Source organism: Schistocerca serialis, chromosome 1, assembly GCF_023864345.2.
Source record: "Schistocerca serialis cubense isolate TAMUIC-IGC-003099 chromosome 1, iqSchSeri2.2, whole genome shotgun sequence".
In the NCBI taxonomy this organism is placed as follows: Eukaryota; Metazoa; Arthropoda; class Insecta; order Orthoptera; family Acrididae; genus Schistocerca; species Schistocerca serialis.
Genome location: NC_064638.1, coordinates 290,403,681 through 290,692,038, shown reverse-complemented (window position 1 = coordinate 290,692,038; position 288,358 = coordinate 290,403,681). Strand labels below are relative to the sequence as shown.

The following is a 288,358-nucleotide window of genomic DNA, read 5'->3' as shown; positions in this document are numbered from 1 at the left end:
TGACTATGGGTGAACCGTAAAGCACATTCTCTCATGGACTTATGTATAGAATTTTTTGAGGTCTACAATTAAGGACTTCCAATTTGATGTAGATTTTACCGCCTGCTCAATGAAGCGTAAAAGACTGCATTGCTAATAACCTTTTTGAGGCCTTGATTCACTATTGTATACTGTTTTCCCCTCTGCCCATTGATTTAATTTTTTTAAGTAGTGTGTTTTCTTCCTCAGGGTTCAAGCTATCTCCACACCAAACTTCATCAGATTCGATTCAGTGGTTTAGCCGTGAAAAGATGTCAGAGAAGCAGACACAGTTACTTTCTCATTTGTGATATTGGTACCTTATGGATTACACGCTGTCCTTTTCAACAAGAAGTGAGATGCTATGTCATGACTGAGACACGCTGGCTGCTGCTAAAGCTACAAACAGGACACAAGGCACTATTTCCTATAAAAGGACTTTGGTGATATGCCAAGGCGCCTAAACAAGAAATGTACTGACTTGAAAGAAGCCTGATGACGATGAGAAATCGTAATGTGTAGCTTCAAATAAAGCTGACTGGTGGCAGTAGTATTTCTTAGAAGGGGTGTCCAGAAAAAGAATTCAGAGAGATTAAATATGTGAATCTGTGGGCCTGAAAGCAGCCCTTTACAAAATTTTCACATATAAAAGATTTAACTTTACTCGCATAGTGAGTGAAATCTACACAATAGCCCATTTATCTGCTACACAATCACAAAATATTAAATGAAGTCATGTTATGTCGCACTTTTGTCATATATTTTGACAAAAAGGAAACAGTAAGCATTGAAATGAAGCATAATACAGCCATAGTTGATTCCATTAATTTCAGGCTGTCTGCAATTTTTACACTCAGCGTTACATGCTATCCATAAGTAAAAATTATGAATATGCCGAGATTCTCTCCTTTCCTTTTGTCTTTTCTCTCTCTCTCTCCATCTCGAACTGTCTAGAGGAGAGGCATGTGCCCCCATGATCCCCCCCCCCCCTCTGAATCAGCCGCTGCGCACACTAAGACACATATCAATGTTACATACATGAGGAGAAGATTCTTATCTTTTATCAATTTTAGCTGATGAAAGCCTACTGAAACACAGATAATTTCACGAATCTGTTACTGAATCAAGAAAGGTACACCCAGTAATTTTCGTTAGAGCACTTTGTAATGTATTACCACATAGGTGGTCTCAACAACAACGCGGTGAGATTTACTGCAGATGTAGCGGACAAATATCAAAAGTAAGACAAATTCGAGAAGGTCTTTGACGACAAATTTGGTCGAGAGATATGAAAGAATGATTACGTGATAAAATGTTTCACACACAACTGTATGATGACAAACGTGGAGGATTAAGGAAATACACTGACAGGAAAAAATCGCAAGGCAAAAAAAAAAAAAAAATATTAATGCAGAGTAATTAAATTTCGCGAATGCATCTGTCTAGGCAAAATCTACATCTACATTTACATCTATACCCCGCAAACCATGGTGAGGAGCATGGCAGAAGATATGTTTCCTAGTACCAGTTATTAGGGTTTCGTCCTGTTCCATTCACGAATGGAACGCGGGAAGAATGATTGTTTGAAAGCCTCTCTGTGTGCAGTAATTATTCTAATCTTATCTTCATTATCCCTATGCGACCGATACATAGGTGGTTGTAATGCCGGGTGTATCAAGAAGAATCATGTGATTTGGCATGGCTATATTTCTGAAACTAATAAACATATACAATGAATTTTGTTGTTTGATGAACGGGGAACTAAAAAAGTTTTATTTCATACTGTTTCATAGGTGTTCAACATGCCACCCTTGAGGTACATGACATATGTCAATTCTGTATTCAAATTGTTCCCACACTGCAGCGAGCATGTCTTGAGTTACAGCTTCCATAGCTGCTGTTAAGTGACGTCTCAGCTCATTCATTATTGTTGGTAATGGAGGCACATAAACGGAGACTTTTATAATGCCCCACAAGAAATAATCACATAGTGCTGCCAGTTCATTGTTCAGTAAACCTTTGATTTAAAAATTCCCGCACTTCCAGATGCCAGTGTGGTGATGCCCCATCTTGTTGGTAATTGCAGTCGTTTGAATGTGTCTCTAACTATGGAAAAAGAAAGTTCTCAAGGATATCGAGAAATGTCCTTCCTGTAACAGTGTTCTCGGCAAAGAAAAATGGACCCTACATCTTTTCCCATGAAACTGCCCAAAATAAATGTAATTTTGCAGAGCCGCTCTGATGTTGTACTACTTCATGTAGTTGTTCCATTCCCCATACAATCAAATTATTGTGGCCCATATTTCCATTTAAATGGAATGTTGCCTCATCACGAAACACTAAGTGTGGAAGAAAACTGTCATCCTCCATCTTGTGAAGAACGAAATTACAGGACTTCCCATGTTGTTTGCCACCTTCATGAAGAGCTTTCAGTAGCTGAGTTTTCTATGGCTTCATGTGTAACCGTCGACGCAACACACGCCACATGGAGATCAGCGGCATTTTGAGCCATCGAGCCATCGAAATGGATTTCTGCAGACTCCTTGTGAAACTATGGCGGATGCATTCGACATCTGTGTCAGGTACTCAGGGACGGCCTGGCGATTTGCTTTTACACAAACAACCAGTTTCTCAGAATTGTTCGTGCCATCGTCTAATGCTCCGTACTGTAGGAGGATAAACACCATACATAGTACGAAAGTAATACTGAACAGTAATTACTGACCCACACTGTGCAAAATGTAGGAGGCAAAACGCTTTCTGTTGTCCTGACACCATTTTTACTAGAACTGAAGTGGACACACACTGCTGCCATCTAGTGGGAACCATGTAAAACTAGAGAGTTTGCTCCTTCCAAAAGTACATTGTTCATGAACATATCTTAAATAACATAACAGTTATGATCGGGTGATTCTTTTTGATACTCCCAGTATATTCCTTGAGTCATCATTTAAAGTGGGTTCTTGAAAGTGTTGGTGTGTAAGCAATCTCTTTTGTAAAGTGACTCCACTTTCCCATTATTGTACCAACAAACGTAAGTCTACCACCTGCATTTAGCACAACTGTGCCTATGTGGTCATTCCATTTCATATCCCTAGAAAGTGTTGCACCCAGATATTTGAGCGAGTTCGCCGATTCCAGAAGTAACTCAGTGATATTACAGTCATAGGAGACTACCTATCCTCGTATTATGAAGCTCATAGTTTTACATTTCTCAGTATTTACATCAAATTGACAATCTTTGCACCACTTTGAAATCTTATCAAGATCTGACTGAATATTTATGGAGCTTCTTTCAGACTGTACTACACCATAGAGAAGGGCATCATCTGGAAGAAGTCTAAAGTCACTATTAATACTGTCTGCAAGGTCTCTGATATAACACATGAACAGAAAGGGTCCCAACGCACTTCCCTGGCGCACACCAGAAGCTACTTCTACAACTGACAATGACTCTCCTTTCAAGATAACATGCTACATTCTCTGTCAAAATGTCCTCAATCCAGTCACGAATTTCACATGACACCCCATATGCTGTACTTTTGACAATAAGACTAGATGTGGTACTGAGTCAAATGATTTCGGAAATAAAGAAATACTGCATCTATCTGATTGCCTTGATCGAAATGTTTCAGAGTGTCATGTGAGAAAGGTGCGAGTTGGGATACGCATGATGATTTCGGAATCCATGATGGTTGGCATTGAGGAAGTAATTCTGTTCAAGATACCTCATTATGTTTGAGCTCAGAATATGATCTAAGATTCTATGACAAATCGATGTGAAGGATTTGGATTATAGTTTTGTGGATCACTTCTACTACCCTTCTGGTAGACAAGTGTGACCTGTGCCTTTTTCCAAAAATTGGGCTAGGTTTTTTTTGTTTGAGGGATCTACAACTGATTATAGTGAGAAGAGTGGCTAACTCAGCCACAAATTCAGTATAGAATCTGCTAGGTATTGCATCGGTCTCTGGAGCTTTGTTCAATTTTAACGACTGTTTCTGTTTCTCAACACCACTGACATTAATACTTACTTCATTCATCTTTTCGGTGGTTTGAGGATTAAATTGGGACAGTTCTCCAGGGTTTTCTCTTGTAAATCAACGTTTCAAAACAGAGTTAAGCACTTCAGCTTTACTTTGCTACCCTCAATTTTAGTTGCTATCTCATTTGCAAGGAACTGGACACTAGCTTTGGTGCCACTAACAGCCTTTATATATGACCAGAATGTCTTTGGGTTTTATGAAATATCATTTGACAGTATTGTGTTATGCTAGTTACTGAAGGCATCACACATTGCTGCCTTGACTGCGTTTCATTCTGCATCTATCTATAGACCTACACTTTGTTTTACAGCAGTTAATATCTGTTTCCTTACAAGTTTCTTGATGATGACTGTATACCATGGAGATTCCCTCCCATTATGAACTGTTCTACCGGGAACAGATCTATCTAGTGGCTGGTCAACTGTTCTTTTAAACTTGAACCATAGTTCCTCTACATGCCCCTGCCTGTGCGGAAAGTTTCAAATTCGCCATTAAGGTATGACACTAATGATTTTTCATCTAGTTTACTGAACATATATATTTTTGTTCGTTTTAATTTTCTTTGTACTCTGGTAATCATTGTTGCCATAAAAGCATCACGGTCACTGATACCAGTTTCGAAGTGGACGTCCTCAAAGAGGTCGGCTCTGTCTGTTGCCATTAGATACAGTATACTTTCATCACGAGTGTTGTTCCTAACAATCTCCTCTAGGTTTGAGTACAAGTGATCTAAGGCTATCTCTAAAGTTTTAGGTTACATTGGAAAATGAACCTGCTGGGTGATAGAAGGCTCCAATTATCATTTTATGACAACTACTGATATTGGGGTCTTGCCAAAATAATCTCATATCCTACTTCAATTTCTATCTCAATGGATTTGAGTTCCTTGTTTACTGTAACAAATACATCATGTCCACTTTCCATGTCCTTATCTTTACGATACACACCTAAACTATCCCCAAAAATCTCAATGCTGTAAATTTTAGGTTTCATCCAGATTTCTGCACCTAGTATTAAGTGATCTTCACTGCTCTTCAAGAGCGCTTGAAACTCTGACATTTTGATGCGAGTTCATTGGAAGTTAAACATTGTGATTTTAATACTCTCACCTGTGGGAGGCATTTCTTTTGATCTTACACTGATACTTCTGTGTTTTCTATCGATATCATTATTGGGATTGGTCAGAGAGTAGCCTAATTTAAAAAGCAATTGTGTGTACCCTGCACACAGTCAGCTACCTGAGTAGCAGCATCTGATGTGTGCACGCCTGTCCCATTTGTGGGGACCCTACAGTTTTCAGCCCTATGGCGCAAGTCCATGAAGTCACAGTCTAGCTTGTCACAGAACCTTCAAAGTCTCTGGTTCAGTCCTTCCACCTGACTCAGAACCAAAGGGCCACGATTAGTCCTGGGGACAATACACAAATTTTGAGCTTTGTTGAAACACCTTGCAGAAGGCTGGTCTTCTCAACCTTCTCTGCCAGTCGTTGGAATGACCCAAATATGATCTCAGAGTCCAGATGATAGGCATCATTTTTTCCAATGTGTGCTATAATCTGCAGTTGACTGAACCCTGTTCCCTCAATGTCTTCTGGAATAGCCTCTTCGACAAGTTGAATGAGGTCCTCAGGTGTACAGGCTCAGTCCATATGATGTCTTTTCCTGTAAATTGCTGTCGTTTCCCTAAGGACATTTAAATGATTAATATTGTAAGATCACAGGGTAATGAAATGTGAGATAAACCATAGCAAATATGAAACGCTGGTACATTAATATCTGGTGTAAGGCCAGAATATTGAAAGCAAGTGTACAAATGTGCATTCATTCTGTTTTACAGGTGCCAAATGTCAGTTTGTAGGATTGAGTTCCATGCCTGTCGTATTTAGTCAGCCGATATGAGGATGGTTAATGCGGTTTGTCGATGACGCTGGTGCTGTCGTCCAATGATGTCCTATATGTGCATGGCTAGAGGCAGATCTGGTGATCAAGCAGGCTAAGACAACACGCCAACACTTTGTAGACCATATTGTGTTACAACAGTGGTATGTGTGTGAGCGTTATCCTGCTGAAAAACATCCTATGGAATGCTGTTGATGGATGGCTGCACAACAGGTCGAATCACCAGTCTAACACACAAATTTGCGGTTAGGGTTCGTGGGATAACCACGAGAGAGCGCCTGCCATCATATGAAATAGCACACCAGACCATTACTCTAGGTATACGTCCAGTGTGTCTAGTATGGAAAGGTTGGTTGCAGGCCCCTCAACCGACCCCTTTCTAACCAACACACAGCCATCACTGGGGCTGAGACGGAACTAGCTTTCATCAGAAAGCACAACGGACCTTTACCCTGCCTCCAATGAGCTCTTGCTTGACACCACTGAAATCGCAAATGGCGGTGATATTGTGTCAGTAGAATGCACGCTACAGGGCACCTAGCTGAGAGATGTCCTTAAAGGATCGATTGTTAACAGTTCGTTGTGTCATAGTGACGCCAACTGCCACTCAGACTGCTGCTGCAGATGCAGTACTACACACATCAAAAAAGGTTTTGCATCACCTTGGTTCCCAGGACTCCTGTAGATAGACGTTGGATTGTATCACAGACACAGTCCCTTTGATTGTTCAGAGATGTCACTAAAACCCGCCCAAAGATATAAACAACCATGCATGTGCAGCACCTATTACACAGAGGGTGTCGACAGCTGATCAGTTCCAGTCATTTCAACAGGAAGGAGGTACATGACTCGTGTTGTCTGTAGTTCAACCTTGCCTAGATGGTCAACACTGCGGTTCGGTCACGTCCGCGTTGTTACTTTGTGCCAGGACGGGCTCTCAAAAAGGGAAGTGTCCAGGCATCTCAGAGTGAACAAAAGTGACATGGAGGAGACACAGAGAGACAGGAACTGTCGATGACATGCCTCGCTCAGACGCCCAAGGGCTACTACTGCAGTGGATGACCGCTACCTACGGATTATGGCTCGGAGGAACCCTGACAACAACGTCACCATATTGAATAACGCTTTTTGTGCAGCCAGAGGATGTCGTGTTACGACTCAAGCAGTGCACAATAGGGTGCATGATGCGCAACTTCACTCTCGACGTCCATGGCGAGGTCCATCATGGCAACCACGACACCATGCAGCGCGGAACAGATGGGCCCAACAACATGCTGAATGGACCGCTCAGGATTGGCATCACGTTCTCTTCACAGATGAGTATCACATATGACTTCAACCAGACAATCGTTGGAGACGTGTTTGGAAGCAACCCGGTCACGCTGAATGCCTTAGACACACTGTCCAGCGAGTGCAGCAAGGTGGAGGGTTCTGCTGTTTTCGTGTGCCATTATGTGGGGCCGACATACTCCTCTAGTGGTCATGGTAGGTGCCGTAACGGCTGTATTATACATTAATGCCATCCTCTGACCGATAGAGCAGCCATATTGGCAGCATATTGCAGCATATTGGCGAGGCATTCGTCTTCATGGACGACAATTTACGCCCCCATTGTACACATCTTGTGAATGACTTCGTTCAGGATAATGACATCGCCAGACTAGAATGGCCAACATGTTCTCCAGACATGAACCCTATAGAACATGCCTGGGATAGATTGAAATGGGCTAGTTAAGGACGATGTGATCCACCAACCTCTCTGAGGGATCTACGCCGAATGCCCATTGAGGTGTGGGACAATCTGGACCAACACTGCCTTGATGAATTTGTGGATAGTATGCCACAACGAATCCAGGCATGCACGAATGCAAGAGGACGTGCTACTGGATATTAGAGGTACCGGTGTGCACAGCAATCTGTACCACCACCTCTTAAGGTCTCGATGTATGGTGGTACAACATGCAATGCGTGGTTTTCATGAGCAACAAAAGGGTGGAAATGATGTTTATGTTGATCTCTATTCCAATTTTCTGCACAGGCTCCGAAATTCTTGGAACCGAAGCGATGCAAAACTTTTTTTGATGTGTGTATATGCCAAAGTCATATGCTGAACATGATAGTCTTTCCCCTTGGCAGTGCTATGTCACCATCTGGAGCTTGGTATTCTTACGACCATGTATTGTCGTGGCCACCACTGCCATAAATCGTTTAAGCTGATTACAATACTGCCAAGTCATTCTGCAGTATCTCAGAAGGCACAAGCAGATTCTTGTAGCTCTATTATATTTCCTCTTGAAAACTCAGTGAGGCGCTGATAATGGCATCTTTGTCACCTTAAAGGCATTCTTGGCTAACATCAACTCACCACATCCAGTCTCAAAGGTAACTAACACTCACGACCATTACAGAATGATTTAAAGCAGAACTGATTTGAATCCTCCAGTTTCATGTGACTGGCGTGAAATTTGGACAGCCATCATCTTTCTAATGTAGAAATACACCTACAAACTTTCGTTTACGTTACACAACTCCTTCTTAGTGTTGAAATTTTTTTCCATCAGTATATTTTGAAAAATGCATTAACAAAACGAGATATTGGAGCAAACTTGAATGCCCTGTGGACATATTTAAAATTCTGAAAGTTCGATTCCTACCTCATATTCGACAGAAACTAGTCACTACACCGGAGCAGACCAGGAACACTTTTGTTCCATATTGAACTCCATTGTTTTGATTTACAAGGATAGTCGAAGCCAAACAAATAACTTATTGGTGCCACCAAATTTCCAGAGTAACGGAAATGCACAATACCACTGGCAATTGTGAAACTAAATGGCAATACTGCCTAGTTTTGGATGCCAGAGAATCAACAAGCTCACTTCCCAGTTAGGATAAAGCCAGAAAATTTAGGTGAGCAATTACCAAAATTTCACAGTGTAAAATACTTAACTAGCATAGGTTTGCATGCTTCATCCTGGCAGATACCACTTCAGCCTGATAGCAGCAAGTATACAGCATTCGTATGTACCGGTAGGAGTTACCAATTTTGTGTAATTCCTTTCAGATTGAATGTCAGTGTAGGGATATTCATAGCAGCCCCAGATATACTACTGGGCCCAGAGTTGCTAAGTACACTGACGGTGTATGTTGGTTGCCACCACAATGTGGAAAGAACACATGGAATTGCAGACTAAAGTATTAGAGAGATTCAGAGAGTATAATGTCACAATAAACTTACCAAAGTCGGAATTTGGACATCAGAAACAAAAAGTTTTGGGTCATGTTATTTCCTCAGATCAGATAGTACCACACAAAGGAAAGATCGATGCAACAAAAATTTTTCCAGCACTACAAAATAGAAGACAAATCAAAGCATTTGCCATTCACTTAATTGTGTCTATTTGTGACTTGGAAAGAATTAAAGCTGCATACCGTGAATATTCCCATGAAGCCAGTCACAGGCACAGAAGGGGGTCATCATAATTACGAGTAGGGTCCACCTTTGATTCTCTAACAGAAATTTATACAAACAGCTGGGGACTCACCATGCCATATAAGTATATTTTTTCAGTTTTGTGATATGCCAACAAGAACTGTCCAATTTACAAAAATAAGCAATGTATATCACAATAACGATACAAGAACAAATACAATCTTCATAATGATTTAAAATATCTCAGTATGGTACAGATAGAGCTAAGTTAGTCAAGCATAAAGGTATACAATAAATTCCCATTTCATGCCAGATAAGTCACTGGGAATCTGACAAGTAAATTAAAAAAACCTGAAACTATATATTTTTGAAAGTCCTTCTATTCTTTACAGGAATTTTTGACATTGCATTTGACTATTTTATTTTAAGCGGTTCTAGGCGAACTTACTGTGTCACACTAGCATCTCACTTTTTAAGAAAACGATTTATGCAGAAATTAGAGTGTAAGACATATAATGTGTATGTGTGATTATTATTACTGCAGTTATCTGAGTTGTTATAAGAGCAGCAGGACTTCACTTTTATTTATCTGTTTACATATGATTTAGATTTTAATCTTTAAGAGCATTGCCATATGATTATTACAGCAATAATCTGTCACATTAAAGTTCTTGCAATACACTCATCTCAAGACTCCAAGGAACTCAAAAACAATTAAAATAAATAAAATGAGATTGTCTTTAGAAAAGACCGTTCACAATTGGTTTGCACAATAACGTTACGCTCATGGTTCAGCAAGCAATGAATTTGGTTCCTCATATGTTGTTCCACAAAAATATCTGCACAGTTCAGTTACTAATTGAAGAAGATCAGCATGTGAGGCACCTTCATATACAGGCACCCTTAACTGTATCGAAAACTGCAGTATGTTTAGTTGTGATGATTTTCTGTCCTAATGGATTCGTGATAATTTGATGGAAACTAAAAAACTGAACACATTCATTAGTGTAAGGATCTCCTCAAAAATTTGACTGAGAAAATGCAAAATTGGCATAAAACTTCATAAACATGAATATTAACTGGATGCATTCATATCAACTGGAACTATAACAAAAACGGTTTGTTCATGAACTGCTTTGAAAAAACTGATTGCTTGGTTTTTTGGATACACAAGGCACGTCATGTGCATTGACTGATAAAAAATTAATGCTGAATAGTATACAACACATTTAACTGCAACATGTCATCAATGAAATCAGGGAAAAGACCGAAAATGGTGCATTATTATTCATCATGAAAATGCCTGCTGTCAAATACTGCACTTTAAATGTTCTTGGTATCACATTCAATTTGTGACTTAGATGATGTTGGTATTATCTGTTTCACTTTTACTGAAAAGGAAAAATAATATTTCTAATGCTATGTAGTGCCAAGAACCAGTAATCACTGCAAACAACATAACATAGATACTGAAAACTAGTAGAAGATATTAAACTATACTTACTACTTGATAATTAGCATATGTCAATTGCTACTACAGTGTTGCCACATTGGCTGCTGGATAATGCTTGGTTATAGGTGACACACGAACACAGAGAGTGCAGTGTTGAAAGTGGCCACTGTATGATGTGTTGGAAGTTCGAGATGCTGTGACAACAGCCGATTTTAAGTGACCAATGACTGAACTGCCGCAGACGTCGCATTCTTTAGCCCTGGCCAGCCGCGTTGGCCGAGCGGTTCAAGGCGCTACAGTCTGGAACCGCGTGACCGCTACGGTCGCAGGTTCGAATCCTGCCTCGGGCAGGGATGTGTGTGATGTCCTTAGGTTAGTTAGGTTTACGTTCTAGGCGACTGATGACCTTAGAAGTTAAGTCCCATAGTGATCAGAGCCATTTGAACCATTTTTGTTAGCCCTGAATTTAAACACATGTCCTAAGCTAACCACAGCTGTATGATATACAATGTATCTGATAAAATGACGATCAACAATCTGCAGCAAAACTAAAATAACGATGATTTTGTTCATGATAATTAAAGCTGACCTCTATGACCAAACTCAAGACAGAAAAAAATCAGTTTCACCACGAAATCAAGCTGTAATTTCTGGCTGTCATTGGTTACGTGAATCTATTCTGCTGCTGCATTACCAACTGATCAGCAGTCTTCATTGACACTTGGTTACATGTTATAGGTGACAGACTGACTGCAAACAATAAAGAATGGTAGGAAGAAAAATTAGAGCAAATAAAGAAGTCAATATAATGATGAAAATCACATGGCAAGGAATAAGAGTACTAAATTGCATTTAAGCCGATTAACTGAAAAAATAATAATCATACTCATTTGATTAGATTTAAAAGTAAAGAAATTTCGCTGCATTTGATGAGATTCAAACCTGTGATGTCCTACACATCAGGTTTATATGTTAACCACTGGACTGCGATAGAACACTGGTTTAAGAAGTTTGTTTTATTATTGTGGTGACCAAGTCATGACAATGAATTGTAGCCTTCAAAAATTCAGCTTCAGCTGAGCTTATCTAAAATAAGGTGACCTCTGTGATTATGATAACTGTGTATGTGACGCTGAATAGCGTCTTGCACAGCAATATCCAGTAGTGTTTGGTAAGTGTTGTGTTTGAAAAATGTGTATTTCATTACCATCATTGTGTGCATGTCTTGTTTTTGGTGTAGTTATCATGTGTGATGAAATATGAAGCAAAATGGTCAGATCCAAGATTTGAATCCAAACTCGGAGAAAAATGCTGGACAAAAAATTGGAAGTGAACTGACCACATGCCGTGGCAATTTGGCCATGATGAATGATTCGCATGTGATGTTAAGTGTTATGACTGAAGGAATCCAGTTGCAACACATGAATTGTCAACTCTTTATTAATTGTTAATACAATGAAAATATATGTATTAAACATAAAGATGAAACAAATTATAAAAAAATCCTAAAGTTCTTGACCAATTTAATTCAGATTTTCTCACTATACATTAGCATATGTTCACATGGACATAGGATACATATTCCTTTAATATACATAAATACATATATAGTACATAAAGGAGAAATTTTCTTAGTAAAAAGTTCTTGATCAGTCTAATTCAAATAATCTACTTATAATAAAAGTTTGGATGGACATAGGCTATATGTTTTTAAATTATATGGTAAATAAATATATATGTAATGCATAAAGGCAAAACACTGACCAAATTATTTCAAATTTTTACATGATGCTATAATAAACATTCAAACAGACAGTGACTGCATTTTGTAAGTATAGATAACATATGAAAGTATATAGGGGAAACGTTGTGTTTTAGATTTATGGTTTATTGACTTACGATTACAATACTGCTGTGCTGTTGAACATGAATCATCTAATCGTCACTAGGCTATGAAAACCTCGTAACTCCATCTGACAACGAAATCCACGTAACTCCATTACCAAATGCAGACAATTATGCCACATAGCCTGTTGAAACCTTCATTCTTCGAGTTGAACGGTGTCGCCATCTAGTGGCAATAATGAAAAACTCACATCTCCAACGATATGTAGTTTGTGCTGTAAACCTCGCATCTCCGGAAATCGCCATTGTTAGTGTACAGGGCGAACAGATGCTCCAAGAATAAAACGTTTTTTGGTGTGATAGTAACCTTTTTGACTGGCAGACCGAACACTGCTTTATTGCTACAGGTACGTGTTAGTATTTCTAGGTATTTATGTATTGTATTTTAATATACAGAATTAATAATGACCTCGCTAAATACAATGTTGACTTACAAGTTTTTCATCGTGCGTAAAGCAGACTGCACTCGGTCCATACGAGATTCTAATTTTAGAACTTAACAGATTCCTATTCATTCTACAGCAACTACTTTGTTTTCAGCTATGGGTAAAATGAGTAAATTCACTTTTCACCTTGTGAAACAAGTCGACAACGGATCATATCGTATAAAATCACCGGAAGATGATTCTAGTCAGGTTCCTCCTTGTCCTGCACCAAAAGAAAGAATAGACCTCCAAATGAAGATAAACCGTAGTTCATATTGTTGTAACTTCATGTAAGATCCTTGTTTAAAAGTTGAGGTGATTAAATTATTTAAATATTTTTGATGACATTATTGTTTACACTACAGATAATGCGGAAAAAGAAGCCAATACTGAGGCGAATTCTACTTCTGAGTTTGAAAGTCTTTTCGAATACAGCGCCGAGGATGATATCTCCAGTGGCAGTAGTGATGTGTATGATCCAGATAAAATCAATAATGACCATAGCAGTAACAACAGCAGGGAAGACGACGATGACAAAGTTGATGTGGGAGTAAAAAGTACTAAGTAGCGCTGTAAAAGGAAAAGCAATCGATCACTTCAAAGTTTGCAGAAAGAAAAACGTATGAGGGGACGGAATTATTTAGGAATGCAAAAAGATAAGTTTGGAAAAAAGAGACCAACAATGAGCAGAAGTAGGACGGAAATGAAACTACGATATAACCGTAAACAGTCTACCACGTTCCAGTTAAAAGACGCAGAAATAATTCACAAGCTAATGAATCTCACCGTTCTAACACACTATATTACAATTTTGTAATAGAAGGACAGAGAACAACTGTTTGCAAGACTATGTTTCTGAATGCTTTGTACTTAGGCGAATGGAGTATGAGAACATGGGCATCTAGTGCATCAGGAAGAACGCTTGCAGAAGGGCCTCAAATGCAGGAGAGACCAACGAAAGTTTCAGGTGGACGACAATCAGCATCAGATTTGCCGAAACTGGAGTCGCATTACTGCCGTCGTTCTTCCACGAAACTCTACTTGGAACCTACTTGGCAGAGTAAATCAGAACTACATAGGTAATATATAGAATTTTGCAGGGAAAGAGGACAAATCCCAGCTGCTTACAAACAGTTCTGCGAGGTATTCGATGAAAATAATCTTATTTTCGCCTGAAAAGGATCAGTGCGATCTTTGTTGTTCTCACCAGACATGCAATCTCTCAGACAATGAATACTCTTTGCATATGGCCCAAAAACTGAGGCAAGGGAAGCGAAAAATAGTGATAAATTAGGACCAGCTAGAGTGTTTACTATGGACTTTCAAGCATTTCTGCTTTCTCCCAGACTAAAAGCATCTGCACTGTAGTATAAAAGCAAACTGAAGGTCCACAACTTTACCATCTATGATTTAAAAAGTAACGCTGGTTATTGTTACCTTTGGCACGAGAGTGAAGGTGGACTAACATCTTCGGAATTTGCCATTATACTCGTGCATTTTATAGAAACGTATGAAACGTGCGTCCAAAATGATTCAGAAGCTATTTTCTATAGCGACCGATGCACATACCAGAATCGAAACTCAGTCATCTCGCCTATTAGAAAGGCATTACAATAGTGCAAAAGTTTCTGGAGAAAGGTCACACTCAAATGGAGTGTGATTCTATGCACTCCACCATAGAAAGGAAGTTAAAAAACAGACATATTTATACTCCTGCTGGATATGTAGAAATTTGTGCTACCGCAAGCCAAGTCCTAGACCTTACATTGTCAATTATTTGGACCACACACTTTTTAAGTCCTATGATAAACTCTCGTTGTATTCGTCTATTCGCTAAGGATCCAAAATTGGGGATCCAACAGTGACTGATATCCGGTGTCTCAAGTATGATCCCTCCGGAAAAATGGAATATAAATTGAAATTCAGCGATACATGGGAACCACTTCCAAGAAGGGTGTCAAACATGCACAGCTCATTTATAGTGCCCCCTCTCTACAGTTGACCACTAAAGATCAGTGTAGAAAAGTTTACGGATTTGCAACAACTAAAGCTGGTCCTTCCTAAGGATGTGTGTTCATTTTATGACACACTGCCTCACACTTGTAATGAGAGAACATGTCTATGCTTAAGAAAATGCAGCCGAAAATAAACTTGTTAACAGCCACCTATGAATGTGATAGTAGCAGTAATAGTAACAATAAATGTTAACGAACTGCACAAATGTTTACAGTAATAAAGGTTGAATTAAAGCTAACGACATTGCTTCTATATTTTTTAAACACTGTAATTTATTAACATCCAGATTCCAATATTTTGATCACTGTGAAATTATTCATTTCACTTTATGTCTGTAACAATGTATCCTTACAGATGTTTCATAATACACAAATAATGCAAAGTTTAAGTAAGTATTTTTTAAAAGAAATTAAACAGCCATTCATTTCAATTCTTAACCGTGTGCTCGTTACATGCCTCTTATCTCCAATACTGCCAAAAAAATAACTGTGAAAACCTCGTAACTCCAAAAACCGGCAGACAATTTGAAGCGCATAATAAAGTCTTATGTACCAATGACCGGATCCATATTGTGTAGCAGAAACCACTATATTTGACTAATCAGGTCCCCATGTGATTTCTATAATTAGTTTTTTGTTTCTCCTGTAAAATTTGACCAATTTGAGTTACGAGGTTTTCATTGCCTAGCGACGTAATGCTTTAAAATCTTACCAGTTCACATATTAAAACTATGAGAAATACTATAAATGTTGCTTCTATCTTCACAGATGCAGGAACAGGAGAGGTCCCTCCTGTACCCCTTATATTAATGATCCCACACAATTTAGCTACTCATTTTAAGTGACTTCATTTCTGAATGAAGGTTTTGCTTACATTAACAATAAACAGACCTCAAGGTAAGGTAGAGAGGAGGAGATGGACATAGAGGGAGAGGGGGAGAAAATGTACAGAGAGAGGGGATGGAGGAGATGGACAGAGAGAGGAGTGAGGAGGAGATGGAGAAATGTTGGGGAGGAGGAGATTAGAGGGAGGAGGAGGAGATGGAGAAAGAGAGGAGGAAAAGGAGAGATTGACAAGAGAGATAGAGAGGAAGAGATGGAGAGAGAGAGGGAGCAGAAGAAGAGTAGGACTTACAAACAATTCCCATACATATTTAGCAATTGTGAAGCATAGCCGGGTTCACTGGTCTAAATATAATCTGGAATATGATCAACAGCACAATATGCATGTTCTCGAAGTCAACTATGTCAATTTTCTTTATAAGACTGTTTTTGGAGCTCTGATTATGTATTTAATTTTAGAATGATCTTTAATTAATTTCCATTTTGTTAAATTTTGAACAGTTTTAACGGTCACAAGACAAATACATTTTTCATATGGACAAATATTTTTTTAAAAATACCTTACTGTCTTACATTTAACTGGAAATATTTTAAAGGACTGTACTTTCAAATAATTTTTAATCAATTGTATAATTACCTGTACATTATACATGCATCAATAATCTCTAGGATTGTTTATCATCCTATACACATGTATACATATCTGACTGATGCATGTGTGGGAGTTTTGATGCAGTTACTTTTACATTTTATGACCTGTTGCAGTGCAGCAGAATGGGAGGATCTAATGATGGCTACTACATATCAATACTATTAAAAAAACAATGCATTCAGACAATTCAATAAAAATTATCTACATCATGATTGCTCTCCAAATAGACATTTTATGGCAAATTCTGTTCACTAATTAGCATTTCATTAATATAATCATATAACAAGAGCCAATTTGGACATGAATTTACCAAGAAAAAACAAACTAAAATCTCGAAACAACATTTTAAAAAAATCTGCTTATAAAATTATGTAACAAATTCCTCAAGGAAATGAAAAGGATTACTAAAATATACCTGTTTAAGAATGTAACTACTATATTCTCATAAGGAGGCTAATGCACACTGTATTAAAGGTTTCTTAGAGGACTACAGTAGTTGTCAGTAACAACATCCTGTCACATTATACTACACAATCATGATGAAGATAACATTTTTACCAGAAAATCGACTGTCAAGGTCTAAAGTACATGACAGACATGTCAGTCTATTGATTTCAACGTCTTACTCGTCATTGAATGTGCTGACTCAGATTTTCAGTTGCACTGATGAGAGGACATGAAGACTTTCATTTAGCATTGTTGCATGTTTATGGCCATTGAGTCAGTTTTATGAACAGAATGAAATTAGTTCAAAGGACATAGTAACATGTTCATGATGTAGAAGTCACCAGTGGATATCCTCAATATGTGTAGTGATGAAGAGCAAAACTGTGTTTTATACTATTAGTAATCTGCAGCAAGATGTATGTAAATCATGGAGCACTGTACAACAGGGACCAACTGTATAAGGCAGTGTGACTATGCATTAAGACACTGATGTCATATGCAGGAGTATGGAATTTGCCATGTCTGGCCATGCTCATTTAGGTTTTCCGTTATTTTCTTAAATAATTCTAGGGAACACAATGGCTGACACCTTTCCTAGCCTCATACAGAATACTTGTATATTCTGTGTTTATGAGCTACTGATTTCTTTGCCTTGCGATAGCATGACAATTCTTATATCAGTGTGAGGTGATCTTTGAATGATTAATTAAGTAAGTAAACAAAAATGAAATAATAGTCATATTTTTAAACGAAAATGTGGTGGAAGTCTTGGAGTAATGGAAAACTTGGACATAGGATTATATAAACCAGAATTACCAAATAGTGGAAAAAAGGGGGCAAGAATCGTCCCAAACATACATCATTAATCCATAATTTTACAGTTTACCTATGATTTTGCATGCTGAGACCTGAAGCAAGCAGTACAAAAACAGCAGTATAAAACATGACGCACATTTTGCACAGAAAAAGACTGTATAGAGAAGAAAACACGGTCACTTATCTACATCCTCATCTACATCTATGCTCTGTAAACCATTGTGAAACGCATGGAAGAGGTAATCTCCCACTGTACCAGGTATTAAGGCTGTAGTCACCCATTCTACTTGTGTGAACCGGCAGAAACAGTAATGTGTAGTACATAAATGTTCTGTATGTCTACTTTTCCGTTTTTTACTCTTTGACGTTACTTTTTCTCTGATTACTCCTTGCTTCTTATTCACTTTCGTAACTAGGGTAATGCTCCTTTCACACTACTTCCTGCAAATGTGACGTCATGCGCAATATCGATCACCGAATGATCGGCTATCGACTTTGTAACAAGGAAAATATTAATTTTATTGCTGCTCCATTCACTCGCAGCAATTTAAGCTATCCTCTTGGATTCCTGCCTAACCAAACACTCGGAAATCGCTAACTATTTATTTCTTCTTTCGTTCTGAAATCAGTTGGAATGCAGGTAACAGCGAATGTTGCAGAACAAACGTGTATTACATTCATAAGAATGTCCCAGAATGTGTTAACTAGACTGATACGAAAAAAATTATATGCTCGTGGCGAGATGTAAACCACATCATTCCACTCGAGGAGGCATGATGTTGTCCATTGCGCTAGCACTTGTGATTGTTGTCTCTTGCATTGATTGTCATTTTCTCTCTTGAAGGCTTATATCATTGATACGGTATGAAGTGACATTTAATTATATTAGTGACATGCTTGTGATCAATGTTCAATCCTGCATTACCTTGAAATGCCATACTGCAAATTACAATACAAGTGTGCAAGTGTTTTTCATTTTTAATTTGTAAATTATTGACGATAACAACTCACTCCTGAGACACTACCTTTATATGATGGCATTAAACGTCAGCAAACCATTATGTGACATTTATTTATGACAATAATTGTAATAAATCATTCCAAGAATGACATGTTCATATAAATCTCTGATACAAGTGAATGAAGTCTTGTTAGGGCACGCTTTCATTTGTATATACCATGGAGGTAAAAAAAGAGGTGAGGTGGCATTACGTCACAAACTTCAAGCCGATGTCCGCACAAAATATTAGGTTCGCCGCATTCATACCCCTATAGTTCCCTTCAGTGACCCTTCTCCGTGATGTCACTCTAACTGGACAAAATATTAGGTTCACCGCATTCATACCCCTATAGTTCCCTGCAGTGACCCTTCTCCGTGTCGTCACTCTAACTGGACAAAATACGCATTCAAGAACAAAAAAAGTTCGAAATTGCCTTTCCGGCACTATGTAATTGACATCAGCTCTATAATCTTTAGTATTTAAAACAGTTATTGCGTACACAGGACAGAAACGGTATCTGCTAATGTTTGGGACGACTTAAAATGGCGCCCACTCTGGCTTCAAAACATCGTACAGCCTAAGTCTGGAGTGTTACTTCCCTTCTTTTTTTACCTCCATGATATATACCTCACGAGAGGTACTGTGGCTGCGCTCCTTTCAAAGATTTACTTCGGCTTTCTCGAAGGTGTCTATAGACGTCTCTGTTGTCAAGGTATCGTCGTGACTGCGGCAGACATTCTAGCAGACGAATTAAAGCAGAAACTTATTACTTGCTCGGCTAGTTCATTCATTGCAAGAATAACTTTCTTTTCTTTCATTTAAAGTGACAACTTGCGAACTGTATAATTGTTATCTGCATTGCAGTATACTGCAGAGTACGAAAAGTACTTAAGAAGCTCCCCTGACGCTACTAAAGTTTGCTTGTTGTGTGAAGTGTGTTTTAATTTGTGCGTGAAACTACAACTGTTGCTGTATTTTCTTTCTTTGATAGTGAGAAACTGTCAACTACATACTAGTTATTTACATGGTGGTATGCATTACAAAAAGTACTTAGGGAGAACCTCCCCCACTGCTAAGTGAATGTGTTGTTTGTGTGAATTATGTTCTAATGTGTGCAAAAAATTACAATTCACTCCCAGGAAAGTAGAACTTCTTCCTTCGCTCTTGAAAGTAACTGAAACACCAGCAGAAACATACCTGCACCAGTACCAGAATATGTTTCGTCTGCATAAGTGCTTAATTTCAAGACGTTCTTGTTTGGAAATAATTAGCATGTAAATTTTCTGTTATACTTAATAGGCATCTGACAGTGAGGCTTTTAAATTCTTTTTCACAGGTGTCAGTCTTTTTTTTTCAAATAATCAGAGTGTTTTGAATACTCACCCGTATTTCCATGTTTCAAGGTTGATTTGTAAATGATTGACAGTGACAAATCCCGGAAGCTCGCAGAACGGTGAAGGTGAATAATAAAATTTTTGGAGATGGCAGGACTCGAACCAAAACACCAAAATTTGCGAGTCGATTAGGGACCTTCAACACTATACGAGAATATTTAATTGCAATTTAACACATTGACCTCTTTCATACGTCTCCTAAAACGCCAATAACTCAATATATGACATTTAATGCCAATAAATTGGACCTTTCGAGAGATTATCAACGTACTAACGATTTGGAACAACATATATTTATAGGACTTAACGTTATAATGTGATTGTAATACAACGCACCAAATACGAGCTTCACGACAGGAAGTAGACTGAAATGAGCGTTACCCATGTAACTAGCGCTACGAATAGCTCGTACCTAGCAATTAATAAATATGCGGAATAAATCTGTATTTGAGTAGACTACCACACGAATCTTATTCATACTACTGCGCCAGCTTCGACGGTCTGAATTGCACCAGAACATACATACGTGTTACTTCCGCACCAGCCGCGTCGGGTTATTTTTGCACGCAAATGAATACTTCAACAGCTATTACCGAGCCAGACAAGAATAGCAAGATGACTGGAAGAGACAATAAAACCACCGCCATTCTGATAGCCCATTCCAGTACTATGGATTGTACAGCTAGAGAGCCAGTTGATTTTAGCGCAGATTTCGTCAGATAGAAACTGCAGGAGGGTTTATAGAAAGGTCCCAGAACTGCTCTCATTAATGAACGGTCACGATGCCCCCATAGTACTAGGGACGTAAATCTGGCTGAAACCAGATGTAAACAGTAATGAAATTCTAAATTCAGATTGGAATGTATACCGCAGAGGCAGGCTTTACAGTGAAGGGGTAGGCGTGTTTATAGCGATAAAAAGTGCAATAGTATGGAAGGAAATTGACGGAGATTCGAAATGTGAAATAATTTGGGTGAAGGTCACGGTTAAAGCAGACTCAAACATGGTAATTGGATGTCTCTATAGGCTCCTGGCTCAGCAGCTGTTGTGGCAGATCACCTGAAGGAAAATTTGGAAAATATTTCGAGTAGATTTCCCGACCATGTTATAGTTCTGGGTGGAGATTTTAATTTACCAGATATAGACTGGGAGACTCAAACGTATATAACGGGTGGCAGATACAAAGAATCCAGTGAAATTTTTCTAAGTGCATTATCTGAAAACTACCTTGAGCAGTTAAACAGAGAACCGACTCGTGGCGATAAAATATTAGACCTCCTGGTGACAAACAGACCAGAACTATTTGAAACAGTTAACGCAGAACAGGGAATCGGAGATCATAAAGCGGTTACTGCATCGATGATTTCAGCCGTAAATAGAAATATTAAAAAATGTAGGAAGATTTTTCTGTTTAGTAAAAGTGACAAAAAGCAGATTTCTGAGTACTTGATGGCTCAACAGAAAAGTTCTATCTCAAATACAGATAGTATTGAGGATCAGTGGACAAAGTTCAAAACCATCATACAATGTGCATTAGATGAGTATGTGCCAAGCAAGATCGTAAAAGATGGAAAAGAGGCACAGTGGTACAACAACCGAGATAGAAAACTGCTACGGAAGCAAAGGGAACTTCACAGCAAACATAAACATAGCCAAAGCCTTGCAGACAAACAAAAATTACACGAAGCGAAATGTAGTGTGAGGAGGGCTACGCGAGAGGCGTTCAATGAATTCGAAAGTAAAGTTCTATGTACTGACTTTGCAGAAAATCCCAAGAAATATTGGTCTTACGTCAAAGCGGTAGGTGGATCAAAACAAAATGTTCAGACACTCTGTGACCAAAATGGCACTGAAACGGAAGATGACAGACTAAAGGCCGAAATACTAAATGTCTTTTTCCAAAGCTGTTTCACAGAAGATGACTGCACTGTAGTTCCTTCTCTAGATTGTCACACAGATGACAAAATGGTAGATATCGAAATAGATGACAGAGGGACAGAAAAACAATTAAAATCGTCAAAAGAGGAAAGGCCGCTGGACCTGGTGGGATACCAGTTAGATTTTACACAGATTACGTGAAGGAACTTGCCCCCCTTCTTGTAGTGGTGTACCGTAAGTCTCTAGAAGAGCGTAGCATTCCAAAAGATTGGAAAAGGGCACAGGTCATCCCCGTTTTCAAGAAGGGACGTCGAACAGATGTGCAGAACTATAGACCTATATCTCTAACGTCGATCATTTGCAGAATTTTGGAACACGTATTATGTTCGAGTATAAAGACTTTCCTGGAGACTAGAAATCTACTCTGTAGGAATCAGCATGGGTTTCGATAAAGACGATCGTGTGAAACCCAGCTCGCGCTATTAGTCCACGAGACTCAGAGGGCCATAGACACGGGTTCCCAGATAGATGCCGTGTTTCTTGACTTCCGCAACGCGTTTGATCCAGTTCCCCACAGTCGTTTAATGAACAAAGTAAGAGCATATGGACTATCAGACCAATTGTGTGATTGGATTGAAGAGTTCCTAGATAACATAACGCAGCACGTCATTCTCAATGGAGAGGAGTCTTACATAGTAAGAGTGACTTCAGGTGTGCCGCAGGGGAGCGTCGTAGGACCGTTGCTATTGACAATATGTATAAATGACCTTGTGGATAACATCGGAAGTTCACTGAGGCTTTTTGCGGATGATGCTGTAGTATATCGATAGGTTGTAACAATGGAAAATTGTATTGAAATGCAGGAGGATCTGCAACGAATTGACGCATGGTGCAGGGAATGGCAATTGAATCTCAATGTAGACAAGTGTAATGTGCTGCGAATACATAGAAAGAAAGATCCTTTATCATTTAGCTACAATACAGCAGGTCAGCAACTGGAAGCAGTTAATTCCATAAATTATCTGGGATTAGGCATTAGGAGTGATTTAAAATGGAATGATCATATAAAATTAATCGTCGGTAAAGCAGATGCCAGACTGAGATTCATTGGAAGAAACCTAAGGAAATGCAGTCCGATAACAAAGGAAGTAGGTTACAGTACACTTATTCGCCCACTGCTTTAATACTGCTCACTGGTGTGGGATCCGAACCAGAGTTGACAGAAGAGATGGAGAAGATCCAATGGAGAGCAGCGCGCTTCGTTACGGGATCATTTAGTAATCGCGAAAGCGTTACGGAGATGATAGATAAACTCCAGTGGAAGACTCTGCAAGAGTGACATTCGGTAGCTCGGTACGGACTTTTGTTGAAGTTTCGAGGAGTCAAGCAGTATATTGCTCCCTCCTACGTACATCTCGCGAAGAGACCATGAGGATAAAATCAGAGAGATTAGAGCCCACACAGAAGCATACCGACAATGTTTCTTTCCACGAACAATAAGAGACTGGAATAGAAGGGAGAACCAATAGAGGTATTCACGGCACCCTCCGCCACACACCGTCAGGCGGCTTGCGGAGTATGGATGTAGACGTAGATTAGATGTAGATGAAAGGAAGCACAGTCACGTGGTTACAGCAGTAACGGAAACTTGGCCGCCGAGGTGGAAGATAACCTCGCGACACCACCAGAAGCGGAACGGTACGCTGCTATAAAGAATGCTCTGATTAAGCACCTGTCTTTCTTGGGCCCGCGCCCGGTTTGCTGTGCGGTCTAACGCACGGCTTTCCGGGCGGGAAGGAGCGTCGGTCCCCGGCACAAATCCTCCCGGAGGATTTTTGTCGAGGTCCGGTGAGCCGGCCAGTCTGTGGATGGGTTTTAGGCGGTTTTCCATCTGCCTCGGCAAATGCGGGCTTCTTCTCCTTATTCCGCCTCTGCCAGACTATGCCGGTGATTGCTGCGCAAACACGTTCTCCGCGTACGCGTACACCACCATTACTCTACCACGCAAACATAGGGGTTACACTCGTCTGGTGTGAAACGTTCCCTGGGGGGTCCACCGGGAACCGAACCGCACAATAACCCTGGGTTCGGTGTGGGTTGGCGGAGGGGTGAAGTGGACTGCGGTAGTCGTCGTGGCGTTGCGGACCGCTGCGGCTGCGGCGGGGACGGAGCCTCTCCGTCGTCCCCTGTTAACATAAGAGCCTGTCTCAGTCAGAAGCAAAGCGCCATGAGTAACTTGTGCGAATAGGAGAACTAGAGACCGCACTCCGTCGTAGCTCCTACGGCGCCTACGCATACTAGCCAGCAACACACTCAATGATGATGTGTTACGTAGTATCTGGTTGTCGAGGTCAACTGCCAATGCACAGAGAATTCTAACGGTATGTCCAGGAGATGTGAATGCATTAGCACAATAAGCGGATAAGGTCGCGGAGATATATCCCTCAGCGAGCATTGCAACGGAATAATACAGCTGCAGTGACTTTAACATAATTACAGTCTCAGTTAGCAGAACTAACTATACAGTTTGCCACATTGCAAATGGCACATACCAAACAACGGTAGCATCGTACGTAACAGTACGTCTGCGGCGTCACACTCGCTGTTATCATAGAACATTTGGTAAGGCCGCTATTACACTATCATATTTCTTTGACAAGGATTTGATCAAAGATATGCTCAAATATTCGTCCGATTTGTTTGGCAAAGATATCTGTCTTGAGGAGAGAGTATGCCATTTGCGTCTTCAGCGTATCTCAGGAAATGAACTTCTGAAACCCGAAAAATACTTTTTGAAGGTTTTATCTTTAGATCGTTCATGGGTAAACGGTCGAACAACGGAGTTAAATAGTGTAAACGTTCCTCCTAAGACGTCAACATTACGAGAACATCATGTATGCAGATTTAGCAGAATTCAAAGTCTCGCATGACCTCATCCATTTAACGCTGGAACGATTGCCCTGCATTACAGACACCGAACGGCATCCCCATGAATTCAAACGTGGCTACAGTTATCTGGTAATATGCACACACTGCGTCAGTCGTAGATCATATTGGTATTACCATGCACATTGGTGGAGAAGTATTCTATATGCAGCAGAGGATACCAAACTGGAATGGTCCGTGCATTTAACTGGAGGTAGTCGCCGCATGGACGCCGACAACTGCTCTTCTTTGGAACGCCGTGCGACTGTTACTTCAAATTTGACATATACCCTATGCTAACATACTGCAAAATTCCTGGGTGACAATTTTTAGCTTTTCAGGTGTCAGGCGCGTATGACGGACGTAGATAGGCAGAACCAGTGAGGCGAGACTGCAGTGAACTACCACATGCTTAACTGTCGTTAATGTAGGTGACTGCCTCACAACTTCAGGAAAATCCTGTAACAGCTGCGTATAGTGAGTATCCTCGGCGATTACACATACTGTCACTGGGACAGTGTAGTTAACCTTTCCTCTAGCACTTAGATTTGTCGTCGCGTCCTTCAAACACTGCTATCTGCAGATCAGGAACCTAATCGTAGAAAGACAGGAAATCTGTCCCCTAGATCAGCTGCGTGACATCGGTCACCGGAACTGTCATTTGGAGTGTTCAATGGAGACCAAGACTGAGTATTAATGTAACCCATCCATAGGTCTTAATCTTCGAGTCCTGGTGGCGTATAAGTACACTACTGGCCATTAAAATTGCTGCACCAAGAAGAAATGAACATGATAAACGGGTATTCATTGGACAAATATATTATACTAGAACTGACATGTGATTAAATTTTCACGCAACTTGGGTGCATAGATCCCGAACCCAGAACAACCACCTCTGGCCGTTATAATGGCCTTGATACGCCTGGACATTGAGTCAAACAGACCTTGGATGGCGTGTACAGGTACAGCTGCCCATGCAGCTTCAACACGATACCACAGTTCATCAAGAGTAGTGACTGGCGTATTGTGACGAGCCAGTTGATCGGTCACCATTGACCAGACGTTTTCAATTGGTGAGACATCTGGAGAATGTGCTGGCCAGGGCAGCAGTCGAACATTTTCTGTATCCAGAATGGCCCGTACAGGATCTGAAACATGCGGTCGTGCATTATGCTGCTGAAATGCAGGGTTTCGCAGGGATCGAGTCAAGGGTAGAGCCACGGGTCGTAACACTTCTGCAATGTAGCGTCCACTGTTCAAAGTGCCGTCAATGCGAACAAGAGGTGGCCGAGACGTGTAACCAATGGCGCCCCATACCATCATGCTTCCAATGTGGGTTCACCGCGATGTCATCAAACACGGATGCGACCATCTGTAAACAGTACCTGGATTCGTCCGAAAAAATGACGTTTTGCCATTCGTGCACCCAGGTTCATTGTTGAGTACACCATCGCAGGCGCTCCTGTATGTGATGCAGTGTCAAGGGTAACTGCAGCCATGGCCTTCGAGCTGATAGTCCATGCTGCTGCAAACGACGTCGAACAGTTCGTGCAGATGGTTGTTGTCTTGCAAGCGTCCCCATCTGTTGACACAGGGATCGAGACGTGGCTGCACGATCCATTACAGCCATGCGGATAAGATGCCTGTCATCTAGACTGCTAGTGATACGAGGCCGTTGGGGTCCAGCACGGCGTTCCGTATTACCCTCCTGAACCCACCGATTCCAGATTCTGCTAACAGTCATTGGATCTCGACCAACGCGAGCAGCAATGTAGTGATACGACAAACCGCAATCGCGATAGGCTACAATCGTACCTTTACCAAAGTTGGAATCGTGATGGTAAGCATTTCTGCTCCTTACACGAGGCATCACAACAACGTTTCACCAGGCAACGCCGGTCAAGTGCTGATTGTGTATGAGAAATGGGTTGGAAACTTTCCTCATGTCAGCACTTTGTAGGTGGCGCCAACCTTGTATGAATGCTATGAAAAGCTAATCATTTGCATATCACAGCATCTTTTTCCTGTAGGCTAAATTTCGCTTCTGTAGCACGTCATCTTCATGGTGTAGCAATTTTAATGGCCAGTAGTGTAATAATCATCACAGTTGCGATGTGGTAATTTAGTTGCTGGAAGTAGGGGGACAAAGCAGGCATCATCAGAGATTGTGGGTCGCCTGTATCAGAGGCAAGTATGCATTCAGGGTTAGACCTGTTGTTCTCTTTTGACTGACAGGTTCTTAAGCTACTGTTCTGCTAAGAGGGTTATGACTACCTGGGGATAATCCGTCCTACTGAGAAAACTCACCAGACCCCTCCTCTTCCTCCATCCCTCTCCCCCTCTTCCTTCCCCTCCCTTCTTGGAACCTACTCGCTGATAAAAGCAAACTTTTGATATAAATTTGATTGACTAATTAATTAAATCAATCAATGACACCCCTCCCCCTATTGGGAACAACCAAGTCCTCCTGCCCAACTCCTCCACCTGGAAACTAGCAGGAAAACGACTCAGTTGATTGGCCATTTGGTAGGGAATCGAATGCAGTGTATGGATATTGTGTAAACAATTTCTGGTAGACAAGGCAATGCGTTGAATATTGCTTATTTAAACAATTTATGGGGTACAAGGCAACGTTTGGAACACGATTTATTTATTTAAAGAAATTGATAGGAAATCGATTGCAGTGTATGGAATTACTGTGTATTTAAACATTTTGGGGGCGAAGGCCGTATGGAGCATTTAAACAATTCCGGCACTTTTTTATCCTGATCGCATAAGGAAACACATAATTACACTGTTCCAGGCCGTTTAAACATATCTGAAAAACTTTCCCACATCTCTACACCCATGCAGGCTGCCCATAGTTAGAGCGTGTCATAGGGATTTGGGAACGCCATCAGGTTTGCCATACCACTGTAAGCTTCCAGCGGCCCCACAGCCCCTTGAAGTATAGCGGTAATTCCCGAACAAAAGCGTAAGATGACGGCAACGCTTTGATGCTGGTACGTGAGAAATTTCTGTCGAATCACGTGCTCTCTCTCTCTCAGCCAGCCACGCCCTGTCACGTGCCACTGTCAGCCCTGCGTGCGCTATTGGTTATGCTCTAAGTGGACGGCAAACAAATCAGTGTTTACCTGGTAAACCCATAGCTGTTGATGTGTTGGAAATATTAGGCTAATTAATAATTGACTAGTTAATTAAATCGATACCTTTGTGTAGGACAGTTTCTCCTTGCTTCCTATTGGCGTGTACTAGGACCGTAATGTTTGACAGGATTTGATCCTGCAGCCACCCAGGTTCCAAAACATACCAGATTTGTTTTCCCTTGCCTCCTATCGGTGGATATTGGGACAGTTAGGTCATTTGGTAGGAAGTTGTTTACTTTGGAGGTAGCTGAAAATTTGAAATTTCAGTTGCATGCTTCTCCTTAAACAATCTGCGGAGGGGTTAGACTGGTGTGTGTGCTCGCAATACCACTATTGGAAACAATGAATTGACCAATCGAGAATCTGAAGTTGCGAACACCTAAGCTCGTTCTTTCTGCCACATTAGGAAGGAACAGGAAGGGCCTAGTATGTGATAGGATAGAGACAGCAACAAAAACAAATACCTCTGTAAGAAACATCAATACATCACAGTTCACTGTAATGTATTGAGCAACATTAAACGCGACACACTTAAACTGCGATCCAATCCATAGTAATAAATTGTCATGGCTAGATGTCAGAGGTCGCTATCAATCGGGAATCTGACATCGCGATTGGATTTTTAAAGCACTATAGGCTTCCGAAACCGGTTCTCTCTGTTACATTCGGAGGCGGAAGAGATGGAAGGATCTGTTGCGTGACAGGATACGGACAACAGCGAATACCACTGCAAGACAGAGTCCACTGCAATGTATTGAGAAGCACTAGACACTATACATTTAAACCACAATATAATCCGTAGTAGTAATAGTTGTCATGGCTAGAAGTTGGAAATGGCTATCAATCGGAAATTTAACGTCGCGGTTGGGTTTTTAAAGCACTATACAATCCCTAAGTTGATTCTCTCTGCTACATTTTGAAGGAGGAGGAAGCGCCAATTTCCTGATAGGATACAGACAACAACAACAGCACCAAATATCTCTGCAAGACAGAGTTCACTGCAATGTATTGAAAAGCACCTAACGTGACACACTTAAAACACAATCCTATCTATTGTAGTTGTCATGGCTAGATGTCAGATACCGCTGAAATACTCTCACGTCCTTTTCAAGAAGGGACGTCGAACAGATGTGCAGAACTATAGACCTATATCTCTAACGTCGATCAGTTGTAGAATTTTGGAACACGTATTATGTTCGAGTATAATGACTTTTCTGGAGACTGGAAATCTACTCTGTAGGAATCAGCATGGGTTTCGAAAAAGACGATCGTGTGAATCCCAGCTTGCGCTATTCGTCCACAAGACTCAGAGGGCCATAAACAAGGGTTCCCAGGTAGATGCCGTGTTTCTTGACTTCCGCAAAGCGTTCGATACAGTTCCCCACAGTCGTTTAAAGAACAAAGTAAGAGCATATGGACTATCAGACCAATTGTGTGATTGGATTGAAGAGTTCCTGGATAACACAACGCAGCATGTCATTCTCAATGGAGAGAAGTCTTCCGAAGTAAGAGTGATTTCAGGTGTGCCACAGGGGAGTGTCGTAGGACCCTTGCTATTCACAATATACATAAATGACCTTGTGGATAACATCGGAAGTTCACTGAGGCTTTTTGCGGATGATGCTGTGGTATATCCAGAGGTTGTAACAATGGAAAATTGTACTGAACTGCAGGAGGATCTGCAGTAAATTGATGCATTGTGCAGGGAACGGCAATTGAATCTCAATGTAGTCAAGTGTAATGTGCTGCGAATACATAGAAAGAAAGATCTCTTATCATTTAGCTACAATATAGCAAGTCAGCAACTGGAAGCAGTTAATTCCATAAATTATTTGGGAGTAGGCATTAGGAGTGATTTAAAATGGAATGATCATATAAAGTTGATCGTCGGTAAATGAAGTGCCAGACTGAGATTCATTGGAAGAAACCTAAGGAAATGCAGTCCGATAACAAAGGAAGTAGGTTACAGTACACTTGTTCGCCCATTGCTTGAATATTGCTCACCAATGTGGGATTCGTAACAGGTGGGGTTGATAGAGGAGATAGAGAAGATCCGACGGCGAGCAGCGCGCTTCGTTACGGGATCATTTAGTAATCGCGAAAGCGTTACGAAGATGATAGATAAACTCCAGTGGAAGACTCTGCAGGAGAGACACTCAGTAGCTCGGTACGGGCTTTTGTTGAAGTTTCGAGAACATACCTTCACCGAGGAGTCAAGCAGTATATTGCTCCCTTCTACGTATATCTCGCGATGAGACCATGAGGATAAAATCAGAGAGATTAGAGCCCACACAGAGGCATACCGACAATCTTTCTTTCCACGAACAATACGAGACTGGAATAGAAGGAAGAACCGATAGAGGTACTCAAGGTACCCTTCGCTACACCCCGTCAGGTGGCTTGCGGAGTATGGATGTAGATGTAGATGTAGACATCCGGCGCTCTCATGTCCCCAAATGCACACGCAGCGTGGCAGTCCCCCATACACCCACAAGTCAGTGACAGCTACCGCTGTGACTGCAGCCTCAGTCAAGAATGCGCGTGTATGACTGAGTGCACGACCAACAGTCATGGAGGGCATCAGGGATGATTGGATTGGTAGGAATTCGGATGTCATCAATACGTCCATGGCAGACACCCATCGTTTTGAATCTCCTCTCAAGCAGCACACACATGCTCTTCTATCCCCGCTCACTTAGCATGCTGGTCACTTTGCTGGTCCCCGCTACCACAGACAAGATACTTTATAAAATTGGAAATACATCTGATTTTATTACAATGGTCATCTGTCCCAGTGTAAGCGGGAGATTGAAATTTCGTTAAAAGATATCGTCGCAAAAAAGAAAACGCCTGATCACCGCTCCAAATAAAGAATCATATCCGTGGTGCCCTAGACATTGCATCCACCAACCAGGCGGCACGTCATTGATATCAAATTGATAGACTAATTAATTAAATTGATCATGAGAATCACTCTGCATGGCAAGTAATTTTTTTTTTTTCATCAGTTGGATTACACTTACCAGGTAGCTCAAATGGGAATCCCTGGAGGCGAGACGATGTTCTCTTCGAAGAAGACTATTGAAAACCGACATTTGAAGCTGACCGCAGAAGGATTCTACCGTTGGCAACTTAAATTTCGCGTAAGGACTGCGCTATTAAAAACACGATCTCAACGATTATGTTACTGTCACCCTGCATAAAAAGCGGTCTTGGTTCTACAGGCACACGCAAGAGTCGCTGATGGTGTTACGCTTTTTGACAGAAATGCTGTCTGTGATTTGGAATCAAGTCCATCCATTCAGCCACATACTTGCGTTGTAACCTATGGAGACGTCTTTTAATGATTAAAGCCACTGGTAATATTTGTGCCACTCTCGTGTCTCGAAACAAGTTACCTTTTTCGAACCTATCTGCTAAGGTTCCCATACAGCAAAACTCCAGCGTGGTTGTTTTAGACGGTCCCTCTGCATTTTGTAAACTGTTCCTCAGTCTTTGCCCCACGCTCTCCCTGCGCTTTGTCCGTGTGATCGCTCCAGTTTAAGTCGGAACCAAACGGACGTCGGAGAGCGCTATATCCCTTTCCACCCTGAGAGAAAATTTCTTAGAAGTTAATCTGATAGGTACCAGTTTCTGTACTTTACGACCTCTGGAATTCGGCAAAAATAGTGAAAAAATTCTCATGGTGATAGTTTGTTCAAGAAGTCACTAGCACCGATCGTGCTACTCAAAACACATACATTTATAATATCGAAAAGGCACTTCAGGCATGTGTTTGGATATCTTCATGAGTTACACAGGAAAGCTCTGAAGCTGAGCCACAAAAAACTTAAAACAGAATCCGCACAATAATGCAGTCCAGGGTGGAAAGGGATATCTAAGACCTTCTGCAGCCCACGGAGAATCATGGTGAGCTGAGTTAACGCGACAGGATCGTGTTTTGACCACTCGGTGGAAATGGGAACATGTTGTCATAGCCCAGCCAACTGTGTGCAGAGTGTAAGACCAGCGCCAAACGAAGCTTTCTTCTGCAACATGAGGTAATAGAGAGGGCAGTACGAGCAGTTACAGTGGTATTTCTTATTGGGAAAATTAGGAATATCCACATCACATGGGAACTGGAAGAAGGACTAGGATTTTGCTACTGCATTGTGGTGCGTCTCCAAACTACATACAGGTACTGGAGTACGAAGGAGATCTGCATCTCTCAGAGTGGATTCATGTCTATCACCCAAATATTTTCTCCCTCCTCGTTATTTTGTACCATCCAACAGAGAAAAACTACAAACCATAAAAAGTTCGCTAATGTAATCCTGTAGAGAACTTGATAAGATATTACCGCTTCCCTGTCTTCTGATATATCGGGAAACAAATACCTTCTGTGTGTTGGCGTTGACCATATGTAGTGATACCATTAAATATACATGTACCGGTCCACTGGAACAAGTGGTCAGTGATTGAAGTCGCCTCCACAGACCAGTGTGAAGTTTCATCACCTGTGCTGTAGGAAGGCCATATCCCACAAACTATCAGTCGCAAGAGAGGGTCCCTGGGTGATCCTTTCATAGGCAGTTTTATGCGTTGAAACTTTCTGGCAGATTAAAGCTGTGTGCCGGACCGAGACTCGAACTCGGGACCTTTGCCTTTCGCGGGCAAGTGCTCTACCAACTGAGCTACCCAAGCACGACTCACGCCCCGTCCTCACAGTTTCACTTCTGCCAATACCTTGTCTCCTACCTTCAAAACTTTACAGAAGCTCTCCTGCGAACCTTGCAGAACTAGCACTCCCGAAAAAAAGGATACTGCGGAGACATGGCTTAGCCACAGCCTGGGGGATGTTTCCAGAATGAGATTTTCACTCGGCAGCGGAGTGTGCCCTGATATGAAACTTCCTGGCAGATTAAAACTGTGTGCCGGACCGAGACTCGAACTCGGGACCTTTGGAAGGTAGAAGACGAGGTACTCGCAGATATCAAACTGTGAGGACGGGGCGTGAGTCGTGCATGGGTAGCTCAGTTGGTAGAGCACTTGCCCGCAAAAGGCAAAGGTCCCGAGTTCGAGTCTCGGTCCGGCACACAGTTTTAATCTGCCAGGAAGTTTCACATCAGCGCACACTCCGCTGCAGAGTGAAAATCTCATTCCAGTTTTATGCGTTGTTTTTTTATGCTATAGAGTGTTGTTTTTTACTGCTATAGAGTGTTGACTGCCGCTTTATATGCCACCATACATTTTGTTTTTCCACCACAACTTCAAGGACTTCAAGGACTAAACCAAATTAGCATGTTTCGATCCATTGGCTCTCACAGAAAACTGGACATCATATGGTGTAAACAATGCTGCTTCTCCCACAATACACAGGACGGCTGAAATAAGAAACAGAAATGGTGTTTCTTATTGACACAAAAATGCGGAAGACATCACAACATATAGAAACTGGAAGACTTTGCAGTATTGTGAGTGTTTCCAAACAACCACCTGACTGATGTCCTCTACACTTAAACTCATCTTCCACAGTGACGTGATAGCGGATGTTTAGGGGTTTCATTTCGATTGATTCCTCATATTGTGATCATGTATGTGATCACTGTTTCAGTGCGTGCCATCCACAGAAGACGCTACTAGCACCAAGACTCTCAAACTCAAACAAGTGATGTCAGTCAATCATTATGTGGTAATCAACAGCGTACCAGTGGATGTATGGGATGGAAAGGACACCATCGATATACTGTAATAAGCATCATAGTTGATAGTGGGATCAGTTTTAGCAGTTTTACCAGTTTTACCGTAATTTCACTGCCCACAAATGACACAACAGCATACTTCCCAATTTCTGTATCATCACTTATCCACCCCTCCACTACTTTGCAAGTACCATATACTAGATTGCGAATGTAGATAGATGGCTGTGCAGTACATTCATTCACCGTTAATTCTCGAACATATACACCAAAATATACCAGACAGTTTCTTATACTGATCTACAAATTTCTACCAATTCGATCATAGTGACTAATTTACGATTGCCTATTTTCCCCTATGCAGGTGGGAATCACAGAGCATTCTCGAATTCTTAGGATAAAGTTGGAGATTACTCACCGCGCCCATCCAAGTGCACAAGATCTCTCCAGATGAGCGCATGTCGAGAAGGTTGGCACCTGTTACCGGTGTACAGCAGACATGAGAGTATTGTGGTGATTTAACAGATGGTTATGAAGAAGAAGCGTGTGCTTTATGATGGAGCTCCAGACCGAAATAGTTTGAAACATTTAATGTACATCAGCTCTGCTATCAATTCTGAAGTATTGTTCTAGTGTCTGAGGTCAGTACCAAGAAGGTATTGGTAAGAGAGAAATGATTGGGGAACATAAACACATGCACTCATAAGGCCACACAGTTCTGCACTTAAACACGTTATAATGCTAGATCAGTGCAGTTTCCGATGTATTGTGGAGTCTTCCTTATTTTCCCAATAAGAAATAACACCGTAACTGCTCGTACTCTCTTTTCTATTGCCTCATGTTGGCGCTGACCTTGTACACAGGTGACTGGGCAATGACAACATGTTCCCATTTCCACCGAGTGGTCAAAACACGGTATTGTCGGCATTAACTCAGCTTAACCTTTTCTTCCATGGGATGCAGAACGTCTTAGATATAGCGCTTTCTGACTTCCGTTTAGTTACGACTTAAATTGGGGCGATCACATGGACAAAGTGCAGGGAGGGTGGGGCAAAGATTGAGGAACAGTTACAAGATGCAGAGGGACCGTCTAAAACAACCACGCTGGAGTTTTGCTGTATGGGAATCTTAACAGAGAGGTTCGAAAAAGGTAACTTGTTTCGAGACATGAGAGTGGCACAAATATGATTTACCGGTGGCTTTGATTATTAAAAGGCGTCTCCATAGGATACAACGCAAGTATGTGGCTCAGTGGATGGACTTGATTTCAAATCACAGACAGCATTTCTATCAAAAAGCGTAACACTATCAGCGACTCTAGCGTGTGCCTGTAGAACCAAGACCGCTTTCTATGCAGGGTGACAGTAAGATAGTCGTTGTGATCGTGTTTTTAATAGCGCAGTCCTTACGCGAAATGTAAGTTGCCAACGGTAGAATCCTTCTGCGGTCAGCTTCAAATGTAAGTTTTCAATAGTGTTCTTCGAAGAGAACATCGTCTCGCCTCCAGGGATTCCCATTTGAGCTGAAAAAAAATTACTTCCCATGCAAAGAAATTTTCATCATCAATTTAATTAATTAGTCTATCAATTTGATATCAATGACGTGCCGCCTGGCTGGTGGATGCAATGTCTTTGGCACCACGGATACGCTTCTTAATTTGGATCGGTAATCAGGAATTTTCTTTTTTGCGACGATATCTTTTAACTAAATTTCAATCTTCGGCCTACACAGGGAGACGCGACCATCGTAATAAAATCAAACGTATTTCCAATTTTATAAAGCGATACATAGCATAGACCTGATATTTACAACTTCTCTGTGCTGTTACCTTGGACTCTACATTTATACTCCGCAAGCCACCCAACGGTGTGTGGCGGAGGGCACTTTACGTGCCACTGTCACTACCTCCCTGTTCGAATCGCGTATGGTTCGCTGGAAGAACGACTGCCGGAAAGCCTCCGTGCGCGCTCGAATCTCTCTAATTTTACATTCGTAATCTCCTCGGGAGGTATAAGTATGGGGAAGCAGTATATTCGATACCTCATCCAGAAACGCACCCTCTCGAAAACTGGACAGCTAGCTACACCACGATGCAGAGCGCCTCTGTTGCAGAGTCTGCCACTTGAGTTTGCTAAACATCTTCGAAACGCTATCACGCTTACCAAATAACCCAGTGACGAAACGTGCCGCTCTTCTTTGTATCTTCTCTATCTCCTCTGTCAACCCGACCTGCTACGGATCCCACACTGATGAGCAATACTCAAGTATAGGTCGAACGCGTGTTTTTTAAGCCACCTCCTTTGTTGATGGACGACATTTTCTAAGGACTCTCCCAATGAATCTCAACCTGGCACCCGCCTCACCAACAATTAATTTTATATGATCATTCCACTTCAAATCGTTCCGTTCGCATACTCCCAGATATTTTACAGAAGTAACTGCTACCAGTGTTTGTTCCACTATCATATAATCATACAATAAAGGATCCTTCTTTCTGTGTATTCGCAATACATTACATTTGTCTATGTTAAGTGTCAGTTGCCACTCCCTGCACCAAGTGTCTATGCGCTGCAGATCATCCTGCAGTTCGCTGCGATTTTCTAATTCTGCAACTTCTCTGTATACTACAGCATCATCCGCGAAAAGCAGAATGAAACTTCAGACACTATCTACTAGATCATTTATATATATTGTGAAAAGCAATAGTCCCATAACACTCCCCTGTGGCACGTCAGAGGTTACTTTAACGTCTGTAGACGTCTCTCCATTGAGAACAACATGCTGTGTTCAGTTTGCTAAAAACTCGTCAATCCAGTCACACAGCTGGTCTGATATTCCGTAGGCGCTTACCTTGTTTATCAGGCGACAGTGCGGAACTGTATCCTGTGGCAGAGGTAGATCTTAGCACTCCATCATGAGCCAAAAATGAGGTTTCTATTCTAGTGCTGTGATGCATGACGTAACAAGTATTAAGCGGATTAAGAAAAGATTTTTTCTACCTGATGAGACAGTACTTGGAGGAAATGTAGCCTATGCCATACTGTTACGGGATTTTCACAACAAGTAACGAAACCTCAGAGACGTGAAAAAGAATGTATGGCCTGATTTCTTTTGTCTACGAAGATAACTTGTATAGAAGGAATTCGAGGTGTTTGGTCAACAACATCGCTGTTCAAATGGTTCAAATGGCTCTGAGCACTATGGGACTCAACTTCTGAGGTCATTAGTCCCCTAGAACTTAGAACTAGTTAAACCTAACTAACCTAAGGACACCACACACATCCATGCCCGAGGCAGGATTCGAACCTGCGGCCGTAGCGGTCTCGCGGTTCCAGACTGCAGCGCCTAGAACCGCACGGCCACCAACATCGCTGTCTCAGAAGTTTTTTAAACAGCGGGGGGGGGGGGGGGGGGGGAGAGGGGTCTATGTCGGGGTGGAATAGGTTCGAACCACTGTATTCATCGAAGCCACAGCTGTTCGTTTCACAGTGCACCGCGGCTGGCTGCGAGGGTGGTCATGAGGAGTCGGCAACCGCACGTACGGAATTAGCTCGGCCTGTCTGTTCTTATCTGCGGTAGTGGGAGAAAGCGAAGTGACCAGTGGGCTGGGTGAGCGGGGATAGATGTGGACATATATGTTGCCTTAGAGGAGTGTCAAAACGGCAGGTGTCTGCGCTGGAGGTATTGATAACATCCGAATTCCTACCACTCCAACCATCCCTGACGCCCTCCATGGCCGGGGGTGGTGCACTCTGGCATACAGACACGTCCACGACTGTGGCTGTGGTCACAGCAGTAGTTTTCATTGACATCGGAGCGTTGGTGCCAACTGTGTGTGAGGGGATCGGCGCACTTGTGTGGACGTCGGTACATGAGCGCGCGGGATGTGCGAGTGTTTCAGCGATCTCTGACATCTAGCAATGAACACTACTGTTACCGACTGGATTGTGGTTTAAGCATGTCCTGTTTAGTGCTTCTCAATACACTGAAAGTTGGACATCTATGATTCTGCTGTTTGCATACTCAAACTCTGAGTCTGCTGTATTATCATCGGGAGTAGTAGCGAGAGAGCAGTTGCTAACGGGAATCGGAAGTGGTCGAACGCAGGGTGCGGTGGAGAGAAACCGCTGGACACGAGAGGTCGCAGTCTGCTGCGATCGTGCTAGTAGCGACAGAGGAGACTCTGGTATTAATTGAGGATTTTTTGGTAATTTGCTTTTTCGTTGCACATAGTTTTTGCTTGCTTGCACGCTGGAGGGATTTGGTCAGATTTGTAAATGGATACACTCAGAGTAATAATCGCATCTTTGTTGTGGCCAAGGACGTGTTACTTGAGTATAGACACTGAGGAATAATTAAAACTCTGTGTAAAGTTCTCCAGCATATATGTCATTAGTTTTCTGAATATAGTAAAAGTCTTTTGTTGGTTCCTTTTATTTTTCTTTATATCGCTTAAGGTTATTTGACCAAACCCCTCCCTATCATTCAGTTATTATGTATAGTAGTATGGCAGCAATTGTTGTAATTAGTCCATGCATTGCACTCTGCATGGATCACAGACTGCTTTCTGAAGTATTTTAGCATGTTGCTGATCATGTGGTTGCAGTGGCAAGAAGAGATGGGTTATCTGTTGCATACAGGAGCATTGCAGAACCGTTATTAAGAGACGTTAGAGGATATTTTAAAACTCACAGTCAGATGGTTGAGAACTGATTTGTTTATAATTCGTGGGAGGAGTAAGTAATTTTCTGTTCAAATTTCGGTTTTATTTGTTCTCAATCAGAATACTATCACTGAAAAGAGACAGATAATCACACACTCATATATCCGTATATGTTTTAAGATAATTTACCCTAAAGAGTTTCACCTGGCGACCCTGCCAGGATATCGTTTCATTGAGCCATTTTGCAGTTAGAGATGCTTTGTCTTGCTACTGCGTTTTAGAAATTTTATGCAATAGCACATAATCATTAGTTCTTGCATAGCACTTTTTGTTGCTTATGCGCTGCTTGGCGTTCAATCAGAACTCTTATTTGAACAATTTTCTAGTTCAGTATTTATTTTGTAACAGTGAAGTTAACAGTTTTGTATTAAGATAGATGCTTCACAGTTTTGTGCCATTTTTTTATTGCTACAAAGCCAATGGAAACTAGAACTCTGGCAAGAATGGACAAGGCAACAGAAGTAACTTCAAATGAAGTTTCGGAAAATTTGAGACATGGTGTAGAAAATTCTTCTCAGGTTAATGAAGTCAGGGAACTTTCAAACAATACTGTTAAGAATCAGAGTATAGACTATTACTTGGCAATCATGTGTGATGTACTGCAGGGGACTACATGCAATTCAGGTGATCAAAATATCATAATGCAGTCCGATTTTGTTATGAGAGATTCAGGTATTGCTTCTACTTCTACAGTAGAAGTAATAATGTTATACAATTAGTACTAGTTCAACTTCGTAAGATTATAAAATCTGGTGATGAGATAAATGAAAATATCAACGAATTTAGTAGGAAACAGGAAGAGAACTTCAAATTGTTTTGGGATGAAATTAATGACAATTTAAATCTTAAATTCGAGGAAATGTCAGAACGGTTGAAAATTCAGGTATGTGAGGGATTCAGGTCAGATATTAATGATCTTGCATCCAGACTTGATCATGCATAGTCTGTTGATATTGTTGAGATAAGACATCACGTCACAACAGGAATATGCGAATAGAGGAATCAGCACAAAAGTTCGAGTCATCGCAGCTACAGACTAACACCAAAGTTTCAAAGACGCAAATCACTCGAAGACTCTTGCAGAACGAGTCGAAGAATTAGCAGAGAGAGTGATGCAAATGAACAATGGTTCAGATAAACATTTTCTCACAGTAAGGAAATTTAAATTAACCCAATGGAGTGGCACAACAATTTGACTATTCTTTACCACCAACGTGGCTAATTGACCACAAGCTGGAATTCATTTGCATTTAGCTCTAAGGAGAATCTGCGACAAGAATGAGATCAACTGAACGTGAATGTCACACGTACGGTGACTTTTATCACGCATTCTTGTCCGCTTACTGGTCCGAAACAACTCAAGATCACGTGAAACATAGCATTATAATGATAAAAAATAACGAAGAATCGAATTTTTCAACTCCTTTGCAGTACATTGAAAACATGATGCGCATGAACAGATATTTAACTAATCCATACAGTCGTCTGAATTAATTCGCATTTGTCTGCCTAAATTACCTATCAAATTACGCCACATAGCTTTGGCAGTACGTTGTAAGGATGACTTGGAAGCTTTTCAAGCTCTTTTGCAAGAACTTGAATTTGACAATAATGATAAAACACAGTAATCAGTATTGGGAAAATTACCGCCAGCAGCATAGCCGAAAAAGGAGGTGGAACTCATGTGAAAGATATAATGAGAGACGCGACGAAAACGGGCATGATATGAGAGATCAGCCCCTACAGTACAGATTACAGATGCTCGAGAATGATTCCCGCGATCGCAGGAATTTTCAGTACAGGAACAGAGATCGCGGATGGCATGAACACAGACGTTACAGCAATGAAGACAATTTTAGACATAGTGGTAATGACATAGTAAAACGAAATTGGCATGACCACACAAACTTTGATTCTGAACGTGGTGCTCAGGTTGTAGAAATCAGTGCTTCGCGCCCACGGGACAATAACATTAATTATAGTTACACCAGGTGAAATAATTATGATGACAGATCAAACCAAAATTGGCTTGATCGTAGAAATTCAAATTCTGAGCGTGATGGAGCTGCAGAAATCAGACCGCCCAAGCCACGCAACAACTCCAGGCAAAACGAACCAACGCAACAATGAATAACAGCCACGCCTGCAAACGAACCGTTTACAGCTGCTGACAATCTGCACACGAACCGTACTAATTTTGCAGGTTTTGATGATATTAGCGACACATTGTTACAAGAAAACGACGACTATGAAAATACACTTGTACATCCTATTGTAAAAAATTCCATAGAAAACATTTCACCTTCTGTTGTACTTTATTCTGGTAGCCCAGTTAACGAGATTAGTCCAATTTTGCATCTATTAAGAACCAAATTGAAGGGAATGATTCAAGGAAAGAGTGCAGAGGTACCGGTACGTAATCAAACTTCGTTAGTTTTCATGTAACAGAGACACAAGCTTTCTGTGAATTTTCTGTTAGTCCCTCTTCGCCAACAGAAGCAATTTTGGGTTTAAAGTTTCTACGTGAATATAAAGCAAAGTTAAACTTTAGCGATGCTGAAGTAGTGTTAAAAGTAGATCAGGTACCCGTGACGCTTAAATTTCAAGGTTGGTTAACAAAGGAAGATGTGAACTACTTGCTTTTCCTGTTTCCACTCGAGGCACAACACTCATTGAATTTGTCTGACAATTGCATGAACGACGTAACAATATTTCATTGTGAAGCTGAACAATCTATCACCACATAACAGTTAATTAAAAAGAAAGTACTCAGATATAAAATAGATTCTGATGCAGACACACATGAGTTATTAGAAATTTTCTTTACGAATTCAATGTTAAGGAACATAATAAATTTTTTGTACCACTTTACGTTATTCCGTTGACATAGGGAGAAAAGGTTAAGCAGGAAATACAATCGATTCTAGATCAGAGAATTATTGAGCGTTCTGTGAGTTCATATGACAGCCTGTTACACGTCGTTAAAAAGAAAGACGATTCTATTAGACTTGCTCTCGATGTCACACAGATCAACACTATAATACAACCAGAAACAGATCGACCACAAACACTACATGAATTATTACAGAAATTTTATGGTGTGAAGGTAATGTCTTCTCTTGATTTATGACTTAGTTTTTGGCAAATCGAATTACATCCTGAATGTAGGAAATATACAACCTTTCTCTGTTTTTGAAGCTGCTACCAATTTCGAAAATTACACTTGGTCTCAATGTTTCATCTGCTGCATTTATCCGAGCTCTGAATACTATCATACCTAAGCATGTAAAAGACAGTATGACCTCCGATGTTGACGACATTTTGGTTCCGGAAACGTCGGGGACAGGACACAATCAGGTACTGAGCTAGCTCTTACAGAAATTTCTTGTGCATGGCTTTACAGTCAGTTTACTGAAATCAGAATTTGGTTAAACACAAATTAAATTTCTTAGACACATTATTTCTGCGAAAAGTATATTACCCAATCCAGAAAAACTAAAAGCAATTGAAGAAATGCCTGTACCTATGAACGAACAAGTTAGAGGATTCTTAGGTCTTGTGAATTTTTATCGACCTTTCGTCAGCTTATACACAGACTAAGTCAACGCACAGGTAAGAATACAATTTGGGACTGGTATGATGTCGCCCAGACCGAATATGATGATCTGAAAACCGCATTGCTTAATGCACCCATATTATCACATCCTGATTTGTCTCTTGACTTTTGCCTTTCGACGGATAGTTCAAAATCTGGTCTTGGTGTACACTTGCTTCAAGAAATTGTAGAAAATGGAATCCTTACACAGAAAAGTATAGCTTTTCCAGTCAAGTCTTAACCAAAACCGAACGTAACTATTCTGTCACTGGACTCGAAGCATTAGCCATAGATTGGACATTTGATAAATTTCGTTACTTTCTGCATGGTAAACACACTAAGGTATATACCGATCATTGGGCACTTCAGTTTCGTATGAGAGCTAAGCTGAATCATGATCTTGTAAGACGTTGGACTTTGTTTCTTCACGAACGCAGTTTCACTGTGATTAACATTCCGGATTCAGAAAACATTATTGCTGAGGCACTTTCACGTACACCTGTTGGTTCAGTCCAAAGTCATGAAGAAGATTGCAAGGAAAATAATTTTAGTTTGTTGTAGATGCAAAAAGTAGCTTTTACAAACATTTTTTCATCCTTGTTATGTGATATTGCTCATGAACAGGAGAAAAATCCAATCTGGAAAGAGATAAAGGAGATTGACAAAACAAATCAAACACTGCTGTAAGACAGTTTTACTTTGTATGTAACAACATTTTATTCAGACGTAGACATCCCAACAGTCCTATATGGGTATTGTGCATCCCAGACGAACTCGTTAACAAACTCATTTGGTACACACATCTTAGTCGGGCACACTCTGCTGCTAAAAAATGTTTTCAGAAATTACAGGATACATGTTACTTCAACAATAGGGAAAAGCGAATCCATACCAGCTCAGCAAAATGCATATTGTGCCCATAGGGCGAAACCACCTACCATTACGCACATAACACCACTATTTCCGATCATTCCTGCGAAACTAAGAGAATTAGCTGCTGTTGACATTTTCAGTCTTGTTACGAGATCTAAAAATTGGTCATTCACTTGTCATTCAATAGTATGCGATGTGATTCTACACCCGCCCCATCAACAAGCAAACCGCGCCCTGAAGATTTCGCTAATCACTCGCTGCACGAAGCTACCCGAGCAGCGGCTTTCACAAGTGCTTTACCAGGAGAAACGGGGTAGCATTCATCTCACGCTAGGTGAGGAGAGCCCTACGTCATAGTGACGTAACGCTACGTCAATCTACCGTACATAAACCGAAATCGACTTCATAAGTACATATATCGATCTTTGCAGTTGTACCTCAGAGGTTTCACGGTAACGTGAAAGCTAAATGTAAACACACGTGTACAAACGAAGTGACAGCAATTATGTGGTATGTTCATCCTATTCGAATTACTTATTAAGCTGTAATATCAACAGTTTTCGATGTTATTGTGTGTTTGTGGATGTAATGAACGTCTGAACGAAGGAACCAAAACAATAACGAAAGTCAAAAATAGCGTCTAGTCATTTTAAAAAATCCGATTAGTTGTGCATGAATCATGTTAAATAGAGATAAATTAAAGTGTTTCGTATTTTTATATAAGCAAATGGATTGCGCATAACTCTTCTGGGCAGAAACGTTAAACCGAGAAATTAATGTGGTTCCAAAGATAATTAGGAATGCTGCTGGAATTTTAATTTTGACTTCATGTTGCAGATCATCTCAGAAAATTTTGCTCTACAGAAATAAATTATTCCTGATGGTTAAAATGTATAATGTAACCTGTTTATAACATGTTATTTTTTTTCATATGTTGTATACTGTGAAAAAACAATGACATGCAAGTCACATTTACCAGAATTTTAAGTGACTGAAAGCAGTGAGTGCTGTTGCCATTTTCAGCTACGACTCTTAGGCAATACGGAAATAGCTATAGTAATCATGCCAGACGCCCCCAAAATTAATACCATCGCTATTGAGAGAATAAACAAACACAGTATTCCACCATCGCATATCAAACATCAATTGGTGCTGCTAAAACTGTGGGCTGTTGTGGCTATTTTGTCAAGTAGCTCACCCATTGTGACAGCCAGTGTCCCAATATCGTTTGGCAACTACTAGGAGACTTACTTTTCTTTATAGTTGCTACTGCTTTCATGTTAAAATGTGAGTAGCAATTATAGACGAAATATAATTGTTTTTTCACAGTATACAACGTGTAAAGAAAAATAATGACATGTGTTATAAACAGGTTACATTATACATTTTAATCATCAGGAATAATTTATTTCTGTAAAGCAAAATTTTCTGGGATGATCTGCAACATGAAGGCAAAATTAAAATTCCAACAGCATTTCTAATTATCTTTGGAACCACATTAATTTCTCGGTTTAACGTTTCTGCCCAGAAGAGTTATGTGCAATCCATTGGCTTATATAAAAATACGAAAAACTTTAATTTCTCCCTATTTCACGTGTCTGTCCACATGATTTATGCACAATTAATCGGATTTTTTTTAAAATGACTACTCGCTTTTTTTGACTTTCGTTGTGGTTATGGTTCCTTCGTTTAGATATTCGTTATATTTATGAAACACACAATAACATCCCACATTCTTGGGATGGGAGCTTAATAATTAATTATTTCACTTTTCTGTTGACACAATCATGCACGATTCATAGGTTTTTTCAAAGATGGAAAGCTTTTTTTGACTTTCGTTATGTTCATGAAATATCCAATAACATCCAAAATTCTTTGGGTTAAAGCTCAATAATTAATTATTTCACGTTTCTTCCACATGATTTCTGGAGGATTCATCAGATTTTTAAAAATTACTGCAAGCCTTTCTTTTTCTTTCATTATGGTTCCTTCGTCCAAACATACATTATGTTCAAGAAACACACAATAACATCCAAAACTGTTGCGATTCCAGGTTCATACCTAATTCAACTGGGCTGAACATACCACATTCAGCTTTTACATAACCCTGCGACCTCTGTGGTACAACTGCAAAGATCGATACACGTACTCATGAAGTCGATTTAGGTTTATTTACGTCACGATGGCGTTGCGTTACGTCACTATGAAGCAGGGCTCTCCTCAGCTAGCGTGAAATGAATGCTACACGGAGAAACGTGGGGACAGAAACCCGTCGGAATTCTGGAGACATTTGCGAGCGATAGTGGACTATCTATGAGATGCTGCTACATATCTGGCGAAAACAGCTTCCGTCTCAAGTACAGTTGACATTAATAGCGTATGAAGGACAACCATTGGATAAATTCCTGCAAGTAGCTGATAGAGCGTATGCCACATTGGAATCAACCACTGTGACAAGCGTAGCGGCGACAAATATGAGCGCCACAACGGAAGGTGTAATAAACACGCATCGCAGTTTTTGATGGAGCCGATGCTGAATTGTGCTGCTGCACCTTGTCGACAATCACTGGACATCGCTTGGGAATTTCGAGAATTACGGACCACAATGGGACGAACTGTTACACAGTTAAAGAACTTGGAGTTACGTACGGACGCCGATAAGACAACGCGGTCGCCTCGTTCATCCATCTACATCCGTCAGACAACACTCAAGATCCAACTACTGCCGATGATATCTGCTGGTACCACAGACGGTTCGGCGCCCGTGCTACAAAGTGCGCGAAACCATGTAAATACCCAAATGGCAAGGGCAGTTCGAATTTAGTCGCCATGGGCTGTGACACCCACAAACGGCGCTGACGACGTAAGAAGAGTCAAATTGCAGCAATGCACAGATGGACACACGGTAAAGGTAGGGCCCATGATGGCATGCTTACTACGTTTCCGATGAGTCGCTGCACGACACTGCGTCGGTTGCACGTGATTGATAAGATTTCAAGCTTAAGATTTTGAATAGACACTGGTTTAGAAGTCAGCACCCTTCTAGTCACGGACACAGTTAAGACGACAATGCAGGAGCCCTTACATTTGTTAGCCGTGAACAATTCCTGCATCAAAACGTATGGGCGCAAAGATATGACGATAGACATTGGTTTTCCTACTCCATATAATTGGAGTTTCGTAGTGGCAGACATTACGCAAACCATAGTAGGTGCTTTGTACTGGCTGTAGACTTGGCAAATGCACGCCTTAGCACCGGCCGCTGTGACCGAACGGTTCTAGGCGCTTCAGTCTGGAACCGCTACGGTCGCAGGTTCGAATCCTGCCTCGGGCATGGATGTGTGTGATGTCCTTGAGTTAGTTAGATTTAAGTAGTTCTAAATTCTAGGGGACTGATGACCTCAGATGTTAAGTACCATAGTGCTCAGAGCAATTTTTTTTTGCCTGCCTGCCTGGGACACAATGTGACAGGGTAAAGGTAATTCAGAGAGGTTATGTTCACAATATAATAGGAGTAATTAATGATGCAAGTAAACTGTCGATCCCGCATACGTCGGTGCAGCCAAGCAGTATTAAATATAACACAGGCCATTATATGCGCACCACATCAGCTCCACCGGTTTCACAGCGTCTGTAGAATAGCTCCAGAACGGTTGGCTGAGACTAAGGCGATGTTTGAGGATATGCTCCGTGCTGGTGTTATACGACAGCCCATGGGCAGCCCCGTTACACCTAGTGCGCAAAAAGGATGGCACATGGCGCCACTGTGGCGATTGCCGTAGGCTGAACGCAAGAACAGTCCCAGATAAATGCCCTATACCTAATATCCAAGAATTTATCTATTCTCAGTCGGGTGCAAAAGTTTCCTCAGAGCTGGATTGCCGGAAAACTTACAATCATATCCCAGTGACGCATACCAATGTTGCAAAGACAGCAGTTATTACATCTTTCGGCCTGTTTGAGTTTTTTGTTTATGCCATTTGGTCTTAAAATGCAGCCCAAACCTGTCAGAGATTCCTTGACGACGTGCTACAAGGCTTGCCATTTTGCTTTGCGTATTTAGATGGCATATTAATGTATTCAGCTGATTCACAAGTTCACGACAAGCATATACGTGAAGTGCAACAGAGGTTATGTAACCATGGAGTGGTGCTAAATCAAGACAAGTCCGTCACGCGCAAAAGCGAGGTAACTTTCCTAGGCCACAGAGTCTCGGCCAATGGAATCCAACGTTTGCCTGAAAAGATTACCACATTGCATAATCTACCAAAGCCAAATGACTATAAGCAACTTCGACGACTTTTAGGCATGGTAAATTTTTACCGCCGTCATTTGCCGGTTAAAGCTGCCACCCAGGTACCATTAAAGGATGCGCTTGCGGCTAAGATTGCCAAGAACAAGACACTATTACAATGGACACTAGAAATGAGTAACGCTTTTAGCCAATTACGAACCAGTCTTGAAGACGCAGTGTTGCTGGTCCATCTTGTCCCGACTGGACCTTTGAATATTATGACCGACGCCAGCCAGGTCGCAATTGGACCAGCATTACACGAAGAAGTGAATAGACATTGGCAGCATTTGAGTTTTTTTTTTAAAGAAGCTACTGCACAGACAGACAAATTGGAGTATTTATGATAGGGAGTTACTGGCGATGTATGAGAGTGTGAGACATTTTCGGCCCTACATTGAAGCCCGACCTTGACAGTTTTCAAGGATCATAAACCTGTCGTGTCAGCATTCCACAACATTAGCGACAAATGTTCACCACAACAGTTGCGACACATAGAGTTAGTCAGCCTATTCACTTCGGACATACGGCATATCAGTGGCGCAGAAAACATAGTCGCCGATTATTTTTCTCGAGTATGCGGCTTACTCAGCATCTAAAATTACGACGACCCCGCCACAACACAAGAGAGAGAACAAGAGTTGCAAGGCTTACTAACAGATCGATACACAGAATTGCGTCTGGAACAAATAGAAGTGCCAGGAAGCAAGACCAAAGTATGGTGCGACGTATCGCAACAGAGAGCATGGCTACACATTACACAGCGATTCCGCAAAGTGGCTTTTGACAGTGTCCACAACTTAGCACACCCAGGTGCAAACACCACTATGAAGTTGCTAACCGAGCTGTTTGTGTGGCCGGCGATTAAAAATGATGCCAGGAATTGGAGTCGTCCATGCCTTCAATGTCAGCGTTGTAAAGTAGAACGACATGTTCGTGCAGAGGTCGGAAATTTTGCAAGTTCGCCAGCAAGGTTTGGTCACGTTCAACTCGACATAGTGGACCCAATTCCACCCTCAAAGGGTTATAAATACTTGATAGCTGTAGTACACAGGTGCACAAGAAGGGCAGAGGCTATACCAGTGACAGATGTAGCAGCCGAGACTATAGCAAAGACATTTGTTGCACATTGGTTAGCACGTTTCGGATTCCCCCTGCATATTACAACAGATCAAGGTCGACAATTCGAGTCTAACCTGTTGAATGAATTGGCTAGACGGCGTTGATTCCAGCGTCATTGCACAACCAGGTATCACCCGGCAAGCAACGGGATGGTGCAAAGGTGGCACAGAACACTAAAGGCGGTTCTCATTTTTTACCAAGAGAACTGGACAGAGGCGCTACCACTAGTACTTATAGGTTTATGGACTTCGTATAAGGCGGATGTAGGCGCGTCAGTGGCGGAGATGGTTTACGGAGAACTATTGAGAATTCCTGCAGACTATCTCACATCGGCACCACTACAACCAGAAATGGAGCTACCACTGCTGGTTCAGAGCATTCGCGACCATGTAGCAAGGATGAGAGGGTCACTGGCATCCCGCCGTGCTGAACATCCGGTCTTCATGCACAAAGCATTGGCGGATTGCTCGCACGTTGATGTTGCGCACAGACGCCTTACAGGCTCCCCTAAAACCTCCTTATACTGAGCCCTACCAAGTACTGCGACATAATGCCCATACTATAGACATGTCCCAAAGTGGAAAAATTGTCAGGGTGTCCATTGAAAGAGTGAAACCGGCATGGACCTTACCATCGCCAAAGCATGAAAGCACTCCTCGAGTTCAGGATGATCGAGGCTCAGGCGAGTCTATACCCAGTCGAACTGAAGAGACAACGCCAAGACGAACAACCAGTCACACCTATGCTCACAACGACATTTCAACCGGTCGTCCGTACAAGAGCTGGACGATAAGTCAAATTCAAGTAACCCTACATCCCAGGTGATCCGCCCTTTAAGGGGGAGGCTGTGTGGGAAGAAGAGACCGACCAGTGAAGTGCATTGTTTGTTCTTTGGACGAGTAGCTGATTTCTCTGGTTTGATGTTTATTTTGTTTTATTTTTTATTTATTTATTTATTTTTTTTTTTTTTTGGAGCTGTATGTCCGGCGTTAATCCAAGTAAAATAAATGTATCTAAGTATATGTGAGTTTGATTTCTGATCTACACCATCTGTTAACCCCTCAGAAAGCATTATGAAAGAATTAGGTAAACTTTGCAGATTGTATTGCTATCGTCAGCACAGAAATTGGGATTCACATCTGTGTGATTTTCAGAATATAATTAACGAACTACCGAATGGCTCTACAACTTTACCTCCACTCCTTATACTAAAGAATAGGTTTATTCTTAAGTATAAGGAGTAGAGGTAAAGTTGTAGAATCGTCCGATCGTACAAAAAAGGTAGAAGCCTTCCTGACACAACGATGTTTAAGACACCGTGAAATAATTAATTTAGCATTGGAAAACATAGTTACGGGTTAGCAAAACTCTTTTTATTACTTTAGGAATAAACCGTAACACAAAATGAATTTGAGTGAGAGAGTGAACGAACAACAGAATAAATAATATAGACGGAAAACAAAGAACAAACAGATCATAGGCTGTGTCAGAGATGTTGTTGCTTGGAATCTTTCACTTGTGCATAGCACTAAATCTTACACATACAGGGAGTTACAAAAAGGTACGGCCAAACTTTCAGGAAACATTCCTCACACACAAATAAAGAAAAGATGTTATGTGGACATGTGTCCGGAAACGCTTAATTTCCATGTTAGAGCTCATTTTAGTTTCGTCACTATGTACTGTACTTACTCGATTCACCGCCAGTTGGCCAAACTGAAGGAAGGTAATGTTGACTTTGGTGTTTGTGTTGACATGCGACTCATTGCTCTGCAGTACTAGAATCAAGCACATCAGTACGTAGCATCAACAGGTTAGTGTTTATCACGAACGTGGTTTTGTAGTCAGTGCAATGTTTACAAATGCGGAGTTGGCAGATGCCCATTTGATGTATGGATTAGCTCGGGGCAATAGCCGTGGCGCGGTACGTTTGTATCGAGACAGTTTTCCAGAACGAAGGTGTCCCGACAGGAAGACGTTCGAAGCAATTGATCGGCGTCTTAGGGAGCACGGAACATTCCAGCCTATGACTCGCACCTGGGGAAGACCTAAGACGACGAGGACACCTGCAATGGACGAGGCAATTCTTCGTGCAGTTGACGATAACTCTAATGTCAGCGTCAGAGAAGTTGCTGCTGTACAAGGTAACGTTGACGACGTCACTGTATGGAGAGTGCTACGGGAGAACCAGTTGTTTCCGTACCATGTACAGCGTGTGCAGGCACTATCAGCAGCTGATTGGCCTCCACGGGTACACTTCTGCGAATGGTTCATCCAACAATGTGTCAATCCTCATTTCAGTGCAAATGTTCTCTTTACGGATGAGGCTTCGTTCCAACGTGATCAAATTGTAAATTTTCACAATCAACATGTGTGGGCTGACGTGAATCCGCGCGCAATTGTGCAATCACGTCATCAACACAGATTTTCTGTGAACGTTTGGGCAGGCATTGTTGGTGATGTCTTGATTGGGCCCCATGTTCTTCCACCTACGCTCAGTGGAGCACGTTATCATGATTTCATATGGGATACTCTACCTGTGCTGCTAGAACATGTGCCTTTACAAGTACGACACAACATGTGGTTCATGCACGATGGAGCTCCTGCACATTTCAGTCGAAGTTTTCGTACGCTTCTTAACAACAGATTCGGTGACCAATGGATTGGTAAAGGCGGACCAATTCCATGGCCTCCACTCTCTCCTGACCTCAACCCTCTTGACTTTCATTTACGGGGGCATTTGAAAGCTCTTGTCTACGCAACCCCAATACCAAATGTAGAGACTCTTCGTGCTCGTATTGTGGACGGCTGTGATACAATACGCCATTCTCCAGGGCTGCATCAGCGCATCAGGGATTCCATGCGATGGAGGGTGGATGCAAGTAACCTCGCTAACGGAGGACATTTTGAATATTTCCTGTAACAAAGTGTTTGAAGTCACGCTGGTACGTTCTGTCGCTGTGTGTTTCCATTCCATGATTGATTTGATTTGAAGAGAAGTAATAAAATTAGCTCTAACACAGAACGTAAGCATTTCCGGACACATGTCCACATAACATATTTTCTTTATTTGTGTGTGAGGAATGTGTCCAAAGTTAGCCGTACCTTTTTGTAACACCCTGTATACATTGTACACTAGCCTGCATACACTTCACTACTCTCCCTCCCCCCTCCCCCCAACAGTGTCACCGGTACTTCTCGCTGAAGCTGACGCATCGTCCAGACTGGGTGATGGCAGGTCGCATACTTGTTGCTGCTGGTTTCCTGGTGGTGGGCTTCGATGTCCAAACAACGGGTCGTGCACTGTGGTGAGCTCTGACGACTGTTGCGGCTGCTTCACAGTGTGTGGTGAGGTAGTAGATGTACTTGTCGTGTCTGTGGTGGGTGCAGCTGGGTCATGATCTGCGGTACTTACACGAAAGGCTGGATTAAGTCTATCGACACTAATGACCATCGGTGTGCCCATTATGTCCGTTCTGAATGTTTTGTCTTGCTTGCAAACTACACGGTGTGGTCCATTTCGAATAAAAACATAGTGGCGATTATGTAGCTCATCGAACATGAAAGGGTGGCGGTTCGGCTGATCCCTTGGCGCCACCAGACGTAACTGTCGAATCCATGAGTGCAGCTTATTCACAAACTCTGACGGGTCAATGGACTCATCTTGTACATTGGTGAAGAACTCACCAGGAAGGCATATAGGTTGACCATACACGAGCTCTGCTGTAATTGCTTGTAGACTTAAGAGAACGATAGGTAGCGTCTCTGTCCACCATTGCGAATCATGGCACCGCAGTGAAGCTTTGAGCTGATGGTGCACACGGTTAACTAAACCGTTTGCCGCTGGGTGGTACGCTGTGGTCCTGATTGTTCAGTTTGCCTTCGACACGAATGATGTTAGTAGTAAATTGATGCGGCTGTACTTTTTGCAGCGCGGCACGATACGGAGCGCAAACGTGTGTCGAATTGAGCGCCGGTGACCGTCGAACATCATTACAGGGTCAGCAACTGTTGCGGGATAGCAAACCTCTTTTTATTACTATAGGAATAAACCGTAACACAAAATGATGTTCGAGTGAGAGAGGGAACAAACAACAAAACAAACAAGATAGCTGGAAAACAAAGAATAAACATAGATCATAGGCTGTGTCAGAGATGCTGTTGCATGGAATCTTTCACTTCTGCGTAGCACTAAATCTTACATATATACACTGTACACTAGCTAGCGTACACTTCAGCATCAAGAAAGCCGCAGAGAAAAGGAAGAAGCTACAGAATCCACGAGTGAACATCAAGCGTTTACAGGAGGGTCATGAAGTGTTGCTCAAAACGCATCGTTTATCTCATAAATTGAAAATCTTTTAAGTAGCAAGTTTTTCTTGGTGTATGAAGTTTCTTTTCGCATACGGCGAATCACACACGAAAATACTGTGGAGCTTGAAACCATAAGTACACATAAATCAAGAAGTCTTCATTATGTATCGAACATCGAAATGTACAAAGAATCGTACCCTAGGGGGTTTACTGTACTTTGGTAAAGATTAGATTAGATTAGTTTTTCGTTCCATAGATCTGTGCTGAGGAGATCCTCATGGATGTGGAACATGTCAATTTTTTTTAAGCTGAAATAACAATACTAATAGTATGAATATACGCAATACATCACTTGTTTCTATTAAAAAATTTGTCAATGGTAAACATTTGCAGTGGCGTGCATAGATGCCTCAGCTGTGACACTGTACTTTGTTATTTAGCTTGCAGCACTGTTTCATACTCTTCAACTAATCTATGTATCTGTTAATGTATATCTTATTGTCAATCTACTTAGTACGGAATTTTGCTTTATGTGAAGAAAAGCACTTTGAATTTGCTAAGCATAGTCTGAGCAGCTGATAAGACAGTAAGAGCAGACAGTTTATGTTTTTATCTATGTTTACACTACAGCAATGTGGAATGGTAAGCCATCTATGAGCAATCTGAATTCAGCTGGTATTATTCTGAGTTTACTGGTGAAGTATCTGATTGAAGTGTAATACTGTTATATTATTTCTTGAGTTTAGAAATTTTTCTTTTGAAATTCTGGTATAACAGAATAGACTGAGTTTTAAGGTTCTAAGATACTCATTTCTTTCTTCATGAAGATAGTTTGCAGATATAATGAAGTTTTTTTGTGTCTTGTGGTAACTTGATGCACATTTTGCTTTACCTTTGCCTGACAGAATACTGTGTTATTTTTGAAAAAAGTACATGAGATGACATTTTCTGTAGGTACATATTTTGTGAAGTGGGTCATCAGTTGTAGACGTATAGCTGCTGACATTATTTTGAATGAGAGATGGTGTATGAGTGGCTCTGAATTGAGGAAGGTATTTCTGATGGGCAGTAGTTTAACTAGGAACATTTCTGACTGATGCTTGTTCTATTATTTATGACCTATTTTTGAACAGTGATAATTTCCTAGTTATATGCATACACTTGAGGAACTAGGGAATGCTGTGTGATATTGACATGGAATATGATGGTGAATTTTGCTTTAGGATTGCCATGTGAGGCTTGTGATGTTAATATGAGTTATTGTGGTGCAACTATTGTATATTTTTGGTGCAGTTATGGTATATTATGTGAAGTGGTCTATGAATCGTAGGATTTTATGCTGAAGGTTAACTAGATGTTGTGAGGAAGACAGACGAGGCATTATATCCCATTTAGTTAGGAAGCATTTTTTGCATTTATTTATGGAGCAAGACAAGTTAAGGAAAGCGCACTTTTTGAATGAAGCAACCCACAGCTGTATTAGATACATTGAGGTTCTGTTTGTGCACATTTTATTCGAAGGTAGAGTCACAGTGATATCTTAGGCCATGTAAAACCCACATCTTCATCAGACATTTATTTTCTCGTGAAAGGATTTAGAGGACAGTATTACTGAAGTTTTGTTACTACGACGAGCTGTATTATGACGTTAAAGAGTTGTCAATTATGGAAATAAAACGAATTACAGTTTGAGATATCAATCACACTTGATATAAACATTGTAAACTCCAGAAAACACGACACTTTTACCTGTATAAAACACCAACTGGATTTATTTGTCAAGTAATGAGCATGAATAGTTTTACAAAGTTCTTTTCCTCTACTGCTGAATTATGTGGGGTAGGGGTGAAATGAATTTTCTAGCTTTGCGAAGGTGAAGAATGATATTGTCTCAGTAAAAAAAAATTGTTCTTCTACTTATTTCTGTTTACGCATGTTGTACTTTCCTTTTGTATGTGACATGACCATAATTGAATTTTTCTTTATTGCAGAAGTAAAAAAAAAAACACAGAACTCTATGCATTTGTAGGAACTAGCAACGTTTTTCAGATCAGAGTACAATGTACAAAGTGAGCGAGTTACATTCTAACAATACAAACGTTCCAGTGGTCTCTTATGAAGAACTATACATTCCAGAAGTACCCAGTTGTGCTACAAACATTGATGCATGACGTATATAAAAATATGTTATGCATTTTGACAACCTTTTCTTTTCAGCATGTAGCAATTTTACAGCTTGATGCAAGTTGATCAGCTACATTTTATGCCATGTTGTAAATAACTGCGTAAAGTAAGTTACTTCAATACATTAATGTCTTTCTGTTTATACAATTTTATTTCAGACTTTCTCTTATGGTTCTGCTACAGCAGTGATGCACGGCAGATTCTATCACATTAAGTTAACGATTGTAATATGATGACTTTTTTTCTCTTGTCATTAAGCAATAATGAAGCTTCATTTTCGGTTAATAAACCATTTCTTTCAACTACTACTGAACAGTTCGAGGACTAGTCTTTTTTGTGTTGAATCTTAGAGTAAGTTCTGTCATTATTAGTTGCTTTATAAGGTATGTCTTTTGAATGTCGTATTTATTATGCTGTTGTGACTAACTACAAATGGCCACACAATTCTGACTCCACACGCAGACACTTGACATCTGACGATATTGACCTTGTGTTGCTACCTGCTATTTTCCGTTTGATGATCATCATGTAAGCATTAGTGTGATTTTTGCGAAATGAAATACTTATGTTGTAATAATAAGGAAGTACTTGTTATAATCACAGGCCCATTACTTAGTGATTGAAAGTGTAATAAGTTACGAGAACTAATTATGCAGTCATCTATTTTAAGCAACGTCAAATGGATGTGGTTCGAGTTTTAAGGTTCTGCAAATTATCCAACATTTTTCCAAAGATTTGAGGGAGATGGTTTTAATGTATTAATGGGATGACTGGCTCACCCCTATTTTTTGTACACAGTCAGCCAGTGATATTTTCCTGTGCTTTTCTTTTAACTCCTTTGTCGTTTTACTTGTGTTTTAATCTTATGTAAAGCTACTTTTATTCTTTCTCCGTTGTTTTAGCTCTTGTGAGATAGAGTCATTGTGTGGTAGATTCTAGTGCGGAAAAGTTTTCGGGGTTTTAGCCACATTTATTTCTTTTAATGAGTGATCAATGAACACAGTAATATTTTAAAATCTTGGAAGAGTGGCCTGTCGGCAAATGATATTTACATGCCAGCTGTCGGTTGGTTAGCCGCTACAGACAGCATTTCCATCTCCAAGTGTTATTTCTTTCATAAATGTGTTTGTGGCCCCTGATTTATCCCTGTGCGAAATCTGTTTTGGAAACCAACATTTGGCTTTCGTCTTCCTTGTATTTAACTCTTGTCACAGGTCTAATGCCATAACCTGCACTATAACATTTATATAACGTATGATTTCAATTGACGCCATACCGAAGGCTATACAATTACGTTGAATTTGTGGGGTTCTGTGTATGCGATAGCTCACGATGCCACTACAGAAAGCCACAAATTGTGGCGCCACATTCGTTACGTGTGTGAACCCAATTTAAGGCAAAAGCAATGGCATAACGTCTGCAATAGGAGCGCGCATAATAAAACACTGTATTGTTTAAACCAACTATAGGGTTGATGTGACCCTTATTTACAAGCACAGCAAACTAATTACTCGACATTGTTTCACAGAACTTTATAATGTCTAATCATTAAAGCACAGCACAGGCTTCAAAACCCATACATTGACTTGGAATTGCCTTCGCGTATTTTGGTATCATTTAAAAGTTGAATCTGCGTTCACTTTAAACCAGCTGCTCCATTTCTTAAGGACCTGAAATTCTTACGCTTGTTGTCACCTTGTCGATGTGGCGAAAGTATATGGAAAAAATTAAGTTTTTATTCCAGGCAGATGAAAAGTTAGCTGAAAATATCCTGCAAAAGTATAGGAACAAAGGGTGAAATACGGAATATAACAATTATCTCATATATCTTAGAGCCGTAGAGCTTCGAACGCTGAAGTAATTTCTGCTTTAAATCTGACATGAATGCAAAGCAATACGCTTTTACGTGAAGTGATAATGATTCCGTGCGGAGCAGCAGAAAACAAGACGAAATTTTCTATGTCTTTTGTTTCTTGTTACAACTACATATTGCAAAGTTACGAGTTCATGCTTCAGTTATTTATAGACTTCTTCAAAAGCAGTAAGATAAACTAGACGGTATAATGTATTTTTTTAAAACAAATGTCACCACAGGCCTGTGGTATTACCTTTGGCGCACTATGTTCGACCTATGATCGAATTTAATATCGTGACCTGTTTTGATTGTTGGGATGTTGGCTATGGTTGTTTATGGTAACAGTGTTTTGTGTTGAAAGTTGATGCTGTTGATTGAGTGAGAATTAAGTCATTCACTTTATTTTTGGCAGTAGTTTGTATGTGCGGCGTGACTATATAATTGTTCATATATTATTGGAACTAATAAAGTACGCGAAAAGAAAAATATTGATTGCATTTGCAGTTGGCGTGTTGTTATTTGTGTACTGTAGACGGAAATGAACATCCCTGATTGTGGAGCTTGTGAAACAGATCTAGCAGTGAACCTTGTGTGTGATGTTAATAATGAGTACGTATATCCTCATCACATACGTAAATAGTGCCACAGCTGTTTGTGAAATGTTGCAGTAGTTACCATCGTGGGAAACTTTCATTGCTACTATCGCTTTCATTCGCTACCTATTCCCCGAGGAAGCACACAGGACCCTATTGCCACTTTACACTGCGGGTAAGAACATTACAATTGTAGTCAAACATTTCTTTGTCACACTTATCGACTGTATTTTAACCTATCCCTTATCAGGTAGTTAACACAACTATGTTGTCTGCTTACTACACGACCGTAAATAAACAGTGTCCACCGTTTCGTATTATAATTAGCGATCATGCAAAGAGCATTTCATAAGTATCTCACCGGGTTAATTAACATTATTTGTGCTATTTCTTGTGTTTCATTATTAAATAATTTGTATTTCTGCGATTGTGTTACTGGTGTAACTCTTGGGTTAGTTTAAAGAGCTACTGTCGACCACTCCATAGAAAACGAAAGTAACTTAACATAAAAATTCTATTGTAACAAAAATAAAATTTCTACAGATCTTTTTTTTTAATTTGTAGCCATATCCATTGCTATCCTTTCGCATAATACAGCCATTGATGCCATGCAAGCACTATGAACATTCTTTTAGCCTATGTTTTGTGTCTTAACTGGGAGGAGCAAACCACAGAACTGCTGAGGTACCTAATCAAACCTCTATTTGCTATGCAAATGTTGTCAGACATAAGTGCTATGAAAATTAAGAAAAACTGGTGTGCTTGCTTACTTTCATTCCATAATGTAATACATGGTTATTTTCTGGGGTAGCTATTCAAGCCAAGCTAAAGTTTTCCAAGCCTAAAAACGTGCAATACAAATTATCTGTGGTGTGCATCCAAGAACGTCCTGCAGAGGGCTGTTTAAAGAACTGGGTATACTAACCGCAGCTTCCCAATATATTTATTCCCTAATGAAATTTGTTATTGAAGATATGAGCCATCAGCTCATTTTATGGAATCAACACTATAAATTAGAGTAACTTTTCTTTTTCGTAAAGATTTTTAAGTCACTTAGGCCTACTTTCATTTGGAAAGGTGTCCACTTTTCAGCAGTACACATTTTTAGTGACGTGCAGTCATATAAAGTTTAACTAAGAATACACTTCAGTTTGAGAAGAGTCTAAAGGATTTGTTGTAGGCCAACTCCGTCTACACCATTGATGAATTTCTTAGCAGAACCAGTTGATATGTGTATGCTATTAATAATATGAGATGATGTGAATATTGCATACAGTTTGACTTGTGTACAAATTTTGTGCGGTAATGTGATCATTATAAATAAGTGTTGTAAATTTTTTTAAATTTAATTTTTTATTTGATGATGCATGGCTACAATAGCCTAAGAATTATCGTATGCACCTAAGTGTATTGAATGTTCAAAATTTGATGACAAGTTTTATATCCTTTTAAATGTAAATATGCTTAAGGATTCCACACCCGCAAGGACAATATGATTAGGGATCTTTGGCAGGTACATTCGTGTTTCTGTTCTTATTTTGTAAATAAGCATTGTGCAGTCCTGTTTTCAACGTGTGTAATATCCCAAAGGATCTCCTCTCCATGATCAGTTGCTGAAGTTTTCTCTGTATACATTATTTATTTTTTATTTGTATACTCTTTCTCAGTTTTTTTGGTGTCTTAGTAATTCTTTAATTCTTTTGTTTATAAATTTTCTAATGAGTATTCTGTAAACTATGAACTGACTTATTCCGTGCATGGTCTCACAGTGCTTGTTAGATTCCTTACATACTAACATTTTTATAATGTTTGTAGGCCTTTAAAAAAGTTTCATGCCATGCATATTTTCGGCTTTGAATCAGGGGTATTGGTAGCATAGAATACCTCATGTTGTATCTCGAACCTCATTCGAACTATATTGGTTAACTGCAGTACGGGATACAAGTTTTGGGTACGTCGATTTCTTCGTTGTTGTTAGCATTAATATCCTGTTGTTCAGTTGAACTATATTGGTCAACTGAAGCACGGGATACAAATTTTACATGTGTTGATTCTTTCGCCTCTGCTACCACTAAGTCTCTTCTTACGTAGATAGTAGTACTACTGATGGCAGGAGGAGCTACATACATAATATTTGTATCCCATACTTCCATTAACCTATCTCGTTCTTTAGTTGAGCTATATAGCTAGACACAACATTTGTATTCTGCTTTCCAGTTGACATATATAGGCTAGGTAAATCTCATCAGTGTTACATATGTCGTTCTTTTCGACTAGATAATGTCAGTGTAAAGGTCAACTGAAGGACGGGATACAAATTTTAGTTGTGTCGGGCTTTTCGCCTTTAATATTGCTAGTACATATTCGTAAAAATCATATTGATACTAGTGCTGGGAAACAAAAGAAGTACGACAGCTGTGAAATTTCTATTACGTACTGGAGTACACGAAAATGTACATAATGGTGCAATACAACAATGAAATGTGTCTAAATAGTCAAGTGCAGTAAGATAAAAAAAAGGGAAAACAGAATTTACCACACGAGAACTTCTTAAAAGAACCGAAGCTTGCCTTGCACCTAGGAAGACATCAACAAAAATCACATACCCACGTACACAATCCTAATGTGAAATTAGCTAACATATTTTGGACAGTACATTTGCCCAACACATTTAACAAAACATTTATACGGGCAGTATGTTTGGGGAAGACTACACTTCCATGAATATTCGTCTAAGTGACTTAGAAGTGTGGAAATCCGGCATTTCCCCGGCCCTACAAGAAATTTCACAGCTGACCAATAACCCTCTATGCTATTTGTGCAAGCCCCCTGTGGATAATGATCTGAACTCAATATTACGATTAACTACGAGATGCTGATAACCCCTTTCCTCTAAATCCCTATATGAAGAACAACCATCTGCAATTACAGTGGGACCCTCTGCAACGTGATCTTCAATTAAGCTGATCAAAACTTCCTTCCTTCGATTGGGTACTATTGTCAACACTACATTGTCACACTCTTGACCTAAAACTATAGCCCCCCAAAACCTATAATCCCACTGGAGGTGCCCCCCTGTTGTCCTTCCTTTTACCAAAGTGCGGATCATCAATTTCGACAATAACACCCCCCCCCCCCCCCCCCCCCCAATGGCCCCCTATATTTTATGTATTCCTCACAGACTTCCCTACAAAAAGAGTACCAATCGACAACTGTTTGCTTACTCACATGACATTCATGGACCCACAGCCACACAGGATATCTCAAACACCAACAGTGCGTGATTTTTATAATGTCTCTCAAGGCGAGCTTAGATTTTTCGAACCATGTGCCTCGTCTAATGGACCACCACAACCAATCTTTGCTGCAGTGCCATATGAATAAGTCGTGAGTACGGTGACGAGATATACTTGTGTGGCGCATATGTTCGCTGCACTCACGACATCGAACATACTCGACAATGAGCCCACACATTTGTAAAAAACAAATTGTGGCCAACATGTCTACACCCATAGCGTCTCTCAAATCATCCAGGTTCATCGGAACAAACAAATCCATACCTACAAACGAAAAGGAGATGCAAAAAATTGTCCTAAAATAAGAAACTAATAGTCCAAATTACCTCAATATCACTAAGAATGAAATTAAATACCAAATGAATTGCAAACAGCCAGTTACTTAAATAAATGCACACGATGAATATTTTGAGCAATATGTAGTGATCTCTTTTAAAATCACAGTCAATTATTTTAATGTACAATGATAGCACTTATCCGGAACACAGAACTGTTTCATTATCTATGACTGAAAGTGAAGACATTATTATCTATGAGTAATGTATGATGTCATTGGTCAAAGCTGACGGGTTGTATCCCCTGCTTCACTAAACCCGAAAATAGGTGTCAAGGAAAGGCAGTTTGACAACGCTGTTGACACATTTACAATGAGTAACTTGATTCAAGGCTAACTGTTGCCCAATTAGTGTATAGAGTTTTAGTTAGAATAGTCGAGTTCCATCCTGGGTGTAAGTGCACACTGTTTCTTAAATGATAGGTATATTACAGCTAAACATTGAACATAATAATTATTTATCAAAAGGCGCAGAAATATTATTGAAGAGTAATTATCAGTTACAAAAAAATTACCTTTTATAGGAGAGAATCAACTACAAAACCTACCAATGTACACCTTACATTCAGTAAGAATGGCCAGTTGTAATATTTTAAACATGCTGTTAGTGACAGCATATCTCTCATAAAACATACATAATCTTCAGAATAGATACTAAAACAAATCTCCCAGCATCTCCAAACATTTAGTGACTTGCTGGATCATCGTTCTCTGAACGTTTTGTAGAATAGCTGCATCCACAGCTATAAGAGCAGCTTGGAAGTGTGGTGTCACTTCTACCACATTTATTGGTGGAACGTAATGTGTAACAGAATTTGGTAATAACCTGTGGAGTGGGTTGCTAGACAAACTGGTGATGTAATGCTGTAATGAAATTTAGTGGACATGAAAGTGGTGTGCACGGCAGGTGGTACTAATTGGTAGAACCAGCGATTGGAGGATATACTGCACACTGGGTTCGAATGCAATTAATGAAGTATATGACACATTACACATAGACCATGTTCCTTTGTGATTTGTATGGTTGTTAAAGAACTGTCTGGAATAACAAAATATTTGATTGGGTGAACGTCTGAAACTTAGGAACATATTTATAGAATAAAAGAAACAGGGACAGACCAAGGAGGAGGGCAGTGGAGTTGATGTGTTTTTCTTCTTCTTTGTGGGACGGGATAGAACTCAAGAAAGTGGAAGCAATGCTGACAGTTTTCTTGAAAATGTGGAGGGATGTAATTCATGGAAGACATCAGAATTAATGTTTAAAAGCAAAGTAACTCTTTTAAAACAGTTGTACTCTCAGTTCTGTAATGGTATTAAATAATTGCACATGTTTTGTACAAGACCTGATGAAATTACTGTATAATAATTAAGAAGCAAGATACCATATCACACAGCCTAAAATTATAAAATGGAAAAAAGTACATTTAGACTTGGAACTGAGCTTGAGTATTCTAATATAAAACTCCATGTAGCGCACTAATCGCGCAGTGTACTTAACACAGAATTGAATCAAGATACTTGTCGTACACTTGATTACAGTGTTGCCAAACTAAGTTCCTTTGATACCAATTTTCTACCAAAAATATGCAGTGGACAGAATTTTTTCACAGACACTTTTGTACCGGTAATATGCAAGACTCATGTAGTGGCATCTGAGCATGCAGATTTATACTATTGTTCAGATGGTGTTGAACAGTCAGCACAGGCAGTTGTACGTATATAACAATGCTTTAGTATTGACCCAACTCTGTGTATGCCATGGTAACAAGGGGTGGCCAGTGCAAAGTAAAATGTCACAGTATGACGCGCTCGTTTTATCGATATTTATCATTCTATCACATTGAGACTCACTCACATGCTTATTTGGATGTGCTTTCTTGTTTGCACTTACTTTGAATGTTCGTCAGTTGTGTGATGCAGACATTTCCAGCTATGAAAGGAAGGGAACTGTTGGTGTATGCATACATCAGATCTCTGCAATCATAAACCCTTATTGTTAATACAAACTTTCCTTAAGTTTCTTATAGTAAATCACATATTAGCTACATGGATAGGGACTGTGTCTGTTGTGTGGGGATGCAGGAGGAGTTGGCCACATTCCAAAGACAGCTGGAAGCTTTGTTGGTCTCAGTCAACAGGCTCCAGAGTGCCACTTTGAGGTGCGGTCAGCCGGCTGCGGTGCTCTAGCGGTTCTAGGCGCTCAGTCCAGAACCGCGCGACTGCTACGGTCGCAGGTTCGAATCCTGCCTCGGGCATGGATGTGTGTGATGTCCTTAGGTTAATTAGGTTTAAGTAGTTCTAAGTTCTAGGGAACTGATGACCACAGATGTTAAGTCCCATAGTGCTCAGAGCCATTTTTGAGGTGCGGTGGGGATGGGGTGCTCGGGGCAGCCTCGGCTGTACTAGATGTGCAGGGAGGGATGCCACAGCTCTCTGTCACTGAGCCGACCTCAGGTGTGATTGAGCTGGCAGGCCCATTCTCACCTCAGTGTGGGTGGCAGACTTGTGTCGATGTCTGGAGCCTCAAGGCGAAGGCTGCATGGGGGATGAAGGTTCCTGCCAAATCCCGTGGACATTGCTAATAGTTTCAGTGTGCTATCTGATGCTGGGAGGGAGGCTGAGCTGGATCAGAATGCACCGTCTGCCAGGATAGTGGCCGCTCCTTCAGCAAGGTCCTGGCATGCAAATGGGGATAGGGGTTTGTTAGTTATTGGGAGCTCCAATGTTAGGAGGATTATGGAGCACCTCAGGAACATAGCGGCTAGGGTGGGCCTGAAGAATTACCAGTTCATGACACTGACAGGGGTGTGTCAACTGTAAAAATGGTAAGTTTGCCTAAACAGGTCATTCCAAAGGATTTAAGTGAGTTAAATCTCATGTTAGTAAATTGTCGAAGTGTCTGGAACAAGATCTCTGAGTTACTCTTTGAAATAAACAGTGGTAATGCCAATATTGTATTAGGTACCGAAAGCTGTTTGAAATCAGACATAAATAGCATTGAAATTTTGAACTCAGATTTTACAATGTTTAGGAAGGATAGGACTGATGCTACACTCCTGGAAATTGAACTAAGAACACCGTGAATTCATTGTCCCAGGAAGGGGAAACTTTATTGACACATTCCTGGGGTCAGATACATCACATGATCACACTGACAGAACCACAGGCACATAGACACAGGCAACAGAGCATGCACAATGTCGGCACTAGTACAGTGTATATCCACCTTTCGCAGCAATGCAGGCTGCTATTCTCCCATGGAGACGATCGTAGAGATGCTGGATGTAGTCCTGTGGAACGGCTTGCCATGCCATTTCCACCTGGCGCCTCAGTTGGACCAGCGTTCGTGCTGGACGTGCAGACCGCGTGAGACGACGCTTCATCCAGTCCCAAACATGCTCAATGGGGGACAGATCCGGAGATCTTGCTGGCCAGGGTAGTTGACGTTCACCTTCTAGAGCACGTTGGGTGGCACGGGATACATGCGGACGTGCATTGTCCTGTTGGAACAGCAAGTTCCCTTGCCGGTCTAGGAATGGTAGAACGATGGGTTCGATGACGGTTTGGATGTACCGTGCACTATTCAGTGTCCCCTCGACGATCACCAGTGGTGTACGGCCAGTGTAGGAGATCGCTCCCCACACCATGATGCCGGGTGTTGGCCCTGTGTGCCTCGGTCGTATGCAGTCCTGATTGTGGCGCTCACCTGCACGGCGCCAAACACGCATACGACCATCATTGGCACCAAGGCAGAAGCGACTCTCATCGCTGAAGACGACACGTCTCCATTCGTCCCTCCATTCACGCCTGTCGCGACACCACTGGAGGCGGGCTGCACGATGTTGGGGCGTGAGCGGAAGACGGCCTAATGGTGTGCGGGACCGTAGCCCAGCTTCATGGAGACGGTTGCGAATGGTCCTCGCCGATACCCCAGGAGCAACAGTGTCCCTAATTTGCTGGGAAGTGGCGGTGCGGTTCCCTACGGCACTGCGTAGGATCCTACGGTCTTGGCGTGCATCCGTGCGTTGCTGCGGTCTGGTCCCAGGTCGACGGGCACGTGCACCTTCCGCCGACCACTGGCGACAACATCGATGTACTGTGGAGACCTCACGCCCCACGTGTTGAGCAATTCGGCGGTACGTCTACCCGGCCTCCCGCATGCCCACTATACGCCCACGCTCAAAGTCCGTCAATTGCACATACGGTTCACGTCCACGCTGTCGCGGCATGCTACCAGTGTTAAAGACTGCGATGGAGCTCCGTATGCCACGGCAAACTGGCTGACACTGACGGCGGCGGTGCACAAATGCTGCGCAGCTAGCGCCATTCGACGGCCAACACCGCGGTTCCTGGTGTGTCGGCTGTGCCGTGCGTGTGATCATTGCTTGTACAGCCCTCTCGCAGTGTCCGGAGCAAGTATGGTGGGTCTGACACACCGGTGTCAATGTGTTCTTTTTTCCATTTCCAGGAGTGTATATGAGGTGGTGTGTTCATTGCAGTTAGAAGCTGTTTAAACGCATTTGAGATCAATATTTGGTCGGATTGTGAAATAGTCTGGATAAAGCTGTCAATCAGACAAGGAGTGACCATTGTATTAGGATGTTTTTATAGACCACCAGCATCTGCAACAAATGTCACAGAACGTTTCAGGGAAAGTCTTGAGTACATAGGAAATAAATACTCAAATTATCCATTAGTTATAGGTGGAGACTTTAATCTGGCACCCATTGCCTGGGAAAATTACACATTTATCACAGGGGGCAGAAGCAAAGACACGTGAAGTTATTCTAGGGAGTGCTCTCAACATACAACCTTGAACAATTGGTTAGAAAACCAACTCGAGACTGGAACACATAAGATATCTTGGTGACAAACAGACCTGATCTTTTTGAGGACGTTAATATAGAAGGAGATATTAGTGACCATAATGTCATTGTGGTTTCTATGTCAGCGGAAGTTGCAAAAGAACCAAAGAAATGGCTTAGAGTTTTCTTGTTTGGTAAAGCAGTTAATGAATATCTTCATAGTCAGCTCCAAGCATTCACCACAGGACACAAAGATATTGAGCATCTTTGGTTGAAATTTAAAAGTATTGTCCACCACGTGCTAGAGAAATATGTGCCCAGCAAAAATGCAGGGGAGGGAAAGGATCCACCTTCGTTCAACAAACATATTAGGAAGTTGCTGAAAAAGCAGAGAATTTTGCAGAGTCGTTTTAAACATAGTCACTTCCCCACTGACAAACAGAAATTATGTGAAATGAAAGCAGCTGTCAAAAGATCAATGAGAGATTCTTTTAACGAACTTGAAAGCAATATTTTATCTGCAGATTCTGAAAATAACCCTAAAAAATTTTGATTGTACATAAAATCTATAAATGCTACAAATAATTCAATACCTTCTCTTGCTGACAGTACAGGTAATGTAACGGATGATGATAAATAGAAGGCCGAAATTCTAATCCTATCTTTCAAAAACTCGTTTACGGTAGAGGACTGCAGCACTATTCTCCCTTTCAATTATCGAACCAATGCAAGGTTGGCTGACATAGTATTTAGTGTATCTGTGATTGTAAAACAGTTAAGATCCTTAGATGTCAGGAAGGCATCTGGCCCAGACGGTATCCCCATAAGATTTTATGTTGACTATGCTACAAATATAGCACCATTCTTATCCATCATCTATCAGAGATCATTGGAACAGTGGAAAGTTCCACGGGACTGGAAGAAGGCTCAGGTCATAGCAATCTGTAAAAAGGGTAGAAAGCTGGATGCACATAATTACTGGCCAATTTCGTTGACATCAATTTGTTGTAGAATCATGGAACATATTTTGTGTTCAGACATAATGACTCTGAACAGCTCATCTGCAGAAACCATCACAGTTTTAGGAAACAGCTGTCATGTGAGACATAGCTGGCCCTCTTTGTGCAAGATGTACAACATGCTCTAGATACCGGCTCCCAGGTTGATGCCATATTTCTGAAAATAATGGTGTGGGATTGTGTGGTTTGGCTTTTGAGTTTGAGAGCATTAGCATTTTCAAATGACTTCTTAGAGAATTTCTTCTGCTTGGGGGGATTACAAATTGAGAACAAAACTCAACTGATAATTTTCCAGCCTGGACGTGGTTGCTACATTGACCTGAAACTGAACAGATTCCTTCAGCATACCCAGTCCAGTATGTTTGATGACATTATTAGAGAATACGTGCATTTCATTTAAATTTTTCTTCCTTTGTATACACTTAAATCAACAGCATATCTTGACCTCTAAAATATGTTTAATATTGAATGTGGATTGAATTTCGCCATTTGATGGTGGGTCAGGGAAGGAAGGGTGTGTGTGTCGGGGGGGAGGGGGGGAGGAGCTGGTAGTGGTGGTGGCAGTGGTGGTCCACTGCAAGGAATTAGAATTGATACTGTTCAACCTAATTTTCGTCCCTAATGAGGGTTCATTTACAAAAATCATTCACATCTAGTGCAAACAGTGGCTTACTAATTTGGTAATCGTGCTCTGTGATGTTTTTATTCAACTAATAACTGTCTGGGCATCTACTGTGAGGCTCTTTGTTCACTATCAATTAGAAATCTTTCACTGAACTCAGTTTTGAGGTATGTTAGACATTTGCTGTACTTCTGATCCATAACAGTGTTGTGCCAGTGTTACGTATCTGCTTGCTTTTGCAGTACATAATTTTCATAGACCAGGGTCTTTAATGTGCTTTATGCTGTTTGAATGCAGCTGTATCTGTTTAATGTAGATATGGCGAAGTATGTATCCCAACTGTAATGGAAATGCCTTTGTGGATCTGATTTGGTGACATTGTTTTACTATGCAGGTAACATTCTGCCTTGATCTTTATAGTTACTTGTAACTTGAGAGTGATTATTTAATATTGTTGATTTTTTATATACATACATTCTTACTCCCTTCTCCCATGGTCCGTGGACCTAGCCAAGGTGGGGTAGCTCGCATGCCCTACTGATACAGATAGTCTTACTATAGGTGCAGTCACAGTGGAGGGGTATCTGTAGAGAGGCAAAGCTGATCTGTTGTTCTGGAAGAAGGGCAACAGTCTTTTCAGTAGCTGCAATGACAGCAGTTGGGATGATTGACTGATATAGTCGTGTATTAGCCAACTTGACCTTACTTTGGTGGTACTGCAAATTGCTGAAAATGAGGGGAAAGTGCAGCCATTATTTTCTCTAACAACATGCAGCTCTACTGGTAGAATCCCCCTGGCTAAAATATTCTGGAGGTAAAACAAGCTTCAATTCAGTTCTCTGGACTATGTAGGAAGATGAGGTCATCAAGGAAAAAACATTTGTGTTCTATGGATAAGAGCATGGAATTTTGGGTCCAGCAATTGGGTAAGTAGATTAGTGAATTTAAAGAAAGATAGTAATTGGTTGTAGTTAGATACAGGGGGCATTAATGAAATGCATTGGCGTGTAGAACAGGACCTGTGGTCAAGTAAGTACAATGTTATAAATATAAAATGAAGTAGGGTTAATGTGGGAGTAGATGTAATAATCAGTAAGAAAATCAGAATATGAGTGAGAAAATCTGAATACGAGTAAGCTACTATGAACAGCAAAGTGAATACATTATAGTAACCAAGGCAGACACAAAGCCATCCTCCACAGAATTACAAGTTTATATGCCTACTAGCTCTGGAAGTTATGAAGAAATTGAAAGAATGTGTGATAAGGTAAAAGAAATTGTTCAGACACACACACACACATACACACACTTATGTCCCTGTATGTGGTGCTGGCTAGAAAGAGACTGGAAGTGGGTGGCTAGCGGCTCAGAGAGAAGCCAGTTTATCAGCTGGAATAAGGGAGGAAGGCATGGCAGGTACAGTTGTAGTAGTCAATGAGAAGCAGCACACACTGGAGGGTATGTGGGGATGTGAACTGGGAGGGAGTGAAAGGATGGAGAAGGGGAAACTGTTGTGTGAGGACAATGGTTTACCTGAGATTGAGACCAGGATGATTACAGGAGCGTAGTATGTGCTGTAAGGATAATTACCTGCATTTTGACAGCTGCCTTTCCTTCCACACAAAAAAATCCCATCCATACTGCCTAGCCACCTATGAATATTGTATCTGTAGTGATGATTCATCTGCAAAGGAGTGCCCCCTCATCACCTAGTATCACCTTGGACTAGAAAAGCTTAACCATATTCTTTGTCAGGGCTTTGATTATCTCGCATCCTGCTATGAAATGAAGGTCATCCTACCCCAGACCCTTCCCCTGTGGCAGACCAAAGTGCAAGACCTGCCCAATCCACCCACCCAGCATTTCCTGCTCTAGTCATGTCACAGGTTTATCCTACACCACAGAGGCCTGGCCACCTGTCAAAGCAGCCATGTCATATATACCAACTCTGCTGCAAACACTGCACAGCCTTTTATGTTGAAATGGCTACCAACCAGCTGTCCACTAGGATGAATGGCCACTGCCCAGATGTTGTCAAGAACAAAGTTTGACCAGCTGGTGGCACAACATGCAGTTGGGCACAACATGCTCAGTTTCAATGACTGCATTACAATTCGAGCCATTCCCCCCACTATCAGCTTCTCTGGCCTACACATATGGGAGTTATCCTTACAATACATCCTCTGCTCCTGTAATAATCCTGGTCTCAATCTCAGGTAACTCACTTTCCCAGCACCCTCCACCCAACAGTTTCCCCTTCCTCCACCCTGTCATCCCCTCCCAATTTGGGTCCCCATGTAACCTCCAGTATGTGCTGCTTCCCAGTAACCACTACAACTCTTCCTACCACTCCTCCCTCCTGTGTTCCTTGCCAGTGAACCACCCAGCACCATATAGGGGCATAGGCATGTGTAAGCATGTGTACACTTGTAGTTGTGTGGGTGTACTCTAGCTTGTCAAAGGATAAATCCAAAAGCTAGCAAGTTCTCCTTTTGTGTGTACTTATCAGTGACTCAGATTATTTAGATAGTTTCAGGAATGAAAATTTAATTACAATGGGGACTGAAATTCAATATTAGACAAAAGAAGAGGAGGAGAAATTCAAGGAGAATATACTGGGGAAAGTGAATGAAAGGGAAAGTTTTGTGAAGAGTGTAATTTAATCACTGCCAATCATGAAAGAAAGTTGTGTACATGATAAAGACATGGAGATACCACAAGGTTTTAAATAGGTTATATAATTGTAAGACAGATTTTGAAACCTGATTGTAAACTGTAGAACATTCCCAAGGACAGATGTGGACTCCAACGATAATTTATTGTTTATAAACTGCAGATCAAAATTGAAGAAAGTTGGGAAATGAAAGTGATGGAGCCTGGATAAAGTGAAAAGACAAGAAGCTGTTGAGAGTCTCAAAGGGGACATTAGGCAAAAATTGACTGAAATAAGGGGGGGGGGGGGGATGAAATTAAAGGCAAACAAATAGCTTTTAGAGATGAAGTAGGACAGGCAGCAGAAGATCTTGTATACAAAAAGACAAGGCCTAGCAGAAATTCTTGCATAACACAGGGATAATGAATTTAACTGACAAAATGAGAAAATATGAAAGTGCAACAAATGAAGCAGGTGTAAGGGAATACAGGCATAAAAAATGAGACTGATAGAAAGTGAAAAATGGCCAAGCAGGAATGGTTGTAGGGCAAATTCTAGGCTACATAAACAGGGGAAGGATACATCACCTATAGGAAAATTAAAGAGGCCTTTGGAGAAAAGAGAAGCAGCTGTATGGCTATCAAGAACTCTCACGTCAAACTGATACTAAGCAGGGGAAACTTATGAGAGGTCTAAGGCATATATAGGAGAGCTATTCCAGGGAAATCCACAAGAAGACAAAGCAAAAGAAGAGGAAGCAGACAAAGATGAGTTTGCGGCTTTGATAATGCGAGAAGAATTTGACAGAGTACTGAAAGGAAGACATAAATTGAAGCAAGGCTCCTAGAGCAGAGGACATTTGAATACCTGCCAGCAAAAACGTTGTAACCCTCAAAATACAAATTGTACAGCAGGCGCGAAAAACCATTACCTATGCAACAGGTTTACAAACGGCAGAAATAGCATTCACAATCACTTGAAATGAGTCCATTAGTGATTAATGTGTACAAGTTGTGGCAGTATGTGACCTGAAAAGCAAGATATTACAGATTTTCGTTTGGCATCCATGTAAAAATGTTGTAATTCTAACGAGAGTAGCACACTTTTGTGGGTTACAATGTTTATACCACTGATTTTATTTGACTTCTGATACTGTTTATTGGTTTTATTCTGATTAGGCATAAATACAATTTGCATTATACAATGTCGGAATTTCTGGGTGTTTGACTGAAGGTGGAAATATTGTTACAAAAGAAGGGTTTGCAGTGATAAACTTTCACATTTTCATTTCACAAGAATATAACGAAACAGAATCGATACTGCACACGCAGTTCGAGCGAAACATTATTAATAGTTCCCACTGTGGAACATGATTATTCAAGGCACACAAGACGTATTGTTGCAAATGTACATTTCGCGTGACCGATCATGACATCGTAACTTTACTGTATCTTTAGGTTCTCATAAAACTCTCGGTATGTTTCAGGAATATATCTACACTTGTCTGGCAGATTAGCTTTCTTTTCCACAGAGACAGGTAATGGCTGACCATAAAGTGTAGGTAGGTCATTCAAGCTAAACACCACCAGCGGAACTGTAATACTATTGTTATCCCTGGAGCGTTTTGTTGAGTTTGTTGTGTACCAAGGCTGCAAGTAGTTATGGCTCTTGCGGCATTGAAGTACTGTTGGGGTGTCTGAAGATATCTTCATCCTAACATAACCCGTTATTTTGCATTTTGGATCTCTGCGGACGTGCTTTTCAATACCACTTAAATCAATAAAATCTTCCTGCTCCATGTAACAAACCAGAAACTAGTTGTTTGGTCATGCAGTAGCTATTACATGAACAAATTCAAATACGGAGTAGTTCTTGTTATTTCTCTCAATTAATGCGAAATCCCTATCACAAGGCAAAAAGCTGTGTCCTGTGATAAGAAACTTTTGCTCCACAGAGGTGAACTATTTCATGTTCAGAAGATATTGATACAAAACAATAGTTTTCCAGTTATTGTTCTGTCCTGTACATCGTTCTGACTACACCATTAAAGTTCTTTCTTCAAACGGGTTTAGTACTGAAAATGTAGATGTTACGTACAAGGCACGAAGTAATTTCTGCTGATCCCCGCTTAACAACAGTTTCAGGCCATACACACATCCACACCTTATTGTCACCAACGTTATGTATTGCCTGATTGTAGGTTGACCGCTTACGTTAATAGAAAACTGCAGAATGGGTAAGGGTAGGACAATATAGCACCAGTTGGAGGTCTGTGCATATCACAACATAGGTCTCGTTTGCTTTAGCTTTTGCTGTATCCTTCTCTAGCATTGAATATGGTACTTCCGCATGTAAATGGTGCAGTTTGCTTTCTTCGTCGATTTTCTTTCTCTCTGTTTCATTTTTACTGTTAACTAACTGCAGGAACAGTCTGTCACAATACCCACATGAATCCGAACGTGGTACTCCAAAGCGAGCATTATATTGTCCCCTGAAAATATCTCTGTAAGCTCTTTCACTGCACTGGACTGTCGGATTATGTTCTTTAAAGAGTCTGCAAAGTTTAGAAATATTCAAATCGGATCTCAGGCAGAGCTTTTCATTCTTATGTCTTGAGTAATGGCTTTCTTGTTTTGGTAGCTTCTCAGTGTGGTTTCTTATCATGTCCTTCAAGCTGTCCTGCAGCTTATTTGGACAATTCACATGCTTACCTCTTCTGTCTTCTAACAGCACACCACATTTCATCTTCCCTTGGAGCATTTGTACACGTCTAGCTGTAATCCTATATAGCTACCATGCACAACGTTTTTTGACATACGTAAATTTTTTCTGCTCCTCTTCTTAAAAAGTTCTTGAATGTTTAGTGTCTGGGCGAAATGGTCTCCTCAGTCTCCCTACATTTGATGTCTACTATTTTAATGCTTGACGAAGCCAAATGTCTGGTTTGTGCATTATAGTCTAAAGTTTAGAATTCTTGAAACAGCTCTCTGTTGTCCTCCAATTTTAGTGTTTTACACTGGTATCTACATTTGCAGGTAGCAATCTATAAAGGGATCACGTCGTAATGATAAGTATAGTTAACCACATCAACATCAAAGGTAAAAGCTATGGCTGTGCATTACAATATAATGTTTGCGAATAATGTTTAGAATCTCCCATTTCGCAGAACTATTGTATTAGATTGGCATACAAAGTTTATGCACCCACCTGTTCAGCAGGGATTTTCCCAGGTACTGGTTTGCTATTGTGGGCCAAATATGGTTACCCTGAATTCCGCTTGTGTTTCTTCGCAATCCTCTTCGATTCACTATACTTAATTTTCCGTTTCTGGCCCCTATTTATCTCTTGCCACATGCTCTGACTTAACATCACACAACATTCCTGCTCCATGTTTACAACGTTTCTGCATCCGAGCACCTCACGACGAATATGAAACAAATAAAAAATGGCACTTAATGCACAAGTTCGCCAACATAACTTCATATACGCTTTTCTCTTGGCACATACAACATTTATACGTGACAAACCGGTTTCTTAGAAAAGTGGGGGTTACAACATTTTTCCCGGCAGGTATTCATTTCTTCAAAATTGTTGACAGCCTTGGGAGAACCAGCCATGACAAAACCATACTACCTGGTGTGCAAGGTATATGAGATGGGGGAAGTAGCCTCAGACTTCAGGAAGAATGTAGTGCCATAATTTCAAAGAGAGCAGTTGCTGACAAATGTAAATATTACCAAATCATAAGTTTAACTAGTAAAGGTTGCAATATACTGACATGAATTATTTACAGAAAAATGGATAAGATGGTGGAAGCTGACCTTGGGCATAGTCAATGTGGTTTCCATAGAAATATAGAAACACATGTGGCAGTGCTGACCCTACAGCTTTTCTTAGAAGAAAGGAAAACCTACATTTGTAGTGTTTGTAGACTTAGAGAAAGCTGTTGACAATGTTGACAGGGATACACTCTTTGAAATTCTGAGCGTAGTGGGGTTAAAATACAGGAGTGAAATGTTATTGATAATTTGTACAAAAATCAGATGTCAGTTGTAAGAGTTGATGAAAGACATGGAGGGATTGAGCCTTGGTGGTATTGAATTTGTATATTGAGCTAGAACTAAAGGAAAAAGGAGAAATTTTGAAAAGGGATCTAAAGTTCAGGGAGAAGAACAAATACTTTTTAAGTTTTGCTGATGACATTGTAATTCAGTCAGAGATAGCTTTGGGCATGGAAGAGGAGTTGAACAGAAATGGTAGTGTCTTGAAAAGAGGTCTTGAGGTGAACACAAACAAAATTAAAGCAAGGGTAATGAATGTAGCTCCATTGGATGAGGCAAAGCTGAGTGAAGTATATTAGGAAATGATACACTAAAAGTAACAAATTAATTTTGGTATTTGGGCAGCAAAGTAACAGATGATGGCAAAAGTAGAGAGGATATAAAATCCAGACAGGCAAGAAAAGAATTTCTGCAAGTAAGAAATTTGTTACTATCTAAAATAAATGTAAGTGTCAGGGAATGTTTTCTGAAGATTCTTCTGTGGAGTATAGCTTTGTACGGAAGTGAAATGTGGATGATGTGTTGCAATGTTGTTAAAAGTTCACTTGTACTGCTCTAACTTTTGTATCCAGTGAACAATGATAAACATAACTGATAGACCGTCCAGTTAGGCCCTTCTGGGTGGTGACTGTAGACAGATCCCGGTGCTGTCTTGCAGTAAGGTGTTGGCACTGTTGAATTAATTGTTGATACACACACTGTCTGAGCTGAGCTGTGCATCTGTTTATATCTGTGTTTGGCAGATGGATGGTCACATGGGGACTATTGGTGTGACATATGGAGGAAGCATATGTGGTCTGTGTTGTGCGTGCCCTCTATGGCGTCTGCCCGTAACTATGTTGTTCCTCTCTGAGGCTGACCTTGTTGTGTAGCACCCTCTCTGTGTTAGGTTGTGTTCCACATCATGGGAGGACCCAGCAAAAATCACCAGTAGCAACACAACAAGACTAACAGTTTTGTTTATCCGTAGTAAGTTCCACTGCCTTAGTTATTCTCTCTTCTCCCTTCTTCATGATGCAACTATGAAGTTTTCATTTCGATTTCATATTCCCTTATGGATGTATTTGAATCCGACATGGCTTGCAGCATGATAGCATCAGTAATATTCTGAATCCATAGGAGGCAGTTCTACATAGAATGTTTCAGTTACGGAGGCAGCTGTTCCTTGGTAGAACAAAGACGTCAGGTTGCCGTTTGTGGTAGGCCAGTGGTGCTGGAGGAGTTCGCAAGCACACTGTGTGCTCCCCCAGATTATGAGGGGAAATGTTGGCACATTGTTAAAGAGGAAATGTAGGATACTTAATAGGTGTTTTTGAATTCTGGTTAACAGAACAAACCATTTCTACAAATCTGTAAGCAACATTTGGGAGGATTTATATGTATGGAGACAGGAGTGCCTTCTAAACACAGCAAAGGACAGTGCCCAAATTTTGACTAAATATGTAACTGTTGTTACAGCCAGTCAAAATGCAGCTTCTCTGATTCAGCTAGTATTTCATCTCAACTGTCGCTGAGATGTCTCACTTCGTTTATCCGTTAGGTGGACTAGTAGTACTACAGATGGTTTCAGTATTTCAGACATCAATTGAAAGAATTTCCACCTGATATTTTTGGAGAAATATGGTTTACAAGACAGATTTCAGTTATTTGGAAATGAGGATACTGGTGTAAAGCAACATGTTAATATCTTGATCACAAAGAAAGACAATGGCAGAAAATTTTGCTGAAGTATCCATATTACCAGCAGCCAGGATGCCTTCTAGCAACAGAGAGCTATCACCAAGAGAGGCAGTGTTTGGGAGTATAGTTACAACAACAGAGACTCTTTTAGCTTCCCCTTTTACATATGGAAGTTGGATTTAGATCTATCTGCAGCTTTAGATATGATATGGCACCTTGTCAGGATAAGCTGCATTACAGTGTATTTGACACTTCACAGAAGCAGAAAAATAAAACTTCCTTGACACATTTATCTGAGTCTACAATCCCCTTAATTGTCGAAAGAGACTATTTTAATTTCTCGTTTGACACATTGGAAGGACCATATGTGCCCATATGGTTTCAACATTGTCGCAGTCATAAGCTGTGTAGAAAATATTTTAGACCTGTGAGTGATCTGCTTTATTCACGGGGTTCTTGAATACAGGCAGCTACTGTGTTAGTGTTCCTAGTTGAATTCAGAAGATGTTCCATCGCCACGTGCCCTAAGAAGCAGCAATAAAACATACTTTCTTATGCAATCAGCACCTTGTAGTTGTCTGTTTGACACTATTAGAGATATTCTGATATGGAGAAATCCTGCCAAAGCACTTTGAACAGGAAAACGCCATCCCCTGAAGAGGACTGAAGTAATATGATGTTCATGATGTACAGTGTGCCTCATATGTAGACCAGTTTGCTGTAATCCGCTCTTCCTTTATCCGAGTAACAGCAACCTGCCAGTTGTAATTGACGTTCAAGTGGTTGGAAGAGTGGATGCTACATACAAGCTTCAAGTTCTCAGTGAAGACTGTGATGTCTATGGACTTCTGTCTGTGTTGGTAATGACTGAGGGGTGCAACTGAGAGCATGAAAGCATTAATGAGATTTGTGGACTTCATATTTGACAGGTGCCTTACTTAGCTGCAACACCCAAGGGACATGAAAACAAAGTCTTTTTAAGGCTCTTAATTCTGGGATTGCATGAGCCGCAGACAGGGAATGTCTGCTTCAGTTTTACAAGGCTTCAGTATCATCCAGATCTATTTATGCGGGGGGGGGCAGGTGTGTAGATCATCAATTCTTATCTATTGGAAGACTATATGCACTATCTTCCATGAGGGAATAAAGTTGGCCACACTTATTTCCCCAACTCCCTAAGTGCACTTTAAGCCTTCAAGTGGTTGTATACAGGATGGAAACTAGTCGGATTGAACAAGGAGCTTAAGCTCTGCTAGGTATCAGAGCATTGAGTAATTTGGGGCAGGTACCGCAGCCTAGGATATCCCAGTGCAATCTATTGTAGCCCACTACATGCAGAGCCATTGCTAATCAAGTGTAGTGCCATGCATTACTGGGACACGTGTTGCAGGAAATGAGGGAAAAGTTGTATTTGTGAGGTCCACTAGCCTCTTGTGGTGAAGCTCTAGAGGAAAAAAGAAACCCCTAACTGCTTGTTTGTGAACTACCTTGTGGTGGAGTGAGAGGACTTAGATGTATGCAATGCTTGTGGTGTACAACTATGTAAATACTGGTGAGTAATTCCATGTCGAATCAACACAGGTGCGAGTCTGACCATTTAAGATTTTCTTCAAATTTGGTGTGTTCATTGCACATGATGAAAGAATAATGCCTAATAACAGAAGTGTAACAGAAGTACTACAAAAGTAAAGGCTGCCCAAAGCTATAAAACCGAAGAAAATTCAACAGACACTGCAGGCAAAAGCAGTTGTATCTTCTGTTCTAACAGAACAAGAATTGTGAAACAGAATTAAGGTCAGCGTCTTTGACCTTGAATAACTCTAAACATGTCTCCTTCAAAATTGATGAAAAAATATGTTTGCTTCTTCATGCAGATCAACTTAGGATTAGGATTGGATTGGATTGTTTGGGGGAAGAGACCAAACAGTGAGGTCATTGGTCTCATCGGATTAGGGAAGGAAGTCAGCTGTGCCCTTTCAAAGGAACCATCTCGGCATTTGCCTGGAGCGATTTAGGGAAATCACGGAAAACCTAAATCAGGATGGCTGGATGCGGGATTGAACCGTCGTCCTCCTGAATGTGAGTCCAGTGCGCTAACCACTGCGCCACCTCGCTCGGTTTGGCTTAGGAGATACAACTTAATAACAGCTGTGGTATGCAAGGAAGCTATGTGGCTGGTGTGTGGTTTTGGACCCCAACGCTCCCCCTCTGAAATCTTTGTCGCCGTGACAGACTGATCTGTTGCTAAGCCTAAACTTTAGATTAGGTTATTAGGTGATTAATTGGTTGCAAATTGGCAAAGTCAGTGAATGTGAATGCCAGGGAATGGATGTGGTAAGAGATTGAGCTTTGGCACAGCCTAACGTTTACATTCACACCGTATTTAACACTCTGTACCATGTTTAACACACCTTTCATCATAAAAACTAAAGCTGTGAGATAAATTCAGGAAACCTATGTCACATTGTGTACAAGTCTATGGAAAATGGAAATGAGGGTCCACTACATAACTTTTACCAGAAGTACAAATTGTGTATGTAAACCCCAACAAAAGATTTAAAGTGTTGAAAAACATTAACAGTTAAAAAGGCTGAACATAGTCATTCTGCATACAGGATGGGTGCTTTCAATTTTTGCTTTAAGGCTTTGGACACAGTCTTCATCAAAATTCTGTTAAAAAGGTTGTGTGATGACAAAGCATAATGTGGTAGCAATGTGAACAGATCAGCAGAAAACGTTTGTAATATGCTAGGTAATAGTTATGACCTTTGGCCTTCAGTGATGTAAAACATGATATAACTATCCCACTTAAATACATGTGTGGAGGGCAGGGCAAATAGGTTCAAATTTAACAAACAAATACAATGACATGTATTTTCAGGACTTATCATGCCTCAATACTGTGTAACACTATGTAACATCGTTTGTGTGTCTTTTGGGGGAAGGCCTGTTGACTTGTTGCTGTTCTCACATATACTTTTGCAGCAACATCGTTCTTGTCCACTGTAAAGATGTCAGGTTTTTTGAGCTGAAGGTGAAGGACCATGTGATATAGGAATCTTCTTGTAAACCTGCTGGTATCTCCATTATCATTCAAAACAATGTCATGGGTGACCTTCATACAAGCTTGCAACAAATCCTTTGATATCACAGAGGTGTAAGTCTTGTTGGATTTGCATTAGAGATTAATTTCTGATGTTTGGTGAATTGGAGAATACTTTTGTTCAGGTGTTGTTATGACCTGCAGGAATAATATAGTGTAGTACAGTGTAACCCATCATGAACCATGGACCTTGTCATTGGTGAGAAGGCTTGCTGCCTCAGTGATACAAATACCCTCACTGCAGGTGCAACCACAATGGAGGTGTATCCGTTTGAAGGCCAGACAAATGTATGGTTCCTGAAGATGAGCGGTAGCCTTTTCATTAGTTGCATGTCTTGATGATTGACTGATCTGGCCTTGTAATATCATCTGAAACAGCGTTGCTGTGTTGGTACTACGAACAGCTGAAACAGCATGAGGAAACTACAACCATAATTTCTCCCATGGGAATAAAGTTCTACTTTATGGTGAAATGATGGTGGAATCCTCTGGGCTAAAGTATTCCGAAAGTAAAATAGCCCCTCATTTGGATCCCCAGACAGGGACTACTCAGGAGGATGTTGTGATCAGGAGAAACAAAACTGGTGTTCTATGAATCAGAGCGTGGAATGTTAGATCCCTTAATCGGGCAGGTACATTAGAAAATAGAAAAATGGAAATGGAACAGTTAAAGTTAGATATAATGGGAATTACTGAAGTTCAGTGGCAGAAGGGACTTCTGGTAGGCAGATACAGTGGTGTGGGAACAAAATCAAATAGGGATAATTCAAGCATAGGGTTATTAATGAATAAGAAAATAGGAATGTGGATAAGCTACTAAGAACAGCATAGTGAACACATCATTGTAGTCAAGGTTGACACGAAGCCCATACCCAATACACAGTACAAGGTCATAGTCAAGTAGCTCCACAAATGATGAAGAGAGTGAAGAAATGTATGACGACATAAAAGAAATTATTTATAGTTAAGGGAGACAAAAATGTGATAATGATGGGGGACTGGCATTTGATTAAAGGAAAAGGGAGAGAAGGAAAAAAGTAGACGAGTATGGATTGTGGAAATGGTATGGAAGAGGAAGCCACTGGTAGAGTTTTGCACAGGGCATAATTCAATCATTGCTAGCATTTGGTTTAAGAATCATGAAAGAAAGTTATACATGCAGAAGAGACCTGGAGACATCAGAAGATTCCGGATTGATTATATAATGGTAAGATGGATTTTGGAACTATATTTTAAATTTTAAGGCATTTTCAAGGACAGACGTGGACTCTTGACTATACTGGTTATGAACTGTAGTTAAAATGAAGCAATCACAGAAAGGTAGGAAATTAAGGAGATAGAACCTGGATAAGTTGAAAGAACCAAAGGTTGTTGAGAGTTTCAAAGGGAGCTTTGGGCAACAGTTGACAAGAATGGGAGAAAGGAATACTGTAGAATATGAATGCGTAGCTTTGCGAAATGAAATAGTGAAGACGGCAGAGAATCAAGTAGGTAAGAAGACAAGTCTTAGTGGAAATCCTTGGATAACACAGGAGGTATTGAATTTAATTGATAAAAGCAGAAGATATAAGAATGCAGTAAATAAGGCGGGTGGAAGGGAATACAGACATCTAAAAAATGAGATTGACAGGAAGTGCAAAGTGGCTAAGCTGGAATTCCTAGAGGACAAATGTAAGAATTTAGAAACATATATCATTAGGGCAAAGATGGATACAATCAACATGACAAATAGAGACTTGGAGCAAAGAATAACAGCTGTATGAAAATCAAGAACTTAGATGTAAATCCAGTCCTAAGCAAAGAAGGGCAGGTTGGAAGGTGGAAGGAGTATATAGAGGGTCTAAACAAGGTAGGCGTACTTGAGGGCAGTATTATAGAAATAGAAACGGACATAGATGAAGATGAGATGGGATATATGATATTTTGAGAAGAATTTGACAGAGCACTGAAAGACCTAAGTTGAAACAAGGCCTCAGGAGTAGACGACATTCTGTCAGAACTACTGATAACCTTGGGAGAGCCAGTAATAACAAAACTCTTGCAACTGGTGTGCAAGATATATGAGACAGGTGAAATACCCTCAGATTTCAAGAATAATATAATAATTCCTATTTGAAAGAAAGCAGGTGCTGTGACAGATATGAATATTACCGAACAATCAGTTTAATAAGTTATGGTTGCAAAGTACTAACATGAATTCTTTACACAACAATGGAAAATCTATTAGGAGCTGATATTGGTAAGATCAGTTTTGATTCAAGAGAAATGTAGAAACAAGCAAGGCAATACCGACCTTACAACTTTTTTAGAAGATAGGTCAAGGAAAGGAAAACATATGTTTATAACATTTGTAGACTTACAGAAAGTTTTTGACAATGTTGACTATAATACTCTCTTTGAAATTATGAAGGTAGCAGGTGTAAAATACTGGGAGCGAAAGGCTATTTAAAACTTCTACATTTGTAAGAGTTGAGGGACAAGGAAGGGAAGCAGTGGTTGAGAAGGGAGTGAGACAGGGGTGTAGCCTATTGTCGATGATATTCAGTCTGTACATTGAGCAAGCAGCAAAGGAAACCAAAGAAAATTTGGGGTAGGAATTAAAGTCCAGGGAGAAGGCATAAAAACTTTGAGGTTAGTTGAAGACATTGTAATTCTCTCAGAGATATAAAGGACTTGAAGAGCAGTTGAATGGAATGGATCGGGCCTTGAAAGGAGGATGTAAGATGATTATCAACAGAAGCAAAACAAGGATGATGGAATGTAGTCAAATCAGATGATGCTGAGCAAATTAGATTAGGAAATGGTACACTTAAAAATAATAGATGAGTTTTGCTATATGGGCAGCAGAATAACTGGTTATATCTGAAGTAGAGAAGATACAAAATGTTAACTGGCAGTGGTTAGAAAAACGTTTCCGGAGAAGTGAAGTTTGTTAATATAGAATACAGGTGTAAGTGTGTCAGGAAGTATGGTGTGTAGCCTTGTATGGAAGTGAAACAGTTTAGACAAGAGATTAGAGGCTTTTGAAATGTGGCACTACAGAGCAATACTTAAGATTAGACAGTAAATCACATAACTAATAACGAGATACTAAACATAATTGGGAGAAAAGAATTTTGTGGCACAACCTGACAAATTGATGTTTGTAGTTACTATTACAAATCTTGAGAACAATGCACAAGAATATTAAATTGACAGTTGAACATGCAACTAATAAAAGCATTAACTTTCTTGACCTGAAGATTTGTAATAGGAGCCACTAAACATCAACTTAGTATTTACAGAAAACCTACCACCACAGATGTCAGTATTGACAACTCATCTTGCTACCCCTGCCAACAAAAAATGGGGTATTTCAGAGCCATGGTACACTGAATTAGAAAAAGTACCAATGAGTGACACAGACCAACAAAATGAAATCAATATTATTAAAACAGTTGCTGATAATAATGGATATAAACCTATAATAATAGAAAAACTCCACAACAAAATGCAAACAAAAACCACGGATCCTCTTTACAGCAATCCACACAACATGCACTCCAAAACAAATCAGTGTTTCACAGAAGCCTATCATAAATATGTTGCTCTCCCATACATAGGCCCACTATCGTACCAAATAGCAAACTTATTTAAAAAGAAAAATATCACAATCAGCTTTTCCACAAATAGTAAATTGCAGCAAAAATTAATCCATGATGTAAATACCTCCAAGAGTCCCTACAGTAAATCAGGACTATACAAGCTCAAACGTGATACATGCTGAAAATTCTACATTGGACATACAGGCAGAAGTTTTGAAGTTAGATACAAAGAACACATTGATGTTTTAAGGCTTGGCAACTTGAACAAATCTGCATTGAGAACAACTTAAAAATTTTACATCTAGAAGAAATAGTAGCCACTATGAATATATTAGCAGAAATAGAAGTACACACACACACCAAAACAGCACAAACTGAGTTAGCTAACACCCCTTTCCTGAAAAATTTACAAAAATTATTTTCCGCCCTCCAAAGCAAATAATATTCCTACACCCATTTGCAGATCAAGTAGCAAATTTATATGTTACTACAATTCTCATAATGCTACATGTAAATAAATAATATACTGTCTTAGCCTTATAAAAAAATTAAAAAAATATCTTTAACACGGAAGATCTTTATAATGTAACAGTATTCGCTCTAAAATTCACAAAATCAATGTATTTCTGTACTAGTGTAAAATGCGTTTCAGTTGCATAAGTGAATATATGAACCTATTCCAGACATGGGATATATTTATTATGTTACAATACATCATAGCATATTTGACACTCACGTACTTCTAAACACTTTGTATCTATCAAAACATGTGATGCATGTTAGAAATGTGTTTGTGACAAATCTGAAGTGCTCTGTGATACAGATTTATGTGTGCAACAATAAGAATGTGGTGGAAATGTATTCTGTGACAAATCTAAAGCGCTCAATGATACAAATTTATGTGTGCAACAATAAGAATGTGACAAAAACTATGAACGTTATTTGTTGGACGAAAACTATGAAAACAAATGCTCCAGACCAACGTTTCACGTAAGTCACGTCCCAATGCAAATCTGTAACACAACCATCTGTGTGACGTGCTTATACTTATGTATTATTTACATTTTAGAACAACCAATCAATAAAAAGTGCATCACATGTTCTAATGAAAACATGAAAGCCGACTGATGATGAATTGTAATGATTTGAAACCGGTAATGGTACGTTTTGAATAAACTCCTCTGTCCCAACAGACTTTGGAATGCCCAATGGTACTGATTGGGCACCGTAGTAGCCCCAGCCCACAAGCATCGCTGGATGCGGATATGGAGGTGCATGTGGTCAGCACCCCGCTCTCCCCGGCCGTATGTCAGTTTATGAGACCGGAGCCGCCATTTGTGGCTGGTTGCTGTCTCAACACCATCAACATGTACAAAATTGATATTGAAGTTGCCACATATTTCCAATTTCTAGTACTTCCTATAAAGTGAATCGAGAAGCTTCTCTAGCTTGAGCAGAAATGCTCTGAAGTCAGAGTTAGGTGACATATAAACAACAAAACTTAGAAGTTTAGTTTCACTAAATTCAACTGCCCCTGCACAACATTCAAATATTTGTTCAGTGCAGTGCCATGATACGTCTATGGACTCAGATGGAATATTGTTTTTTATGTACATGGCCGCACCCCCACCCCGCAACGAACTCCTTGAAAAACAGCCAGCTAATCTGTATCCTGGTAAAGGAAGCCTCTAAATTGTCAAATTATTTAAGTGGTGCTCCGATATACCAATAATTTTAGAGTCAACATCTATAAGCAGTTCACTAACTTGATCTCTAATACCTCTTATATTTTGATGAAATGTGCTAATTTCTTCTCTACTTGGAAACATGACGTCCTCTGAAGGTGAGCCAGTAGTTAGAGGGACTTCCTTTAAGCAGGTACATCTATCAGCTGACTTCAATCTAAAAATGGTACAGCTCAAACACCAACTACTACAGGAATTTTTCCATGAGTGATCCCACCACTACCCACTACACTGTCACGTATAAGCTTTGCCAGCCTCCCCTTCCCATACCTGTTGAGGTGCAGGCCATGCGTAGTGAAATCCAACCTATTGACCAACTCAACTGGCACCACTGCTATGTGACCCATGCCCTCTGCCATCAGTGCCTTCTCCAGCCCCATGTTAATGCACCTAACAGTCGCCTAAAGATGAAGCTGATCATGACGCTGAAACAGCTGCACGAAATGCACATTAGTGCCACCAGTCGGAGTAACTATCTTTACCAGGTCACCACCTACATCATATTCCCAGTCCTTATCAAGACGTCCCTGCTACTCTCATTATCACTACCTGATCCTCCTTTGTAAAATTTCTACATAACTTCCCTACGTTGTCAGTCACCTGAGCCAACCCTCCACTAGGCTTGACAATGCTGGTGACCTGGTACTCACTCCCCAACACTTCCCGCAACTGCTGGCTCACACCTCTACTGTGTGAACTACCTAGCAGCAGAACCTTCTCGTTTCTGTTAGACGTTGCAACTGACCTACGCCTCCTAACTGCTGAGGACTGCTGCATATTCCCTGCACCTACAGCTACAAGAGGCTCCTCTCCACTCAACTCCAACAGTTGATCAAATCTATTGCATATACACAAAGTGTAACTGTCTGAATACCTCATCTTCCTAGCTGCCTTCTTACTAACTGCCAATTCCCATTCTCCAGCACCCTTCATCCTACTCAACCTATCTAGTTCCTCCTTTGCGTGTTGTAACTGCACCTGAAGGGCACAGATTTTATGCTTCTGCTCCTCTATCAACTTATTTCTACTAAAGATTCTGCATTCCCAGGAGAGGATCTGCTAGAATGCCCACTGGCTTCCCCACTGCATTCCCCCCAATGAAAATACTTTGAACAAATCTCACACCGTAACCCACTACTCACAAACTTACAACAGAGCCCACACTTCTCACTTATGGTAAAATTTTACAGTTACTGAAAAAAACTATACGTCTGTGTTACCTAAGTTCAGTTACACCAATAGAACTAACAATAGTGGTCTCGAAATTCTCTCTCTACTAAGAAAGCGACTACTTTTATTAAAACAACTAAACCACAGCTAATACCAATACCAACAAAACTTCACAAAATTATTAGCTAAAACCAAAAATTCAAGGGGCCATTGGAACACTCAACGTAGTTAAAACAGTGAATGAAAATTTTACTGAAATATTTCAATAGAAATAATAAGAAATGTCAGCTGAAAACTACAGCATGAAATTTACTAAATGACTTTAACGCACAGAAAACTCTGAAAAACACTGTGAGCAAATGCTTCCAAAAGTTTATTAAATCGTTATTTCGCCACAAACAGCATGAAACACCACTGAAAACTATATAACAGTGCACAAATAACTTTGTCAGTACTTAGTAGCTTTATTATCGCTACAGCTGCAACTGGACACCTCAAAATGTAAACACACTACTCTCCATTCTCAGGAGAAGATCTTGCTAGAATGCCCACTGGCTTTCCCACTGCATTCCTTCAACTGTGATCATGCCTTCTGTATAAGGTTCTTTGGTGGTAGGTGTAACATTCTTGGAGACCAGATTTACTGTGTGGTTGATGGAAAATCCAAAAGACATAAATAATTTCAGGCTGAAAAGATTCTCAGTATCAGCATTGCTTATGATTTAGAAAGTTATGTCCTCAGTTAAGTTTTTGTAAATGGCTTTTGTGGTTCAAGTGGCTCTGAGCACTATGCGATTTAACTTCTGAGATCATCAGTCGCCTAGAACTGAGAGCTAATTAAACCTAACTAACCTAAGGACGTCACACACATCCATGCCCGAGGCAGGATTCGAACCTGCGACCGTAGCGGTCGCTCGGCTCCAGACTGTAGCGCCTAGAACCGCACGGCCACTCCAGCCGGCTGGCTTTTGTGGTAAATTGAGCTTTCAACATAGTGTGTTGCATGGTATAACCGACCAACCATCAATCTGATGGAGGTAGTACAGGTGCCTCTAGTTGTAAATATGTTTGAAAATTGATGAGACTGATGGGGGCACCTGTACTGACTTGAAAGCTGACTGCTGACTGTCTTCCAGCCATCTGCAGTGATGTGAGCAGTTTGTTGGAGGACCCGCCGTCAGTAACGAGTGCACAACATTTAACGTTAACGTCCATTTGATCCTGTGATTGTGAGACAGGAATGGCTGCCTGACAAACAGTTATGAGGTGATCTTGTCATGCGCATTTAATGCAATCCAATCACTGGAACAGACAATTGTCTATAGCATCATTCTGAAAACAGTCCGGGCAGGACTGGTATTGCTGTTGCAATTTGTGTGGTATGAAAATCACTGTTTTCATGTGGAGGGACGTGTTTGCTGGTGTGTGTATATATACAACACCTTATCTAATGAAGGATCATCAAGCTGTAAACCCTTTAACCAAAACTCTTTATTATGTGCTGCGCAGATAATCACAACTGTGATCATGTCTTCTGTATAAGATTCTTTGGTTGTACGTGTAAAAAACTTGCATTGGTGACTTAGCTCATGGAGTTCAGCCACTCAAACTATAGGGTCGACCAAGTTGCTTGCGACAGTGGTAAAACTCGAGGCGAGCAGAAATCGTGAGTCAGTGTCTTTGATATGAGCACTTAACAAAGAACAAATTTGTTCAAGGTAAGGTTACCGAATTTCATTATGAAGGCCAGCTCACGCAACTACTGATAACTTTGTCGCCAAATTCATGCTAAAAAAAGGGATTTGGCGTTGTCCTCATCTTTTGCCTTATACGCGGTAGTGCTGTCACATACATTTTTCATATCAGCCCCACACGTCTTATTTTTCTTCACCACTGAAGAAGAATGGAATATTACAGAATTTGAAACACGAACAGCTGCTAGCATGAGTTTCTTAGAAGTAGATACCTTAGGGGTTGCGAAGCAACTCAAATCACTTGATATGGGGAAGTCTTCAGGTCCAGATTGTATACCGATTAGGTTCCTTTCAGATTACACTGATACAATAGCTCCCTACTTAGCAATCATACACAACCGCTCACTCACCGATAGATCTGTACCTACAGATTGGAAAATTGCGCAGGTCGCACCAGTGTTTAAGAAGGGTAGTAGGAGTAATCTATCGAACTACAGACCTATATCATTGGCGTCGGTTTGCAGTAGGGTTTTGGAGCATATACTGTATTCAAACATTATGAATCACCTCGAAGGGAACGATCTGTTGATACGTAATCAGCATGGTTTCAGAAAACATCGTTCTTGTGCAATGCAGCTAGCTCTTTATTCGCACGAAGTAATGGCCGCTATCGACAGGGGATCTCAAGTTGATTCCGTATTTCTATATTTCCGGAAAGCTTTTGACACCGTTCCTCATAAGCAACTTCTAATCAAGCTGCGAGCCTATGGGGTATTGTCTCAGTTGTGCGACTGGATTCGTGATTTCCTGTCAGGAAGGTCACAGTTCGTAGTAATAGATGGCGAATCATCGAGTAAAACTGAAGTGATATCAGGTGTTCCCCAGGGAAGCGTCCTGAGACCTCTGCTGTTCCTGATCTATATAAATGACCTGGGTGACAATCTGAGCAGTTCTCTTAGGTTGTTTGCAGATGATGTTGTAATTTACCGTCTAGTAAGGTCATCCGAAGACCAGTATCAGTTGCAAAGTGATTTAGAAAAGATTGCTGTATGGTGTGGCAGGTGGCAATTGACGCTAAATAACGAAAAGTGTGAGGTGATCCACACGAGTTCCAAAAGAAATCCGTTGGAATTCGATTACTCGATAAATAGTACAATTCTCAAGGCTGTCAATTCAACTAAGTACCTGGGAGTTAAAATTACGAACAGCTTCAGTTGGAAAGACCACATAGATAATATTGTGGGGAAGGCGAGCCAAAGGTTGCGTTTCATTGGCAGGACACTTAGAAGATGCAACAAGTCCACTAAAGAGACAGATTACACTACACTCGTTCGTCCTCTGTTAGAATATTGCTGTGCGGTGTGGGATCCTTACCAGGTGGAATTGACGGAGGACATCGAAAGGGTGCAAAAAAGGGCAGCTCGTTTTATTATTACGTAATAGGGGAGAGAGTGTGGCAGATATGATATGATACGCGAATTGGGATGGAAGTCATTAAAGCAAAGACGTTTTTCGTCGCGGCGAGATCTATTTACGAAATTTCAGTCACCAACTTTCTCTTCCGAATGCGAAAATATTTTGTTGAGCCCAACATACATAGGTAAGAATGATCATCAAAATAAAATAAGAGAAATCAGAGCTTGAACAGAAAGGTTTAGGTGTTCGTTTTTCCCGCGCGCTGTTCGGGAGTGGAATGGTAGAGAGATAGTATGATTGTGGTTCGATGATCCCTCTGCCAAGCACTTAAATGTGAATTGCAGAGTAGTCATGTAGATGTAGATGTACAGTGGGAATGGCGAAGGATTGACAGTCGGCTGGTGCAGTACTCTGGCCAGGAGTTCCTCCGTATGCTTTTGACTTTCCACTTTGTGAGTTATCAGCTGTTGCATAACAGCAGCAAGAGAGAGTTTGGCCGTGGTGGCTGTTCAGCATAGAAAAGTCCATAGTTCACTGAAAAGTTTTCTGTCAGCTAAATGCCAAAACTCTCATGCAAGTTTCCACAGCTCGAGCAATGGAACATGAGCAAGTTCAATCTGAAGTCGCCAGTTACGTTGTGGCACACAACACAAAGGAACACTGGTTTTTGAATTTGTTTATTTGGTTCAACACACGACTGCACAACAGAAATTAATATGAAACTGCCCAGATGCGATGAACAGTCAGTACCGTAACAACATACGAATCTTAAGAGCTGCACAATAATTTTCAGTTGACAGCATGGCACAGACTGAGATTTAGAGGTTTGCGTCGGTCTAAATATAGATGAGTATAGACATCACTGGTGTTGGTGGCACTAGTTTTGAGATGTCACGTTCAGCGGTGTTGTAGGTTCGCTTTGGAGGGTGATGGTAGATTCTCTGGTGTTGATCCACAGCTCTACGGCTAACAGACCTTACTTCAGTGCATCAGGTAACACCTGTGGTGTGGTGGCGAGCAGTTGCTTGTGCAGCTGTCACAGCATACTGATCTGGAGTGAGGTGGATAGCAAAAGATAATTATAGCTGTGGATTTACCACAGTACCAATTGTCCCGGAAGGGATTACACCAATATACTATACTGTCAAACTCTGTGTCCATGATGTCACAACACATGACATATTTTGCTACAACTTATTTTTTACATACATGTAGCATTCAACTTCCATCCCAGCTTCAGTGACAGACACTTCATACACACACAATTTCCTATCTTGCCACTTGCTGCCTCGCAACGGAACATAATAACCTTTGTGTGGTTGTGCCACATTTTTGATGAATGCTTGCTATTGACTGGTACATATTAAAAGTTTTGACTCTGATTATCAAAATAAAAATTACTTACTATTAGCCTGTTCTTCTTCTTGGTTACCCGTTATTTGTCAAAATAAGAATACTTGCTGTTGGCTCCTCAGACTGTCAGCTTACTTGTAATTCATCAAAATTAGAATGTTTTGGTGTTGACCTCTTCAAATTGTTAACATATCTGTGATTGCTAAAAAGAAGAATGCTTCTTATTGGCATGTTCACATTGCCGCCTTACTGTGCATTGCTATTACACCAATGTTTTAACAGAATTTTGATGAGGGCTGGGTCCACAGTCATCATATAATTATCGAAAGTAGTCATTCCTTATGTGGAACGACTGCTTCCAACCTTTCTAATGCTTAATATGTTTTTCAGTCTCTATGTCATTTTTGTTGCAGTTTGCGTTGCTTAATTCTATCACATAGCTGTACATATTATATTATATCTCCTAATCCAAATGTCAGCCCAACTTGAGTTTTTACTATATTGTATAGTGTAACATGAAGAAGCAAATACATTGTTTTCATAAATTTTGAAATGAAATGATGTGTTTGAGACATTCGATGTCAGAGATCAATGTTACTGGCCGTAACTGTGTGCATTGTTTGAGTGTGGGCACATTGCATATCATTTGAAAGCATGCTCCCAGACCTTTCCGAAATTACCTGTTCATAGTTCTGTCCTTGCTAGAACAAAAGCTACGGTCATTTTTGTCTGCAGTGTTTGTTGAGTTTTTTGCTATTACTTTTGTTGTACTTTTGTTCCAGTTGCAAAATTTGCAATTTTTCATCATATGCTATAAATGCGTCAAATTTATAGAAAGTTGTAAATGTCCAGGCTGGACATTGTACTTTTTTGTATTGTTTTGACTTGGAATGACTGCAGTGAAACTTCACTGTGGACCATCCAAGCACTAACCTCATAGTGTTTTGTTGGCAACATTTGCTCCCCCCCCCCCCCCCTCCCTCCCTCCCTCTCTCTCTCTCTCTCTCTCTCTCCACTCACTGGTGTGCAAAAATTAAGCACGAAACTACCTTCCAAGCAACTCCGCTCCATGTAACATGGACCACACGTAGAAAGAATTGTTACAGTATATTTCAAGAAGTAACTGAAGGTACCACAATTTTCGATGGTCACCTTGACATTGCTGTTAAATTGTGCCTAGTCATCAATTGTGGGGTGTCTAGGAAATGTTCCTCTGATCACTAGACAACAATTCAGACATATCATATTAATGAGTTTTATTACGAAAAGTAAATGACAATACTTAACTAAGAGAATTATGTAGATGTGTCGCAAGCAAAGGGCGAGTGTAGACTTACAGTCAACATAGAAGTGAATGCAACCTGAAGGTTTGGTGAGCAATAGTCAATGGACTTGCCTATTGACTAGCTTGTATGGGCGCAGTAGCTCCATGATCTTGAAATTCTTTAAGTTCATCAGCGACTTTGTCCCGTAATGCAATAGGAACAGTTCTGGCCCAGCAAAATTTCGGCTGAGCTTTGTCTTTCATAGTAATAGGTGCAACAAAATTTTTAGCCTTGCCTAAACCTTCAGAAAAGAGTTCAGGAATTTCTTTCAGTAAGCTAGCTACACTGTCTTTGGCATTGAATTCAGTCACTGACAACACATTGTCCTGAATTTTAAAGTCAAACGAATCAAGGCCAAATATGTTGTCACAATCGCGTGATTGTAGCACAATAAAAGTCACAGTTCACATATGCAAGCGATACATAGCAGGCAAAGTACTTCTTCCGAGAATGGGAATGTCTTTGTCTATTATAAGCCGTCAGGTGCGTGCTAGTTTTAGACAGGCATGGGGAACCTAACAATTCATATGTATTATGATTTAGAAATGTAACAGAGGCCCTAGTGTCCAACTGAAATTTCACACTTTTTGCACTAATGTACAAATGAACAAAAATTTTGTTGGTCTGCCATAGCAGTGAAGTGGGTTGCTCATTGCCATAAACAGACAAGGCAAACAATGAAAATAAGCACACAAGCAAAGAAAATTTCTGCAACACCCACCTGAGAACACTGATTAGCAAAAACACTATATGAGACACTACTAAAACAAGTAAACACACCCCTGCAAAGAAAAGACAATGTAGAATTAATGTGCCAGCAAAACACAAAAGAAAATCAGTGGCTGCCAGGCACTGGGTTCTTATAACTTGTCGCCAAATGTTGAATCCTGCCTAGTTGTCAGTCGTGGTGTGTCTAGGAAACCTGCTTTCTCGGATTGCTAGACAACAATTCAAACAAAATGTATTAATGAGTTTTATTACGAAAAGTAAATGACAATACTTAACTTTGAGAAATACTTAGATGTATTACAAGCAAAGGGCAACATCCAAAATAAACAAGCTTCTTCAGTATAAAAATTCTAATACAAACAAAGCAATTAGCTTTGACGCTTCTATCCAAGTTGCTAGTCTTAACGCTTCTCTTAGACTGGGCCACAACTAGTCGGGTGTGGCGCTTATGTTCCCTTCACATAGAGGCCGCTGCTGTCGCGTTGTAATCCTAGAGATGGGTTGGTGAGCGTACAATTGGCTAATGTCTTGTCACAGCCCTCTCTGCTCTACCATTTCTGATTGGCATTCTGCCGGCACTTGACTTTACACCGTAACAATTGCAAAAGATGGGGTGTGGTTTCTTAACATGGGATGTCATCACCATGGATGGCAATGCATGTTCTAGTCCAAATGTTCTTCTCCGGCCCATACTGTAATGAAGAACACCACCACAGTGCACTGTAACTGCTGTCTGATTGAGACACGCAGTGTTATACCATTCCTTCAACTGCCTGCTGTTGTGTGGCTAGCCCCATTTAGTGCTATAGCCACGCTGACCTCACGCCATGTGACATCTAGCTTTCTGTGCATGACTTGGAGGCTTCTGGCAACATGCTTCTGTATTTCAGTCATTTCCACAAAGTTGTCAGTATGTTATCTTACTTTGTCTGTGTCACCCCTAAGTTTTGTGACTAATGTATATAGTGGTAAGTAGTCATCATGTGTATACCATGCAACATCCACTCTCATATGGGAACAGTAGCTTATCCTCTCAGTCACTGTAAATATTTTTACTTACTGTTTTATACAAAATCTGTTTCAGATATCATACCAAATGGCATGAACTTACATCTCAACCATGAGCAGGTATTCAGGTGATTCATTCCGCTGGAGACGTGGGTCTGGAGGGAGGAATAACGATGCGGCAGGTCACAGTGGACATCACTGGCCTCCAGGTGGACCTGGGAATCAAGGATATCCCAATCATAAGTTTTCTTTGTTGCCTGATCCGTAAGTCTTACTGATTATTTTGATATATTCATCTACATACAATTTACATTATATGAATGTTGTCAGAATGGCAATTAAACATTGTATACATAAATGTGACATGCAGTGAAGTCTACCAAAATTGTGTAATGCCAGTTAGCTGTGTGCATAGGAGTTGCATCATTGTTGTACCAAAATACACTACTGACCATGAAAATTGTTACACCACGAAGATGATGTGCTAAATACGTGAAATTTAACTGACTGGAAGAAGATGCTGTGATATGCAAATGATTAGCTTTTCAGAGCATTCACACAAGGTTGGTGCCGGTAGTGACACCTACAACGTGCTGACATGAGGAAAGTTTCCAACCGATTTCTCATACACAAACAGCAGTTGACCGGCGTTATGTGGTGAAACATTGTTGTGATGCCTCGTGTAAGGAGAAGAAATACGTACCATCACGCTTCCGATGTTGATAAAGGTCAGATTGTAGCCTATTGTGATTGCAGTTTATCTTATCGCGACATTGCTGCTCGCGTTGGTCGAGATCCAATTACTGTTAGCAGAATGTAGAATCGGTGGATTCAGGAGGGTAATACGGAACGCCGTGCTGGATCCCAATGGCCTCGTATCACTAGCAGTCGAGATGACAGGCATCTTATGCGCATGGCTGTAACGGAACCTACAGCCACGTCTCGATCCCTGAGTCAACAGATGCGGACGTTTCCAAGGCAACAACCATCTGCACGAACAGTTCGACGACGTTTGCAGCAGCATGGACTATCAGCTAGGAGATGATGGCTGCGGTTACCCTTAACGCTGCATCTCAGACAGGAGTGCCTGCGATGGTTTACTCAACAATGAACTTGGGTACACGAATGGCAAAACATAATTTTTTCGGATGAATTCAGGTCCTGTTTACAGCCTTATGATAGCCGCATTTGTGTTTGGCAACATCGTGGTGAACGCACATTGGAAGTGTGTATTTGTCATCGCTATACTGGTGTATCACCCTGTGTGATGGTATGGGGTGCCATTGGTTACACATCTCGGTCACCTCTTGTTCGCATTGACAGCACTTTGAACAGTGTACGTTTCATTTCAGATGTGTTACGACCCGTGGCTCTACCCTTCATTCGATCCCTACGAAACCCTACATTTCAGCAGGATAATGCACGACCGCACGTTGCAGGTCCTGTACGGACCTTTCTGGATACAGAAAATGTTCGACTGCTGCCCTGGCTAGAACATTCTCCAGATCTCTCACCAATTGAAAACATCTGGTCAGTGGTGGCCGAGCAACTGGCTCGTCACAATACGCCAGTCACTACTCGTGATGAACTGTGGTATTGTATTGAAGCTGCATGGGCAGCTGTACCTGTACACGCCATCCAAGCTCTGTTTGACTTAATGCCCAGGCGTATCAAGGCCATTATTATGGCCAGAGGGGGTTGTTCTGGGTATTGATTTCTCAGGATCTATGCACCCAAATTGCGTGAAAATGTAATCACATGTCAGTTCTAGCATAATATATTTGTCCTATGATTACCCGTTTATCATCTGCATTTCTTCTTGGTGTAGCAATTTTAGTGGCCAGTAATGTATTACCAAGAAGTTGTTGCATGCTTACCTTTAAATTTTTCAGTTGTGCGTAAGTTATACCTTCCAATCAATCTGAGTGTGTTCATCTCTGCCAATCCACATGAATGAAGTGTTATTCGGACATTTGTAGCCTCGATTTATCTATTCTTTGGATGAATTTGCAGAACTTTGCTATTGTGCATCACAAAATCTTCATCAGTTTGTTGAACAGTCATTACAAAATGTTAAGATTGATGTTCTATGCACAATTTTAGAGTCAATTGCAATTTGGTTTACCTGTATTTACTTAATGAACAACACGTATGTATTATTTGTGACACATTTGAATGCCCTTCTTCTCAGGTCCAGTTCCTCTGCACTGCGCACCCACAGTTCCCTCAGACATTTTGCCTAAAACTTTTACTTTCCCCCCTTCCTTGCCCATATCTTTCCAACTCAGTTACCATCAATTTCTCTCCTGTCATTTTTCATACCAAATCTCTGTTTCCGTGACATTGCACTACCCCCAACCCCAGCCCCTCAAATCCTCCAACCCCTCAGTTTTGTTGTTATTACTATATGGAGCAGTCAGATGAAAACAAAACACATGGGAAGAAGTAGGTAAACTGTTTATTATTTCAAAAGTGATCACCAAAACTGTTAACACATTTATCCATTGTGAGACTAGATGGTCAGTGCCTTCATGGAAAAATGTGTGCAGTTGCCTATGGAACCATGAAACACAAATTGGCAGACACAAATGTCTATCTTCAGGGTTCCAAAAATATGGAAATTGCATGGGGGAAGTCGGGACTGTATGGAGGATGTGTTAGGGCTTCCTAGTGAAACATATACAGCACACTCGAAATGACCCTGGCAACATGTGGGTCTGCCCCCATTTTTAGAGTATGCTGCAGAAGTTTCGTAGAGAAGTCCTTACATACCCTCCTTACTGCTGCAGTCTCTCCCCACGCAATTTCTGGATGTTTGGAGCCTTGAAGAAAGACATTTCTGGCTTTTGACCTGCTTTGGATAAAGAGATGTGTGCCTGGGTAGAATCACAGTTCTGTAGGCATTGGAAAACATTCTGACTGTCTTGCCTCACAGTGGGACGATTGTATAAATGATTACAGTGATTGCTATTGAAATAATAAACAATACTTGCTTTTTTCCTATCTGTCTCGTTTTCATTTGACTGCACCTTATACATGATGAAAGGAAATTCGCACACTCAGGTTTCGCAGCACGACTCCTCACATGCCACCGATAAAAAAATGTCTGTCACAAAATTTCGTCCGGCGAGTACATCTGGCAGAAAAAGGACGTTAGAGAGTGGCAATCGGGCAACACTGTAACCACATGTATGGTAACTACCTCTGTCAGCACATACTGGTCTTGCTGTACAGTTGGTGCAGTGAATAGAGTGTTGGGTTAGCATGCAGGAGATCGAGGATTTGATCCTGGCTTGGTGTGCATTTTTTTAATTTGCTAATTTCATTCTGACATTTCATATCGTAATATACACTGTTTCTTAGGTCACATGTATCCTAAATTTACAACATTGTGTAATGCTTAACATAACAAATACCTGGTTAGACAAATAAGAAATAGACAGTTGAAACAAATGACGTGTCATAGGACAGAACAACTACAAAAACAATATCAATTTCGAGATGCTAAAGATGATAGCACAGTACAATTATACAACATCTACATGTCATTTACACTACATGTAATATGTGTTCAGGTGTCACAAATTAGCAACCAGTGACTATTAATGTCCATGTTAATGACTGCATGACCTTCACAACAGAATACCTTGTGCTAGGAACAACAGATTCTCAAACCAACTTCTCTGCACGTCCAAACATTGCGCAGCCTATCAGATCGTGCAACTGTGCACCCTTCACAGTAAAGCTGCATCCACAGTAACAAGTGCAGCATGAACACGCACTACCAATTCTTCCACATTTGTTGGTGGTGTAGAGTGCATGTGCTCCTTCAGATGTCTCCACAGGAAGAAATCCAGGAGATTTAGGCCAAGTGAACGCGATGGCTATGCAACTGGACCTCCATGTCTGAGTCATTGCCCTGGAAATATGCTGTCCAGATACTGTCACACATTAATTCCAGAGTGTGGAGGTGCACCATCATGTTGGAACCATATCATCTGCCAAACATGTAGTGGAACAACTTCCAGTACATCAGGCAGGTATTTGAGAGAAATGCATGATACATTCGTGGAGTCAACAGGTCAGGCAACATATAGGGACCCAAACACCTGTCGCCCAATATTCTGGCCCAGACGTTGGTAACAAAGCAAAATTGATAGCCACGGTCGGGGGTGACGTGCGGGATAACCTCACACCAGTGATGGGCATTGTGCATATTGAAGACACCCTTGCGAGTAAATGCTGCTTCATCTGTCCATATTATGGTGTTCATGAAGTCATCGTTGGCTTCCTGTTGTTGTTGGAACCATTCACAGAACTGCATCCACTTGTGGCTTTGTGCAGGATGCAGGTGCTGTGTGAAAGCATAATGATGGGGGTGCAGTCCATGCTCATGCAGCACATAAATGACCGTGCATTGCAAGAAACACAGTTGCCTTGCTATGTTACATGTACTTTGATGAGGTTCTTGGTGTATGACCTCCTGAATAGCTTTCTCAGTATCTGGAGTACAGCGAGTCCGTGGACAACCTCTGTGATGTGATGGTGGAAGGAGAGAACCTGACTCCTAAAGGCACAGCTCCAGACGACGAAACACATTTTTATCTCTATGGCGTCTGTATGTGGATATCTAGCAGCATATCCACTAGTGGCAACACCAGCTCAGTTATCAGATGCACCAAGGACCAGAAGCATATCCACATATTCATCGTTTGTGTGTGCCATATGTCTGCCACACTGGTTTAGAAGTTTACAATGAGAAAATTCAATAGGTGTATGTTTGTACATTGGAGCTTGTCACGGATGCGTTACTCTTCTCGCAACTAGTCCCTGTCTGGCGGACAGCACTTACAGTATAAACATGCCAACAGTCCTGTGCGCTGTTCCACCTAATGTGCATAAACCCTCTGACAGACATTGTTCTGCCTGATTCATCCCAACACCTCCAATTGTGAAATGTTGGGTTTCGAATAATAATAATAATGCATTGAGATATGTAATAAACAGCATGTGGTTACTAGACTCAATGTTGAAAGGCACAATTAGTGGGACCATGGTGATAACACATACAAATAGTAACTGAGTTTGGACATTATTCATGAAGCATGTTGCTAGTTCTACTGGTAATGTAAGGCCCTAACGAAATGTAATGGACCTGAATGAGGCAAGAATAATAGTTGGATCTAATCTATGGGACTATTGGAGGAGGGTACAGAGAAAGCAGGTTTCGCATCTAGTAGATGAAGTGGTCTGAATAAATTCATGCCCACAACATGGAAAGGGCTTCTTACAAAGCTGACCAATCTTCCATTTCCGTGATTGTACTATGTAAGTGCAAATTTTTTCTAGAGAACCCGCTGCAATCGCTGTTGATGATTAAGATGCCAGATACTGTACCACCTGGATTGCATTTACCAAATAAAAAACATATGCCTCAATCCAGGATTGAACCATCGACCTCCTGCATGCTAACCCAAAACTCTGTCCACAGCACCGACTGTACAGCACGACTAATATTTGCTGAGAGAGGTAGTTAACATACATGTGGTTACAGTGTTGCCAGGTTGCCACCATTTAATGGCCTTTTTATGTCAGATGTACTTTCTGGATGAAATTTTGCGAGGGACATTTTTTTATCGCTGGCATGTCAGGAGTCATGCTGTGAAGCCAGACTGTGCGAATTTCTCTTCACCCTGTGGAATTAATCCACATTTTGCTTACCAGTGAGCACCATATTTCTTTTCTTCTGTAATGCTACCCATTCTCTCTCTCAACATTATTTTGCATGCCAAAGAGAACCATCTTCCTTTTCTTCTATCATGCTATCCATTCTCTCTCTCTCTCTCTCTCTCTCTCTCTCTCTCACACACACACACACACACACACACACACACCTTTTTTTACTCTTTATGTCAAATGTTGTATAGCTTACTCAGTTTCATGTAACACTTGACTTTCTGTGTTCTATGTCTACGTATATAGTCGGCAAGCCATTGTGAAGTGGCTCTTGGAGGGTATTTCCCTATGTACCTTATATAAGGGTTTCTTCCCATTCCACTCGTATATGGAGTGTAAGAATAATGACCACATAAATGCCTTTGTGTGTGCGCTGTTATTAGTCTGATATTGCCTTCATAGTTCACCGACATAAACTGGATAAGAAAGTAGGGGTCAGAAACACTCTTGACATTTTTCTGGTACCTATTGAACCAATTTTTGTTAATAAGAAATATTTTACGGCGACAGGTGACACAGTAACTGGAAGGCATATGGATGTAACAGTTTCTCTTGCAAAATGTTCAAAATAATTCCTTCGTCAGCATTGAGATGAGAGTGTAAGGCGATGTTCAAAGAAGTGGGGAACTTCATTGAATTATGTGGTACATACTATCCATCTTTATCCACTGTTACTGATTGCAATGGAAAGCACAGCTTCTTGTAGTTGTCTATAGTGGCGTATGTTGTATGGCTGGAAATGAGGCTTTCTGGAAACATCCCTAGTAAATTCTCGTGGCCTGCTGTGAATTGTCTGATGCAGAATCTTAGGCAAGTTACTTGTTCACCATTTTGTGCTGGGAAACTGTTCCATTTTGCCAGTGGTAATGACCAAAGACCAGTGTGCTGCTATTCTGCACAATAATTGAGAGGTGAATATAAAGGAACGGCTGGACTGAATTTTGAGAAGTAACTGTTCTATAAAGTTCATTTCAGTCAATACTCACAACATTATTTTGTGGCTGTACCTGTTTCAATGGTTTAGTCATTATCAGAAGCCCATAATATTGCTTGGACTTTTTGTCTTAGCCGTTGGGCAAGCAGTATTTATGGGCGGTTGGTAATGACTAGAAAGTCAAAATCATTATAGCCACTAAATAATGTTGAGAATATTGGCAAAAATCAACTTTATAGTAAAAGTAGCATGCTCGCTGATGCTCTTAGCCAAAAATGCAGTAAATGTGGACAAAATAAGTGCTTCTCATTGAACCACAAGGAATATCTTTTGGGCACCAATAACTTCAGGAATATGAAAGAACCTAATATTATCAACCTTTGGTTTTTTATCTGCAGTAATTTGTTTTGATCTACTCTTATCAGTGATCAGCATCTGTAAAAGTTATGTGTGTGCAGCCCGCAAAAATACGAATAGGTCACTGGGGTAGAAATCATTGACTGGAAGCAAGTTGACTTCATTATTCGAATATTACAGGTTTTGGATGTAGCCATCGTCAAATAGGCTGGAAAATGATGTTGCACACAGATACTTACATTACATGTTGTAGTAGTTATAATCATAAGCAGACACTGCTGATCACGACAGAGCCCAAAACACATAATATTGGAATAATAAGTCAGCTTGCTTCCAGTCAATGACTTTTTCCTCAGCGACCTATTCTGCATTTTGCAGAGTGCACATAATTTTCATCAGGACTGCGCACTTCCTTTGTAACTTCATGTGTAACTTCATTTGGCAGTTAAGTTTCTCTACATTGTTTTTCTGCATGCCAATTAAATGTATCACGAAGACAACTGGTATGAAATTAGGTGTATTTTGGTACATTTCATAGGGGACAGCCGTTATTTTCTTCTGTTAAGGACTAGACCAAATCATTTTTCCCAAGAGATAAAATATATCATTGAAAAACACCTTTCATGTAAAGGTGCTTGAGGATGGACTAATTTCCAACCAGTTTCAGTGCTTTAATGTGAAAGAGATTACTCTCATAGCCTTTGTAACATTTCACACGCCGTACATGTCCTTTGGGTGGTGCTAATTGTAATCACCTGAGGGAGCTCAGCCAGCAGTAACAGGGCTTGTATTTGGTGAAAGTCAAGTTCTAGAGCTGGTTTTTGCTATCATCATCATTCCTTGATTACTGTAAACTCTGTGATTGTTAAAGAAGCTGCCATTAGTTGTGATGGTGATATGTTATACATTAGAGAGAATGATGATAATAGCTAAATTTCAGAGCTGGCAGAACTTTTTGTAAAAGTCCTCTACTTCTGTATAATTTGGCACTAATAACGGCTAACCAATGACCTCTTGATCATCTTTTGTAATAGGGAACACCCAGTATATGCATATTGGTTTACTTCTGTAAGGAGGAGAGAATGAAGTTTTGAAAGATTGTCTACATACTACACTTGGGAGATTAACTTCGTTACTGAAATTTGTAAAGAAATTGTGGTATGGATTATTATTAGTTAACATAATGACACTAAAGAAGGCTTTCAACCTCACCAGGGAAAAGAACTAAAGAATTAGTCCATTGTTGTTGAAGTGCATCACATTCTTAATTATAGAAAGATGTTATTTGTAGTGATATAACCCTTTTAGATACAAGAGAGTTTCTTGACAGGCAGACAGATGAAAGTGATGTGAAAGTATGTAATATTGTGAACCAAGCCTATGATTTCCTTGAGAGCTGCATTTTCCCTCACAGTCTACTCGTTCTAGTATCTCAAGTAGCAACAAAAGAGTAAAACATTCCAGTTCAGCCTAACTAGATCATGCATTAAAAAATGACTAATGAAGAGAAGGAAAAGAAGCTCATTAGGAAGTGATCAGGAAAGACCAGAGATCACACTCATGTTTAATTGATCCAGAATACTGATCAACCCCCCCCCCCCCCCCCCCTTTCTCCGGACTCTAAAACTTCCACAACAGCTAAAGGTAGGATTACTGTTTTTAGTGTAGGTGTTTATTTATTATTATAATGGAAGGAAACATTCCACATGGGAAAAATTATATATAAAAACAAAGATGAGGTGACTTACCGAACAAAAGCGCTGGCAGGTCGATAGACACACAAACAAACACAAACATACACACAAAATATGTTTGTGTTTGTTTGTGTGTCTATCGACCTGCCAGCGCTTTTGTTCGGTAAGTCACCTCATCTTTGTTTTTGTTTATTTATTATATTTTATTTTATTGATATATATTTTTTCATCTGAGGCAATGATTTGTATGTGTCGACCAATTTGATGCCTCAGCTGTACGCGTCCTTCCATTGTTTGTATTCCACCCATGACTTCCCAGGATCATATTAATCGAACTATTTGTATTTAATGTTTATGGTCAGATCTGTTTATATGAATGTTCTTTCTTCCTTTTGAGTATTCTTTAAGCTGATGAAGTATGATTTATTGTTTTTAATGACCCAGTCAAACCACTTGTTATCACAGTATTCAACTATAACTTCTGTGTAGTTCATTTGTGTTCTGTTTGTTGTGTCTTCAGATATATGAGCTTTGAACAACAGCCAACATGGACACCAAATTCGCTTATGCCATGGTTACAGCAGGAATCATGGGGGTGGCAACAAGTACCCCAAGCCACAGGATTTGTGCCTGGTGGTGCTAATTTTTCAAAACTGCCACCAAAGACACACACTGAGCAACAGAAGCAACAACAGTTGAATCGTCAAAAGCAACAGAAGCAACCTAAAAGTCAAAAGCACAATAAGCAACAGCAGAACCTTCACCACCACCACAACCAACAGCAGCAGCAGCAGCAGCAGCAACAAAAGCAACAGCAACAGAAGCAACAACAAAAGAAGCAGCAACAACAAGAACTACAACAGCAGCAACAACAGCAACAGCAGCAGCAAAAACAGCAACAGCAGCAAACGAAAGCAAATGTTGAAAAGAAAGCAGGAGGGAATCAGTTACAAAAAATTGAAAGCCGACAAAAACCAAATCCACCTCCTGGATCAGAAGAGGCTAGGCGAAAGGCCCTTGAATCCACAACTGATAAGCTCAAACGTTGCTTAAGTAGCATGGGACAGGAGCGCACTGAGGTTTGTCACCCAATATCAGTAATGTTTTCTAGTATCAGTTGAGTTGCTAGTATTATCTTTCACCTTCTGTAGCTTTCTCTTCTTATTTCTCCTTGATAAATTCTTTTAAAGCTCATTTGTACATCTCACCTTGCAAATGGAAGATTATAGGAGGAGGCTGAGATGAAGAAGTGGTAGGAGAGAAGAGGAGTTCTTAACAAGTCAAAGCATTTGTGTGTCCTTTTTTTCATTATCTGGCACAGAGTGCAAAGGGAAGCTTTTTCAAAATCAGGTGATTATTTTGAACAAAAAGAGCAAACACTGGAAATGAAAATGCTTAAATGCTTTCCTGTTGTACTACTGAGTACTGATGTTTGAAATCTCATATGATTGCTTATTACTCATTTCATGTGAAGCCCATTGTACAGTGATATTAACTGAATAAATACTTAGTTAGCTTATAAAATTTGCACAACTAATAAGCATCTAGATTACCTTATATTGAACTGAATATGATTATGTAGCTTTAGCACTGTTTTACTGTCTTTGTTTTTGATGAATAACTGTGTGATTCAGTGGCTCAATTAGACAATTACGTGTTATAGATATCTGTGACAAACCAGCTGCATCACAGAAACAAAAATGTATGATGTGTGCATATTAGTTACACTCTGAGCATAGGTATATCGGGTTTGTTGAAGTTGCATCTACATTTACAGGTTGAAATACAAAACACAGTTAGGGAGAAGCTCGGTGCTGGCCAAAATAATTTAGGAAAAAAAAAGTGGTTGTCACCCAAAGCAATCACGTTTTCGGTAGAAGAGCAGAGAAAACTACAGGCCTATCATATGCATAGAGAACTATAAACAATATAAGATAATTTACCACTTTGAAGCCATTAAAATTTACCTCCGCAAAAGGAAATTTGATTTTGACAAGAACAGGGAAATTGGTGCTGAAAATAAAACCCAAAATGCTTTCTCTTTGAATGAAAATAAATAGCATCATGAACAGATATCAAAGTTAACTGTTCAAATTTAGAAGTTGAACAAATAAAATAATTTTTAACTTTACACTGTGAGTTAAAACATTCTTTTTTGTCATTACATTAATTTACTCCAAAAGGATTTAAAAGTATACTTTAGACTTTAGCTAAATAGATGATACAGTCACAGCAGAAAGAAAAATAAGGCATATATCTCATTGTTGTAGTCCTTAAAAAGACTCAAGTCATTTAGTCGAGATAAAACAATAACAAATATCATGAAGCATATGCAATGAAATGGTTTCTTGGTTTTTAATTAATGAATTTTCCTAGAGATCTGTGATGCATTTGCTAACAGTTCATTTTACTCTCTTGCAGTTTGGATTATACATCATTCTGTGTAACACTTGCCTATTAATATTCTTCTTGGATAACTGTGACTAATTTAGGATTTCTGCATACCTTATAATACATATTTTTCTGTGTTTCTTTAGGCAACAGTTGCTTCAAATTGCGCATAACTAAAATGTTGGTACTTTGACAGGCAATATTCGGAGTGTAGCTTCCTTTAGCTATGCTCTTTCAGATATCTTTTTTTGTCAGACTTCTGTTTATAATATACTCATCACATAGAGAAGGCATTGAGTTGCAGACAGACACAATCAAAATGAGTACTAAACATTTAAGCTTTCAGCAAAAAGACATTCTTTGGAAACGTGCACACACATTCACAACCCGCATACACATGGCCACTATCTCTGGCCCCTGCGGCCAGACTGCAGGCTGCAGCTTCGTCTGACTTGAGCAACAATCTGAAGTTTGTGGTGGAGGAGAGGATGAGGAATGGCACAAGGAGGTGAAGGGATAGCATAGTGGGGGGGGGGGGGGGGGTAGCTTCACCTGCACTTCCACTAACCACCAAGCCACCATCCTCATTGTTGACCTCCACCTCAAGGATGGCTACATCAGTACCTCCGTCCACATCAGACCTACCAACCACCAACAACACCTCCACTTTGACAGCTGCCACCCATTGTACACCAAGAAGCCCCATTGAAACAGCTTAGCCACCCATGATTTTAGCACCTGTAGTGATGAGCAGCTCCTCTCCAAATATGTCAAGGTTCTCGCTGAGGTCTTCACAGACCAAAATTACCTTCCCAACCATGTCCAAAACAGATCTCACATGCTTCGCCTCCAATTGCCTACCACCTCCCACATGACCGCTTTCCAGCCACAAAGGAGCACTCCTCTCATAGCACCAATGACTGGATAACTGAATCCCATTCACTGCCAGGGTTTTGACCATCTCTCATCGTGCCCTGAAATGGGGAATATCCTGCCCATTGTACTCCCTTCCCTTCCAATCCCACAGTGCTATTCCACTGCCCAACAAACTTACACAATATCATTGTCTATCTTTATCCAACACCTGCTTCCAACACCTTCTCTCATGGTTTGTATCCCTGCAGTAGATATAGATGTAAGGTACGTCACATACCACCTCCCACTGACACCTACCACAGTCCCATCACAGGCATCTTCAACCTTATCAGAGGCAGGGCTACCTGTGAAAGCAGCCATGTGATCTGCAAACTAAGCTTCAATTACTGTGCTGCTTTTTACATGGGCATGGAACTAACAAGCTATCTGTCAGCCTGAATGGCCTCTGCCAAACTATGGCCAAGGAACAGCTGGACCACTCTGTTGCTGAACAAGCTGCCCAGCATGCTGTGCTTCACTTTAAAGATTGAATCACAGCGTCCACCATCTGGATCCTTCCTACCAGAAGTAGCTTTTTTCAATTATGCAGGTGGGAACACTCTGTGCAACATGTCCTACGGTCCCATAATCCGCCTGACCTCAAGTTGTCTTAGCACCCTCTGAGGCAGCACACCATCTTCCCTTGCATCTACCCTGCTATCCCTACCCCTCCCTACCTCAGGCTGCCTCTTTATCCATGCCATCCACTTCGGATTGCTGCTAACATCAGATGAAGTTGTAGCCCATAGTCTGGCCACAGGGGCTGGTGACATTGACCATATGTGTGTGAGTTGTGCTTGTGTAAATGTGTGTGTGCTTTCTGTTTCTGAAGAATGCCTTTGGTTGAAAGCTTATATGTGTAGCATGTTTAGTAGTATTTTGATTTACCTCTCTGCAATTCAATGCCTCCTCCGTGTTAGTAAACCATTGTGGTATCGAAATGAATCTTGGAGTTTTAACCACTACTTTTGAAGTAATGTAGCATGTACACTGAAATAAAGGGCAGGATTGCTATTCAAACAACTCCAGCAATGTACTACAGTGTGAAAAGACCAGATGTGTCTCTTGTGATTGATTTGCATGGCAGGCCTACCCACCAGAGACACTTACCTCTGATCTCTCTTAAAGAAAGTAAACTTTTTGGTTAAGGATAGCCAATTGCTAGTTTCACTCGTGGGAAGACCAGTTTTTGTTGTTTTGAAAAGACACATCGCTACAATATCTTCAATTTCATAGATTACTTAAATCCATGAAGAAAAGAAGTGTGGTTTGAAATCTCTTTTACAAACTTGAAGCACTTATCATAGATTATGTGCATTATAATTATCCGGGCTGTTATGCCGTGGTCGGTTGATGATTTCTGTGTCAATTCCCAATGTTTCATCTCCGACTGTGGGAGACATCTTCAAGGGGGTTCGTAGCTCCTCCTTTCGATTGAAATTATTAGGGTGTTTAGCGATTTCGATTGCCTCCCTGTAGAGCCTTTCTAAATATCCGCTTGTGGCCGCTACTACTTGCGTCTCCTCGAAACGAATATTGTGGTTCCCTGGCTGGAAAGCATGCTCCGCAACAGCTGATCGTTCTGTTTCTCCTCTTTTTACAATTGCCCTTGTGCTCTTCCAAACATTTAGAAACAGTTCTTTTAGTGGTACCCACATAAACATCTCCACAGCTGCTTGGGATCCTATACACTCCAGCTTTTTCCAATGGTTTGTGAGTGTCCTTGGCAGGCTTAAGGTATTCCTGTATCTTCCTGGCCGGCTTGTAAATTACGGTAATATTCCGCTTCGTCAAGATCCTCCCTATTCTTTCCGTTACATTTTTAACAAACGACAGGAAAACCTTAGATTTTGCAGTAGCCTGTACATCAGTATGATTTCTGCGTGGCTGCCTCAACGCACGTTTTATTTCGGTGTACGAATATGCGTTCTTCATAGATTCTGACTAAATTATGTTTTGAATTAAGTCATATGGCCAGAAAAAGACAAAAGTAAATCAGATTTTTTAATCTACCACTTATACTAACAATGCACAACTATAACAACACCAGAAATCGTGCACGCAAACACATCTCCCCCCCAATCTTTCTCCCCCCCTCCCCCTCTCCCTCTCCCTCCCCCTCTCCCTCCCCCTCCCCCTCCCCACCCCCCCTCTCTCTCTTCACTCACTCACTCTCTCTCTCTCTCTCTCTCTCTCTCTCTCTCACACACACACACACACACACACACACACACAGTGATTGGAAAGAGGAAATAGGCGAGCCATCTCAGTGGATCCAATTCCATCAAATATAGTACAGCATCACATTGTATCTTTAGCAGATAAAGAGTTATGATCTTTCCATGACCCTAAGGCAGGGCACCAACTCATGTGGCATAACAGATACATGGCAGTCACATAGTGTGCATTTGACTCAATGCCAATAGAAGTAGTGTGGCACCATGTTATGTTTTTCTTTTATGATAAAGGTGCTCTGGCTGTAGTCAACTTTATGTGTTATGTAAATGAAGTGAAGCTTACATATATTTCTGTAGTTAGTTTCTCAGTAAAATGTTTACTTTTCACATAAAAAAATTTAGTCAACTGTTTTTTAATTCTCGCATGATCTCCACTATGCATCTTTCTCTTATGATTTTGAGAAATCTATTTGATAAAAAAAAAAAAATTGGTTCTTTCGCACCTTATAGTCTGACATCACATCTTTATAATGCATTGGCTATCTTTTTGTTATTGTTATAGTTACTGAAGTACCGCAAAATTAACTAAATATTGTCTGTACTATCAGTTTCATTCCCAAACATTCAGTAACTGTTTCTGTTCACATATTGTCGGAAGAATGGTATGTGTTCCAGTGAACAGTGAATATGAAATGGGATTTTGCTGTTGGTATAACTAAAGCACACTGTGTTCTGGATAATTATTTATGCAGGAAATATGGTCAATGACTTGAAGACATGTTTACTGCAAAAGAAATTAGTGTCTGCCGTAAACCTCGATGAACAAAGAAAAAGTTTGTCAGCAGTAACAAATAGAGATGTAATGGCTAATTTTTTGTAAGCATAGCTGATTAAGTACGTTGGTAGAGATTATGTAATGCAGAATATGAGCTGTTGAATGCATTGGTTGATCCAATTAATAGTTTAGTCCCATTGCCAAGTATAACCTCTACCCATACTACGAGGGCGGTTCAGAAAGTAACCTCCGATTGGTCACAGTGCGGGTTGTGGGGGGAGTAGCGTCGCCATCTGTGCGTTCACGCACTCAACAGGTCAGTCGGCATCAAGCCGTGGTCGAGTGAACGTCGTACCTGCACTAGTTTAGTTTTTGTGGCAGTTTGAAAAACTGCCACATGTGAAGTGTGTGCTGTCATAAGGTTTTTTACAGCCAAAGGATATTCTGCAGCAGCTATTCATCGTGAGCTTTGTGCCGTGTACGGACCAAGAGCTATGAGTGAAGGAGTTGTCCGTGAATGGGTACGTTTATTTAAAAGTGGACGAGAAAACGTTCATGATGAAGAGAGGAGTGGTAGACCATCATTGGTGACTGACGAACTCGTTCAGACAGTTGATGCAAAAGTTCGTGAAAATCGACGTTTCTCAATGTCGGAGTTGTCTACTGGTTTTCCACAGATTTCTAAGACTCTCTTGTACGAGATAGTGACAGCAAGATTGGGTTACCGTAAGTTCTGTGCACGATGGGTGCCCAAAATTCTTACCGACCACCACAAAACTCAAAGAATGGCCTCTGCATTAGACTTTCTGTCACGTTATGAGGACGAAGGAGAACCATTGTTAAACAGAATCGTGACCGGTGACGAAACCTGGATTAAGTACGTGAACCCTGAGACAAAAGAACAATCAAAGATGTGGGCACATTCAAATTTGCCTACCAAACCAAGAAAAGCCTTGCAAGATTTTTCTGCCAGAAAACTGATGGCAACGGTGTTTTGGGATGCCAAAGGGGTGTTGTTGGTTGAATTCATGGAACGTGGTACGACCATTAATCAAGACGTGTACTGTGAAACAATAAAAAAGTTACGACGGGCTATACAGAACAAACGCCGTGGTATGCTGACTTCCGGTATCGTTTTTTTGCACGATAACGCCCGTCCTCACTCTGCTCGCAGAACAACAGCCCTTCTTGAGTCCTTCAAGTGGGACGTTATCAACCATCCACCTTACAGCCCAGACCTGGCGCCAAGTGATTATCACCTCTTCATGCATTTGAAGAAATGGCTCGGGTCACAGCGGTTTGATGACGACGAAGAGCTCAAAGATGCGGTCACAGGCTGGCTCCAGGCACAAGCGGGTGATTTTTATGCAGAAGGAATTTCAAAGCTTGTGAAGAGATACGATAAGTGCCTCAATCGCTATGGAGACTATGTAGAAAAATAGTGCAAAGATGTAGTTGTAAGATGTATATATTAAAATATTTTTATTTAACGTGGTGTATTTTTTAAAATCAACCGGAGGTTACTTTCTGAACGGCCCTCGTATTTCGCAGGAACTATATACTTCAATTTCACTGCAAGGTAAACTACTTCTGACAGCAGTAAATACTCCTCCACCAACTGTATTTAATCTATCCTTTCTGAACACTGTTAAGTTGTGTGAAAAACTTTCAGCTGAACATATTTCTGGCTGTAGTCAGATTTTTGTACCTACAACTATTTGAGTTTTGGTGCTTTCTATTAGGGCTTGGAGCTCTGATTCTTTCCCAACACAGCTATGACAGTTTACAACTACAATACTGCAACTACTTTATTGTTTTACCTGCCCCTGTTTAGATGGACACCTTTTCTGTGGTTTCCTGAGACCTTCTAACCTAAAAAAAACTGCCCAGTCCCTTCCACACATCTCCTGCTACCCATGTAGCTGCTTCCTGTGCGTAGTGGACTCTTGATCTATTAAGAGGAACCCGGAAACCCAACACCTGATGGTGCAAATCAAGGAACCTGCAGCCTACACTGTCACAAAACCACCTGAGCCTCTGATTCAGCCCCTCCACTTGGCTCTGCACCAAAGGACCACAGTTGGTTCTACCGACAATACTGCAGATGGTGAGCTCTGCCTTAATCTCGCAAGCAACACTGGCAGCCTTTACAATTTCCACTAACTGCCCAAAACCGGAGAGAATCTCCTCGGATCCAAAACAACACACATCATTGGTACCCACATGAGCCACCACCTGCAGTTGGCTGCACCCTGTACTCTTCATGGCATCTGGAATGACCCTTTCCACATCTGGAATGGCTGCCCCTGTTATGCACATGGAGTGCACACTGGCTTTCTCCCCCTCCTTGGCAGCCATGTTCCTAAGGGGCCCCATTACATGCCTACTGTCGAAGCTCCCAATTAGCAGCAAACCCACTCTCTGTGAATGCCTAGACTTTGTGGGCTGAGAAGCTTCCTCTGGAACAGTGCGGACAGTTGCATCCATCTTAGGGATAATAAAGGCAAGTATTCCTGTCCATATTGTATACCAATTAATAAAGGTAGGTGTTCCTGTCCATATTGTATACCAATTAGAATCCATTCAGAGTACGCTGATGTAATGGCCACGTACTCGATGAAATATGTGTACCTAAAGAATGGAAAGTTTCACAGGTTACATGAGTAGTTAAGAATGGAAATAGAAGTAATCTGCTGAATTGCAGACCCATATCACTGGTGTCAGTTTTGAGTAGAATTTTGGATCATATACTGCATTTGAAAATTATGAATTACCTCAAAGAAAATGATTTATTGACACACAGTCCCAAGCATTTAGAGAATATAATTATTGTGAAACATAACAAGTTGTTTATTCACTCCAAATAATAAGTGCTATTTGCAATGGATCTTACATTAATTCCAATTTCTTGATTTTCAGAACGCTTTTGACAGGGTTCCTTACAAGTGATATATTATAAAACTGCGTGCCTATGGAGTATTGTCTCCATTATGTGACTGGATTCATGTTTCAAAGTTTGTAGTAACTGAGTGATATCTGATGTTATTCAAGGATATGTTATAGGCCTTCTGCTGTTCCTCATATATATAAACGATTTAGGAGACAATCTGAGTCACCCTCTTAGATTGTTTGATGTCATTTGCTGTCCATTGTAAACAGCTTCTTCTTCTTCTTCTTCTTCTTCCCCTTCTCTCTCTCTCTCTCTCTCTCTCTCTCTCTCTGTCTTCTTTTTTTTTTTTTTTACATATATACAGGTGACTGAAAAAATTAATGATGATATTTAAAATTTCCTCTTCACTGGTAAGCCTACCATTCTCCTTCTTTTTTTTCTTCTTTTTCTTATGCCTTTGTCCCACATTGGCCTAAGGTCAGGATGATTACTAAATGGATTTGGCATGGTTAATTTAAGGATTGACCGGATGCACATACTATCACCACCCCATTACCCTCTGGGGTGGAATATGTGTAACCTAGCTACCAGCGAGTACCGTTATTCATGCGAAAATGAACAGAAGTTTTCTAAATGTTTACAAAACATGTAACTGAGATGAGACTTGGGTACCACCTTGGTATTCACCTGGTGGGATACAGAAAACCACCTAAAAATCCCCTCTGGGTTGGCTGACAAACTGATGCTCATTGTTAATCCACTGGGTAGATTTGATCCAGGGCCGGCACACTTCCCATCCCAAAAGTGGCACTTTAACACTCATGGCTTCTGGGCTGGTATAGGCAAGCCAACATTGTCTCCATCTATTGCAGTAATTTACTTCTGGCCAACAATAAGCTATTATTTAGCATTATTTGTGTTTTGTTTTTCAGATGGAAACTGCAAATGACCTCTTTGTTTTTCCTTAAATCGGCTTTTTCTTTTCTCAGGGTTTTACACAGTTGAGAACACTTTTTTCACGTCACGAACAGATTGAATTTTAACTTCCCTTCTCAGTTTTATCCTTATTCTTACTTGAGCCATCAACTTGTTGTGTACTTAAAACAATTGTTTTTGCCAGATCTTCTTCTGGCGAGTCTTGAAATTTTACCTTAAGAGGACTTGCTAGAGGCTTTTCTTTGTTTCATTTAAGTTTTGTTAGGTTCCCAGAAATTTATACCTTTCTTCTCATGCATTTATGTCAGTCCTTGCTCTTACTAGTTGTTGGTCACTGCTGGTGTTGAATTTTTTTTGAAACAAAGACGCCATAAACTATATAAGGAGAATTCAATAGTATAAAGTTTATCTCTTTTAACATTGAAGTTGAGACTTCCCTATGTCCATTTCTATTTAGGATACTTTTTTGAAAAAGATGTTCATTAAAGGCATTTTAGTAAATTCTGCAAATTGGACTAATCGCTGTCTTCTCTTATTTCTCTTGTTGATCCAGCTACCATTTCACCTTGTTTGTGTGTTCCTGTCTTAGTGTTAAAATCACCAATAACTAATGTAAAGTGGCAATCCTTTCCTTTTTGACATATTTCACACATCACAAATATTGGAAAGAAATGGGCACTTATTTTTGTTATTTTGATCATGATTTCCATTGGACTCTGTACATGTGCTATACACATCTAGTAACTCACACCTCTCTCCTGCAAAATCAACTTCTTAAATTTTGCTACTCCCTGGCTCCCTGTCATTAGTTTAGTATTTAGTAGATCTGTAGATAAACTATGTGATCAAAAGTATCCGGACACCTGGCAGAAAATAACTTTTAAGTTTGTGGGGTCGTCCATCGGTAATGCTGGAATTCAATATGATGTTGGCCCACCTTTAGTCTTGATGACAGCTTCCACGCTTGCAGGCATATGTCCAATCAGGTGCTGGAAGGTTTCTTGGGGAATGGCAACCCATTTTTCACGGAATGCTGAGGAGAGGTAGCGATGTTGGTCAGTTAGGCCTGGCACGAGGTCGGCATTCCAAAACATCCCGAAGGTGTTCTATAGGATTCAGGTCAGGACTCTGTGTACACCAGTCCATTACAGGGATGTTATTGTTGTGTAACCACTCAGCCACAGGCTGTGCATTATGAACAGGTGTTCGATCATGTTGAAAGATGCAATCACCATACCCGAATTGCTCTTCAACAATGGGAAGGAAGAAGGTGCTTAAAACATCAATGTAGGCCTGTACTGTGATAGTGCCATGCAAAACAACAAGGGGTGCAATCCCCCTCCATGAAAAACACAACCACACCATAACACCACCACCTCCGAATTTTACTGTTGACACTACACACGCTGGCAGATGACATTCACTGTGCATTCGACATACTCACTCCCTGCCATCGGATCGCCACACTGTGTACTGTGATTCATCACTCCACACAATGTTTTTCCACTGTTCAATCATCCAATGTTTATGCTTCTTACACCAAGCGAGGTGTCGTTTGCCATTTAGCAGTGTGTGTGTGTGTGTGTGTGTGTGTGTGTGTGTGTGTGTGTGTGTGTGTGTGTGTGGCTTATGAGCAACCGCTCGACCATGAAATCCAAGTTTTCTCACCTCCCACCTAACTATCATAATACTTGGAGTGGATCCTGATTCAGTTTGGAATTCCTGCATGAAGGTCTGGATATATGTCTGCCTATTACATATTACGACCATCTTCAACTGCCGGTGGTCTCTGTCAGTCAGGAGACGAGGTCAGCCTGTATGCTTTTGTGCTGTACGTGTCCCTTCGCATTTCCATTTCACTATCGTAAACAGTGGACCTAGGGAAGGTTTAAGAGTGTGGAAGTCTTGTGTACAGACGTTTGACAGAGGTGACACCCTATCACCTTACCATGTTTAAAGTCCGTGAATTCTGCGGAGCACCCCATTCTGCTCTCTCACAGTGTCTAATGATTACTGAGGTAGCTGAGATGGAGTATTTGGTGGTAGGTGGCAGCACAATGCACCTAATATGAAAAATGTATGTTTTTGGGGGTGTCCGGATACATTTGATCACATATTGTATGTCAGTCCTCATCCACACTATTCTCTCAGTGATCTCATGTTCTGTTCTATTGTGTCATTCACTCCAACCCCAGCCTCATATATGATAGTGTGCAACACACTACGAGGGTTTAGAGTCATAATGATGTATCAACAAAATTTGCCATTTTGACTTATCTGCTTCACCACTGTCTTAACGTTAAAACTGGGAATTATTGAATGAATGTAAACACACACTAAGAACTATGAGATATCACATTTATCATCAATATGAATTTGGTGGTGTAGTAATAGCATTTCTAGTGTTGCAAAATTTCTTTTGCCTTCATCTCAAAACAATTTTGTTGGTACGTTGTTCTGATTCTAAACCCCTGACTAAAGGCCACATGTTCACCAGCAGGAGCCTCACGGTTCAGTATTAGTATGCTCTTCCTTTACTTGTCCTCCCTCTCCTAACATTTGGTCCTTATGTGCACTTGACCTGTATCTTTCCCTTGCCTCTTGTTTCCTTATTCACTCCCCTGCTCCACCCAATTCAAAAATTTAGCTTCAGTGAGGCCACAGTACTAGGTAATGTAACAAAGTGTGTTTGTCTGTGTCTGTCTGCTTTGAAGGAGAATACAAGTTCTTCAATAAAGAACTAATAAAAGGCATTTGAATTTCCAGGTGAGTGAGTTCATCAAAATTGCAAAATGTCAGGGCAGTGTTTTCATTACCCGTATACAGCTGTTGCCAGGTGTGAGCCAACAGTTCCCCTTGCCCAAGGGCAGGTGGGAATGGAACTGCATTCAACTTCTGGCACAGAGAGTCAGGCTGCACCTCGCATGCCTTTCGGTTGGCTCGTGGCGGGGAGTACTCGCAGTGTTTTGTAGCCAGTATTGGATCCCGAGTAGAACTTAATTTGTAGCTGCAGCACCTACATAAACCAACTGAGAGACTATCTTGGTACTGTGCCAGAAGAATATGGGAGTGACACTCACAGAAAAGCCACATAATTTTGACGAACTCATTCAACCGGAGATCTTTATTGTAGTTCAGCTTGCTAAGAAAGACAATGACATCATGTCAATAAAGAAATTTAAATTGCTCATATTAGCATTTATTAGTTTTTTGAGAATATGTTAATGCAGTAATTGAAGTTGTAAAGCCTTACACATAATGTAATTGTGATCTCCAAATAATTGGCTTCAATTCTGCCACATAGGTGCTAGAGACACTGCTTGATGAAGCAGCTAGCGCAGCAGGCATCGCCAAGGTAGTGACACAAGAGGGGGGCCACAGTGAAGGCATTGGACCCATGCTTCCAGCAGCACCACCAGAGCCAGAGATCCGGCTATCCCCTGCAGACTGGCGTCGTATTGCATTGTCCTCGCAGAAGACTCCTGCTACGGTAGAAGAAGACGATGTGGTGTTTGTTAATGCCCCTCCACCTGAGATGGTTTGTATTTCCCACATCACTGGCTAAAATGAGTCTTATAAATGAAATACCATGTATGTTGGATGGCCTTTAACAGACAATTTCTTAGCTGATCTTTCTCTTTCTTTCTCTGTCTCTCAACACACACACAGAGGGAGGGAGGGAGAGAGAGAGAGAGAGAGAGAGAGAGGGAGAGAGAGAGAGAGGGAGGGAGGGAGGGAGGGAGGGAGGGAGGGAGGGAGGGAGGGAGGGGGAGAGAGAGAGAGAGAGAGAGAGAGAGAGAGAGAGAGAGAGAGAGAGATTCACTGTGTTTTTTTGCTAAATTTACCTCATTTGAATCTTTGCTGGTGTCATTTGCTGTTGCAAAACTTCAATTTGCGCTCGAGAATTGTTTTAACTAGTGCACCTAGTTCGTGTTACAGTTGCACCATTTGACACTTCATCATTAGAATTTCTTTGGATTCAGTGGCATCCTGCTTGTCATTTTAGTGTTAAGAATTGTTCTTTGAATCATTGTCAAAAACATTACAATACATGGTATATTTATGGCGTAGGGTTGTGGCGATCCCATCGCCCAGTGGGAAACCACTGCAGTCAGCCACCTGAGTATTGGCGGAAAACCATAGCATTAATAGGGTGTAGAGGAAATGTGTATCCTTCAACCGCAAACAACTGGGCCCCTCTACGGTTCACAACCGTAGCTGTAACTCGGAGCTTGCTCCACAAAAGGTTTAACCCCTTTTAACCCCTTTTGACAGTCAACCTTGGAAGGAAATCTTTTAAGGAAAACTCCACCGCTTGGCAACAGCCAGGAAAGACTGCATTCGGATATGGTGGGCAGTCATTTAAAAGATAATTTAGATGAGCCCGAGCATCTAAAATTACCCAAGACTGACAGCAGACCGAAATTTAGACTCAAGACAGGACAGATAAGTAACATAGCGACGCACAATATAAATTCTCTCATTCAACCAGTTCAACCAGGTAATCTCAAAATTTTGACAGACAAAATAGATCGGCAGGGGATTCTGATAACCGGACTTTAAAAAATGGGAAACACCGATCAAGAACCAATGGAATCACAAGAATATAGAATTTACAAGGGAATACCAATGGAAAGAGCAATGAAGCAATGCCTGAAATTTGGAACAGGATTCATGGTCAACCTCAAAGTGATAGATTCCATAATAGAATTCAAAGCACAATCTCCTGGGCTCTCAACATTAACTATAAAAGCAGTAAATAGAACATACACAAGTGCCCCAACTAATGACAAAAACAATAGAAAAGACCACAGAGAAGATGTGGATGGATTTTGGGAGCTTTTGGATCAGACAGCAATAAACACCAACAAAAATCACACCAAAATTATAATTGGGGACTTTAATGCCCAATTAGGAAGGGAAAAGAAGTACAGAGATGTAATAGGCAAATGGCCAGCACAACAAAGAACGAACCAGAATGGCATGAGACTGGTGGAATTCTGTAGAAACCATGACATGATCTCAAAATCATGAGAAGCCCAAATAAACTTAAAACCTGGAAACACCCAGACTGGACAAAAGGAGAATGGCAGTTGGTTCATGTCTGCATGGATAAGAACTACCACAAGAAAATCTACAATGTGAAAGTCCTGAGAGGAACTGACACTAGAGCAGATTATTACTTGATAAAAATAAAAATTAAGATCGCCCCACTGAGAAAGAAAAAATCCCACCCAAAAAGAAAGAGAACCCATGACCCTCATAAATTGATAAATAACAAGGAATATGAAGAACAAACTAGGAATATAAAAATAACAGATGATCTGGATGAAATTATTCCTCAATTGAAACAAATAGCTGGACAAGTAGCCCCAATAAATCCTAGGGAAAAACACCAGTGGTGGAATGACGAATGTGATAAAACTGTGGAAGATAGACACCACGTCTAGTTAAGGTATCGGAGTCAAAAACAGAAGAATGTTACTTGGAACTCACAAAACAAAGAAACATGACTCAAAAAACATTCTCTACAATTGCTGTAAAGATCAACTTGAAAAGGAGCTAGGAGAATATCAAGGAGGATTTAGACCCTGTATAAGCTGTCCAGAACAGATCATCACATAAAATTAATAATGGATGCCTACAAAAGGAGACAGAAGCAACTAGTCACAACTTTTGTAGACTTCAAAAAAGCTTATTATTGCATCCACAGATCTTCTATGCTGAACATATTAAAATTTTTTGGACATCATCCCAAATTAATAAAAACGATAAAATTAACCCTTACGAACACCAAGTCCAAAGTAGAATATTGAGGAGAACTATCTGAGCCATTTACAATTAAAAAAAGAGTAAGACGAGGAGATGGTCTATCACCACTGCTCTTCAACTGTGCTCTTGAATACTTGATGAGAGAATGGTACAAAGAGAATCCTAAAAACATAACAATTGGAACCAAGAAATATGATAGAAACATATATGATATAAACCTAAATTGTTTAGGATTCACAGATGACTTGGCATTACTATCTAATAATGTACAAGAAGCTAGAAATCAAATAAGGAGCCTGCAAAATGTAGTGCAAAAAGTAGGACTCCAGATATCTTTCAAAAAGACCGAGATGATGGTAACAGACCCGCTAGTAGTAGACCACGTAACAGTAGACAACAGAAAAATTAAAATAATGAAGCAATCTAAATATTTTTAGTAGTAGACCACGTAACAGTAGACAACAGAAAAATTAAAATAATGAAGCAGTCTAAATATTTTGGTGAGATTATAACACACAACTTGGATCAAAAACCTGCTTGGTAAGAAAGAACCAATAAAACGATAAAAGCTCAAAAACGAACATGGTCTAAATACAATAAGAAATGTCTATCAGTTCAAACAAAATTAAAACACTACAAGACGGTGGTTCAGCCAGAGGTAACATACACAAGCGAGACTGTTTTCAAAGTCACTCAGAGAAACAGAGTCGACAAAACACTAAAAGTAGAGAGAAGAGTAGCTAGAACATGCATAAATAAAAAATACCAGAAGGAAGGACAATGGCAGATAGTGTCGAGTGAAGAAGTGTACAGGGAACTGGAGCCCATCACAGATACTAAATGTAAAAAGAGGAGTTCTTTTTTTTTTTTTGGTGGCATAATGGGGACACCAGGAATCAGATTAGCAAGAAAAATTATGCAGAAACTGTGGAATCTGAAGCAACAAGTAGGATGGATCAAGGAAATTACATAGAGAAGAACTAGATATAACCTTGGATGATCTGCAAAACAAGACAGAAAATCTCAAGAAACTGAAAGACAGGAAAATAAGATTTAAACCCAAATTAGACAAACGACACACAATGAAAAGAGTATTTAAAGATGAGGAAAGGCAGGAAAGATCAGAACGAATGAAAGGGTACTGGGCAGTTAAGAAAGAATGAAATATGTGCTTACTGAAGAAGAGGATCAAGAAATGATTGACTAAAATGGTCCAATGAGGACATAAAAGCAAATTATAATAGCAACATGGCATATTTTTCTGTTTATAGCTTGTGTCTCTGAGTATTCCATCATTATCATCATTATCATTATCCTTTTCCAGACATTCAGCACATCTATACTTCTCCCTGCATTATGATCTTCAGTCATACTCATGTTGTTTTGCATGTTATGTCGTTTGCCCATCTCCCATTGCATCAAACTCATAATATTTTTGTATCTCTTTGTAAGCCAGCAAACATCTTCCTTCAGCTGGGAACCATTCATTACTCTGTCTTCATGTTCTGCCGACCTCCATTTAATTTTCGTCAATCTCATGAGTATGTCTCCCACTACTGTCTGCTGCCTGATCTGTTGGTTTGTTTTTGTATCTTTCATAGTACATTACCGGCCATTAAGATTGCTACACCAAGAAGAAATGCAGATGATAAACGGGTATTCATTGGACAAATATATTATACTAGAACTGACATGATTACATTTTCATGCAATTTGGGTGCATAGATCCTGAAAAATCAATGCCCAGAACAACCACCTCTGGCCGTAATAACGGCTTTGATATGCCTGGGCATTGAGTCAAAACAGAGCTTGGATGGCATGTACAGGTACAGCTGCCCATGCAGCTTCAACACGATGCCACAGTTCATCAAGAGTAGTGACTGGCGTATTGTGACAAGCCAGTTGCTCGGCCACCTTTGACCAGATGTTTTCAATTGGTGAGAGATCTGGAGAATGTGCAGGCCAGGGCAGCAGTCGAACATTTTCTGTATCCAGAAAGGCCCGTACGGGACCTGCAACATGCGGTCGTGCATTATCCTGCTGAAATGTAGGGTTTCGTAGGGATCAAATGAAGGGTAGAGCCACGGTTCGTAACACATCTGAAATGTAATGTCCACTGTTCAAAGTGCTGTCAGTGCAAACAAGAGGTGACCGAGAAGCGTAACCAATGGCACCCCATTCCACCATGCCGGGTGATACGCCAGTATGACAATGACGAATACACACTTCCAATGTGTGTTCACTGCGATGTTGCCAAACACGGATGCGACCATCATGATGCTGTAAACAGAACATGGATTCATCCGAAAAAATGACGTTTTGCCAATCGTGCACCCACGTTTGTCGTTGAGTACACCATCGCAGGCGCTCCTGTCTGTGATGCAGTATCAAGGGTAACCGCAGCCATGGTCTCCGAGCTGATAGTCCATGCTGCTGCATACGTCGTCGAACTGTTCGCTCGGATGGTTGTTGTCTGGCAAACGTCCCCATCTGTTGACTCAGGGATCGAGACGTGGCTGCACGATCAGTTACATCCATGCGCATAAGATGCCTGTCATCTCGACAGCTAGTGATACGAGGCCGTTGGGGTCCAGTATGGCGTTCCGTATTACCCAACTGAACCCACCGATTCCATATTCTGCTACCAGTCATTAGATCTCGACCAACGTGAGCAGCAATGTCGCGATACGATAAACTACAATCGCGATAGGCTACAATCCTACCTTTATCAAAGTTGGAAACGTGATGGTGTGCATTTCTCCTCCTTACACGAGGCATCACAACAACGTTTCACCAGGCAACGCTGGTCAACTGCTGTTTGTGTATGAGAAATCGGTTGGAAACTTTCCTCATGTCAGCACGTTGTAGGTGTCGCCACTGGTGCCAACCTTGTATGAATGCTCTGAAAAGCTAATCACTTGCATATTACAGCATCTTCTTCCTGTCGGTTAAATTTCATGTCTGTAGCACGTCATCTTCGTGGTGTAGCAATTTTAATGGCCAGTAGTGTAATTTTATGAAAAGGGAAGTTGCTACTCACCATATAGCGAAGATGCTGAGTCGCAAGTAGGCACAACAAAAGACTGTAATAAATAAATCTTCTGGCCAGTAAGGACTACTTCAGAAATTGACGACAGACACACACAGAAACACTCAAGCAAACGCAGTTCACACACACACACACACACACACACACACACACACACACACACACACACACACACTTTCAGCAAACTGAAACCACACTGTGAGGAGCACCAATGCATGATGGGAGTAGCGACTGGGCGGGGGTAAGGAGGAGGCTGGAGTGGGGAGGAGGAGGGATAGTAGGGTAGGGATAGTGGACAGTGAAGTGCTGCAGATTAGACGGTGGGCAGGGGAGAGAGGGGTTAGCAGAAAAGGAGAGAAGTTAGAAGATTGGGTGCGATGGGTATTGAGGGCTGTATCATGCTGAAAAGGGAACAGGGAAGGAGTTGGGTTGATGAGGACAGTGACTAATGAAAGTTGAGGCCAGGAGGGTTACGGGATTGTAGGATGTCTTGCAGGGAAAGTTCCCTCCTGCACATTTCAGAAAAGCTTGTGTTGGTAGGAAGGATCCATATGGCACAGTCTGTGAAGCAGTCATTGAAATGAAGGTTGTCATGTTTGGCAGCATTCTCAGCAACAAGGTGGTCCACTTGTTTCTCGGCCACAGTTTGTCAGTGGCCATTCATGCGGACAGGCAGCTTGTCGGTTGTTGTGCCCACATAGAATGCAGTACAGTGGTTGCATCTTAGCTTGTAGATCGCTTGACTGATTTCACAGGTAGCACAGCCTTTAATGGGATAGATGACGCTTGGGACCGGACTGGAGTAGGTGGTGGTGGGAGGATTTATGGTACAGGTCTTGCATCTAGGTCTGTTACAGGGGTACGAGCTATGAGGTAAGGGGTTGGGATCAGGGGTTGTGTACGGATGGACGAGTATGTTGTGTAGGTTCGATGGACGGTGGAATACCACTGTGGGAGTGGTGGTAGGAAGGACAGTGGGCAGGACATTTCTCATTTCAGGGCATGACGAGAGGTAGTCGAAACCATAACGGGGAATGTAATTCTGTTGTTCCTGTCCTGGCTAGTACTGATTTATGAGGGGAATGCTCCTGTGTGGATGGACAGTGGGACACTGGGAGGTGGTGGGAGACTGGAAAGATAAGGTATGGGAGATTTGTTTTTGTACAAGGTTGGGAGGATAATTACGGTCTGTGAAGGCTTCAGTGAGACACTCTGTATAATTTGAGAGGGACCGCTCATCACTGTAGATGTGATGACCACGAGAACTTTCCCTGCAAGACATCCTACAATCCCGTAACCCTCCTGGCCTCAACTTTCATTAGTCACTGTCCTCACCAACCCAGCCCCTTCCCTGTTCCCTTTTCAGCACTATACAGCCCTCAATACCCATCGCACCCAATCTTCTAACTTCTCTCCTTTTCCACTAACCCCCCTCTCCCCTGCCCACTGTCTAATCTGCAGCACTTCACTGTCCCTACCCTACTATCCCTCCTACTCCCCACCCCAGCCTCCTCCTTACCCCCACCCAGCCGCTACTCCCATCATGTATTGGTGCTGATCGCAGTGTGGTTTCAGTTTGCTGAAAGTGCAGTCGTGTGTGTGTGAATTACTTTTGCATGAGTGTTTCTGTGTGTGTCTGTTGTCAGTTTTTGAAGAAGTCCTTACTGGCCGCAAGCTTTATTTGTGACAATCTTTTTGTTGTGCCTATCTGCGACTCAGCATCTTCGCTGTATGGTGAGTAGCAACTTTCCTTTTCATAAAATTATTATGAAAGATACAAAAACAAACCAACAGATCAGGCAGCAGACAGTAGTGGGAGACATACTCATGAGATTTATGATAATTAAATGGAGGTCGGCAGGACATGAAGACAGATGAATGAATGGTTCCCAGCTGAAGGAAGATGTTTGCTGGCTTCCAGAGAGTTACATTGCATCCTGGATTTTCCATTGTTTGGTTTCATAGTAATTTTCAACATATGTCTTCCTTTTCAGAGGTGTCAAAAGTTTAGATTCATTCAGGAATGTTTTATTTACATTTGTTCCGTCTTCACTTTCTCAGTTTAGGAATATGGACACTACTACTTGCTTTGCTAAGAAGTGTTCTGGTGCTACCTTTTTGTACTCCTTTTTCAAACTTAATTTTCCACTATTATGATGAAGTCTAATAGAAGCTGTAGCACTGACATTCTTCTATACACTAATGTAGGGTGAATCAGTGCCTTGTTCGTCAAGGGCGGTTCTACCATTACATCTATGCCTATACACTGCATGCCACATGACAATGTGTGGTGGAAGGTACTTCTGGTATGATTATCTATTTCCCCATTTCCTGTTCCAGTTATGAATGATACTTGGGAAGAAAAGCCTTCACTAAGCCTCCGTATGAGCTCTTAATTTCTCCAATTTTCTCATTGTGGCTATTTCGTGGGATGTTTGCTGTAGGATTTAATGTATTGACTGTGTTTTTGAAATTTATGATCTTGAAATTTATCAGTTAACTTCTCCATTATGTACAATGCTTCTCATGTAGCCCTGCCACTGTAGGTCAATGAGCATTTCTGTAACATTCTTGCACTTATTAGACACGTCCATGACAAAATATGCAGCTGCTCTTTGCATCTTCTCTCTCTTTTGAATTAATCCTACTTAGCAAGGTTCCCAGACTGATATTAAGTGCTTAAAATCACTTGACAAGACATTTTGTAGATCACTGTTTTTGTGGATGAATTGCACTTCTTAAGATTCTTCCCATACATCTCAGCCAAGTATCTGCTTTTTCTACAGCTATTTTTATGTGGTTATTTCCTTTATATTACTTTGTGTGATGATTTATCTTGAATAGTGTAATCAAACCATAATGGGTCTTTCGGGTTTTTGTGCAATACGTTAATTTATTGGCATTGAGGGTCGCCGCTCCATCTTCAGACCACTTTCCTTTTTTCATACTCGTAACACTTTGGTGACAAAACCCGAGCGTAGCTCCGGCCACAACGTTGTGTTCAAAGAACTGTGTCCGAGTGCAGCTCAGGCCACGCTTTCCTTGATGCGCATGCCACCTATCGCACAAAAACTGTTCATCATTCATAAGAGAACAATGGACGTATATCTTTCTACCTGTCCCTGACAAAGATGCCTTCTGTTGTCAATTTGTAGAATTATTCCAAAAGAAACATTAGCAAACATAACAGCTGCCTTTGCAAATCTCTGAGCCAATATGTAATCGCATTGACATAATTTTGTGCCTGTACTTGTTAGGTTTCTCAGTTTTCCGTAATTCTGCTATGAATCTGTCAAGTTTGTTGAGCAAGCAAGAAATTTTGGAAGCTCGAGAGAAAGAAGTTGTTCAGTAACTCACATTGCAACTTTTTTTAAACACATAATTATATTGCTTGCCCTCATTATTTTAAAATTTGTTAGTTATAAAAGCACTAAGTAAATATGGAAAATACATTTTGAAGCTCGGTTTTTTAAATTATATATTACTCTTGAAGATATATCAATCACATATGTGCCAGTAACACTTTAAATAATGGCATAAATGGCTGAGTTTCTAGGCCCGACATCCTTTGAAGTGGCCAGTCTTCAAAGTGTTAATGGCATTAAACAAGCACATCATCTGGCATTACTTCCAAAATATCATTAGTGTGGATTTTGTTGAAACATGGATCTCAATCCTTTTTAAAATCTTTTAATTCCAGGCAAAATGGTAATTCATACCCATTGTTTCCTCTATAATTTCCTAATAACATTTCAAAATAAAACTCAGTCACCTCTTGCCCAATTATTTGTATTTCACTTTTCTGGTTTCAACAGATTAATCTTTCATCTTCAGAAGCCTATAAAATTTGGGGTATTATAAATCATTAGTACTTGGCCATACATACACTTCTTATACTTCGTAAACTGTCTGGCCAAGTTCTAATGATTTATAATATCCCATGTTTTTTAGGCTTCTGAAAATGACAGATTAATCTGTTGAAACCATAAGAGCGAAGTAAAAATAATTGTGCAGTTGACAACTGAATTTTATTCTGAAATATTTACTGTAGTTGCTAAGAAAATACCAGCTACAAATAAAATGATATTTAATTAAAACTTGCAAATGATTCATTTTGCTGTATTTATTTGTAGATCCAGCTTGGTCATTTGCTTGATTGAAATCCAGTGATTGTTGTATATGGTTGGTGATAGTTGCAAATGTTTGTACATCATTATGAGAATTCTTTGATAGTTGTATAGTTTTTCAATGTCTTGTTTGTCTTCTTTCTTAAGAAGTACAAATGTTGCAGCATAGTTCCAGTTTTAGGGAACAAGCTACTTTGAAAGTTACATTTTTATTTTCCCCAAGTGGTAACCAGTTTTAATGAAACACGTTATCGTCAGATACCTTTCCTTTCTTCATGCTACAAATGGCTCAAGAGACCTCACCTGGCATTACTTTCAGAATTTCATTATTTATATTAGTAACTATCTGTGTTTCTGATTTATCTCTTGACTTCGACAAACATGTAAAGAAATCTGGGAATGCTTGTACTATTTTCTCTGTGTTGTTTGTTGCTGTGCTGTCTGCCTTCTTAACTGGTAAAATGTTATATCCACCTAACATAAGTTTCCTTCATACTCTTATTGTTTTCAACCATTATTCTCTAGCATCTTTTTCGAAGATGTTTCTGAATAATTTTGTTCAATTCACCATGCTCTGTTAATATTAATTGTAACTCTCACTTTCTCAGTAATAGCCACCATGTCCCATTTGAAGTTATTTTTCATTTTCTTGTGCGTCCTTCTTACCTGAAACATATTTTGCTCTTGGGCTAGTTACCATTTGCTAAATAACTGCCCCCCCCCCCCCCCCCACCCCGTTGTTTATGCTTGTATCATCTTCATTTTCAAAGGCGCTGAAAGCGTTGCTTAATTTAATCTAGTACAACTCCCTATTCTTTGAGACACCTACATTCTCAGATCCTACACTTGTGGAATCTATTTCTGTGTAGCCTTGTATCTGTTTCTGTTCTACATCTAATGAGTCTATGACATCTGTCAGTTCAAAAGTGAATACTGGACATCACTTGAAATGTTCTCCATATTGATAGTTTGATACAATCTGGTCAGGTTCATTTGTAATTTCAGGCTCATTTGTTGTTCCATTTGGACATAGCAAACCCCATTTTTAAATTGTTTTCTTTTTCTACACTACCTTAAGAATAGGCACTTTTCTTGTTTGCAAATTCAGATCATATTTGATTACAAAAATATAAGAAACACATGCCTTATTGCTTTGTTAATTGTAATGTTTATGCAGTTCGGAATGGAAATATCATACCTCCTTGTAGTTTGTTTAAATTGTGCTTTCTTGTCTTTGATTTTTTAAAAATACATATATCTCCATTTTCTTCTCACTTCCCCTCCTCTTCCCTGCCCAAAAAGAAGTGTCATTGCTTTTCTTGTCCTCACAAAGCGATTATGGTGTGTTTTTTTCTGAGAGACATAACAGTTTATACTGCCACTTTGATAGATATTACTTTTGAGGAAGGAAATTTTTTTGGTCCTGTTTATTTTGTACATCAGTAGATCTTGCAGGATGCTTTGTGCACCAGTCTAGCACATATTCAGCAAAAATGGACTGATTTGGTACATAATCTCACTGGCACACTAGCAAATAGACCTAATTACACTGTGAAGAATCAATAATTAAAAGTTAAAGTAACTATAAAGCATCTGATGATGGCAGCATGTTGCCAAAATGCATCATGCCAATAAATATTGGTAAATAAAAGTGACTATGGCAGAAAAATTATTTTATAAATTTAGTAACACATTTTTCCAGCATATTAAATGTGATGCTTCAGAGTAGCCACAATAGAAGTAATTAATTGGAAACAAAGTACAGCACCACTTGCAATATTATTTTCTAACACCACAATCAATTTCCACTGCCAAAACCATTTTCAAGTGCTTATCTTACCTCAGCTGAGGACAGAAAACTTTTACTATATCCTAATTTTGAGGTCTAAGAGTCTTGTCACAATGTTGTTATAAGCTAGGTTTTCTTTGGTTGGAAGGATTGGTTATTGTGTCCCCACCGAAAAAATTTCAGCCCTCATTGACCAACACCTCCGTCCAATTGCCCAAAATCTAGCCTCTCATATCAAAGATACCTACCAGTTCCTTCACTGACTCTCCTCAACCCCATCCCTTTACCCCTTGTATTGCTAGTTGTCACTTTTGACACCACTTCCTCGTGCACCAGCATCCCTCGTAACCATGGTCTTGTTGCTACTGAACACTACCTTTCCCAATGTTGTTCACACTCCAGACCCCATATACCTTTTACTAACTTAATTCTAACTCACAACTGCTTCTCATTAGAAGGGAAGATATACAAACAAACCTGTGACCCAGTGATTGGCACATGCGTAGCACCCTTTTATGCCAACTTGTTTATGGATCATCAAGAGGGAACCTTCCTAGCCTCCCAAAACTCCAAACCCCTGCTCTGGTTCTTGTTCATTAATGATATCTTCATGATCTGGACTTTGGGCCAAGACATTCTATCCTCATTCCTTCATAACCTCAACACCTTCTCTACTATCTGCTTCACTTTGTCCTCAACCCAGTGTGCCACTTTCCTGGAAATTGACCTCCTCCTCTCTCATGACTCTATCCACAGCTCTGTCCATGTTAATTTCACCAACCACCAACAGTACGTGCATTTTGACAGCTGGCATCCTGTCCTCTTCAAAAAATCCCTCCCATACATCCTGACAACCAGAGGCTGGCTGATCTGCAGTGACAGGAATTCCCCGTAGGCTGAAGATCTCAGCAAGGTCTTAAAAGACAGGCACTATCCCCTAGACCCGGTCTGGAAACAGGTCTCCCATGTCATTTCCCCAATACCCCAATCCTCCCATCACTTCCAAAAACTAACTACAAGAGAGTGCCCCTTTCATCACCCAGTATCACCAAGGACTGGAACAATTGAACCACATCCTTTGCCAGGTCTTTGATTACCTTTCATCATGCCCTGAAATGAGGCATATCCTACCCAAGATCCTTCCCATCCCTCCTAATTTGGCATTCGGTCATGCACCCAACCTCCACAACATTCTAGTCTTGTCTGTATGCTGTTCCCAATCCCAGGCCCTTGCCACAGGGATCATATCCCAGTGGGAGACCAAAGTGCAAGACCTGCCCAATCCACTCACCGAGCTCTTCCTGTTCCAGTTGTCACAGGTCTGCCCAACCTCATCAGAGGCCAGGCCACCAGTGAAAGCAGGCATGTCATGTACCAGCTCTACTGCAGTCATTGCACAGCTTTCTATATTGGCATGGCTGCCATCCAACTGTCCACCACGATGAGTGGCCACTGCCAAACTGTGACCAGGTGCATGGTAGACCATCCTGTGGCAAAAAATGCACCCGGGCCATCTAGATCGTCCCTTCACCACAACTTTTCTGAATTGTATAGATTGGAGGTATCCTTACAACACATTCTCCACTTCTGAAATTGTTCCAGCCTCAACCTTAAGAAACCTACTATCCCACACCCTCCACTCAACAGTTTCTGCCCCCTCTGTCCTATCATTTCCTCCATATCCACGTTCCCTCAATGTCATTGTTTTCTGCCTTCTGCCAATGTATCCGCCCATCTTTCCTAATTTTTCTCATTTTCCAGCCCCCCCCACCTCCCTTCTCAAGCTGTGCCTGTCAGTCTTGTCTGGCCTCCATGTAATCCCTGCACACTTAGCCAAACAGTGCTCTGCTCTCCCCTCCCACCTGTCTCCTGCTATCCCTCCTACATCCCTGCCCAAATCCAGATTGCTGTTTCACATTCCGGTTCAGGCTGTTGGAGATGGCAGTCGTGTGCATGAATGTGCTTGTTTGTGTGAATGCCTGTGTGTTTTCTTTTCTAAAGAATCATTTGGCCAAAAGCTAAATATGTAACAGTCTTTACATTGTGCTTGTGTGCAACACAGTGTGTCAAATTTACAGTGAGTAGCAATCTGTCCTTTCCCTAATATTGTCAAGTCAAACGTTATAATTATTTTTGGTGATAAGTTAGGTACCTCACTCTTTGTGTATGTTTGTGCAAAACAGTTACCAGTAATAAAACTGTTCTTGTTTCGCATTGTAGGTTGACACTTCTCTTGAATTATACATACAGTCAATGCAGTTGTTTGTCATTGTAAATATTATTACATGTTAGAAAAATCAAAACATTGACTTTTTTGTTGTGTTTATATTAGTGCTTCCCCAAGGAAAAGAGCTACTGCCAATTGATGTTGTATTTTGAGTGCCATAAGTTTCTTTGGCCTTTTTACAGGTTGCAATAGAAGATTCTTCTGATGATGAATCACACACTGGAAAAACTGTTGGTTCTTCAGACAGTAAGGAGGAAAAGAAAGAAAATGTGAGTGCAATATGTAAACCTGAGCCAGGCATAGACCCTACAACAGGTGAAGATTGTGAATCCCACACAAATTTGAAGGACAATACTAGTAATGAATTGCAACCAGAAGATCAAACAAATGTTTTGAATGTGAATGTGGATGCTGTGGCTGTAGATGTATGTCAGAAACAAGCAAATAATTCTGTCACACTGGATAATAAAGTTGGGTCGAAGTCTGTGGATCATGTAGAGCCAATAAAGGACATTTTGCATGATAAAGAACCTTCTGGATATTGTGAAACAGGGACAGACAAAGAGATGAGTAAAAATGTCTGTGAGCCCAAAAAAGCAATGTCACAGTCAGTGTTTGTAAATACAGAGAATTCAGAGGCAACTGACAATACAATTACTAATTTGGAAGATTCTGCCATTCGAAAAGCTCAAAATACTACACCGATGGAACGTACAAGACATTCTTCAGAATCTTGCTCAACAATGCCTGCACATCCTCGTACACGTTCAGCTTCCCTTCAGTCTCCACCACCACTTCCTACAACAACAGAGCCTCGTGTCCAAAGTGACTCTGTTGATACTTTAAAACGAAATGTCATGCGAAAACTCTTAAGTATGGGTGCTGCCAGTGTGCGAGATATAGTCGACAATCCGACACAATCACGCCGTGTACAGCATGCTTTATGCCATCTCGTAAATGAGCATCGTACGGCATGGACACGGCACATGCGGCGGTTGGCAGAGGCACGGTTCAGGCGTGACTGCAGTAGTACAGTGCAGTCCATGGAACCCACTGCACCACCAGATTTGGAAGCAGATGCTGATGCTGCTGTGGATCTTGCAAGTTTGCCTTCTGAGCTGATTGAAAGACTTGGTGATCTGCTGCAGCTTGATGGACTCGGAGCAAGTACAGAAGGCATGGATCGTGAGATTAGTGATGATGGCCTTGAAGAGCTGCAGGAACTTCAAGAGGCTCTGTGCCGGCAGGCTAATCTGGAATGCGTACCTGAAAAAGATTTGTCAGATCTTCTTCCTGAAATGAAACAAGGTATGCTTTTTTGTTGTCTCAATTTTCATTCTAAAATTGCTTCATCTTTTTCATAAGTTGTATAGTTAGGTACATTTTACACATTTGTGTGTCAGAATTAGTTATAACATTTTCATGGAGAAACTGAACAGTTATTGCATGTTGTTTTATGGTGTTCTTAACTCAGAGTATGCCCCAGTTACTACACTACAGACTAACAAACAAATGGAGAATTGGATTGTGCACTCTGATATTATACAAAAAAACACAAAAGGCAATTCAATTCACGTGCTTGCAGGGTTTAAGGCTGGTAGATGGGTTGTCCAGAGTAGGTACTGAAGTTAATTTACTTGTTTGGCTTAGTATACCTGAGTAGGACTTACAAGTATGAAATTAGAGAATCCTTTTTCTTTTTAAAGACAGTATCCATATTGGGAACATTATCTACTCAGTGGAACACATAAATTGTTTACATAAGCATTGGCCGCAAATTCTTCTTGAACAGTAACAGCAAGATCTGTAGAATATGGAGAAATTTCATGCAGTACACACCATTGCGTAGCCATGTTTAGCTGTAGGAAGCAGGCATAATGGTTTGCGAGTTTCCACAACGTATGAACCTGAACATTTGTTCACAGGGCTTTTACATTCCTCTCTTCCAATTATTTGTGGTGTATGTTATACAGTTTTTTGCATCCATTATGCTAATTGCTACCCGTAACAGGTGTTCACTGTGTGCACATCGTGTGAGACTGCAGTTGCAGAAACACTGTGTTCTAGCTGGTGATTGAGTTCTGACATCATTTCTGCCTCAGTAGTCATTTAATTCTTTGTGACAAAATCTTGAATTTTCACATCTTCTGGTATTTTGTCTTGATTTTACCCAACACTACACACAATTTGTGTATCTTCTTCTTCTTCTTCTTCTTCTTCTTCTTCTTTCTTGGCTCCACAGCTCATGATGAGCTCTTCTACAATTTCCTTCAATTTCTCTCGTCCTTTACCAATACTCTCCAGTTTTTATAGCCCATCTTCCTAAGATCTTCGATTACTCCATCTTCCCATCTGGCTCTTGGTCGACCACATTCTCTCTGCCCTCCTGGCTTTTCTTGTAATATTCTTTTTGGTACTTCTGCATTATTCATGTGAGTCACACGTCTAGCCCACCTCAGTCTGGATGATTTCACTATCCTTCTGATGGATTGGTCTTTGTATATGATATACAACTCATGGTTGTATCTCCTCCTCCATCTTCCTCTTTCACAGATTGGGCCGATAATTTGTCTAAGTACCTTTCTTTCAAATGCATCCAGTGTTTTAATATCTTTAGTTGTTAATTTTCAGGCTTCAGGGGCATATGTAAGCACTGGTCCTATAAGTGATTTATACATAGTTAATTTTGTGGTATGAGTCAGGAGCCTCAAGGACAGAAGTCTTGTTAGGGCAAAATGGGCTCTATTGGCTAGTATTAATCTGTGCTTACTTTCATAGGAGGTATTATTTAGATGCGTAACTATCGAGCCCAGGTACTTATAATGTTCAACTCCCTCAAGCATATAATTGCCCATTGTTATTGCGTTTGGCATATTTTCTCTATGTGCTTTTCCAGCTGCCATATATTTTGTTTTTTGTTCATTAATAATTAACCCAACGTTCTTACTAGCCTGTTCAAGAGCTGTAAATGTCTCTTCCATTGCTTTTTGGGTCCTTGCTATTATATATGTATCATCTGCATAGGCCAATATCTGCACTGATTTATAGAAGATCGTTCCCCTATTCAGAATGTTTGTGTTTCTCATCACCTTCTCCAGGGCGGCATTAAAGAGAAGACATGCCAATGCATTCCCTTGTCGCACTCCGTTTTTAATATTCAATGTATTGGGCATCATTCCTCCTATTCTTACACTACCTTGTGTTTCGATCATTGTCATTCCCACCAACCTTACCAACTTTCTCGAGATTCCCAGTTCATCTAGAGCTTGATATAACTGCTCTCTATTTATGCTATCATAAGCTGCTTTGAAATCTATAAAAAGGTGATGCGTGCCAACCCTGTGTTATTGTTGACTTCCCGGGAAGGAATCCACATTGATACGGCCCCGTCTCCCTCTGTATGATAGGGAGTATTCTGTCGAATAGTATATTAGAGAATATTTTATATCCCAAATTAAGTAGTGTGATCCCTCTGCAATTGCCACACTCCATCTTATCTCCTTTCTTATATATGGGACATATGATACCCTCGTTCCATTGTTGGGGCATTTTCTCCTCTTCCCGTATTCTGGAGACCATTTTCAGAAGGCTTTGTTCCAGCTCTCTGCCTCCTTGCTTAAACAGTTCTGCTGGAATACCATCTGTCCCTGCCACCTTGTTGTTTTTCAATTTATTCATGGCAGTTTTCACTTCTTCTATATTTGGTGGGGTAGTGTTGTTGTCTGGGTCCTCTTCCCCTTTCGTGTCTGTTGGATTCTCTGGTATAGATATTCTAGGGTTGAGAAGACTATCAAAATACCTGCACCATCTTTCGCATATTCCCTTCTCTTCACTTAGTATACTCCCTGTCTCATCTTTTATTAAGCTTGTTTTACTACCAAAAGGCTTCTGTACTGCATTCATCTCTCTATAGACTTTTCTTATTTCATTTTTGCTTCTCATGAGCTCCATTTTTTTGACACTTGCTTTCATCCATTCTCTCTTTTTTTCTTTGGTGAGTCCTCTTTTCAATCCTCCGTTTTTCTTTGTATTCTTCTACTATTCTCCTCGTACAGTGTGATCACAGTGTCCTTCTATATGCTTTGTTCTTTTCTTCAGTTACTATTTCGCGTTCAGTATCATATCATGATGGTCTTACTTGTCTTGTCCCAATTCCAAGTATCTCTCTTGCCGATGTCTCGACCGTCTTTTTTATCGCTTCCCACTGATCTTCAGTATTATTATATTCTCCATCATTTTCCAGAATCTGAGTTATCTTCTCCTGACACTGTTCTCTAACTTCCACTGATTCTAAAGTTGTTACATTATATTTCTGTGCCCTGGGTCGGTCTCCTTTCACTGCATTAGATATCCTTGCCCCCACCCGTGCCCATACTAGAAAATGATCTGTATCTATGTTTGGGCCTCTGAGACTCCTCACGTCCAATAGGTCCGATTTGTGTTTCAAATCTATCAACACATGGTCGATCTGGTTTACTGTGTTTCCATCCGGTGAGTTCCATGTTCCTGTATGTATTTCTTTATGTGGGAACAGTGTTGATCCTATTACCATACTTCTAGATGCTGCGAACAGTATAAGTCTTGTTCCGTTCTCATTACTTGTTGCGTGTTTGCTGTAGAGGCCAATTATCAGTCTATAAATCTGTTCTTTCCCCACCTGAGTATTGCACCTGAGCGTTTAGGTCTCTGGCTATTATTTTAATATCATGCACTGGGCACTCATCATATACTCTTTCCAAAGATTCATAGAATACTTCTTTCTCTTCTTCTTCGGATTCTTCTGTTGGTGCATCGGCATTAATTATGGAGTAGTTTGAGAATATCCCCTTTATCCTGAGTGTTGATTATCTTGGACTAATGGGTGTAAACCCTATTACGAAATGCTTTAATTGATGGTATACAACAAATCCTGTCCCCAACTCATGATTTCTTTCGCTGCCACTATAGAATATATTCGCCTCTTTCTTTTCTAAAACTCCACTCCCTGTCCATCTAATTTCGTGTAGTGCTATTATACTTTGCTTCAGATTCATTATTTGATCCAGCATTACGCTCAGTGCTCCTGGTCGATATAGGGATCTCACATTCCAAGTACCAATATATAGATCGGATCTACGCCTTCTATTTCTCTTCTTCCATATTTTCCCTCCTTCATTTACTTGTATTCCATCCTCTTTGTCCTTCATCTGTCCACCTTTACTTTGTAGAAGTTTTGCAACAATTGTTTTTTACAGAGCGGGCTGTCAACCCTGCGTCCAACCCCTACTGGGGGACGGGTGATTTTTAATCAGTGTTTTCTTCCCTTAGCCTTTGGAGACCTAACTCCCAATTGCAAGGCAGCAGTTGTTTTTTTTTTACTAGTTTTGGTCCACCCTAGGTATTTTATTTCCCCAATGTCCACCATATTTAGTGAACATTACCCAATCCACCAATGGAAAAAGTTAAAGGCAATTGTAAAATGCGTTTTTGACAGGTACGTGCCGAGTAAATCTGTGAGGGACGGGAAAAACCCACCGTAGTTCAACAACAAAGTTAGGAAACTACTGCGAAAGCAAAGAGAGCTTCACTGCGGATTTAAACGCAGCCAAAACCTCTTAGACAAACAGAAGCTAAACAATGTCAAAGTTATCGTAAGGATGGCTATGCATGAAGCATTCAGTGAATTCGAAAGTAAAATTCTATGTACCGACTTGACAGAAAATCCTAGGAAGTTCTGGTTTTCCGTTAAATCAGTAAGTGGATCGAAACAGCATATCCAGACACTCTGGGATGATAATGGCATTGAAACTGAGGATGACACGCGTAAAGCTGAAATACTAAACACCTTCTTCCAAAGCTGTTTCACAGAGGAAGACCGCACTGCAGTTTCTTCTCTAAATCCTCGCACGAACGAAAAAATGGCTGACATCGAAATAAGTGTCCAAGGAATAGAAAAGCAACTGAAATCACTCAACAGAGGAAAGTCCATTGGACCTGACGGGATACCAATTCGATTCTACACAGTGTATGCAAAAGAACTTGCCTACCTTCTAACAGCCGTGTACCACAAGTCTCTAGAGGAACGGAAGGTTCCAAATGATTGGAAAAGAGCACAGGTAGTTCCAGTTTTCAAGAAGGGTCATCGAGCAGATGCACAGAACTATAGGCCTATATCTCTGACAACGATCTGTTGTAGAATTTTAGAACATGTTTTTTGCTCGCGTATCATGTCATTTCTGGAAACCCAGAATTTACTCTGTAGGAATCAACATGGATTCGGGAAACAGCGATCGTGTGAGACCCAACTCGCTTTATTTGTTCATGAGGCCCAGAAAATATTAGATACAGGCTCCCAGGTAAATGCCATTTTCCTTGACTTCCGGAAGGCGTTTGATACAGTTCCTCATTGTCACCTGATAAACAAAGTAATAGCCTACGGAATATCAGACCAGCTGTGTGGCTGGATTGAAGAGTTTTTAGTAAACAGAACACAGCATGTTGTTCTCAATGGAGAGACGTCTACAGACGTTAAAGTAACCTCTGACGTGCCACAGGGGAGTGTTATGGGACCATTACTTTTCACAATATATATAAATGACCTAGTAGATAGTGTCGGAAGTTCTATGCGGCTTTTCGTGGATGATGCTGTAGTATACAGAGAAGTTGCAGCATTAGAAAATTGCAGCAAAATGTAGGAAGATCTGCAGCGGATAGGCACTTGGTACAGGGAGTGGCAACTGACACTTAACATAGACAAATGTAATGTATTGGGAATACATAGAAAGAATGATCCTTTATTGTATGATTATATGATAGCAGAACAAACACTGGTTGCAGTTACTTCTGTAAAATATCTGGGAGTATGCGTACGGAACGGTTTGAAGTGGAATGATCATATAAAATTAATTGTTGGTAAGGCGGGTGCCAGGTTGAGATTCATTGGGAGAGTCCTTGGAAAATGTAGTCTATCAACAAAGGAGGTGGCTTACAAAACACTCGTTCGACCTATACTTGAGTATTGCTCATCAGTGTGGGATCCGTACCAGGTCGGGTTGACAGAGGAGATAGAGAAGATCCAAAGAAGAATGGCACGTTTCGTCACAGAGTTATTTGGTAAGCGTGATAGCATTACGGAGATGTTTAGCAAACTCAAGTGGCAGACTCTGCAAGAGAGGCGCTCTGTATCGCAGTGTAGCTTGCTGTCCAGGTTTCGAGAGGGTGTGTTTCCGGATGAGATATCGAATATATTGCTTCCCCCTACTTATACCTCCCGAGGAGATCACGAGTGTAAAATTAGAGAGATTCGAGCATGCACAGAGGCTTTCCGGCAGTCGTTCTTCCCACGAACCATACGCGACTGGAGCAGGAAAGGGAGGTTATGACAGTGGCACGTAAAGTGCCCTCCGCCACACACTGTTGTGTGGCTTGCGGAGTATAACTGCAGATGTAGATGTAGATCCACCACCTGGGGAGGCGCCCGATGGGAGACTAAAGTGCGCGTCATTTATGACGGCGGCCGAGTTAGGTTTGTTCTGCGCATCTGACGTCACAAAACACAATCAGCCAATGAACAGAGAATGACGTTGCCAGAGCTCGACTGCAGTGCAGAGCACGGACGAGTGTCTTCAGTTTTAGAAACATTCAGTCATAAATAAAGTAATTGAACAAAAGCAATGTCTTGATAGCAGACTTTCTTTTATAGAAAGTTTGGAAAAAGAATTCTTTATACCAATTCATTCATATTCTATTAATTAATTAAACCAAACGAGCAATAAGCCTCCTAATTCAGGCAATAGCAAGGAAAGGTGTTTGTATCATTCCCACTAACCACTTTTTCGCAATAAAGAACAGCGGTAATTGTTTATTTCCTATTGTACTTTGACGAAACTTGAGTAATTCATTATCATACCAACAGTGTTTGTCAGTATTTTGTGTCATATTTTAAAGTCTTCCAGGAGATGTTTTGAATGACGAGCTGCATTAGCGTAATGGTTAAAGTGTATGGCTGCTAAGCGAAAGGTTCTGAGTTCAAACCTGATTGGTGCTTAATATTTTCTGTATTTTAAAAGCAAAATTCAAGTGTCTTTACTTCATGAATTTTATTCGTTTGAATGTAATTTTTTGAAATTTCTAGTGGCAACTAAAATCGACCACACGGAGAGTATACCCTATGGACTTTTACCTCTGCAAACTCTTCAAAATTTCATGCAATGGTTTACTACATCTAATACTGCACAATAACTGCGTTGAACATCGAAACAAAATTAAGTCATTTATGGGGGGGAAGGTATCACTCAAGAAGATGTGTAAAATCACATTTTTGGGCCAAATAGTTTTTGTGAAATCGAATGATAAAGTGTGTCAAAGCAGTCGAAACACCATGTGTCTGCACAGGCGAGCAGTGCAATGATGACAAAATCGCGCACATCGCGGAATGTGGGGAGCACGCCTCTGTAGCAGCGAAAGGGTTAATGCGGCCGTGGCGGCTTTACTTCATAAACTGCGCACTCCACCCTAAACATAAGTTTGCGAACTATACTATGGCGCTGCTTGTCTTGGTGCATACAACTGGCACCGCAGCAATCTCCCGCGTCTGGGTGGGCATGCGCAAACTGCCAAGATAAAAGAATTGAACTATAGCAACTCTACATGGGACAGTTTGTGTCTGTTTTATCATAAAGCATAGTCATCCACGGTGCACCAAACACACTGACAGTCTTTGATACTTGTACTCCCACACATTTTATCATTCCGCAAATATGATAAGAAACATTTTCCATCTGGTTGATAACAACCTGTAGAAATACTTTAGGAAAGTGTCCACATTTATTATTCACAACAGACTAACCCCAATTCATCTAAAAATTACATAAATTGACAAACAAACAATTTTGCCATTGACATTAGCTGACATTTTTATTTTTGCAGTTAATTGTAATTATTTGTGAGATGGTGCTGGTGGCTTGGGACATCAATGTGTGCATGAAAAAGGCATCTACGTATATTGCCACCTTTAGTAATTGTAAATTGCAGGACTTATTTAAATTCAGTGTAGTTTTCACTCTGTATAAACTATAACAGCAGCAGTTTTAGAAAAAGTAATTTAACAATGCATTCTTTGTTATTTTAGAGACTGGAGTTGTTAAAGAAGAGCTTGAGGAAGAAATTGACAGATTTGATGCTTCTACTGGTCTCGAAGCAATGAGAGTTACAGATATGACAGCAACAGAACGTAATTCATCTGATCCACCAGTAACAGAATTTGGCAGTCTGTTCTGTGACTTTCCAGATTTCAGCAGTGACCTTGACCGTGCCTCCAATTGTTCACTGCCAATGCCATTGACTGACAGTCTTACTACAGGTTAGAATATCATGTCAATCATACATGTGTGTGTGTGTGTGTGTGTGTGTGTGTGTGTGTGTGTGTGTGTGAGGGAGGGAGGGGGAGAGAGAGAGAGAGAGAGAGAGAGAGAGAGAGAGAGAGTATAAGGTAATATAATACTAGAATAGCACAAACTAATTTTAATGTAAAAGCTACATATTTAATTTCAGTCATCTTTCTGGTTTTGATATTCAGTATCAGAGCTGCGTGGAATAATGGGCATAAGAACAAGGATTAGAAGCTGTATCATGGATACTATTTCTTACATTGTATAACTGACATCTTTCTGTTTTTGACCTATGTCTGTCATAAAGTTGACAATTTGTGGTAATTGACCAGAAGTCATTGTGTGAAACACTAGTGATATCTGGCATTCCCCAAGCAAGTGTTATAGGTCCTCTGCCGATCTAATCTGTGTAAACAATTTTTGAAATAATGTGAGCAGTCCTCTGAGATTGTTTACAGATGATGCTGTTGTTTACCATCAAGTAAATTCATCAGCAGATCAAAACTAATTGCAAAATTATTTATACACATTATCTGTGTGGTATGAAAAGTAGCATTTGAACCTAAACAGTTGAAAGTAGGAAGTCCACCACAGGAATACTAAAATGTATCGGTTCAATTTTGATTTCATGATAATCACACAAATATAAAGATTGGCATTTCAAGTAAACACTGGGGATTACAATTACTGAAAAGTCGTAAGTATTAGGTTGAAAATGTTGTGTGGAAAATGAACCAAAGGATGCATATAATTGCCAGAACATTTAGAAGTTGTAGCTAATCTACTAAGGTGACTGCCTACGATATGCTTGTATGTGCACTTCTGAAGTGCAGATGTGCAGTATGGGATCTTTACCAGATAGGCTTGATAGAGGACATCACATTGATGGAGGACACTGCAAAATTTCAAAGGCTGGCAGCTTGTCTTGTATTACAGTGAAATAGTGGAAAGAGTGTCACAGATACAAGGTTGGGTGAAATCATTAAAACCAAGTTTTTCCTTGTGGTGAGATCTGTTCATGAAAGTTCAATTACCAACTTTCTTCTCCGAATGCAAAAATATTTTGTTGAATTTCTCCTACATAACAAGAAGTTACCATTTTAATAAAATAAGAGAGATCATAACTAGCACAGAAATAATTAGATGCTCATTTTGCCCTTGTGCTTTTCGAAAGTGGAAAAATCAAGAATAGTGTTACGGTAGTTCTATGACCCCTCTGCCAAGCACTAAATTGAGAACTGTAGAGTAGTCATGTAGATTTTGTTATGAGACATATTTTATTCTTGTGTGTTATGACCCTTTTTGAGATTGTAGATCTCCTCAGCAATAATCAACATGTGCTCCACTAGCTATGGCATGCTTATTCTGCTTATCCATGAAATCAAAAAGGCAGTAGATGGTCTTACCTATGTTGACAACATGTTTTGTTGACTTCCAGATGGAATTTGGTATTATTCTGCATTGTACAATATCTCATCCTATGGAATAGCAGACCAGGTTTGTGACTGGATTTAATCCTTTCTAGTGAATAGAACACCGTATTTCTTCTCAAAAGGGAGAATTGATAGCTTGAAAGTAGCTTCTAGCCTCTCGCAACACATTGTTATAGGATTGGGACAGTTTGCATTAAATATAAAAAAATGCGTACAAATCAAATGCATTGCCTGTGCAGAACTGCACAGAGCGGCACACTGTTTTGAAAAGTAGAGTAAGATGTTCATTGATGTGCAGCTGGTCCATTTGGCACAGGAGCATGATCAAAGACAGAGCAAGCCAAAATTGTTGCTGTGCTGTACCATCATTTAAAAATGATATGGAAAAACCATTGGCCACGGGTAACCCCAGTATTAAAAAATGAAGAAAGGTTTGAGAGAATTACCCTTTTAAGTGAACTGCTTACTGGTAAAAATGGTCAATTTAAGAAATGTTGTTGATTGTGATTGGAGAACTTTGACTATCTTTTGACTCTGACAAACCTGCAGTATTGAAGGACACAAATTATAGGAATGCTATATCTTGCAAAGATGTGCTCATTATATTTTGTCCCTTTTTGGCCTCTGGAGGTACATTTTTGAGCTGGATGCGAACCATCCTAGCAAAGTATATCAACAATTGTCAGTGAACATTAATTAAAACTTCCGGGCTGAGTTGCCGTGGTCCATATATAAAACTTCTCCTTTCTGACGTTTCGTTGCCTACTGCGGGCAACATCTTCTGAGGTGAGTCGCCGACTCACCTCAGAAGATGTTGCCCACAGTAGGCAACGAAACGTCAGGAAGGAGAAGAAGTTTTATATATGGACCACGGCAATTCAGCCCGAAAGTTTTAATTAATGAAGACGCCGACTGTGAAAGCTTACATGTTATGAGTTGTCAGTGAAGTTTGCACAGCTGTCACTAACCCTTTGTGAAACGTATATTAGTCTTCATTTCTTTCATAAAAGTTTCTTTTATGAGGACATGTAATTATTTGATTAATCTGTTATGATGATGAATTCATATGTGTACAATATATGTGTCTTCAGACAGAGTAAAAGTGTTGCATTGGCATTTACAAACTTTGATTGTTAAATTATGTTTTGTTACTGGTTACAAGAAAAATATGCACATAATAAGGGCTACCAATAAAGCACGAACGAGAGAGAAAAAACGAAAATAAAACTTAAGTTGCAAGGGAAATGTACCATATACAAGAACAAAACACAGTGCTCATACAAGCGTCTGCCAACAGCAAAATGTGTCAAAGGCTTTAGGAAGACTATGCAAAGTTTCATAACAACAAATTGCCTCTGATGAGAGTGACGTCACAACTGTTTACATTAGATTCGTTTAGCGGTTGCAAGCAAGCTTATGCGCATGTGCAGTTGAGTCGCATATGAGTTGTACCTTCTCCCGCTTCTGGCTACAGAAGTGTGGCAGTTATATGTATAAGCAATAGCAGCAAGCAGCCAGTTGCTATCCGGAAAAATTTTACTGATGCGCCTAAGCTGCCACAGATCCATGTATGTGCGACAGGCCCGGAACTAGGGGGCGGGGACAGACCGGGGTATCTGCCCCGGATGGCAGTTTCGGGCGGGGGGCAAATTCATATTATTCTTCAGATGCTAGAGAGTAGGAATGAAATGTGAAACTATTTCCTAACATCAAACTTTTTGCTTGTAGTAGGCCTGATAGGCATTTGATACTGGTAATTCGTTCATTATATTCTGTCGTGTTATAAAAATGACCATTTGTGCCAAAACAGCCTCGTTTTTTTGGTGTGTGTAACAATTGCTGCAATATTAGGCCAGCCTATTTTGTTTTATCTAGCAGTGACAAAATACACGTAAACAGATCGAGAAACCACAACAGTCTTGGGTACTATTTGTATTAACAGCTTTTCTAGTACTAGACATCGACATTTCGTTTTTTCATGTAGCAAAACATTGACGAACTTTGACGAGGTAATAGATTCTTTTCCAGAAAGGAAAGTACGCCATATAACGCTGTGGCAAGATTAGAGAGAAAAAAATCAAGGACTTGAGGATTAAAGAAATGTGTACCGTCTTGCTTGTCTCATGTCTTTACTCGTTTTATGTATCATATATTTAATTTTATGTCACACAAAACAGCAAGTTATTATCTAATAGGCAGTAAAGACTGCAAATTTTGTGAAGAGTTCTTGTTCTGCCGGTTGCAGATAATCCTATCTAGTATTAATTGCGAGATTTTTTTTAAAGAGGGGCAGGATGTCATACCAGTTGACTGGTAGCAGGAGAGGCACCACAAGAGGTTTTAATTTCCCCTGGCCTGAATATAGTTTGATGGCACCCATTACAAAATATTACACATTTGAATTCCACAGAGCGAAATACAGAGACGTGCGGTGGAAGAATGCTTTGTGAAGAGGCGTGGCACTGCACTTCGGCACACAGACCAAATAACATGTCCTACGTTCCCTCGAACATATATGTTTTATCTATCAGACTCTTCAGAAATATGTGCGTCGTTACAAAATGAAGATATTTTCGAAAAGTTGATTTTTAAATTTTTGGTGTCCTACCTCAAACGCTGGAGGGGGGGGGGGGGGGGGGGCCACTGTCTAATATTGCCCCGGATCGGAAATATCATAGATCCGTACCTGATGCACAGAGCAGTCTGAGTTGTAGTGGGGAGGTGGTAGTCTCCACGTGACTCGTGTTTACGTTAAGTGATTTTACTGTTTCCTCTTCGTTTATTACTCTCACGTCAAATGAAAACCAAACGGATTTTTGTGGCCAGGAGCTATCAAATGAATTAAAATACACTCACATAATTACGGAAGGCTAAAATATGGTATTAGTTTCAGATTTTATTTTGTTTCCACCTTTCTGACAGTCAAGCGTTAATCGCCTTGCAGAACAATGAAGTTATTTTTGTCGGAAAGTAACATGTGGTGTTTGGTGGAATTCGAATCTATACTTTCGTAATACGAAAATATGCAGTGTACATGTTGCTGCAAATCAGACATCTTTCCAAAACATGCTTTTTCCCCTGAGTTTCATTTTCTAAAGTGCCAGGAAATTCTATGCCGGTGTATAAAACCACAACCATCGAAAGGACTGATACGTTTTACAGTTCCGAGGAAAAGTATACTGTTACTTAACACGGAAAAAGTGTATTTTCATCTGGGAGAAAGAGTATTTTTAACCGGGAAATCTGGGAATTTTTTTTCCTCATCCACGTATACACCCTGAGGTTGCAGTGAAAAAATAAAACTTACATATACAATAATATTGCTGACATGACACTTGCGCAACACATTCTTGGGAGACTAGCATCTGACTATCAGAAGAAGTTCAGTAATTTTGGAGAGGACTTACATGATTTCTAACAGGTGAGGCGGATCAGACAGTGGTAGTGTCACACACCTAGTCAGCATGCTCAAAAGTGAGACAGATTAAGGCACTTGTATTGTTAAGAGGACTTTGCTTATAGTTTATGATAGGTGTCATACATTATAAAATTAGGAAATTATTGCTTTTATGGAAAGACAAAAGGGAGTTATTTTTGCCATGCTGTGTTTGTAGATGAAATAGACATCTGCTGCCATTCACTCAGTGTACAGGGCAAGGACTGTCAGTCGACAAAGGACACTGCCTACAGATCACTCATGCAATGCAGTCAGTTGCAGAATATTGCTCAAATGTGTGGGACCCGTACCAGACAGAGCTAATGGGATATTGAACGTATACAGGAAGGGCAGCAGTGGTCACAGGTTTGTTTGATCCATGGGAGAGTGTCACAGAAATACTGAAGGAACTGAACGGGAATACTGATGAGGATAGGTGTAAACTATCCTTAGAAAGTCTGTCAACAAAATTTCAAGAACTGGCTTCAAATGATGAATCTAGGAATATACTACAATCACCTATGTATCGCTCACATAGGGATCTTGAGAATATTAGAATAATTACTACACACACAAGACTTTCAAACAGTCATTCTTCCCGTGCACCATATCTGAATAGAATGGGAAGAAACCCTACTAAATGGTACAGTGGGACGTACCCTCTGCCATGCATCTCACAGTTGATGTTACGAGTCTTATGTGTGTAAATTGAGATATAGATTAACATCATTCAGCTTTTTGACTTCTCTAACTGTGGTGTAGTGGTGTAATAGTTATAGTCCTCCATTTAGAGTGTATTTTAATTAATTTGTATAGTTGTCAATTTCTATCTCTCAAGAATTTTCTGATGTGTGTCAGTTGTTTGTATTTCCGTTCTACTGGTTTTTCTATTACTTATTTTTAGAGTAACCTTGAAGAATATTTGTATTGTCAGTCATTGTCTGATCATTTCTTTCACGTGTTTCAGCTCTACAAGCATCCGAACATTTGCAGGAAACACCTCATACGATGACCAGAGATTTGATGAATGATGCTGCATCTACAGTAGTCGACAGTGGTACAGACTCAGCTGTAAAGGATTCTCCAGAGGATGTGCAAATGGTCCGAATACCAACAAATGATACGAGTACTGATGAAGCATTGCTGACTGGAGAAAATTTGAATGTTACATTATGTGATGGCGTGACAGGTATTACTGAAAAAGAACCATGCGATGCTATGCTGAGTAAGCAGATAGATGCACCAAATTTTGTAACGAGTGTTACCAGTGACAGTGTTGTAGGCAAAGACAGTGGTGACACTGTCTCCAGCGTGGAAAATCAACTTAGTACTAATAACTCTGCCGATCGAATGTGTCGTATCCGCACTCTTGCAGCAAGAAAGGAATATAAAACTAATGAATCTCCTGTAGACTCAGGAACTCAGACTGAGGATTCTGAAACAGTGGAACCTCACACATTACTCCAAATGTTGCAGAATAAGTTCAATGTTCCTACTGATGTGATTAAAACTGTGAGAACTTATCTTACCCATTCAAGTAGTTCAGATAATAGTAGTTGTAAGCCACAGCCAAAGACTTCAGATAATATTCACACTGATAGCATTGTAGACTATAGTAGCTGTGACTTACAACAGAGTGTATTACGTAGTTTAACTGAGAACACTGCGGCCAATCAAAACTCTATTGACACTGGACTTTCACACTTGCCCTCAGAGCAGAGGGAACAGGCAGTGTTAGGAGAATCTCGCAATTTTGGTGTGGGCTCTAATTCACATGCTGCTGTTCATTCTGATGGAACCAATGTGGAACCTGAAGAGAATACTGGAAGGCAAAACGATCAAGTGTTGCCACATACCAGTAGTAATGTGCTTCAGTCTCATAGCAAAATTTCTTATCCATCTGATAAACCAAAACCCTTCCACAAAAGAAAAATTCAAATGCGAAACCCTTCTCTAAGAAATATGAGAGATTTACAATTTGGATCCAAATCACCTGCAACAAATCCTAAAGTGCACTGCAATAAATCAATGCAACCACATTGTTCACAGTTTCATTCAAACATTGATGCTAATGGAAATTTAGATGCAGTGCCCAGTCAGTCTGTATGGGAGGAAAATAATTCCATGACACAGACAGTTGTGCCACAAACAAGGGAACAAGTTAGTACATTGGTATGTGTAAATAAGATCACAACTGGTTTGCAGACTAATGCTGACTTTCCAGTTAGTATGAGCAGTCATATTGAAAACCCTAGCACTAGCAACACAGCACAGTTTAACACTTCTGTATCAGACAATATATTTCAACAAATGTTTGAGATAGACAGTGAAGTAACTCGACTCATGCAACGGAAATTAGAGTTGTATAAGCTCCTACAGGGAGTTTCTGTTACCTCTCGGTCACAGCTGACAAACAATTTACCAGCAACTGATGACAACAGCTTCTTAAAAATCAATGGAAATTGTGGTATGATATCAAAGAAGGCCAGGAAGAAACGTCAACGTCTAATGAAGAGATATCGAGCCCACTTTGCTGCTAATGCTTTGGCAGCCAGGAATGTAATTTCAGAAGATAATACAAACCCAATGCCTGTTTTAGAAAGTGCTGTTATGGATGTTCCAAATGTACAGGACGTTCTGGGTTCACAGACCATACCAGTACTTCATAGGGAGGAAACAGTAATAATGAGAACAGAACAGAATTCAAATGAGAGCTGTACAGAAAAAAATTACAACACTGTTAATGGTGTTGAAAGGCTTGAGATACATTTAGATACACCAGTCATAAATAAAAGTGGTGATCATCAGTTATCAGCTGTGACACTCTCCAATCTACAAAGTTATGAAGTAGTTGCTTCAGAAAACATTATTCAGTCAAAGCCTTCTGTAGAGGATGAAGTTAATTCCTTTGCCAATCATGCAGAAAACAATACAGTGCAGTCAAAAGAAGATACACTGGATGTAAGCTCATGTACGGAAACTGACATCAAAATAACTGGTACTCCAAACTGCTTGGATGCACCAAACCATGAAGCATCTCTGGATGTACCAAACAATCAAGCATCTCTTGAAACTGTTTGTGAAAATACTGTTGCTACAAAGGAAGTTGACAATGATATACTGTGTGAATCCGCAGTTCCTAAAAGAAGTAGAACGGCTAAATCAAAGAGACAGAAAGGCCATATCTCATCCCAGGAGTCTATGGACGAAACTGCCACAGGCTTTCAAAATGATGATAAACTTATAGGCACAAAAGAGAAATCATTGTCTCGTGAACCCGTTGTGAAACTCGTTGATGTATCAGAGGTTAGCATGAAAACAAGAAGGAAATCAATCTTAGACAATGCACTGAAACAGGACACTGCCTGGGAATCAGTTCGAACGGCCAAAGAAAACAAAGTTGGTGGAGATACACAAGGAACATTATTATCAGAAAATGATGAATCAGTTGACAAAACAGGGGAGGTAGGAAGGTCAGTCACTCCTCCATGTGTAAATAAGAGAGGGAGAACAAAATCAGTGATTTCTTCCAAATCTTCAAACGCGAAGAAGTTAAAGACAGCAGTAAAGACTGATGCTGATATGTGTGTAGGTAATAAACATGAGGCAGGGAAGGGAGCCTTGACAGATCCCCCTAATGTTGATAGCCCAGAACAAAAAAGTTATGAGGGTCAGCCATTTAAGCACACAGATGAACAAGAATCTGCCAACAGTAACATAGCTACGACTAATAAACGTCAGTTGGCAATAAATGTGCCAGAAAACACGTTTTCTAACTACAGGAGTACAAGAAGAAAGCGTCTGATTAGTGAATCAGTGAGTCAAGAGTCTTCTGAAGATTCTGCTGTAGCCAACACAGATGACATCACAACACTTGTGGGCAGTAAGAGGCGGAGAGGCAGAAGTTCTACTACTGTGCCAATTGCTGTTTCTGCTAAACAAGAAGAGTCAGATGCATCAGAATCTGGCAAGACAAAGGAGAATAGAAAATCTAAAGGAGTCCACCGATTATCACAACACTGCAATTATGATGTAAATGCAGAGAATATAGAAAATGATTCTGGGTTTGTATCAGCAGTTGCAGCTAGAGAAGTTAGTGAAGGGAATAGTATTGTTGAGAGTGAAGTGCGTGATGTTCTCCAAGAAACCAGAAGAAAACAACCTATGCCTAAAAATGTATCTTCCACAAAAAAGACAGAGACACACACAAAATCCAGAGCGAGATCTACAGATTTGGAGAATAAATTTCATAAACCTGTAGCTGAAAAAAAATCTACACTAACAGTCGCAGCTGAGAGGTCTAATTCTGTTGAATTTGGAACCAGTAGTGGTGATAATGAAAAATGTGATGATAATCTCCAAGAAGTCAAAAGAAAATTTTCTTCACCTAAAAATGTATCTTCTACAAAGAACACAGAGATACACTTAAAATCTACAGCAAAATCCACAGATTCAGAGGTTATGCAACAGAAACCTGATACTGAAAAAAGTTCACCATTAACAGCCACAGCTGAGAGGTCAAACTGTGTTGACCTAGCAACTAGCATTGGTGATAATGTAAAGTGTGATGTTTCCCAAGAATCCAAAAGAAAATTACCTTCACCTAAAAATATATCTTCAGCAAAGAAAGCAGAGGCACACTTAAAATCTAGAGTGAGATCCACAGAGTCAGAGTCTAAACAGCAGAATCCTGATACTGATAAATATTCAACACCAACTGTCAAAACTGAAATGTCTAATCCTGTTGAATTTAGAACTAGCAGTGATGATAATGAAAACTATGATGTTCTTCCAGAAACCAAAAGAAAACTACCTTTGCCTAAAAATGTATCTTCAGCAAAGAAAGCAGAGGCACAATTAAAATCTAGAGGGAGGTCCACAAATTCAGAGACTATACAGCACAATTCTGATACTGAAAAAAATTTAGCATCACTTAAAACAGAGAGAGAAAGTTCGGCTGAATTGTGTTTTGAAACTGATACAGTCTCACTCCCCAGCAATAGTAATCAAATTGCAAGGAAGCGGCCTGTGACATTTAACAGAAGAAAAGGTCGGAAAAAAGTGAGCTTTCGTACAGCATTTGTACCGGATTTAGTAGTACTCATCTCACAAGATGATGAGAAGGTTGCAGTACAACCAGAGACTTCTAGTCCACATAATAAAGGACCCGATCAAATGACAGCAGGTGCAGTTGCAGCTGATGTGTCGTCTGTGGGCACTGTACAGAAAGAGAAGGTTGGTAACTTGATATTTACATCTAAAATATCAATAAATAAGCTTAGACTTTGCCCCTTCAACTGTGTTTGTATTTTCTACTTTAGATTTTCTGTATCAGGTGTTTTCTCCTTAATTGTTGGTAACAGACAAAGGGTTTAATATTGCTATATTGAGCTTTGATGGTGCACAGATTACCGCCATATGACTGAGAAGTGTGTTGTTGGCAAACAGTGATTTCTAGAACACATAATATTTAAAAAATATTATAATTGAATAGCAAAATTTCTTTGGAAGTTGTGCTGTTTGTGTCTGTCGAATCCTGTTTTATTTTTGAACTGCCAGTGAAGACAAGTGGATGCAGTTTTTGGTGATTACTTGACCGTGAGGATCATAAGTGAAAACACGTCAGAGGAATAGTCTTTTCTGTTTGATCCTGTATACACAACCTCCCCTACATAATGGAACAAATGAAAAATCATAATACATAACAAAAGTGAAGAATCTTACAAAAATTATGTATTAATTGAAAATAGAATGCTACTTACTGTAAAGATGACATGTTAAGTTGCAGATGAGCACAATTAAAAACAGTTACACTTAAGCTTTCGGCCACAGTCTTCATCAAAAACGAGAAACTTGTACCATTCATTCACACAAGCAAGTGCACTTTACACACACATGACTGCCAAATCAGGCAGCGCGGGCCAGAATGCCTGTGTGCATGTCTGTGTGAGGTGTGCTTGCTTGTGTGAATGAATGATGTGTGTTTCTCTTTCTCTGACGAAGGCTGTGGCCGAAAGCTTATGTGTAAGTATCTTTTAATTGTGCCTGTTTGCAACTTAACTTTTCATCTTTATAGTAAGCAGCAATCTATCTCTTCCTACATTATTAAATTGTATGACAGATAAGCTACTATAAACATGGAACAGGGAAATGCCAATCATAGTCTACAAAGAAATACAGGCATGTCTGTGTAGCTTATTGCACAGTATGTTGGCCTACGAGATGGGGAGATGAGCCAGGCCTGGATCGAACTTTCTGGCCAGATTAATGACTCTTGGTCTGTTGTGCTGACAAGCCTGAGTGTGGTTTTTAGACCATTTCCATCACTTGGTTAGCACTTATCATCAATCTCTGCTTCAGGAAACACGACACACAAAGAGGCAAAACATAATGACAGATAGAACAGTCTCACTTGATGTTAATAACAATAAAACTGCATGACAGAATTTCTAGCCAATAGTTACTGTTCAGGTTGTTAAATTTTAGTACTCCCAGTAGGAACAAAAAAAAAAAAAAAAAAAAAAAAAAAAATTGACACTATTGTAGTGAGGATAATAGGTGGGTCTTGTCATCGTGACCTACCCTTCCTCAGTGTATACCAGTCTTCTCCTCGAGGAAGAAATTATTAGTTCCGAAGGCTAAGATAGTGTTGTGTCTTTTTACATGTGCCTGTCAATGGTTGTTAAATTTTGTTTCCTGAGCAGTAAGTACTGGCTTGCAGTTGTGTAGTTTCCTTGAATGAATTTTCTTTCTGATACAGTTAAATACATTTGACTGTAGACATCTTTGCCTATTATCTCGAATTCATTTTGCAACTGTAGGTGAGAGTAGAGAAATTGTATGAGAGATCACTCAAGAGAATCTTGTATCTGCTCAACAACAATAGATTTACTGGTCATAACAACTTCTTGCTTTTTATTGGATTGGATGTATCATTACTTTGAAGTATAATTCCTTCTACTCAATGAGATGAAGCAATAAAGTTTGTCAAATCCCTTAGCTTTGTACTTTAACATCCGAGAATTCACTGATTCTTTCGTAATTGCATTTGTGAATAAATAGAATTGACTGGTATCATTTGCTGTACATTTCATCAGGTATCATATTAGAAACTTCATGAAAGATGACCATTATTTCATTGCCATTGTGTACTGAAGCCAAATCATAAAACGCTTCTGCAAATGGACAAAAATCACTTTTTCTTTTTCTCAGTTAAATGTGATGCTGAAGTGTATTTGTAACCTAGAGTTTCACCAGCTCTTTCATATTTTCCAGAATCTAACTATTTGACTGCTCTTCAGGTTAACTACATCTGTTCGAGGGAAAATGGAATGATATATTACACCTTGTGTGGTACATGGTTCAGAACTGTTACTTCATGATCTGTAGAAAAATCATTACAATTTTTGATAACAGAAAATCAGTGTCATTTTCATTCTTGATATTTCTTGGATTTCTCCCACAGTGTAGGTACATGTCATTTTCTTAGAAAACTGGAATGTCCTCCACTTAAGTTGAGCAGTACAACAAAGAGAATACTACTTTAATGCCAATATGGAAAGTTTGCCAGAAACATGAAGAGAAGTCAAAAGTACAATCTGGAGACACCAAAGGCAAACGTCAACAATTGTCACTACCAAGCAAACCAAATGTTGAAGATATAGTGCTTAAATGCAATGTAGTTTGCCCAATTAAAAACCATCATTTTATGTAAGAGGCACTACAGCTAATCTCCTATTTAACAGCAAGGACAAAACAGATAAACAAGCAACAGTGGGGTCTACAAAGTAACCTGCACTGGCTGCAATAAACTGTACATTGGTTAAACAGGCTGGGCCATATCAACAAGGCTGACTGAACGTGATCACAGCTCAGAGGAGGACACAAACATCTGACACACACCGAAGTGCTACATATAGCCAACAAAGGCAGAAAATTCAGCCTACTAGAAGCACTTGAAACTAACAAACACTTAGCCCTAAATCCCCAGCTGGTTCTAAATGACCAATTGCAACTGAGCACATCACCACTCTTAAACTTTACACAATATAGTAAACCTACTAATAACCATAAAGTGTCCCAATAGTAAACAATTTCACACCCCAATATAATTTAATATCCCTTATGTGTTTACATTCTTAACTGTAACAATGTAATATTTGGTATATATTAATGCACAGTTTTTCTAATAACAACCCCAAAGAAAATATTGCTGTTGTACAACCAACAATTAGTGTCCAGCGCAACTGTTCACAACAAATACCAAAAATTTGCAATATTGTAATAATGTGTATTCTAAATAATTCTAATTGTTGTCATACATGGAACTGACATTCCATAAAATGCGGTTTATTATGTTAAAGAACAGTTTTACAGAAAAAAGTCAAAGGACCTGTGTGGCAATTCCAAAGACAATACCACAACTAAAGATCGTATGTAAGTGCGTTGTATCTTAGTCCAGAATGTTTGGTTCGTAAAAACATAGGCCCCTTGTAACGCAATAGCCAGTAGTTATCTGAAGATGGCCTAATAAGCCGAAAACTAGTTCATACAAATAAAAATCGGTAGAACCAAAAACGACCTAAGTGTTATTCAACCCTCAATATGGAATTGTTCTATCAAGAAGTGACGGAAGAATCCATAAATAACAATAATTTTGAGATGTTCACAGGTCACAGTTTCCTGAATAGAACCATGTGTGTATGCATTTGTGTAACTTAATGGTTGAGTTAACTAAAAAGCTGTGGGTAAGGGAGAGTACACGCATTTAGACATCCACAGAGCAGCACACATTTAGACATCCACAATACAAAGGAAACCATACAGCATACTTCCATAGCAGTCAAAGAGTTAACAAATGAATTAGTTCTATTGGGGAAGAATATTTCTCGTTTAGACTGCTTCTTCTGTCATTCATTGCCATGGAGGTATCTGACATTTATCAAATTTAAGAATCTGGTATTAATTCCTTCATCATGTATGCATCACCTGCACAGAGCTCAAAGGAAATCTGTGTCACTCCATTACTTATACTGTATTCATGTTCTGAATTTTCAACATTGAGTCTAACCTGTATTAGTTAAGACTGTCTTTCATTTATATTTAATCAGCATCATTTGTATGCTAACCTGTATGCAGACATGGTGATCCCAGTGATGTATAGGTACATTTAAATACAGCTAATGCACTTCCAAATATGAAGTGAAGGTTTTAATTTATGTATATGTTTAACATGAAACATTGCTCATAAAACATTATAAAATACATTTATTTGGTCATTTTTTGATAAAGTTGAAATTGACAGTTGTGGACCATTTCACTGCTTGAACTGTGGGGTGCCTGGACTTTTGGAACATGTGTTGTTTGTGTTAAATTTTAACTTTTTGGTGAAGTTTATGGAGATATTTTATTGCGAGTCATTTATATGTATCTCAAAAATGTTTTTCAATCGGTGTGGCTCTGGTAAGTATACCAACCAGGGATGTAACAGGTCATTTATTATCAAAATCATAATTTACTTCTTGTGCCCTCATCTTGTGACATGGAAATGTTTATTCATTTCCCCATGGGACACATTTAGTGTATTCAAGAAACGTTAATTTTTGTATGTTTCTCCACTCACAGTTTCCAGTGTTCTGTTGTTTGTTTGGCTTCATTTTATGAATATATGTTGTAGCCTTGGTAACAAATAAATAATTTGTATGAAATTTGGAACCCTTTTTGGGTGTCTGTCATATTCAACCGAACAATTTTATGAAGCAGTTTTTAGCTCTCTAAAGTTTACAAGAAATTTTCGTGACTGCCGTTTTGTCTGCAGCGACAGGTAATGGTGTGGGTTTTAGATCTGTGATGAGGATTCACATTTTGATAGTGATTAGCAGTAGCAAAACAACACAAGGAGATGGCAATCCATATCTTTTGAAAGAAGACGGAATAACTGATAAAAGAAAAAAGAAATTGTATTAGATGAAACAAGTTTGAATGTAGAACACCAAGAACTTGCAATGATGGATTTAATTTCCCATTACTTTTGAGATGTCATAAAACATTTGATTCCACTATTTAGAACATAAAAAGTGAATAGTATTACTGATGTGAGTGAGTCAATAAAATACATAGAAAAAACAACGAAAAAGCAACATTAAATGGAATCTAAAGATTCAATAAAAATATAATCTCTGCACTAGTTAAAGCCATTAAATCTTTACATAAGTTATTGTGTGGTATATTTCCAAATGAAAGAAAGAAAAATAGGCAAAATTTCAGAGAATTTTCTGGGTTTGCCTTGAAATGAAAAGCCGGGAAACGTAAAGTCAAGAAGTCATTTTTAAAGTCGAAAGTGGAAGCAGTCTGCAATTATTGTGTGTAGATGTAGATTGTAGGACAAAAAAAGAAATGACTACTGAAATTTGTTGTTATTGATCAAACATAGAAAAATTTGTACTGAAAATTGATGACGTATGTTTGAATGATGATGATGATCATGATGATGATAAGGATGATGATGATGAGGATGATGATGATGATGTAATCCAAAAGGACAATGATTTCAGAAACAACCAATAAAAGTGAAGCACAGTTCTCTCCACATCCAAATGTGCAGTACATATTTTTAATATCATTCTGTGATGTTGATGAAACTCTTTAATTATTTAGTTGCAATGACAGACACACTTAAAAAACAGATCTTAGACTTCAAAGAGACTGCATTTTAAATGGTTGGAATTTGTTACGATTCTATTACTTGCACAGAGAAAGGATGGGGGGAAAAGCTCACATCAGTTTTTTATTCGGGGTATTACATGTGTGGGCTGTATTAAAAGCAGCTTTGCAAGAAGAATTCAGCATTGAGACCACTGCTATGGAAGTGCATAGACTACCACTTCCACTAAAGAAAACACCATAAGTCTCTCTTCAAGAGAGTTTTCTTGTAAAAAAAGAGATTTACAGCTGTGGTGATATTAATAACAGTTCGGTCCTCTGGTATGTGACTGATGGGGTAGTTGACAATTCAGGCACAAAAATTAAGAGGGATGCATGAAATGTGATATAGTTCAAGGAAATGAGGCATTAGTAAAGTGCTGTTAAGTTATTGCTAAAAAGAAATCATAAAACTTACAGTAATTTAAAATTTCAGAAACGCCAGGAACAAAGATGCTAAAGGCTCAACTAAAACAAGCACCAACAGTGGAGCTTGGGTTCTAAATAAGAAGTGTTTCAGTAGTGGTGCCAGTGGATTGATACCACAAGACCAACAGCAGGAGACCCTTCAGTTGCAATGAGTTTGGTCATATCTCACCTGAAAACGTGAAGGAAAAGTGTCAAATCAAATGGCAATAATCAATATAAATATTTACAAAAAGAGCATTAGCAGTTGTATATTTCATAGTTTCCATCTGCGTAGCTGTGTCCAAATCAACATGACTGATCGTGACAAGATGTTTACTAACAGTGGATAGAATGAGATTTCATTCTGCAGCGGAGTGTGCGCTGATATGAAACTTCCTGACAGATTAAAACTGTGTGCCGAACCGAGACTCGAACTTGGGACCTTTGCCTTTCGCGGGCAAGTGCTCTACCATCTGAGCTACCCAAGCACGACTCATGCCCCGTCCTTGCAGCTTTACTTCCACCAGTAGATAGCTGAATACAGATGTGATCTTGACAGGATTTGGCAAAAACGTCTCTCTGCAGGTACTGTTAAGGCTGATGAAGTTAAAATTCAAACAAATACCATACTTACACTTTTCTTGAGATGATACGAATTTAGACCTGATAATTGGGAACAAACTTCTTGACCAAGCTGAAATTTTAAAACAGAGGGATAAAGTCAGTACTGGGTAGCTAATCTTTAGCTGGGAGGCTAATCTCATGTGTATCTGCATAGAAATCTCTAGCTGGGAGGCTAATCTCATGTGTATCTGCATAGCAGTCAAACCAGAGTTAAATACTGAATGTTTTGTTAATGACTAAACAGTGTAACAGTTGATGAATTAGTGACTAATAATATTCCAACAAAGATGAAGTCTACCAATATCAGAATGAAGATTATTGTAAAAGAACAATGACCAACTACTACTGCAATCATAAGTGGAAAATGATGCCATTTAAACAAATGAGTGTAGCTTGTTCTCTTTAGTAATATGTTCTTTGACTTGTTCCACACCCCCAGAGAGTCTGATTTGTGGTAGCATACACAATGGTAGAACACAATGTTTGTATGAGTGGTGGATTCACCATTCTTAGAAATAAATGTTCCACTTCATACTAACTAAAAGCACAATTTTCATTCAGGAAGAGGCAGCAGATATGGAGAGAAATCAGCTTCCTATCAATTCCAAAAGCTGGAGAATGCGAGCAGTGGCTCAAATTCGACAGTGTGAGGTAAGGTTACAGAGGCTTACAGAGGCAGAAGTGCTTGCAGCTACTGAGAGACCAAAACTTGAAGTCAGCTGCAACTTTTATGGCACTGCAAGTGATGAAAGTGAAGTGGATTCAGAGGCAGAAGTCATCATCTATCAGGAGGCCTCACCAAGATCTGCGACTATTCTTTCACCCATTGTGTAAGTTTCTTGTGTACTTCTCATTACTTTAATTTAGTTGTAGTGATTTATTCAGTGCCCCAAACTGACTTTCATGGAAGTGGAGATCTCTGAGAGGAGATGAACTGAGAATATAAATTCATTATTTTTGTGTTAATAAGTTTCTGCTTCGGTGGTCTGTAACTGTGTCAGGTGCATTGTGGTATATTTTTCTTCTAATATATCTATTGGCAACTAGTGTGTGACTGCAGAGTGTCTGGACCATACTTCTCAAAACTATTCCATTATTGTCGTAATCATTATTCTTATTTGGCTTCAATCTATAAAGTAACAGCTTCTGTAGTCTTAACTTTTGGATCTAACTGATTCTTCATGTTTTTGGGTGCATGTAGCTCATATGTGCTCATTAATATACAATATAGCCTGGGTTCAAGGTGCCAAATTACTATTGGCTGCAGATTTTTGAAGAAAAAAGTCTGTTCTTATGGAAGTAATTAATCTTTGTTTCACATAAGCCTCATGCCCAGGAGTAATTGTTACATGTATACTTCATATTCAGGAGAATTTGAAAAACGTGGTTGTTCGTGCAGTGTGAAAGAACTTAATAAGTAAAACAGATGTTTTTAAAAATGTGATTAGTTTCTTTGCAAACATGAAACCAAAAATTAAATCTTTTAACATAGTAGAATTACAGTTTATTATAGGCTTGCAAAATAATTGTCAATATGAGAATTGTAATATTTAGTGTTTTAATAATGTATAGAGTTTTGGTTGAAAATTATGAATTATGTAGGAGTAAAGGAGATGACTCACCGAAAGGCAAAAGCACTCAGTCGACTGAGCACAATGTAAGAACTGGCAGTCGACTGAGCACAGTGTAGGGAGACAGATGTGTGTGTGTGTGTGTGTGTGTGTGTGTGTGTGTGTGCGCTTACTCATGTCCTTCCTATAGCTAGAAAAAGGAAGTGCATTCCGAAAGCTAGACAAGCTCTGTACATTTTGTTTGCTTGCCTATCGATGATGCAGGGCGCCTGCCTTTCAGTGAGTCATCTCCTTTATTCCTAAATATATAGTATTTTGTGTGTTAAAGACAATTAATGTAAAATTTTTCACATCAATGGAGGGTGGTAAGCAGGGGTTCAGAAACTTTATGGATGCAGGAGTGCAGAATATCTAAAACAGCCCTTATTATAATGTGCTACATTGTTGTGCTAATTGTGTTAGTTCCTTTTACACTTGCTACTTACCTTGTTTCTTGATTAATCTTAATAATAAAAGTCTGTTAGGAAGATTACAAAATTGTGAGAAAGTCGTGTGACAATTAACAAGAGTAAATAGAAGTGAAAGCAAACTGAAAACACAAAATTTAACTAGTAGGGTGTAGCAACATCTGTGACAATTACTGGTAATGTGTGGCAGTGTCATTTAAATTTTAATGACGTGTTTCCGGGTGTTCTGCATAGTTATTGTTTAATTTTGTGCATAAAATGTAAACATCAACTCAACAAATACACTCAAAAGTGGGTAATTGAAGAGCTTTAATAATAATTTCAGTGTCTGGAGTTGAAACTATTCGTCCACTTGCCTGCCAGTGAACAATATTATCATTATTATTGTCCTGCCGTAACATGTTGAATGCATGGCATATGTTTGGTCAAATACCAGTGATACATACATCAGAACTCTATTTACCTGAATTGATAATGAATTTTGTCTTCTCAGTGGTGGCTTAAGTAGCCCAATTAGCCTCCTGTTGACAGCTGAGGGTTTGCTGACCATCCGCAATTGATCTGAAAGTTCTTTGGTGTTATCACTGTCAGAGTGATGGTCATCAAGATGATACATTACAATTCCCAACTCCAGTGTCATTGTCAGACCTGATAGATTGTTCAGTCTTAATTTTTTTGTCCTTCACAGTTTTACAACAGCAGCTAACCATACCTGTCTGGATAGGAGTGCGAGTTAAAGTGACATCTGCGGGATTGGGAGGTGCACAGACCCCACATCGATTCCGCCTGGCAGATAAATGACGACTGCCTGTGTGCCAGCCAACCTGAGTCCCACCTCAGTCACATGATTTGTAAACATTTAGAAAACTTTCACCCACTTTCACATGAATAACACTGCACATGGACAGTTGGGGTACACATATTCTGTCCCAGGGAGTAACGGGGTGGTGACGGGAAGGGCATCTGGCTACACCTAAACTAACCATGCCAAATCCATTCATAACCATGCTGATTATATGCCAATGTGGGTCAAAGGAAGAAGAAAAAGAAAAGGATAATTATAATGCTACCCATGTAAAGGAACAGTGGACTTTTTTACGTAGACAGACACAATCAAAGTTGTTGATTTCAATCCAGTTTATTTCAAGGTTACGTTTTATGTGATGTACCAATGTTGACCTGCCTGACAGAATCTCCAAATGGCATTTTTGAGTTTACAGACATTGTCCTCAGATTTCAACATTTGGAGCGTGTTGTTTTACTTGTTGATATGTGATTGTCTGTCCTGATTTTTAATATACTTTGTAAAGTTTAGACCATTGAGTAGAGCTATTTCTTAAACATTTTAGTGCCAGCATGTGTGCTGAGAAAATAGTAATGTAATGAAGAGTTTAAATGACCCAAACCTTCCTTCCATAAAGTCAGTCCGAGATTATGGGCTGAGTTCTCAAACATTTTTTTGTTTCAAAATAGTGATCCGTGGCAACATTATGTATTTCTAAAAATGATATTGTGATCAATTTCTTTTCATTTATTGGTCTGTTGGCAATGTCGTGGTATTGTTTTTGAACAGTGACTTAATCTCAGTCATTGTATATGAGCTTGAAATACTCATGTCAATCTGATTCCTTTACTGCATCATTCCTGCTGAGTTCTGTAATATTCACAGTGATATACAAGAAGACAAGAGTTAATGTTCTCATTACTTGATAAATCATTGTTAGAGATAGATTCCTTATTTGCACAGTAGTTGCCGGTCTGTGAAAGTTCATAAGATATCTTCTTCTGCTTGTGTGCACTAACTTTCGAAATACCAAGTGAGGCTGCCACCACTCAGGCATAACCACAGCAATTAGTTCTGTTCAGCAGCCTCCAGATGGCATCACAAACCCAAATCTCTTTCTTTTTCCACGCCACATCCTTCAATGTGTTGCATATGTCATCTAATAATGTGGACGTCTGCTGTGAATTGTGAACCACATTGCTTCTGCATTGTACGGGCGAACATGGAAATTCTGCTACCGACAGACAAATATGGCGTGCAGCAGACCCTGTGACATTCGAAATCAGCAGTTAGACAGTTCATTTCAGTGCTTGCAGCCAGCTCAGTAAAGTTCCTGCAAGACTACATTCGGACTGAGCAGTCGCTTTTTATGGAGCAATAGGACAACCGAGAGTGTCTGCTTCATTACTATGAGTTATATTGACTACATCATTAACTGCCAAGAGTCAGAAAAGTTATTTAGATGTTGTATTAGAACTTAAAGTGCCACACATCACTGTGTAACAAAGTTAAGTACGCTTATCATATCATGACTCTTAATAAATGTTGTTGGTTATTACTTATTGTGTTCTCACATTCCTGTTTTAGTGTCTCACTGTGCTCTATCAGTAAGTGTACAACATTCATAACATCAGCCCATCCTATGTTTTGATGTATCCATAAATGTATGCCCAGAATCAAAACTGATATTTTCAAGGAAATTCACATCTCTGGATAGCTAGATCCTGTGATCTTTTGGTGCCCATGAGCTTCGAAGTATTTGGAAGTATCTGCAAAAGTCATTTGTTTACCTTTAGAACCAAACTTCCCGTTATTCGGTGACTTGTGCAGTGTGATGACCTACCAGCCTTAGGTATGAAGTTGAGGAGTTTTAGATTTTTTTCACCTGTTTCTGTGAAGTGTCATCAGAGAGTTCGTGACTCAGATATACTTTTCCATGTTTGTGTCTTAAACCCAAAATGATGGCGTCAGCTCCAACACGAGTGACATGCAAGTGATCCACAATGACCAAGGTACAGTTTGTCATTTTGTAACACTATTTTGTTGTGTTGTGATCCATTAAACAGTGCTGTATGCTTGCTGTTCTATTAATCTCTCCTTCATCATGAAGGAACTTCACATGGAGACCATTTACTTTAGTCTTCTTTGCTGTAGTCATCTACGTAGGTCACAGAGTTTATCCAGTAAGGGACTTGGGTGTTGTGTTGTCTTCATCATAATTTTTATCATACAAGTTGCCAAAGAGGGTCAAATAAAAAGACTTGCACTAGATAGCCGAACAACCCCAGATGGGATTTCCTCACCAGTAATGCTATTTATGTACCTTGTAAGACTGACTTGATTACTATTGTGAATACCCTAACTGAATGCTACTGTTAATTCAGCCAAACATTCACGATAGCAGGAAAGGGTTTCACTGCCAAAATTCCTTAAAGGTAGCCTTGCACACTATCATTATTAAACACTTGTCTCACAGGAAGCACTATGACAGAAATGTGACAACACAATAAGAAATAACAAATAAGAGTGCTAAACATATGAGGTTTTGGCCAAACACCTTCTTCTACAGTAGACAACAAACATGCTTTCCAGCAAGCACTCTCTCTCTCTCTCTCTCTCTCTCTCTCTCTCTCTCTCTCTCTCATACACACACACACACACACACACACACACACACACACACGACTGCTTTCATAGGTAGCCCTTCATGGGATAACTGATGCTTGTGATCGGACTGGAGTAGATGGTGGTGGTGGGGGGATGTATGCAACAGTCATGCATCTAGGTCTGTTACCGGGATGTGAACCATGAGGCTAGAGGTTGGGAGCAGGGGTGGAGTATGTATGGATGAAGATATTGTTTAGGTTCGGTGAGCAGTGGGTTACCATTTTGGGATGGGTGGGAAGGATAGTGGGTAGGATATTCCTCTTTTCAGGATATGGTAAGAGGTAGTTGAAACCCTGGCGGAGAATGTGATCCAGTTGCTCCACTCAGGGACCTTTTTGAGGGTAATGCTCCTTTGTGTCCAGACGGTGGGACTGTGGAAGGTGATGGTTTCACAGAAGATCTGTTTCTGTGCAGGGTTGAGAGTATAATTTTGGTCTGTGAAGACCTTAATGAGACCCCTGCATATTTGAAAATCACAGTGAACGCACGGCTGGACTAGTGTTCATCATATTAGCATTGGTAGGCTGGTCCGAGGTGGGAGGCATGACATTTACATTCATCTGCAGGATGCTGCTGGGGCTGGCTGTTAGAGAGGGTGGCTTTGGTGGCCTCTGCCTGCATAGGAAGATGTCTGACATAGCTGGCTGCAGATACAAGATGTGGCTATAAAATAATGGGATTGACGCTGATGCAACATAAATGCACGTGCACTGCATCTGTAGTGTCTGTTGCAAGTTTTTGAGGGGATCATGTTTTTCCAAGATGGCCAAGAAGATGTTGAACACAATTCATGCATATGACACCCTTCAACATAAAAGAGGATGAAAATATAAAAGTAGATAATCTAATTTGATTTGACCGTTGGTTGAGTATTTTACCAGTTGTAGAAAACGTAGATGACAATGAATACATAAGGCAAATGATACATAACCAATTGAACATGAGAAAAGTGGTTGTGAAACTGACAGTGAAAATTCTCAGGATCAAACAAAATGGAGCTCATGGAAATATTTGTACTGTCATTTTGAATACCATCGAAAACAATCCTAATTTCTTGGAAACAGTGATAACATGTGAGAATCTTGGTTTTTCGGTTATAATTCTGAAACTAAGTACGAATCCACGCATTGGAAGGGCACATCTTCACGGAGAATGAAAAAGCTCAAATGAGCGAATCAAAATTCAAAGCAATGTTTTTTTCCCCGCAATACTCGAGGAATTTACACTGTGCTCCTGATGGACAAACTGGTAATCAGCACTACTACGTTGAGGTTCTTCCTCAACTCCATGAAAAAATAGGAAAATAGTGTCCCAAATTGTGGAAGAGCAAGTCGTGTGTTCTGCATCGAGACAATGCACTGGCTCATATTGTGTTATCTGTTGAGAGCTTTCTGGTGAAGTAGTACAGCAACCCAGTGTTAGACCACTGACCTTGTTCATGTGACGTAGCATTGAATGACTTTTATCTATTCCTCAAGGTCAAATCTGCATTGAAAGGAACAAAATTTCAGTCCAGTGAAGCAGTGAAAGAAAAAGCGGCATGCTGTCATCAAGGAGCTCACACAGGAAGACTTCATCTATTCCTACAATTCTCCATGAGAATGGAAAATTCTCATGGAGCATTGTAGGGGTAGAGGAGAGGAGTACATTGAGGGTAGCCATAACTAAATATTTATATTTTTGAAATAAAATTATTTACAGCAGTAGTCTCATTATTTTTAGCCACATCTCATAGATCTCCTCATTCTGTAGAAGAAAACAGCCTTGGGGCTCTGCCTATATGCATGTAAGCACAGCACTACCTGGTTCGATCTTTATGCTTCATTGTGATTCCATGTGAAAATTTAATCTTAAACATTGTATTGATGAGCTACTCTATGAGTATGCCCGGTTCCCATATCTTTTCCCCGTGCTTGTACGCTGAAATGTGTCCTGAATCATTCAGTTAAAAAATTTTTTTTTCGTCTCATTGAAGTCCGTCATGTGGGTGTCCAATGCTGTCTTCCAAGGAGTTTCTCCTCTGGAAATTGTGCATTGCATGTCTCCATACCGAGATAGGAATTGCAATAAATATTTTTGCATCTGCTGATTTAACTTTGCATTTGAAATGTCTGGTTGAATTTGATTTGCTCTCTCATAAGTGGTGAAGCCCAAAGCATTGAAGTGATTCAGTCCTAATAAATTTGTTACTTTATTTGAATTTAAAACTACAAATGTAGCATGTTTCATAAATTGTTTATGCATAACATCTGTTGTCCTTTCACTGGAATCTCCTGATTGCTGTAACTGAACAGTGAACTTGGAAAGTGAGCTTTGGTATTCCTAATTTTCAGTACATCTGCAGCTTAACAATTGAAACTGACAACTCTGTGTCAGTTTGAAAATTGATCAGCATTTTGTTACCTCAAAGCATTACAGATAATGACTTATTATTGCCAGCAAAGTGGTATTCAAGTGGCATTTTGTCTGTGGAAATTTTTGTGTTTGCATGTGCTTGTTGTGAAAAGTTCTTTACTTTTTATTATTATGTTCAACCATTGCTGTATAATTGAGTGTCTGCTGTTTTTGTTGGTTTTTCTTCGTTTTGCACACTTCAACCCTTTGTCCAACTTTTTTTCCCTCAGTATGTAGAATGTCCATTGCTATAGAAACAACAGCATGACCAATACTGTAATTCATAATATTTGTGCATTTGTTTGCATGCCCAAATAAGTTGCAAACATTCTTGTAAAGACAGGATTGTTAGACAAAGCAGGCCCTTCTTTCATTTATTGTCAGCAGAATATGTGATAAGCATGTCAGTGCATTACTAAATCTTGCATAAGATTATTACAGTGGTCATTTTCACAATGAAGTTTACATTCCCTTGCAACTGAGTAATACACTCTTCATTGCTTTGACTTGACTTCTTGGAACGTTGAAAAACTCTGTGTCCGGCAGCTGCAACATGAACTTGTTAGTCAGAATGCTTATCAACTATTTCTTTAAAGTTCAAATATGGGAGAGTCACTGATTCACATGTAGGAGACAGTTTCTGAAGGAGCTGAAGTACAATGATCCCTGCATATGCTAATAAAAATGATTTTCATTCCACATCACATGATATGTGGCGCACAGTGTAGTGTTGCTCTATCTGCAATATATAGTTATTCATTCCAAGATTACACTTTCCGATTGATTGCTGTAAAGGGTGGCCGCAGCACCATTAATTGCAGTGGTTGTTGTTGTTGTTGTTGTTGTTGTTGTCGTCGTTGTTGGTTGTATTCTTCAAGTCAGACTACATGCATCACCAAGAATGCCTGGGCTCCTGACAGCTTTTGCAAGAAGTGTGGGGCTGGTTGAAGACTGATTTCCGGTTGGGCTATGTAAGAAAAATGTGCTCAGAACAGCTTACAAACTTCACGAAAATGTTCCTGGAAAGGATACAGATTAGCTGTCGTAGAATGTAATAATCACATAATATTTTAATCCAACTATAGTGCGTGTCATTCATGTTGGCAGCCGAGTTTAGGTTCGTTCTGCGCATCTGACGTCACAAAACACAGTCAGCCAATGAACAGAGAATGACGTTGCCAGATCTCGACTGCAGTGCAGAGCATGGACGAGTGTCTTCAGTTTTAGAAACATTCAGTCATAAATAAAGTAATAGAACAAAAGCAATGTCTTGATAGCAGCCTTTCTTTTATAGAAATTTTTGAAAAAGCATTCCTTACACCAACTGCTTCATATACTATTAATTAATTAAACCAAACAAGCAATAAGACTCCTAATTCAGGCGATAGCAAGGAAAGGTGTTTGTATCAATCTCACGAACCGCTTTTTCGCAATAAAGAACAACGTTAATTGTTTATTTCCTATTGTACTTCGACGAAGCATGAGTAATTCATAGTCATACCAACAGTGTTTGTCAGTATTTTGCGTTACATGTTAAGAGTCCTCATGGCGTTCTGTAGTCAGACGAGCTGCGTTAGCATAACGGTTAAGGTGTTGGGCTTCTACTCGCAAGGTTATGAGTTCAAACCTTGTGCGGTGCTTAATATTTTCATTATTTAAAAACTACTTCATGAATTATATTCGTTTGAATGTAATTTTTTGAAATTTCTAGTGCATTAACCCTTTCGCTGCTGCAGACACGTGCTCCCCGCATTCCGCGCTGTGCGCGATTTTGTCATCACTGCACTGCTCGCCTGTGCAGACACGTGTTCCCACTGCTTTGACACATTTATCTTCTGATTTCACAAAAACTATTTGGCCCAAAAATTTGATTTTTACACGTCTTCTTGACTGATACCTTCCCCCCATAAATGACTTAATTTTGTTTTGATGTTCAACGCAGTTATTATACAGCATTAAATGTAGTAAACCATTGCACGAAATTTTGAAGAGTTTGCAGAGGTAAAAGTCCATCGTCTTTAGCGACTGTAATAAACATAAAGCCAAACGTGCCCAGCGTAAATAAAACTTTCGTTACAGTCGCGAAAGATGGAATATTTCTCAATATTACATACAACACCTATGTGGTACTTAAATTAAATGAGATATTGTTATACAGTAAATTTTATATGAAATTTAGGTATCTTCTCCACATTTCATTCTCAACATTGTGGCAACTGAAATCGACCATACGGAAAGTATACTCTGTGGACTTTTACCTCTGCAAACTCTTCAAAATTTCCTGCAATGGTTTACTATATTTAATGCTGCATAATAACTACGTTGAACATCGAAACAAAATTAAGTCATTTATGGGGGGAAGGTATCAGTCAAGAAGATGTGTAAAAATCTAATTTTTGGGCCAAATAGTTTTTGTGGAATCGAATGATAACGAGTGTCAAAGCAGTCAGAACACCGTGTGTCTGCATAGGCGAGCAGTGCAGTGACAAAATAGCACACAGCGCGGAATGCAGGGAGTACGTCTTTGTAGCAGCGAAAGGGTTAATGCGGCCGTGGCGGCTTTACTTCATGAACTGCGTGCTCCCCCCTAAACGTACGCTTGCGAACTATGCTATTCTATGGTGCTGCTTCTCTTGGTGCGTGCGTCGTGTACAACTGGCAACGCAGCAATCTCCCGCATCTGGGCGGGCATGTGCGAGCCGCCAAGATAAAAGGATTGAACTATAGTGTTGTCACAAAAACAGTGAAAAAACGTATTAGCAATTCTAGAATGTAATAATCACAGAATATTTTAATCTGACTAGTGTTGCCTTAAAAATCAGTGAAAATAATCATGCATTCTAAATCAAGTAAATTCAAATTTGTGCTCATTATTTTTGTTTGTGGTCCATCCAGTATTGTTTCATTTTACTTGTCATCTAGTGTTGGCGAGAATGCTGTGGTTTTGCACTGATTAACAATTTCCTGTTCTTTCTCGTTACCAAATGTTGAGTGTTGGCAGAAAATTGTCAACAGTCTTTAAACTTTTTCCTCATTGCCACAATATTGATTGGTAAAAATTGTTTTCAATTATGAAAGTTTTTCCTAATCGCCAAAATGTTGTGAATGTAGTAACTGAATGTTACTATTAATTCAGCCCAAATATCCATATTAGCAGAAAATAGTTTCCTTTCTATAGTTCCTTAAAGGTAGCCATTGCACACTATGATTTTTAAGCAATTAAGCAGTTGTCTCATTGGACGCACTATGACATAAGTGTGAGTATATTACAAAACAGTACTTAATTTGGTATGTAGCACGTAATGCTCTGAATCTAAAAGAGTGACAAGTATAACTTTGCTGTCTCTTGACAGTCTATAAGTGTTAATGGTCTTACTTCTTCATAAATAGGAACTGCTAAGCCAGAAGGTAGTTTTCAGTGTGCTGTACTGACCTCACTGCAGGCACTGAACTGAATTATTTGATTTGTGGTGTGGAACTGTGTGTGTGTGTGTGTGTGTGTGTGTGTGTGTGTGTGTGTGTGTGTGTGTGTGTGTGTGTGTGTGCGTGCGCTAAACACTGTGCTTTGTGCCTGTTGCGGAAGAATTTTCCTGCCCGCCAATACGAGATAGAAGCAATATTGTCTGCAGTTGACAGTGCTCCCTACGGTGGCTGTCAGGTCAACAGATGTATGCAACACACTGTAGGAAGTGGTGCACAAACTTGAGATGCGCCAAGTGAGTGGTTGAGTGGTTGTGCCTGTGTGATGGCAGATGCTTGTGGTATTTCTTGTGTACCTCTTATCTGGTACGCAACAGTACTGAATCTTAGTCTTGTTATTTGCTCATTTATGAGAGTATGACAAACATCACTTTATGTTCAGTTAAACATGTCGAATTTCCATGTCATATTTTCTAATTGTGGTTGAGAAGAGACGTTGAAATTTCAATTATTTTCTTGTAAGTTCTTCTGCAGTCACTTTAGTCGCTCCTTTAATATATTGTGTATCTGCATAGGTTTTCTTCAAACCACAGTATTGTTGTTGTTGAAAGTCTAGCACTTAAACAACACATTTTTTTAGATTTGTGTACAATTAAATTACAAAAGTAATAGTTCCAGACTGTTCTGGAAATTCACAAACAGAAGACTTTTAAAGACGGGTACCTCATATTTAATAACAATACCCGGAGTGTTTTTTAAATGACTCACACTTCAGTGCTGGAGAACACTGTTTGTAGATTGGACTGACCATGCTGTTGGGCCGGCTGCTGTGGCTGGGCGGTTCTAGGCACTTCTGTCCGGAACCGTGCTGCTGCTACAGTCTCAGGTTCGAATCCTGCCTTGGGCATGGATGTGTGTGATGTCCTTAGGTTTAAGTAGTTCTAAGTCTAGACCTCAGATGTTAAGTCCCATAGTGCTTAGAGCCATTTGAACCATGCTGTTGGTGCACCTATATGCCATCATTTTATTCACTGAAAACACACTGGTCAGTTGAATGATGAGCGAAGACAGCTCTGCATTAGGAAGACAGGCAAATCCTTACACTAGTGAAACATCATTGGCAGGTAACAATGACGTACAAATCACAGCCCAAGAGAAAACCATGTAGAGATGGATAGTTGTCAACAGATACGCTGCAGAGCTTGCTGTGAACATCAGCTAATTGGTAAGTGAAATCGTGGTAGTCTGTGGCAGCAGTTAAATTTATTGTGGGTGTTTCACCACATGACGGGGCACTTGTGTATGTATCCTTCCATGCCTCACCGATCGACCTCACCAGACATATGCATATTTAAAGCAATTAATGCATCAGTGCCACTGTGGGATTACAAGATCCCTATCTTCCTCACATCTGCTCGCAAGACTGGAACTGTCCTGGCATGTGGACATCAAATCCAGCGCAGATTGGGGGGAGGGCACCTGTGTGTTATCTGCTTTCACATCTTTAGGGTGATGGGCAACAGCTGGAGAAATGAATACAACAGGCATCATCCACCTGCGAGGTTGTCCCAGAACCAGGCCACACGTCTGCTGTTGGTCATTGGGACAAGGCCAGCTGTTCTAGCAGGTGTGGCAGATCCAGAGGCAGAGCCTGTCCTGGATGGCTGCAACAGATCTAAAAAGCAACAGTGAGGACATCCACGCAAATATGCTAAATCACAGAGATAAAACTTGCACCACACTGTTTTACACTGGTGTTAACAGTTCAGGGTATGCCCATTTTGTTCCTTTCTGATACTGGTGCCTCAGTCTTAATTATTAATCAGCTTAATCAGCCTACATGTCTCTGAGTAGGGTCTTCACCCTTGAAATTAGTAGGAGCTAAACTGTGGACTTATCATAAAATTCCACTACTAGGCCAGGTACTTCTAAAATCATCATATAAGCAAGTATCCAGAACCCTTCCTTATAGTTGTGGAGCCCTCAGGCTTTTTGATTTTTGATCCGACACTTGATCCAAGTACTCAAGAACACTATTCCATATGCAGAAGTGGATTCTTTGTGTCTCCAATATGTTCTCTCATTTTCTCCATGCCTGGGAATGGCTTCTAAATTCTTCACCCTCATTACATGAACAGAGTTGGCAGTACTGAAAATTTACGAAGCCCATCCAATATTTGTAATCTTGAGAGATGAGAGTAAAGTACAACTAGATCACACAGAGGAGCTATAAAGTTCTGTCCTTGATTCCTTATAGCAGGTATACATCAACTTTTTTTATTGTCCACAAACCAGATGGTGCATTATGTCTCTGTGGGGACTTAAAAATAGGCTAACATTCAATTGGTTGTGGACCTATACTGCCTTCCATGTCCTGATGAATTATTTTCAGAATTGGTTGGCAGTCAGTACTTCTCTAAGATCAATCTTTCAGAAACATATTTTTGACATCCTTTGGATGAGCCTTCCAAAACTGTTCTGGTAGTAAATACTTCTTTTGTCCTACATCAATATAACAGGTTACCTTTTGGCATTACTAATCCACCAGCAGTCTTTCAGAAATTTATGGAACAAACTATTGCCAACATTCCACAGTGCATTGATTATCTGGATGTTGTAGTTGTGACAGGATGAACTCAGGAGGACCATATTTTTGAAAGCTGGGTTAAATTGTAGCTTGTCAAAATGCTCCTCCTCTCAGCTTTCTGTTAAGAATTCAGGACATATCCTTAGCTGGAAGGGCCTTAAACTGATGTCAGAGAATGTGGCAGCCATTTTCCATATTCCAGTAACATATAACATAAAGGCCAGCAGGTTTTATGGGCAATGTTATATATTTTGCTCCATTTATTCCACAAAATTGCACTGATTGCCCAACGGTTGAACTGATTACAAAGAAGAGGTGTCGTCAAGCATTTGTAAAGCTGGAGAGATGTCTTTAAAATTCTCGTTGCCTGACCTTGTATCAGTATCATTTACCTCTGGTGTCGGCCACAGATACACCACCTTATGTTGTAGGAGCTGTTCTGTTGCTTAAGTACCATGTTCATAATGGCTTGTCATGTTTGTCTCCAAGACGCTCACCACGGCTTGCCTCCAAGATGCTCACCACGGCATAAGAAAATTATTTCCACATGCTGGAGGAGGCATTTGCAGTTACCTGTGGCATCCAGAAGTTGTGTTTTTTCCTGTGTAGAATGACTCATACATCAATTTTCTGCAAGGAAAATAGAGATGAAACTACTAGACCATAGTAATGCATGAAATGGCAGGAATGAATAGTTCAGTATTTACTGATTCAGATGCTTCATTTTGTCCCTCAGAAAACTGACACAGGTTGCCTTTCTTCTGTTATCTATTACTGTAAAATTAACTTCAAGATGTATTTTGTACACTTTGTTTTAAATGGCTACAATAAGTGTGCATTATCGACGTCATGGTTGCTCCTCTATTTCTGGACCATGTTCATATGTGAAAAACAGTCACAAGACTTTTGCCATTGAAAGAAGGGAAATGGCTGCAGCCTGAAATATTCATGCCAGAATTAATTGTGTGTCTATATCCTTTTACATAATTAATTTGATGCTTCCTCTTCTGTTGTTGAGTCCCAAAGACTGCAGAAAGATGTATGTCATGTTTTAACCTAATCTTCTTTTCTGAGCAGTTGTCGGACTACAAAACACAATAGGAGGATTGATATGCAGCCATCAGTTTCTTTCGTTTGTGGAAGGACATGTACATCTACAGTTATATTCTTCAAGCAACCTTCCAGTATGTGACACAGGGTACTTCAGGTACCAATCTGATTTCCTTGCTTTTGTGCTAAATTGATGAATGTTGCAAATGAAGAATGAATGTATGTAAGCCTCCATATGAAATCAAATTTCTCTGATTTCTCATTGTTATGTTATGGGAAGGGAGACGAAAATTTAATAGTCATGGGTGACTGGAATTCGAGTGTAGGAAAAGGGAGAGAAGGAAACATAGTAGGTGAATATGGATTGGGGGACAGAAATGAAAGAGGAAGCCGCCTGGTAGAATTTTGCACAGAGCACAACATAATCATAACTAACACTTGGTTTAAGAATCATGAAAGAAGGTTGTATACATGGAAGAACCCTGGAGATACTAAAAGGTATCAGATAGATTATATAATGGTAAGACAGAGATTTAGGAACCAGGTTTTAAATTGTAAGACATTTCCAGGGGCAGATGTGGACTCTGACCACAATCTATTGGTTATGACCTGTAGATTAAAACTGAAGAAACTGCAAAAAGGTGGAAATTTAAGGAGATGGGACCTGGATAAACTAAAAGAACCAGAGGTTGTACAGAGATTCAGGGAGAGCATAAGGGAACAATTGACAGGAATGGGGGAAAGAAATACAGTAGAAGAAGAATGGGTAGCTTTGAGGGATGAAGTAGTGAAGGCAGCAGAGGATCAAGTAGGTAAAAAGACGAGGGCTAGTAGAAATCCTTGGGTAACAGAAGAAATATTGAAATTAATTGATGAAAGGAGAAAATATAAAAATGCAGTAAGTGAAACAGGCAAAAAGGAATACAAACGTCTCAAAAATGAGATCGACAGGAAGTGCAAAATGGCTAAGCAGGGATGGCTAGAGGACAAATGTAAGGATGTAGAGGCCTATCTCACTAGGGGTAAGATAGATACCGCCTACAGGAAAATTAAAGAGACCTTTGGAGATAAGAGAACGACTTGTATGAATATCAAGAGCTCAGATGGAAACCCGGTTCTAAGCAAAGAAGGGAAAGCAGAAAGGTGGAAGGAGTATATAGACGGTCTATACAAGGCCGATGTACTTGAGGACAATATTATGGAAATGGAAGAGGATGTAGATGAAGAGGAAATGGGAGATACGATACTGCGTGAAGAGTTTGACAGAGCACTGAAAGACCTGAGTCGAAACAAGGCCCCCGGAGTAGACAATATTCCATTGGAACTATTGACGGCCGTGGGAGAGCCAGTCCTGACAAAACTCTACCATCTGGTGAGCAAGATGTATGAAACAGGCGAAATACCCTCAGACTTCAAGAAGAATATAATAATTCCAATCCCAAAGAAAGCAGGTGTTGACAGATGTGAAAATTACCGAACTATCAGCTTAATAAGTCACAGCTGCAAAATACTAACACGAATTCTTTACAGACGAATGGAAAAACTAGTAGAAGCCAACCTCGGGGAAGATCAGTTTGGATTCCGTAGAAACACTGGAACACGTGAGGCAATACTGACCTTACGACTTATCTTAGAAGAAAGATTAAGGAAAGGCAAACCTACGTTTCTAGCATTTGTAGACTTAGAGAAAGCTTTTGACAATGTTGACTGGAATACTCTCTTTCAAATTCTAAAGGTGGCAGGGGTAAAATACAGGGAGCGAAAGGCTATTTACAATTTGTACAGAAACCAGATGGCAGTTATAAGAGTCGAGGGACATGAAAGGGAAGCAGTGGTTGGGAAGGGAGTAAGACAGGGTTGTAGCCTCTCCCCGATGTTGTTCAATCTGTATATTGAGCAAGCAGTAAAGGAAACAAAAGAAAAATTCGGAGTAGGTATTAAAATTCATGGAGAAGAAATAAAAACTTTGAGGTTCGCCGATGACATTGTAATTCTGTCAGAGACAGCAAAGGACTTGGAAGAGCAGTTGAATGGAATGGACAGTGTCTTGAAAGGAGGATATAAGATGAACATCAACAAAAGCAAAACAAGGATAATGGAATGTAGTCTAATTAAGTCGGGTGATGCTGAGGGAATTAGATTAGGAAATGAGGCACTTAAAGTAGTAAAGGAGTTTTGCTATTTGGGGAGCAAAATAACTGATGATGGTCGAAGTAGAGAGGATATAAAATGTAGGCTGGCAATGGCAAGGAAAGCGTTTCTGAAGAAGAGAAATTTGTTAACATCCAGTATAGATTTAAGTGTCAGGAAGTCATTTCTGAAAGTATTCATATGGAGTGTAGCCATGTATGGAAGTGAAACATGGACGATAAATAGTTTGGACAAGAAGAGAATAGAAGCTTTTGAAATGTGGTGCTACAGAAGAATGCTGAAGATTAGATGGGTAGATCACATAACTAATGAGGAAGTATTGAATAGGATTGGGGAGAAGAGAAGTTTGTGGCACAACTTGACCAGAATAAGGGATCAGTTGGTAGGACATGTTCTGAGGCATCAAGGGATCACCAATTTAGTATTGGAGGGCAGTGTGGAGGGTAAAAATCGTAGAGGGAGACCAAGAGATGAATACACTAAGCAGATTCAGAAGGATGTAGGTTGCAGTAGGTACTGGGAGATGAAAAAGCTTGCACAGGATAGAGTAGCATGGAGAGCTGCATCAAACCAGTCTCAGGACTGAAGACCACAACAACAACATGTTATGGGCTATAAGTGGCGCGAAGTAATATGTCACTTGATTTCTCTTTCAATGTATGTTCTCTGAATTTTAACGATAGATCTCAGTGTGGTACATAAAGTGTCCACCTTTGAAGCCTGGTGGACACATCCGTGATGCTTGTACACTTAATAAACATTGTTCGGGATGAGTTTTTCAGTTGTGTACAAAATATTGAGATAAGAAGCATAGAATTTTAAATTGTTGCTAATGATGTTCCACCCCAATTTTATGAGACATGAACACACCTGATATAGCCTGCCTTGCCAAAGGTATAACTGAGCACAAGAGAGTTAGCTTTCTTGGTGGCTATACTGCAAGGCAGTTGGCAATTGCCTTTTTGCCATTTGTATTGCTTTTTTGTGAGTAAATCCATGTGGTTGTTGTGAAAGTCGTATTTGGTGAGTTTTCTTCTCTTCATCATGCCAATACCTAGTCTGAAGGTACTTAAAAAGTATGTACATTGGCACAAGAAAGTAAAGGGTACCTATAATTCGTCTGATTAATCGCCTCTATCAGTATTGGACCACCCCCTCCCATGAACCATGGACCTTGCCGTTTGTGGGGAGGCTTGCGTGCCTCAACGATACAGATAGCCGTACCATAGGTGCAACCACAACGGAGGGGTATCTGTTGAGAGGCCAGACAAACGTGTGGTTCCTGAAGAGGGGCAGCAGCCTTTTCAGTAGTTGCAGGGGCAACAGTCTGGATGATTGACTGATCTGGCCTTGTAACACTAACCAAAATGGCCTTGCTGTTCTGGTACTGCGAACGGCTGAAAGCAAGGGGAAACTACAGCCATAATTTTTCCCGAGGGCCCGAGGGCATGCAGCTTTACTGTATGATTAAATGATGATGGCGTCCTCTTGGGTAAAATATTCCGGAGGTAAAATAGTCCCCCATTCGGATCTCCGGGCGGGGACTATTCAAGAGGACGTTGTTATCAGGAGAAAGAAAACTGGCGTTCTACGGATCGGAGTGTGGAATGTCAGATCCCTTAATCGGGCAGGTAGGTTAGAAAATTTAAAAAGGGAAATGGATAGGTTAAAGTTAGATATAGTGGGAATTAGTGAAGTTCGGTGGCAGGAGGAACAAGACTTTTGATCCGGTGTATACAGGGTTATAAATACAAAATCAAATAGGGGTAATGCAGGAGTACGTTTAATAATGAATAAAAAAATGGAGTACGGGTAAGCTACTACAAACAGCATAATGAACGCATTATTGTGGCCAAGATAGACACGAAGCCCACATCCACTACAGTAGTACAAGTTTATATGCCAACTAGCTCTGCAGATGACAAAGAAATTGACAAAATGTATGTTGAGATAAAAGAAATTATTCAGGTAGTGAAGGGAGACGAAAATTTAATAGTCATGGGTGACTGGAATGCGAGAGTAGGAAATGGGAGAGAAGGAAACATAGTAGGTGAATGTGGATTGGGGCTGAGAAATGAAAGAGGAAGCCGCCTGGTACAATATTGCGCAGAGCATAACATAATCATAACTAACACTTGGTTTAAGAATCATGAAAGAAGGTTGTATACATGGAAGAATCCTGGAGATACTAGAAGGTATCAGATACATTATATAATGGTAAGACAGAGATTTAGGAACCAGGTTTTAAATTGTAAAGCATTTCCAGGGGCAGATGTGTACTCTGACCTCAATCTATTGGTTATGAACTGTAGATTAAAATTGAAGAAACTGCAAAAAGGTGGGAAATTAAGGAGATGGGACCTGGATAAACTGAAAGAACCAGAGGTTGTACAGAGTTTCAGGGAGAGCATAATTGACATGAATGGGGGAAAGAAATACAGTAGAAGAAGAATGGGTAGCTTTGAGGGATGAAATAGTGAAGGCAGCAGAGGATCAAATAGGTAAAAAGACGAGGGCTAGTAGAAACCCTTGGGTAACAGAAGAAATATTGAATTTAATTCATGAAAGAAGGAAATATAAAAATGCAGTAAATGAAGCAGGCAAAAAGGAATACAAACGTCTCAAAAATGAGATTGACAGGAAGTGCAAAATAGCTAAATAGGGATGGCTAGAGGACAAATGTAAGGATGTAGAGGCTTATCTCACTAGGGGTAAGATAGATACTGCCTACAGGAAAGTTAAAGAGACCTTTGGAGAAAGGAGAACCACTTGCATGAATATCAAGAGCTTTGATGGAATCCCAGTTCTAAGCAAAGAAGGGAAAGCAGAAAGGTGGAAGGAGTATATAGAGGGTCTATACAAGGGCGATGTACTTGAGGACAATATTATGGAAATGGAAGAGGATGTAGATGAAGATGAAATGGGAGATACGATACTGCGTGAAGAGTTTGACAGAGCACTGAAGGACTTGAGTCGAAACAAGGCCCCCCGAGTAGCCAACATTCCATTAGAACTACTGACAGCCTTGGAAGAGCCAGTCCTGACAAAACTCTACCATCTGGTGAGCAAGATTTATGAGACAGGCGAAATACCCTCAGACTTCAAAAAGAATATAATAATTCCAATCCCAAAGAAAGCAGGTGTTGACAGATGTGAAAATTACTGAACTATCAGTTTAATAAGTCACAGCTGCAAAATACTAACGCGAATTCTTTATAGACGAATGGAAAAACTGGTAGAAGCCGACCTCGGGGAAGATCAGTTTGGATTCCGTAGAAATGTTGGAACACATGAGGCAATACTGACCCTACGACTTATCTTAGAAGCTAGATTAAGGAAAGGCAAACCTACATTTCTAGCATTTGTAGACTTAGAGAAAGCTTTTGACAATGTTGATTGGAATACTTTCTTTCAAATTCTAAAGGTGGCAGGGGTAAAATACAGGGAACAAAAGGCTATTTACAATTTATACAGAAACCAGGTGGCAGTTATAAGAGTCGAGGGACACGAAAGGGAAGCAGTGGTTGGGAAGGGAGTGAGACAGGGTTGTAGCCTATCCCCGATGTTATTCAATCTTTATATTGAGCAAGCAATAAAGGAAACAAAAGAAAAGTTCGGAGTAGGTATTAAAATCCATGGAGAAGGAATGAAAACTTTGAGGTTCGCCGATGACATTGTAATTCTGTCAGATACAGCAAAGGACTTGGAAGAGCAGTTGAATGGAATGGACAATGCCTTGAAAGGAGGGTATAAAATGAACATTGACAAAAGCAAATTGAGGATAATGGAATGTAGTCGAATTAAGTCGAGTGATGCTAAGGAAATTAGATTAGGAAATGAGACACTTAAAGTAGTAAAGGAGTTTTGCTATTTGGGGAGCAAATAACTGATGATGGTCGAAGTAGAGAGGATATAAAATGTAGACTGGCAATGGCAAGGAAAGCGTTTCTGAAGAAGAGAAATTTGTTAACATCTAGTATAGATTTAAATGTCAGGAAGTCATTTCTGAAAGTATTTGTATGGAGTGTAGCCATGTATGGAAGTGAAACATGGACGATAAATAGTTTAGACAAAAAGAGAATAGAAGCTTTTGAAATGTGGTGCTACAGAAGAATGCTGAAGATTAAGTGGATAGATCACATAACTAATGAGGAGGTATTGAATAGGATTGGGGAGAAGAGGAGCTTGTGGCACAACTTGACTAGAAGAAGGGATCGTGTGGTAGGACATGTTCTGAGACATCGAGGGATCACCAATTTAGTATTGGAGGGCAGCGTGGAAGGTAAAAATTGTAGAGGGAGACCAAGAAATGAATACACTAAGCAGATTCAGAAGGATGTAGGCTGCAGTAGGTACTGGGAGATGAAGAAGCTTGCACAGGACAGAGTAGCATGGAGAGCTGCATCAAACCAGTCTCCGGACTGAAGACCACAACAGCAACAACATCAGTATTAGATGACCAAGTAGTGTCTAACCTCTTCACTGGTAGTGATACAGTGAGTAATGCTGCTGCCACTACATCTGTAACTGCTTCAAAGAGAAAACTGGCTGGAATTGAAGAAAAACACAAGAAACTAAATATTGGGACTATGAAATGTAGATAATTTGTGTGTCTGTATATCAGATGCTTTGGAGAACAATGTGTGCTGCAGACAGTGTGGAAAATGTGACGTTTCACTGGAAACAAACATACATGTAGAACTTGTTTGTGAATTAGAATTGATGTGCAGTTATTGCAAAACTGTTATTTTTTCAATTTCTCACATGTTACTGCAGATACAGGTAAAGTACATGATATAAATGTCAGACGGTCTATAGGTAAGGGCAGGGCTGTATGTGCCATGTTGTGTGGGTTAATGAACCTCCCTGCTTCATCTTCAAAATTTGACAAACACATGATTGCAATAGGTTCTGCTGTTGATGTAGCACAGGAAAATATGAAAGATACTGTTGAGGAAGCTGTTGTTGAAAATAATAATAGTAGTTTGTCCATAGCTTTTGGTGGGAGCTGGCAGGAGAGAGGCCATACATCTGGGAATGATGGGCTACAAGTGTGGGCATTGTCAAGGTAGTATATGTGGCAATACTTTACAGGCTGAAGATTAGATGGGTAGATCACATTAACGAATGAGGAGGTATTGAATAGGATTGGGGAGAAGAGAAATTTGTGGCACAACTTGACTAGAAGAAGGGATGGGTTGGTAGGACATGTTCTGAGGCATCAAGGGATCACCAATTTAGTATTGGAGGGCAGCGTGGAGGGTAAAAATCGTAGAGGGAGACCAAGAGATGAATACACTAAGCAGATTCAGAAGGATGTAGGTTGCAGTAGTTACTGGGAGATGAAGAAGCTTGCACGGGATAGAGTAGCATGGAGAGCTGCATCAAACCAGTCTCAGGACTGAAGACCACAACAACAACAACAACAACAACAACAACTTTACAGGCATTGCAGATGCAAGGATAAAGTGAAAAGTAAACATGGAGAAGAGTGCATAGCAAACTATTAGGGCTCAAGTGATGGTATGGAAGTCGCTGGAGTAAGAAGATTTATCAACACTCAGTAAAATGGTACAACATTTGATACTTAAATTGTCTTGGAGATGGTGACTCAAAGGCATTCCAAGAAATTGAGGAACTAAAGCATTAGGAGAACTGTGTGAACATTGCAAACTGGAGTGTGTTGGCCATGTTCAGAAAAGGATTGGATCAAGACCTCGACAGCTCAAGGATAGTATGAAAGGCAAGAAATTGAAGGTTGTAAAAATTTTATATGGGGAAAACAGACCGACAAATGCTGCTATAGACTATATTTAGAGTTGCTATGATGTAGCAAGTAGACGGAATGCAGCAGATGCAGAATTAATGAGAAGAATAGCCTGGACTCTGTTTTTTCATACAGCTTCAAGCAATGAGAATCCCCAGCATGGGCTATTTCCAAAAGGAGAAGATAGTGTTGCAAGTGCAATAGATTCAAGATAACTAAACAACAAACTACGACCCTCATCATTACCTGCCATATTGGACTAAATAAAACAAATGTTTCCATACCTCACAGATGTTTGCTTACTAAAGAAGTGTCTTCATGGCTGGACTCATAATCCAAATGCGTGTGCAAACTATGTGATATGGAACAGAGTAACTAAAAATGTGTTTGTAAGTATAAACACTGTTCACATTCATGTTTATGATCCTGCTTTCTCATCCAGTCAGTGCAGTATAATGAAATGCAAAGTTTTGTAGAAGATGGGGCTTTGCATAGGATTACAAACTGCAGCGGCAGTGTTTTGGTTATACAAGGGATGGGTCATGTCTCCAGATAGTGCAGAAAAAATCTATTCGAAGATGGGTCGACAGTGTGGGAGAGCCATCAGAAAGAAGCTGTTGGACACTTCTGGTGATACTAGCTCCAGATATATCATGCAATGAAGTAAGAACTTTGAAACTCACTTCCTGAAACTTTAAGGTTTTATTTATTTATTTAATTATATAAGGCACTTTTCTCAAGATCTTATTTATAGTAGAAAGTTGAAATTTTCTGGAGTTGTTCCTTAAGGTCTTCTAATATATATGAATTAAAAGATTTGTGAAATTATTTTGTATTAAGGGATTTGTATGTTAAAATATCTGTTAAAATGTATGACTTTTTTAAGATTTAGGAAAAATAATATATCTCAAAAACTAAACTTCATTTTTTGAAAATGATTTATTTACTAGCAAAGCAGAACATATGTCCATGTTCTAAGACAAAATCGAGAGTATACCCCAATAACTCATGAGAAAACATTCATAACTTTTGGCTCAATTTAACCTTGTAAGAGTACCCTGAAACGAACCTAAGACAGACCATACTGCTGCTCTTCAAATCCTCACTATCTGCTTTAATAATCTTACCTAGGTAAGGTACCTAAACTGATGAGCAGTACTCAGGAATCGCTGGAATTAGTGTTTCTAAGCTACATCAATTGTGGATGAGCTATATTTTCTTAGAATTCTTCTCATGAATCTCAGTGTAGCATCTGCCTTCCCTGTAACCTAGTTTATGTTGTCATTCCACTTTAGGTTGCTCTGAATGCATTCTCCTGGATATTTTACAGTTTCTGCTGTTTTCAGATGTTATTTGCCAAATGTGTAATTGAACAGTGAAGGATCTTTCTGTCATTTTATGCACAATACATACCATTTGTTTACGTCCATTGTCAACTACCAGATGCTGCATCAAGCTCTGATTGTTGACAGGTCTTCTCATATTTTTATTCAATTGTATGGTGTTGCTGTTGTTTCCCTGTATATGACACCATAATCTGAACAGCCTGACACAGCTGCTGATTACCAGATCATTTATATAAAGAGGGTCCTCTTCTTTTTGTAAATGTCCTAGATACTTAACCCATAAATGTATGTATGGAAATAAATACTTGTTGAGGTGTGTCTTTTCTATGATAGCTACCCGTCGTTTTTACACATTCTTCAGCCCTCCTTCTCCAAGAATCATGAAGGCCTGCGAATACATCTAATTGCTCGTGGATGTGGTCACACACATGATAACACATGTTCCTGTACTGTGAGCATGTTGTCAATGGACATAGTTTACACCAATGCCCTTAAGTGTTCCCATAGAGAGAAATCCAAGGGATTAACCCTTTGACTGCTGTGGACGGGTTAACTCGTTATACTCTTCTACTCTCCAGATGCTGGGATATGTTAAAACATGACCCCTGGGTTACCCTTTAAGCGGTATTGATGTGTTGAAGTGTCCCATTCTGCTGACTTCTCATTGATGCAGTTGAGTTACTTCCATATCTCGGCGAATAAAAAAGTTTCAGGTATTTAATATACGGCATAGTGCCTCTTTGCGTGATATCATTTGCAAAGAACCTCATTTCGATATCTTGTATCGTTTGTGGAAAATAATGAGTGCCATGACTCCATGATTCTTCATGCTCAGGGACGGAAATGGGCTTGTCACAAACTATCATCTGGTGGGTATAGAAACAAATAATTCAAAAACGAAATGAGGTATCACTCTGCTCTCAATTTTAAATAAAATTTCAATATCTTATCTGTATTTCACACACAGCAAAGTATGAGCTGAAGTCAACCGTACACAAAGTTTACTTGATGCATTTTTACCTTTGTAAACTCTGTAATATTTTGTGCAATTTTTACTTAATTTGATGCAGCGCAGTAACTGTGACGAATAATGAAAATAAATTCAGTCCTATATCGAGCAAAGATGTCAGACTGTAAGATGTACAAAAATAAAATTTTCAGACCAGTTTTTTTAAAAAATCAGATTATTGGTATTTCATAGTGGCAAGAACACCGTGTCTTAGCATGGGTAGCAATATTTGACAAGCAGTACAGCAACAACAAAGCTGCACTCAGCACGGAGTGCAGAGAGCAGCTCTGTAGCAGCTAAAGAGTTAAGGACAGATAAATGGGGTGTCTGTCCTACTAGAACCCCTCAACAGATTAAATGATAGTGTTAAGTACTATTGTAAAAGGCAAAGACACTGGGGTGGTGCCCTTTGGTGTATTAACCTAATCTGTTTTGTTTTTCCAAAGGTAATTTTCTTCGTTAGAATGAATAATTTGTTATGCATAAATATAACTTGTTCATTTCTCCAGTAAAGTGTACAGCCCTATGAGTCTGTCGCCCGCAGTTCCTGCAAACATATTGTTACTAAAGCAAACATGATTCCTCACTTCCACAATCTCTCAGTGATCAACACCTGTCCTTATGTGGTTGTTGTGGTTATTTATAATGCAACTCTGTGAATCCCACCATGTTTGTTAATAAAATGCAAGCTGAGAATTATGGATCTTTAGTGTGCCATCTGATAATTCATTAGCAGAGCTGTGATTTGGCATGATGGTCTTGTTACCTGATCACTTGCACATGCTTCAGATGCGTAATTGACAACCCAAGCATGTGGCTTATTCCATCGGCAGTTCGAATTGTTTACACACTTGTTTCAGGGTCGTCTTCTATTTGTCGTAACACTTGGTCCTCCAAATCCAGTATGTGAACTGTGTGAGGTCTATTGTGATCGTATGTCCCTGTCACAAATGATTGCATGCTTGTAAGTTGCAGGAACCACCTAGTGAACATTTTTTTCATGCGAACTATGGTCTTGAAGGTGTCATTTGGCTTACATGACACATGCCTGTTGATTGATGCTGTTAGGTAAACAACAGCAGAATATCATTTTATCGATTCCCATGGATAATAGGAGTTCATTTCACTCCTTTCATTGTTCACACTCCACAGAATCAGTAACTTTTTATGATACCAGAAAAATGTCAGAACAATAAATACAGAATGGTTCACTAGGGAGACAGTTGTATGTGCAATGTCTGACAATAGCGTCACCGTCAGAGGATTAAGAACACAGGCAAACACAACCAATAAAAATCAAACATTGAATGTCAACGGGAAGATAATGTACACCACTCAGTACTAACTATTCCTGACATAAGTTAAATTACCCATATTTCATCAAGTATTTGTTCATGGACTTTTTTTTATTAAGATTTTCCTAGTTTTAACCAGTACTGTCTTCTATAAGGGTATAGGACACTTTTATAAGACCCAATATATATCGTTGAGGTATGTCCAAAGTTTCTCAGTTGAAACTGACAGTTTCGTTCCATTAAGAACATGGTGATTTGTATCTGCTAAGAAGTGTTGGATCCAGTCACAAAGCGCTCTGATATTCTGTTCCCTAGGTGACAGTGCAGAACTGTGTCAGATGAATTGTGGGAATCAAGAAAGATGGCACCTAGACACCTTTTTTTTGTGTTCTTGATCCTACCTACGGATAGAGAAATCTGAGTTTCCCAGGATGCCTGTTTAAAGAATCCATGTTGACTCTTATAAGGCAGAGTTTCTGTCTCCAAAAAGTTATTATTGTGCAAGCAAAAAATGTGTTCTCTGTTCCATTTTCCTCCAACTCAGTGGGGACTCCACAGTTGACAGTTTTCTATGCTGTTTTACTGTTAGGATTTTACTTTCATTCTTGTAACACAGTTCAATGCACTGTCTTCTATTTCAGAGCTATGAAATTAAAAAATTTGGTGCTACTCCTTTTATGCTTCAAGTATCTAATTTGGATTGTAGTTCTATGTGATTCACAGAATTTTGAATGCCTTAGACAAATCTAGAAAAGTCCCAGTGACTTTATTACCTTTATCCAGCCTGTTTAGCAGTTCATGGAAAAAGTTGCCTATTACGGAACTCATGGTGTGAGTTGTTTAATAGGTTGCATTGACAGAAGAGAGATTTCAGTTGGTCTAGAATACTCTTTCAGGGAGCTTGGCAAGAGTTGAACTCAATAAAATTGACCAGTAATTATTTATGTCAGTGGTTATCCCCTTTTTGTATACTGGTCACATCTCGGTAATTTTTAAAAGTTCGAGGAAGTTCCGCTTGCCACTTGAACTGTTTATTAAATGTTATCAATATAATGGAAGGAAACATTCCACGTGGGAAAAATTATATATAAAAACAAAGATGAGGTGACTTACCGAACAAAAGCGCTGGCAGGTCGATAGACACACAAACAAACACAAACATACACACAAAATTCAAGCTTTCGCAACAAACTGTTGCCTCATCAGGAAAGAGGGAAGGAGAGGGGAAGACGAAAGGAAGTGGGTTTTAAAGGAGAGGGTAAGGAGTCATTCCAATCCCGGGAGCGGAAAGACTTACCTTAGGGGGAAAAAAGGACAGGTATACACTCGCACACACGCACATATCCATCCACACATACAGACACAAGCAGACATATTTAAAGGTCTTTAAATATGTCTGCTTGTGTCTGTATGTGTGGATGGATATGTGCGTGTGTGCGAGTGTATACCTGTCCTTTTTTCCCCCTAAGGTAAGTCTTTCCGCTCCCGGGATTGGAATGACTCCTTACCCTCTCCTTTAAAACCCACTTCCTTTCGTCTTCCCCTCTCCTTCCCTCTTTCCTGATGAGGCAACAGTTTGTTGCGAAAGCTTGAATTTTGTGTGTATGTTTGTGTTTGTTTGTGTGTCTATCGACCTGCCAGCGCTTTTGTTCGGTAAGTCACCTCATCTTTGTTTTTATATATAATGTTTATTAAATGTGTTATTTATTCATTTTTCCATTCCATAAGCAGTGTAGATGATATGCCATCCCAGTCATTAAATGTTTTTATTTTGAGTTTTGAGATTATTTTCATTACCTCATATTCTCTTACACTTCTAAGGAAACGATGAATTAGTCATTGCTGCTGAGTTTACTTGTAGCATTGGTTTAATTTCTTATTTGCATATCTTGCTAAAATGCATACAAAGACCTCACATACTGCCTTTGGATCGTTCACCAACTTCCCATTTTTTTCTTGTGCTATATTACTGCAAGTTGAATTCTCATTATAGTCATGTTACTGCTGTTTTACTAACATCACTAGAATCGCTTATCTACTCAGCATAATAGTATGCATTTCGATTCTTTATGGATTACCTGTATATTTTTCTGGTGGTTTTGTACTTTTTTTAAGATTCTTCATGTATTTTGATATTCTTAGTTTTTTCACTATTGGACAAGTCTGATTAGAACTATGCTTAAATATTTCGTAGAAATGACCCCACTTTCCGTTAATGTCATTCGATTTGTGTATCGTCCTAGAGTCTCTATGTCCAAGGTTCTCCTTAAATTTATTGTGGTCAATTTTTCTTTTATAAGTAAGTAAATACATCACTATGTAGAACTGTTTTGTGGTCTGTATTAATGTTTATGGATTGAGCTTTGTGGTCTGAGATGCTGTGAGAGACAGTTTTCAATAGTTCTTACCACTAATTCTTTTCTATTTAAATGTGTAACAATATGGACAATGCAGCATTGTGAGTCAAGTGTTATTCTTGTTGATAAATGTACATGGGCATGGTTGTAGCAATGTAACAAATGAAAATACCTAAGATAATTTACAATATAGCTTGAAGAGCTATGTTCACATCTCCTATTATTATGACCAGTGTTAATAGTTTGTCCAGAAGTTCTTCTAAACAGCAGAAGAACTCATCTACATCACCATTTATTGATCATGGAACATTTTTTGGTGGCACAGATTAGATGCCATAGGAGGGGGAGTGTAATTGCAGTTGTCAAAAATATTGTCTGTATTGAGGTTGTTAAAAATATTGTCTTTATTGAGCTTGCAATTGATTGTGACAGTGAAGTTGTCTGACCACTAATAACAGGTCTAGGTGAAACCAAGTTAATTGTTGGATTTTTTGACAGCCACATGATCCTGATGTGACAGTTCTAGAGTTATTCAAACAAACTCTATGGTCAGTAGTGCGTAAATATACAGATCACGCAGTACTAGTTGGAGACGACATTAACCTATTGATTATAGACTTGGACGCCTATGGATTCATTATAGGTCTTGCAGACGGACAGTCTGGCGAAGTACTTTTGAGCACGTTTTCTGAGAACTGTTTTGAGCAGCTAGTTCAGCAGCCCATACGCAATGGAAATTTCTTAGAACGTGTAGCTACAGTCAGGCTGGACCTCATTGATGGCATCAGTATAGAGGTGTGTATTAGTGATCGTAGCGACTATTGTTACAGAAATTAATAAATCAGTCAATAAGGCTGGGAGAGTGTTTCTGTCAGAAAGAGCAATTAGCAGTTGTTAACACCTCACCTATACAATAATTTGCAATCATTTAGTTCCAGTATATGATGGGCATAGAGAATCATGAGCGAAGTGTAAATAAATATGCTCTGTCCACGTATGTGCTTAGTAAGTGGATTAAGGATGGAAGAGTTTCACCATCGTTTAGCTGCAAAATTTGGAAAATGCTGAGGGAAGTTGTTGAACTCTTCGTTTAAAATAGAAACCACAAATGACAACATGCAGAGTTAGTTAGTAGAGATTCATGCATCTATGAAAAGACCTATGTGCGAAGCATCCAACTGCCACCATCATACCGTAGCGAAAGATTTGGCCAAGAACCTGAGAAAATTCTGGTCCTATGTAAAATTGCTAAGCAGGTCTAAGGCTTCCATCCACTCACTTGTTGACTAGTCAGGTTGCCAGTTGAAAATATCAAACCAAAGCCAAACTTTTGAATTCTGCATGTAAGAAATCATTCACGCTGGAGACTCATACAAACTTACCATCCTTTGACATCGCGCAGAGCCCTATATCGATGACAATAATAAGCATTCTTGGGGAATATCGGTTTATTGCAGAGTTCTAGAACATTTTCTGAGTTTGAGTATAATAAATTTCCTAGAGATCGAAAATCTTATGTCCACGAATCAGCACAGTTTTAGAAAGCATTGCATATACTAAATTCTGCTTGCCCTTTTCTCACATGATTCACTGGGAACTATGTACGGAGGGCAAGAGGTGGATTCCATATTTCTAGATTTCTTGAAAGCATTTGACACAGCATTGCACTGCATTTGTTATTGAAAGTACAAGCATATGGAATAGGTTCCCTCTAGATATATGATTGGCTTAAGACTTCTTAAGTAAAAGAACATAGTATGTTGTCCTCAGCATGAGTGTTCATGAGGAGTCAGGAGTTCCCCAGGGATGAGCGTTTGGGGCACCATTATACTCTACATAAATGGTCTGGTGGACAGGGTGGGCAACAATATACGGTTGTTTGCTGATGATACTCTGGTGTACAGGAAGGATGTGGAAGATGAATGACTGTATTATGGTACAGATGACTTAGACAAAATTTCTGGTTGGTGTGATGAATAGCAGCTTGCTCCAAATGTAGAAAAATGTAGGTTGATGCAGATTAACAGAAAAACAAACCTATAAGATTCAGATGCAGCACTAGTAGTTCCCTGATTAAGACACTCATGTCATTTAAATATCAGGGCGTAACATTCCATAGCGATTTGAAATGGTACGAGCATGAGAGGAATGTGGTTGGATTTAAAGGAGACCAGCATCTACTGGTGCATCCTGTTATTGAGTCCTGCCTGAGTGTTGTGGATCTGCAACATGTCAGATGAAAAAAAAAAAAAAAAAAAGACATTGGATAAATTCAGAGGCGGGCTGCTAGATTTGTTACTGGCAGGTTTGAACAACGCGCAAGTGCTATGGAGATGCTTCAGAAACTCGAACCAGAATCCCGAGAGGAAAGTTGATGTTCTTTTTGAGAAACATTATTGAGAAAATAAGCTGATTGCAGAATGAACCTGCTGCTACCAACATAAATTTTGCATAAGGACCACAAAGATAAGATGCATGAAGTTGGGGCTTATAAGGAGGCATACAGACAATTGTTTTCCCTAACTATATCTGCGAGTGAACAGGAAAGGAAATACCTAGTAGTGGTATACGGCACACACACACACACACACACACACACACACACACACACACCATATGGTGGCTTGTGGAGTATGTATGTAGATCTAGATCTACAGAGGCCAACAATTATTAGGCTGTGTTTTTTTACTGATGCTAATTCGAAGGCCATCTTCACACTGCATTTAGCAACCGAACCAACATTTTTGCACTGAATGTTACTTGTAACGTAGGTGCCCACACCATCACTTTTATGTATCTTCCTGCAGTATGTACTAAAGATTTTCAAATTATGTAACTTACTGATTTACACCTACTAACTGCTCAGGATGTTCACTTTCACAGAGAAGACTTTAACATGAAGATTTACACTTACAGTGCTGTACACATCTTTCCTTGCATACTGATTTTCTTTTTTTTTTACTGTGTATTGTAGTTTATCACTTTCTTCACTAGCTGTTACTTTCCCTTGCTGGTCACATCGTGTGACACAGCTGCTGCTTTTACCCCTCAAAAACTCTTGGAAGGGGGGGGGGGGGGGGGGGGAGAAAAGGGGACTGACTAATCAGATCTATGCGAACTTTCTGGGAAGCTTCAAAATGTTGAATTTGGTGAAGTTTGCTTAAAGTTAAATGTTGTTTCTAAATTTAACACACTTTTGTGATCAGTTTCTCAGTATAGCTTTTTGAAATGAGTGTATGAATGAGAAGAAAGAGAGACAGCTGATTGGAGAAAATGAAAAGTAAAAATTGGTTTAAGATATGAAAGAAGAGAGGCTGATATTCTCAACCCATTAGAAGTCATACCCCCTACTATCACTCTCCCTCCCCTCACCCCAACACACACACACACACACACACACACACACACACACACACACACACACACACACACACACACAGAGAGAGAGAGAGAGAGAGAGAGAGAGAGAGAGAGAGAGAGAGAGAGAGAGAGAGAGATATTGCTTCTCTCATCACGTGCATTTGCTCTCAGTCTGTTGCTGGCAGCCAGAGACAGTGATCACATGCATATGAGCTGCGCTTGTGTGTTTTTTGTCTATTTCAGAAGAAGGCCTTCTGGCCGAAAGCGTACGTGTTTTGTAGTCCATTGTTGTGCCTACCTGCGACTCAACTTCTCCGCTACAATATAATATTGTCATTATTCCATCCTGGATTTTCTATTATTTGTTGCAGTGGAAAGTAGACTATGGCTTATATGAAAAAATTATTAGTTATGTAATGATACTCTAGTTTTCTTTTGTGTTTGTTTCATTTACAGACAGTTTTGTTACTTAATTTACAGCCTGGATGAGGAAGACGGATCACAATCAGATATGTCAGGTGGTGGCACTCCAGCTCATGATGCTGATGCAGTCAATGAGATTCGAAGGATGCACTTAATTTTGGTTGGTCACTCAGGTGCCATCCTAGAGCTTGTGGTGAGAACATGTGCATGCATTTATACTGTCTTCTTCTTCTTATTATTATTGTTAATAATATTAGTAGTATAGTTATTATTTTTCTGTTTGATGGTTCGTCTAAGCAGCAGCAGGTAATGGGTCAAAATGTTTAAGATTTATTAAATGCCTTTGTCTGTCGCACTGTAAGATTTTTACAAGACAGGTCTTTTGCAGACCGTTGGTCGGCAAGCAGTTGCAGCCTCTGAGGATGGTTTTGTATACTGCTACTCTTTGAAGACAGGACGATTGAAAAGAGTGGTTTCCTGTGGAAGTCAGCCCGTTACGTGCCTCTGTGTTGTAGAGACAGAAGAAGGTCAGCTTATCTTTGCAGGCAGCCTAGATGGGCACATGCGATGCTTTACCTTCAAGGTTTGTTCGCTCTGAAAATGTATTTCACTTAAACAATTTTGTATCTGTTTTCATGGACAGAAAAAAAATTGAAGTGCAACAAGAATGAATCTTTCCAGGTAAGATGGTGTTATGTTCCATTGTACCATTTGCCTGTCCATAAATACCATTGTGATGCTAAATAGTGATATGAAATGAAAGTTCAGACTATCAAATTTTAATAGATAAGATCTCTGCAAGGTGAAAAAATGTGTAACAACAGTACAGATAAAGTCCCAAAATGTGTTTGTAGTCTGAAACATAAACCCTGGACTTCCCTCCCCAGAATCCAAGTTGAAAGGAAAGCATGCAGAGCACTTGAGGGGATGGGCGTATGCTGTGTATTAATTTCAGAAGGAGTCTCTTGTCTCAAATTATTGTGAGTTAACCACTTCATTCCCTTCCTGTCTCCCCTGCAACTTACAACAACTGTTATTGAAACATATTGATAAGTTGTGTATCTTTTTTCCCAGTGTATGGAAATCAATTGGAACAGAAGCTTTGACCACCAATCCATTTTTCTAAATTGCAGTGGTTTTATCTGCCACAAATTTAATAAAGGCAATCACAGTTTATTTGATTTATAGTTAAAAGTTACAGATAAACACGGGGAAGTTAAGAGCAGTGACTGTGTGCTTAGTACCTAACCCACGTCCTCATTTTTATTTAAATCAGGTTGATCATTATTAGTTTATATTTTTTGTAGTCAGTAATATAGGAATTGTATATTACAATATGGTAATTCAAACTGACAGGCATTTCAAGAATAATAGTTTCAGTTTGCATTTGCACTTATCGTTACTGTTACAGTAACATTTTCGCTATCCTTAGTGTCAGTCTGGATCGTTCCTCTTGAAAACCACAAAAATTCAGCTGTATCATTATGTATGACAGTTACTGTTTCAAATTATTTTCATGCAATTGGTAGCTCTAACCTCTTAAGCAGCTTTCAATTAGATGACGACTTCTTTAGTAACTCTGAAACACAGTTCTTCATCCAGGTTACCAATTAATATCCTTTCTGTCATCACTTTCCCCTTGTTATGCACTGCCTTGTCTTGATCTTCTATTTTAATGTAGAAAGTTCTGGTTGAGAATTATGAATTATTTAGAAATAAAAGAGACGATTCACCGAAAGGCAACAGTGTTGCATCGTCGATGAGTACTATGCTATGCTAGCTTTCAGAATGAACTTCCTTTTTTAAGCTTGTAGGAAAAAGATGCACACAAAAACGCATACATTCATTTACATGCACTTGCCTATCTCCCTACATTGTGCTCGGTTGACTGCCAGTTCTTTCCGGATTCTTGGTGAGTGTACTTGGGTGAGGTGGAGGTACGGGGTGGAGGAGGAGGAGGAGGAGGAGGAGGAGGAGGAGGAGGTGGTGGTGGTGGTGGTGGTGGTGGTGGAGGAGGAGGGGGGGGGATGGGGGGATGAGGGATGGAGAAAGGCAGGAGGCAGGAAGTAGGTTGGGAGGAAATGTCTGGCGGCTCATGGGAGAATGGGAAGTCATCTGTGGGCTAGCTAGGGGTGCAGGTAGAGGGGCAGGAAGACCCAGATGCAAGACTTGCCCAATCCATCCACCCAGCACCACCTACTCCAGTCCTGTCACAGGCTTATCCTATCCCATCAGAGGCCGGACCACCTGTAAAAGCAGCCTTTGCGCATTGTTTTACGTCGGTATGATGACCAACCAGCTGTCAACTAGAATGAAAGGCCACCTCCAAACTGTTGCCAAAAACAGTGTGGACCACCTGGTAGCACAACACGCAGCAGAGCACAACATGCGAGATTTCAATGGCTGCTTCACAACCCGTATCGTTTGGATCCTCCCCAACACCACCAGCTTTTCTGAGCTGCACAGATGGGGGCTATCCTTACAGCACATCCTTCGCTCCTGTAATCTCCCTGGCCTGAACCTAAGGTAACTTGCCGTCCCCCCACCCCCCCACCCAATAGTTCAATGTAGGGAGACAGGAATGTGCATGTGAGCAAGTGTGTGTTTGTGTACATGTTTTTCCTATGAGCTTGATAAAGGAAGTTCATTCTGAAAGCTATAATAGCTCTGTACCTTTCGTTTGTGTACCTATCAACGACACAGCACTTCTGCCTTTCTGTGAGTCATCTCCTTTATTCCTAAATAATTCATAATCTTCTATTTTATGTTGTCCATTGTACCATGTAGTGCTGTTCCGTCTTAGCTCTGACTGACTCAATTTTCTGACTGCCTTCAACTAACTCAAATGACTCACTGACTAACAAAGACTGTATGTCTGCTTTAATGAAAATGCACAACTGTCTGCTAGGTTACCAAAGAATTTAACCTAGAACTTAGAACTACTTTAACCTAACTAACCTAAGGACATCACACACACCCATGCCCGAGGCAGGATTTGAACCTGCGACCGTAGCAGTCCTGCGGTTCCGGACTGCAGCACAAGAACCGCACGGCCACCGCGGCTGGCATTGTGATGGAATGCAGGAGGGTGGTCAAGTTATAAGTTGAAATTATGGACTAATTAGCCTCTGACTACAGGAATAGTCTTAAATTTCTTTATTATATAGTCGATTTTGGAGCTACCAGCCCCCTCCTTAGATACACATTCTATATATACACCTGATTGGTGATAGGTATGGTTTCCCCTGGAGCACAATTTTCTGTCATCACCAACCTGCAATAGATGCAAAAATCTGGTACCGAGCACCACATGGGAAATGACACCTCAGTGGCTGGCAGCAGTATATTTTGTTATTATATTTTTATTTATTTTCTATATATCTGGCATCAATGAATTAACTGATGAGTCGAAACATTGTGTCCACCTGCTTAATAGCTTGTTGATACATCTTTGATACACAATGCAGCAGAAACTCTGCATGGCATGGTTTTAACAGGTTGTGGTTAGGCTTCCAGAGGTATATAGTACCAGATGTCTACGTATAGGTCATGCAATGCCTGTAAATTACAGACCAGTGAATTGTGAGCACACCTAGTGGTGTCCCAGATGTGTTCCATTGGGTTCAGATCAGCTTTCTACATCTAAATCTACCTCTACACCTACACACATACGCCACAAGCCACTGTGTGGTGCATGTTGGATCCTATCTTGTTCCACTCACAAACTGAGAAAGGAAAAAACGCTGTCTATTTGCCGTCATATGCGTCCTCATCTTCTGATCTTATCTTTGTGGTCTGTATGCAGTAGAATCATTCTGAAGTCAACCTCAAATGCCGGTTCTCTATAAATTTTCTCAGTAGTGCTCTGTGAAAAGAACATTGCCTTCCCTCTAGTGATTCCCATTTAAGTACCCACAGCATCTGCTTAATGCTTGCACATTGATAGAACCTACTGGTAACAAATGTAACAGCCCATCTCTGAATTGCTTCAGTGTTTTCCATTAATCTGTCGTGGTATGGATCCCAAACACTCAAACAGTACTCAACAGTGGCTTGCACTAGTGCCCTATGTGTGATCTCCTTTACAAATGAATGATGCTTTCCTAAAACCCTCACAATAAACTGATATCGACCATTTGTCTTCCGTACTACAATCCTTACAGGCTCATTCTGTTTACTATTGCTTTGCAAAGCTATGCTTTGATATTTGATCGACATGATTCTGTCAGACATCACACTACTAATGCTGTACTCGAACTGTACGTGTTAGTTTTCCCTACTCACCTACATTAACTTACATTTTTCTACATTTAGAGGTAGCTACCGTTCATCACACCAACTAGAAAATTTGTTTAAGCCATCTTGTATCCTCATACAGTCACTCAATGATACACCTTCCCATACATCACAACATTATCAGCAAACAGCTACAGACTGCTGATGACCCTGTCTGCCAGATCATTTATGTATATAGAAAGCAAATATATTACAAGGAAAAGATAGTCATATCACATAACAAAATAAAGACGATATGGGATATAGCGAAGGAGGAGACTGGTAGAACCAGACATGAAGAGGGACAAATAGCGTTAAGAGTAAATGATACATTGGTGACAGATGTGTATAGTGTTGCAGAACTTTTCAACAAACATTTTATAACTGTTACTGAAAAGATGAGGTTGTCAGGTTCTGTAGATGCTACTACGGAATACCTCAGACGAGACATTTCAAGTAACTTCCATAATATGAATTTGACCCTCACTACCCTAGCAGAAATAATGTCCATCATAAAATCTTTAAAATCAAAAACATCTAGTGGGTATGATGAAATAACAACAAAGTTAATTAAAGAATGTGATTCTGAGTTAAGTAACATATTAAGCTATCTGTGTAACCAGTTGTTTATCAGTGGAATATTTCCTGAATGGTTGAAATATGCTGAAGTTAAGACACTGTTTAAGGCGGGAGATAAAGAAATAGCATCAAATTTCCGTCCAATTTCACTTTTGCCAGCATTCTCAAAAATTTTAGAAAAAGTAATGTACAGTCGGCTATATAACCACATTATGTCAAATAACATACTGTCAAAGTCGCAGTTACGATTTCTAAAGGGTTCTGATATTGAGAAGACTCTCTACACTTACAGTGAAAATGTGCTTAATCCGTTAGACAAAAAACTGCAGGCAACTGGTATATTTTGTGATCTGTCAAAGGCATTTGACTGTAAGTAAATTAGAATATTGTGATGTAACAGGAAATGCTGCAAAATGGTTCAGATCATATCTCTGGCAGGAAACAAAGGGTGTTATTAGGAAAGAGACATATATTAAGCTATCAGCATCATCCAATTTTAAACTAATTACATACGGGGTCCCACAAGGTTGCATTTTAGGGCCCTTACTTTTCCTTGTGTATATCAATGACTTTTCATCAGTAACATTATCAGTTGCCAAGTTCATTTTATTTGCCGGTGATACAAACATTGCAATAAATAGCAAATCAAGTGTAGTCTTAGAAAGATTTGCTAATAAAATATTTGTAGACATTAATCACTGGTTCCTAGCCAATTCTCTGTCGCTAAACTTTGAAAAAACACACTACGTGCAGTTCAGAACTTGTAAGGGGTGTCCCACGCGTATATCCTAACATACGATGACAAGCAGATAGAAGAAGTGGACAGTGTTAAATTCTTGGAATTACAGCTTGACAGTAAATTCAACTGGGAGGAGCACACCACGGAACTGCTGAAGCGTCTTAACAAATCTCTATTTGCAATGCGAATTGTGTCAGACCTAGAGGATATAAAAATAAAAAAGCTGGCATACTATGCTTACTTTCATTCCATAATATCATATGGGATTATTTTTTGGTGTAATTCATCAAGCCAAGCTAAAGTTTTCCAGGCACAAAAACATGCAGTTAGAGTTATATATGGTGTCAACTCAAGAACATCCTGCAGAAGCATATTTAGGGAACTAGGGATACTAACTACTGCTTCCCAATATATTTATTCCTTAATGAAATTTTAAAAATATATCACTTTTTCAAACCAACAGCTCTAGCTTATTTGTTTCAGTTGTAAATATTTGTCATGTGTTATTGTTTTTCTGACATGTTCCACATCCTGGAGGACCTCCTCACTATGGATCAATTGGAATGAAAGTAAATCTAATCTAATCTAATCTAATCTAATCTAAAATAACAGCTGTCATATAACACTTCCCTGGGGCACTCCTGATGATACTCCTGTCTCTGATGAATACTTGCCATCGAGGACAACATACTGGGTTCTGTTACTTAAGAAGTCTTTGAACCACTCACGTATCTGGGAAGCTATTCTGAATACTTGTACCTTTGTTAACAGTCTGTCATGTGGAACTGTGTCAGATGCTGGATGGAAATTTGAGAATATTGAATCCGCCTGTTGGTGGACACCAAATCAAATTACTTCTTAAGTTCACTCTTTAAACTATTGTAGCATGATTCTAGCTCTGTGACACAGACAGTTCCTGCTATAAGATGCCATCGCTGTTGTAGAAGACATCCAACACCAAGAGAGGCAGGTAGTCCACAAAAATTTCACACAGTCATCGGCTGTCATAGTGGCTTTGGTTACTACCTCATGTTTTGTGGAAGTGCAAGTGAATGTCCCCTGTAGCATAACACTGTGTAGCCCCATGTTTCGTGTACAGAACAGGGTGTTCCTCAACATTTGGGCCTGCACAATCATTGTTATTTTGTCATCAGATCTTCCGTAGATTGCTGCCTATCGTGCTTTACAGTGATGAAACATGGATTCCAGCACCTTGTCTCCTACTTGTGGTTTCCCCTTCCTAAGACCATTTTCTGTAGATGCAAGTGAACAGTCAAGCAACTTCACCATTTTTGTGATGCTCTTTCCTAGACACAGGGGCTTAAAAATATTCCCTTTGTCGAAGTCGCATATGTCAGTGGATTTTCTCACTTGTGGCTTATATCATCGCAAAAATGATTCCCTTTTTGTTTCTTTTTCACTCATGTGTGTCCCTTACTGTGTCACATACTCACAACATCACCAGGTGACATTCAGTTTTGTGATGGACAGTGGTCATGAATTTTTGGCTTAACAGTGTATTTAGAATGTGTAGGTACAGACTTATCTTTTATGAGAAAGATGTCTGCCATTATTGTTTGTAAGTAGATAGTTGTATTAGAATAATCTGACTGGTTGTATTCAGCTTGTGACAGTTTCTTCATACGTACCACTCTTCAAAAGATGGTGCTGAAATTGATAGATAACACAGTTTAGATCAAAAGCAGTATTATCCTGAGAAAAATGCATTGGATCCAAACCATAAAAACAGACCTGTTTCAAATGACTGAGTGTTCTGCAGTTTTCTCAGTGTAGCTGTTTTGAAACGTACATACATTCATTCATTATTTGACTTGATCTCGTTGTGTGCATGTTGTCCCCGATTTCTTAAATACATTCGTTCATAACCTGGCTGCATTATTAAAGTATAACCTTGCTTTTACTTTCCTGGAATTAATGTTTTCCCAACTTTTACGACATTTTTTATCACTCCCATCAAATTTCCTATGTCCACAATGTTAATTCACACCCGATTTTATGTAAACATATCTGTTGGTTCAAATGGCTCTGAGCACTATGGGACTTAACTTCTGAGGTCATCAGTCCCCTAGAACTTAGAACTACTTAAATGTAACTAACCTAAGGACATCTCAAACATCCATGCCCGAGGCAGGAATCGAACCTACGACCGTAGTGGTCGCGCGGTTCCAGACTGTAGCGCCTAGAATCGCTCAGCCACTCCGGCCGGCAAACATATCTGTAATTTTCCCGTGATTTATGCTTTACAAAAATTGTTCGTGGAGAAAAAAACTGACTGCAAATGACGCTGGCATGGTGTTGGCCATCAAGAACTGTTAAATGGATTTCTTGTCACCAGGCTGCTCCAGTTAGCAGATTTGAACCAGTAAACATGTAAAAGTTGGAACAATTCGTGCCACATATCCTGCCACTGCCAAGCTCTACTAGGAGTGGTGGCTGCTGGGAGTAACTAGGTTCGTTAAATAAAGATTTAATGACCAATCACAACCATTTCCAAACTGTCTCTGCTGTGCATATGCAGTTTCTGATAGTTGTAATCTTCGTGACACCTTGTCAAACCATATTTAGCTTGTTTCGTCATTTGGCCACTCGTAGAGCTACTTGACACCATTACTCACTTAGTGTTGCTCAAATCTTTTTGGTTTAAGCACAGTGCCAATTACGTATTTTTCATGCTCAGCAAAACGAGTTTCGAGAATTTATGCTCATTTTCAAGAGCACTATTTACGAATGTATTTTACTCAAACAATGTGAGTGATAGTTTGTAAGTGCAGGGTTTTCTACATACATGAGGAAGCCCAGTATCTAATAACCTCAAAAAGACGACTACAATGCAAATGACGCAGAACAACACATATGCAGACACCACACAAAATCCTTATTTACGTACATATTCGCGTTTGATAATGAGAAAAGATTCTCAAAACACATCGTGCTTAGCATGAAAAAATACGTAACTAGTGCAGTGTTCCATTATTTAAATAATGAATGATAGCTGCAGGCTTTCCAAAAACATCAATTATGACGTATGGCATAGACTCAAATGTTTCTGCTTCCTGGGCAGTTATCAGTTGCAGTTACATCAGCGGTTTCTATCAGATAATAAGCCTTTATTAGTGTTGTGACTCGCTGATCTTTGAAAGTGCCGCTGTGCAGTTACGCGCGCCCTCTACATGCGACACTGTCTGCCAGCCATGCAGCAGCAGCGCCACCTAAGCGGCCAGCCAGCCAGCGGCCGCTAGACTTGGACTCGGTTATGATTTGACTGTCTTACTCTGTTTACTTGATCTGTGACTTTCATGTATTGAATCTTCCTTGAAATATATTTGTTCAACTTGAAGTTATAACAATTGGCGACGAGGTAGTGATTTTTCTTTTCCATCATTGACCCACATGTTTCCATGGCTACTTTAGAGCAACTATTGCAAGGTCTCATAGAACAGCAAACGCTTCTCACAAATGCGATTCGTGATTTCGTCGCGGCATCAAATGCGGGGCATCTCTCGTCGTTGTCTCTACGTACTTTTCCTCCTTACGACAAGACGGCGGAAGACTGGTCTGATTACAAAAAACGTCTTCGACAGCACTTCTTGGCCTTTCATGTTGTGGACGAACAAACGTGTAAGTCTCTGTTCCTTTCATGTATCACCTCAAATGTATCAGTTGTTGTCGCAGTTGGCTCCTTTGAAAGATCCTGTGTCTTTGTCCTTTGCTGAAATGTGCTCACTTCTGTCCGTCTATTTTCAAAAGCAAATGCATGTGGTAGCTTCTCGTGTTTATCTTTGTCAAAAACAACCGAATCAATCCTATCGCGCTTGGGCTGCTGAACTTCATGGCCTCAGTAAAAAGTGTCAATTTGTTACTGAAGTTCACAAAGAATCCTATGCCGGTTCCATGGTACGGGATGCTATTATCCGATCGGCGCCCGACAAAGAAGTTAGGCAATGTGCCCTTCAGTTGGCAAATCCAACTCTAGATGAAGTCTTATCCACTGCTCAGTCTTTTGAAATTTCTTGCACCGCTGGAGCTCAAATAGAGGCATGGGGCGATGTCAGGGAAATACAACCGCTGTGCGATGTTGACGAAGCGTGTGGCGTGTCCCGCCGGCCGACGTGGCCGCAGTACGCTCCCAAGCGCAGCCTCGGCCTAACCGTAAACAAACCTCTAAGAAACTGCAGCAAAGCCCACGGCAACTTCCTTCATGTCAGCGGTGTTTTACGAAATATTGACGAGAAGATTGTCCACAATGTTGGGCCGTGTGTCACAAATACAAAAAAAAGGTCATCTGTCATCCGTTTGCAAATCCGACCGCATACATGATGTTCATGAACATGACGCTGATTCTGATTCTGTGTTGTCTGTCAATTGTACTACTTCCCTTTCAGGGAAGTTATTCCTCACTGTCCAAATACTTGGTCGAGATGTTCGCATGCAGGTGGATACTGGTTCTGCTGCCACTATCATCAATTCTCAGACGTATCTTCAGTTGGGTTCTCCAATCCTGTCACTGTCACTAGGCAATTACGGACTTACAATAAACAGAAGATTTCTCTCTTGGGACAATTTGATGCTGAGGTATCTTACAAATCTGTCGCTTGCACTGTTTCCATATTTGTGGTCAACCATAGTAATGCGGAGAATTTTTTTGGTTTCGATGCCTTTCGTGTTTTTGGGTTCTCCATAGATGACTCTGTCAGTATAGTCTCTGATGCTATTCCTTATGCTCAATTAGATTCCTTGTCGACGACATTTTTGTCCCTTTTTTCTCCTGGGTTAGGCTGTGCAAACAACTTTGGAGCTCATATCACTCTGAAACCCACCACTTGACCTAAGTTTTTTCAGGCTCGGCCCATTCCTGTCGCCCTTCGTGATCAGGTCAAATGGGAGCTGGATCGTCTCACTGCTTCAGGGATCTTGCTTCCTGTCACTTCCAGTGAGTTATCCTCTCCTATCATTGTCGTTGCTAAGCCAAATGGTGATATTTGTCTCTGTGGCGATTTCAAAGCCACTGTAAATGCTCAGTGCCTTATCAACACTTACCCTATGCCTCGACCTGAAGAATTGTTCACTAAACTTGCTGGAGGCCAGTATTTTTCTAAACTTGACCTGTGAGAACTTATCATCAACTTCCTCTCGACGCTGCTTCCCGGCAGTTTCTGGTCTTTAACACGTCTTTTGGCCTCTGTCAGTACCAACTATTGCCATTCGGGGTTGCCAGCGCCCCTGCTCTCTTTCAGCGATTCTTGGAACAGTTATTGCTCACTGTCCCTGGGTGTATCAATTACCAGGACGACATTGTTGTCACTGGCTCCACCACTGATGAACGTCTTCAAAATCTCCGCACACTTTTTCATGTCTTACAGACTGCCGGTATTAAGTGTAATCTTCAGAAATCAAAATTTTTTCAGGCATCTATCATGTACTTGGGGTTTCAACTCTCTCGGGATGGTATTCGTCCGCTTCAGCAAACTGTTGCTGCGATTGATGCCCTTGCTCGCCCTATATCTGTTAAGGAACTGCAGGCCTTTTTGGGGAAAATAGCATACTATCACAAGTTTTTACCGTCTGCTGCTTCGGTGGCTCAGCCGTTGCATCGCCTGTTGCATAAAAATGTGCTTTTTCACCGGTCCGCGTCATGCGATGCGGCTTTCCAGAAATTGAAGACTATGCTGAAACAGGACCCGTGCCTGGCTACTTATTGACCTGGCCAACATCTTTGTCTTGCCACGGATGCCTCTCAATACGGGGTCGGTGCAGTCCTTGCACACCGTTTTTCTGACGGTTCTGAACAATCCATTGCTTATGCCTCCAAAACGCTCACGGATGCCCAACAAAAGTATTCTCAAATTGAAAAAGAAGCTTTGGCCGTTATTTATGCTCTTCATAAGTTTGGTGTTTTTCTCTATGGATCCAGATTTCATCTTGTTATGGATCACAAACCACTTGTTTCCTTGTTTCATCCATCAACGTCACTTTCCGACAAGGCAGCATACCGCCTCCAGCATTGGGCTCTTTACTTGTCTCGTTTCAATTATGAGATTCATTTCTGGCCGATGGCTCAACATGCAAATGCTGATGCACTGTCTCACTTTCCCATGGGTCTTGATCTGGCATTCGATAGGGACGAACTTTTGTGTTTCCACCTGGATGTTGCCGAGCAGCGGGTTGTGGACGGGTTCCCCATCACCGGGGACCGGCTGGCGGCTGCTACGGGTTCTGACCCTACCCTCTCCTGGGTTTTACGCTGTATTCAGAAGGGTTGGCCAGATCATCCGTCCGCTAAGACTTCTGATCCGTTGCGGAACTACTACGCTTTGCGTTACCGCCTCACGGCTAGGGATGGTGTTACCCTCCTTTCCACCGAAAATGCTTCGCCGCATGTTGTGGTACCTGTGTCTTTGCATGCTTCGGTCTTGCGCCTCCTTCACCAAGTGCACTGGGGTGTGTCTCGCACAAAATCTCTGGCGCGCTGTCATGTGTACTGGCCCGGCATCGACTCTGAAATCGCACACATGGTCACTGCCTGCGGCCCTTGTGTGTCACAGGCCGCTGCCCCGAAGTCATCTTTGTCACCGTGGCCTTCACCTGAGAAGCCCTGGGAGCGTATTCATGCTGACTTCGCGGGACCTTTTTTAGGTACTTACTGGCTTCTCATTATTGACGCCTACTCTAACTTTCCTTTCATTGTCTGTTGCACGTCGCCTACCACCGCAGCAACCACCAACGCTTTAGCTTGCATTTTCTCTTTGGAAGGCCTTCCCTCGACTCTTGTTACTGATAATGGTCCACAATTTGCCTCTTCTGATTTTGCGGATTTTTGTGCCCGTCACGGTGTCATGCATGTTACGGCCCCTCCGTTCCATCCACAGTCAAACGGTGAGGCTGAACGACTGGTCCGCACATTTAAGGCTCAGATAAGGAAACTCCTGACTTCTGCTGATGATGTGCTTCTCCAATTTCTGGCTTCTTACTGTTTCACCCCCATGGGCGACCACAGCCCGGCTGAGCTCTTTCGTGGTAGCCCCGCACGCTACTTCATCTTCTGCTTCCTTCCACCTCATGGCCGCAGGTGCCTTCGCTTGGCCGTTTCACCACCGACGACCTTGTATGGGTGCAGGGATATGGCAGGCGGCCAAAATGGAGTCCTGGCAGCATCTTACGACACCGTGGCCAACGCCTGTATGAAATCCAGACGGACACGGGTGTTAAAGTGCTTCATTCTGGCCAGCTTCGGCCTCGTGTGCCGGCAATGCCTGTTCTGGATGCCAATACACCACCTTCGGATCTACCTGACGCTCGGGATACTGAAATCTCTCATTACTCACAATGCAGTCCTCTCACCATCATATCGGTGCCAGCACGAGAACTTAACGCCACCAGGAGACGTGCCCATGCAGGAACCAGATGACCATTATCTGTCGGAGCAACTCTACTCGCCTCCTTCTACTACGGACGCGGACACATCGCCAGACTTGCCGCATCTGGCAGATTGGTGCACGGGGCTCCAGCAGATTCGACCCCCACGTCTCCTGTCGTCTCGACCCGTTATCATCGGGGACACTTCTGTCTGTACAGGAATCCTCCTCCTCGAGACTTTATGGCCAGTCAACAACACCTATGGACGTTAGCAATCTACGGGCCACTTCCATCAAGACCCGTGCAAAAACTTCAAAGGGGGGAAAAGTGTTGTGACTCACCGATCTTTCAAAGTGCCGCCACGCTGTTACGCGCGTCCTCTACATGCGGCGCTGTCTGCCAGCCATACAGCAGCAGCGCCACCTAAGTGGCCAGCCAGCCAGTGGCCGTTAGACTTGGACTCAGTTATGATTTGACTGTTAAAGTGTACACACATCTTACTCTGTTTACGTGATCTGTGACTTTCATGTATTGCGTCTTCCTTGAAATATATTTGTTCAACTTGAAGTTATAACAATTAGATAATAAACAAGTCTCTGACAAGTATTTTGATGCGTATTATATACGTATATCATACATAAAGTGGGAAAATGCAAGTGGTTGTTCTATACTTTACCTTTACAGCTTAAAACATTATTTCCCACATTTTACATTTTCTTGCATTTAACACCATTTTTTTCAAGTCCCTTGAAAGTGTAAGAGCGGGATTTCATTGTAGTTAAAATGCAGGCTATTACAATAGAAGGGTTTACATTTATGGGAAAAGTGACAGGAATGCCAATAATACTGTAATGATTTATTGTCAACATTTTCCATATAGTTTGCAATCGTGTGCTGCTACTTGTTGGGTTATGTGACGGGTCTCCACATAACCATCAAAGAACATTTGTTAGAGAGAATAATGAAATGTCAGTATTAGACTCAGTGAATCATAATCCCCACATTAGCACTCGGCAATTAAGTTAGGAAGGGGGATTAGTCAGACTGCTGTTTTCTGAATTTGAAATGTAGAAAATGTCATCTGTTTGACATTTCCCTCCATCAGGAGCTGTATGACAATGATTTCCAGAACTGAGTAATATTGGCCTGTGGTCGCTTCAGCACATACAGAGACCCCAATTTTTTTGCTTGAGTATTGTTCTCTGGTGTGTTGACTTTCACAAAACTTGGTACAATTAATTGACTTAACATACATTAGTGGAGTTTGGAAAACTCACATTGGTTACTACAAGTTGAATATTGGTGTTCATGGAAACGTGAACTTGTGGTGTAGAATAATTGCTGACTAACTCATTGGTCCCTTCTTTATCCAAGGCATCTCAAATGGTGATAAACATCAAACATTCTTGAAGCATGATGTGCCAATATTCCTTGGGTGTGCGGCAAAAAGTGTGGTTGCAGCATGATGGTTGTCCAGTGCATATTCTGTATAAGTACGGGAAATATTAGATGTGTGTACAGTTGTCAGTGGATCAGAAGCGGAGGTCGATCGTCTCGGACTGCAAGATAGCCAGATCTTACTTCGCGTGACTTTTGTTTGTGGGGTTTCTTGACGAAGAAAGGGCCAACAATGCGCAATAACATGATTCAGTGTATCACCAATGCATGTCAGTAGATTACATCAGGAACACTTCTCAGTTATGTCGAATCATACCCTGTTGGAGAGAGGTATAAGAACACACCTCAAACAAGTACACCATTGGTGAGAGGTGAGAGCACACACCTTTCACAGTTTTTTCATAATTACTGCTATTCATTTTTTAACCCAGTGCATTCTTCTCAAAATAATAGCATTTTGTAACTCATTTGTGGTATTTGTTGATTACATTGCCATCTTATCGCATAATAACTTGTTACTTGTTACATACAAAAGCTATGTATTGTTTTTTTGTAGAATCCGAATCTACAATAAAAATGGGATGTTCTTATTTAAGATGTTGCACCCTGCCCTACCCAACCCCTTGGGGATGATGCAAGGAAGTCAACTTTGGTATCGCAGGATAGCATTTTTTAAAATATAGAACAACTATTTTTTTCCTTTTTTAATCCAATGTGTAGCTTTTTTTCGATTTTTTATTTTCTCAACATAAGAAGCTTGCCCTGTATATCCAGTTTCCACTGCATTTTTATCAGTTAGAATTGTCTTTGTTAAAACAGTAGAGTTCTCCCTGAAAAGTATCAAGCTATGAAGTGAATTGTATCCAATGAAAAATTAAGTTTGAGAAAATTATAAATTTACTAGGAGACAGAATGACTGGTCATCCCTCACCTTCAGAATATGAAATTTCAAATACTGTTGATAGACATACATGAGAATACAAAAAACTGTACCCGAATTTGTAACTATTGGTTCCCCCCTCAGTGAGAAAAGAGGGTAAGGTTGGAGAACGTTACGAAAGTGTCGCACGTTGCTGCGGACCACAGGCTGAGAGGGACCCACTGATTGGTAAAGGTAAGTATCTCCTAGTAAAATTATGAAGTGAACATATCATGACTAGCCCCAAAAGAGTACAAAAACAGTCGACATAAAATGATGTGGATTCACATTTTTGTTTGATGTACAGAAACGTTTTTGTGTGCTTAGATAATTAAGATAAAATTTTTTATTTTAAGGAGACCACTCACCGAAAAACAGGAGCCTCCAACACACTTTGCTCCATCCTGTTCACCCCATGAACTGACACTACATTATCCATTTCTCCTTATAATCACCAAATGCTTTCACTTGCCCATTTCCTGCCTCATTTCCCATTTCCTAACACAGGGTGTTTATGCCCCACAAGAACAGGGAAATCTGGGAAAAAAGGCAATCTTTTTGTCCTGGTAAAACTCAGAAAATTTTTAGAATTCCGGAAATTTTTCATTGTTTTGGTTTTTAGTTGAATTTTTTGTAACTTTGACTGGTAAGAACTGATACTCTGCCAGATAAATTTCTTTTAGCCTGCCACTACAGAGTAACAGTAAAACGATAGAATAACACCAAAATAAAACTTTATTTATAAAGAAAATATACCATTTACAATAGCAACACGCAGTTGTTTGCTGAGAGTAAAAACAATATAGTAAAGGCTTAAGGATGAAGTCTATGCAATTTGTAACAGTATACTGCTTTTGATGAGCATGACATCACAACTGTTTACATTTCTAACAAGTTGCAGGAGAATACTGTGCTTGATGGTTCAAGGAGCATTACTTTTCAAAGTAATTTTCCTTTTACGCAGCACGAATGTGTGATGAATTAGAAAATCATGGAGCATTTTATGCTCATTCAAAACTTAAACGTTTTTAGGACCAGCCACTTAGAAAAGTTTTGGGCCCAGGAGACCAGCCATTTATGTCGTGCTGGGTTTCGATTCCTAAAATGTTGGGGTGTAAAACCTTTACCATTCAAGGAACTTATAAGTTTTACAGCTCCAGGGGAAAGTATATTGTCACTTAACATGGAAAAAATGCACCATCACCTGGGGTATAGTGTATTTTCACCCAGGAGAAAGTACATATTCACTTGAGAAAAATGTATTTTTTGACCAGGAAATCCAGAAAAAATATGGAAATTTTTTTTCTTGTCCACGTACACACCCTGTAACATCATCCGTATTCCACTGGATTGCTGATCCATCTTTCTACAGCAGTTCAGAAAAGCAGCCATTCCTCTGAGTAATCCCACATCTTGTTCGTTAAATGCTGTCTAAACCACAGAATATATCCCCCCCCCCCCCCCCCCCCCCCCCCCGTCCCCTAATCATAAAAATAACCTTCTCTGGATCCCATTCCTCCTTCAGCTTTTCGGATTCCACCAGGCCCTATCGCCCATGGAACTGGTACTACAAAAACACCTCTCCATGCCACAGGCATCCCAGAAACAGCTCTACTCCCTCTGTAAGACACTGTTACTGTGCAGTTCTCTCTCTCTCTCTCTCTCTCTCTCTCTCTCTCTCTCTCTCTCTCCCCCCCCCCCCCCCCCTCCCACCCCACACACACGCACAAAAATCTCCAAAAATAGAAATGGTTGCACTCCATCACCTGGAGGAGGATTCCAGACACCACCTCCATAAACTATCCAACCTGTTGACATCCTACTCCTGCCTTGGGTCAGTAGTATCCATCAACAGCCATTCTACTCACAGTGAATCCACTTATCAACCCCCCAAAGCACCCAGACCCTGCATAGCTGACCTCTTCAATTTGTGCAAAACCCAGAATCCAGTGAAATCCAAAACACTGCTGTTAATCTCTCCAGTAGAAACCTCGGTCATGTGAACTATCACTCCTGTCCGAAGGCCTAACCTTCAACCTTGCTTCCTTCTCCTGATCCCTGCAGTGGAAAACACTTTGTCAGCAATCCCTCCAACAAAAGCCAACGTAATCCCAACATTGACCTTGTCTCTCTCAGTTCATGTCACCGTCCAATCATGAAGTTCCCACCTAATCACCCACTAGTTGGTTGGTTTGGGATGCAAAGGTACCAAACTACAGGTTTATCAGTCCCTTTTTCCTAATGCAAACAAGGCTCAAGGTGAAACAACACCCAAATTTAGTTTGGAAAAGTAAAAGAGAGTAAAAGGAATGGGGAACCAAACCAAAAGAGCAAATGAAAGAGACGAACAATATAAGGGGAAAATGTACACCACAAGGAAAAGTATTAAAACCGTAAAGCAGATGGTCTGGGCTAGCTGACCACAAGAATAAAAGAGGATGAGGCAGCCACTCTTCAACACACTAAAATCTCCAGCCTAAAAAGACAATGCGAGATGAACAACAAGGGAAACTAAATACAAAGAAAGGATGACAGAGAGATAAATCAGAGGGAGGATGGATGCCTCAGGAGAGTAGGTCAGGTACCCACCCTTAGATGGTACGATAAAAACTCCCCTCTTGAATAAAACATAAAATTAAATCTGCTGTTGAGGCATTGTCACCCAACACTGTAGTTAGAGTGCTGGGAATGTTAAAAGTCTGCCGCAGAGCAGCAAAATTGGGCTGTCCAACAAGATTGTGGACGACAGTCATAGGGGAGCCACAGGGACATTGAGTTGACCATGTGTTAGCCCCGCTTGGCTGATGTGAAGGTGGCAAAGGACAATAGATTCCCTGCAAGTGGCTTGCATGGGTGACTGCTACACATTTGTTGTGTCCTTGATAACAGGGAGTTTATTTGATGTACTGAGGGTGCGCCATACAATATCCCAGATTGTGAAAACTTTGTGGTGGAAGACCGATCACGAATCGGTCTCCGGCAGGCCAATCTCCAGAGTTGGTTTACTGGTAGCCTTTTTGGCCAGGTGGTCATTAAGTTCATTGCCTGGTATCCCAATATGTCCTGGGGTCCAAATGAAGGTCACTGAATGTTCACTGTAGGTCACTGTTCTCAAGGGCATAAAGAGACTCATGGATGGTCATTACCAAAGGATGTTGAGGGAAGCAGTGCTAGAGAGCTTGTAAGCTCCTTAACAAGTCACTATAGATGACAGAGGACTCACCAGCTCAGAAGTGGATATGCTCAAGGGTGCAATAAATGGCTTACAACTCTGCACTGAAAATACTTCAGCCATCTGGCAAGGAGTGCTGTTCAGTATGTCCAGTGTGAGCGTAAGCGAAGCCAACAAGGCTGTCGACCATTGACCTGTCGGTGTAGACTATTTCTGAGCCCTGGAACTCGCCGAGATGAGAGAGAAATTGCCGGCGGAGGGCCTCAGACGGAACAGAGCCTTTTGAGCTTTGCGGTAGATCCAGCCGAAGCCGTGGCCGAAGCCGAGATATGGACCATGGAGGTGCACGGAAGTGGACCCACAGGAAACGTGGTAGGGGGAAAGCGTTGAGTTCATTAAGAAGCGACTGGACACAGATGGCGAGTGGATTCCCAATGCTGGGTCACTGTTGCGTCAGATGGATTGTCGTGTTAGGAGAAAGGAGATGGTAATTTGGATGGTGAGGCAAACTCTGAATGAATGTGGGCGGTATAATTTGCAAGCAATAGTTGCCACCAGATCCTCAATAGAGGAATGCCTGCTTCCACAAGGAGGCTGTTCACATGGCTCATTCGGAAAGTTCCCGTTAAGAGCCGAACTCCGCAGTGGTGGACAGGGTCCAGCAGACGTTGTGCAGAGGGTGATGCTGAACCATACACCAGGCTCCCATAGTCAATACAGGATTGTATGAGGGCTTTGTACAGCTGAAGCAGTGTAAGACAATCAGCACCCCAGTCGGTGTGGCTCAGGCATCGAATAATATTGAGGGGCCGCCAGCACTTGTCCTTAAGCTGATGAATATGGGGATGCTGAATTAAGTGTGCATTCAATGCCAGTCCCAAAATGTGGTAAGTCTCCACTACATCTAGTAGTTGGTCATCGAGGTAAAGTTCTGTATGGGGATGGACAGTACGATGACAACAGAAGCGTGTGACAAATCTTAGCCATGAGTGAGGGCCCATGTCTGCGCTTTCTGTATAGCTCCCTGCAGCTGGCATTCAGCCACAACAATAGAAGAGGAACAGCAAAAATCGTCAGCATATAGGAGAGGAAATACTGATGATCCTACTGCTAATGTGAGACCATTGATGGCAATTAAAAAGAGTGGGACACTCAGGACAGAGCCCTGCAGGACCCCATTCTCTTGTATATGGGGTGCACTGTGGGATGCACCAATATGAACTCTGAAAGTGCGGAGTGACAGGAAGCTGTATAAAAATTGGGAGTGGGCCACGGAGACCCCACTCATGCAGAGTAGTAAGGATGTGGTGTCGCCAAGTGGCATCATAGGCCTTTGTCAGGTGGAAAAAGATGGCAACAAGGTGTTGTCATTGGGCAAAGGCCAAACAAATGGCAGACTCCAGGTGCATCAAGTTGTTGATGGTGGAGCATCTTTGGCAAAATCTGCCTTGGGACAGAGCCAGAAGGCCCCGAGACTTAAGGAGCCAACACAACCGCCGTCTCACCATACATTCGAGTAGCTTACACAGAATGCTGGTGAGGCTGATGGGATGATAGCTATGAACATCTAGTGGGTTCTTACCAGGCTTTAGCGCTGGGACGATGATACTTTCCCGCCAGTGCGACGGGAATTCACCAGCACTCCAGATGTGGTTGAAGATGGCAAAGATGTGGCACTGGGGATCCGCTGAAAGATGTTTCAGCATTTGCAAATGCATGCGGTCTGGGCCAGGGATGTGTCAGGACAGTCGGCAAGGGCACTGAGAAATTCCCACGCACTGATGGCAGCATTATATGTCTCAGGGTGGTGTGGAGCAAAAGAGAGGTGTTGTCGTTCCATCCTCTGTTTGAGGAGATGAAAGATAGGGTGCTAATCTTCAGATGCAGAGATCCGGGCATAATGCTCAGCAAGACGCTCTGCAATTACGTCTGGATCGGCCGATACAGCTTCATTTGTGGAAATTCCAGGAACACTTACAGGTGTGTGATAGCCGTAAAGTCAACGAAGCTTGGTCCATATCTGGGAGGGGGAGGATCGTGTTCCAGCGGTGGAGACATAGCGTTCCCAACACTCCTACTTTCTTTGTTTGACAAGGAGGCGAAACTGGGTACAGGGCCATTTGAAGGCAATGACATTCTCCAGGGATGGGTGGTGCTTAAGAAGTTAGAGGGCCCATCTGCAGTCTCTAATGGCCACAGCAATTTCCGGCAACCACCAAGGCACTCATTTCCACTGGGGACAACCGGAGTAACAAGGAATTGCCAATTCAGCTGCAACAATAATGGTATTAGTGATGGCATAAATCACCTCGTCAATGGTGGCATGCAATGGAGATTCAACAGTGCTAGTGATTATGAAAATGTCCCAATTAGCCTTGGGAAGAGCCCACCTAGGCAAGCATCAAGATAAGGGACACTGGAGTAGGGTCAGGAAGAGTGGAAAGTGGTCACTACAACACAAGTCTTCATGTGCTCTCCTGTGGATAGGTGGGAGAAGGCCATGACTGCAAACCAAGAGATCAGTGGCCGAATATGTGCCATGTACCACACTGAAATGTGTGGGGGCACCTGTATTTAGGAGGTAAAGGTCGAGTTGAGTTACTAGGTTGTCAACATTTTGCCACAGCCTCTAATCTTGGCTCCATCTCACAAAGGATTATGAGTGTTAGAATCACCCATAAGGGGAACAGGTGGAGAGAGTTGCAAAATGAGTGCAACCAATACATGGGGTGGTGCGTCACCATCTCGAGGGAGGTAGACGTTACAGACGGTAATTTCCTGCATAGTCTTCACCCTGACAGCCACAGCTCCTAAAGGTGTTTGAAGGGGCACAGGTTCGCAACAGACAGAGATAAGGACAAAGATGCGAACTACACCTGATGATCTGTCACAAGCAGGACAGTTTTTGTAGTACCCCTGATAGCTATGAAGGGTGGGGCTCCGCATTGCAGGAAACCAGGTTTCCTGAAGGACAATGCAAAAATAAGGTGTAACTCTTTAAAGTTGACGTAACTCAGCCAGGTGAGAGAAAAAACCGCCGCAGTTCCACTGGAGGATGACGCTTTCTACTCCTCCACCTACAGGCTCAGCTAGAGTGATCCCATGCTTAAGTCCCAACATAACCTCTAATTTGTACTGAAATCTATAGGCCCTTCCATCTCCCTCCTCCCTCCTATGACACCCCACACATCCACCTTCTACATGGCCCCCAAAAATCCACAAACCCAACCGTCCTGGTTGCTCCATTGTAGCTGACTATTGTGCTGCCAGTGAAAAAAATTCTGTTCTTGTTGACCAACACCTCCAGCCGATGTTGATGCCATCTCCCTGTACACCAACATCCATCAATGCCATTGCCTTGCCACTATCGAGCGCTACCTCTCCCAATGGTCATCCAGGCTCCAAACTCACAACCTCATTCCTTACACACATTACCAACCCTGTCCTGACAAACAGCTACTTTGGCTTTGAAGGAAAGGTTTACAGACGAATCCATGGAACAGCCACAGGCACATGTGTGGCACTCTTCTATGCCGACCTTTTTACGGGCCATCCAGAGGAAACCTTCCTTGCCTCCCAAAACCCCCAACACCTAGTTGGGTTCAGGTTCATTGATATCTTCGTGAACTGGGCCCAGGCCGGCCTGGGTGGCTGAGTGGTTCTAGGCGCTACAGTCTGGAACTGCGCGACCGTTACGGTCACAGGTTCGAATCCTTCCTCGGGCATGGATGTGTGTGATGTCCTTAGGTTAGTTAGGTTTAAGTAGTTCTAAGTTCTAGGGGACTGATGACCTCAGAAGTTAAGTCCCATAGTGCTCAGAGCCATTTGTACTATTTGAAATGGACCCAGGACCAAGACACCCTATGTGCATTCCTTCACAACCTCAACACCTACTCTTCCATCTGCTTCACCTCGTCCTCCTCTACCCAACGCACGACCTTCATAGACTTCGACCGCCACCTCTTTGATGGTTCCATTCACACACCTGCCCACATTGAACCCTCTAACCACCAACAGTACCTGCATTTCCACAGCTACTACCTCTTCCACACCAAAAAATCCCTCCCATACAGCCTAGCCACTTGTGGACGACACTGTCTGCAATGACAATAACTCCCTTGCCTGCTATGCTGAAGACCTCTTGAAGGCGATACCTCCAAGCCTAGTCCACAAACAGATTTCCTTTATCATATCCTCAAACACCTCCAGTCCTTCACCATGCCAAAGAATCAGTTACAAAGGAGTGTGTCACCCTTGTCACCCAGTATCTTTCTGTACTGGAACAACCAAAACCATCTGCTTCTCCAGAGCTCTGATTATCACTCATCTTGTCCAGAAAGAGGAACATCCTACCTAAGATCTGTCCCATCCCTCCTTAAAATGGTGTTCCGTTGCCCATCGAACCTACACAACATACCAGTTTGTCCCTATGCCACACCCACTCCAACTCCCACAACCTCCACCCCCCGCCCCCCACCCCCCACCCCGCAGTCCCATTACCAACCCCTTGTCACATGAATTATATCCCTGTGCCCCAGGTGCAGAACCTGCCCTGTCCACTCATCCAGCACTTCTTATTCCAGTCCTGTAATAGATTTATCCTACCCCATCAGAGGCTGAGCCACCTTTAGAAGCAGCCATGTCATATACCAACTCTGTTACGAACGCTGCACAACTTTTTATGTCAGTTTGACTACCACCCTGTTGTCCACTAGGATGAATGGCCACCGCCAAACATTTGCCAAGAACAGAGTGGGCCACCCGGTGGCACAACCTACAACTGAGCACAAAATGTGGAATCTCAGTGGCAGCTACACAACCCAAGCCATCTGGACCTCCTCCCCCCCCCCCCCCCCCCAAGCACCAGCTTCTCTGAAATATGCAGATGGCAGTTATTCTTACATTGTTCTCCACTCCATCGTCTGGACTCAATTTCAGGTAATCCACTGCACCTTGTTGCACCTGTACTCTCCATCCAACAGTTTCACCTTTCTCCATCCTGGCCTCAGTATCAGGTAGCCTACTATGCCTGCACTCTCCACCCAACTGTTTCCCCTTCCTCCATCCTGCCACTACCTCTCAATTTATGTCCCCATGTTATCTTCAATGTGCCGCTTCGTACCATCTGCTATAACTGTGCCAGCCCATATACCTGCCTCCCCTCCCTTCTACATTCCTAGCTGGCAAATTGGCTGCCTCCTTCTGAGACAATAGCCACCCAACCCCCAGTCCCTGTCCCTGCCTTCTGCTTCCCTCTCATTTTATTTATCCCACCACATTCTAGCTCGTCAAATGATGACTCTGAAAGCTAGCAAGTGTTCTTTCATTCACGTAGGCCTATGACAGCTCAACACTTCTGCTTTTTGTTGAGTGTTCTCCCTTAGTCCACAAGTATTTACATTGTTCAGGAACTTTCATACAGTGTTTAAAATGAACTTTTAATTTTCAGTCTGGAACCCATATCTTCGAGGCAATAGATGTTGGTGCTCCAATACAGTGCATAGACCAAAATTGGGGTAATGTTTACATGGGAAACAGGGATGGAACAATTGCAGTATTCAATATTGAAGTAAGTAGAATTGCATGCATAACATCTCATCAATTTCCAATACAGTATAAAATACTGAAATATAATCATATAAATGCTGTGTATTTATTGTGTATGTGACTGAAAAAATAAACAATGGAATGCATAAAAATACTCACTGTATAACGCAGATGCTGAATGCCAGGTAGGCATATAAATAAGAGTAGTAACATGATAAGAGTAGCTTATGAACTTTTGGAACTCCTCAAGAAGAGTGATCTCCAGTTGAAACCTGAATCGCAGATGCTAATCGAAAATGAGTCACTTATAGAATTTCTCAGCCACGAGCTACAAAAATAGCATCACAACCTGTCTTGATTTCTTAGTAAGCTGTCATCAGACATTGTGTTTAAAAATAAAGAAAAAGACAAGTGTCAAATACTATTAAACTGATTTACTGCTCAAACATCTATACGCAGCTGCTCACTATTGAATATGTTACATAGTAACTCATCAACTCAACAAGAGAAGATAGAGCCTCATGGTGTGAACATATCTACCCTCTGACTGAAGGCTACAGTTAACTAAATGATGGTACAAAGCTAGTAATTTTTAAATTGTAAACATAAAATTAAAAATGTTCACAATACAAAATTGCTTCAATAAAAGAGTTTTATTGTATGATGGTTAATGTGTTCCCTTAATCTGTATGCCTAATCAGTGATTCCTCTGCAACTTAGTGTGCACTGGTATGAAACTTAGTGGCAAATTAAAACTGGGGTGACTCATAACTTGCCCGCACAGCTTCCCTTCCACCTCTCCCTCTTTCCCATTTTCCAAACTTTAGTGTTACTGAAAGATTCATTCTGAAAACACTCCCCTAGGTTGTGGATAGACCATTGTGCTACAAAATTCTTTCCTCCAGGAGAGCTAGTACCGTAATGTATGCAGGAGAATGTCTTTGAAGTTTCAGAGGTAGAAGAGAGGTAAAGGCAGATCATTTGTCTGGCTTATTTGTCTTGTGACTGATAAAGGTCTCGGTTTGAGTCTTTGTCTGATGTATTTTTAATCAGCTGGGAAGTTTCAGAGGCTAGCCTACATGAAATACACCTTGTAAAATAATTCAGGTGTACTTAGAGTCTATCATGGTCACAACATTAAGTGATACTGATACCTTGTAGGTTACATTCCATCAATGGCACCAGCATGTGGCGTAGTTGAAGGTGTGACAGTTTACATCATAAGGCTTTGACTTATCAAAGGGCTTTCATAGCTGTCCATGCACATGTGACTGCTGAGCTGTGCCCGTGCTATCACTTGCAAAGAATTGGGATAGTTCGTACATAAATATGTAACTAAGTTGATGGAGCAGCAGCTTTATGTATCAGTTTGGTTAAGAAATGCCTGTCACATTGGAGTCAAAGGAGGGGTGCGGTCTGAGTGCTTGTCTGATTGACAGGTGTATCTCTTGTCAGACATGGGGTGGCTAAAGATTCGACCAAGATAGCAAAGCTGGAATGCCACCTTGAGTGTGTATAGTTCTGAGGAAGGGCATCATTTCAGGTTACAGTGAAAGAAAATCAAAGCTAGGCAGAGCGCAAAGTCCTGCAGTTTAGTTCCAGGATTGTACTGTGTAGAAAGAAGAGCTGGTGATTGTTGAGTAGGTGTCTGAAACGTGGGGCAATATGTCTAGGGGAGTGATACGGTAGTGTGTGTGTGTGCGTGGGGGGAGGAAGGTTCCTCTAACTGAAGGCTTCACAAGAGTTTCAACAAACTCAGATAGAAAGATTACTATCCTTGCATATGCAGTGTCCATAGATACCAGATCTATAGAGGAAGTCTGTCTGATGAGAATAGGGTGGCTACTGCTGAAATGCAATTATTATTGGTGGTTGATGGAAGCAGTGTGGTTAGAAATTCCAATTGGCAAAGAAAGATTAGGGATCAACGTACTTGAGCTCTAATACGCCTTGTGTATAAAATTTCCTCAGCTTCTTTCATGTTGTAGGGATGTCTTCATTTTTAGCGGAGATGCTGAATCACAGATAGGAACAACAGAAAGACTGCCAAAGAAGTTAGCTTTCGGCCAAAAACGCCATTGGACACACACACACACACACACACACACACACACACACACACACATACGACCACAGTCTCTGCCTGCTGAGGCCGGGCTGCGAGCAGCAGCACATGATAGGAGAAGCAGTCTGGGTGGTGGGGGTAAGGAGGAGGCTGGGGCAGGGAGGGGGAGGAATATCAGGGTAGGAGTGGAGGATGGTAAAGTGCTGCTTGTGGGAACATACAGGGATGAGGTGGAGATAGGGTAGGGCATATGGTGAGTAGTAATCTATCCTTTTCATAATATTATTCCATCATGGTGTTTCCATTGCTTGATTTGTCTTCATTTTAGAGTAACTTGAGCACTTCAAACACTGCCATCCTCGTGCATTGTATCGAAAACCCTCATCATTCAGGAATTCCACTCCTAGGGTAGTGGCATGGTACCTTTCTGTGGGAACTGTGGGACAGTAGTCAAAGAACACATTAGCAGTGTACAGAAGTGACTTTTTCCCCTAATGTCATTAAACACTAGTCCACTCTACAGCTTTAATTGCAGGTCAAAAGAAAGAGTAATGATTGTAAAATGTGTTTCAAAATGGACGGATTAGTCACCTGATTTAATACATTTATATTGGACTACACCACGGCCAACTAGAGAATAGTAATCTTACTGAACTCAGGTTAATTCCTAAGCACTGAAAATTGTCCTTTGAATACTAATGTAACATAAATAGAGCTTTGGGCAGATTTAAATTAATAATGTGAAATTCAACAACTGTTCAGAATAGATCAGATGTTGATTGTTTAGTTTTTGCTCACTGTGACTAGTGATATCGTCATCACAAACGTTGAATATGGCTTATGACATACCTTAGATATACGGATAAAAGCTCTGATTATGCAAAACTGTTTTCCTCTGTGGTGTGGATGTGCATCTTTTATGGCATCACTTCTTATGGATTATAAAGAATATTGAAAGTTTCTGCAGTTGTGTTACTACGTATTCTTATTGCAAGAGTCAATTTTTAAATGTTATTTCTTTTGTACACAGGTGGTGTGGCCATACATAAGACTCTGAAACCTCACCACTATTTCTTATAGGGATACTTCACACAGTTTTTGCATTTATCTCACAGTTGGATTCTCCATTATTTCAATCACTTCTCCATCTTTTTCTCAACATTGTTTTCATAATTTTTGTACACTTACTTTTAGATTTGTCTATGATTGGTACCACACATATAGAATAATTATGAGTGTAAGGATTGGAGGAGAGGAGGACTATTCAAAGTTTGGGACAAAAGATTATTTAGGATCATAGATCAAGGGATGTTCAGCAGTACAGAAAGAAACAAAAATCAGCACTCTCATTCCAGCAGTCTGTTCACTTTTAAGTTTTTTCCTCTTGTGAGAAATCAATCGGAAAACCAAATACATAAATCGGTTGTCTGTGAGTCTTAATCTACATAGTTGTTTTGTTATTTCCTCTGTTCAAAGGAGATTTGTAGAAGGCTTTTGATGCACAACCATTGCCACCCTATAGATTTTTGAAAGTAGATGTAGATGGTAAATATTTATAGATTTATAGAGATTGGTGCTCAGCTGGATGTTACATTTCAGCTTGCAAAAACTTTGAATTATGTGATATTTTTGCATATTTGTACTTATAATTTCACATTTAATACTTTGTTGACCAATACAATTTTTTGTAGACACGTCAACTTTTGAATCCGAGGCTATCATGTACTGATGAAGCCATCCTTTCATTGAAGACTGCCAAGGAGGGTCCCAGACAGGTTCTTTTAGTATCCTGTCGTAATCAGCCTCTCACTATAAGGGATGCAAAAACAGGTAAATGAAGTAGAATTTATCATAATTGTTTTATAATATGAGAATTCAATCTGTGTATATCGCATAGTACTTTTCCCATGACTGACTGACAGAGAGAAATTGTGTATTTCTTCATAATTTTTTTTCTTTCGTCTTGGCAGTGGGTAACGTGGTATCCTGATGGTAATAAACTATCGTATCTCATTTAATACAGATTAGGCATATTGCCTAAGGGCTACACAGAGACCTTGTGTAATAATGAAGGCTGAGGAATATAATAAAAGAATATCTTATTTTAGTTAATGACAGAGCAGAATTTGGGAAAACTTCTGATTGTGTGTAGCAGAAAGTGAAGATTATCAATTATTGGTAATATAATGTAAATGGACAGATAAAAATATCTACTCACAAGCGGAGGCAGGGGAGCAGACACACAAAGGGATTTAACTTTCACAAGGTTTTGGAGCTGATGGCTTCTTCTTCTGGTGGAAGAGTTGAAGGGGAAGGAAGAGGGGTGAAGGAAAAGGACTGAAGAGATTTAAGGAAAGGGGTACAGTTTAGAAGTCACCCAGAAACTCAATTCGGGGGAGACTTACCAAGAGAGATGAGAAGGAAAGACCAATTGTCGGGGACTGCACCGGATGAGATTTGAAAACCTAAGAGATTAAAGGTGGAAGACAGGGTGATATGCAAGACAGAGATTACTCCTTAAACATTGTACACGGGTTAAAGTGAAAAGCTAAGTGCACTGTATGTGACAAGAGGTGGGAGGGAGGGGGCAGTGAGAAATAGACAGTTTAGACAGTGAAAGATGTAGGAAACTAAAACGGAGTGAAGAAAAGAGTAATTACTGTAAAGAAATGCTGAGACAGACGAAAGTAACATAAATTAAGGCCAGGTGGGTGGTGAGAACCAATGGCATGTTGTTATGCTAGTTCCCACCTGCGGAGTTCTGAGAAACTGGTGTCTGGGGGCAGAATCCAGATGGTGCTTGTCATGAAATAGGCACCGAGGTTATGCTTGTCGTGTTGTAGAGCATGGTCTGCAACAGTATATTGTGTGTTGCCTGTATACACCCTCTGCCTATGCCTATTTATCCTAATTGATAATTTGGTGGTAGTGATGCCAGTGTAAAAGGCCGAACAGTGTTTTACATAACAGCTGGTTTCACAGCTGGCTCTCCTTCTGATAGTATATGTTTTGCCAGTTAAGGGCTGGTACAGGTCGTGGTAGAAGGGTGCACAGGGCAAGTCCTGCAGTGGGGACGGCCACAGGGTAGGAGTCATAGCATAGGGAAATGGGTGCAGAAGGAGTATAGGGTTTATCAAGAATATATTGCGGAAATTGGGAGGGCAACGGAAAGCTACGTTTGGTTTGGTGGGCAAGAGCTCAGACAGAATGGATCTCACTTCAGGACACAATTTTTGGAAGTCAAGGCCTGACTGTAAATCTGTAAATATCTGCTTCCAATTAAATTTCACATGGTCCTATTCCGAATCCCATGTCACTTTCCTTGATGTTGATCTTGTCCTCACTGAAGGCCAGCTACACACCTCTGTCCACATTAAACCTACCAACAAACAACAGTGCTTACATTTTGACAGTTGCCATCCTTTCCATGTCAAACGTTCCTTCCCATGCAGCCTTGTCATGTGAGGAAAACGTATTTGTTTGGATGCAGACTCTTTACGGCAATACACCACCACTCTCACTTCAGCCTTCACTGGACATAATTATCCCAACAGCATAGTTCAAAAGCAGATTTCCTGGCCCATCACATCCAATCCTGGTACTGCTGATCCATCCAAAAAACAACTTCAGAGCACACCACTTGTCACCCTTGTCCTGGTCTTGAATGTATCAATCAGCTACTTTGACAAGATCATGACTTCTTAAAATCATGCCCTGAAATGAGATCTATTCTGTGTCAGATTTTGCCCACCACACATAGAATGCTATCCGTTGTCTTCCGATCTCTGCAATATCCTTGTCAGACCCTGTGCTCCTTTTGCACCCATCTCCCTACCATATGGCTCCTACACCCGTGACTGTCCCCAGTGTAAGAATTGCCCTGTGCACCCTCCTACCACCACCTATTCCAGCCTGGTAACTGACAAAACATATACTATCAAGAGGCACCTGTGAAGCATCACGTCATATACTAGCTGTTAAGTAAATTTTGTTCAGCATTTTACATCGGGATGACTACCATCCAGTTATCAGTCAGGATAAATGGGCATAGGCAGAGGGTGTATACAAGCAACACACAATATCTCGTTGCAGAGCATGTTGTACAACATGATAGTCATGACTTCGGTGCCTGTTTCACCACACGCGCCATCTGGATTCTTACCCCAGACACCAGTTTCTGAGAATTCCGCAGGTGGGAACTAGCACTATAACATGTCCATGGTTCTTGCCACCCACCTGGCCTTAATTTACGTTAATTCCATCTGTATCAGCATTTATTCACATTAACTACTCATTTCTTCACTCCTTTTCAGCTTTCTACATCTTTTGTTTCCTGACTTCTCTATTTTTCACCGTCACCCTCTCACCTCTGTCTTTAGCTTTTCACTCTTATTAACTCATACAAGATGTTTTAGTAGTAATCTCTGTCTTGCATATTATCCTGTCTTCCACCTTCAAGCTCTCGGGTTTTTCAAATCTCTGTTCTCCATGGACGGACTACTGTATGTGCTTGTGAGGACCTAGGTCTGTAATTTGTGTATCAGAATTTGGAAGATTTCTGTTGCAAGAGTGGCATTTGGCATCTTACAACCCCTCCATTTCACTGTCAGTGGACGTGGAATATCAACAGTTTATTAGTTTATTAGTTAGTGTGTTGGGGGAGTAGGAAATTGTACTGGATGTGGAATATCAACAGATAGAAATCAACTGTCATTCATAAAAAAAAGTCTGGGCCAATAAAGAAGAAACAGAGAAAGGAAATGATCATGGAAAAACTAAGTGTTAAAAAAAGTGAGAAGGAAAAGAATTTTAGATTAGCTTTCAGCTCTTTCTCCCACACGTTTATTTTCATTTACCTTTGCCGAATATCAATATTCCAGTTTTTAGAAGTGAAATTACAGTGGCCAGTCCAATACTTTGCACCATTGACTGCTACAAATGGCATATTCTTTGTTCCAATCATTGTGGTTCCACATCCATCCATTTCATTCACCTTCATTTAGCTCTTTTGTTATCAACTGTCAAAGCCATGGTCACTAATGCATATTAGTCTTTTCTTTGCTGCCACTAGAACATCCTGGGACAGCACTACAGTATTCATACATTGTCCACAGTACTCACAGGTGAGTCAGAGACTGACTGAAGTTTTTCTTCAGGAATGATCACCATCATTTTTCTTTTCTTTCATGTAATTTTTATAATCCCTCACTTGAAACTTCAGGGCTTTTTGAGGCTTTCAGTCTCATATTTTATCTGTTGGTGTCAATCATATCTGAAACATGACCTCTGAAGGTTCATTTGTGCAATTTATCAAACTTCCATGTGTGATTTTGAATAATTAATTAATGGAATTTAAATGTGTTTTGTTTTATTGTGTTCTACAGTTTTTATTAATTGTAGAAATAACTTCATGTAACACTGTACTCTGCATGACTTCTTTTCCCCCTCGTATTGACCAATAAGGAACACGTAATAACTTCAGTTCTGCTTCTTTCCTCATTGTTTTTTTGTTTTTCTAGAACTCTTTCATTTCTCCCCATGTTCTTTTTCTTTCTTCTGTCCATGTTGTTCCTGATTTCTTATTTCTTCTAAATTTAATATTTTATTTTTCAAAAGATTCCTCTGTGCCATTTCCTATTCTTTGATGTTGTTTCCTTCTAGATCTTTCCTTGTTTCTCTAATCCATGCTGTTCTCGATTTCTTCTTCCAGAAATACAGGAATATTTGTTTTTGAGCCTATTCTCATTCATTCGGTAGAGGTGTCCAAGGAAAGATTAATCTTTTACTTCTGGTATTTTCTCTATAGTTCTGTAGATCTCCTCATTACCTCTCATTTTACAGCCATCTGTAGTTTGCATTGCACCCATCATTGGTCTAACTATCCATCTTTCAAGTGCCTCTATTCTCTGCAGCTTATAGTTCATTGTTAGACATTCACATCCATATAAACATTGTGGTTGTATATCTACAGTAAAGTGTTTTAGTTTAGTTTTTCTAGATATGCATTAATTGTTCTAAATATTGTTTGTAAACCATATGCTCTTTCCATTTTGTTAAGCCTTACATTTACTGCAGATTTTTGTAGTCCATTCTGTTGTATAGTTTATCCAAGATATTTGAATTTACTTACTCACTATTTTATGTATTTGTGTTTCCATAAATTTTAGTATATTTTTTATGTTTGTCATGAATTTTGTTTTTTCAGCTGAAGTTTTGAGACCAGTTCTATTTGCTTTTTCTTTGAGAAGATTTATTTGAATAACTGCATCTGTCAGATTTTCTAAAAGTATTGCAAAATCTTCTTCAAGAGCCAGGCAGTTTACCTTAATTCCATTTATTTCCATCCTAGAATTGTTGTTTCAATTTTGTGATCCTTGAGCTCCAAATTCCAGATCCTTACAATGTTTTCTAGAACACTGTTAAACAGCAAAGTTGATGAACTCTCCCCTTGTCTAACACCAGTTTTTATTTTAAATGGCTGGGATAATTCTCCCATAAATTTAACTCCAGAAATTGTCTTTGTTAGAGTTTCATTAATAATGTTTGCTAATTTTGCTGTAACACTAAATTTTTAATGATTTTTTCTATTGTCTCTCTGTCAACTTAATCAAATGGTTTTTTGAAATCAATAAATGATTCTGTTATAGGTTTCTGGTTAGCATTCTGTAGTGAATTATCGATTTTAGGTTTAAAGTCTGTTCCGTGCAGATTTTCCCTTTTGAAAACCTCCTTGATATTCTCCCAATTGTTTGTCTAAAGTTGCTACCATTCTTTGCAGGAGAATTTCCGATAATAATGTCACATAGAAGAATGTGTAATTATATGAATGACCATCACTTAACTTCACTTAACGAAGGTTTATTCAGTATTTGCACATACAAGAGTGCGGAGCGAACTGCCTCTGGTCAGAACACATACTGTATATATACAGCTACAGAACATTCCAGTACAATGATTCTTGACATTTGCGGATACTTCTAGAATGTACTCGAACCGAATATAGAAATTAAAATTGTACAGTCCAGGTGAATTTTGAACTCATGGAACTCCATGCAACAGTTTAGTATCATAACCACTACACCATGGTGCTACTCAGCTTCTTCTGCGACATTGCTCCCTCCTTACGAGAACAGCGTCTCGGTGTTACATCCTCCTAGTCCGATAACAAGTCATCGGTCCTGCATACTCTGACTCCCGATAACTGATGCTCGCCCTGGCGGTGATCTTCTTAGAACTTTTTTTGCCGCTACGCTCTTTGTCACCTTTCTGCTTGTTGCCTGCCGCTGGAGCTTCGAGTTTACCCTGGCAGGATCCTTGTAGGGCTTCATTCGAAGGACATGGACCGTATCTCTGATCTTTCGTCGTTGGGGTCGAAATCTTCAACTTCATAAGTAACATCAGACAACTGTCTTACAACCGCATAAGATCCAAAGTAGCGCCTGACGAGCTTCTCAGAGACGCCAACCTTCCGAACAGGAGTGAAGATCCAGACGAGGTCACCAGGTTGGTAGACAACAGGGCGGTGGCTCATGTCATACCTTCAGCGATCATTTTCTTGAGCCTGCAGCGTGTGGAGTCAAACTGCTGAGGTTCCTCAGCTCTGGTTAACACCAGGCCAGTGTAGTCATCATCCACATCATCAGGATGTAATGGAAACACAGTGTCCATCGTTGTAGTCGCCTCACACCCATGCACCAGGAAAAGTGGCGTAAATCCTGTGCTGCCTTGTTTGGCGGTGTTGCAGGCAAATTTCACGAAAGGTAGCATCTCATCCCAGTTGCTCTGCTTAACATTGACGAACATTGATAGCATGTCGGCCAAGGTGTTATTAAGGCGTTCAGTAAGCCCATTAGTTCGCGGATGGTAGGCAGTCGTCATGTGATGAGTGATGTTGCACCGACAGTTTATCTCTGTCAAAAGATTCGAATGAAAAAGTTTCCCTTGATCTGTAATTAATGACCTTGGGGCACCGTGTTTTAATACAATGTCTTTCATGATGAATTTGACTACCTTGGATGCTTCAGGTTTTTTCATGGCTTTTATAATGGCGTAGTGTGTCAAATAATCAGTGCAAACAATAATCCATCTATTGCCACTGGCAGATATTGGAAATCGTCCGAGGAGGTCAAGCCCAACGCGCTGGAAAGACATATCGGCTGGTGGAATTGGTATGAGTCAGCCAGGTGGTTTCTGAGGAACTGCCTTTCTCCCCTGGCACTCTCTACAATGTGATACATAGTGATGGACACTCCTAAATAAACCTGGCCAGAAAAATCTCCTGTGGATTCTATCGTAGGTCTTAATAAATCCTAAATGTCCTGCATCAGGTGTGTCGTGGAATTTCTGTAGAATATCTAAGCACATGTGCTTAGGAATCACTGGTAGCCACTTCTTTCCTTACGGATGAAAGTTTTTCTTGCAAAGTAATCCATTAACTACCTTAAATTGTTCTTTCACATCCTCTGACCCATTTAAGGCAAGCATAATTTGAGATATCTTGGCGTCCTTCTCCTGCTCAGCAGAGAGATCCTGGAGTATAGCGAGACAGTCACTATCTTCATCAAAGCCTCGGTGGTCTTCCACAGGGCTTTTTGAGAGACAGTCGGCATCTTGGTGTTTTTTTCCAGTTTTGTACACTATGGCAATGTCGTACTCTTGAAGACATAGTGCCCACCTTGCGAGTTGTCCTGTTGGATCTTTAAAACCTGTCAGCCAACAAGGTGATTGATGGTCTGTAACAACTGTGAATGGCCTTTTATAGAGATAATGTCAAAGTTAGCACATGGCCAGATCACAGCAAGACATTCTCTTTCTGGAGTTGAGTAATTTCTCTCGGCTTTTGTAAGTGTTCTAGAGGCATAGACTATAACCTTCTCTTTTCCATTCGAAATTTGCACCAGAACAGTACTGATCCCATGCCCACTGGCATCTGTGTGCAGTTCTGTAGGTGATTCTCATCATACAGACCAAGTACAGGGTCAGCTGTCAGAGCTTTATGCAACACATCGAAAAATCTTGTTGAGCACCACCCCAGATAAATTTTGCATCAGCTTTTAACAACTCTTTGAGTGGCCTAGCTTTGATACAAAAGTCTTTGATAAAACAACGGTAATAAGAACATAATCTGAGGAAGCTTCTCACATCTCTAATACTTTTAGGAATAGGAAATTCCGTTACAGATCTCACCTTTTCTGGGTCTGGCCGCACACCTTCATTTGACACAAGGTGTCCAAGTATTTTGATTTATTTTGCTCCAAAGAGACACTTTCTTTGATTAAGTTTCAGTCCGCCTTGTTGACGACACTTAAGAATGACCCTCAGTCTTTTTATATGTTTATCAAATGTCTGTGATAACACTATAATGTCATCTAAATAACAAAGACACATCGTCCACTTCAGGTGATGTAGAAGATTATCCATCATCTGTTCAAAAGTTGCTGGTGGTGCATTACACAAACCAAACGGCATTACCTTAAACTCATACAGGCCCACAGGGGTGATGAATGCAGCTTTCTCACGATCAGCCTCATCTACTTTGATTTGCCAGTATCCCGAGTACATGTCCATGGTTGAGAAAAACTTAGCCCCCCTTCAGACAATGCAGTCTATTGTCAATTCGTGGAAGAGGGTAAATGTCCTTTTTAGCTATCTTATTAAGCTTCCTGTAATCAACACAAAAGCACCAACTGCGTTCCTTCTTCTTGACGAGGGCCACTGGTGACGACGATGGGCTCTGTGAAAGCCGAATGATGTCATTCTTCATCATTTTCTCTACCTCGTCGTGAATTATTCGACGTTCCATTGCTGACACATGGTATGCTCTCTGGCTTATTGGTTGATGGTCTCCAGTGTTAATTCAGTGCTTCACTGTCGATTTGTCTAATTTGCTCTTCACCTGTGGATTGAAGCATTCTGAGAACTCTTGAAGTATGGCAAGTAGCTTCTTCTGTCGTTCCTTAGTGAGATCTGGTGATAGTCAAGCTAGAAGATCTTGTCTCATAGTGATAGTGGCAATTTCGCCCACAGACTCGGCATGGGAGGTTTCTATGACGCTCAGATGTTCTTCAATTAATAGCTCAGTGTTTGCTACGCACATGCGTCTTGGAACGATCTGCGGTTCTTCGCGACAGTTAACTATCCGCAATTCACTGAATCCATTCTTAAAATGAGACGACAGAGGCTGGGATGACCAAGTTATTCTTCAGTGGTATGCTTATCTTTCATTCCACTACAAGATCCATGGGTTGATGTATGGCATGACCTTTCTAGCGTTGTTTGCAGGAATGATCATTTCATCCTGCACACAGTCTCCACACACTCGGATGCGCATCTTCCTATCCACAGTATCTTGTCTTGTCTAGCATAATATTCGAGTGACCACAATCTATAATAGACTGAGAAGCTTACAAAAAGTCCCATCTGAGAATGACGTCATTACTACACTCTTGTAAGATGATGAATTCTAAGGGCTGTGTATGGCCACTTATACCTACACAAATGGTACATCTTCCTGTAGGTTTTACATATTTCCCATTAGCCACCTGCAGCTGAGAGGGTTTTTTTTTTTTTTTTTTTTTTTTTTTTTCCCCCCAACGATTACGGTTTTCTGTAATTGGTAACGGTACTTCTCTGAAATGACTGAATATGATGCTCCAGAGTCTACAAGAGCTTGGGCTGGTCGGCCATCCATTAGGATATCGACGTACTTTCCTATCATTTTTGTAGTGATCGATGGCGGAGGATTTTTCGCTTTGGCGGCCTCACCTCCAAGAAAGGTCGCACCCTTTCATTTTCCAGGTTGCAGCGGCTAGGTGATCGGCTGGAGCTTCTACACAGTGATGGAGACCTTTATTGATGTGTTGGGGAGCATCCTCTCCAGCGGCTAGCTTGCGGCGATGGTGACCTACGCCGTCCTGCACCCACATCTTCTTGTTCATCTTCGTCGTCCCAGAGTTGGCGTCTGCTAAGATCGGTCTGCTGTCTTCTGGTGCAGGCGTCATCATTTATCCGCCACCTTTCTTGACAATAGCGCACCACATGTCGCGGTCGTCCACAGTGGAAACATACTGATTGGTTCTCCAGACGCCAGTCTTCCTTGGTTCCCAGACATGTTCCTCATGTGGCATTGTAGGAACGTAAATCCACCTGGATCTCAACTTTTTCACTGTTTTAAAGGGAAATGAAGGCCGACAGATTGGGTTCAATGTCTGTTCCAAGTCCTCCCTTGTGACCTCTTGGAGTGTCTCGGTTTTTTGCTCACTGTGCAATCTAAGTGCCTTCTGAACTTCGTCTCTCACTATCTGGTGAAGAACACTTGTGAAATCAATTGCTTCCTGCATCACAGACATCGATGTGACATTTGGAAGCCATTCAAACTTCTTGTGTGTAATTCTTTTTTAATGCATTGTCTTGATATACTGGCACCATTTTATGAAGTCGTCTGCTGTCGAAACCTCCTTCAGGAGTAGGGCTTGATACATGTCCTCGGCAACACCCTTCATGAGATGTGCAACCTTATCTTCCTCCTTCATTCTAGGATCCACACAGCTCCAAGACGTCTTGAATGTAGGATGCTGTAGTTTCTCCTGGACGCTGATCCCTGCACTTTAATTTATCTTCAGCCTTGCACTTCTATCGTCGTGTGTTACCGAAATACTTGTGAAGTTCTGCATGGAATACTTCCCAGCTTGTGAACTTCTCCTCATTGTCCTCATACCATTGCTTGGCAGTGCCCTCCAAGTAGAAAAATATGTTAGCCAAACACAGGGTGTCATCCCATTTGTTAAATTTGGCTATACACTCATATACCTTCTGCCACTCGTTTGGATCTTGGCCATTGTCACCAGAGAAACCAGAAGGATGTCTCATGTGGTGGCACACAGTTGCTGTCATCGTAATGTTGTCATCTTCTTCTGTCTCTGGTAGATTGCAATCTGTTGAATATGGCTCGAACTCAGGTTTCTTGCCATGTAAATGGCAGCTCTGTCGTGACCTGATGAGAGCAACTCTGTCGTCGATAATGTGCGCAATCACAAGTTCCAATACCGAGCGTCTCCACCAGAATAATGTTGCATAGAAGAAGGTGTAATTAGATCAATGACAAAGACTAACTTCACTTTATTCAGCACTTGCACATACAAGAATGCATAGTGAACTGCCTTGGGCCAGAACACATACAGTATATATACAGCTACAGAACATTCCAGTGCAATGGTTCTTGACATTTGTAGATACTTTTTAGAATGTACTCAAACCGAATATAGAAATAAAAATTGTATAGTCCAGGAGAGTTTTGAACTCACGACCCTCCATGCAACAGTTTAGTATCATAACCACTAAACCACGGTTCTACTCAGCTTCTTCTGCTGCAATACTTTGTATGTCACTGGCAGATGTGATGCTCCTCTGTAATTGTTGACTTTTGTTTGTCTCCTTTTTTACATAGTGGGTTGATGTTTGTTTTCTTTGTTGTTGCATTATTTTTAAGTATTATATTTTCGACATTGTGTTTTTTTATGTAACTCTTGCTGTCAGCAAAAATTTGTGTTGGATAATTCCCTTTGACTGAAACCAGCAGCACAATAAATAATAAATTAAACAACAACTTAAGGTTTCATTTCTACACATAAATTTGAGAACTTAGAGAGATTTCATTGCTTTTCTAAAAAAATTTTAGCAGTTAGATAAGTTTAAATATTGACTTCTTTTTTATGCAGATAAGTCTACCAGATGGTGTTCAAAATCCCTTATGTATGACAGACAAACTCCTCCAAACAGTGGAATATCAATGGAGGAATATCAACAATGTGGGAAAAGATAGTTTGGCTACTTACCGTAAAGAAGACACATTAAGCTGCATACAGGCACATTAAAAGACACTTATAAAGCCTGACTTTAGCTGTTGGAGATGGTGGTCATATGTGCATGAGGTGTTCTTGTTTGTGTGTATGAATGGTGGGTTGTTTCTCTGTTTCTCTTTTGCTGATAAATGCTGTGGCAGAAAGCTTTGTGTAAATGCCTTTGAGTTGTGTCTGTCACCAACTTAACGTGTCTTCTTTACAGTAAGTCTCAGTCTATCTTTTCCCACATTGCAGACAAACTTGTCCCTTCTATTAAAATATTTTACACACTACAGCATAAGTGATATGTGTCAATTTTATTTCAGGTCTCTTAATGAGAACTGTGAGTCTCAATATGAGTGGATCAGTGTACTGTACACTTCTAGACTCATCCCTTATTTACTGTGGCACAAGTAATGGAAAAATATGTGTATACGAGTTCACGGTATGTCTACAGTTTGTTTATTGAATTTGTAGTATTGCATTCTGTGTAATTTGTATATCCATGGACTGTCTACATTATGTTTTTCTCATAGCAAATTAGTGCTGTCCATTTATTGTGAACATGATGCATATATTATTGTAACTTGCTGACAGAGTAAAACTGTGAGGATGGATCGTGAGTCATGCTTGGGTAGCTCAGTCGGTAGAGCACTTGCCTGCAAAAGGCAAAGGTCCCAAGTTCGAGTCTCGGTCTTGCGTGCAGTTTTAATCTGCCGGGTAGTTTCATATCAGTGTGTACTCTGCTGCAGAATGAAAATTTTATTCTGGAAACATTTATTATTGTTTGCTTGTGCTGCGTATTTGCCTCTGTTTTCTGCTCCACATTCTTCAAGTAGCTCTTGGCTTTACTAATGTGTTCATGTTATTTTGTTTGTTTCTCATACAGCATGATTCTTAAGAGGCTTTCAAATTAACTGACCGTGCTGGATCCGTATCTCTACACTGTTACCCCATATTGTAACATTTAGTTTGTCATAATAATCTATCACATATAGGATGTAAATGATAACTGACTACAACGCGTGATAGTGCATAGTGGAAGTTGAAATGAACAATTTGATATAAAACTTGTGGTTTATCGAGGCGAGAAACAACCTCAAATTGCCCTACAAAGCCACTGAAGCTAGAATGCACGTGCGCAGTGATAGATTTTTGATATCCTCTTAGTCTCTTATGCCACTGGCGTTGGCCAGCATTAATAAGTTAGCATTTCCTGTGAGGATAATGAAATGAAAAAAACTTTTGAACATGCTATTCAAAAACTAATTACATTTCCAGTTTGATCAAAACTTAACTCTTAGAAACACACTCATCTTGTCATGAAAAGGCCAAAGAAACAAAATGATGAAATTGTTTAAAATTTTACACCTTTAAAGTTCACAAAATTGTAAAGTAACATTTACACAAAAGTCAGTTTTACAATTTGTGAATGCATGCCTTAGCTGGCTTAATAGACCACCAATATCATATATCAGATTGTTCTTTTGATTTGCCTTACACTACTGCGGTAGGTTATGAACAGTTACCATTTATGCCCTGTATGTACTGCATAAGTTGTGACCCATCTAAGTAACTGGTGGAGATCACTGAATTACATTTTGGTCAGGATTAAGAACTCATTATAGATCCTGATATCCAATTCAGGCATTTACATCTTGCAATTGTTGGTAACCTAAAAAATAATTAAAACGGAATAAGAAGTAAATGGAAATCATTCAAGTACACCAAGATGCTCACTTTCTGAGGTGAGATAAAAGACCTCCATAAAGGATTGTGGAAACTGATCGATGTCACCAAATCTCACATTATTCTGGGACAGTAATGCAAGTAGGCTGAATGATAGAGATCATATATTAGTAAAATCTTTTGAGAACAACAAGATTATGTCTTAAAGAGATTCCTCCAGAAGAAGCAAATAAAAAATAAACTTTGCAGGGACTAAATGCACCTAAAAATGAAATTCTTGTAGGAAAGCTCTGAAATGAGAGCCATCCTACACAAGATCTTCCCACCTCTCCTACAGGGGTGTTCTGTCGCCCACTCAACCTGCACAACACCCTAGTCCATCCCTACACCACTCTCACTCCCAATCCCTTGCCACAGGGATCACGTCTCTGTGGAAGACCCAGGTGCAAGACCTGACCAATCCAACTATCCAGCACTTCCTCCTCCAGTCCTGTCACAGACTTATCCTACCTCATCAGAGGTAGGAGGCCACATGTGAAAGCAGCTGTGTCAAATACCAACTATGCTGCAGTCATTGCACAACTTTTCATATCAAATGGCTCTGAGAACTATGGGACTTAACTTGTCATATCAGTATGGCAAAAAACCAGTTGTCCATTAGAATGAATGGCCACCACCAAACTGTCGCCAAGAACAGAGTTGACCACACGGAGGGGCAATGTGCAGGTGAGCTCAGTGTGCTCAATTTCAATGGCTACCACAAACATAGCCATCTGGATGCTTCCCTCCACCACCAGCTCCTCTGAACTATGGAGGTGGAAATTATCCTTACAAAACATCCTTTGCTTCTGTAACCCTGGAGTTCTCAGTCTCAGGTAACCCAGTGTCCACCCAACTGTTTCCCCTTTATCTGTCCTATCATCCCCTCCCATTTCATGCTTCCACGTCACCATCACCAGGAACTGCTGCCAACTGGCTCTGACACGCGTGCATCACATGGCTCAGCTGTTCACTTGCCACCCTCCCACCTGCTTTCCCAGCCAGCAATCTGGCAGCCTCCCTCCAAGCCACTAACTACTCACCTCAACTCCTCTTCCTACCACCCATCTCTCCCTTCCTATACCCACCCCACCTCTGTCCACCTGCTGAAGAGGAATCCTGGCATTGTGCATCTAGCCAGCACAGGTGTGCTCATGTGCATGTATGCAAGTGACCAGGTGGCAAAAGGGGCACAGGTATGAATAAATGAGGATGTAAAAGTTCTAAATCGGTTCAAAGTGTAAAGTTATCATAGGGTAGTAAGAAGCAGTGTTCAAACCACTGACTGGATACATACATGAAAGAGGTCATTCTGTCTTGGGGTTATGCACAATCCATTTACTGGACATTCTTTATGATTTGACATAAAAGACCTGTGTGCCTGCTAAAGCACATGGACCATTCTTTTGTCTAACACGAGTTCCCATGTACCTGCTTTCCAACATATCTTCTTACCCTGTCATCCTACAGCTATTGGACTTGAATCTCCATTAGCCATCCCCACACCCCATTGTGATATGGTTATCACTATTGATTTCTTAGTTATGAATTTATTTTCAGTTTTCTGTTTCTCTCCTTTACCCTTTCCTTTTGTTTCTTGATAGCATTGTTATTTCTGCTTTTCATTTTGTCTTCTGCTTTTGTGCTTTCTTCACTTCTTACACTATCCCTTCTGTCACCTTTGATCCGAAATTAGCATGATGCTTACTATATATATAATTGATGTTGCGTCTAGAAACTTTGACCTCATTTTTATAATAACTAAACAACCACTATCTGGATCACAGCTCCTTTATTACTGAGTTCCGGTTTCAGTCTGTACTGCCACTGACAAAGTGTACTTTATAGTGCCAGACCTGAATTGATATGCAGTGCAGATTAAAACTGTAGTCAGTAATAAAAGAAGTTGTGATTCAGACAGTGTTGGTTTATGTACAATGTTTACCAATTTACTGTATTTTGTCTCCTAATCTCTCCAACACTTTTTCATTCATCTGTGCCTCCCTCCTGCTATGCAGTAGGTATGCACTTCTTAACCTTTGGTTTTATGACCTGTCATCCCTAACAACCATTCATGAGGAACAGATGAATAGTCCGGAAAGTTAGGAATATTGTTTTCTTTCTGTAGAGTGTGGGGTGTGTTCTGCTGGGGGTCAGTAAGTCGAGGCGAGCCAGAAGCCAGTCGAAGAAAGTGCATTCACTTTATTACCCCAGTAGTTGGTTTAAAAGCTAAAGGTGACATCTGGCAGCATTACAAGGTGGGCCTCGACCTGTTGACCCAGCGGCGAAGCGTTGTTGTCGGTCACTGGCAAGTACAACACTCAGCTTTGCTCAGGCCCGATGTTGCCTCATGTAGTCGACATCCCTGGCTGGTGGCCGAGCTACATTAGGGCTGACGCAGCATGCTGACACGGCTTGCTAAGTACGAGCCACCTGGTTAGCGGTGATCCACTGACAGGTGGCCCAGTTGCTCAGAGGCCCAGAAGGCTTCAGTTCAACCTTTGGTCCATCGGGCTGCTGGCAGTGGTCCTGTCGAGAGGATGAAGTAGAACGACCTCAGAATGGAAGCTGACACTGATGGATGCAGACTCGATGACTTGCTGGTTCAATCGACAACCTGCCAGGCCAAACAGCCACTATTTATAAGCACCAAAGCAGGTTTTTGTGGTATCGATGCTGCAGATGTTATGTATACTGTGTGCCAAAGTGTCCATAGTTTCAGTAATTAGCCAGGCAATGACTGTCAGGCAGGTGGCATTGCCCAGTGGCTGCTGTGGCACAGTGATGTGCCACTGTATTGCTGCAAGTGGCTTTCTTTATGGCATCGAGCCCTCTCGCTTAGGCCTGCACCATTGCAGCCCTCCCCACGTCGAAGAATTTGTGCCTCCGCATTCTCTTTGGTGCTATACCTGGAACTAATTGATTCTTTATAGTTCATTTTGGACGCATCCTGTTAGTCTTCGGCTCACAACATCCTTAAGAATTCTTTTGTAATACATCAGTAGCTGAAATAGATAACCAGATACATTTAAAATATTTTCACATTGTATAAGGTTTCAGTCTCTAGCTGTCCCTTGAAACCAGCACTAGACCTTCTAACAGTTACTGGGTTAGCTGACACGTGTTATCACTTTTTTACTTTTGTTCATATTATACATGCTTAAGTCCACTTCTATGTATTTTCCCTACTGCTTCCCGCTACATTCTCTGTGCTGTCTCACTGAGGAGTGTGCAACACTCTTACAGTATATGTCTACTTGTCCCTGCGGGGTGTCTGTCAAACTGTCTTGTCGGAGTAGGGGTTTATGGGAATCCGGGAGGTATCCTACATTGGTACACTTTCTATCAAAACCATGTACCCACTCTTTTCCAGTAATATTGTCCTAGCTCAACAATGTTCCACTCATCCTCACCAACCTGATTATCCCATGCCCAAGGTGGAAACATGATAGTGGTAGCCTGTGATGCCTTATTACTGCAGCTTGAAACAAGCACACAAGTTTGCAAAGAAGAACTCAACATGAATTGTTACAGAAAGAAACCTACAATAAAGTCAGTACAGTTGCATTTCTGATCATAATATCCGTAATACAGAATTTTGTGACTTATCAGCAACCATTAAAAAAGTAAATACAGCTTGTGAAATCCTGGGTATATCGCCTGCTAGTAGAATTAGAAAACTAAGTCAAGATAAAAGGCCAAGTGCCTTGAATACAAAAATTGAGAAAGTGGCAGCTACAGTCAAAAAGAATTTGGAAGTTTCATTTCAAAATCCAATTTATACCAAAACAGATGGAAGCTCTAAAACTTCACCAACCGAATATGATCATTTGATAGAAAAAAAAACTTGCAGTAATTAAAAAAAAGAGGATAAAATTAACATTATCAGTTTACTGCCGAATCCTTGGAGTCGAACAAAATTTAGTGATGAATTTAATGTGTCAGAACGTCTTGTTAAGTTAACAAGGCAATTAGTAAAAGAACAGCGAATTTTACCAGCATCACAAAAGAAAAGTAGATGAAAACACAATCAGTAAAATTATTAAGTATTATGACGATGACAATAACAGCCGTTTGATGTCTGACTAAAAAGACTGTGTTTCCGTGAAAGAAATGGTTCTAAGATTCAAAGACAAAAAAGGTTAATGTTGTGTAATTTAAATGAACTATTCACTGAATTTAAAAAAGAAAATCCTGACATTAAAATTGGAAGATCAATGTTTTGCGAGTTGAGACCAAGATGGTGTTTTGTCGCAACAGCATCTGGCTCCCATAATGTTTGTGTTTGTTTGTATCATCAGAACGTAAAGTTGATGATAGATAGGGCCAATCTTAGAGTTGACTATAAAGACCTTTTGGAAGTTATGGTATGCAATATTGACAGTTATGATTGTATGATCAAGAGAAAATGTGAAGATTGTCCAGGCAAATAAGCCTTAACTTGACATGTTTGAATAATCTGAAGAAGACGATTTGATGCCTGACAATATAAAATGCAAACAATGAGTGACACAAGACAGAACTGAACTGGTGACAGTCATAAAATCACGAGAAGAGTTTTCTGAAGTGTTGGTGGCTAACCTTGAAAATCTGAAAATGCATCATTTTATTGGAGAAGCTCAAAGTAAATTTTTGAAAGACAAAAAAAGCAAACCTTGGCAGCTGATGAATGCTTAGTTCTACCTGACTTTTCAGAAAATTATTCCTTTGTTGTTCTAGATGAAGTACAAGGGCACCACTGGGTAAACAAACAGGCCACGGTTCATCCATTTGTATTCTATTATAAAGATGAAGCAGGGTGTATATGACCTGGGAGATCTGGGAAAAACCCGGGAATTTTTTCATCTGGGAAAAACCCGTGAATTTTTTCATCTGGGAAAAACCCGGTAATTTTTTCATCTGGGAGAAAACCGGGAAAAACCCGGGAATTTTATAGAATTTCTGGGATTGTTCATTGTTTTAATTTTCTGTTAAATTTTTCTAATTTGGACTGGTAAGAACCGATACTCTGATGAAGGATATTACTGTATCCCGCTACTGCAGAATAATACTTCAACAATAAAACATAAACGAGACAAAAAAAAGGAAAATGACTTAAATTGCAATGGAAATTCGCTATATACAATGACACACAGTGCTCTTGCTAGCATCTGCCAAGTGCAAAATGTGCCAAAGGCATTAGGAAGACTATGCAACGCTTCATAACAACAAATTGCCTCCGATGAGTGTGAAGTCACAACTGTTTACATTAGATTCGTTTTAGCAGTTACGAGCGGGCTCATGCGCATGTGCATTTGAGTCGTGTTTGAGTAGTAGATTCTCCCGCTTCTGGCTACAGGAATGTGGCTGTTGGCTGTGCAAGCAGTCTCAGCAAGCAGCTAGACGCTACCAAGAAAAGGGGGAGCCAAATTCATATTCTTCAGGAAATAAAACTTGTTTCACAAAGCGCTTAGCACACACTTTAAGTTGATTTCTGAATGAATCATAAATTGATTTTTGAATGCGTGCATAGTGTATGTGATGTCTCTGTCAGGAGAATCTTCGTCGCTTCTAGAAATAAACTTTCCACAGACAAAAGGGGCGGGGCTTTACGAGCTGAGCGGAGTAAAGCCGAACAGATGAATGCCAATCGCTGTCTGATTATGTGGTTGATTGTGCTTGCAAATGATCAGCCTTGTTATGATTACTAGCAAAATCCATAGATTCAGACAACCAGAATGGAAATAAACGACTAACAGGAATAACAGGTTAGAAAGATTACGTATTATCTTCTCGGTGTATCCAAGAAAATGAAATTTTGACAGAAATTTTTTGGTCAGATGGCTACACTAGTAAGGACCAGTTGTACAGTCCCTGGCTAGCAGCCGCTTAAGTTATATTCTGGAAGTAATGCAGAAAACGTGTTGTACGAACATGTAACAATGCCTAACCGGAGAATAATCCCGGGATAACTAAACCTGTGATTCTGGCAAGGTTAGTGAAGTTAACCGGTGAACAAATTTTGACAATGGCAGCAATAGCTACAGAATTGGTGATGACAAGATTGTTTTGTAGATCGAGGAAGGAGAAGAAACGGGGACATCACACAAATTATGGAAGATTAAGACGATTCCAAATGTATATTAAAATTTCGTAATATTACTTTTCGATCTCATGCTTGAGAATTTGGTACATATGAACGAAATGTGAAACTACGAGTATTTCCTAATATAATGCTTTTTGCTTGTAGTAGGCCTCATAGGCATTTGATATTGGTACTTCGTGAATTATATTCTGTCGTGTTTATAACAATGACCCTTTGTGCCAAAACAGTCTCAGTTATTTGGTGTGTGTTACAAAATTGCCGCAATATTAGAAAGGCATATTTTGTTTTATCTAGCAGACAGTGACAAAACAGACGTAATCAGATCGAGAAACAACAACAGTCTGTTGTATTATTTGTATTAACAGTTTTTTCAGTATTAGATAACGACATTTTGATTTTTCATGTAGCAAAACGTTTGACAAACTTTGATGAGGTTGGGGGTTGGGTTGGGTTGCTTGGGGGAGGAGACCAGACAGCGAGGTCTCATCGGATTAGGGAAGGACGGGGCAGGAAGTTGGCTGTGCCCTTTCAAAGGAACCATCCCCGGCATTTGCCTGGAGCGATTTAGGAAAATCACGGAAAACCTAAATCAGGATGGCCGGACGCTGGATTTGATGAGGTAATAGATTCTTTCACCAACTGTGACATAATCGTGATAAATTCTTCCGCAGAAAGGAAAGCACGCCATGTAAAGCTGTAGCAAGATTAGAGAGAAAAAAATGCTAGGAGGTTTCTTGTTTGTCTCTTGTCTTTATTCGTTTTGTGTATCCTGTATTTAATTTTATGTCTCACAAAACAGCAAGTTATTAGCTGATAGGCAATAAAGAGTGCAAATTTTCTGAAGAGTTCTTGTTCTCCCGATTACAAATAGTCCCGCTATTAATAGCGAAATTTTTTTTTAAGAGGGGCAGGCTGTCCAACCGGCCAACTAGGAGCAGGAGAGGCATCACAGGACATTTCAATTTCCACTGTTTCAATTCCACAGAGCAAAATACAGTGACGTGCGATAGAAGAATGCCATACGAAGAGGCGTGGCACTGCACTTCGGCACACTTAAGACCAAATAACATGTCTTACATTTCCTTGAACACATATGTTTTAGATTTCAGACTTTTCAGAAAGATGTGGGCTACAAGATGAACATATTTTTTTAGTATTGACCCAGTTAGAAGACATTGTAGATCTGGGGCTGATGCGCAGAGAGGTCTGCGTTATAGTGGGTAGTCTCCGCGTGACCTGTGTTTACATTTAGTGATTTTGCTGTTTCCTCTTCGTTTACTCTCACATCAAATGATAACAAAATGGATATCTGTGGCCAGGAGCTATCAAGTGAATTAAAATACATTCACATAATTACGGAAGTCTAAAATATGTTATTAGTTTCAGATTTTATTTTATTTCCACATTTCTGACAGTCAAGCATTAATTACCTTGCAGAAGAATGAAGTTATTTTTGTCTGTTTGCTAAAGAAATTTGATTTTTATTAACTTTTTCCGCAGAGGCATTCAGTGTATTTGAAAGGAAATGTTTAACTCCACAGTACAGGCTACTTTCAACTGTTTGCTGCATTTCAAGTGCACGTTTTTATCTTGTAGCATGTATGGCATTATGGTGTATTAAAGAACCAAACATGATATAATACAGTACTGTGCTCCAAGAAAATTTACATCCCGAAAACCACACTGAAAAGCTTAATTTCAGTTCGAGGTCTACTTCATTGGGAATCTGGGCAGACGAATGGGCACTTCAAGTAGGCACTTTTACTATGGTTCACGAAATTCCGATGCTCAATGTCTTGTTTCTTTTATCACATAATGTATGATGTTTCAATGTTTTACACGTATGTACATACAGGCTTCCTACGCCATGGTAGCTGCACAAGCGCGGTGTCACCTTTTATCTGCGCTCTCTGGCAACTGCTGAAACGAATTTCTAACAGGTAGCGGGAAAATATTGCGAATGGTGGTTTGAAAAGCGTTACATTCAAAGTAAATATCCTTTTACATAAGTTAAACTATGTACGAGAATGTACGATGAATTTCTTAAATCACAGAGCGTATGACTCTCATTTAAAAATCAACTCTTTGATGATGAGCCATTTAGAAGCATTTTGAACCCTGAAGATCAGACATTTACGTCATTATTAAAAATTTTACTGGCACATTTGTGTGATATATAATGGTAAGACAGAGATTTAGGAACCGGGTTTTAAATTGTAAGACATTTCCAGGGGCAGCTGTGGACTCTGACCACAATCTATTGGTTATGACCAGTAGATTAAAACTGAAGAAACTGCAAAAAGGTGGGAATTTAAGGAGATGGGATCTGGATAAACTGAAAGAACCAGAGGTTGTACAGAGTTTCAGGGAGAGCATAAGGTAGCTTTGAGGGGTGAAGTAGTGAAGGCAGCAGAGGATCAAGTAGGTAAAAAGACAAGGGCTAGTAGAAATCATTGGGTAACAGAAGAAATATTGAATTTAATTGATGAAAGGAGAAAATATAAAAATGCAGTAAATGAAGCAGGCAAAAAGGGATACAAACGTCTCAAAACTGAGATCGACAGGAAGAGCAAAATGGCTAAGCAGGGATGGCTAGAGGACAAATGTAAGGATGCAGAGGCTTATCTCACTAGGGGTAAGGTAGTTACTGCCTACAGGAAAATTAAAGAGATCTTTGGAGATAAGAGAACCACTTGTATGAACATCAAGAGCTCAGATGGAAACCCAGTTCTAAGCAAAGAAGGGAAAGCAGAAAGGTGGAAGGAGTATATAGAGGGTCTATACAAGGGCGATGTACTTGAGGACAGTACTATGGAAATGGGAGAGGATGTAGATGAAGATGAAATGGGAGATATGATACTGCGTGAAGAGTTTGACAGACCACTGAAAGACCTGAGTCGGAACAAGGCCCCCGGAGTAGACAAAATTCCATTGGAACTACTGACGGCCTTGGGAGAGCCAGCCCTGTCAAAACTCTACCATCTGGTGAGCAAGATGTATGAAACAGTTGAAATACCCTCAGACTTCAAAAAGAATATAATAATTCCAATCCCAAAGAAAGCAGGTGTTGACAGATGTGAAAATTACCTAACAATCAGTTTAATAAGCCACAGCTGCAAAATACTAACACGAATTCTTTACAGACGAATGGAAAAACTAGTAGAAGCCGACCTCGGGGAAGATCAGTTTGGATTCCGTAGAAACACTGGAATACGTGAGGCAATACTGACCTTACGACTTATCTTAGAAGAAAGATTAAGGAAAGGCAATCCTACGTTTCTAGCATTTGTAGACTTAGAGAAAGCTTTTGACAGTGTTGACTGGAATACTCTCTTTCAAATTCTAAAGGTGGCAGGGGTAAAATACAGGGAGCGAAAGGCTATTTACAATTTGTACAGAAACCAGATGGCAGTTATAAGAGTCAAGGGACATGAAAGGGAAGCAGTGGTTGGGAATGGAGTAAGACAGGGTTGTAGCCTCTCCCCGATGTTATTCAATCTGTGTATTGAGCAAGCAATAAAGGAAACAAAAGAAAAATTCGGAGTAGGTATTAAAATCCATGGAGAAGAAATAAAAACTTTGAGGTTTGCCGATGACATTGTAATTCTGTCAGAGACAGCAAAGGACTTGGAAGAGCAGTTGAATGGAATGGACAGTGTCTTGAAAGGAGGATATAAGATGAACATCAACAAAAGCAAAACGAGGATAATGGAATGTAGTCTAATTAAGTCGGGTGATGCTGAGGGAATTAGATTAGGAAATGAGACACTTAAAGTAGTAAAGGAGTTTTGCTATTTGTGGAGCAAAATAACTGATGATGGTCGAAGTAGAGAGGTTATAAAATGTAGACTGGCAATGGCAAGGAAAGCGTTTCTGAAGAAGAGAAATTTGTTAACATCAAGTACAGATTTAAGTGTCAGGAAGTCATTTCTGAAAGTATTTGTATGGAGTGCAGCCATGCATGGAAGTGAAACATGGACGATAAATAGTTTGGACAAGAAGAGAATAGAAGCTTTCGAAATGTGGTGCTACAGAAGAATGCTGAAGATTAGATGGGTAGATTACATAACTAATGAGGAAGTATTGAATAGGATTGGGGAGAAGAGAAGTTTGTGGCACAACTTGACCAGAAGAAGGGATCGGTTGGTATGACATGTTCTGAGGCATCAAGGGATCACCAATTTAGTATTGGAGGGCAGCGTGGAGGGTAAAAATCGTAGAGGGAGACCAAGAGATGAGTACACTAAGCAGATTCAGAGGGATGTAGGTTGCAGTAGGTACTGGGAGATGAAGAACCTTGCACAGGATAGAGTAGCATGGAGAGCTGCATCAAACCAGTCTCAGGACTGAAGACCACAACAACAACAACAACATCTTAAAGTGTTACATGTGCAAAAAAGATCAACATTATATGTGAAAGCTTAACTTCTCTTGCCGCTTATATACCTTAGAGACCAATATTGTATGTGAAAGCTTTTCTTTTCTTGTAGCAACACTATGTATATTAATTTAAACTATTAACTTTCCCTGTTTGTGTGTTCATGCTACTTAACAGTGATGTTACTGTTGGCTGGCGACATCATATGTCCTATGCTCTAAGTATCAGCTATCATCAGCTTGTGAGATCACGTGACATGAGCTATGACTGGCTTACAAACGTGCATCACAAACTTGATTTCAGTTATTTGGAAAGTAACATGTGGTGTTTGGTGGAATTCCAATGTATACTTTCGTGATATGAAAATATGCAGAGTACATGTTGCTGCACATCAAAGATATTTCCAAAACATGTCTTTTCCCCTGACTTTTGTTTTCTAAGTGCCAAGAAATTCTACGCTCTTGTATAAAACGGTAACCATTCAAAGGATTGATAAGTTTTGCAGTTCCGAGGGAAAATATACTGTCACTTAACGTGGAAGAAGTGTGTTTTCACGTGGGAGAAAGTGTATTTTTAACTGGGATATTTGAGAAGAATCCGGGAATTTTTTTTTCTTGTCCGCGTATACACCCTGATGAAGATAAAATAATGAGCCACAGGTTTTGTGTCATAAGTGACTACCTTGAACACAACACTACAGCAGTGCACATTTTTCAACTAAAATTAACAAACTACATTAAACAGCACCACCCCTCATAAAAAAAAAAACCTGATTTACTTTTCGGATGGGGCAGCAAGTCAATATAAAAAATTTCTTAACATCTCCTTTCATAAAGAAGATTTTGGGTTTGATGTAGAATGGCACATTTTCACTTCATGCCATGGGAAGAATGCTTGTGATGGTGTCGGGGGTACAGCAAAGCGAGCTGTCACAAAAGCAAGTCTGCAGCAGACCGATGACAATCATAAAACCTCAAAAAATGTTTGAATTCTGTAAAAAACATAGCAAAGGGATTACCTATGTTTTTGTACAATGTGAGGAAATACAAGAAGTCTATGACAGTGTCTTGAAGGAAAGGTACAGCACTTGTCAGAAGATTAAAGGCACTCGATCTTTTCATTGTTTTGTACCTTGTTCACACAACTTACTGAAGTGTAAGATCGCATCAACTTCGCCTTATAGTGATCTTCATCAGTGTGGAAAACTTGCACAACTGGTTCTTCAAAATAAAGACATAGTGGCTTGTGTTTACAATGAACAGTGGTGTATTGGTGAAGTTGATAATATTGACTGTCAAAACCAAGATGTACATGTTGTATTTTATCATCCACGAGGACAGAGGACATCTTTTGAAAAAAAATTGTGAGGCATCAAGTTTGGATGCCACTTAAAAATGTACTAAGGAAGCTGTCTCCCATGGAATTTACACTCAACTGTAACTGGGCGAAATTATAATCTAACACCCAAACTGAGTGAACAAATTTCTCAAATGTTCAATGAGCGACGTACTAAAAACAAATAACAAGAGAACAACATAATGTAATTAATAGGATTATTTTCAATTAAAAAAGTAAATAATCATAGATATGATTAAATTATATACTGTAACTGATATATTTTATTCAATAAGCCCAAATATCGCAGATGTTAAAAAACATATTTTTGACTCGTGTTTGTCATATTTTTTCCATAACTTCCAATTGAATCTCAATTGTTGAAATTTATACTCAAGTTTGACATCATAAAGGTCTATAAACTGTGAAATTTTCAGATTTTTATCTGGTCCCCCAACAAAGATATTGCAGGCCACAAAATGGAAAAATTAAAAACAATCCATTATTTAAAATAGTGTATTTTTTTAAGTGTAAGCTGCTCACCATTGATACTCTATAAAAAGTAACTATACTATACAGTGTAATAGCAGAAAAAATATAAAAGCTAAGAAATTAATCTTTCTTAGGTAAACTACTGTTCAAAAATTGAGTTTTTTTTAATTTGTGGCTGATAACTTTGAACTGTTGAAAATATATTAAAGAATACATTCAGCTAAGTGATAATGATGTTAATTTGTAGCCTAGAGTGTGTTGAACTAAATGCATTTTATCTGAAAGGCTTAGGACAATTCACTACTGAATAGTTATAAAAAATGTAGATGCTGACAAATATGAAAAAACGCATGCAGCCTGGTACAAATATGGCCACCATTTCAAAATAATAAACAATATATTTTTTAAAAAAATATTTTTGTGACAACTAAACATTGGGGAACCCACCCATCAAATATAAAATTTTTCTGAGATGGTCAAGCAACCAGTTATTTTTTTCTTGGACCACTTGGTATGGATTGACCCATGTGTCAGACACTCTCAAAAAACCACATATCTACTACTCTGAATTCCTAGAGGACTGAGTAAACTGTTAATTCATATAACAGCACAATTTGCAACAAATTATGCTGACAGTTGCCTACTATCTACATTCTCGTAAACATCCATGGTACTCATGACCTTCTAAATCTTAAGCAAGTGTTGTTCTTACACTGTCCATTGTAATTCTATCTTTGCTGGCGTACACAACATACCATATCGTGTGATTTGTTACATGGAGACACATGACATAGTACATTACATTGTGTACATGCAACTATTTCATTGGTTCATCCCATAGGTTCTAACTAAGTACCACAAGCAAATTATACCTGACGTGATGAAACATGGTAGCAGAAAGAGGACAGACACAGATACAAGTGCCCCCATGAGTGGTTATATAATTCTCATGTTGCTACTTACATTGCTAACGACTGTTGAATGGTGGCTTGGGATGAGTCAGAAGTTGTTCGGCAGCAGTACAATGCCTTTACTACTCCAGTAGTTCCTATTAAAAGCTGCAGCCCACATCTGGCGAGGCTGGAAGGTGGACCTCAACCCAAGCACCAAGCGTCAAAGCTTTGTTGGTCATTGACAGCTGGCATGCTCAGCAAGGCCCAAGCATGGCGTGACCTTGTGTAGTCAGAATTTTCAGCTGGAGGTGGAGCTACATCAGGGTTGATGCAACAGGATGAAACAACTCATTGAGTGCGAGACAGCTTGTTGGTGGCAACTGGTACTGTCAAGATGATGATGGAGCAGAGTGTCTTCACAGCGTAAACCGACACTGTCGGACACAGACTCAGTGGCTCGCCAATTCAACCAATTAACCAGCCCAGCTTGGGAGCCAGTATGTATATGTACTAAAGCAGCAGGTTTGCTGTAGTGTTGGTAATGCATATTTTATGTATGTCGCGTGCTGAAATGTCCCTGGTTTTGGTAATCAGTCAGGTTTGACCATCAAGCAGGTGGCAGTGCCCAAGGGGTGACCTGGCGCAATGCTTTGCCACTGTATTACTATGTCGAGTCCTCTTGCCTAGGCCCGCATTGTTACATGTCTTGAGTGTTTCTAACAATTCTGTAGAGAAACATGCCTCACCAGGATTCGTGCTGATCAGCTTTTTGTCTGTGTGTTCTGGGCCGTTGGCATGCTTCACTACTGAAAATGTGCTGTCATAAATAGCATGGAGAAGTCAAAGGCACCACAGCTTGATGGCCTGTCTATTGTAATGTGGATAGTAAAAGAACTTTAGCTGGAAGTAGACGTGTGGCAAACAGAATACTTAAATACCACTATGATCTCAGCAAACTGGTCCATACAGTATCTCAGTATTCTTATTCAAAAATGGAGGTGATCCAACAGAACATTCCAGTCCTACCGTTCTGCTGTTTTATACAATGCAGGTTTTCAAATTCTTTGTTGAACACTTACTCTGAGGTATCATTGAATTGTCAATCAGTGTGGCTGTATCAACAGTTATTGCACCACAGATGCAATTTCTCCAGTCAAGCTCATGTAAAACCCAGAAAAAAAGAGAAGACGTAAAAAATCCTGCAATTATGTAACTCACTACCAGCTGTTAATGGTATCATGGTAGCCCTCCATGATCATGGGGGTTACAGAGATTTTTGTGATGGAGTGAAAATGTTATACAAAGACATCAACAACCAAGTGAAATGCCCATCATGATAATCAGAAAGCTATGCCATGTAGGGTGTATCTCAGAGATCTGCCATATCACACCTGTCATTACTCTTTTTATGAATATTATCGCACAGGGTCTACAGAAGTTGTCCCATGGGATATACTGCACAATGATGTCAGGCTTGCTGCCACAGCAATGAGCACCTGCAACAGTGAACTGAAAATTGACATGAATGATTCCAGCAATATGGCTTTCATGTAAATGCCCACAAAACCAAATACTTGGAAACCAAGTAAACCACTGGTTTGATTACAGTAAGCAGTATCACTGTAGAGAAATAAGAACATTTCTGATACCTGGGATCCTCTATGCAAAGCAGTTAGGCACAAATACTGATGAACAACCCAAAATTAGTGTTGTGTGTTTGCAGTGGTCTAAAGTCGTGGAAATTCTAGCTGACAGAAGAATTCCACTCTTAATGCCAAATTGTATTGGACAGTTGTGTAGTGTATTGTTGTGCGCTGCACAACTTGTCACTAATGCTAAAAACTGCTGAGTAATTCCTCCAGCTTGTGTTGGATAACAGAAGTGATTTTGACAATTGTATAAAAAACAGCACCATAAGACAGCAAATCATTGTGAAGCTGGTCATTGGAAAATGCAAGAAAGACACTTTCAGTAGTCATATATAGGTGTGTATAATATTTTAAGCCCCCCCCCATGAACCATGGACCTTGCCGTTGGTGGGGAGGCTTGCGTGCCTCAGCGATACAGATAGCCGTACCGTAGGTACAACCACAACGGAGGGGTATCTGTTGAGAGGCCAGACAAACGTGTGGTTCCTGAAGAGGGGCAGCAGCCTTTTCAGTAGTTGCAAGGGCAACAGTCTGGATGATTGACTGATCTGGCCTTGTAACAATAACCAAAACGGCCTTGCTGTGCTGGTACTGCGAACGGCTGAAAGCAAGGGGAAACTACAGCCGTAATTTTTCCCGAGGGCATGCAGCTTTACTGTATGATTACATGATGATGGCGTCCTCTTGGGTAAAATATTCCGGAGGTAAAATAGTCCCCCATTCGGATCTCCGGGCGGGGACTACTCAAGAGGATGTCGTTATCAGGAGAAAGAAAACTGGCGTTCTACGGATCGGAGCGTGGAACGTCAGATCCCTTAATCGGGCAGGTAGGTTAGAAAATTTAAAAAGGGAAATGGATAGGTTGAAGTTAGATATAGTGGGAATTAGTGAAGTTCGGTGGCAGGAGGAACAAGACTTCTGGTCAGGTGACTACAGGGTTATAAACACAAAATCAAATAGGGGTAATGCAGGAGTAGGTTTAATAATGAATAGGAAAATAGGAATGCGGGTAAGCTACTACAAACAGCACAGTGGACGCATTATTGTGGCCAAGATAGATACGAAGCCCACACCTACTACAGTAGTACAAGTTTATATGCCAACTAGCTCTGCAGATGACGAAGAAATTGAAGAAATGTATGATGAAATAAAAGAAATTATTCAGATTGTGAAGGGAGACGAAAATTTAATAGTCATGGGTGACTGGAATTCGAGTGTAGGAAAAGGGAGAGAAGGAAACATAGTAGGTGAATATGGATTGGGGGACAGAAATGAAAGAGGAAGCCGCCTTGTAGAATTTTGCACAGAGCACAACATAATCATAACTAACACTTGGTTTAAGAATCATGAAAGAAGGTTGTATACATGGAAGAACCCTGGAGATACTAAAAGGTATCAGATAGATTATATAATGGTAAGACAGAGATTTAGGAACCAGGTTTTAAATTGTAAGACATTTCCAGGGGCAGATGTGGACTCTGACCACAATCTATTGGTTATGACCTGTAGATTAAAACTGAAGAAACTGCAAAAAGGTGGGAAATTAAGGAGATGGGACCTGGATAAACTAAAAGAACCAGAGGTTGTACAGACATTCAGGGAGAGCATAAGGGAGCAATTGACAGGAATGGGGGAAATAAATACAGTAGAAGGAGAATGGGTAGCTTTGAGGGATGAAGTAGTGAAGGCAGCAGAGGATCAAGTAGGTAAAAAGACGAGGGCTAGTAGAAATCCTTGGGTAACAGAAGAAATACTGAATTTAATTGATGAAAGGAGAAAATATAAAAATGCAGTAAGTGAAGCAGGCAAAAAGGAATACAAACGTCTCAAAAATGAGATCGACAGGAAGTGCAAAATGGCTAAGCAGGGATGGCTAGAGGACAAATGTAAGGATGTAGAGGCCTATCTCACTAGGGGTAAGATAGATACCGCCTACAGGAAAATTAAAGAGACCTTTGGAGATAAGAGAACGACTTGTATGAATATCAAGAGCTCAGATGGAAACCCAGTTCTAAGCAAAGAAGGGAAAGCAGAAAGATGGAAGGAGTATATAGAGGGTCTATACAAGGGCGATGTACTTGAGGACAATATTATGGAAATGGAAGAGGATGTAGATGAAGATGAAATGGGAGATATGATACTGCGTGAAGAGTTTGACAGAGCACTGAAAGACTTGAGTCGAAACAAGGCCCCCGGAGTAGACAATATTCCATTGGGACTACTGACGGCCGTGGGAGAGCCATTCCTGACAAAACTCTACCATCTGGTGAGCAAGATGTATGAAACAGGCGAAATACCCTCAGACTTCAAGAAGAACATAATAATTCCAATCCCAAAGATAGCAGGTGTTGACAGATGTGAAAATTACCGAACTATCAGCTTAATAAGTCACAGCTGCAAAATACTAACACGAATTCTTTACAGACGAATGGAAAAACTAGTAGAAGCCAACCTCGGGGAAGATCAGTTTGGATTCCGTAGAAACACTGGAACACGTGAGGCAGTACTGACCTTACGACTTATCTTAGAAGAAAGATTAAGGAAAGGCAAACCTACGTTTCTAGCATTTGTAGACTTAGAGAAAGCTTTTGACAATGTTGACTGGAATACTCTCTTTCAAATTCTAAAGGTGGCAGGGGTAAAATACAGGGAGCGAAAGGCTATTTACAATTTGTACAGAAACCAGATGGCAGTTATAAGAGTCGAGGGACATGAAAGGGAAGCAGTGGTTGGGAAGGGAGTAAGACAGGGTTGTAGCCTCTCCCCGATGTTGTTCAATCTGTATATTGAGCAAGCAGTAAAGGAAACAAAAGAAAAATTAGGAGTAGGTATTAAAATTCATGGAGAAGAAATAAAAACTTTGAGGTTCGCCGATGACATTGTAATTCTGTCAGAGACAGCAAAGGACTTGGAAGAGCAGTTGAATGGAATGGACAGTGTCTTGAAAGGAGGATATAAGATGAACATCAACAAAAGCAAAACAAGGATAATGAAATGTAGTCTAATTAAGTTGGGTGATGCTGAGGGAATTAGATTAGGAAATGAGGCACTTAAAGTAGTAAAGGAGTTTTGCTATTTGGGGAGCAAAATAACTGATGATGGTCGAAGTAGAGAGGATATAAAATGTAGGCTGGCTATGGCAAGGAAAGCGTTTCTGAAGAAGAGAAATTTGTTAACATCCAGTATTGATTTAAGTGTCAGGAAATCATTTCTGAAAGTATTCGTATGGAGTGTAGCCATGTATGGAAGTGAAACATGGACGATAAATAGTTTGGACAAGAAGAGAATAGAAGCTTTCGAAATGTGGTGCTACAGAAGAATGCTGAAGATTAGATGGGTAGATCACATAACTAATGAGGAAGTATTGAATAGGATTGGGGAGAAGAGAAGTTTGTGGCACAACTTGACCAGAAGAAGGGATCGGTTGGTAGGACATGTTCTGAGGCATCAAGGGATCACCAATTTAGTATTGGAGGGCAGCGTGGAGGGTAAAAATCGTAGAGGGAGACCAAGAGATGAATACACTAAGCAGATTCAGAAGGATGTAGGTTGCAGTAGGTGCTGGGAGATGAAAAAGCTTGCACAGGATAGAGTAGCATGGAGAGCTGCATCAAACCAGTCTCAGGACTGAAGACCACAACAACAACAATATTTTAAGGTTGGCAGTATTAAGTCTATAAACACACCTGACTTCAGTAGCAGTTCTAGAGGTGATCCATTGTGTCCACAAGAAGGGTTCACCAAGTGAATGAAAAAACCGAGCAACAACTTTTAAGAATCAGTCGTTCTCCAATCACTTTGGTCGTGATTGATCTTGTTCCCGGAAATGGTTGTTCACAGTTCACTGCAGTTGCGAGTCAGTCTCATTCCCCAGAACATTCACTGTTCACTTCATTCAGACTCATTCCTACCTCAGTCTAGCTCCTTTGTTCCTCATTCCTACATCGGTCTATTCAGTCAGTTTTGTTCTTTCTTGTGTAGTCACTTGTTCCAATAATTTTTTGTAATTACGTAACTTATAAAACTTAAGACTATGTACATATTATTTAGGCCACAAAAAGAGAAATGTGCTTATCTCTGTGTCACTTTGATCAAATGTAGAGCACATATATATCACAAGGCAAGTTTTTTGTTTTACTTTGTAGGCTTTCCTGCTGTAATAAGTCTTGAAAGTCTCTTCGGGTTTGCTGCCGGATCCTAAAATCAACTTGACTTGATATTTTGGCAATCCAACTGGTCGCCATCTTCAGGAGATGCTGATGAGTCCCACTGAGAACTGACACCAGGCTGCAAGTCGATGTCCTATATAGGTCACCGTTCAGTACACAGCGCATGCGTCGCCCATCACGGTTGCTGCCTTCCAGGACTGGGAAGTGGTGCCGCCCTTAGTAGAACACTGGCAGCAATGATATATCACATTCAGGGCTGCGCCGAAGAACATTCAATTTTGATGCGGGATGGTACAGGATTCCACGTCCTGCTAAGAGGAAATCTGTTGTCTCTGTTAATTAAATTATCCGCCAACCACTGCTTAAATAGGGAGATGGTATGAAATTTGACGAAACTGTGGTAGTTGCCAACATTTCTGGTATTTGGAACAGTGTTATAAAGAGGCTGGGCATTGCACTGCCGAAATGTGCTTGTGCTTGTGGAACTGCCTGCAAGAAGGGCAGTGTCTCTGGCTCTAATATCTCCTTGATGTAATGGTTGCTGCTCAGACTGCTTACAGTATGTAGTAGGCAAGATTATATGCACACGGCCACCACTGTAGGACAAGTTGATGTGAGACTCATCTGAAGAAACTAAGTTTCTCTACTCAGCACACCTGTGACAGTGTTCACATGCTGATTGCAGTCTGAGGTGTTGGCGATTTCTGGTCAATGGGATTCTACATGCTAGCACACGAGCCACCAGTTCACTCTTCGGGCATACAGCTGCCAAATTGTCAATGGAAATATATCTGCACCAGTTGCAGTGCACCAGTGTTGAGCTAAGGGTGTGGATGACACTGTTCTGTCAGATAAACTTTGCAAGCAAGGTGGCTGTCATCCAGAACTGTGGTCAAATAGTGTATTCTGGTATCCACTCATTGTTGTGTGTGAGTGTCTTCCATCTAGTGGTTCCACGCATGCTCTACAGTGATTGAATGTGGCATAGCACTGACCTATCCAGCCACACAAAAGAAGGCACTGTTGACTTCCGTGCATGTCATCTGTATGCAGTGTTAATCACTTATTATCAGTCCACTGTTTTACACATTCTCCATTTTGAAGTGATTCAGCTCATTCCTTCTGTGTGTTGCAATTTGCACAACAGTAGTGTAAAAGCAATGTTACAGCACTCAAACAATATGAAGATTCTCATCCTGGAAATGAACATATTTGGATATAAACACTATTGTTTTTCAATCAGAGTTTCGTTTGCCTGTTATCAGGAGCTGACCAGGAGAAATAGGATACCAAAAAAAGGGAAACCACTATCAGTATGGGATAGACTCCAGAAAAAAAAGTGATTGACTTTTTTTCTAGTGTTTTAAGTGTCTTATTTGATTTTATGTATTTCACGGAAATCGTTTCAAATTATTTCAATTATTAAAGATTAGTGGCACATATTCTCAGCAACACACATCTTTTCAAAGAAAGGATACAAGAAACTGCAGCTTAATGTATTCATTGGTAAGCGCTTGTTGTTGTGGTGGTGGTCTTTAGTCCAAAGACTGGTTTGATGCAGCTTTCCAGGCTACTCTCTCCTGTGCAAGCCTCATCATCTCCGGGTAACTAGTGTAACCTACGTCCTTCTGAGTCTGCTTAGTGTATTCATCTCTTGGTATCCATCTACGATTTTTACCCCCCACGCTTCCCTCCAGTACTAAATTGGTGATCTCTTGTTGCCTCAGAATGTGCCCTACCAACCGATTCCTTCTTCTATTCAAGATGTGCCACACATTCCTCTTCTCCCCAATTCTTTTCAGTACCTCTTCATTAGTTACTTGATCTACCCATCTGATCTTCAGCATTCTTCTGTAGCACCACATTTCAAAAGCTTCTATTCTCTTCTTGTCTAAAATATTTATCGCCCCATGTTTCACTTTCGTACATGGCTACACTCCATACAAATACTTTCAGAAAAGACTTCCTGACACTTAGATCTATACTTGATATTAATAAATTTCTCTTCTTCAGAAACACTTTTCTTGTCATCGCTAGTCTGTATTTAATATCCTCTCTATTTCGACCCTCATCAGTTATTTTGCTGCTCAAATAGCAAAACTCATTTACTACTTTAAGTTTCCCACTTCCTGATTCCCTCAGCATCACTTGATTTAATTCAACTACATTCCATTATCCTTGTATTGCTTTTGTTGGTGTTCATCTTATAACCTCCTTTCTAGACACTGTACATTCCGTTCAACCGTTCTTCCAATTCCTTCACTGTTTCTGACAAAGCATCAAGGTTTTTATTTTTTCTCCCTGGATTTTAATTCCTGTTCCAGATTTTACTTTTGTTTCCTTTACTCCTTGCTCAGTATACAGATTGAATAACATCGGGGACAGGCTACAGCCCTATCTCATTCCCTTCCCAACCACTGCTTCCCTTTCAAGTCCATACTCTTATAGCTGCCATCTGGCTTCTGTACAAATTGTAAATACTCTTTTGCTCCATATATTTGACCCCTGCCACCTTCAGAATCTGAAAGAGAGTATTCTAGTCAACATTGTCAAAATCTTTGTCTAAGTCTACTAATGCTATACATGTAGGTTTGCCTTTCCTTAACCCATCTTCTAAGATAAGTTCTACAGCAGTATTGCCTCACGTGTTCCTACATTTCTACAGAATCCAAACAGATCTTCTCCGAGGTCAGCTTCTCCCAGTTTTTCCATTCGCCTGTAAAGAATTTGTGTTAGTATTTTGCAACTGTGACTTATTAAACTGATAGTTTGGTAATTTTCACACTTGCCAGCACCTGCTTTCTTTGGAATTGGAATTAGTATATGTTTTTCGTGAAGTCTGAGGGTATTTCGCCTGTCTCATACATGTTGCTCACCAAGTGGAAGAGTTGTCACAGCTGCCTCTCCCAAGGCTACCAGTAGTTCTAACAGAATGTTGTCTACTCCCGGGGGCTTGTTTTGACTTAAGTCTTTCAGTGCTCTGTCAAATTCTTTGTACAGTGTCACATCTCCCATCTCATCTACATCTTCGTCCTCTTAAATTTCCATAGTATTGCCCTCAAGTACATCACCCTTATATAGACCCTCTATATAATCCTTCCATCTTTCTGCTTTCCCTTCTTTGCTTGGGACTGGTTTTCCATGTGAGCTCTTGATATTAATACACATGGTTCTATTTTCTCCAAAGGTCTCTTTAATTTTCCTGTATGTGGCATCTGTCTTATCCCTAATGACAAATGCTTCTACATCCATGCATTTGTCCTCTACATCCATACATTTGTGCCCTAGCCATACCCTCGTATCCATTTTCCACTTCCTGTCAATCTCATTTTTGAGACATTTGTATTCCTTTTTGCCTGGCTTCATTTACTGCATTTTTATATATTCTCCTTTCATCAGTTAAATCAAATACCTCTTGTCTACTAGTTCTCATCTTTTTACCTACTTGATCCTCTGCTGCCTTCACTCTCTCATCTCTTAATGCTACCCATTCTTCTTCCACTGTATTTCTTTTCCTGTGTTATTGGCAGTCGTTCCATAATGCTCCCTCTGAAACTATCTACAACCCCTGGTTCTTTCAATTTATCAAGGTCACATCTCCTAAAATTCCTACCTTTTTGCAGTTTCTTCAGTTTTTATCTACAGTTCATGACCAGTAAATTGTGGTCAGAGTCCTCATCTGCCCCTGGAAATGTCTGACAATTTAAAACCTGGTTCCTAAATCTCTGCCTTACCATTATATAATCAAACTGGAACGTTCCGGTGTCTCCAGGTCTCTTCCATGTATACAACCCCTTTTCATGATTCTTAAGCCAAGTGTTATCTGTAATTAAGTTACGCTGTGTGCAAAATTATACCAGGCAGATTTCTCTTTCATTCCTTACTCCCAGTCCATATTCACCTACTACTTTTCCTTCTCTTCGTTTTCCTGCTATTGAATTCCAGTCCTGCAGGACTATTAAATTTTCATCTCCCTTAACTATCTGAATAATTTGTTTTATCTTATGTTATATTTCCTCAGTCTCTTCATCATCTGCGAAGCTATTTGGCATATAAACTTGTACTACTGTGGTCAGTGTGGGCTTTGTGTCTATATTGGCTACAGTAATGCATTCACTATGCTGTTCATAGTAGCTTATCCGTGATCCTATAGCTTATGTGCAGTCGTATTTTTTTTTATTCATTATTAAACCTACTCCTGCTGACTTTGTACTTATAACCCTTTAAGTGCTTAGTAATAGGTTATTGGAAAACGCATTACTGATCTTAATTTTTGTAGGTTTTAAGTAAGAGATAACATAGTAGATAGGTATGCATGAAATATAAAAACATTAATCACACTTTGTTGAATCATTTAGTTATTTCTTAGAGGACTATCAATGAAAGAAGGTGTATACATGGTAAGGTTGATAAATATAATGTAAACACAGTAATAACAGTTTGTCAGTATAGATAACGAAAGAATCTCAAGTAATTTGATGTGGAAATTACTTCAGATCTTACGAAAATGAGCTCCCCATCCAGGCCGTAAAGGCCCAAGGGATGTTTACCAGCCACCATATCATCCTCTGCGTTGAGGTGTCATACAGAGGCTCTATGGAGGTGTATGTGGTCAGCACACTGCTCTCCTGGCCATTTTACAGGCTTTCCAGACCTTGGAGGTGCTACTACTCAGCCAAGTAGCTTCCCAGTTAGCAATGTGAGGCTAAATGCGGCTGGTACCAGTCCTCCCAGTATTAGGAACTGAGTGTGGGCACTCCGCATGGCAGCCGTCTACACTGATCACTCAACTATGGTGGCAGACATCAGATCTTACAGCATAATCAAAATCCATCTCCAGTGGCTCATTACAAAAAATGATATTGGACCTTAAGAAGTACATTAAGGAGCGTAAGAGTATGGCCTTTGTATGGAGGACACACGTCCGAAAATACAATGTTCTGAGTCATTCATAGCTTGAAATTATGAGACAACTTCTCCGCTGAATATGCTGTTTATGACCGGTAGAGTATTGACTGTTTAAATGGCAGAATTGCAATTTAAAAAATGAGGCCATTAGATGTGTCTTGTGTGTCAGTTAACACAGGCATTTAATTGTGTAGGCCTACATATAAATTAAAGCAAATGGAATTAAAAGTAATACTAAAGTAAAATACAAGTTAAGCTCAAACAGAGAGTTATGTAAGAAAGCTAACCGATGTACTGAGGGAAAGAAGACTACAGTTTTGTGGCCACATATACAGAATGGATAATAACAGACCAACCAAGCAGATCTTCTATATACTAAAGAGCCACAAATCCAAACCCACATGGTTAATTGAAATTTAAAAAGATATGAAAAACACAGGGATTAGAATGAGCATAATTGATAACAGAATACTTTTCAGAGAAACAACACAAAAGGCAGGATTTCAGGAAAGAAGGATGCCTGCAAAAGGAAGAAAGTGGACCCAGCAAGAAAATGAATGACACTCTCAAGAATGAAATAAGTCCGGGAGCAACAAAAATTAAATACAAAGATGGAAAACCAAAGTTGATTTATCACACCCTCCAAAAGGGCTACTCAAACAAATAAATAAAACAACATTTGGAATTAATTGTAAAGCATTGTCATGTTGATTGATATTTAAATATAAAATAATATCACACAATAGTCTAACAAGAACTGAACTTACACTCCTCCTAGGTCTCATACTATAGTATGTTCAAAATTACTTTTGGTTTGACAGCTACGGTAGGAAGTAAGGGGAGGGTGGGGGCAGGGGAGTGGGCAGTTGCAGCCCATGTAGGAGGTATGGACCGCATTCCTCCAATCCCACAATACCTGTAAGTGCAGCAGACACCCAAAGTTTGCAAACCTTGGTGCCACCGCCACAACACTTCGTGCTTGCACTGTGTGGTTTTGTTTGATGTCTTTTTTTTTTTTTTACTGCAGCAGACCTTATCAGCAACACACTTCAAATGAATTTCACTGCAGGAATTTAGTCTGTATCACACAAAATAATTACTAAGTGTATTTACAGTATAATTACTGTAATACTGAAATAATATTGTTTGTATTGCCTTTTCTCTATTCTTTAATGCTACCTTGCATATATAATATACATTTTCTCACTGCAATGAACACACACAAATCTTATATTTTGTCATGTTAGAAATAAATAGGCAGATAAGAAAAATTCATAACGGGTTAATGATAAACTTAGCAACCCAGTTCCCATAACAAAACCATACAAGTGACTGCTTAGTACTTGATGCGCAAGCAGACCATAGTGTGTCATATTTTAACAGAAATACCTCATGTTAGAAAAACTGTGACAGACTTCTGGTTTGAAGTAGATGAAAACTTGATGTATTCTTAAGATTTCATTCACATATTGCGTTAGTGTAACTTTAATAACAAAGAAGTTTCCTACATTCTGAAAATTAAGTAACATCGTCGGAAAATTCATTCTCATAAAGTGCCCATATCACAGTTCTGTTTGCACTGTTTCTCTGGAGTGGTAACACTGTGAGTAAAACAGAAAACACTATACATCTGATATTAAGGACAGTGGGTAAGCTGTCACAAAAGATGCATATTCACACTGTCTTGCAGAAATTGAAGGCTACTACTTTTGTTTGGAAAATTCTCAATAACTGGGACTGACTGTACACTGAACTTTTTATTTTGTGTAATTATTATCCTCAACCCCATATGTGTTAATATTTAGTTCAGGCATAAAAAATATTTTAATGCAAAATCAAATCATCAGAAGCATACGTGACATTAATTTTACTAGCATCGCAATGCACATTGACAACATAGTAGCAGTATTCATGTTAAGACACCACCATAAACTACTTCCAGAATGAATCTTTCCCACTCCGCAATGGAGTTAACATTGTTTTGAAACCTTGTAGCAGATTAAAACTCAAACCGCAAATCTGGCATTGCCCAGGCAGTACTCTTACTGACTGGGATACCCAGCATAACTCATGACCTGGCATCCCAGCTTTATTTCTGCCACAACTTCTCCATTACTTTTCAGAATTTGAAGAAGATCTCATTCATATCTTGTTGGATTAGTGCTCCTGGAAGAAAAGGTACTGGGAACATATGGTGTGGGGGATTGTTTCCAGAGTGAACCTTTCATTCTGCTATGGAATGTGCACTGTTTTTCAAACTTAATGGTAGATTAAAACTATGTTATACATTGGGACTCGAACCCAGAATCTTTACTTTTGGGGGCAATGGTCTCATAGCTCCCCATTACCAAGTAAAAAATTCTGCTTCAATAAATAAGCAAGCTGCCAAAGTGATGTCACATTGAAAGGCACACACTAGACTGGTTATCACATAACATGTACTGATTAATTGTTACTGTTATTTTAATTTTTGCATTTTATAGTTCTACTTGTTGTTATCACATGCACACACATTCGAACTATGAATGTTTAATGTTTCTGTGTTTGCAGAGTGGCGCAGAAGTTTATCGATTGACAGCAGGTGTTGGCGTAGTAGTCTGTTTACGACTCTTTAGGAACCTGCTCTTTGCTGGCTGTTACGATGGTTTCATCTATATATACAATTTACAGGTTTGTGATATATTTTACTGTGGAGTGTATAATCAGAATCTGTAGTTTTTTTTAATTTTGTGTAAAAAAAGCTTGTTAAAATTTAACTTTTTATATGATCTGAATTTTTAAAACATTTGCGTATAAACATATATGATTATAAATCACCATTCACCATTTAGAAGAGGCACTGAGTTGGGGAAAGAGAGAATACACACACAAAGTTTTCCATTCATGTATACATATAAAAAAGCCAATTTCTTCTTTACTATTAAAAACAGTCTTGATAACAATTTATTTAGTACGGTGACTAGTTTCGACCACTACTGTGGTCATCTTCAGACCAATGAGTAAGAACCTCCTTCTGCTAGAGAATCACTCTGAAGATGACCACAGTAGTGGTCGAAACCGGTCACCGTACTAAATAAATTGTGATCAAGACTGTTTTTAATAGTAAATATTTGTAACATATTTATCACTGTCACTCCCATAATGTATTCAAAAAAAAATTTCTTCTTTAATAATAATTATAACAACAACAACAACAACAACAATAATAATAATAATAATTCATTGAGATTCTTAATATAGGTGTCTTTTAGTGTGTAGTATATAATCCATTGTTTTATATGGCCCACAAACTTGCAAAGAATTGCAGCAACAGTCAAGGAAGAAGAGTTGTTCTATAGGCATATTAAGCTGCATACATACTGTCACAGGAAACAATTTTCTGTTGCAAACATGTTTCCTACACCGATTTGCAACATATTCGCAACTTTGTTTCTTGTTAAGGTCACTTTTCACGTTGGTAGCAAACATTTCTCATGGTGTATTCACATCATCTGCAATGCCATTTTCCATTGTTATTTGTATTGTGTGCTACATTATGTCTAGTGATGAGGAAACTGATTTGGTATGTAGTGGCGCACTATTAACACTCAAATATTCAAACAAACGAAAAGAAAGGCGATGTTGTCAATGGTGGACAAAAACAATCTATAGAAGAGCTGGCAGAATGACTTGGTACTGGAGCTGAACATGGAGATGGCTCTGTGTTCTGTAACTTAACTTCAGTGTTGTCCACTGATTCTGAAATCGTGGCAAATAAGGTAACATCATTTGTAATAAATAAATAATCTCTCTCTCTCTCTCTCTCTCTCTCTCTCTCTCTCTCTCTCTCGCACGCGCGCCAACACACACACACACACACACACACACACACACACACACACACAAAAGATTTGAAAACAACTATTCCAGTCAACCAGAGAACTTGTTTTTCTACTTTGTTTTTTTGACAATGAGAGATTCATTTCAGTCTTGTTTATTTGTTTCTTATTTCAAATCCAGTTGTATCTGAAATAGCTTGTGGATACCTGATGGAAGTTCTGAAGCATTATGTAATGACAGTTAAATGAAAAACATTGTTAAATATCAAACAATGGCAACTGTGGTCTGAACTACCAGAGATGACATTCATGTGTGTGAGTTGTGCTTGCTTGTGTGAATGAACATGTATGTGTTTCTTTTTATGAAGAAGACAGCGACTGAAACCTAATCTATAAATATCTTTTAATTGTGTCTGTCTGCAACTTAACATGTCACCTTTATGGTAAATAGCTATCTGTCTTTCCTTACATTGTTAAATATGTATTTTATCAAATTTTCTTTTAAAAACTGAATTTATATTGCCAAAATACATGACTGTGTTCCTTGGTATCTATGTTGCTTATGAATGTGACAGGGAAATCGACACAAGTTTTTGAAGGAAGAGCACATTCACATATTGTTTCATCAGTGCCTCCTGTATTTATGGCAGTTTCTTCAGCATGCAAGTCACATGCTGATCATTGGCTTAGGCTTCATCATTATCTTTATTGTCCTGCATTGGAATAATTTGGTAAGCGATTGGGAAGGGGCATTGCAGCCGCCTTGCTTTCTAACCATTCATTTTAATTTTTTCTGTGGAGATAATGATGTTACAGAAGAGCCAGCACCTACTCTCAATATCAAGTCTTCCAAAACTTGTAATAAAATTAATTTCTTTCAGATGCTGGTGACTGAAAACAACTGGCGTGAAAAAGTGTGTGTATTCTCATAGGTACTTCACTTTCCCGTTGTGTGAGAGCAGTTGATGGAAAACACATATTGTCACAGTGCCCTGTTGCCTTATGAGAATGAGTTCTGCAGTTACAAGGGGTCATTTATCATTGTGCTACTTGCTGTCATTGACAGCTGTGACAACATTTTCCATTACAGGAAAACATTATGAAACCTTATCCAGGGAGGCATGTTCAAGGTTCAAAAGAAAGAACTGTTAATTTCTGATTGTCTAGGGCTAGAACAGTTGGAGAGAACACATTTGGTATTATGGTTTCAGTTTCTGCATCTTCCAAAAATCTATGTTGTCGCAACCTGAGAAGGCACAAATTTTCACCCTTACAGGTATGTTTGAGTCTATAATTTCTTAAGGCAAAATGCTGCAGTGAGGAACCAATATACTTCACAAGGAAGCTATGATTCATACGATTTAAGGAAAGATGAGATGATCCCAGGCACACAGAGATGAGATGGTACTGTATTAGTTTTTCCTGCACTCCAAAACATAATACTCAAAACTTTTAACTCATATAAACAAATCTGTGACTAGTTTACAGATTATTTTTTAAGTCTATAAGGAAGCGTACCATGGCAAAATAACTGCGGATGATTGATACTGTAGTGTATAAAATACAAATTGAAGATAAGCAATCATAATTTTTTATATCTCTTTGTCGATGGTGTCTGTATTTTTACCCTTTGAACATCATTGAGAAACTGCAGCAGGAGATAACTGAATCATTTAGATTTGTATACAGTGTGTGTACCATTGGCCAATTTTTTTACTACAGTATTTTCTACTTTTATGCCCTCCCATCAGTATTGCATGAAAAGTGATTGGATTTTGTTCTTGAAGCTGTTGCCAAGAACAGTAGCAGTTTTCTCCAGAGAGATATTTTTTATTACTGTTCTTATACCTCTTACATTGAACATTCCACGGGCACTCTTGTGCGTGTTACAGCAATACCAACTCCAGTGTCTGTTGTCTTGTCCACTCCATTATTTGCAAAACAAACTCAATAGTTGCACATGAAAACACACCACAAAATATAAATATATGCTTGTGCCATGCAGCGGTGGTGTTCGGTAGGTGGCTAGTAACATTGTTTACTTTGATGTGCACTGACGCTGCTATTGTTAGCTGTTTCCGTGTTTCAAAACATGTTGCAAACATCAGACGCAAAGTAGTAGCTGAAATCATGATATGAAACACAGTTAGAAACATATTTGGAACACAGTGTGAAAATGGCTTTATTCCTAATCTCTGTTTATGTCCTTCCTGTATGTATTAAACACAATTAATTTATCTTAGTGCAGCATATGGTATTTGCATAGAAAAATTGATTCATCCATTTGTTTTGTTGTAAATTACAATAATTCAATTTTTCAGCTGAATGCTTGTAACAAAAATTCTTGATCATAATGCTTCCCCTTGGTTTTCCAGGACAAGGCACTTCTGTCAAGAATTCCTGGACCAGGGAGGATGATCTTCTGCATGGAAGTTGTGAAGAACAGGGTAAATTTTAATGTGACGTGTATATATTTCTCTAAATACTTTTTGTTAGTAAGATTTCAGTTAATCCCCTGTGTTTAAACATTTTTTAATTAGTTTAATGTGAGCTGCAAAGGTGGTGCAGTGAGTATCACATTGCACTTGCATTCAGGACGATGGCATTTCAAATTCCCATCTGCCCATCCTCTTTTTTTTTTCCCCCCCACTAAATCATTTAAGACAAACAGAAAGGACATGGTCAGTTTTGCTCCCTATCTGTCCCCCATTCTGAACTTGTTCTCCACGTCTCATGACCTCGTTGTAGACAGGGCACTAAACCCTAATCTTCCTTCTGTTACTTGGAGGATACTGATATAATAAACAATAATTGAAGACTTTTGATTGTAGCAATAGATGTGCTGTTATGTTAGCATATTTTGCTTTTTGTGTTATGGAATCCGTGTTCATTGCATCCACTACGTGTAGATTTTGGAATAACATAATTAGTGGTGCTTTGTGTTATGCTTCATGAACGGCCAATTAGTAGAAGGTTAATATCTGTAGTCTTCAGTCATTACACATTCACTTTTGTATTAAAGTTGTTTCCGTGCTTAATCCCAAATATATCAATCACAAACATCCAGCCTTCAGTGAATTGGTGTCCAGTAATCAAGCACACAAGTTCACTGAAGGATTAACAATTATTGTAAGCATGTAAATGTGAGTGACCTGTTTCACTGTAGATAAGGAGTATTTCTTCATAAAAATTAATTAGATTCCAAACCCATTAGCAAACAAAAATTGTGCAACAGTGCCATACTCCAGGGCTGTAAATCTACATGGAGAGGCAGTTATATTGCAGCTGCTGTTTCGCTTAAGTAAATATTGGTTGTCTGTTCTTGAATGTCATTAATTATCACAAGAATAATACTGCAGTCAACTGGTGATAGCCCCAAGTGCCTCATACAGACTTCTAATACTTTGACATGTATTTATAGTTCATGTAAAGTTATGCAATGGGATATACATCTGTGGAATTGATTTTCACACAGGAAATTATACTCTATTAAATTTTAAGGATGATAAGGGAATTTACACCGTATTTTTTGTATGAATGCATGGTTTCATGGCAATATGAATTATTAAAATTTTTTCTTTCTCAGGCTTCCAGCCACATCAGGTGGTTAAAATCCCATGAGCTTTCAACCAAGCTCTCCTCATTCATTGTCAAGTGGTAAGAATGACTGCTATGTTGCCATGGCCGCGTCGTTATATAGTCGCACTGCTGGCTGTGACTTCACTAGTGCTCTCCTCCTCGCCGTATATGGTAATGTTTTCGCCCCGCGTCCGTTGCGCCTGTTTTTAACCTCGCGATGACCAGGTCCCAGGCTGTGCTGAGCTGCAAATCGCTATCCTTGTTGATGGTGTTTTCAGAGTTTTTTTTTATTTCAATAGCTTCTTTTATGACACTATTCCAAAATCCCTTCGTCCTCATAACGACAGATATTTCGTCGAATAGAATTCGATGTCTGTTTTCTAAGGGGTGTTCTGCCACGGCTGATTTTTCTGAATAGCGTAGGCGTAAGCACCTCTCGTGTTCCGTCTCACGTTGCTCCACAGTGCGTACTGTTTGGTCGACGTAGTAACAGCCACACTGACATGGTATCTTGTACACTCCAGGCGTTCTAAGCCCTAGATCATCCTTCACAAGCCTCATCAGCTGTCGAATTTTTGCTGGGGGCCTGAACACGGATGAAATGTTATATCTCTTCGGGAGCTGGCTAACTTTACCCAACACCGTACCACAGAAAGGCAAAAACACAAGTTTCTTGCTTGCTTCTTCAGTGGTGTTCTCTACTCTGTTGGTGTGTTTCTTGCTTGTCACACCAGATATAGCCTGTGACACCTGTCCGTGGCTGTACCCATTTTCCCGGAAGACTTTTCGGAGGTGGCTCAGTTCTAGTGGCAGACTTTCAGCGTCTGAGACGACTTTAGCATGATAGATGAGGGTATTCAGAACGCCAAGTTTTTGTGCCGAATGGGAGTGTGCAGATACCGATCTGTGTGTGTCGGTTTCCTTTAGACACTGTGGCTGAGGTGCCCATTGATTGGTTTGCCATCGAACAAGGACGTCAAGGAAGGGCAATGCACCATCTGTTTCGACTTTTATCGTTAACTTGATGTTGCAGTGAATACTGTTCAATTGTTCCAAGAATTCTCCCAGTTTTTCACGACCATGGGGCCAGATGATAAAAATGTCATCGACGTAACGATAAAAGCAACTTGGCTTAGCTGGAGCCGTGTCCGAGGCAATGTCTTCAAATTTTTTCATAAAAAGGTTGACCATGGATGGAGCTAATGGGCTTCCCATAGCCATACCGTCCAACTGGTCGAAATACTATGTAGGAAATACGACAATGTCAATGTGTGCTTAAACAGCCCCACAATTGTGCATCAAATCATTGAGAGAGAAGATCTATACAGTCTTTGACTGGAACACGTGTAAACAGGGAGACCTCATCCAAACTAACCATTATATCTCCTTGACTAAGATGCAGTTGTTTAATTCTGTTGATTAAGTCGTCGGTGTTCTTGATGCGATGCACACGACGACACACATGCAGCACAAAGAGGCTGGCCAGGTGTTTTGCCAATCTGTAAGTGGGTGCCCAATGGATTCTCCTCTTCCTCTTCATCCCATTGTGAACACCACAGTGATGTCACAGCCAGCAGTGCGACTATATAACGACGCGGTGACGGCAACACAGCAGTCATTCTTACCACTTGACAATGTCTGAGGAGAGCTCGGTCGAAGCTCAAGGGATTTATCCACCTGACACGGCTGGAAGCCTGAGAAAATTTTATTAAACTGTATTTTTTATCTGGCACTGAGTAAAGATGATTGAGTTACATACAGGTAATAGAAAATGAGCAGCCACAATTAACTCTGGGTACAAAGAACAGATAATTCTATATGTGTGGATATTCCTCAAATATATGATGGTGAAGGAAGCTGATAGAGAATTGTGTTCTTATGTGACTTAGAAGGCTGAATGGTGGTGGTCAACAACAGTCCTCACAAAAACTCACAGAAGAAGATATTAATGTATTCATTTTATACTCAGACAAAATGTCTATACAAAATGAGACTAGTAAGAATGAAGAATCCAATTTTGTCTCAACACAGTATTTCAAATAGTATTTATATTTTTTATATACTTAGCATTTAAACACTCTCAGCAGCACTAACCTAACTGGTCACATAGGTCTAATTATTGTTTTACTACTTTTGGTCCACTCTCTCATAGGATTTACATTGTGCACATTTCATAATCCTCTGTTGCACTACTGCAAAATTGTTTAGTTGTTATAATTAATGTTGTGTTACAGGTGATGTGTGTGTGAATGTGTGTGTGTGTGTGTGTGTGTGAAATAAATTCACTGTATTACCTGCACTCTCATCCAGTATGTATTAGGTGCTCATGTTAACCTTATGGACAGATTTATACAATGTAAAAAAATGTTCATTTAACTACTATATCATAATGTTAGACCAGTCCTCTTGCATCTGGGTAGATGCACATAGGAAAAATTTGAAAGAAAATCTGATGTGTGAATATTTGCCTGACAGTTAACTATGAGAAACTAAAATGTTATAAACATAATTTCAGGTCATAGCATCAAGTAAAGCAAACAACAGACTAGAGGCTTGGAGCTTTCCACCTGAAATCAGAAAATATATGAAAGACATTAGGCACCGTTGATTGTGCATTCCATTGCTGTGTTGAGAATTTTACACTTCAGCATTGTAAAGGTATTTATGTCAATTTCAAAATGAAAATCATATTTTAATTTCAGAAAAACATGTGTTGTTTATATGCATTATTTTAAAGAACAGTATCTCCAAAATGAAACAAATCAAACCGATAAAGCTGTGACTTTCATGCAACAGTAGACAAAAATAGGTACATCCGCTATGTAATAATATTGTTTATCTTTATTTGATCGTAGTTCAAATTTATTTTTCCTGTTTATTTATCACAGTGTGAGACACACAATCAAACACAAACATACACATGAAATTCAAGCTTTCGCAACAAACTGTTGCCTCATCAGGAAAGAGGGAAGGAGAGGGAGAGGGTAAGGAGGAGTCATTCCAATCCCGGGAGCGGGAAGACTTACCTTAGGGGGAAAAAAGGGCTATACACTCGCGCGCGCGCGCACACACACACACACACACACACACACACACACACACACACACACACACACATATCCATCCTCACATACACAGACACAAGCAGACATTTGTAAAGGCAAAGAGTTTGGGCAGAGATGTCAGTCCGCCTCAACTGACATCTCTGCCCAGACATATGTCTGCTTGTGTCTGTGTATGTGCGGATGGATATGTGTGTGTGCGAGTGTATACCCCTTCTTTCCCCCTAAGGTAAGTCTTTCCGCTCTCGGGGTTGGAATGACTCCTTACCCTCTCCCTTAAAACCCACATCCTTCTGTCTTTCCCTCTCCTTCCCTCTTTCATGATGAGCAACAGTTTGTTGCGAAAGCTTGAATTTCATGTGTGTGTTTGTGTTTGTTTGTGTAGCTCCATTCATTGACATATGGTCACGACACACTACAAATACGTAGAAAAACTCATAAAGTTTTGTTCGGCTGAAGCCGCACTTCAGGTTTCTGCCGCCAGAGCGCTTGAGAGCGCAGGGAGACAAAATGGCGACAGGAGCCGAGAAAGCGTATGTCGTGCTTGAAATGCACTCACATCAGTCAGTCATAACAGTGCAACGATACTTGAGGACGAAGTTCAACAAAGATCCACCAACTGCTAACTTCATTCGGCGATGGTATGGGCAGTTTAAAGCTTCTGGATGCCTCTGTAAGGGGAAATCAATGGGTCGGCCTGCAGTGAGTGAAGAAACGGTTGAACGTGTGTGGGCAAGTTTCACGCGTAGCCCGCGTAAGTCGACGAATAAAGCAAGCAGGGAGCTAAACGTACCACAGGATGGTGCTCCACCGCACTTCCATCGTGATGTTCGGCATTTCTTAAACAGGAGATTGGAAAACCGATGGATCGGTCGTGGTGGAGATCATGATCAGCAATTCATGTCATGGCCTCCACGCTCTCCCGACTTAACCCCATGCAATTTCTTTCTTTGGGGTTATGTGAAAGATTCAGTGTTTAAACCTCCTCTACCAAGAAATGTACCAGAACTGTGAGCTCGCATCAACGATGCTTTCGAACTCATTGATGGGGACATGCTGCGCCGAGTGTGGGAGGAACTTGATTATCGGCTTGATGTCTGCCGAATCACTAAAGGGGCACATATCGAACATTTGTGAATGCCTAAAAAAACTTTTTGAGTTTTTTTATGTGTGTGCAAAGCATTGTGAAAATATCTCAAATAATAAAGTTATTGTAGAGCTGTGAAATCGCTTCAATCATTTGTAATAACCCTGTATATATACACTCCTGGAAATGGAAAAAAGAACACATTGACACCGGTGTGTCAGACCCACCATACTTGCTCCGGACACTGCGAGAGGGCTGTACAAGCAATGATCACACGCACGGCACAGCGGACACACCAGGAACCGCGGTGTTGGCCGTCGAATGGCGCTAGCTGCGCAGCATTTGTGCACCGCTGCCGTCAGTGTCAGCCAGTTTGCCGTGGCATACGGAGCTCCATCGCAGTCTTTAACACTAGTAGCATGCCGCGACAGCGTGGACGTGAACTGTATGTGCAGTTGACGGACTTTGAGCGAGGGCGTATAGTGGGCATGCGGGATGCCGGGTGGACGTACCGCCGAATTGCTCAACACGTGGGGCGTGAGGTCTCCACAGTACATCGATGTTGTCGCCAGTGGTCGCCGGAAGGTGCACGTGCCCGTCAACCTGGGACCGGACCGCAGCGACGCACGGATGCACGCCAAGACCATAGGATCCTATGCAGTGCCGTAGGGAACCGCACCGCCACTTCCCAGCAAATTAGGGACACTGTTGCTCCTGGGGTATCGGCGAGGACCATTCGCAACCGTCTCCATGAAGCTGGGCTACGGTCCCGCACACCGTTAGGCCGTCTTCCGCTCACGCCCCAACATCGTGCAGCCCGCCTCCAGTGGTGTCGCGACAGGCGTGAATGGAGGGACGAATGGAGACGTGTCGTCTTCAGCGATGAGAGTCGCTTCTGCCTTGGTGCCAATGATGGTCGTATGCGTGTTTGGCGCCGTGCAGGTGAGCGCCACAATCAGGACTGCATACGACCGAGGCACACAGGGCCAACACCCGGCATCATGGTGTGGGGAGCAATCTCCTACACTGGCCGTACACCACTGGTGATCGTCGAGGGGACACTGAATAGTGCACGGTACATCCAAACCGTCATCGAACCCATCGTTCTACCATTCCTAGACCGGCAAGGGAACTTGCTGTTCCAACAGGACAATGCACGTCCGCATGTATCCCGTGCCACCCAACGTGCTCTAGAAGGTGTAAGTCAACTACCCTGGCCAGCAAGATCTCCGGATCTGTCCCCCATTGAGCATGTTTGGGACTGGATGAAGCGTCGTCTCACGCGGTCTGCACGTCCAGCACGAACGCTGGTCCAACTGAGGCGCCAGGTGGAAATGGCATGGCAAGCCGTTCCACAGGACTACATCCAGCATCTCTACGATCGTCTCCATGGGAGAACAGCAGCCTGCATTGCTGCGAAAGGTGGATATACACTGTACGAGTGCCGACATTGTGCATGCTCTGTTGCCTGTGTCTATGTGCCTGTGGTTCTGTCAGTGTGATCATGTGATGTATCTGACCCCAGGAATGTGTCAATAAAGTTTCCCCTTCCTGGGACAATGAATTCACGGTGTTCTTATTTCAATTTCCAGGAGTGTATATGCCATATTTGTCATACTGGTACTGTAACTTTAAGTCAAGGTAAAACGTCCCCACAACAAAGTATGTTATAAAGCTGAATTGAAAGTGTCTTGTGTCATATCAGCATTTTTTGTCAAACTGACTACAGGCCTTGAAAGGGAGAGCCAACAAAATAAAACACTATGCAAAGTAATTGTCTGTTCATCAAAGAAATGGGGGTACGAGTATCAAAACCATATCCTCAACAGTGCATCAGTTATCGAAACACTGCTCAAATGAAATATTCCCATCTATCTAAACGTTTATTTCACTTCCATCCATTAGTTCCTGAAAGTAGGGGTATAGGGGGGTGGGGGGTGGGGGATGCACAGGAAGAAGGAATCTAGATGTACGGTGTTCTTGTTCACTAACACGCTTCCGGAACTGATAACAGTGAATGAAAATTAAACACAATGTGAAGCTGACTCACATATTATTTAACTAATTTACTTCTATTTCTGTTACAGGTGTTACCTAACATGTAAAGATGATGGCCATTGCTGATCGTCAGTCGAGCTGTTCTCCAGGGATATGAATTTCAGAGAAGTCTCTTGACTGGTTTTAACTTATTTTATGACTCCTACCTAATATTTTCATTGAAGAAATGCCATTATTTCCAATGACTCGCCTGAGTGCTATTTTGTTTAACTAGGTGGTCAAGAATCTCAGTTCAGTGACTATAAATGTACTAAATTTGTGTGTTTGTGCAGTTGTTGCTATTGTGAGACCAGTTATGAAGAAAAAGTACTATCTTTAAGCATAAACACTGTTTGATACTGATATACAAATGTACAAAGTGTGCATAGTTTTGATTAAATTTATAAAATGGGGTAGGTTCTCTCTCATAAAGTGTAGATATTTCTGATACTTGTGAATATACATCTTTAACAAAATGTAAAAGATAAGCTTGTGGATATGTGGGATTTAATCAGTACATCAAAAAGTTTGTTACTTCATCGACATTTTAAATGTTTTTCATTTCTTGATTGCATGTTATTTTAGCATTGTCATTTCTTTTCAGTTGGAATGCTTGGTTTCAGAAACCATTTTTATGTTAAAAAACTATTGTGGAATTTAAATTCATTCCATGTTTCACACAGAAAATGCTGCATATTGAGCAGTTACGTATTAACTCTGCAGTGGGAGGGATTTTGATTTTTTACAGTGAAACACACAAGCTTTCTTATGAACAAACAAACAAAAAAATTGTTTATGTTTGACAGGTTAAAATACTTTTAAAGACATTTTGTCCATGACCATTGTGATATGTATTTTGTTTTTGAAACCATTTTTTTTTTTTTTTTAATTATGCCTTATGAGTTGACCTTTCTTCATGAACGATTTTTATTTTCATAAGAGAAAAGTCATGGGTTGCTTATCCTGCACAGAGAAATGAGCTATTATTTTGATTTACTGGTGTTTAATATCTTACAAAAACCTGAATGATTACATTGATTTCACTGATAAATCAATAATTAGGTAAGTAGTACTATCCATTTGGAAATTCTGAATTTATATGAACCGTTGGTAATATACAACTCATTTAATTTTAAACGCATTCATGAAATGTGGTTACAATCTTGACCAGTTTCATCCATACATTGGCCGTCTTCAGAATTCATATTCTGAAGATTACCAACGTATCCTGTCCGTCCAAAATGTTTTCAGGCTAGACTAATAAAAACTAGAGAAAAGTTAAGATGTTGGTTGTAATGATTCAGATGTTCTGCATCGTCCCCCCACCCTCCCCCTCCCCAACATTCATACCACCATGTAAAACTGTCAAGAAAGTTCTTCTGTGGGATGTTGTTCTACTTGTGCATCACATTGGCTTGGCTTGAGTAATTGTATGGATTAAAAAAACTATTCATGAAGCCATAGCACGAGAAAACACATATAAATGTCGAGGAAACATGCAAGCTTTTGAAACTAGTGACTCATCCTTCTGGCAGAAGCATTAAAGCAGAAGGAAGAGAGTTGAAGGAAAATTATTGGGGGTGGCTTAGGAATGAGGAGAGCTACGAAAAAGTTGCCCAGAACACCAGCTCGGAGGAGACTCACCATACAGAATGAGAAGGAAAAACTGTGTATTGTGGACTGCACTGTACGAGATTTGAGATTGAGGCTTTCAAATCTCATCTGGTGTGGTCCCATTCAGTCTTTTCTTCTCGTCCTGTTCAGAAAGTCTCCCCTGCCTTTGGGGCTCTGCGTGACTTTTTTGCAACTCTCCCCATGTCCTAAACCATGCCAGTCCTTTTCCTTCATTCCTCTTTCTTCCTCTTGAAACCTGCCAGAAGGAGGCGGCACTGGTTCCAAAAGCTTGCACATTTCCATAACTTTTATATGTTTTCTCTCCTGCTGTCACTCGGTGAGTAGATTTTTTTGTTTATACAGTTTATTATATTTTCAAAAATTGATGATTTTTGTTGATGCATTGGCTTGAATATCGTCAGAACATTGAATCTTCACATGAATTTCTGCACTTTGTAATTTTATTGTAAGTTTGTAATGGTAAATCATGTTTTGTTGCCAGTGGTGATGATTTTTTTTTTTTTTTTTTTTTTTTTTTTTTTTTTTTTTTTTTTGGGGGGGGGGGGGGGGGGGAATTGCTTGTCTTTTGCATTCAGTCAAGTCATGGCAGGTGTCCACACATCATTGTTTTTGTTCAGGGGTAAAAGTGTGGGAGACAACTTTGCACACAATTTTCTCTTGTTCAGAGTGTCTGAAGAACATGTTGAACACTTGATTTAGTGATGTTGCTCCATTGCAATTTGTGACACAACAGCATTGACACACTACAGCCTCATGTCCATTACTCCTACATCTACACCTACATCCATACTCTGCAAACCACTGTGATGTGCATTGCAAAGTGTATGTCCCAATGTACCAGTTTAGGATTTCTTGCTGTTTGATTCACAAATGGAATATGGGGAGAATGATTGTTTGTATGCCTTTGTGCATGGTGTATTTATTCTAATCTTGTCCTCATGATCTCTATGTGAGTGATACGTAGAGGATTGTAGTATATTCCATGAGTCATCATTTAAAGCTGGTTCTTGAAACTTTTTTAATAGACTTTCTCGGGATAGTTCTTGTGAAACTTCAAGAGTCTGGCAGTTCAGTTTCTTCAGCCTCACTGTAACACTCTCCTATGGATCAAACAAACCTATCACCATTCACATTGTCGTTCTGTGTATACTTTCAGTATGCCTTGTTAGTCCTCTTTGATACAGATCCGACATACTTGAGCAATATTCTAGAATGGGTCCCACGAGAGATTTGTAGACTGATTGCATTTCCCTAGTAGTCTACCAATAAACTGAAGTCTACCATTTGATTTATCCACAACTGAGCCTTTGTGATTGTTCCATTTCATATCCCTACAAAGTGTTACACCCAGATACTTGTATGAATAGGCAAATTCCAACTGTTACTCACTGATATTATAGTCATATGAACAATTTTTTTTGTTTTGTTTTGTGAAGTGCAAAATTTTACATTTTTGAACATTTGCAGCAAGTTGCCAATTATAGTACCACTTTAAGATCTTATCAAGATCTAGCTAAATATTTATCTAGCTTCTTTCAGACTGTACTTCATTATAGATAACTGCATCATCTGCAAGAAGACTGAGGTTACTATTAATGTTTTCTGCAAGGTCACCAATACACATCATGAACAGCACGGGTCCCGACACACTTCCCTAGGGGACACCTGAAGTTACCTCTACGTCTAACAATTACTATCCATCCAAGATAACAAGATGCACCCTCCCTACCAAAAAGTCCTGAATCAAGTCACAAATTTCGCTTGATACCCTATGTGATTGAACTTTTGACAATAAGCGTAGTTGTGGTACTGAGTCAAACACTTTTTAGAAATCAAGAAATACTGCACCTACCTAACTGCCTTTATCCAAAGCTTTCAGTATGTTGTGAGAAAATTGTGAGTTGGGTTTCAAATGATCGATGTTTTCTGAATCCATTCTGGTTGGCATGGAGGAGCTCATTCTGTTCAAGATATCCCATTACGTTTGGTCTCCAAATGTGTTCTAAGATTCTACAAGAAATCAATATCAAGAATATTGGATGGTAGTTTTCTGGATCACTTCTCTTATCCTCCTTGTAGACTGGTGTTACATGTGCTTTCTTCAAACTAGTGTGCACTTTTTTTGTTCAAGCGATCCATGATAGACTATAGTTAGAAGAGGGGCTAACTTACCCAAAAATTCAGTATTCAGTCTCATAGGGATTGCATCGGGCCCTGGAGCTTTGTTCAGTATTAATGATTTCAGCTGTTTCTCAACACCACTGACACTAATACTGATTTCATACACTTTTCAATCGTTTTGATTTCAGCTGTTTCTCTACACCACTGACAATAATACTGATGTCACTCATCTCTTCAGTGGTATGAGGATTAAACTGGGGAATTCTCTCGGGTTTTCCTTTGGAAGGAACATTTAAAACAGTGTTAAGCATTTCAGCTTTTGCTTTATTATTCTCAGTGTCAGTTACTATCTAATACCGTAGGGATTGGACACTATCTTTGGTGCCACTAACAGCCTTTACATACGAGCAGAATTTCTTTGGGTTTCGTGAAAGATCATTTGACATTATTCTGCTATGGTAGTCATTGATGGCATCATGCATTGCTATCTTGACAGCCAAACATGTTTTATTCAGCACCTCACTATCTACAGTCCTAAGCTGTCTTTTACACCTGTTATGTATTAGTCTCTGTTTCTTTAGGAGTTTGTTTACTGTGATTGTATACCATAGAGGGTCCCTCCCTTTATGAACTGTCCCACTGATTACATATCTATCCAGTCCATGGTCGACTACCCTTTTGAACTTGAGCCATAGTTCCTCAACATGCCCTTGCCCTCTGCTGTAAGTTTCAAGTTCCTCATTGAGATAAGACACTACTGATTTTTTGTATCTAGTTTACTCAACATCTATGTCTTTCTACTTGTTTGAGTTGTACTTTGGTAATGCTTGTTGCCACAACCGTGCCATGATCACTGATACCAGTTTTGATGTGGACATCCTTAAAGATGTCAGGTCTTTTTATTGCCTTTAGATCCAATATATTTCCATTATATGGGGTTCTGAATTATCTGTTATAGATAGTTTTCAAAGAATGCATTTAGTAATGTTTCACAGGATGTCTTTGTTGAGCCCACTGCTAACAAAACTGTAATTTTTCCAGTTAAGACTGTCGACTAACAACTGACAGGACAAATCACATCTGTTATTTACAGTTGTCAGTTCAAGCTACTGTCATAGGTACTTGCTGATGTCACTATAATGCCAAGAATAAAATCAATCTCAGAACTTTTTGGACAGGTGAGGAGGAGGAGGAGGAGATTAGTGTTTAACGTCCCATCAACAACGAGGTCATTAGAGACGGCTTTTGGACAGGTGATGTGTGCCTGGAACTGGTACTGATTTTAATCACAACATATGCTCATGTCTAACGTAAAAGGGAATGTATAATCCATCACTCACTCACTTCTCTTGACAGAGCTTTTTCTTTATTTGCAGCATCCAAATTTTACATGATTTTAGATGTCCTGTGTAGCACTGTAGTACATATGTGTGCAGCAGTGCAGACTGTTCTTTATAACATGAAGGAAAGTAGCATAAAGAGAACTCTGACTGCTCACAGTATTATATGTAACAGATTGTACAAAAGTAATGTTACTTTATCCTGGAAAAAGAGATCTTTTAAAGCTAAACCACATTTAGGTTAGTTCACCAGTACATTATCCTCTAACAATGTAGTATTCTGCATATTCTTTACAGAAAATTATAGTTGTAATGCTTTTTGTCTGAAATGATGTCCGGAAATGTAAACTAAATGTCAGATAATACAATAGAAAAAGCCTTTTGTTTAAGAAAAAAACTTTATCAGTTGATAGACTTGTATGGAACATGCAATAGATATTGCCAACATGTAGGTTTCAGTTATTTTCAACTATTTCCTGTAATGTACCTGTAACAGTTTCATTGTGATTGTTAAGTGTATGTAAGTGCGTTCATTGTACTTGCAGTCTTGTGCTGCTGTTTTGTTATTATCAGAGACTGACTATTAATATTCAATATTGGATCAAGTCAAAGTCTTATACACATACATAACCTCATTTGTAGATGGGTTTTAATTTCTAAGAATATTCTAATGACACTCAGTGTTATCATCTCTAGTAATCATTATATTTGAGGCCAGCCTACAGGAAGTCACTTGCAATGAAGACTCTCATATATTTGAGTAGTCTGCTGCCTGTATTGTCTTATCACTAGTTGTCTGTTCAATTTAATGAGCCTTTTTGCATTTAATGCTAATCTCAAATTTTCAGTGTCAGAATGGAGAGTGAAAGATAAGCGTATTAGGCTTGTTTAGAGAGTGCGGAATGAAGAAAGTATATGAAGTATTGATGAATAAAATATACAATACAGAAAATACATGAAGAGAGTGAAAGACTCTAGACTGACTGAAAGATAAGCTAATTTCAGTGAAGGAAGAAACCAAATGAATAAAATAATAAAAGAATATAATTAGACAGGAAATAGTCTGGAATGGAAGCATAACAACAAAGTTATGGTTGTAACAAAGAAATACAGAATCACTCAGATAGAAGACAGTGTGCTTATCTATGAAAGGGAAAAAATATCATGAGGACAAATAAAAGAGCAAATCAAAATTCAGATAGGTTTGCCAGAAATTGGTTTATTTGCCTCACAGCAGGATTACAAGTGCTAACAAAATAGTTACACAGGACAGATATTGTTTATACTTGAATCAAAATCAGTTATACAGGACAGATATTGTTTATACTTGAATCAAAATCCTCCTGCCTAGATAAATTTAGAAAGTAATTCATATCTGTGCTGTCAGTATGAATTACAATATTTAATAACCAATGCATCATCATTTTTCAGAACTATCTGAAACACTTTGTATCTGTGCTGTGTATATGTTTGAGTGAGTGGAAATTTGGTGTTTTTCTGAGCAAGTGAAACTATGTTGTTTCCTACTTGCACAAACAGTTATGTTGTTAGGTCATCACATGTTCATCATGGCATTTAACTGACAAAGATTACATCACCACTCTTGTCACAGTTATGCTTTTAAGTCAAACTAAATAATTTGTGGCTCTGTCAGACTAGAGAGACCCACTATCTGTCAGCAATTTTCTGAAACTATTCTCTAGTAGGAGAAATTACTGCCATTGGCAATAATCTTTAATTTTATGGAAGCATGGACAAATTGTGTCACTCCATCATATCAAAATTCCTCTAATGCTAATGTATTCTCCGTGTTGTATTTTGGAAACAAGTAAGGCTTTCAGTTGTTTTACCAATAACTAAACAACTTATTTAAAAATCTGATTATTGGGGGAAGGGGGGTAGTGATGGTTCTGCTTCCTCTCACTCTCCTTATGATGAGTTCTCTGAATGAGCTGATTGTCTCCTGTCTTGTAGTTCGATGTTCTTCTTTGGGTGACCATTTGGTGTTATGTAGACCTGTAAGTATTCAGGACCTGATGTTAATGAGATGTATTTTTGTCTTATAATGGTGCCCTTGAAAAGCCCCTACCTAATATCATGCCCATTCATTGTTTTCCTGCCTATTTGTTGTCTAATCAGAGCTTATCTCAGTCTCCATCAAACCTGTCATTGAGAGGATGTCCAGTGCTGATATTGCTTTTGACTCATACTGCAGTATTATTATTATTATTATTATTATTTTTTTTTTTTCAAAATAAAGAAATGAAAGCTCTTGTAATTTGATGCTTGAAGAGAACAGTATTATCAGAAGCTAATTGTCATATTAATTGTTGAGTCGTAATATTTTGAAATCACAATAACACAAGTGTGGCTCCTATAAGTCTTGTCTCTCCTCCACCCCCCACCCCCCACCCCCGCTCTCTCGTAAGCTCAGATTACTTTTCAATCTGTCCCTGTGTCAAGTGAACTAAACTCAAAGTAGCAGAAACATGTACATAAATTAGCAGTTGTTTTGAAAGATATGGCAGTTGTATCTACAAAGAGCTAGTTTAAATTGCTCACTTCTTGTTGTACATTACACACATATTCGTAGTTAGTATTTCTCACTCACTATACAGAGCAAGCGGTTAGGAACACAGAGCCCTGTAAATTAGATATTAAATATTGAAGTTCACTTTTCAAACTTACATTCTTTAGAACACCCATGTATTGCTCACATTTCTTTGCCAGTGTCACACTAGAAAATTATTTGACTATGGAAAGTCAGTGGAATGTGTAGTCGAGGCATTGAGTTATCAATATACACATAAACAAGATTGAGAATGTTGCTGAGCTTTTGGACAAATCTTCTTGTAGAGCTAACAGAACAGAAATACACACACTGCAGAGCCAGCACAGTGTACTCAGCCTGAACAGCCATGCAGGTGTATGTGTGTGTACATGTATTCACATAGCTGTGAAGGAGGATTCATCCAAAAGCTCAGCTGTTTTGTCAGTCTTGCTTAAATGCCTAACTATTACTCAATATCAGATCGGTGATTTGGTAGATGCACCAACAGAATCCTTATGATGTGTGCACTGTGCCTCCTTTCCCATTGCATGTACTGACTTTCTGGGTGATAATAGAGTTGTGTCAGATGGGAGACAGGTGAAGGATAACAAGCTGAAGCTAGCCAACCATCCAGCTGCATCATACCTCATTTCATCCAGAGTTAAGGCAAAAGTTTATCAACATGCCGACATACAGACATTTCTCTCAGGAGGAGATTAATTGGTATGTGGTGCTTGTAATGTACAAGCAACAGCCCACTTTGCTTGCTCAGAAGAGGCTGTCAGTGAATTGGTGGTAGTCTGGCTCTCTGTTGTGTCCGATCCTTTCAACATTTTTCTAATAACTCCTAACTGTTATCCAAAGTGACTCATAACAATTAGGCACCAAGAATTTCCAATATATGACTGCAAAATACACATGCAAATTTTTCTAGTTTGAATTTAATGAAGTTTCACTTGACTTCTGAAGCAAATCATGTCATTACAATTTACACTCAGTTACAAATTATTGTATATGCCCAGTGTTCACGTGTTACAATACCAGAAGAGTTTAAGTGTCAGTTTGTCAGCAGGCACACTCTCATGAAACTGTATGTTTCAGCTGTGCTTGCTGATTTACTTAGCCTCTGTGAAGATGTAATGGATTCTACACTTAAAGAAACCACATCCTTTGATCTTTTGACAATAACAACAAACTATTGTTCCTTTGGTAATCACAAAATTCATTATCATTTTTGGTGAAGTTACTTTGATTCATATTTAATGGAGCTTCTGATCTAGCCTTTTATTTCTTCAATGGTAAGATGATAGTTGTACCATAACTCACTTTCTGTCCTTCAGTTATTTTGTGAGTCATGGTACAAGCCTGCTTAGGTTAACTGATAAAATGAAATTTGGTGTAATTGGAATATGTATTCAACGGAAATGAGATCAGTCACAATGAACAACTTTTACTCTTGACACTAATAAATTTGGAGGAATCAAGTCTGCTGTTACCGCAAAGTGTCCTCACCTGCTAATGGATAGGCATCACTTTCTCACTTCCAGTGCCCAATACCAACAAGGTGTATATCTGTTATGCACCTCTAGAGTCAATAACCTTTATTAAATCATTGACGTTATATTCACATCCAACTGTCCACAACTGATATAATAGTAAATATGTCAGTTCTATGAGGTCTTCAAGTGTATACCACAGTGTTCTTTCTTTTTTAAATTGTACTTCTAGTTTACTTTTTTACATGTGACGTCTTTTTGAAATGTGCTTTTAGCAGTGTACCATATATGACTAAATAATGTTCAGTTCCAATATAATTAAATTGAATGAAACATATTGTTGCAATTATCGATCACCTTGACTTCTTTTAAAAATGTTTTCTTTAGACCTTAATATTATTTTTTCTATTTTTTAAAGAATAGAACAAGAAATAAGAGGAGGAAATCAAGGATAACCATTTGCAGATTTTTGTAAAATATGAGCCCATATTTTTTGTAGTATCTCTCAAAAGAAAGTCACTGTTTTTTGTATCCTAAAGATAAACAGTAAATGTGATCCATTGACTAATTGTACTTAGTTGTGATATAATTTTTTTTTTTTTTTTTTTTTTTTTTTACAAAACTAGGCCTTACTGAAAGTATGCTGTGATGTATTTTACTTTCTATTTCACCCTGTACAGAATACTGTTGTTCAGCAGAGATGTCATCTTGTGTGTGTTACAGGTCCAAATGAAAATAATTCTTTTTATTTTGGTGCGCCAGTAACTCTATAATTGATGTTCATTCCAACACAAACTGAAGCATTTATGCAGTCAGTAGATTGTTTATTAATGATTCAGGTCTTAATATTTATGCTCTCCCACAGGAAACTGCATATATTTAAAGTAAAATGACACTGTATATGCAGTATAAGGGCTTTTATTTGCTGTGATAGAACGAACTATGTGTTGATAATAAAGAAATAGATTTACTGGTATATCTATTTCTGAAGGTTATAAAAAGTATGAAGCCTTTGTCTAAAAGTGTCAATTGATGTTCGTGTTTCCAAACAAAAAGATTAACAAAATTTTGTGTGTCCAGAGGGTAACTAAAAGTGGAAAATGGTTGAAAAAAATGTAAGAAACATTTTCAGTATGTGTTAGTAGATGATACTAAAATTACCTAGATGTCATCATTCAGTATTTTTGGCATATGTCCTTAATAATATTGTTTGTACCATAAAAATTATGGAAATATAGTGCAAACAATACCTCAGACATCAAACAATACCTCAGACATGGAATAACGGCTGCCAAACAAAAGTGCTTGAGAGGTCATTGTACAATTGATAATCAAGTTTCTTCTGGCATTTTCTTCACTTTATCTTTGTTCTCCTTGGTATATCTAGACCGTTCCTAAAACGGGAGGCTTAAAAAAAGAAAAAAAAAAATTCTTTTGGGTTTGCCTTCCTTGAAGTCCTTTCTAATTTCCTTTTGCTCCATTTCATGGTGGAAGGGATCTACAGTGAAAATTTGTAAAAAAGCATTGCCTATTACAATTTTTTTGTTATTTATTTATATGGGGCTGTTCAGTCACATGGACACACCACCATTTACATAGTCTTCCTCTTTATGAGGTACCCTGTCAGTTTTTGATTCATACTATGGTATAACTAACTCCATCATTACTGACTGTGACTATTTGATACACTAAATTTTGTTTGAAAGTGATAAATTACTTATGCTTTACCATCAAAGCAGTGATATGGCAAAATTGAGTGGTCCAATAATTATTGTTCAACTATGTTCCATTAGACAAAGATCAAAAGCTTGAACACGTTCAAGAGAAAATTTTTCTCAACGACGTTGATGGTTGAGCCAAATTACTCTCTTAAATTGTTAGATTACAACCACAGCCTCTCTTTCATCAAACAGTGGATGATATTTAAGCTTGAGGGAAGATTTTTTATACCAGATACTGTTATATCTATGACCTCTTGAGTAAAGAAAAACTTAATGATGTTAGTTGAAACCATTGGACAGTTGACACAAATCATTGTAATGTTTTCATCCTTAGTAGGTAGGTGATATTCCAACTTTAAAAAACTGAATAGCAGTTGCAATAAATTCACGGTTGGAAACTGATTGGAAGGTTGCAGTTAATTGTTTTAAAAGTGTTGGTACATTGTGTAAATAGTTTGTTCCAGTACTCTTTGTTTTTTGTATTAAAAGTTTATTTGAATAAATGTAGTTCTTTTAAAAATTTGTAGAGGATAAGAGGCTTTCTTATTATGAGATAATCCTAGTTTACTGTACTAGTCAAGGCAAAGCTGTTAGTCTTGGTGTATTTATTGTTAAGTTAATTTTGGGGACTATTTTAGTCATAAGCTACTTGTAGTGGGGACTGATCACATAAGTGGAAGCTTCATTCTTGCCACATGGAGGTATGTATATTCATAGACATGCAAATGTGTTTTGTATATAATGATTAACAATTTTTACAGTGATAGTGCTTGTGTGTTACTCACAGACGTTTGCTCTTGTATTTATTGAGGCTCATGACTTATCATTTTCATTCAAAAAGCTCTCACCATTAGTTCTCATGTTCTGCAGCGTTGTATCAGTATGCACCAAGTGTCACACAAAGAATCCCAAAGAATGACTTATGTCAATTCCTGGAAGAATTTCTGAGCTGTTTTAATGAAAAAGTGAAATAAATTCCAGTTTTCCATGTCCCCTGTGGGGGTATATCATGAGTAGTGTGTCTTATATTCAACAGTTCCTGTATAGCGAACATGGGTGGCCCCAGAAATTTGTGTTTGGGGGGTGTGGAGGAATATAAATTTTTTTTATGTAAGTAACTTGATTAGTTTTGAGACATGTCATGCTACAAGAACTAAATTTTATAGATGACACAAAAAACTTCTGTAGAATTATGGTTATCTGCTCAATAAATGAATAAAAACTGTGTACTGCAGATTCCAAGAAGAATTGAAAGGGGGAGGGACTTCACTCATAATTCTTGAAGTCATCTGGATTAGGAGAACCCATATCATCAGTCAATACATTGTGAAATGGATTTCCAGTGTCGTAGATGGCAGCAGGAAGCCAATAAAATAGTCTCAAGTAAAGAATTCTGAATTCAATGTATTGCTTTTCATCGTTCTAAAATGCTGTTGGTAGGCTGACTTATTGCCACAAAGCATGACAAGTTCCACTTTTTTTCCTTGGAAATACACTGAACTGTTAGTTGTGATCTCATTTGTATTTAAATCAACAATAATTTCTAGCCTGCTGTGCTGTAAAACGATATGAGGACGATTGCTCTATCAACTAGATTTCGTAATACAGTGTAATAAGTATGTGATTTTGTCGGTTGAATAAGCAGTTTTAAAAGAATGAAGTCATGAAAGAATTTTGCGTCAGACCACAAAGTTCTGCTTTACAACTAATGATCTTGCTGCCATTGGGATACTAAATCCTTGACTGTTTTTAGTTGCCCCATTTTGACTCATTCATACATAATCAGCTTAAAATCCTTATCTCCAATCTGCTTTGAAGTTATGGTTGTAGTGGCCTATTCTCCCAATTGACTGCTTTGCCTTTTCCAGTATCCTTTGCAAAGAAGTTGCTGTTGCAGAACATCAACTTTTATGTCCATACCCCTTGCCCTCGTTGTCTTTTGACTTTTGTTGAACATTTGTACTGTCTTTGTTTCCAGTCTTTATTTTTGGAAAAAAATAAAGACAAACATTTAGCAGCTTAGTCCTCATTGTTAGTCCTGTAGTTTTCATGTAGAATAATTTGCCTTATTGTCATTAATTTGAAAATGAGAATAGATGTTATAAAAACCTAATTAGTTAAATATTTCTTCACACTCACTTGTGTTTAAAAATATTTCTTAACTGTAGTTCTGCTGTAAAAAATCTGTGACAACAAATAGGACGCAGCCCAGCCACTTCCTATGTTTGGCATAATAAATCACCTTATTTTGTGTACATTTTCATGGCAATTCCGCAGTGTTGTCACAGTTCTTTGCAGCTACGGTTTTCAGTAATATTTGTGACAACCTTTTGCATTTTGCAGTTGATAGCTGAATACAGCACTATCTGTCAGCTGTCTTTTCTTACCATTTACGGTACAAGTGGTATCACCCCCTGCTGAGATTCCTGTTGTTTTGTTGCCAAATCCTTTTTATGTCCTTTTTTTATATTGAATGTGACCTACGTATTTCACTGTTCCACTTCTATGCGCAATATAACTCAACAGATTTCTAATACGTTGGTTGCAGTATAGTCATCTGCAACATTATCTTATTCAGTAACTAAAGCAGCACAAAGATGTCAGTACCTAGATAACTGATGACATCATATGTGAATTTGAAGCTGTGTACTGTAATAGTGCTTTTTGATAAAATTGCATTAAGGGTTCATACTATGATCACACAGTTTTACAAGGGTAGCATTTAACACTGTTCCCACCAGGAACATTTAAGTGAGAATCTTAGTCAGTCTTAGCATGACATTTCTGAAAGCTGTTTTCAGTAATATAAAATACTTGACATATTTATTTGAATATTTGTCTTCCTTGTGTTGGTGTGACATATGGTGTGAGAGGAGCAAACGTGTCTTGGGCAAATCGGTGGTAAAAGATGAGTATCTTTTTTTTTTTTACTCCCTTCTGTCACTCGCCCGTAATGTATTGCTTCTATCAGCAAACTGCTTTGCACCATGACATGATGTCTTCCTTTGTCCAGACATGTACCTGCTTAAAAACTGCTCCCTTCGTGGCAGAGACTTTAATCCACAAATGAGAAACATGGAGCTCTTTTCCAATAGGCACAAAAATACTGTGTTGGTAAATTATAACTTCACGTGTTAGGACTTCTACTTTGTTTTATTTTAATCAAATATTTATTAGGCTGAGCTAACATGCATGTGAATGAAACATGATTGATTGTTACAGTTGGCCTTACTTTTATTGTATTTAACAATACAATGTAATAACTTTTAAGTAATTATATGAGGCATTAAGTTTTCAAAATTTTATTGTATAATATGTTTATAAATGTCAGTGGTGTAAAAACATCATATAGCTATTGAACATTGTATGTCGCAGTATTTAACAGTTATGTTAAGGATGTCAGTGCGTAATGGCAACAAAAATTTTGTAACATATTTTAACATGAATATATCTGTTGTTATCTGTAGTTTTAAGTTATTTTTATATGCGTAGTTTGTAATCACAGTCGCTATCTGACCAAAACGTGAGAACTCTCTGTTGTTACTTGAACTTAATAGAATCTTATCCCATTTGTGTAGAATGTTTCTAAAAGTATGAATGAAATGGTTGCAAAAGTTTACAAATTGCGGAGGATGTGTAGGCTTTTTGTTGTTAGTTGTATAAATGTTGTACTATACATATAATAAATCTACTCTTTACAAGTAGATAGAGATTTATTGTACATACCTCTTTTTATGCACTTAAATAATAAACGAAAATGCATTTCTTCATGTAGTGTTTTATTAGAAAAAACATTTACATCAAATTTTTGTCCTGCATGTCTTTCTTGGGTTTCATTATAACTATCAAAATCATCAAATTGTAATCCTCTTTAGTATTTGCAACTCCCATCAATAACAGATAATTCCTTGGTTTAAGGTGGGGGTCAAATTATTATTAATTTGCCGAGCATAGGCAGTTGCGCCCTTTACCTGCCTTACAAGTTTTCCATCTCTCTCTCTCTCTACACTGCTGATGCTCTTCTCTCACAGTGTGTTGCAAATAATGGGGGCAAGTGAACTGATACCTTACTATATTTCCAGTACATTTAGTATGACCACACTGTTTTCTAATAAAAGTAAGATAAAATAATGCTGATGATGATGATGGGATTGTTTGTTTGGGGGCACAACATTGAGGTCTTTAATACCTGTACCAACTTACGATGAGACAAGTGTTGTGAGGATGTCTTAAAGTTAAAAAACAAAAAACAACACCGAAATAAGAACAAATGTTGCTATATACAAACACAATAAACATTGTTCCTATCTTATTTCTTAAAAGTGTACCTGTTCCTATCTTATTTCTTAAAAGTGTACCTTAAATGAGAGGCATATCCATCATAGAAGAGTTTAGAGACTATGTCAGTTGTAAGTGGCTGGCTGATCATGAATATTGCGAGTTGCGCTATGTTTTCTATTGGGTGTAAATACTGTTAAAAGAAGGAAGGGTGCATCATAATTTCTAATGTGACTAAAGCTAGTGAAGAACTGTTGTGATAAAACCAAACATCAGCTTTGTAATTCTTTTAATTTTTATGATATTACAGTATATTCCTTCAAATATGTAAGTGGCTACAAGAACTGAGAAAGCCTTCTTCACTTCTCTGTGCCAGTTTCTGTGTTAATACTTAATGCACATACAGCTAAGAAAAAGTACTTGCTTAGATTTCATTTCTTGTTGTAGAATGAAAGAAGAGTAAATGACATACTTGTAACATGTTTTTATGTTTGCTGTTAAACATGTTCACTATTAGTGTTTATAGGTAACTTGATGTCTGTAAATACACTTGTGGAGATTTCTTTTCTTTCATTACATTTGTGTATAAATACTGTAAAATTTGATCCTTCATGAACAGTTAGAAGAAAGACAGGAATGAGTAGACATTGGAGTGAGAGGGTGAAGAAGAGGGAACTGGTAACTGGCAGAATGGCAGAATGGCCATTAGTAACAGAATTTCCTTTAATAAGTTTGTTTATCCAGCTGTCAGAGATCAATGGAGAGAAGCCTCCAGAACTGTAAGCATGAATGATGGAGCAGAGTTCCAACATTGTTATGAAGCCTAAGGAACATAGAAATGTTGAAGAATAGGAAGCTACTGTTTTACGTATAGTATCAGCAGACATTATCATTTTTGAAATGAAATGTAATGAAATGAAATGTCGTGTGACGAGGGCCTCCCGTCAGGTAGACCGTTCGCCTGGTGCAAGTCTTTCGATTTGACGCCACTTCAGCGACTTGCGCGTCGATGGGGATGATGATTAGGACAACACAACACCCAGTCCCTGAGCGGAGAAAATCTCCGACCCAGCCGGGAATCGAACCCCGGCCCTTTGGATTGACAGTCTGTCGCGCTGACCACTCAGCTACCGGGGGCGGACATCATTTTTAAGAAAGTTGGTGACAGAGAACATCCAGATATTGCTTTTTGACTATAGTGGGATTGAACTTATGACACAGGCATTGACATAGACAAAATTAATTGTTAGAGTGACATCACTAATGTTGACTTTGAACAGTTATTCCAACATCACAAAAAAGCCCATCTCCATAGTGCCTTAAAAGTGTTAATATGGGAGTTATACTGACAAAGTGCACTTTTCGGTTGTGCTAGTTGAGAGTATCCATAGGTCAGATTATAGTAGACATAGCCTACCTGCTGTCTAAGACACGGTCATGGTGGGTAGTTAAGCTTGTAAGTGAGAATATTGTAATATGGCTCCACACATTCATTCAGTGCCAAATTTCTGTAACAGGAACCTTAAGATAAAGTCAGTTAAGGGTACTCCTGCTTGAAGAAGATTCCTTTAATGTCAAAAATTTGTTCAGTAAAGGGAACTGAAGATCACAACACACAGTGAACTTGTATCATCAAAGTAGATGACCTGCTGATACACCCTCACTCTGACATTATTTATATCTTGGCACATCATCTATGTAGAGAATGTAAGGTTATAATTCTCACAAGTGCTCTCATTCTCAAACACTGGATGGATACATTCTGGCAATATGCATGCTGTAAGCTGTGCTTCTGTTTCACGTACACCCTACCCCATTAAGAGATAAGGTGGTTCTTTCCGGACAGCAGGTGATATGTATATATGTTCTGGCTGAAATCAATCAAATGGTTTAGGAGAACATACATGCAATAAAATGTATACATAACTTTGTATCTCTGTGAGCCCCTGTTCCAACAAGTCCTGATATATTCTCACTGTTAACCTTTGTATTTAATAACATCATACAGTATTTGTAATAGTCTCACTGTAAGTCTTCCGAGAACTGAGGGCGAAAGACTGTGATTGGCACGTTAAGGAGACATGTGGACAGATAAATTTGTGTGCAGTCAGTGGAAGCAAAGACAGCATCCTCCAGTGCATCCATAGCACCACCTTAGGAATACAATGAGCTCCATAGATAGTATGGCTTGTAATGGTGCCTGCTAGCAGCCTAGTTAAATGACGCATCTTCTATGGTGTACGGTCAACATAGACACTTCAAGTATCATAGCCCAACAACCTGCATCCCAACATTTGCCTTGTGAACCACATAACATTATGGATATAGCATCGGCAGACTCAGTAAAACTTTCTAGTTCGTATTTACAAACTGTTCACACAATATTTCGACAGATAACTTCTGTAGACCCCCTATAAGTAGTATAGATAAGAAATATAATACAGATTTTACAGCTTATCGAAAATTATCTTCAATGTGAGCCTACAGTCAAATTTGCAGCTAAATAGTTATCAAGAAAATATAAATTTGGAAACAGACAAACTGCATATTACATGTGAACAAACCTCTGAGCACTATCATCATGGAAATAGCCGTGTTAATTTCAATAAAAAACCAAAAGATGAAAATTGCTAATCCTGCAATAATGTCAAATTATTGATTAAATTATCTTTTGGAACTTTACATCTCGTCCAAAAACTTAGGAGACAGGGACACTGAAATGCCTCCTGGGTTTTGTCATTGTTGTCCCAAATAGGAAATAACAAAATTTGAAATATGAAAATTGTGCCATAATTTTGAATTCTAAAGCATAGTTGATTCACAAAACTGTTCACACCAAAATTACTTTTATTATTTGTAAATCCTAACAGGTAACATAAAACATATGTAACCTATTCGTACAAAAACACAAAACTGCAGAATAGCTGTTCGACAATCAGAGTGGAAAACAAGCCCAAATCAAATTCTTAACACAATATAAACATCATATTCTCATCAAGAATTACCAGTAGTTACTGTAAATGTTATTCTCAACCTGTATGTTTCACATTTTTCTAGGTTTTGTTATGATATTAACCTGTGTCAAAAGCATGTAAACAAAAACCAGAATAATAACTCCAGCATGAATAAATAAATAAATAAATAAATAAATGAACCTGAAGGTTTTGCGAGGTCTTTGATGTATCGATGCAGATGATGCATTTGGTTGTTAGGGGTGCACGAAAGTGGATGTGTGTTAAATGGTTGCTCTGTAAACTGTTGTCATCATTAATATATGTGAATATTGTAATCAGTTGCAAAATCTGAATCTACAATTAAACTATCTTGTGGAAAATGACGTCATGAGGCTACTCTAGGGTAGCAGTTTTTGCTGTAGGCAACATTTCTGAAATATGAAAACCTACAGTAGGATCAAAATAACCACTAAAAGGCTCATCAATGCCGTCAGTGGGTACCTGTTTTGCTGCAAATGGTGTAAGGAGCTCGGCCAGTCGGCTGCTTGAAAATGCCAGATTCCCAGGTTTGAGGCTTGTTTAAGACAAAATAAAAAAGCATTTGTCCTCTGTGCAGAACTTCGTTGTGAAGCTATCATCCGAAGCAGGGTATCGAGATTGAAATTACAGCAAAGTGCTGTGAAAACGACAGTGTAACAATTCCGCCGGCAAAGCATAATGAAGAGGGGCAGTATGTGAAAAATGCTGAGAACCAATAACGAAGCATTTCCCTTTGAGTGCAAAGTGCGTAGTTTGGACATCTGGGCCTTAAATGACTGAACAAAATGTTTGCCTTCAACATTTGATTGAGGAGAGAATGGATCTGTTTATCTGTTGGGTATGTTGAATCCCATTTTATGGTAAAATTGTTGAAATTCTGAGGGGGAAAACTGTGGATCTAAGATGCAATTTGATAGTGTTATCAAATGCATTAGAAAGACAAATGGATATTTACCGTATACTCTGATGACAATTAGCTGTCGTATGTTCCAGAAGGGTCCAGCAAGAGCAATACAGATTCGCTGCCAATGACCATCCAGTCAAGGCCAATTGAAAATTTCTTGATATGTCACTGTCTGGTTGTCTGATCATTATGTGCCAATGGGCAGTAATCTGTTCAATATACTTATCAAGAGCAAACCATGCATAACGCTGGCATACTATCTGCTTCGTTTAAATGATCGCTTAATGTTCTATATGTAAAAGACACAAAACATTTTGCTGCAGTGTTGCAGGAATGATAACTTGCATTTGTTTATTACGAGTATGCAGCAGAAACACCTCCGGAAGACATTGTGCATTGTATTTACATACTAATGCATCTGAAATTGATTTTGGACTGAGCAAGGAGGCACATTGGCTAGCACACTGGGCATTGCTGTTCAAATCATGCAGCCATCCAGATTTAGGTTTTCCAGTTTTCCATGATTTTCCTAAATCACTCCAGGCAAATGGCAGGATGATTCCTTTGAAAGGGCATGGATAATTTTCTTCCCCCTCCATGAAAGATTCCGAGCTTGTGCTCCATCATTGATAACTTCAGTGTTGATGAGACATTAAACCCTAATCTGTTTTGGATTATGAGACCAACCCACTTGAATGTAGTCTTACAGCAATCACTATTTGATTAGTAGTTTGTGCAATCTGCCAACAGTCGCTGGGAAAATCTTGCTCTCTTGTGAGTCATACTGATAAATTTGAAGACAAGAAACTTGTGACATAATAAATTCCAGATCATTTCCCGTAGATAAACCGGACGGAGTGTCTACATTTGCAATGCTACGGTGTAGGGTGATAAAGGATGTCATATTGGTAATAATACAAAAGAAGTAATGACCAGAGTTGCAAGTTCCATGCTGTTCAGTCAGGCACGTCTTTTGCCAGATGAAAAATAGCAGTTAACACTTCTGATCAGTGACGGTAAAATATATTCTGCTATGCAGATATTGATGAAATCTCGTGACACTGTTGTTGTATCTAAGCCCTCCTTTTCCATTTGACTTAGGCCTAGTTCAATGTCTTACATGTGAATGCTCTGGGTTGTTCATTGTTTCCAACCATGTGAGCTACAATTCCCCCTACTCCATGTGATGTGCATCACCTGAAAGCACTGCTGGTTGTAGCACTATTGTAATGAACTTGGACAACTGTTCAGTTAAAATGTGAAAAAGAGATTCCAAATTTTTTAGATACTTTTCCATTGTTTGTCTGGATACAATGGTGGCATCCAAATAACTTGAACAAGATGGAACATTCAACATCATTTGTCTGAGGAAGCATTGAAACAACACCAGAGCAGATGCGCTTCCTAAGGGAAGGTGCTGATCTTGATACGAGGCATCTTGCTTATTGGCCACCATAAATTTTTTTTGTCTCCTTATCTACGAGAAGTTGGAAGTAAGTATTGGCTAAATCAATTTTGGGAAACAATTGTTGTCCTCTGAGTAGGGCTATAAGCTCCTCAGTATGTGAAGCAGGAACGAATCCATGATCGTCTGAAAGTTAACTGTAACTTTTAACATCGCACAAAGTTGGAGTTTCCCATTTGATTTTTGAATGATGACTAGAGAAGATGCCCACTGGCCCACAGTAACAGGTTATAAAACACTGCTTTGTTCCAATCTGTTGACTTCAGAAACAACCTCATTGTAAATGCCTGAAGTTTTTGACATGCATGGTAAAACTTTTGCTGACCATTGTCCTTGAGCTTAGTGTGAGCTTAAAAATTGTTTATGTGTCCCAATGTTCCATTGCAAAAATGTCTATATTTTTCACACAACTATTGAATGCTGGCATTGGACACTTGAGTATCAATATCATGCACATTGTCTTGAATATCCAACTCAAATGCATCAATGCCAAAAATACTGGATCTACAGTCAAGATCGTGTAGTAGATCTATTATAGTTTGCAGTGCTGTCACTAGCTTTCAACTGTGAAGTGCAAATGGCTACAGGTGAAAGCAGTAGCCATATACAGATCTGTGATAACACTGGGACATTGCCATGAGAGGTTTACAAAGTTATGAGGGTAGTCCCAAAAGTAAGGTCTCCTATTTTTTATAAGTACATAGACCTGTTTATTTCTACAATGGTTTACATCAGTTTGCAGCTTGACATTTAGCTATTTTTCGACATAATCACCATTTCTGTCGATGCATTTTTGTAGACGCTGTGACAGTTTTTGTATGCCCATGTCACACCAGCTCGCCGCCATGCTGTTCAGAAAGTTATGAACTGGCATGATTGTTGCTTGATCTCAGGTGTAATCTGGTATGCCCAGATTTCGTAACCCATGATAATTGAGTCCAGAAAGTTGTCCTGTTCAGTTACAAGGCGGTGAAGCTATGCGCGGGAAGCATCAACTTGTTGCCGCATGTGGTCCTCAGTCAATATGCGTGGCACCCACTTTGCGCACGCCTTCCGGTAGTTCAATGTTTCCATTAAAATTCTGTGAGTGGTGCTTCGGGAAACCTCAAGAACCAACATGCAGGGTGATCTGCCAATCTTCATACATGCTTTGCTCACCTTCAACACTGTTTCCTCAGAAATGGATGGTCTCCCGCTCCTTTGTTCGTCATGAATTTCGCTCCGACCAGCTGCAAACTCTTACACCACTTACGAAGATTTTTGACATCCATGCACGACTCACCATACACTTCTGTCAGTTGGCGATGGATTTCAATTGGCGCAGTGCCCTTTGCATTCAAAAATCGAATAACTGCGCACAACTCGCACTTGACGGTAACATCCAAGGGGAGCTCCATTCTCAACAGCTGCCAAACCAAGACTGAGCGCCTCAGTGCGGTGTGTGCATGTTTTACACATAGTGTGTGAAGCACTATGCCTAACAGTGTGACCAACTGACACACAAACAGTGTTATGTACTTATAAAAAAAATAGGAGACCTTACTTTTGGGATTACCCTCGTATGTTTAGTTATTGGTTGAGGTAAGCCAGCAGAGCTGCTGCGCCCAGTCCACTGCAACTGTCATGAATCAACTTATGCAGACTCAACTAAAGAGCATGAATGATCTACTGTGAAAGTCACTAACATATACGTATTTTTATATTTTGCTTGCAAAGTCCAGAGAACAGAAATACGTGCAGCACTGTAGGGTGTGAGGTGCAGATGTGATCTCTGTAGCATAGGGTTTCCCAGTTTCTCATATGTATTGTGATTGATTAATGTGACTGAAGAACCATTGCCAAATATGAACAGTTTCGAGTTAATCACAGAGTGCAGACTTTGGTACTGGTATTAGCATAATTGCTGATATTTGTTTTATGGGCACAAGTCCATGGTCCAAGGCATAGTTCTCTGCCTAACATTTCATTTTCTGATGTGAGAGACATCATGGAGTCCTTAACAATCCAGAAAGCGGGAACTCAGCAAGCCAAACCACTGATATATAGGCATGCAACGCTCAGTTTATGACATCACCAGATTACTGTCTAAATTGTGTACTCGTGCCAATGTATGCTACAGAGCTTGTAATGGGAAAGAGATGGTACTTTTTGTTTTATTTAGAATTAAGACCCACAACTTGTCTAATTTGAGTCCTCTTTCTTTCCTGTAAAATTGTTTTT

At 40.0% G+C, this 288,358-nt stretch overlaps 1 protein-coding gene across 1 annotated transcript; it reads left to right on the top strand.

Moving 5' to 3' along the window:
• The first annotated feature begins 57,431 nt into the window (after nucleotides 1-57,431).
• LOC126467492 (uncharacterized) lies at nucleotides 57,432-266,468 on the top strand. Its single transcript, XM_050096470.1, has 17 exons — nucleotides 57,432-57,698; nucleotides 93,197-93,384; nucleotides 102,362-102,920; nucleotides 115,230-115,463; nucleotides 129,072-130,197; nucleotides 137,999-138,229; nucleotides 144,094-148,361; nucleotides 155,421-155,689; nucleotides 187,565-187,700; nucleotides 187,896-188,090; nucleotides 211,413-211,532; nucleotides 215,267-215,405; nucleotides 226,741-226,859; nucleotides 254,602-254,721; nucleotides 258,245-258,316; nucleotides 261,964-262,106; nucleotides 265,685-266,468. The coding sequence occupies exons 2-16, from the start codon at nucleotides 93,233-93,235 to the stop codon at nucleotides 262,054-262,056; spliced, it is 7,833 nt and encodes a 2,610-aa protein (XP_049952427.1). The 5' UTR covers nucleotides 57,432-57,698; nucleotides 93,197-93,232; the 3' UTR covers nucleotides 262,057-262,106; nucleotides 265,685-266,468.
• The last annotated feature ends 21,890 nt before the right edge of the window (nucleotides 266,469-288,358 follow it).

Excerpts from the sequence above, each read along its gene's own strand:
- LOC126467492 (XM_050096470.1), top strand. The coding sequence starts at position 93,233 with ATGAGCAGGTATTCAGGTGATTCATTCCGCTGGAGACGTGGGTCTGGA. Across the intron at positions 93,385-102,361 it reads TTTTCTTTGTTGCCTGATCC|ATATATGAGCTTTGAACAAC; the intron begins GTAAGTCTTACT and ends TTGTGTCTTCAG. Across the intron at positions 215,406-226,740 it reads TATAAGGGATGCAAAAACAG|GTCTCTTAATGAGAACTGTG; the intron begins GTAAATGAAGTA and ends ATTTTATTTCAG.